At 34.9% G+C, this 288,358-nt stretch overlaps 14 protein-coding genes across 27 annotated transcripts in view; 8 read left to right on the top strand and 6 right to left on the bottom strand.

Moving 5' to 3' along the window:
- Positions 1-130,432, top strand: part of LOC126856513 (neuroligin-4, Y-linked) — a 135,035-nt gene extending 4,603 nt beyond the window's left edge. Inside the window, exons 2-11 of one of the 2 annotated variants that reach the window (XM_050605069.1) lie at positions 110,738-110,896; positions 115,720-115,917; positions 119,677-119,792; positions 122,851-123,083; positions 123,716-123,928; positions 124,381-124,519; positions 126,874-127,025; positions 127,121-127,239; positions 127,444-127,577; positions 127,680-130,432. In XM_050605069.1, coding sequence (XP_050461026.1) covers positions 110,738-110,896; positions 115,720-115,917; positions 119,677-119,792; positions 122,851-123,083; positions 123,716-123,928; positions 124,381-124,519; positions 126,874-127,025; positions 127,121-127,239; positions 127,444-127,577; positions 127,680-128,261 — 2,045 coding nt within the window. In that variant the 3' untranslated portion in view covers positions 128,262-130,432. Of the gene's footprint in view, positions 1-110,737; positions 110,897-115,719; positions 115,918-119,676; positions 119,793-122,850; positions 123,084-123,715; positions 123,929-124,380; positions 124,520-126,873; positions 127,026-127,120; positions 127,240-127,443; positions 127,578-127,667 lie in introns of both variants that reach the window. The other variant, XM_050605068.1, reaches the window with a different exon arrangement.
- Positions 130,433-133,447: 3,015 nt separating this feature from the next.
- LOC126856528 (ras-related protein Rab6) lies at positions 133,448-143,014 on the bottom strand. 2 transcript variants are annotated; one of them, XM_050605100.1, is made up of 6 exons: positions 142,694-143,014; positions 141,973-142,031; positions 140,668-140,827; positions 140,038-140,243; positions 139,852-139,918; positions 133,448-135,739 (listed from the first exon to the last, which is right to left on the bottom strand). In XM_050605100.1, the coding sequence occupies exons 1-6, from the start codon at positions 142,761-142,763 to the stop codon at positions 135,666-135,668; spliced, it is 636 nt and encodes a 211-aa protein (XP_050461057.1). In that variant the 5' UTR covers positions 142,764-143,014; the 3' UTR covers positions 133,448-135,665. The 2 variants fall into 2 exon arrangements, with proteins under 2 accessions (XP_050461057.1, XP_050461058.1); XM_050605101.1 differs by lacking the exon at positions 133,448-135,739 and adding an exon at positions 135,990-139,227 and having other exon boundaries at positions 142,694-143,007.
- A 591-nt stretch (positions 143,015-143,605) lies between these two features.
- LOC126856524 (protein FAM8A1) lies at positions 143,606-146,180 on the bottom strand. Of its 2 annotated transcripts, none has more exons than XM_050605097.1 (6): positions 146,014-146,180; positions 145,535-145,739; positions 144,980-145,129; positions 144,765-144,885; positions 144,379-144,502; positions 143,606-144,222 (listed from the first exon to the last, which is right to left on the bottom strand). In XM_050605097.1, the coding sequence occupies exons 2-6, from the start codon at positions 145,719-145,721 to the stop codon at positions 143,884-143,886; spliced, it is 921 nt and encodes a 306-aa protein (XP_050461054.1). In that variant the 5' UTR covers positions 145,722-145,739; positions 146,014-146,180; the 3' UTR covers positions 143,606-143,883. The 2 variants fall into 2 exon arrangements, with proteins under 2 accessions (XP_050461054.1, XP_050461053.1); XM_050605096.1 differs by lacking the exon at positions 146,014-146,180 and adding an exon at positions 145,819-145,984.
- A 1,203-nt stretch (positions 146,181-147,383) lies between these two features.
- On the top strand, positions 147,384-163,943 carry LOC126856521 (beta-arrestin-1). Of its 3 annotated transcripts, none has more exons than XM_050605091.1 (8): positions 147,384-147,638; positions 155,862-156,075; positions 156,241-156,616; positions 156,882-157,175; positions 159,398-159,541; positions 161,222-161,308; positions 161,419-161,565; positions 161,954-163,943. In XM_050605091.1, exons 2-8 carry the CDS (start codon positions 155,943-155,945, stop codon positions 162,027-162,029), a joined length of 1,257 nt encoding a protein of 418 aa, XP_050461048.1. In that variant the 5' UTR covers positions 147,384-147,638; positions 155,862-155,942; the 3' UTR covers positions 162,030-163,943. The 3 variants fall into 3 exon arrangements, with proteins under 3 accessions (XP_050461048.1, XP_050461046.1, XP_050461047.1); XM_050605089.1 differs by lacking the exon at positions 147,384-147,638 and adding an exon at positions 155,225-155,713; XM_050605090.1 differs by lacking the exons at positions 147,384-147,638; positions 159,398-159,541 and adding exons at positions 155,228-155,713; positions 157,697-157,834.
- A 3,593-nt stretch (positions 163,944-167,536) lies between these two features.
- On the top strand, positions 167,537-184,031 carry LOC126856517 (alpha-1D adrenergic receptor). 4 transcript variants are annotated; one of them, XM_050605077.1, is made up of 10 exons: positions 167,538-167,832; positions 169,183-169,458; positions 170,641-170,702; positions 173,730-174,155; positions 174,669-174,963; positions 180,050-180,274; positions 181,170-181,512; positions 181,942-182,148; positions 182,252-182,548; positions 183,344-184,031. In XM_050605077.1, the coding sequence occupies exons 4-10, from the start codon at positions 173,841-173,843 to the stop codon at positions 183,585-183,587; spliced, it is 1,926 nt and encodes a 641-aa protein (XP_050461034.1). In that variant the 5' UTR covers positions 167,538-167,832; positions 169,183-169,458; positions 170,641-170,702; positions 173,730-173,840; the 3' UTR covers positions 183,588-184,031. The 4 variants fall into 4 exon arrangements, with proteins under 4 accessions (XP_050461035.1, XP_050461034.1, XP_050461033.1 ...); XM_050605076.1 differs by lacking the exon at positions 170,641-170,702 and having other exon boundaries at positions 169,269-169,458; XM_050605075.1 differs by lacking the exon at positions 170,641-170,702.
- Positions 184,032-187,428: 3,397 nt separating this feature from the next.
- Positions 187,429-192,341, bottom strand: LOC126856529 (rh5-interacting protein-like). Of its 2 annotated transcripts, XM_050605102.1 has the most exons (8): positions 192,305-192,341; positions 191,954-192,043; positions 191,232-191,360; positions 191,044-191,169; positions 190,842-190,967; positions 190,618-190,737; positions 190,430-190,451; positions 187,429-187,886 (listed from the first exon to the last, which is right to left on the bottom strand). In XM_050605102.1, exons 2-8 carry the CDS (start codon positions 192,021-192,023, stop codon positions 187,853-187,855), a joined length of 627 nt encoding a protein of 208 aa, XP_050461059.1. In that variant the 5' UTR covers positions 192,024-192,043; positions 192,305-192,341; the 3' UTR covers positions 187,429-187,852. The 2 variants fall into 2 exon arrangements, with proteins under 2 accessions (XP_050461059.1, XP_050461060.1); XM_050605103.1 differs by lacking the exon at positions 190,430-190,451.
- Positions 192,342-200,107: 7,766 nt separating this feature from the next.
- Positions 200,108-242,537, top strand: LOC126856515 (uncharacterized). Of its 3 annotated transcripts, none has more exons than XM_050605072.1 (7): positions 200,108-200,303; positions 202,171-202,580; positions 222,844-223,076; positions 231,826-232,060; positions 234,403-234,754; positions 240,269-240,882; positions 241,729-242,537. In XM_050605072.1, the coding sequence occupies exons 2-7, from the start codon at positions 202,232-202,234 to the stop codon at positions 242,232-242,234; spliced, it is 2,289 nt and encodes a 762-aa protein (XP_050461029.1). In that variant the 5' UTR covers positions 200,108-200,303; positions 202,171-202,231; the 3' UTR covers positions 242,235-242,537. The 3 variants fall into 3 exon arrangements, with proteins under 3 accessions (XP_050461029.1, XP_050461028.1, XP_050461027.1); XM_050605071.1 differs by having other exon boundaries at positions 200,108-200,336; XM_050605070.1 differs by having other exon boundaries at positions 200,108-200,336; positions 202,160-202,580.
- LOC126856511 (26S proteasome non-ATPase regulatory subunit 1) lies at positions 227,457-265,104 on the bottom strand. The gene is made up of 14 exons (XM_050605064.1): positions 264,968-265,104; positions 264,521-264,638; positions 264,244-264,413; positions 263,962-264,170; positions 263,293-263,772; positions 262,854-263,080; positions 262,370-262,625; positions 261,948-262,136; positions 256,565-256,780; positions 256,039-256,103; positions 230,813-231,147; positions 229,835-230,187; positions 228,261-228,612; positions 227,457-227,740 (listed from the first exon to the last, which is right to left on the bottom strand). Exons 1-14 carry the CDS (start codon positions 264,999-265,001, stop codon positions 227,670-227,672), a joined length of 3,075 nt encoding a protein of 1,024 aa, XP_050461021.1. The 5' UTR covers positions 265,002-265,104; the 3' UTR covers positions 227,457-227,669.
- On the top strand, positions 258,194-260,467 carry LOC126856525 (lipase member H-B-like). The gene is made up of 7 exons (XM_050605098.1): positions 258,194-258,229; positions 258,499-258,667; positions 258,761-258,912; positions 259,242-259,490; positions 259,772-259,948; positions 260,022-260,133; positions 260,343-260,467. The coding sequence occupies exons 1-7, from the start codon at positions 258,205-258,207 to the stop codon at positions 260,398-260,400; spliced, it is 942 nt and encodes a 313-aa protein (XP_050461055.1). The 5' UTR covers positions 258,194-258,204; the 3' UTR covers positions 260,401-260,467.
- Positions 265,105-265,221: 117 nt separating the features above from the next.
- LOC126856791 (transcription initiation factor TFIID subunit 9) lies at positions 265,222-267,069 on the top strand. The gene is made up of 3 exons (XM_050605644.1): positions 265,222-265,538; positions 265,818-266,267; positions 266,734-267,069. The coding sequence occupies exons 1-3, from the start codon at positions 265,400-265,402 to the stop codon at positions 266,877-266,879; spliced, it is 735 nt and encodes a 244-aa protein (XP_050461601.1). The 5' UTR covers positions 265,222-265,399; the 3' UTR covers positions 266,880-267,069.
- Positions 267,061-269,095, bottom strand: LOC126856790 (cilia- and flagella-associated protein 20-like). The gene is made up of 4 exons (XM_050605643.1): positions 269,012-269,095; positions 268,619-268,810; positions 268,104-268,336; positions 267,061-267,657 (listed from the first exon to the last, which is right to left on the bottom strand). Exons 1-4 carry the CDS (start codon positions 269,093-269,095, stop codon positions 267,102-267,104), a joined length of 1,065 nt encoding a protein of 354 aa, XP_050461600.1. The 3' UTR covers positions 267,061-267,101.
- A 414-nt stretch (positions 269,096-269,509) lies between these two features.
- LOC126856817 (uncharacterized) lies at positions 269,510-270,595 on the bottom strand. Its single transcript, XM_050605702.1, has 2 exons — positions 270,026-270,595; positions 269,510-269,799 (listed from the first exon to the last, which is right to left on the bottom strand). The coding sequence occupies exons 1-2, from the start codon at positions 270,214-270,216 to the stop codon at positions 269,580-269,582; spliced, it is 411 nt and encodes a 136-aa protein (XP_050461659.1). The 5' UTR covers positions 270,217-270,595; the 3' UTR covers positions 269,510-269,579.
- Positions 270,596-272,134: 1,539 nt separating this feature from the next.
- On the top strand, positions 272,135-278,490 carry LOC126856565 (oxysterol-binding protein-related protein 2). The gene is made up of 9 exons (XM_050605180.1): positions 272,135-272,844; positions 273,144-273,345; positions 273,431-273,540; positions 273,904-274,062; positions 274,375-274,575; positions 274,715-274,904; positions 275,019-275,132; positions 275,407-275,624; positions 275,970-278,490. The coding sequence occupies exons 1-9, from the start codon at positions 272,813-272,815 to the stop codon at positions 276,070-276,072; spliced, it is 1,329 nt and encodes a 442-aa protein (XP_050461137.1). The 5' UTR covers positions 272,135-272,812; the 3' UTR covers positions 276,073-278,490.
- Positions 278,491-279,837: 1,347 nt separating this feature from the next.
- LOC126856568 (tumor protein D54) lies at positions 279,838-286,835 on the top strand. Of its 3 annotated transcripts, none has more exons than XM_050605186.1 (6): positions 279,838-280,035; positions 283,684-283,817; positions 283,876-284,024; positions 284,445-284,504; positions 284,939-285,101; positions 285,401-286,835. In XM_050605186.1, the coding sequence occupies exons 1-6, from the start codon at positions 280,017-280,019 to the stop codon at positions 285,536-285,538; spliced, it is 663 nt and encodes a 220-aa protein (XP_050461143.1). In that variant the 5' UTR covers positions 279,838-280,016; the 3' UTR covers positions 285,539-286,835. The 3 variants fall into 3 exon arrangements, with proteins under 3 accessions (XP_050461143.1, XP_050461141.1, XP_050461142.1); XM_050605184.1 differs by lacking the exon at positions 279,838-280,035 and adding an exon at positions 281,946-283,047; XM_050605185.1 differs by lacking the exons at positions 279,838-280,035; positions 284,445-284,504 and adding an exon at positions 281,949-283,047.
- The last annotated feature ends 1,523 nt before the right edge of the window (positions 286,836-288,358 follow it).

Here is a 288,358-nt window from a genome sequence, read left to right as displayed (position 1 = left end):
TCTGATAATACGGTCGGACACTTTTGCATTTTCTTCCCCTTGTAGAGGGGTTACATATAGCCCAAGTACTGGCAAACTTTTTCACTCGTGTATTGCAATGGCGGCTTGAGTATGCGTGGTGGTGCTACATGGTGGGAACTTAATAAGAAACTTTATAATCACCTCGTGCTTAGAGAGATTAAAGCTCGCGAGGAGTAACTTTCCGCGCGGACTTAAGCATCAAAACTAGATAATAGTTTCGAAGCCTAGGCAAGAGCTGATCAATCTTTGCTTTTCCAAAACCCAAACTTCGAAAATATAACATTAATTCAATTAATTTGCAAATTTTCGAAGTAAAAGTCCGTCGAGTTCCGGTATCGGATATCCGGGAAGGGAAAAATTTGCGCGCGCTTAGAAAATTGTCTGTGGAAACGGGTGAAAATTTGCGAAAATCGGCATTCCCGAAATTTTGTACTATTTCAGGATAATAATTCAGCAAGCCGCCATTGTCGCGCGGTCCAAACAAAGAATCCACGAAAGCGACCATTAATTTGCCGATTTGAATGGGAAGTGTTATTTTATAGCCTGCGTTCGTTTCCCATAAATCGCTTTGCAACCGCGGAATTCGCGCAATCCTCTCCATCCCACTCGTTGGTCCACCATCGCGATTTTCCTACATTATTTTCTGCACGTTGATTCCAAAAAAGGTTTTGTTGTGATTCCAGTTACCCCATTTACGTTGCAAACTTGATCCAGAAATTTTTAGAAACGTAGGCCGATGATTTATATAAAATCCATCTTTTCTGGTATAAATTAAATAATCAAACAATGTTAATTAATTTTTCATTGATTTTATATTCTATTATTTTCATATATATTACTATTTTATATTATTTTTTTATTATATAAATTCTAATTATATGTATAATTATGATATTGAAAACTTGCGAATAACATGGATTGAGATGGCTATCGATTATCACTGCTCTTTCGAGCCATAAATCGAAGGAAATCATAGTGTGAATACGTGATTCTGAGAACAATTGAAAAAGCTACATTAAACATGGCGGGGAGTGATTTACCGAGGGTTGAAGAGCAATCCTCCCGCGTGTTATCGCTTCTTTTCGCATCCATTTCTCTATCTTTCTCTTTTATAAAATCTATTTCGATATTGAATGGCGAAAGCCTGCGGCGTATGTTTTCTCATCCAAGTATCAAGCGATCTTTTGCATCTCGTGCAACGTTATCGTTATCGATCTTTCACGATTCGGTAAATTTCCGAGGCAGATGAAAAAATGTAGAAAATAGTTTACTGTATTTTTGCGATTTTAAAAATACACAAATTTTGTACGGAATATTATGTGCATATATTCGATTTTTAATATTTTTGCATGTAAAACGTTTTTATATATTTTTCTATTTTTATTTCAAAACTTTTGTGTACGTATGTGTGGAATTTGGGTTTTTCTCATGTAATGTATATTTTATGTAATTTTATAAAATTGTATTATTTTAATCACGGTGAATTTACATCTTTTAGTAAAATTTAATAACACAGAAATTACAAAAGACATAATTATACAGAAGCTAATTAAAATTTAATAAACAGTTGGATAAACAAATTTAATATATGTTTATTAAAAATAAATATCTTTAATATTCTAAATAAGTAAATATATATTTAATAAATTTTTATTAATTCGTGCCATAACTATTGGTCACTGATGACATCGAAAGTCTCCAAGATTAACGCGCTTAAATAATGTGATTAAAGATTGAGACAAAGTGTGTTTCCCAAATTATTTGGAGCAAAGTGTCCAGATGTGTGATCTCGACAGTTACAATGTACATAAAAATTTCAAATCGCGATAGCTCGAAAAATGAGAGTCGATATAAACATAAGTTTTAAATGGATAAAGATGACAACAATTTGATCGACGAGAGTTTATATTTTAATTGATACGCGAGAAACTCGATATAATTATTTAACTCATTAGAAAGAGATTTTGTCGGGACCACACACAAATATATATTATATATATTTAATTTTTAATTAGTTATATTGTACACTTTAATATTGATATCATGGTATAATATCTAAAAGACTCGCGATATCCGTAATTTGAAAAATCTTATTTTTTTATCAGGAGGAAAAATGCAGAGAAGTTAAGGGAGAGAATGGACGTCTAATCTCGCAATATGTTATAAATAATTGCATATTAATTAGAATTTGCTTGGCCGACGCGCGATCGTAACACATTACATCGATATCCTGGAGCTGGGCTTTTAAATCTTATCGCGTGTAAACGATAATTATAGGATCAACGCGGCGTAATCCGGTTATTAATTTAATTACAATCCCGCGCTAATTTCACGCCGCGCTGATCATTACACGGAACATAGATTTAACGAATCAATTCCCACGTGTAATTTTGCACAATGTGTGCGCTAATATGACCAAAAACTTGATCCGTCACAAATGCGATTTGATTCGACCGGACTCTTTGTGTGTATCGCAAAGTATCGTGATTATTATTTAATAATCATTACAAATTGCCGAGTCCATCCCGAATACCCGCTGCCAGGTCTCATTAAAATTACAATTTCCGGCTTTGAAAAGTTCCCCGGGCACAAACTTTTGCCACTGCAATTAACTTTAATTGCATCCCATTCGAAAGTTATTATAGACCGGCGATTATGCTATCGGAATTTCGCCTCTAAATTCCGAACAACCTGCTTAAGAATGAATCTTCAATTTCGCAATACCGCAATATTAAATCTTTATTAATTCTGAATTGAATCGATGGCAATCTATTGAATTGATTTTAATATTTATTTTATATTTCGCGAAAACATACAGTAAGAGGTCTAGCAACTTAACGTATTAGCAAGGAAAAAATTTAAAATATTTAATCAGATGTCAAACACGGATAGAAAAATCGCATAAAAATGAAATAGGTCAGGAAACATTTTAAGAAATTCTGTCTGTCAAGATTCTCTCTAGCGGTATGTTAATCGGCGAGATATATTCAGGGTTAAAAAGTTGATATAAAGCGACTTGATCATCCGGCGGAAGCGACGAAAATGAAGAGTCTCGCGGACTGCTTAATCAGACTGGGTTAGTAATGGAAATTAAGCGGGATTAGTAATGGTAATCGAGGAAGTATATCCTCGTCCGGAACTAATTCCGGTGCTTCTTCCATGCGAACTTCGCGAAACGAAGTGTATAGTTTCATGTATGTATGTATATATATATATATATATATATATATATATATATGTGTGTGTGTGTGTGTGTGTGTGTGTGTATGTATATCGGGTGGTTACAAATTGCCGCCGAGTATCGTGTGCCCTCGAGAAACTCGAAATCTATGACGTCGAGAGTCTCCGCGGTATAAAGTCCTTCGTCCCTCAAAGTAGCGCATTTTCCCTTCATAAAAGAATAAGTAGGGGAGATAAATCATCTCTAACTTTAGGACAGATAATAACTTTACAAGTGGAATAAAAATTACAAATGTGAGTTTAATAAAAGCTAGATATTGAATGACAAGTAATATCTCGGATCAAAAAGTCGCGGAAATTAATTCGTTAATAATCGTCAAAGGTTGCGAATTCCACAATTTTTTTAATTATGAATTTGAAATATTATTAGGGACTCTGTCTCGTCAAAATCGAGGGAAAGATTAGATGTGATAAAAAAGTCACGAACTAAGAGGGGATACGGGAAATGAAATTTCAAAGGGATTCACAAGGCGAGGAGGAGAGGCGAGTAAATCGAATTTGCGGCGGGCGTGACTGAGGAACGGAAACGAGCGGCAGCGAGGGGTTGCGAGGGGGTGATGAGGAGGGGTGGCGGAATTTCGCGCAACCGCCAAACTCTTTCCGCGCGCGGACGATTCCGCGTGTTTGCACGCGCGTTGGCGAAAATTCAGCCGCGAAAATGCCCGGGAAAACTGTAGTTGTTTGCGAGGGCCGGGCGCTCGCATTCCGTTTACTCTTCAGCAATGTCATTAACCCCTTCGTTCTCTCGCAAAGTGTACGCACTTCTAACGTTAACTTTATAACGGCTGTCCTGTCGGAATAACTGGCAAGAGAGAAAGGTTTGATATATGCGCATTTCTTTTTTTTCCTCTAGTTTCCTAAATTATCTCATTTACTCAAGTCAATTTGTTGAATTTTAATTTTTAATTTCTAGTTGTGTGTGATTTAATTTTATACTCTCTTACCAACCTGAACCAATAAAAATATGAAACTGATTGTGACGTAAAATTTTATGACAGATCAATGAGTATTTATTTATCTTTAATAAAAATATTTTGTTTCTCTGTTTTGAATCCCATTGATTATAGCAGTGAAATTTTACTGAAAACTCAGTAAAAATAAATCATATATATTTGAAAACTTTTAATATTTTTTCTATTATCTTTTATTTTAAATTATCATTTTTTGATATATATATAGACTATACTATTTCTACATATCTGAAATGAAATACGTAATAACTCCAAATTCAGAATTATTTACATATTACACTTTTTTACTTTTGATAATGTGATAAATTCACAAAAAATGAGCCAAATTTTTAATCAAAAACTCAAATATTTCTTTAATAAACTATAAATTTATATACATATAATATAAATAGTACAATTTAAAATATCATTAATTATAATAAATAGTATTATTAATTGATTCTTTAAATTAGATTTGAACTGAGTTAGAGTGCTATACTATATCGTCAGTGACAGTATTCGCTCTGCTTTTCAGTGATAATATATCGATCCCACTTTAAGAGAGTGCTGGTTTAAATTGTACTTTATTTATAGACGAGACAATTATCGCTTCTTGAAAAATGTTATTAATGCGCGGCGCAAAATCGCCTCGTCGACGTAATCGTCGATATCGCGAGAAATTCTCGCGCGTACGATGAAGTTGAAGGAAAGACGTCGACGAGGAATTATCGAGAGATTAAGGTATCGCCTCGCATTGTTACTCCCCAGACTCCATCACTCAAAGTGCTTTGGAGGCGACTTCCGTCTCGAATCTAGCGACTCCATTTAAACTCGACCCCCGCGAGTCTACATCGGGGCTTCTCCTACGCGAGCTATTAAATGCATTGTACGCCAGGGTCTTCTCTCTTTCATCGACAAGTAATACACCTTTAGAGGGATATATCCAAATTTCGCCTTTGAAAAAATTTCAATTGAAACGTGCAATCTAGAAAATTACGATTTGTCGACGTGAATATTAGTTAGTTTTCATTACGTTGATATTAATATTGAAATTTTATTGAAACATTTATATGCGTGGATGTTGTTATGCATACAGAGGAGCAATGTTTTGTAAATCGTAAAATGCGCCCGTTTTTCGGAATTGGAAAATTTATTAAATTTTCACAACTATGGATACTATGCACTCCGCTTCTACTCCGCGTCAATTTGAATATTTATCCGTTCGATACAGGCTCTAAGCTTTTAGTCTCGTGCTCGCATTTACAGGAAAGCTATTACGGGCCATTCGCCTACAATTCTGCAATTGACAGCTCCATCAGGAGGCTGCATCGGATGATTGGACCGTGGAGAGTCTTCTCAGCAGCTAGAGAGAGAGAAGCCCGGTCGCTCTGAGTGCGACTAGTGAACTATTCTTTACGGCTTTCAATCTTTTCTTAAAGATCCCTTTTTTTTCGACCGTCTTGTCTGACGGATTACTGACACTCGCAACCCAGCCCCATCGCGAAAAAAAAAAAACAATCATTTAATTATTATTTTTAATATCATCAGCTCTCGGCGAGCTTGTCTTAATTCCTCGCGCCGCAAGTATTACGCTTGCGATCCGCAATGGCAGAATCCAAAAGAATTGATTTAAACGGCAAATTATTTTTATTAAATGGCTAATTTATGAATTTTATCTATACAATTAAACGAGATGTAAAATTGGCCGCTAAATAGCTAGGCAAAATAATTTAGATGGCTCTCGCGCAAGTAAGTTGACAGACGGATAGTTTAGCGGGATGAAAAGGCATTCGCGATTCGATTATCCGCGACGTGGCGCAGTTCGCCAGGCTCGGCGGCTGGAGCTGAATGCAAATTTCGCAACTTATGACGTTCAGCGGGCGTAATTTCGTTGCGCGAACTGTAACGTTGCATAACTTGGACGCTTGACGAACGTGAGTCACGTTTCATTGCGCAACAATGGTCGCCGGCCTGCGTTATCGGAAGCTTTTTAATTACGTTGCGAATTGCCGGCGAAATCAATTATGTGTCTCATTTACCTAGTTTGTCTCCCGTGAACCGTCAATCGGATTGTGTATTCGATACGAATGCGTCCGATCGCGACGCGAGTGGCGTTCATTCAACCGAAATTTCCGAATTGTCCTCGTAGAACGAGACATGTTGTAAGTCACGTTCGCTGGTTTTGAGAGAAATTTAAGGTGAACCTTTTTTTGAAGATAATTCGGATGGAGAGTATCTGTTTTTTTTTTTTTTTTAATTTTGCATCAACCAATCTTTTCTTTAATGAACATTTGATTGAACGTGATTCCTATATTTGTTTTTTTACAAGATTTATCATTGGGTTTTTATAAATAGTGGATTCTGATTTAAATTTTAATGCAGGAAGCTCTTCAAAATAATGCAATATTTCGTTATAACTTTTTAATGATGTTATGGGAAGTAGCTTTTTCTCATTTCCAACGTATTTCTACTTTATTTTTTAATTTTTATTACTCAGAATCTCGTTAATAACAGTAATGCGCGACAGCGCATGCGGAACTTTTTCAGAAATCAACGTTCCGGAAAAAATGAAACACAGAAGTATCATGATAAAACAGAATAATATAATGCAATAAATTTCCAATCAAAAGATGTACTCTAGTTGTAGAAATAAGGTAGTTTCAAAAGGCAAAATCCAATTTTTAAATTCCACCTGGAATTCGATGGAAATTTGATGGGAGCGATTCTGGACCCGAAATATTTTTATCTTGACGAATGGGGCAGCAGGAGGAGAAAGGAACAGAAAAAAGCTAAGGGGAAAGTTTGGGGGAATATATGGTGTATTCGCGCACTTGATGATGAAAATCGGCGATATATTTTTTTTTTATAAAAATTTTAACGAAAACGAATCTCATTTCTACATAAAAAAAAATGAATTTGAATGACGGATAAAAAAGTTAGAATGCATGGTAGAAATTGCTTATTACGTGTATAAGTGCATATGATAATAGTGGCAGCTGCATTTATATATAGCCGGTCGGACGCTAAAAGTAATAACAACTTTCCGTAACTATGTCCTTTTGTCGCGCATTCCTGCGTATATGATATCTCGCGACATCCTCTATGAAATCCGCTCAGAGAATCTAATCTCGACAATCCCGGCTCTGAACTTTGACGATCTCTCACCTGTAGCTAACCGATTTATCGTTATTTGGTCTAGAGCGATGGAGAGCAACGATCTGCATAGAATCTAATAGAGAGCGTTTGTTGATCGTATTGAAAATTAATGAAATTGCCGTCGCGATACCATGGATGGGGGATCATAAACTCCTTTGGAACTTTGAGGTCTCGCTGCTGCTAATTAATTGCAAATATTGTATTTTGCTTCCACCAAGTCAACGTATATTATATTCCATGTGTAGAGATGTAATTTGCTCTCTCTTTCTCTATTTCTCTCTTTCTCTCTCTCTCTCTCTCTTTATGTCGTAAATTTAGAAACAGCAAACTACTTCTCAAACTATTATATTATATCAGAAAACTTTTCAAATTATTGCTTAAATTATTAGTTAAAATTCTTTCGGTCATTTCTGAAGAAAGTACGCGTTGGAAAGATTTTATTATTACTTTCTGCGAGAGGAAAAAAAAAGAGTTCTCTCCGAAATGTAAAGATTTATTCCAGTAAAATCTGTTCAGAACTAGAAAGAATCTAGGCAATTCCGAGTTTAGGAAATACTCGGACCTTTAGCTAAATGGGAATGAGAGTAGACGTGGTTGGATATCGATGGAAGGAACAACCAACCCTCGTCCGATAAACGATCACTCTCTTTCCTTCCTTAGGGAGACCTCGGCATCGGCACGAGTCCCTTTAATCCCGTAGCGGAAAATACCACGCGAACTTTGTGGCCGGACGGATTGCGTATTCACGTAATTCTTCGATCGAGGGAAAAGAAATTGCATTTAAATGGGCCATGCAAATCTATGAGGGGTCGGCGAAGGAGGGGAAAGAGAAAGAGACAGGAGGAGGAGGAGGAAGGGTGTGCAGATCGGCGCGCCCTACGTCGTCGACCTGCGTCCCCCAACCGCCGCCGCATTACGTGCACGAGAGAATCTTGTTATGCTAATACGCGGCAACATTCCGCGGCTCTAACAGCCTGGCGTGCGGAAAACGAGTCGCCGATTTTTGCGGAGGATCGCGAGAAAGATGGCGGTCGTCTCTATTGATCGCGCCGCGACGACGCTTGCCTCGTAAACGACGATGTCGAAATAAAGGAGGAATAATTTTTCGGCGTACACTTGTAACTTTCGCATCTCTTACACTTACACGTAAAAGTTAAGCTGACTGAAAATATATCCAATTAAAATTACTAACACTTAAAAAAAAAACAAGTATATGAATTTATTTATTTATTTAGAGGAAGCTAGACTAACAAGTATCAGATATATAAATAAATCCATAGCGACTCATTTTTAATAAAAAAAAAAAAATAAACGCACGTCTTTGAGATTCGTAAGATTCTAAAAAAGTGACTTAACGATTCAATTATAAAGCTCGAAAATATTTGCGGGGACTTTATCTGTGCCCCGGATATAAAGATCTTACCCTCTGCGGATCCTTTTGCGGGGATGGCGTCGTCGCTTAACGCCAGCATAATTATTTTCAGTACGGGCTACCCCGCGGTCATATAAAACGTCAGCGCCAGCATGCGCGAAGCATGCTACCTACCCTCAAAAAGGGCGGGGGTGAGAAGAGGTGAGATGGCGAAAACTGGGAGGGTGGAATAAGGAACGACGGAGGTCCTGGAAGGAGTCTCGTACCGCGGGCGGTAAAAAATTTTTTTCTCCCATTCTCTCATCCGCCTTCTCTTTCCTTTCCTCTCCCTTACGTCGTCCTCCCCCCTCTCGTTCTTCTCATCTCATTTTCATTCTTGTATTCGGTTTTCACCCCCGGAACTCTTGGGAGGAGACTTTTTTAATGAGTGTTCGCGGCTTAAAGGGGGAGAGGACGAAAAAGAAGTGGATGAGTGGAGCGCACTAAGAGAATAGGAGCCATTAGAGAGAACATAATCCTTTTTTTTTCTTCTCTCTCTTTCTCTCTCTATACTCTCTACCTAGCCACCCTAGTGCGCCAACTAAGCGTAATTCACAAACTTTTGTCGAATTAAAAATGTCCGTCGGACCGTCATGGCTGGTGATCTCTGTCCTCGTTCATCATTGTGTGATTCAGTCGCCAAAAGTCATTCTTTCTTCCTTTTCGTAAAACTCTCTTTTAATTTTAAAATACATATCTCACGCATATCGCGAAAAATTGACAAACCGATAAAATTTAACAAATATCAAAATTAAAATAAAAAATTAGAGAAAGTGATAATAACGAAATATGTTGATTAAAAATTTTGGAAAATTGGTATTCTTATCTTTTTTAAAATGTCAGGAAAGATAGCTGTCTCGTGATTGCCTTTATTAAAGGAGAAAAGGGCACGCGAAAGACTTGACAACGCAATAATTACGAACACGCGTGAGAGTAGTAGGAACAATGTCTGTACCGTTACTGCGAGGGCGAGTTGCTATTCCTCGTTAATTTCACGAGAGAAAAAGCCGTGTCCAGCTTAAAAGGGACGTAATAAAGGTCATCAGCTCTATGCTCTCATTGTCTCATCCTCTAACGAGATAACGAGAACGATCTTATCGTCCCTGCAACAAGATACGTTATTTCTTTGAAGATCAAAAGCGGGAATATCGATATGTAAAAAAAAAAGTAGTTAACGAGAAGAGAAGTAAAAAATGTCGGAACAGACATCTCACTTTGATGGCTGTCTTTACGAAAGGACGATCCGGATTCCGGAAGGGTTGACTTTTGGGTTAAAGAGCTGAAGCAATAAAGGAAGGGAGGAATGACATTTCCGCGAATTGGGTGCGGAGCGATCGACATGCTCTCTCTAATCGTCTTTGGAACTTCAGGAATGAAGTGCCGAGCCGCGGATTAAGTGAGATTCTGTGCCCGGAGCTAGGAGACGAAGTGAAAGAAAGGGAGGTCGAATACGGGGTAATGGGGGGCGTAACCCCTGTGAAGCGGCGACGACGGGAATGCCGTCGGTGTGAGGACAAGGGGATGGAGAGGGTGAGGGGGTGATGGCGAAGGCCGGGAAACTGTATTCCGGCGCGAGTTACTAGGTCCTCCTGAAAACGACAATCACGGACGTAGTCACGGAGCGCTGACGGGGCAGAGAGATTGCTTTATTCCCCAGATTTTCCTATTTCGCGCGAAACAGTCGTCGCTGGATACGAGCACGGGATCGTCAACGGTTGGAGGGTCACAATGCGAAATCACCCATTGGAAAAGATATCGAGAGGCGCGAGACGCCGCGATGAATAATAGACAGCGAGCTGCATGCATAGCTTTTCACAGCATGCCAGCGGGAGACGAGCGACAAGTAATGGAGCGAGAAAAAGGGGTGAATTTAATCGAAATTACAAATACGCGCCTTCAATACTTCCGCTCGCCCCGAAAATTGAAAGCCCGAAATATCAACGTTTTTAGAGTCTAACAAGAACGGAAGCTTGGAATAATAATAAAAAATAAAAGCTTCCAACAATAATAGATGCTGGGAAGAAATAATTGCATGATTTCTTGGATTTTTTTTTACAACAAATAAGTGTTTTCTTTTTCTCTTAAAGTTTTTAGAGATTGATAATTCTTGACAACTTTTACGACGAAGAATAGAAATATCAAGAAAATTCAATCAATTGTCTTAATAAAGGCTCCCGATATTTCGGAAATTTACGTATAAAAATGAACATCAAACTGGAAAATGTTCAGTGATTTCCGTAAATCCTAGTTGCGAGAATCTCGAAGGGAATCGAGATTGCATGAATTCGAAAACTTGGTGATCTAAGATGACGCATTTCCGAGACGACGATGAATAATAGACAAGAACCTATTTAGCTTTCGTAGTGCGATTGTAACGAAATAGAGAGAGAGAGAGAGAGAGAGAGAGAAACAAAGAGTAATGTAGAGCACGAGATGGTGGGGGCGATTAAATTAGTTGACGTAACGGAAGGTTGTTGCACCTCTCGGCGAAAGCTCCTGCAGGTACTTAACAGGAGAACTATATTCCAGGATTTCCATTATGTTGCGCTGCAAAATAGCCTTTCTCCAAGTTGCCGGGGGAACAATACGCAGACCCCCGACAATACCTTACAATACGTAAATTCGCGCTTCCTGTGGGTGAAATCGAAATCGAAAATCGCAGCTTTCGCGTGTACGGCCCGCGAATGCGAGAACGATTCTCGCAAACCAAAATTTCACGAATCGCATTGTACGACAAATAATCCAAATATCTTCTATATCTTGTACACGTTTCAATAAAGAATCGTTAATATCGTAGACATTATTATATTTGACATATTTAAATTTAACTCAACATTATCTAATAGAGCATTCAAAAAATGCAACTGGGTTAACAAGTTCCGTCAGCGGCGTTTTCCCGTGGGCCTCGTAAAACAAAGGACATAATCCGAGGATGCAGTCGGAAGATGAGAGAGAGAGAGAGAGAGAGAGAGAGAGCCGAGAGGGCGAGAGAGTCGAGTCCTCGGAGGATCGGCATTAAGCAGAAAGCCGGGCACGACCGTGACCGGGTGCTCTGCCAGGACCTGTCCTTGTTTTCTCACCTTGTGCAAGATTAACCGGTCGGTACGCCTCGCGCGAATTAAAATGAATTTTTCATCGGGATTGCGATTCCCCGCCGGATCTTGACAGAGTGCATCAAATCACCCAACTTTTCTGGGATATAAATCGCGGATCTTTCTTTTATCGCGTCGCGATAACGAGCTTGTTTTCCAGATTCGCGAAAAGTCTTTTCGTTTCTTGGAGACGAGAGAGCAGACCTTAAAGAAATTCTTTGTAACAGGATTTACTTCCTTTGAAAACTGATGTTTGATTTCGAGTTGGTAAGATTTGGATAAAAATCGTAATAATAAAAGAATAATAAAAAAAAGAATAAAATAAAATTAATAAATAAAATAATAAGGAAAATAGTAAATATTTGATTTATAAAACTCATATCTATGAAATTGTCTTGAGGCGATAAAATGAATTCAGCGACGATATAATTGAAATCTGTTGATTGAAATGAAAAAGAAAATAATGGAAATGTAATCTCTCGCGTTAATTTTTTTACCCTTTTTCAAGAATTCTCATCAATTCTCTCTTTATTCTTTCTATTATTAATATTATTTTTAATTATATATTTTTTTCTTTATTATTTTCTTCTTATCACGATTCTTAAAATAATTATCAATTTAAAATTATTCCAATCACAGTTTGCTTTCTTCTATAAAACCTGTCCCTTCCATAAGTGCTCAAATATGATTAATCTCCTCTCTAAAGATTTTTGTTCATACGAGTGGTAATTCTTAGTGCACAAGGACCCGCGCGACCTTGCAAGACTGCAAAGCAGTAGAAGGGAAGTTGCGCATTATGCACAATAAAGGAGAAACAAGAGGGTAACGTCAGACACACTTAGCGTCGGAACTTTTTGCCGGCGGGGCTCTCAGGCCATCCTTCTTCTCGGCGGCAAGGAAGGAGGGGGGGGGGAGGTGATAAAGGGACGACGAGGGGAAGAGGAGGCAAATCCAGAAGCGGGATTTAAAACGTTCTCAGGGAGCGTGTAAAACAGCGACGACAACGGCAGAGCCGCGACCGCGCAACGACACAAAGTGGACCGGGTAAAATTATTTCGGGGAACCCGCGGAAAATTATTCCGGACATTCTTCATCACGAGAGAAAAATGTTCACCCTCTCGGCGACTTCTTCCACGTCCTAGTCCCTCCCTTCCCCCGCGGCCGCGCTTCTCCATTTGTCAGACTACCAAAAGGATCCTCGAACACTGACGATTATCGGGAGGAAAAATTGAAAGTTGATAGATGAGAACGTGATGATCGAATGAAAGATACGATGCCCCCCCGATAATTCTTGAGATCATCTTCTTCGAGATATTACTACGTAAAATGCCTTTTTGAAAGATACTTTTTTCACGTCACGTGCCTGAAAAGTCAAGTTTTCAATACTTTGCGTTCTAATTTAATGGATCTTCAAAATTTCTACCAATTTTTTATCTAATAGATCGAATTCTCTCTATTCATCTTTTAGCATCTTTATTTTTTCGAGAAGTTTCTTTCTTATAATTTATCTCTTTTAAAATATAAAGATTTTCTTTGTTTTTTATAAATTTTATAATTAGCTTTCTCTCCCTCTCTCTCTCTCTCTCTAAGATCTTTAAATCTTAAACTGTCATCTTTTTTCATTCATAAATTCTTGGACATATTTTTTTTTTAATTTTGCAATTTTAAAAAATCTTTTGTGCTTATAAATATACTTAATTATATTAAATATAAATATCATCTGATAGCTTATACCTTCTTAATTAGCCGCATTTTTCTTTTCTCCTCTTGAGGATCGACTCGGAATCTCTTTGTAGGTGCCCGAGTCAATCCACGTAATGTCCATCTCGGGGATAGATAGAACAAAGAAAGATTCCAATCTCACCCAAGTGAGATCATGGAACTATTCGATAGCCGCGAATTGTTAAACGGTCGTTTACACGCCAGGTGCAGCTTCGCCAGGGATTCACCCAGGTTTTCGCACGAATTGTGAGGACTATACATTCATCGTCGCGAGTCACAACCGTCGATCTAACGATCTCCAAGTTCGCTGGCTTCCCCGGGGATTCGCGGGCGAAGTGGCTTGGCTTTTGTCCGGCTTTTGTCGGCGCCGGATCGATCATCTATAAACGGCTTCTCTCGCTCAACCCACGCGCGCTCCATCGAGGCCGCGTCGCGTTTGCGTCCGCAGATCGGACGCGACGTATCGATTACTTCGTCCCACTGCACATAATGCCGCCGCGGATTATGGCACTTGAACGATTTCTTCGAAGCGCACTTGCTTTGTGAGAATGGAGAGGATTCTTTTCGACTTCTCTCTTCCCAGCTGCTATACATCTTACATAAATGGTTCACGGTCATACATTTCCGACCCGCGCGGATGGTTAAGTACAGATGATGATATCGCATTTGCCACATCAAAAAGTCACGGATATTCGGCAAAGTATTTAAAAATTGTCGATTGACGTCGATCCGTTTTTATAAATTGACGGAAAAAGAGACTGTGCGATTCGACACGTCAATTTAGCGCATTTATTTATTTATTTTTTTTTATTTCTACTGCATTTTTTCGCTTTTACTCGTGGATAGATGCAGTATCAGCTGGTGTCACGTCTGGTATACACGACGAGATGGACGCGAGATGGACGAGGAAAAGAGAAAGAGGGCGATTCAATATTGACTATTGCCCAATGAGAGCGGGACGCACGCTCGACATCAAACGAATCCATTCGCGCACAAGATTCTCTCGTTCACGTCTACGCTTTTATCCGCGTATCTCGAACGATCCATAGGAAAACACATAAAACGAATGGACATACGAAGAGGATGACGTTATGTTTTTTTTTCTTTTTTTTTTTTTTGGAAAAAGAGTCGGCGAAAATCGACGAAAAATGCTTTAGAAGGATCAAAGCTAAAACTGCAAAAGTTGAAAATCAGTAAAATCGCGAACCTAAAACGCTGAAAATTTATGAAAATGTCGGAAGACAAATCTTTAAATCTTCGCGAAGATGAATCATTGAAGCGTTTCGAGAAATTAAATATTTGCGAAAACTGTATGGAACGAGAAAAAGCGAATAAAAAATCCTACAAGTCCAAAGAAAAAATACACGGGCTCTTTCATCTTCCAAACTTTAATACCGTAAATTCGCATTCGCCGTTCGTTCGTTCGTTCGGTTCGCATATATCAGCTTTTAGGAACACGCACGGACGGCCCGTTGTCGGTGGTGGATTATTTAAACAAATGCGCTCTCGTTAACGACGTCGGAAATGTCGCGAGCAGTTACGAGCCGCGTTTACATTAGTCGCTTGTCAGGTGGTACGGACACAGGCTAGGTGGAAGTAATTTATGGAGGGGAATAAAGCCGGAACACGCTCGACAGACTCTCGACCGATCAACAACGTTATAAACAATTACAGGCATTGATTGCAGGCGCCAAGATCGATGAACGATTCTCGGTAAGATTTATGGTAGGATTTTTCGATGTGCCTTACCCCGTGATCAAATCAGTCTCGCTCTCTTTCGATGGGATTAGAATCCTCGACGTAAAAAAAAAAGAGAGAGAGAAACGCTTTAGCGAAAAAGAGTAAATTAAAGTATTTATTGCGGCTTGAATTAATCCGTTCAGTCTTTTGTTGGGGAAAGAATTAATTACAAATATTACAAACTTGGATGATATTCGTTGACGCGGACGCGAAAGAAATTCTTGTTGGATTTATCACAAAATAAATGCGGGGAATTGGTAGCGGAATTATTGCACGCGTTTCACGTGTCACGCTTCCGCCAACATGTCCGTTATGGATTGATTGGTCGGCGGTTTAATTAATGAACGATCGCGATACGATGAGCGGGGCACGATCATTCCGGGAGAAAAAGCGAACGCGGGCGCGAGCGCGCCCGCTCGACGTTGTACGATAATTGATGACGCTGACAGAAAATTGATAATTCATTGTTCACGTCCGGTCGGAGCGAATAGATGGGCCGCGTCAGCGAAATAACAGAAATCACGGCGCGACGTTTGGGGTTCGCAGTTTGATTCGACAATTGCACCTGCGGCTGCTTAGAAAGACAGTCAAAACTGTAAGCTAAGACTCCACCAGGTGCTTCTTCGGAAGGACGCTCTCGCTTTCAATCGAACACTGAATTTAAATATTAATTTTTTACAATAAATTCCGGCGCACATTATACTTTAATATTTTTAAGTTTTTAGTTTTTAACATCGATTCGATATTGACTATAAATTTTTGGGCGCTAATTTTTTAAGCAAGCATTTTTCCACTCATGTTTATAGAATACTTTTTATTCAGAATTAAATTTTTTATAAAATCTCTGGCTAAAACGTTTGGGCCCACCTTGTATATATTTAACGACTGATAAATTCTCGGATTCTTCTTTAGAGCGAGGAATCAGGACAGTTTCAAGTTGAAGTTGATCTTTGGGATTTGGAAGTCTCGAATCTATCTTTGCTTTGGTTTCTGGAAACGTATAGGTAAATCCACAGCTCCTCGGAATAAGCGAATAGCAAACATCAGATATAAACGTAGTTGTCAAGATAACCATGTAATAGTTTAAGCAGGGATACGCGAGCACGATCAATGGTGAGCTTAAGTTTGAAATTTATGAAGTTGCTCAACGACCTGTCCAGTCTCTGGGAGTGTCTCACATATTGACTTTGAGAACCGCTGGACATTGGCGAATATATCTGTTTCCATTGCTAATAGACTGGTGTATCCGGCGAACAATACTGGTCTTTCATGCCGAGCTTATGTAGGGTTTATTACTTGCGAGTTTGCCAATATTATCGTAGGTTATTAATGAATTTACCAAGTACGAGATGAAACAGCTAGCGTGTACTCAAGTTGTTAAAAGTTTTCAAAATAGAATGCACTTGAATAAATTTGTAAGAACATGAAACATTATATCTAAGGGAAAAAAGCCAGGAAATATTAACGCGACGACATAAATTGATATGCTCAACGGATGAGAAAGAGTTATTAAAATAGAAACTCTGGTCGATTCTTAAATTTCTCTATCTAGGAAATCACGCGAAATATCATCCTTTATGATCTCACACAACCGGTTCTCCAACTTTTCTTCAATCCACATCCTTGGTGAACAACCCGAACGCGTTATACGACTTGAAAAAGTGTCGTGCAACTGTAACGCTTATCGCCCTGGTAACTTTCTCTCCCGGGAATTGCGCTATCTAACCCTCGGACAGCGAACGCTGGATCAATTTTGACCTGTAGTGAAATTCCTACATAAAAGGAGATAAATTTTTTAATGAATTTTATATATATATATTTTATATTTTTAAAATTTTTCACTTAAAAAGTGGCACTTGCCACACGACACCAATTAGAAAAATATTTTTTAAATTATTATTAATATCTTCGTATAAATATGCACACGTAAATTAATTGTTTTCTTAAAAATTAACGTTGCGTTATTTGGCAATAAATAAAAAAATATAGAAGAATGAGTTTTCAAATTCTAGAGCAATTTTTAAATGGCGACAATGCCAGAGCTTTTGTCGATGCCGGCTGAGCTGCGAGTATTCGCGAGATACGCGGATCGCATATCGACATATCAATAGAAAAATATCGACTCTCTTGCTGCGGGCAGTGTCGATCGATCGTCAGTCTGATTAGCACGGTTCGAATACGCTCGTACGAGTACGCTCGTTGATATAGATGCGGGCGCACACACCGGCGGTCATTGCGGTTTTTAACGGTGGTCGTGCTACGAAACCCGCCGCAACTCGTATATAAATCCTCGAATTACGCCACGGTAGATCATGCGTAGGTCGCGTTGTATTGTTGTTACTCGAATGCGCGAAGCGCGTCATTATGACGTCCGCCAGCGCGCACGCGCGATTGATTTCGAGCGAACTGCGCGCTTCCGACTTTATTGTCCGACGCTCGCCCGTCACTTCCGCCCGGCGGAAATCGCTTCCCTCAACGCGCAAATAATGCCGATTGCATTTTTTTCGCATCCCGAGGTTTACCCGGGAGGTTATCGTTATGCTTGTTGTGTGCTCGCCGCTTTCCTTGTCCAATTTATCGATTCACTTCTCGCTCGCCTCGTTGTAATGCGCCATTTTTGTAGCGTATTTAGAATAGTCCGTAGCAAAGTGTGCCAAACATTTGCATTGGCTATTATTGTAACGAACTCTCGAATCGCTTGCGCAGCAATTTTTAATATTTTCGTAGTAATTATGCCTCGATTATCGATTACATATTCGAAATGTGCACATTTTTTATCTTTGCTTAATTATTGTAATAGCATTTTATAATCAGTTTTATTAGATTGATACGCAAATTTATTACACTACATCTACTTTATATAAAAAAAGCTAATAAACGCTTATTTATTACAACGTTAATGAAGTAATCTGATAGTTTCGTAGTTTGCGGGAATGACCTAGATAATGGCTCGGCTAGTCGGCCGTCGGACGTCGACGAAATTATATAGATGTATATATAGTCGCCGTTCCTTTTCAGAAGACACAAAATGGAAGGATTAACATCCTCCAGCCGACTATAATAATAGAATTACCCCGACAACGAGCGCGGGATTTTCGTGGGTCCAGGTTACACGTCCGCAAAAATACTGCTCCGCGACGCGCAATGTCGGCGAGCCCGGGCGATAATCCGTACCTGGATAAAGTTGAAAATGGGGTAGAAACATGCCGACACCCTCGCCGAGTCATAAACCGCTTTGTACATCGCCCCGCTTTTTCCGGGAAACACGTGGAATTGCGATACCGAAAAATAAGTCTTGCGATAAGACCGTCTTAAAGTCACCCTAAATTGTATTTTTTTCTTTTTTTCTTTTAACGGATAGATAATAGCTTAAAAGAAGTTAGAGTGAGAAGAAAATAGAGGCTAAAAAATTTAAACCGCAATTTATTACAATACCAAATGCATTTTTTATATTACTTTTCTTAATAATTCTTCTAATTTAAAGTTTTCAAAACATTGATGTGCTTTTTAAATTTATTTTAATCGAAAAAAAAAAAAATGAAGAGACGCAATGTGTGTCTTTTTTAAATTAAATTTTGACGTTAATGTTATCTTGGAAGAGATATATTACGGAAAAGCATGTTAACACAACCTAATATGTTAAATAAATGGCGCTCACAATGTTCGCATAATCGATCTTGGTTGATATATATATATATATATATATATATATATATATATATATATATATATATATATATATGCGAGCGCTACAGCAATTTTACTACGTCAGTTACGAGGTCTTAAAAACGAACCCGGTAGTCAGAGGGATACAAAGAGGATCGTTTATTCGAAACACAAATATCCATTAATTATTTCCATATTATTCATCGCGGGTGAGTGCAGGTGTTGCGAGGATTATAGAGGTTTAGAAAGTATAGACTCAAGAAATCCCGAGAGAAGGTGGATCAGAAATAGTTTCCTCTCCCCTCCCCCTCGTTTACATAGTTTTCGAGTCGGCAACCGTTTTGCAAATGACAAAAGACTAGAGTTTCGAGGATGCTACTTATATATGCAACTCTGGCGCGGGAAAAGCGAGACATCCTCTTGTCGTACAATTCCCGAATATATTGTCTGAAGGCGACTGGCTAAATTTTCCCTTTTCAAAAGAAAACAGGCTGTTCCACAAGAAATTATTACATACCTCGCGCTTTTTTATGAAATATCACGAGATAAACGATTTCTGAACAATATTTGATGTAACAAGTTTTATCTCTTTGGGGAAGTTGTTTCCTTTTTCCTTTAATACTTTATAAAAAGTGAAACGGAATCGATTTAAGCCTGTCACTTTATCATTTTTATCAGTTTAGAAAAATAAGAAAAATATCGTAATATGTCAAAATTCAGAGAGATTGCATATTTTTTGAAGGAGCAATAAAAAGGGAAAGGAAATGAATTATTTTTATCGCGATTCGATCCAATTTCGTGCATGCAATTTAATGGCAAGGATAAGTTTCGTAATCTTTGGAAAACTTTCTTATCTCGTTAAGTGGAGAGGAGACGAGATAAAACACGATGACTACAGTATGAGAGCAAACGAAACGGAGTTTCCAGTCACGACTACGATTACGCAGCTAATTGCACCTAATCGCGCCCATAACCCATCGGTTTCTCCGACGTCTGTGTATCTTTCTTCCTCCGACGACCCACTTTCGACCATCCCTTTCCTCTTATCTTCTCGCACATTTTCCGAGGAACGTATCTCATACTTTCGACGACCTAATTTAGATACGCGATAAGAAATGTACCGCCAACTATATATATCGTTGAATCGTTGCTTTCGAGGATTTTATTCCAAGTTTAAGGACTTTTGTACTTTATTTTTAGTCGAGGCAATTTATTGTAATCAAAAAACTGTAACAATGTAACGATGTAATATAATATTTATTGCACATTCAGATATATACATAAATCCTTTGTGAAATTGATTATGAAATCTTCAAATGCTAAAGTAGTCGATGTGTAACCACACTATATATCGATGAAAAAAATACATAATTTCTCGGAATATCATTATGATTCCTTGTATCTCCCCGAGTTCTAATCCTCACGACGGGAAACGTTGCACAGTAATTATTTTTCACGGGAGATGGAAATTTTGCTGGGGAAAAGCCCCGCCGGGGGTGGCTCTCGCCACGCGCTGAAGGGTTCGGCATAATCCAGGCTGTGAAATACGAGACAGTCGCGTTGCCTCGTGAAAATATAACGGGCGACTGTTAAGTAGGAATATAGAGTCCGGTGCGGGTAAGCGGCGTCGCATAAATTTCGCGACGTGTGAGGGAAGGGAAAGAGAAAGAGAGGAAGAGAGAAAGAGAGAGAGAGAGAGAGAGACAAGTGGCGTTTTACGCATTTATGGCGAGCATAAAAGAATGTGGATTTTATAAATGAAGCATTCCGGTCCCCAGCGGCAGGATGCTGGGGGGAATAAGAACAACGGTCGCGCCTGTTACGTGAAATTTTCAGCGTTACTGGTGGGACGCTTGTTAACAGTTCATGGCTGTTCCCCCACTTCCTGTCCGCACCATCGAATTTATTCCCACCTACTTATTAACGATCGATGGTGCATTTTCGCTCTGACGTTTCGAAAAAAAAACTCAGTTCATATTTATCCCAGTTTTTATACATTTAATAAAATAAAATTATTTAAAAAAATATTACACATAAAAGTTAGACATACAGGATGCTTTAAGATTACATTAAGGTCCTAGAAACTTAAAATATGAATTAAATTATGAATAAGTAAGAAAGTTTCTTTGGAAATGTGGCCGCGCGCGCGCACGCAAATGCCTTGTTGAAGAGATCTTTAGACAAGCTTTCTTACTTTCTCGGGCTTCTAAACTCATATTTTAAGTTGGGACGTTTAAACCTGAAATATTTTGTATAATAATAATAATGTTTATGGCGTGGAGCGCGCGTTGTATACTCTAGCAATATTAAAATATGAATATTGAAACGTTGCAGAATACGTAATCGTTCTTTCATCCAGGCTATGAATTTCCTGCGTTGGAAAATAATCTGTTTCAGATCAAAATATGACGGGCTAAAATTACCTTCCACGCATTAGCATCAGCGTAATAATTTTCGTTGCATTGAGAGTGAAAGAGATGAACGTTGGGAGTTAAAAGAGGGAGGAGAGAAACTGTGCGGGACGTTTCCATCACGGCGCACCTTTCAACCCTCGTGGCTCTTTTATTGATAGCACAATGTGATTAGAGAGAGGCGCCGATAATAGAGTTACGGAAAGAATCGTTCCGGGATGACAATAAAGCGACGATTAATGCAAAGGAACGTCGCCTATTCTCTTTTGAGACCTCGCGTTTTTTCTTTACAATCGATTACATTCGACCAGGGATTAACGACTTACAACTTAGCCGGCACTGAAAAACGTTTTTCACACAGCCATTAGCATGCTAAATGTTGGAGATATAAAGATAATTTAATAAAAAAAAAAAATTCTGACTAATACGAAACGCAAATTAATAAAAAAATTAAGCAGTAAAATAGAACTACGTTATAATAAGATCTCTATGCTTTCAATACAATGCAACTATATATTATTTGTCCAACAAAAATGGAGAAGTGATGCTTATAAGCTCAAATTAGTCAAATTAAAATCTACTATTCCCTTATCCTTCATAAAGTTCATCTCTTGGAGAAAGAGACTGTTCCTGGTCTCACATTTCCTTCAATCGAACTTTTTAGTCGATTCTCCGGCAGTAAACGGCCTTGTCATCGTCGGCCATTGATTCCTCGCAAGTTTGGTCGAAGGGACTATTAATCAGACGCTGTCGCGAGCGTGGAGAAGAAAGGACAAAGATGAGACGAAGGACGCGATGGGACGGGACGGAGGGGTGGACGATAGTGGTCCGGGGTGAAGAGAGGGGAAGGTCGAGAGCAATATTTCAAGCGGAGATCAGACCGCGCCGGCCCTTCTCTTCTTCGACGGCCATTAACTCGAATTACGGTCGCTTCGCCGGCTACCTTGAAAAGATGAACTTCAAGACGAGGACGAAGACAAGGACGTCTTTTTCGAAGGCGCCGAGTCTTTACGATCTTACCGGCGACTAAAGCCGAGGCCGTAGCCGCGGCTCTCCCCTTTTGCAGGACGTTCCTGCACATCCTCGTCCAGAACTCTCGGATATCTACGTCGTCCACCTCGCTCGTAAAACCCGATCACCGAGCCGTGACGGTTACGTGACTGTGATTTTACGTTGCCAGCCGGGAAAAAGCACGTAAAGGTGCTGGGGCTATGCTCGCCGTTATTTTCGCTGCCGCAGAAAAAGAATGTGATAAGACGTGCCATTCGTTCGCTTAAAAGCGAACATTTCAGAACATTGGTTGAGTCGATATATTCGAGAGATTTAGTGTTTAGTGTCAGCGACAAATTTTTGTCACATTGATGATCAAATTAGTTAGCAAAAATATATATATTTCAAATTTTTATTAAATATTTAATAATTTATTTAAATTTTTTTACTAACGTAAGGAATTATTTGAAAAAAAAAAAAAATTTAACTTAAAAATTTCCCAATTTTTCTAATCATTTTTAAAAATAATATTAGTACAATTTAAAAGTTAATATTTATTAATCCTGCAGAATTTTTGAAAGAGAAAAAGTCCTGCGGAGATGTAATTGAGAAGCCGTCAAAATGTAATTGCGCTCCGACGAAGCCCTTTTTTTTTTTTAAGCTCTTGATCTTCGTCACGCACGCGTCAATCATGAATGTCACCTAATCAAACTTTCCTCGTCTTTCTGTGTGTCGATTAGATCGATCTATATGCGAATTGACGAGTACGACGGCAACATTACGGGTGAGTAATGACGCGGAACACCGATCGTGAAGGGGACGACTTAACGGGTTATTAGAAAGCGAATGTACGTAAGGCGAGTGTTAATTGGCGGCGACGCGGTCGTTTTAATTGCCAGGTTAGCGACTAATTGCCTCACTAAATCCCGGGCTTTCCACTTACAACCGTCGTCGTCGTCGATTCGTCTCACCCGAATCCTCGATATCACGTTCCGCCAATTCCGTCGAGGAAAAAGTTTAATGGCCGATGGAAGAATTAAACAATTAAACGCTCTCCCGGCCTCCAACACCCGCGAATTACGTTCTTTAATTAAGGAGACTTTGGAGACTCCTGGGGCTCGACGTTGTGTCGGAGAGGATTTCGAGAGCCCCGGAATCCTGGATCATCCCCGGATTCTTCAAACTTAATCCTTTGAGAATCATAACTTACACATTACCTAAAGATATCTCGAACTTGCACTTGGAAATTGTCGGATTATAGGAATTAAGACGATCGCAGGCAATTGCAAGTAACAAGCGTAAGAATTGCGCGATTAAAGAAACAGGAACGAGAACAATCTTGAAACATTCAATCTAATAGGAAAAATTTTTTTTAAAGCCAAAGTGATATAATTAAATTAAAATTTGATATGTAATTAAAAATTATTGTCGACGCATGGCAATGATACGAGTAACAATGTAACAAGACGGATCGAAGTTAGAATCGTCTTTTTTTTTTATGTCTGGGCGTGAGATTGCATGTTTGCGAGACAAATCCTGGAAGAATTTTACGAGCATTATCCGGTTAGAGCCCGAGCCCCGGCGTCGATAAATCGCCGGATTGACCGTCATTTTATATTCGCTGTTATTAAAGTCGCGGAATTACTTCCGTAAAAAATCTCGCTTCCCTTCGTCTCTTTCTCGCATTTATACGGAAATCGCGGTACTGAAATTCGATGACCTCGATATAAGGACAACGACCATTGCTCGCCGATGATCCGGGACTATTCCGACGTCATGTCTCGTATCGAAATGCATTAAAATGAGGATCGAAACCCGGAAAATTTTTTATTAAGATCCCAATCAAAGACTGAGAATGCTTACGGAAGTAAGTTGCGGACGAGGACTTTCAAATGTCCAAATTTCTGGATTAACAATGATTTTCCGCAATTTTCTGGAAGAGGGAGATCGATAAGAATTCCGGAATCGATTGTTAATTCGATTATAAAAAATTTCGTAGATATCTGTGAAAATTGAATCCCCTCGTTACGAAAATATTACCGGAAAATGCACACATTTATTACGAAAGGATAAAAAAAGAGCCAAATGCTTTCGCTCTTCGCGACTCTTGGGCAATTCTTTGGTAACCTTCTAAAGCATCTCTCCTCGTAACCTCTCTGGGCAACTTCTCCGGAACCTTTGCGGAGCCCGTCCGCAATCCCAGCCCGACTCCCTCGCAATCCTACCGAAAGCCCGAAGCAAATTCCTCGCAACTCTAGAACAACTCTTTTGCTGCCCCGGGGCAGCCCCTCCGGCAAATCTTGTCCCGCCATTTGGAAGAACCGAGTCGCGGCAATGGGAGCGGGCAAAATGGAGCCCGACGACGTTCCCGAAACTCGTTCGTACTACAAAGTTACCCGCGCATTATAATGGATTTTGCGTCGCGGATACACGAAGACGAACGAAGTTGCGGTTAAAGCGGCGTCGGCCCATCTCCAGTCGAGAAGGCGGTGGGCGGGGATGAGGGGGAAGGGGAAGGGGGGAGGGGGAGGACAGGGTCTGTGCGATGTTCGGAAAGTTGGCGGAGAGTTTGGTGGAGAGTCCATGGCGCTCTAGAAGACGGAAACGCCGGTGAGGAAGGAAGAAAGTCGGAACTCTCGCCGATAATAACTGGCATTTGTTTAAATGATTTCTGCCTCATTATTCCCGCAATCTCGGGGATCCTCACAATCGCATTGCCACTTAAATAACGTCCTGTCCTTTCAAGAATATCGCGAGCTAGGTAATGGTTAATTAACTGGATGCTGCAGGCATTTATGAATCCGTTGTAAGAGTAAAATGGGACCTTAAATAAGTTTTTTGAGATGTTTTAAAAGAATTTTCTACTGTTTTTATGTGATAAATATGTTGATTTTTTTTTTCATAGAAAAATATTAGTATCAATCACAGTAATTAAAAAATTTGTTTTTATGGAGAGATTGATATTAATTAATTTTTGTTATTGTTACTTGAGAATGTTAAATTTATTTCATATATTATTATCCATTATACACGTTACAGGTATATGTTTTTATTTCATGTATTACCTTTTTTTATAAATTTATTTAAAGTTTCTCTATAAAATGATATAAATTGAAAAATGTTTATACGAGATATCTCGAGAGCTCAAAAATTATGAAATAAAATGAGAACGTAATATAACTGCGCGTTGAGAGAGCGCGCGTCTCCATTAGATATTAAAATATTAAATCAATTCCCGCATAAGTTATATTTCCATCCCTTCAACGGTGCCAGATTATTTCCCATCGTCATTGGTTGATCGGATGCATTTGCCCACATATTGATAAATTATAATGGTTGTCCAGATAATACAGAGAAAAGGAGGGAATCATAATCTGCGCATCTCCCGTGTCAGATTATCGTTGTGAAATATCACTTTTTCACGTACCTTTAATATTTATTGACGCTGCAGTAAGCAGCTTTGGCGTTGTTTATCTTCCGCTTTTATTAAAGCGATTTCTCTAATTTATTATTATTGCATTACTTCCTTCGAATTCTTTAATTTATTATTATTGCATTACTTCCTTCGAGAGAAATTGTTATTCTGCAGTTTCTCTTCATCGCAGAAATTTTTGGCGAAAGCTTCTTTAGATACATAGAAAGAGATTTCTTCCTTGAATCATTTTATAATACTGAAAAGGATTATATATCTTTCTTGTGTGTGCCGAGTGCGTTTGCTACAAAGAAAGATTTATTATTGTCATATTTATTTTCTCGAAACCTTGTCAAACTCACGTTATTTATCGCAACGTTACTTTTTACTCCCCATAATTCGAGAAATTTTTCAGAGGCTTCGAGAGGCCCCTACCCCCTAAGTTGTACACCTATCTACGATTTTTCGAGGCTTCCGTCAGCAGCGCACCTCCGAAAGATTCCCCCTTCCCTTTCTTCCCCTCGTCCGACCTCCCTTCGTTTCTCGCAGTTTCTCGATTCCGGCGTCGTCAATACTAACGTTAAGTGATTTCGAAGGGGCGAAGTTTCTCGGAAAATTTCGCTCGCGCGGAGGATTTGCGATAGAGAATTTATTAAACTTCTCCGAGCTCGCGCGTTTAGCGCGCGCGATACACCTCGTTCTCTCGTGATCAATTCTTCTACCCCTCCCTCACATTTTTCCAATTTCATTTTGCCTTCTTCGAATCGACTTCTTACCAGCCGATTCGTCTAATGCGAGGATCGATTATTAATCGAGCGTGAGATTCGTTTGGAAAAAGCGATCGCGATTTCGACCTCCTCCAGCAAAGGAGTTTTAGCGGCAAACAGAGTGGTTTTATCTCTAATAAGACGTATTGAGAGTTGGGATACGAATTAACGAAAATGTTGATTGAGAACAGGGGAAAAATTAGACAGACGAGATGAAATTCTTCTCGGAGTTTCTCTGAAATTCAATTTTTATTTGCGGAATTCTTATGCGTATTAAATGATGATCTATCACGACGTTTCGACCATATGGTTTTAGTCCTTATCAAGTGAACTAAAATAACAATATTATAAATAATGATAGTCACGTTACAAATGAAATAAACGGAATTATGTACCTGCGTTATAGTTAAAAAATAGAAAGAGAAAAATCGAAATGTCAAACTGACCATTGTGTCAACCACTGTGTTTGGGATACTGAAAACGACTAAACGACCTTTATTAATCTATCGTATATGTTGTTTAAATTCTCTGTGTCTTTTGGAGAGTTAATAGTGTTGTCAAATTTTTTAATAAAAAACATTTCAGCTGTTTCTCTCCTTCTTACATGTTTTTCAGTATGCGGAATATCAGACGCTGACCAATCGAAGTCATGATCAAATTCTAATTTGTGTTTGCTGATTACGGAAAGATTACTTGCGTGCATTTTTATATCATTAAAATGTTCCTTGACCCGGGTGCTTAAGTGTCTTTTTGTTTGGCCAATATACGAAGCGCTCTCTTTCTACTTTTTAACTATAACGCAGGTACATAATTCCGTTTATTTCCGTTTATTTGTGAGTATCATTATTTATAATATTGTTATTTTATTTCACTTGATAAGGACCAAAACCATATGGTCGAAACGTCGTGATAGAACAATCGAACAATAAATTGCTAGTTTGGTCGTATAAACACTCGTCTATTAATTTATCTACTTGCGATATTTTAAAATTAATCATAAAATATATATATATATTTTAATAATTTTCTTTCTCCCTCTTTCTCTTTCTCTCTTTCCCTTTTCCTTTTTCTCTATGAATTGACAATGGAGCAATGATAGTCACAAATATTCAATAACAAGATGTTATTTACATCTAATGTAAGACTAGCTAAAACATAACTTACGAGTGTACTAGAGCGAAAGAAAACTCATTAAATTACAGCAGCAGATTATTATGGCTTGATAAGTTTTCGGCGTCGCGGAAGGAAGGAAGGAGAGAAGGAGGATTGGGAAAGTAACGAAACATTTTGCCCGGTTATATGCAGTTTGGAGCGTTGCCAAAAAATATCAAAAATCTCTTGGCCACTGGCCAGCCCGGACTGAATGCAAACCGCGGCCACACTCAACGGATAGTAGCTGAATAATAGCACTTTATTGTTGCATGTATGCCGCTTTCTTCATTCATATATGCGTATTTACACACGTAAAGTTCGTAAGCTAGCATATTCCGCGAGCAAGAAATACTGAGGACGGCGTTGTTTGATTATTTTGCCGTTTTGTCTAAATCGAGAAGCTAAAGTTTCTTTTGTATCTTTAAAAAAAAGTTATAGAAAATCATATGGGCAATCGACTGGAAATATTGAAATTGCGAGATGTAAAACTTTAAAAACTCTTATATACAAAAAAATTGGATTTAATTGAGTCTCGACAGTGGAGTTGTAATAAGTAAATTTAATTTTGCCGAACTTTTTATTTAACAATTTATAATTATGCTCGAGTCTTTCCACATAAAATCTACAGCTCGCGATTAAGGAAAATGTCAACTTGTTTGTATATGCAAGTAGTTGCGATTTAATTTACCGATGAAAAGTTAAGCTAATATTTTCCCCGTTGTCGTATCGTTTAAATCGTTTTCATTCGCCTTTAAATTGAAAAGAGGAGGACGATAAAAGAAAGCCGAGAGAATCTGCTTTTCGATCGAAACACTTTAGCCAGCGAGCCGGCGAATAAACAGGAATCCTCTTGCGCGAAGCGGTTTTTGTCTGCGAGTGTCATATTTGTTTTATCCTCGACTGCCGAAAGTAAAGAACCAGCGAACGGGCTTGTGTCTTCCGCGTCGCTGATCACGTCGGCAAGAAAGAACTCGCGAGGGGAGGATTTTTTGAAATATCGCTAAGAGATGAAAATACCCGGAAGAATCGCCAAGATGGATCGTATACTTCCGTTATATTTCTTATATCGCTCGTCACTGTCTCGAAAATTTCACCGACCGAAGAAATTGTTCGACACGAACGAAAATAGTCTTCCCCTTATTTGGGTTCAATCGTATGTTGCACTTTGCGCTTATAAATTCATTTAATTTTTTCCAAGTATCGAAGACTCCTTGTTGCGTGTAAAAAAAAAAATTCTAAATCTATCTATTTCGTTGAAAAATTTACATACACGAAATGAGTTTGAATTATTGCGTGGAATTGTTAAAAAAGTAAAATTAATTACTGTAAATCAATTAGGTGCAACACCGTTCAAAATTTACTGCCAATATGTTTAATGTTGATATTTGCACAAAAGCCGCCTCATAATTTATTTACTTATTTATTTTTTTTACTGAAACGATATTTTGATGTTAAGTGATGAGCGCTATGCTATGGTCAGACCGTCAGGTTTAGTAGAAGACCATGTATAAAAGAAGACGCAGCCTCGTTATTGTAATCCTGCGAAAGCTTGTAAAGGAAGCGAAAAAGATCCGCGTGACGTACCAACTGTGGCGCATCTCGGTGAGAAAAATTCAAGGAATTCCAATATAAAGGGTGCCTGAAATCGCTCCTGCCTGCACCACCTGCTGTCGCCTTCGCCTCGTTGTTCAATCATGAAGGCGATTCCCATGATGTCCGCCTCTCGTTTGCAGGATCCCTTCTCGCGCGACTGATCTCGAGGGATCTTGAACACTTTATCTCCCGGTGAAGATGCATCTGCATGTCTTTTGATTAGATGCAGAAAAATAGCACGATACCTAGAACGTAAAACTGCTTGTGCTATTGAAAAAGAGGGAGAAAGTATATAATACAATTTGCGTTTTATATAAATAAAATTGATACTTATATATCATTTATATAATTAAGATTAAGTGTTTTTATACACAGCTAATATAATCTTTATGCGCACTGTTTGAACGATCAATCATTTTTATTAATGCAACATCTGTGCTTTAAAAAACTCTAAGATCGAGAACGTGATAGTAATGGTGATTACGTTGCTAGTCCACAGTAACCAGCTATGATTCTCCAGTAGCGGCTGCGGCTTACTTGTGCTTAATTAAACGCGCGATATTTCACAGATAAATAAATGAGCGGCGGCAGCGGCGGCGGCAAAATTACGAATACAATATATCATCGTTCGCGCGAGAGTTACGATAGAGACGAACGTGATTTCGTAGCGGCGCGGCGCGTTCTTATCGATTTTAATTTCATGCAATATTCAGTAACCGTAGTTACCTTGCTACCCCACGCTACTTCATCGAAAATTCAAGCTCCCGCACTTACGTGGAATGCAAAAAGTCAAGGGTTCACATCAAAATTCAACTTTTCTCGTTGCGGATTTTTACGTTCTACAATTCAAAGATCTATTCGCGCTCTCTTGTAGCCGCGGATTCGGGAAAGAAAGAGAGAGAGAGAGAAAGAAAGAATGGATAAGATTTTTATATCCTTGAATTGTGAAACCACGAAAGAATTCGTCGTAGAATTCAAAGTATGAGAAATATGAGAAATTCGCGTATCGGCATTAAAAGCTTTATAGGTTGCTTAGAAATATTAAGATGAGTTTTTACAAATTTTTTGTAAAATATTTTCTGAAAAAATTGTGCAAGATTTATAACATTTTTTTTTTTTTTTGTAGTTTTAGTTTTGAAGAACTTTTGAAGAAAAAATTTAATGAAATTAAATTTAAATCTATTAATTCTTTTTACTGCATATGATTGAAAAATAATATCCTTTATTTTCCAACATGTATATTTTAGAGATAATTATTTATCTGTTTATTTATTAATTTATCATGCAGCGGCGATAATTTACTCGTAACTCTTTGCATCGATTGTCGAATCGTTGAGTTTTTCCTGAAAGAGCGCTGCGATAAGAGTGCGTGTAACTCTCTCGAAACAAGCTATTGCGATTATCGAGGCGCTATGTATCCCGAAAGTGGCGGATAGCAAACTGGATATAGGGAACAAACCTCCAGCTCGATCGCTTGATTTACTTTTGTACTTCGAAAGCCGATAACTCACAACTAGGTCGTTCCGATCGGCCGATCAATGCACACCGAATCACATTCCGCTAGTACAATTTCGCGTTTTGGAAAAAGATAATCCAGTTTGTCGAGGCCAATCGGCAGGCCGCTCAAGTTTCCATGAATATTTTGCGTGTCCCGGCTTCCTGAAATTGCTAAATCTTCAGGATATCCAGCGAACGTTCAGTATAACGTATACAGTGACGTATAATATTATCATTCATACAATATTATTATACGAACGAAAATTTTTTCTCAAAAAATGAAATTTAATTTTTTCTCTCCCGTTTTTTCGCGTTGATAGATGCTTGTCGGAATAACTGATCTGAAACCTTAAGGCGGACGCTGCATCGAGTGGCGAAGTGCCGTAATTACGGAACTTTGAGCGCGACAGACAGGCGCAAATGTTCTGCGCGCGATGTTTACACGCGACCGCGTTAAATCGCGGCGGATGTGTCGCAAAGTCGGTTGACAAATTGCTCCTGCGGCCATGCGGAATGGCCGTCTGTTCGTTCATCCTCCCGCGAACGTATATTCCTCGCGTTTATTCCTCGCGGCGCGCTTACATCAACGATTAACGCCTCGCGGATTCCCGGCTTAAATCGAAATTTACGAGCGATGTCTTCTTATATTTATCGAATATTTATCACGGGGTAAATTTATATTAAACGACTCGTATATATTGTATATAATGTTATATTTTATTATTTTACTTGTTTTTTGCTCGTTTTTATCGTCCAATTTTTATGATAATAATTTATAAACATCTGTTTGCTTTTAACAAACTTGTTCTTTTTTCTCTTAATATTTTAATTTAAAATATTTTATTAATTTCTATATTCGCGGCTAATTGCTTTTTTAATTTATTTTATTGAAAGAAATATCTTTTTTTATATCATATTGTATATATTATACATAAAGCTGCATTTAATTTTCTGCATCCATACAACTTGCATTGATGTGATTTATTACTATTTTTTATCATTCTGAATTAGGAGATTTTAGGTTTCTCTCTGACACATTTATTTGTACTCGTACGTTACTTCATGGAATTGGCAAATTTAATCTAGTCTCCCGTGACAGTTCATCGGGCACTGACATGAGGTAAATCAATAATAGCTGTCATAGAAAGAGAACGGGGGAGGTTTAAACAAATATCTCGCGGAAAAGCGGATGCTGCGTTCGTTTCCGGAAAAATTACGCGGGGAAACGAGCCGAGAAAGGGCCCCGATATAGCGCGCGCGCGCGCGCGATTAATCATTGCGCGAAATGGAAAAAAAAAAAAAAATCAACCGCCACTGTTTTTCCTCGTGCGAATTTATTTTTATCGTCGTCACGATAGAAAAAAAAAAACGCGGATACGCTATAAATGACGAAACGACTGTGGCTGCTGACATAATTTAAACGTTGGCGGAAATTTTCGACCTCTCCTACTTTATTATTCCCTACGCACGCACGTCATTCTCTAAACGTAGAGCCGGGTGTATTTCCTGAACGGTAGGCCGTGTTTCATTACGATGCAACGAAACTTCCGACGCGCGGTCTCCTTTGTAAATTTATTTTCGCGCTTCCTCTACCGCGGAAAAACACGGCGGCCGGATGTCGTCTTGTACTGATGCTTTAAATGCTGGTGTTAAATCTTTTAAAATCGTGCATCCCGATGTTACACCCGCAAACTTGCTTTGAAAAACATGATTCAAAGAGAAATATGATTCTTTGAGATGAAAAGCCCGTTGCCGCTGTTACGGTTTTTTGATTCAACATTACATGTTTTTAATTTAATTTTATATATCTGTATTTAATGTGATTTTACGTGATATTTAATAACGTGATTCTATATTTATAAAATTTAATACGTACGTATTTTTCAACTTTCGATCACACACACACACACACGCTCGCGCTCAAAGTTCAGGAAACTTTTTGTCAGTGTTTAGGCTAAACTTTCTGTAGGAGAAAGCAGCTCGAAGAACGTGGTTGAAGGAGCAGGAAGGAGAGGGAAGCGAGGATTGAGTATATCTCTGTCGTTACGCTCTCGATCCGTTTGGGATTAATCTGGGTTTAATTGAATTCGAAGCAAACACGGAAACCGGAGCGCCTCGATGCTTGCGCAAATCTTGGCCGTGCCCGGCTGGATAAATATGGTGGACGTTGCTGTATGGCGACCTTAAGGTATTAATCGTCAAACAACCTGTATAGCCTATGCAGAGACCGATTAGGACGCTATGATGCGATCGTTCTCGTTGATTATGAACCTTTACCGCGCGATAACCCGCCGAGAACGTCGGGTTATCGGTCGACTATACGTTCCTTCCAGGATATAATGCCGTGTAAATTGCTCTTATGCTAAATTGTGTTAAGCATAGTGCCTGCTAAACTCAGTACCTATTCGTTATAGGCCACCTGTTCTGCATCTCTGGAATTCCAGGACAAATAGGATGAGGTAATGGTAGTGATTATAGTGGACTAAAATATTAAATATAAAAGAAATCATAAGTTGATATAATTAATATTAATAATAAGACAATGCAATAAAAATTATATTTATTTTTCTAAATTTTTAAATCAATAAAGTTCTCTTTTTTTTTCTTCATTATTTTTATAATTCTTCGATTAAAAGAAAATATTCAAAATTCTTTAATTTTGATTTTTTAATTTATATTACTATATTGCATTTTTTTCAAGCATGAGAGGATGGAAATAATTGAATCTTGCGTGACTCCCGTATGGAAGCACTCAACTTCACATGAGCGGTTTTTTAAAAATTGACAAATTTCATGGGGCCAAACTGAATTCTGTTGAGTCACACGCGAGGGGATAGTGTATTCATTCCTATGTAGACCCGGTAACCCCACACACGCATCCCGGCTCGTATGCTATTAGGGTAGCAGTCCGTACATCGTCGACTAGTGTATTAGTAAAAGGGCGTCGCGACGCTGTACGCAGGGCAAAACCACAGAGGAACGTGGCGTCGCATCCGCGTGTTATGTGTATGTACATAAGGCACGTATGCCGGCAACGAATAGAATTTATCCTCCCCGTCCTCTCCCTCATCCCTCTTCTATTGCATTGCACCGTAGTTCGATTCAGATAGCCTCACCACTCGGCTTATTAAATTTATGGTATGCTCGCCGTGCGCGCGCGTTTCTCGTCCTCGACCATGCATATGTAGAACGGATTCTGCAAAAGGGCCGAAGGACCAAAGGGAAATTGATCCCTCTGCTCTCTTCGATCGTATTCTCCTTTCTCATCCCTTCACTCAAAATCTCCCTCTTCTGTGTCTCTGCCTTTTCCTCGCCTTTATTTCGTCCAGCCTCGTTAGGAGATAAATCCCTTCCCAGATTTTACGTGACTCCAGGAGATATTGTCTTCTTAAGCTAATTTACTTCGCGCGCGAAAATAAAGTCGGTGTACGCGAGCAAGACTGCTGTCATATTGATACTGCCAGAAAAATACAAATAAAAGAGTTTGGTAAAACAAAAATAATTTTCCAATTATTTATTAGCATATGTAAATTTTTATATTAAAATACAAAAAATTGAATAATTATTATATAATATTTAGAAAATTACATATATATAAATATATATATAAATATCTCGGTTTCTACTGTAAAAAACTTTGTATTTCAAAATATTAAATTTAAGATATTATTAAAATGAGCACAAAAATTATGCCAGAAAAAAGTTTATTATATAAAAAAAAAAAATCTAAAATATGATACGACATATATGTATTATTTTTTTATTATTTCTATCCTTAATCTATGGATCAAAGATTAGCCGATCACGTCGATGATAATAACTTAGCAAATGGCTTCTTCGCGTTCCACGATTACCGGAAATTTGCGGGAGAAAGGCAGAAAGACAGGATCGAATGTAGCAGATAGGATAGAAAGGAGGACTGGTCCAGCCATGGAAACAAAGAGTTCCAGGAATAAGAGAGAGAGAGAGAGAGAGAGAGGAGAGCAGCAGATTCCAATGCTTTGTGAGAGTTTTTATCTTCCAACAACTAACGAGTACGCGCTAGTCAGCGGTTTTTATAATTAGCCGGAAGTAGTTCAATTACGGAAGCATGACGTCGCCAAGCTTTTCTTTACTCTTATCGTTAAACCTTTCTCTCACTCCTTTCTAAGTGTTTCATCTCTTTTCAGCGACCCTCTTCTCTCTCTTTCTCTCTCTCTCTCCTTTCTCTCTCTCTCTCTCTCTCTCAATTCTTTTTTCGTTTTCCTCGATATTTTTTGCATCCGGCTACTCCATTACCACTGATGCTACCGACTCGTCACTGTCAACATTGCTATTGCCAGGAGATGTATCGCGAGGATGGATGAATAATCAGGAAATAGAAGTCGAGTCTACGTGCATCGTGATAAAAACATACTGCTTATACGAGATGTCTATTTATGGCAAAAATATAGTTGCATCATCTTTGTAACAATTCTCATAAAATTTGTTATTGGATTTCATCTCGCAATAACCTTTATATCGTAATAATCTTTATAATTAAAATAGGAAAAAAATTCAGAAAGAGAGAGATAAAAAGAAAGGATCTCGAATCTAGAATACTCTTTGAATATTTAAATGTCTATAATCTAGAATTTCCTTCTATTTATTCGAATGATATAATCCTTTATTCTATAAATTTACCGACTTAATAGAATTCTTTATTCTTAGATCAATGAATTTTCGCAATATTCTTAATTTTTAAATAGCAGTAATTAAATCTCTGTCTACATATTAAGCTAATTCTCTAACTTTAGCTGGAAATTCTAAATTTAACATATCGGAAAATTAGTAACTTTTGGCTAGAGTTAGCTTCTCGATTCCTGGCAAGATATCCTTTGCGGCAGCCGCATACTTGATCACACACAGACTTATTAAACCGCTCCAAGAACAAGCGATTATGAACGCTTCGAATCCTTGAACACGCTTCTCGATTGATATCCCTTGGCTCGTAACGATCCTTAGATTCTAGGAGCCCGCCTTATTCGCAATTCCATTCGTCCTGCCTCTCTCGACAAATACGCGTTCCGGGAATATATCTGTTGGTCGTCCCCCTCGATTAAGGCCAAGACAAATGGAAGCGGATGTCGGTCGGAAATTAAAATCTCGAGGACGAGCCCCTCGTTAAGCTGCCGGCGCTCGCGCTCGTCGTTTTCGACTGCGGTTCAAGTTCGATCGCTCGAAAACCAGCCATCGCGGCAACAGCTTGCCCGCCGAGAGGAAAACTGTTCCCCATTAACGTCGCGCCGTCGTTATGGAATTATAAAAAGATCAGTGCACTCTCGCTTCTTATCTTGCCTATTTAACTTAAATTATGCCGCGTCCACTCTTTTTTTTTTTTTTGTTTTATCCGTTTCTTTATCGTTATTATGCTATTAATTATATCATCTATATGTTATATTGTCTATACTTTTTATATTATTTTCTTAAAAAAGGATATTTAACCTTTTTATTTTAAAGGATATTAAACATACGGATATGTATAACACTAGGAAAGTTCTTTTTATGCTTTTGTTACGATAAGCAAATGTCAACGCAAAAGCATCGTACGAGGATGACTTTTCTCCGCATACCTTCTCTACATATTCATAAGCGAACGTTGATCGTACATTATGCACGTCTTGGCTTGTTTTTTCGCGGCTCATAAATTTTCCTCGACAATCTCGAAAGCGGGTCGACGAACGAATTATTAAAAAAGAATAAAAAAAGAAGCAACCGATGAAAGATGCTCGCTTATAGTTTTCTATTTTCTAATATTTCAGCCGGCATGTGAGTGGCAATACTTCGACGGCTATTCCGATGACGAAAACGTTGGCCAATTCATTTTTCTCTGGTCTTAACGAGCGTGTAATTGCTTTTTAAATTGATTAAGGAATGATCGATCGAGCGGCAGCGGACAACCGGTGCTCTTTCGCGCAAAGCTCACGCCGTATGAAAGTGAGGAAATAAAATTTATAATTTTTTTATGTGGGTACGTGCGTGATATATTTCTCTATATTTATATTTTATATTAATTTATTTCTTAATTATATAATTTATATAATACATAATATAATGCATACGTAAATATGTTACATAAAGCAGAAGAGCATTTACATTTAATTGAAAGCATTGAAACAATGCAACTTTGTAAATTTGCGAAATAGTTTCTAAAATTTGGCGAGAAAAATATTTGGCGAATATATTAGTGCTGCTGATCCATAGTTATTTAACATTTGTTAGATATTGTCGAAGTAATTTAATGAACAACCTATTTCACAACAAGCGTGCGTATTCGAAGGAAAACGCGGGCGTAATTACGCGGCAAAATGGGAAAATTAAATATTGCCGCTTGACATGACGCTCTCACTCGCGACATGGGCATAAATAACGTTGCATAACAAATTAAGCGTGATTTTACCTTGCGAATTCACGGGAATATTGTCGTTCAGTAGCACGATGGCAAACAAAAGATATCATTTTAAATGGGAGTTTAAATTTTTGCGACATAGCCAATACGTTAATTCAATAAAAAAGAATTCAATTCCTCTGTAGAGATTTTCAGTTTTTTGTAAATTTCAGATATTGTAACATACAAAATATATGAAAGAGAAATTTATATGTTAGAGAATATTTTGCTTTTAATTTTCAATTTTAATTTTAATCTAATCTTAGTTTTAGTTTAATACTTTAATTTTTAATTTTTTAAATTTATTTTTAAAAATTTAAATAAAAATCTATATATAAGTCTACTAATATATTTTTTTAAATTTTTTAATATGTTTTTGTAGAAACTTGAATATTTCATTGATTGGAATACAATGTAAATTTGTATATTTCAAAATCTATTAGGGCAAATTAAAAAAAAAAATCATTAAATCAAACTCAATGTGATAAAAATTAAAAAAAAATTATTTCAATGTCTTTTATTAAAGTGCACAAAAATTACGTTAGAAGTTTCGTGCACCTGGACGTGAGATGATCAAGCGGCGTAATGACTAAGGAAATGACGAAGAGTTGGAACTAGAGGGAAAAATAATGCAGATTGCAACTAAGCGATATTCTATGCAAGATGGCCGGAGAAATATTAAAGAGGGGAAAGCCGAGACACTTTCTCTCTTCCTCTTCCCCTTTTTCCCTCCTCGTTGCCTACTTAATTCCCGTCTCATCTCTTTTACCGTCGTTCTCATCCCTTACTCTTGGGCTCCACCCTTCTCGTGGCTTCGTTCTCATCAGTCTTCGTCGGACCATTCTTCGCGACAACCTGACCACTTTTCTTTCCCCGATGAGCATCAGAAGTCTTGCGAGTCCTGACGATTCATTCATCATTATGCCGACGTTCCTACATCCCTCTTTGGCACGTGATGTAAATATCTCGAGGTGCGAAACAAAACTAATAGTGAACATGAATTGTCGAGTCTCCGAATTTGTTTGCCATTATGTAAAAATTGAAACACGCGATAAATTTATTCAATCTGCATGAAACAAGCAGACATTTTATTCGATCGCGATATGACGTAGCGCATATTTTTCTAATACCCTTTACACACATTTAAATTTTATACCAATCTACTCGATCCAAGCATTTTGAGATAAAAAAAATATTTAGAACATTTGTATACATAATAAAGCAGAATACCATAAATTTTGTACATCGAGCAAATTTTTACACGCGCAACGAAAAGTATTAGATTTTGTAGAATTCGATTTTCGTTGCATCACAAAATTTTAAGACGACTCAGCTCGTCTGGGATCTTTTCTTTTGTGAATTCTTTTGACAATAATACAAAGCTAGCCAACCAGTTAGACGCCAGAAGGCGGACACGAAAAGAGGATTTGCTCGTATTCGCATTGAGAGCTCTCAGTTTTCTGAATATATGTTTTGAGGTAAAAAAAATTTGATGCTTTCACTGAGTTTTAGAAAATACTTCTGGTCCTCCATTAATATCCTAAAAATTATTTGATTGAAATAATTTGGTAGAAATAAATGTTTCCGACTTAACACACACATTACACATCTAAATGATGTTCGTTAAAAAAAAAATATCATTGATATCGTGTTTATGAACCGCAAAAGTATTCTCCATCTGACAACTCGAGAATAAAAAGGACGCCCTCTCGATAACACTGTCGTCCATCGATTCTGACATTTCAAGCAACGGAAAGGACTGCAAGTTCTCTACCCTTTTTCCGAGCGGGATGAAGAGTTGCGGGGGTTTTGACGACAGAGAGGGGAGAGAGGAAGGGAGATACGACACGCGGGGTCGGTTGTATCGGAACGTCGTTAAGCGGCAGTTGGCGTCCATCTTGCGGAAGCTGTCTGGCCGGTCGGCTTTTTCCCGGCGTGAGGTAAGAAGCGGGCAAGAGGAAAGTTCAGCAAGTAATATAACGCCGCGGGCCGCGAGGCGGAACGTCCGAACATGCGATTTATCTCGAAACTTGGCGCGTCGAACTCGTCGGTTGTGGGGTATCATTGCGAGTGAGAACGGCGCGGGGAGAGGAGCGGCGGGAGCGCGAGCGTAACTTCCATAGTGCTACAACCCTATTTTGAGGTCAGTTTGCAACTTTGCGCCGGTGGCAAGGAGGGGGTGGGGGAGAGCCCAACAAGCGGCGCGACCGAAAGACCAACTTTAGGATGAATCGTCCTCGTGGAATTCACTCTATCTATTTTACTACCTATCCTCTTCACTCCCTCTCTCTCTCTCTCTCTCTCTCTCTCTATCTTCCTATTTCGTTCTCTCTTCTGAAATTCCGGAATTCCGACTGATGGAACTTGTGTCTTCGATTTCTTCCCTCTCATTGCAGATCACTATTGCTGATCGATCATGAAGTAACTTTTCGAGAAACTCGCGGATTGCTCTGTATGGGATTTTAAATTTGATGAAAAGATGATTATTGCTTATATCGTGTCAGATTAAAATAGTATACAGTACGAATTTTAATACAAACTATTGTACCATCGTAGAAAGACACGCGTTCGATAAACCAGAATATCATGATTGCTGACTTTGGCAAGACGACGGCGAGTTGGGAATCGACGCAATCGTGACGACAGATTGAAAAGTTCGCACGATATTGAAACCTCACCCTCGTCCTTTCCATATATCCTGCCGTTCTCGTATTCTAATATTCTCCGCGGTATTCCCATAAGACGTGCGTATATGGTGCGTACGTGTATGCGTGTATATAGGCCTGCGAAAGAAGTTGAAAAAAGTGTAGGACCGAGACGGCAGGTGAAAGGATAAGAAAGCGCGACTTAAGAACGATAATGCAGAGATCGTGCGGCAGGACGAAGAATGCGTCTGCATACGCTCAGGGATAACAATAGCAAGGTTCCCCTCCCTCCGAGCTTCGAATGCCGATGGGAGAGCCCTGGGAGTTTTGGAATACCAAGGATTTCGTACTTCGTAAGGAGGTCTAACGAAGATCCAGAGCGAGATGGAAATTTAAAAGTCTGAGCAGAACGTAATCGCAGAACTTTTGAAGAGTATTTAGTTGAGACTTATCAAAGTCTGATTTTTGCAATTTTTACGGATTATGTTCAAATTTTTATGAATTTTAAAACATCCTAGGAGTATATTAATTTTTTAAACACAAACTCTTGAATTTCCTTGAAATTACAATGTCCCTCTCCCTTTCCCCTCGGATTCTCGCATTGATTGTATTTCCATAAAAATTTTGAAAGCCTTCTTGTTAATTTGTTTCTAAATTCAAATATTGCAAGTCGTGTTTGTACAACTAAAAAAAAAAATGTCTTTGTCGTCGCACTTTCATCTATAAAAATATTTTTCACCGTTTTCAAAGAGTTTCAAAAGGACCCACGTGTTTCCGCGCCGCACAATACGAGCTTAACGAGATTGGTTTCGGCGGCTGACGTGGACGAATAGCCGGAGTTACATTCAGTTACATGTACTTGCAAGCTTCTGTAACACAAAGTCCGAATTGCGTGATAGATTCCATCCTGTCGACGAGAGACTACTGCGCTTTTATTAACTCTTCGTCCAAACCTGTCATTTTCGACAAGTAAAACCTTTGTGGTCGCATTGTTACATTGCATGTCAATTCTCAATATTATCTCGGAAAATTAATCAAACGGAAGTCTTACAAGTTCTTCTTAATATATAAGTTCATACTAAAAATATAAAGTCAGACTAAAGTAAAAAAGAAATAAGCACAGATTAAATTTTACCGTGAAATTTTAAGTTGAATAATTAAGTTTGAAATAATCCTACATGATGAAAACATTTCAAAAATTTAGTTAAAGAAAAACTAACTTACTCGCTCGGGCAAAATTGAGATTTTTCTCTGAATAAATAGTGAAAGGATTAACGCAGCGAGGGGATAAATGTCTCGTGTTTGCGTGCAAGTATAACGAATGGTTGGTAAAGTACACTGGGTACACGATAAGCAAAGGGCAAAGACCGCACACACAACGGGATGAAATCTTTTGAAAATATTATCCATGTAAACTTTGGCGTTGGAGAATTTTTGATTAACATAATAATTAATTTACTCTATCATATTTCTTGTGCAACGTAAATACCATTATTATTATTTTTACAATTATTTGTTGTATAGTTATTATTATTATTTCTTATGTGATATTTATTTTATATTTTATTTTAGTGCATTTAATTTTTTTAATTTCTACTTTAAAATTTATTTATTATATTTATATTATATTTAAAAGCTTTCTTTATTATTAATTTTTTTTTTACAAGAGTTGTTTCAAAATGGAGATCAAATTACTTCAGTTGTTGCAATCGAGATCACTGTTTAAATTACGTAATTGCATATCTTGTTGTTTAAAAATTTTCATTTTATCCGCGCGGAATAAATATCGGGAAGGCATTTGAGCAAATATTAAACATGTCATATGCCATGTCAGCATTTCACCTATGTAACGCAATAAAGGACACATTGGCCACTTTAGGAAGTTTCATACATCGTACTTCGTGGATGAAAATTTAATATAAAAATTTGTACAGCACAATGGCAGCGAAACAGCCGGCATTCTTCTTCATAGAAAGGAAAAAGACAGGAAAAACTCCAGTTCATGATATCCGCATGTAGTCGCGAAAGAATTATATCAGTCAACAGCAATAGCCAGTCAATTCTTATATTTTAAATTACGAAATCTTTTTCAACATTTACATTTTTATGTAATTTTATTAAAAATAAATCTTTTATGTTTCAAAAAATTTAATATAAATCTTAATATTATTGTACTAATTCTCAAATTTTTTTTTTTTGAGTCACGTTGAATCTCAGATTCTGCGACATCGCGAATCTCTTGTTAACAGTGGCTTTTACATGGTCTGATATTTGAATGTCTGGATTCACGTAGAACAAAGTACATTTCGTCTATGTAGTTTGCAACCTTTGCGACCTTTGATCCTCAAATGTGTTTGCCAAAAGATCCTTCTTGCAACACATTCGTATGCATATCCTTTGTAAACTCGGCGCTTCCGTGCAGCGTATCGTAAAATCGTTTAGGGGCGGATGAATTCTTTTTCCTTGCAGGACACTACGAGAGATAAGAAGCGGCAAAGCGTCGGGTGGTCGAGAAAAAATTGCGAAAATATTTCATACCCGGGTAAAGAGCAAGATTGCGACACCGGAAGGTGCAGAATAGAGGAATGCAGGACTAGCAAGAAAAAAAAATATGAACGGGATGCTTAAATCAAAAAGATATCTGATTAAGAACAGCGCGAGAGAAAGGTAATATAAAATTTCTACTCGCGTAAAATACAACTCAAATATTTCCAGTTTTTCTATAACGTAGATTAAAAATGTCATTTTAATTTTAATCTAATAATTTTAAATAATATTTCAATTTATGCATCCTCCTTCGTTTGCCTTGCGTTTTTTCAATTTTCTCGTCTAACTTCAGGGATCTTTGAATTGTAAAACCTTCGTGTTTTCGAGCCCTTGACACTTTCATGAAAAACACATATTCAACTCCCCTTGCAAAAACACTACCCATAAATTCGACAAGAATAAAAAAAAGGCGCGACGGTACACACACAAAGTGCATCGAGGCGAGCATCTGGGATACTTCGCAGCTGCGAGATGTGTAAGTCTCAGCAGAATACGTTCTCATTAATATTTCGCGCCGTCGGCTACCGGAAGAGACGTTGCCACCCCCATGCGCAACACATAATTCCCCTCATATATTTGCGCCACTCGGTATATCTATCTCGCGCCGCGGGGCATTTCTCATTGGCATCCAGAAAAGAATAAATGGAAAGATAGACAGGAAGAAAAGATGTATAATGAAATAAAAGAGAAAGTTTTTGAGATAAAACAAAGCCCGCTAGATAGAATCGAATTAATTATGAACTTTATTAAAAAGTAGGAAAGTATATGAAATTTATTTTTATAATAATTTAATAAATTTGACAGATGCTTATTGTTAGCATTGTATGTATGAACTTTTTTAAAGCTTTTAAAAATATAAATTAATAAAATAATTATATATTAATATTTAAATTTATTATTTATCATTATAATATACATGTTATATTTATTTTATTTACTATTACTATTGTTTATATTTGAGAGATTAAGAAACATTTAATAATTTACATGATAATTTATTATATTTATATAATTCATATATCGTAATATTTATTTTATTTATTTATACTTAATCTATATAAGATGAGTATTGTGCATTTATTAAACGTATCTTTCCGGCACGTATACACAATCAATGAAAATAATGGGACGACAGAGAGGAAGATGAAGAGCCGGAGAGAGGATGAAAGCGCGCACCCTTTCACGTCGGACTCGGCGCATTTGTTGCGGCACCTCTCCCTATCTTCTTTTCTTTTCTTTTTTTTTTTGTCCTTTTTATTTCGTACCCTCGTGTCTGCTATTTTCGCATTCTTCGCTAGGAGAGCGGCTGCAGGATCGCCGGAAACCGCGACCACGTACAGCGAGAAGCGACAGCCTGTTTTTCATGCAGTTTCCCCGTTTTGTTTGCCCGCGGCACCGCGCGATTCTTTTCCCTTTTCCTCTTTCCCCCGACTCTCCGCTCGCGTCCGAGAAAAACGTCTCGCCGAGCATGAGAATTTAAGGGGACCGCGTTCCCTGCGACCTCCGCAGATGTGGCAGCTGAAGGGAGGAAAAGAAAGAGATTTCGCAAAAACGCGCGCACTGTAAATGGCTCTTATCAATATATGAGATACTAATCTTATAATAATGTAATCTTCAATATATTCTGATGACGTACTTAAAATAAGCGTAGAGGTTTCCGTGAATAATTCCTCGAAATTTGACTTATGCTTTAAAATAATGAGCGAAATAAATCCGACGATGAATCTCTGTTGCAAATCAATTTTTTTTAATTCTTTCAATTTTTAAACGCTTTTTTTCGTCCCGAGATCCGTGAAAATTTTTTGTCGATTATATGGCTCGTAAAATTGCTTTCTCATATTTATTTTTAAGAATCTTTCTCTCTTTTCCGAATGAATGGTAAAATTTAGAAGCTTTATCATTGAAACGGATAATAAATTATTACTAGTGTGCGCAAACATTGTTTTATTGTCAAAAACATGTGCTCGGACTGGTTCGCATTTAATGCGGACGCGCAGTTAACATGGGGTGCCATGCGTTTTATAATAAATTCTGATAACAAGCGCGCCCGGGGTGTATTTGCAGCGCCGTCGAGAATATAAATACACCGGGACGCTTCACCTTTCCGCGAGAAGCGCGGAAAAGCCGAGCTGACAAATAATTCTCATACGTCGCGTCGCGCGACGAAATTCTCGCAGTGTATTTCCCCGAGAATATAGCAGACAGAGAATTCAAGGAACACGCGCATCTTCCTTGTTCCTAACGCGCTGACGCGACACGCTAAATGTTCCTCAACAAACCCACTAAGAACTCCGTCATTATAATAATGTATGACATCCTGTGTTTCTCGTGATGCTAAGAAAAATTTATAACAAAATTTTATTAATATATATTCATTTATTTATTATATAAATTATATAAAGGAATATTTTATTAATATTTATTAATTTTTATTTTATTTAATATTTTGACACTTTGTCAAAAATTTTATTTCTACTATTTAATTTTGCGACTTGAAATACCTACTTTTATTAATTTTTTTTTTTTGCGAATTTTACGAAAATAATTTTTAAGTCAAATGAATTTCTTTTTCTCGCTGGAAAAAATTTGCATTAACAGACATGCTGAACGATTAACAAAAACGAATGCGTCTTGCATTAGATGCGCGATGCTAGAATATAGATAAACATTCACGTTATATTAATTCTTCATTGAACGAATGACGGAGAGCGCCTATCATGAATATTTCGTCCGATTGCATAATGCATTGATAGCGCATTCATCATGTTGCATCGTGTATACACGTCGGTTTGTACGCGCGGATGCGCATCGGCGGCAATCGAAATCGCGCCGTAAATTCAGCGCGCTATTTTTCATTACTCTCGAACCTCTTCATATAATTGGCATTAGTCGCGGTATAATTTATTACACATACACTATATTTAAATCATCCTCTCTCCGTCAATTCAAAAATACACAATTAATCTTACTTACATTTATACGCAAATAATACGCGTATAATTCTGATAAAAATAATTTTAAACAAATAAAAGAGATAGATCTTTAAAAAACAAATATTAATGCTATCTTCTCGCGTATTTTATAATTATTATTAACGCGTATTTTATAATTAATATTAATTTTTTGCAATAGATATCGGTGGTGCGCGATATTTGAAGATGCAAAAATATGGACGCTGTACAATAAAACATCACTGATGCCTTTAGGAAGAGCGTGCACTTTTACAGGGATGTAAATTGTAAAGCAATTTCCAAAGAGCAATTTTTTGCCGCGTTACCCGCGTTACTTTTTTGACCCATCTTGACTCTCGAACCAGAGCGGAAAACAGCCAGCGCACCATTTTGTCGCTCGACATAACTAATGATTCCTCTATTTTCACCCAGCAAATGCTTTACCCAACGCAATTTTGTCCCTCTAATCACGAAAGTACAGTTGCGATTAAATCAGAGTTTAGCGAAATGTTGTTCGCGTTTACGCGTATGTGTATCGTATACGTGAACATGTGGTTTAAATCTATCACAAAAGTTATTTACTATAATAACAAAGAGGAATTATCCGCTTAATTTAAAGACAAATAAAAGAGATAAAATGCATATTAATAATAAGAAAAGATTGGCATTATTATGAAAAGTCAAAATTATATATATTATTAAATTAAAAGTATAAGAAAGAGAGTTATTTAAAAATAAATTTTATTTTATTACAAATTATTTGTAACTTTTCTGTTTTTATCGTTTCCAGTGTATCGTTTAAAATCTTGGAAATCGTAGAATTTTTCATATCCGAAAACACATTTTGCAATCCTAGTTTTTTGACGTGTCATGATGAAAAATTTGAAGGAATCAGAGTCTCGGGGGGACGTTTCTTCGCGATCGGTTCTGTTTACTCAGCCGGGGGATGGTTTAGCCTCAGCGGAACGAGTGGCAAAAGTTGTTCGCATACGGCTTGTTTACACGTAATAAATAATTCCATTATGTTCCCGTGGGAACCGATGTTTGCATTCGAAGCGTGGTTCGATAACGTTCCTAGATTGCAACGTGAGCAAACAAATGCAAGTCAGATCCGTTTACATCCGCACTTTGCTAGACCACATCTTTTCACTCTCTTTCCCTTACTAACTTCTCTTGCTCCCTATGCTAAGAAAACAGGAAAACTTTCATCTATCAATCAAAATGTGAAGAAATATGTATTCTTTATAGCGCAGCTAAAATAGCTCTTTTGTATAGTGAAATTTTTTAAAGAAATTGCCTCACAAATTATCTTTTCTTTCTCCATTCTTATTCTCCTGTTATTTTCTATTAATATTTCTCTCGTTTTACATCCACAACAATATTGATAGATGATGTTAACTTAATATAAAATTGAGTTTTCTTACTTCGATGTAATCGCGTTTTTAACAACTCCAATCTTGGCTTTTATTTTATTTCCACGAACCTACAAAGAAAGAATAAAAGCTTCTTCATGACGCATAGTTGTCACCTTTTTACCACTTCCGAAGCCTCGTGGAAAATTTGAGCGTCGTATAATTTTACGGATGAAATCCCGTCGCACGACCGTAACCTTGTTTTACGGCAGGTCGCGTTATTTTCGGCCACCCTAGATGTGTCAAGCCGCACAACTACGCGCGCACGCATACGTACGTACACAGCGACGGGCGCGCGCTTCTCGCTTGATTCCATTATGCAAAAATATGATAATTCCAGGGGACGATGGAGCCTCCTAGATAAATGTCATGCCAGTCCTCTGATCAATCCTCGAGCCCTTGTATCACAACCCTCTCTATCGTCTCTATCCCTAGCAATGTAGCAATGTGATGTTAATATATTTCTTTCTCTTTGTCACCTAAACGAAATATCAGCGTATTACAATAGATATTCTTTTTTTTTATTGGATATATTAATATTAGATTATATTGATACGATATAAAGATATCTAAATGTTTAAAAAAGAATAGAAAAATTGAGGCGTAATATCCAGAAAGAAGAATGCATTTTTCTTTTTAGATTTATAATTGTGTTTGATGTTGATCTTCATCTACTAAAAGTTGAGATGAAAAGGCCTCCTTTTAAATCATTCTAAATATTTTATAAGGGCTGATATCAAATCGTTATCCTTGGGAAAACCCTTCAAACAAATATAAGCTATTTTATCCTATCTACGTTACATATCTAAAGATAACGTAATATTACAAGAGGATATTTTTTTGGTTTATATTCCTCTTATCCGAAAAGCACGGTATTATGAAAATTTAATTCGCTTTAGTTATATCTTTTCTGATTATGAGCGTATTAATAGAACAAGATTATATATTTTACTTTTTGACAAAAATATATATATATTTAAGAATGTTCTAATTACTTGTTTATTCTTTGCTTTATGTAATTCGTACGTTTTAATTACGCCGTTGTTATTTCATTTTATTATAAAAGCAAAGACTTGTCACATAGATCTTTACGTACTGCGCGGGAGATTTTGTAAACGTAACAATCGTATTTACGAAGTGCATAGATAAGCAACGCTTAGGAAACGGAGGTTTTGCACTGTTGTTACATCCGTTGTTGCACATATGAATGCTGGAAGCTGTCGCTTTGCTACCTTTTAACTTAATGACGGACAATAAGGCTAGGCGGAAGATGACGACAGACGAGCCTTTGCGTTGCTCTGTTTGCGAAACTCCCGGGCACAGACAATTAATTACCTTAGCAATTAAAGACCCGCCAAGCTTGACGAGTAATTCTGCAAATGTTCTTCTGCTCCACCTAATGTACAGGGTACGCCGCCATGGAAGCTGGGAAAAAGTATTTATTTTACGATGCATCTAGAGTTTTTCTTTTTAAATATCTTAATTTTCTAACTAAGAGAAATTTTACTTTTACGCCTCTTCTCATATTTCCCTAACAATAAGTCAATCTTATAATTAAATTGCATCAAGATTGTTTTAACCGCATGTTGCTGACATTTACTTTTAATTATTATTAGTTTACAGTAGCTTTTAATTGTTAAATAGCAAGTGGTAGCGACGGTTAAGAGAATTACGTCGGACCGTCGAAAATCCGCGCGCAGCGTTAATGGAATTTCTAATTAGATAATTTAATATGTTACGGGGATTTTCAAATCTTTATACACATTAAATATGAAACATATGCAGAAGGGGAGGGTTATTATAATTATAAATTAAATATAAATATATATTAAATATATATATGTATATCTTTCCATCAAAATTCATCTCTTAGATAGACAGTTAAATATTCACAAATAAAATTAGAATTAAATTAACTTACTCTAACCCACCTTTCAAGCCTCTGCTTAAATTAAGTTAAATCATAATTATTAGTAATGAAAATTATATTAATTCACGCCAACTTAAAATTTACATATAAATTAAATGTAATCTAGCGCGCTTTTTTCTGGAAGTGGGATCCACAAAAAATAATGTATTCAAAGTTTAATTATATTACTATTAACATAACAAGTGTAACAAGTGTTATAATCGCAAATTTAAAAGACTGCATAATACAGGATTAATTAATTCATGCATGTATTATTTTTTCTCTCTTTTGGTTGATTTAATTAATTTATTAAAAATATGACATAGATGTTATTGTCATATACCAGTATATTGTTAATATAAATTAACTGCAAATTATTAAATAAAATTTTTCAAATTTATATATATATATATATATATAAATTTGAAAAATTTTATTTAATAATTATTAAATAAAGCATTGTTGCAATATAATTTAAGATATAAATTTAAAATTAATTTAAAGATAATTATAAAAAGAGATTATTAGAAGCATATATATATATTTCTAATAATCTCTTTTTATAATTATTTTTAAATTAATTTTAAATTTATATCTTAAATTATATTGCAACAATGCTTTCAAATTGCATCCACTTGTTAAAGTATGCCGCCCAAGAATAACATTACGATAACTGCAGAAGACTCTGTCCTAAGGGTTAAATCGATCCTTCAGCAGCAGTTCCGATACTTTAATCCTTAAATGGGAAGAGGAATTTTCATCGAACTTTTAAAGTAACGGTGGCATTGTGTTGTGCCGGGCTCACTTCAGCAAACTTTTATAATCAGAAATAGGATTACCTTACGCCACTTTGGATAAGTTCCGCTTTTAAAAAAGGCATGTAAAGTCGATTACTCGAAAGTATCGAAGTTTATTGTTGCCTCTTTTCCGTGATGTCGTCTGGTTATCTCGATGCACGCCGTGCGTTGCTGATGAAAATCGAAAATCGTGTAATATAAAAAAGTTTAAATATTAGAAATAGCGCTTTTAAAGACTATTAATATTTAACTTTTATTAATATTCAAACGCTATTAAAATTAAATTAAATTAAATTTTAATATAATTGATTAACAAGCAATTAAAAATAAAATAGGATCTATTTAAAATATCCTCTAATATAAATTTGGCAAGGATTTTAAAAATAAAAGTAACGTTGTTAAAAATGATAATTTTTATTAAATTACATTTATTAAAGAATTAATTTTTATGTGCTTTAATTCTCTGAATTAAAATTTATAGTATTTTTAATTTATATATTAAATGATATTATTAATTTACAACATATATATTTTATTTTGTAGACATATTATTTTACAATATTTTTATTGCTTTTAAACTTGTACACACCTCGAGAGGTAGAGAGGGTAATACGCATCTGCAAATTACCATGATACCAAACAAATCTATACTTGAACATTGCACTTTGATAAATTGATATCGCGAATATATATATATATATATATATATATATATATATATATATATATCGAACGCACGATTAAAGCGATGTAAATTAGCGACGGGATAAGGAGAATGAAACGCGGCCGATTGCCGAGAACGAGAATCGTATCGTAATAAGCGCGTTGTAAGCTCGTCCTAATTTCGGCCCAAGTCTGTTTCGCCATCGGGCTAATCCGTCGTATTGTCCGCCCGTCCCAGCTGGAAGAACAATACCTCTGCGAATGGTAATTGCCCGGATGAAACCGAATTTCCGACGAGCGAGTTTCGCCGAAGTTTTCGCGATTCACCAGTGCCGGGACTAGGCGTTGCCGAGGGAAGGAATAATCGATCGCTTTGAGAAGGCAAATTTGTGTACAACATTTATTTTCTCCCTGAAGTAAATTTGCAATAAATTTTTGCCGGAGTAATTTAACAGAGATCTATTAGGAAAATTAAATTTAATGAGAGATGTTCGTGAAAAGCGTTAAGTTAAATTTAAATATGGAAAGTTATTTAGAAAATTTGATTGATTATATAAGTGTATCTACATTTAATTTGTAAAATGATAAAGAAAAAGTTTTACGTTCTTAATTTAATTTTTTCTCCTTTTTGCTGCCCCGAGAATATTTCTCACAGATATCTCTCTTCATCTTTCTCTCATACACTCGTTACTTTTCTTTTGGAAACTGAGAATTGATATAGTCCCGACTCCATCAGAAATCCCAACTCTTTGCACGTTACGTCGAGTTTTATTACGCTTTTCGGTCGATGGAACGAGGTCTCGTCTCTTTCCTCGTTAACGAATGTCGATTTTTCTCAATTATGCGCTAATAAAGCGTCCGCCCTTCTTTCATTAACGCAATCTCGATTTCAAATATATACGAGACGTCGGAGAAATTTTATATAAATCTTATAATGGGAAATCGACGATCTCGTGAAATAATACTCTGCAATAGAAATTTAAATAAATTTAAAGAATAATTTTCAGCGAAATTAAAATCGTAATTTGAATTATATATAATAACTCTAAAAAATTGGAATTAAATTTTAATTTAAATCAAAAATAAAATTCTAATTTTTGAATAAAATTTTTATTTAAATCAAAGTGTAATTATAATTATAATATTTAAAATATAAAATGTTTTCTAATAATAATAATAATAATTATTATTATTATTATTTTATAACTGATGTGTTAATTTTACATCAAGCTTTCAAGTGACGTTTGTCAATCGCAAATCGAGCAACATATCGCTCGCTCGATATTTTCTTGTGTGCTCGCCAAATATCTCTCTCTCTATTCGAACAAAAACGCATCCAACTCCGATATCGATTCTGCGGTAATTTCACACTTCGAATGATTATAGCGCGACAGCTGCGGAACGTCGCATATCGAGACACGGATGTAGGCATCGGTCGAGGTTCGATATTGATAACGAAGGTTAATATTGATGTCATTTCGAAAGAGCCGATTTACGGTACAAAGAATTTAAAGCCGATTTAGAAAAATTAATGAATTTTTGCATAAAGAATTTTGAGCCTTTATTGCATTCACAATGACAAAATGAAACAAAATATTAAATGCGAAAACAAACAATATATTTGATGTATTCTATGTAAATATAAACATTTTGCTTTATTCCAACAACTTTTTGTATGTTTTTTTCTATTTAATTAATTTTTATTTGATTTGTTTAATATTGATTCTGATTATTTTATTTACTAATTTTTGTAATTTTAGGTTTTCTTTTACATAAACACAGATTTTGATATCTTTTACTTTTGCGTTAATTTTTATCTGTTCTTTTTTATTTTCACAGATTCTTAGATCCTTGAATCCTTCTTTTCTTTATTTTTGTCGCGCTTTTGTGTCGTCAATATTTTTATTTATAGTGCGTTCTTTTTGGTATTTGCGACTGTTACTGATTTCTAGCCAAAATGATATATTGATTCGTAGCATCCAAAGATCTTTGAATCTTCAAAGCTTGAAATTCACAAATCCTTGGATGTTGAATTTTTGAATTCTTGAATCTATTACATTTAGAAGCAGCTATTAGTACAGAAAACGAAAGAGGAAAAAGGATACTAGAATAACATACTGCGTTGCGTTTTCGCAAAAAGCTCTATGCGCGACGTTTTCGAGAGAGCTTAATCCCTTTGAATAAAGAAAGGAGCGAAAGGCTTTCAAATCCTTTCATGTACTTCGTGGATTCGCGCTTTCAACATGCATCTATGTGCATATTGCATGCAATGTTTGCATTGTGCTGCAGAAAAAGCGCTAAATAATTTGATGAAACTTTGTCGTCGAATATATATAAATCATTAGTTATGTTTGACTTCTATTAACTAATGGCAAGCGCGATAAGAATCTCTGTGTTGTACGCAGTATTTACGAAAGATCGAGAGGAACGCTGACTGCGAAGGGCTCGAGTGCTCGTAAACGGCAATCGGAAAGTTTAAACGACGTTTCGAGCAACGGAAGTTTCCACGATGAAGGAGCGCATCTTCCGGCTTTACTTTCCAACTTCGATAATTTCATATCTCGCGAGAAAACGGCGCGTTACGGAAGTAGAAGCAGAAAATCTCCAGTTAATCCGATCGTACGAGCGTGTTAGGGTGCCTAAGGCGCCCTAACATCGAAGGACGTGCGCCGCAACTTGGGGAAGAAATTTTGAAGCTCGGAAAATTTTTCCCTTTAATGATTCGGATGTACCGTTGAAAGTTAATTTTCGATTTCGCAAATTTAAACAAAGCCAGAAGTATTAAAAAATAAGCGTGATTATGATATGAAATATTCAATCTTGAACAATTAGTAATATTTTCAAGTAGTAGAACCTGTGATTTTTCCGACATAAACGTAAATGATTCGAATGTGCTGTTGGTAGTTAATTTTTTATTTTATAAATTTAAGCAAGGCTGGAAGTATTAGGAAATAAGCGTGATTAGAAATATGAAATATTCAATCTTGAACGATTACTAATATTTTCAAGTAGTAAAACCTGTGATTTTTCCGACATAAACGTAAATGATTCGAATGTGCCGTTGAAAGTTAATTTTTTATTTCATAAATTTAGGGAAGGCGAAAAGTATTAGGAGATAAGCGAGATTAGAGATATGAAATGTTCAATCTGAGACAGTTATAGATATTTTTAAATAGTCTAATACCGCAATATCTCTGACATTTGGTGAACGCAATTGCTAAAAATATCCGCGTAATTTCTTCAAGAATGAAACTGTATATTAACATAAATATGTATAAATCACAAGTCCAGAATTTGCAATAATTTTCGAAGCAGATTAAAAATAAATTATACCGCAATTAAAATTTATTATAGGACTCGTTTTGTATTTTGTAATTCCGCTACAAAGGAAACACAAATCTCAATCAATTATTAAATTTCTCTCTACAAAAGAAAGTATTTTGTATTTATTTATAAAATTATATTTTATTTAATATATTAAAACTGTCCAATTGCTACAATTTAATCTTCATCATTAATAAATTAAACAATTCACGGTTATATATTTTACTGTGACATTTAATGTACTCGTAATATAATTAATTAATGTAGTTTAAAATATGTTTAAAGATTAATTTATTTATTATGAGAAATGCGCTGTGAAGAGAGAATTTATAATTTTAAACATATTAAGTAATAAACTGTATCTACTTATTATTATTTAAAATAATTACTAAAATATATATATATATAATGTATAATAAAAATGTATATTAAAAAGATAATAATATATAATATAATAAAATTATTTAAATAATAATATAATATTAAAACAAACGAAAAAAACTGTACTCTCAGACAGCTTTCTTACTTAATACAAGAAAGGTCAGGGACCAGACAAATATCTAGAAAATTCTGGAGAAAAGTTGCAAATAAATCGCAGTTGTTTCACTTGCTCTCGTTAAGCGCGGCAATAGTTGATTACGCACGAAAAGCCGAAAGGAAGAGAGGGATGTTTCCTCTGAATGTACTCGAGCGCAGCCGATGTTCACTTCAGTAAGGACTTAATTTGCAAAGTATCCTGGTGAAATCTTAGCGAGGCAGCAAGGCCTCGACTGAAAGCCAAACGAGGGCAATCTCGTCGGAAGGGTATGGCCGTCTAATTTGTATAAAATTTGCTTCTCTTTGCGTCATGTTCCCTTCCGTTCTCTCTCCCCCTCTCTCTCTCTCTCTCTCTCTCTCTCTCTCTCTCTCTCTCTCTCTCTCTCTCTCTCTCTCTCTCTCTCTCTCTCTCTTTCTCTCTGTGCAGGCGAACTTAATTTAAGTTGAAAAGTCAACCTCGTACCCGTCAACCACACTTCAAACAAAATTCGCGTTTGTCAGCCACCAGATAGTTCCTTACCGCATAGAGTGATCCTATTCAACTGCATCTTCTTTAGAGATTGTATTGACAAAAATTGCATTTTGTCTTCATTTTGATCTCACTTTTATATTATTTATCAAGAACATTGAGTAAGATAATAGAATTAAATAGATACATGTATGATATAAACAAAAATAATAAATATGTAATAAATTAAAAGAAAATGAAAAAACTTTACAACGTGTTTTCAAATTAATAATTATGTATTAAAATTTAGAGCTTACTTTAAACAATATAGATTTTTTGAAGCTTAAATAAAAAAAAGCTTAAATGTATTTTAGAACTTGTTTTTTTAAACTGGGGCTTTACTTAAACAGAACTTTTAATTTTAATTTTTTATAAGCTATCTAAAATTTTGCATATTGTAAATTAATGTAAAATTTTTTAATTTAAATTTTATTATCTCAATTGTTTTAATACGATCCTAATTAACTCCAAAGTAACTCCCAACAGTTCGATGAAAATTCACGATTTCAATCTCAATTTGTCAAGATATAAAATAACGAGAGCCTTATAATAACGACTGTACTCGCAGAGTCTTTTACCTGCGGAATTAAGGATGCTATTTGTCACCAACTATAATCAGCGGTAGCGTCTCGAAGGTAAAATAACTAGAGCTCGGTAGGCGACTCGACGGATAATGAAACCGCCTTTTACGTTTAGCGTCGTTTCGTAAAGTTTATCGCTGTCGAAGGTATTTACCGCAAGTAAGCGAGGTATAAACATTTCTCGAAGCGCGGTGAGGCGGAAGATGGTCGTCGACTAGAACGAGCAAAAGCAGCCATTGCGGAAATGAGGTCAAACGTCTTAATTAAGACATAATTATCGAGCGTCTCCCGCGCTACAATATTGAGAATAACGAGGACAAAAATCAGTCAATCACAAATCAATTGACTCCAAGGACTCGAAATGTCTTCAAGAATACAATAAATTAAGACTGTTAGAATTGAAAAACATTCAAAAAGTTTCAAGCTTAAATGTAAAAATTTTATAATCTTAAATGAAGTCTTTAAACTTTGTAAATATATTGTTCTCTTGCAAAAATCAAAACGAAAATAATTTTTATGAAATTGAAAAAAAATATTTTTTAACGTAGGAAACTTTTAATGCCACAAATGTCTGAATCCTCGAATTTTTCAAAAGTCAAAAAAAATTTATTTTCTTTTTTAATGTCACCAATGTCTAGATCCTTAAATTTACTTTTTTCTTTTTTTTTTTTTTGACTTTTGAGAAATTCAAGAATCCAGACATTTGTGGTATTAAAAGTTTCTTGTGTTAAAAAAAAAAAAAAATTTCAATTTAAAAAGCAAAAAAAATTAGAAATGATAAAGATCAGAGAAAGCGAAATATATTTGAAAACTAGAAGGCATCTTAAGCATCTGAAGATATGAAATACGAGGGATTTGATGTATGAAAAATTACAAGATTCGAGGAACCGAAGGCTTAAGATCGTAAAGCACAATCCTCGATTAATTTAACAAACGATTATCCTCCCTTCCCTTTCATGCGTCCCTTTAGCTTTACTACGGCGCCATTACTTCCTGTTGCTGTCTCAGGCTGTTTCATAAGATTAGACGTTATCCATTTCAGTTAGGCTGACGGGGCAATATGTCGCCAATGACTTCGCCTATTCATAACAAGTTTCTTTTTGTTATGGAAACCATGCCAAATATCATACATCTTTTTCATGTAATTTATCACGGTAACTTATCTAAAAAATAATGCAACATTTCGGAAATTTAGAGGAGTTTTGTAATTTTAGAAATTTATTTGCCTTTTCTTTCATTAGAATAATATATCAGTTTTTTTATTTATCCAATTATTAATATGGATTTACATACGTTGTTCTACATATTTCAATAAATATTATAATTTTTATTGACTTGATGTCATAAAAAAAGAAAGTTTACTCGCGCTTCTGTACGATTCTGTAATAAAAAAAATGATTAAAAAATTTCAATTCTTTTGATATTAAATCTTTGAAAACATGGATGCCTTATTAGATGCTATGCGGTTGAAGAGTAGTCCCTCGTCGATGATTCCGAAGCTTAGCAGCAGCGAATGCTTATTAATTATACATCGTTACGAGCGCATATACGAACGGGATACCACCTTTGCGGAGTTAATGAGAATAAAACATAATTAATGCAGCCGGCTCCGCCGGTATTGCTCAATGTTATATACAAAAACGCGCTACACGATGTTACAAATTTATGGAATACACGTAGCTTTTTAAATTCGTCCTCTTCTTTTCGCTTGCATACGCTAATGCATAAATATTTAAATAACACAGTAAATGTGTTTAAAATATCAGGAAAATATACATTGTTAAGGGTTGACGAGATTGTTAGCAACATAATTTAGATAATTAAAGAAACGTCAATGTATGCGTTGCGCGCATTTGGAATAAGAATATTTAGTTCAAAAAATAAAATCTAAATCTAAATAATTCTAAGGAAATTATATTCCCGAGTTCTCTTCATTATCTTAATTGCTCGAGTGCGAGGGAATTGTCCTCGAGAAGGAACGACCTATGGAAGGACGGTAACGAGAGGAGGATTTTCGAGAATCGCGACGAAATAAATCGTTAACGGAAGAATAAAGATGTCGATGTGGGCTGTGGGGTTGCAAGATTGATATTTCACGAGTTTTAAGACGCGACTTTACGATCCCGCAACCGCAACCCAAGATTCTACAACAATCGTCGTCCATGTCATTAAAACGCCACTCGCCGCGGACTGTTACCGGAATAACGGGTGTATCTTTTTTTACGGAGTATTAATGTCCTCGCGGAAGAGAAATACCGTTTTCCCCTTCGGGCGGTTTTGTTCTCTATAGACGCGACGCGCTTTATTTCGTGCACGATTCTGCCGAAGGATCAGCGTGAACACTTTCTCGTCGCCTCGTCATTTCGTCTTCACTCGTAGCTTAATCACGGGGCAAATTTATGAGAGAAGTTTAGGGTGAAAAACTCGAATAAACGAGGGTAAAATAATTGGGTATCCATTGTTTTATTTCCGCATGAGATGATGATTGTAATAACTGTGACATTTTAGAATTGTAGAATTAATATTCTGGCGAACAAAAGCGGCAGAGGTCTTCCTACTTATTGTTAATGAAATCCCACGTTTTATGGATTCTACATGAAGAAGCATGATCCCGAAATCTATTGGATCTATTAGGCTATTAGGAGCGATAGCACCGGGTCACGCGTCCTCGCGGAAGAAAGCCGTGCTTGACGAAGGACGCGTGATTGCCTCCGCGAGAGTGCAATTTGGAACGGCGACGCCGTTCCTCTTCGAGATTTAGAGGTTCGTTGCCAAATGTCAGAGCACAGCGAGTACCACCAAGTAATTAAGTTTACTCCAAGAAATGCATCCACCCACCCCTGGTACCGAACTGATTCCCGACTCGCCATCTTCACCTTCTCCACCCTTCCTCTGCTGGATTGCGCCCGCTCTTGTAGAACAAGTCCTCTAACCAAGGGCTGCGATTGAAAATAGAGAGAGAAAGAACGAGAGAGAGAGAGAGAGAGAGAGAGAGAGAGAGACTTTGTTGCCCTCCAAACGTCGGGAGCAATCCAAAGCTGAGGTCCTTGTGTATCTAGTTCATTCTAGAACAACCCGTTGAATTTCCGTTGACCCATAACTGTATTAAAGCGTAAGGGAAATTATACAAGCGCTTAAATGGCAATATTATTTTTACATTGCACACATTGATTACTCCGAGCTCTCTTCAGACGCGGATTAAAATACGCTCCGAGAACAGTTTAACCCCAGCCTTCACGGATCACGAAGTGGATATGTAGCGTAGCGCGCTTCGACCCGTGCTTCTTAAGGCTGTAAAGGACCTTAAGCCGAGCTTAACACGTCACCCGGAATTTGATCGAGCCTCGTTATCTCCTCGGGCTAGTCAGCTGGACCTCCCCGTAACACGGCATCCTGGTAATCCTTGCTCGGTTAACCGAAATCTCTTCTAAGCCTAAGCAGCGACGGCCGGCGTCACGACGACGCTGGGAGTTTACGCGGAACCGAAACTTCTCATTCCCACATGTAATCTCTTCTGTATTTTAGATTCCGTCCGTTAACCGAAAGTGAAGTAAGAAAATCCTCCCAAAAATTAAATTGACGAAATTCATACTTTTTATAAAAAAAAAAAACTCTATTTTAAATGAAATTTAAAAAAATAACAATTTTATGAAGAGGGATGTTGTATTTGTTAGCATAGGATATCACGCTTTTTTTCATTCTAATTTTGATTTAAAAATTTATTTGTTTTTCAGAGAAAACGTATTTGAAATATAAAATTTAAAATACAATTTGTGGATAGGAATTAATCAAAATTAATTTTCTCTTTTTTTTTTAATCAATACAAAGTCATCCGGAAAAATGGCGGTTTCCCGGATTCATTACAGGTCTGCGCGATGTAATAAATAGTGTAACATCTATCAATGGGGGAAGGAGGACGAAAAATTGGCATGATAGATCACGGAACGCTATTGCGCGTACAATAGCGCGCCAATTTATCGGACACAAAGCGATGCGGCTGTGATTACGCCGCAGATTGCCGCAACAATAACGAAAATGAGTTAATTAGCAACATTAATGCGGCATCGTCGACTCCAAATTGTTCGCCGGACAATAATTCGTCCACCATAATCGGGTTATGATGCGTACCGGGTATCATATAATGATCATATAGCGATCGTGAAGGACTTTCCGCAAGCATCATGCTATTTTAACTCGGGTAAATTATTTTCGGATTTCTCGTTTGTCACAAAATGTCCGGATAGAGTCCAAAGACTTATTTTACAGTTGAATACGAAGGATTGCTTTTCGAGTACATTTACAACTGTATATATATATATGAAACGTGTCAAGGTGACAGCAAAACATTGATTTAAAATGCATTTGATCTGCAGTAGCCGCGGATATACTTTCTTATAAGTACAACCTAGTCATTTTTTTACGAATACGACAAAATATTTGAATGTCTGTTACGTCAGTGAATAAAATACGGGAAAGCGGAAATGGGGAAAAGAAAAAGGGAGAACGCCCAAAGAAAATATATTTCTCCCTGTGAGCCTTGAATTACCAAATTACCCAACTCAGGCCCGGCTTCTCTCTTATCTCGAAGCGAGACTTTCACGAGTGAGCTCCGTTTGAAACGTCATTTAAAGTTCGCCGTTACGAGGATGAGTCATAGCATGTGACCCGACCCTCGTGAGACACGCAGGATTTAAGGATCCCAGGATCCTATAAGTAATCGGAAGCTACAAGAACTGTAAGATCCTTCGTCTTTGAATAGTTGGAGGTGGCCATTTAGAGGATAATACGGAAAATCGAAGATAAATTTTAGGAATGCGGTGAAATCGCGAATTCTAGTAAGAATGCGAATCTATTATAGGACCTGAATGACGTAAAATATATGTTTGAGCAAGCCAGAGGAGATTAAGCGAGTTGAGATTTAAAATTTTTTAAAATATGATGGAAGAAGAAAGAACTGATCTGAAATGACATGTATAAATGTATAAACAAATCTTTTGCTCGCCTTATTTTCTGAAAGTAGAATGCGTCGCATTCTTCTCAATTTTTCGCTGTCTCTTATATTTATAACTAATATTTGATTACATATTTGTTTCAGGTGAGTTTATTACCGCGTCTCGAACAAAATAAATACGCCGAGATTTGGCTTCCTAAGAGAGAGACTTTGAGCAACGTGAGTAAGAAACTAAACATTTGAGTAACGTGAGACTAGGCTTCAGATTCGATAAACGCTTCGCGGGGTTAGATCCATTAGGGTGACACCGCTAAATTGCTGTAAACCGATATACCGGTGACACCCTAAACATCACATTAATTAGCACTAATTGACGATACGATTAAGTAGGACGTACGAAAATTATTCCTGATATTGTTTCATCCCATATAATAAATTCAAAAATGCTCCGCATTATTTTTACTTTATGTTGTCAAGGATTTGATACGTATAATGAGCGCCTGATAAATATTGTCTCTTTTTGAGAAATATGAAGTATTTTAAAAAATAAAGAATTATGACAAATAAATATATTAATAAGAATTTTGATGAATAAATATTAGAAGCATCCCATGTGAAATATTCCAACTTGTTGAAGTATACGCTGCAATACGTTATCGCTCACCGAGTGTATTACTTACGATTATTATAGCCCTTTGTTCATCCGCACATCGGTACAGGTGCAGTTGCAACTGACGGGGATAAATTTGCGTAGCGTATAATTCATGGCCGAATAGGAAATGACGCTATCCATTTCCGGCCGACCGTGACGTTTAATCCAATGACACAGGGGAAATCTAGAATTCGTTTCTCCTAGCCGTACCGCAAGATGGTGTAATGAGAAATTCTGCGGGCTATAAATAATCGCTCTCCTCACCGCCAATCTCTTTCATCAAACCGCAAAAGCTCATGCTAAGAAGTTGCAAATTTTAATGCCCACAAATTTTTCTTGTATTTTCATATCGCCGCTACAACATCTAAAAAGGCAAATTAATTTATTACGCGCTGTTTTTTATAAGATTTATACTTGAGAATTTAAAAAAGATACTTGATTCTATTACGTTTTATATAAAAATCTATGATTTGTATATTTACATATTTATTATATTTATATTATAATTTAAATTTTATATTATATTATATATTATTATTATTATTTTATATTATTTTATATTATATTAAGCAGAATTATTTAATAATAAACGGGATATCTTAATAAAGATTTTTGTAACTAAACAAAGACATGTCATTCGCAGTGCATTATGTGGCATCGTTTGATATCGCGATAATTTGATGTCGCATCTCTTTCTAGTAGGTAGCATTAATTTCGCGCTCCCATGTGAATGGAAAGGCGCTACAAAAGCTTTCTTTTCGGCTTTAAAAGCACCGCTCGTCAAGGGGAATAGCCGATGCGACAAATTAGCTGCTTTGAAACTCGCCTGTTCGAATTAGCCTCACGTAGTTAGGATAGTTAGGGACTTTATATATATCCCCGCGAATTTTACACGTGTAACTAACACATAGCACTCTTTTTTACACGAGATTATACGTCAAATTAACAGCGGATGTACGCTGACGTTCTTTTGATCACCTTTGGTCGAATGCCCTGAATGCAAACAGAATTTCGAGAATTGATGTGAAAGTTAATATTTATGTAAAGATTATTATTTCTAACTTTTGTTTTGTAATTAATTATGGAAAAAATTATAATAAAATTAATGATAACAAAATTTAATACAATTTCAAGTAATGACAATAACTGAGAAAGAGAAAGATAAAGAGAAAAGGACACAGAAAAAAAAAACAAAATGCTTTTAATTGCAGTAAATAGAAACTCGAAAACAAATACGCAAAAGTCATAATTAATTATTGCAATTGTTCTAATTAATCACAAAAGAAGATAATTAATGAATGATTGAAAGATTGCGATGATCGGATAAAGAATCAAAAAGGAAGCGTCTTACATTTTTTATCACTTTAGTATTTAATTGAAAATTAAAATACGTTAAGAAAGACGGAGAGAAGCTTCTTTTGATATAAACCCCTTCTCTCTCTCTTTCTCCTTTACATGCGTTTTCTCGCGTGATTGCTCGGGACTGCAAGTAACGACGGGAAAGTAATAAACGGCGGCGTAAACGCGATGATGCGACGAAATTTATTCATAAGTAAAGTTTTGGCCGTTGTCGTTCTCTCGGCGGAAGGAACACTCGTAGGTGATCGTTCGGGGAACTTGCCCTCGCCACACAAGTGCTTTTCAGAAACTTTCCCTCGCGCCGATATATTTCGTCAAGAGCGGCGTATCGATAAACGACAGCGAGGACTCGTGTGTCTCCAAAGCCGCTCGTTCGCCATTTACCCTTCTCTCTTTGACGATATTTCGCGATATGGATATACACGATGTCTCGAGAAACTTGTACATCACGACTCGGAGAATTTGTGAAAGTCGGTGGAATTTTGCGATACATCTGTGAATTCTCGATGTTGATCGATTCCTTAATCAAGCTTGACGGCAATAACGGTAAAGCTTGAGAGAGATGAGGAGAATATAATTTATATATTTATATTTTTACATATATATATATAAGACACGTAGTTAGCTCTTATCTATTCTATTTTATTCGATCTTTTATTGTATTCATAGTCATAGAGCGACATATTGCTTGCTCCGGTTTCACAAAGCTTCAGACTTTACAGAATGGAAAGCCTTATACTTCATCAATCCTCTTATCGGGCTTTAGGAGATGGTCGAGGTCAAAGGTTTGCGCGGAGGAACAAACGTGCCGAATCTCGACAGAGAGAGAGAGAGAGGGAGAGAGAGAGAGAGGAAGGGCCGATAAACCGACAAGTACAGTGATGCAGTTGTATCGGAGATGCGCCGAGACCGCGCAATTTCGTGGATAGCACGGGGTCATGCATTATCGGTTAGCGGTGCAGCGAACGTTACACGGTGCTGACCGTATCGCATTTCGATAAAACAAAGACAAGTGGCCACCGGCCTGACTGAGTGAACGATGGCCGTCGTGTGCAGTGAGACGCGGAAGGTTGGGAGACTGCATCGGGAAGCGTGGGCAAGGGTTCGCTGCCACACGACGACTACAAATGCCCCTGGAATTTCCGGACATTGTTTCCGCGAAACCCGTACAAAATCCACGCGTTTCCCCCTCTGTCTTTCCATCGTCGCTCGCGTTTCGATTGACGCGACATAATTGATCACACGTACATAGCTTTGATGGCGTTGAATGGTAGAGTTTAATCAGGTTTATAATTTTCAATTATTACAGCTATATATAACTGCATAATTATTCGTAATAATGAATATTAATATGCATTATTGTAATATTGAAACAACGTCGCATTGTATATACGTGATAATATTTTCTAACGATAGAATTATATGTATATGACGATCGTTATAAAATAATTGTCGTATTATTCCATTATTATTTTGTAATTATTTTGGCTATTGATTCTATCGTTGGAAAATATGTCAACAAATTTGTCACAGAATACACACAACAATTTCATATCATGCAATCATATAATGATATGTAACAATTTTTATATTGTAAAATATAAAAAATCTTATAATCTGTGTTCTTTTTAAATAATTTTAATATAATAATTATTTATTTTTGTAATTATCTTTTTTTAATTATAGCAATTTTGATATGTACAATCCAAATATTTTTTATTATTAATTTATTTAAAGCATATATATTTATAACAATTTATAATTGCTCTTGTTATCATGATATTTCTAAAAAGTTTCTCTCTCTCTCTCTCTCTCTCTCTCTCTCTTTCTTCGTTTTTGAAGAAGCTTGTTTCGGGGCAGTTAATTACGGTAAAGGCGAGTTTATCAACGCATGCGGCAAATGTGGGCGAAGTAATGACGTTTGCAGCTTCGCACACGCATAACAATCGTTGCTTTCGGCATTTCAGGTATTGGGGAAACGGCCATGAGCGTTAATCGAAATCATAGCGAAACGACGCACGTATTGCGCCAACAATAGGTGAATTTACTCTGATTAAATGCGGGAGATAATTGTGGGAGATACAGGCGCGCGCGTCGCGCCGTCATGGCGGGCCGGGATCGATGCGCCAGTAATTATACCTTACAGACGATACGCCGCCTCCGCCGCCGCTTCGCTGCAGCTTTATGATTTCATTTGCATGTCAATGGCGGCTCCGCTGCAGGAGATCTTCGCCCGGGATTGAATCTTGAGCCTTTAACACCCCGTGTGTTCGAACGATATCGCGTCGCCTTGTTTATATATGTATATTATATATAATTTGCGGCTTTAATTGATTCGTCTTCTACCCTCAACTTGACCTTTTTAGCTTAAATTTTTTTCCAATCCGTCTTTCAAGTTCAACGATGAAAGGCTGAAGTATTTCAAGATACTCATCATCGCATTTGCTTTTGATAATTTTGTTATTTTTGTATTTTTACGCGAAATGTAAGTTCGATTATTCAATTTTTAATCCTTTTTTTTTCAATTTTTGAAATTAAATATGTTTAAACTTTGCTTTGAGAGGCTTTTCCCGAGACGAGCAGAATTAGATTGGAGAGAGAAGGAGACGAAATTATCGGACTTTGAAACGATTTTGCTTTTGGGATGTCAGTCCGCGTAACTGGCACTGATTAAATGACGGCGGTAGATCGACAGCTGCGTAAAATCAGCGGTGCCAATTGCGTCCGTCGTAATGGCAGTTAAGGCCCATAAATCGTTCAAAGTAAAGTCATCAAGTAAGCGATAAATCTTGCCGAATATATAGGGGGTGCGCTCTATGCTTCTTTCTCGCTCTCCCTTCACAGACAAGTGTCGCTAGTGTCGTACTCCAAACGAGGCTCGCTTTCTCGCGCAAATTAATCTACTGTATAATTAATTATTCAGTTATCACGCGACGACTATCCCCAAGGGAGGGGAGAATAGGCCGAACCTGTCCCGGCTTCATCGTTCACCTGGCTGCCGACGCGCATAACGCTATTATACTGCAACTGCAACTACATGTATCTATACGCGAACGAGGATATTGGACCGATATGTTTACTCACGTCAGAATCGAAGATGTTTGACATATTGGCCATGTCGACTATTTATGGCATTCAATTTTGCCTTAAGAGATTTCAAATCCATCGCAATAGCTAAACAACATAAATTTATACACAAATCGTTTAATTTTGTTTTTAAGAAAAATAGGGATTTAAAAAGTGGGAGAGAAAGGGAATTAATGATACGATAATTTAAAGATCTATGTATGATTATTATCAAATAATTCTTTTTTTAATATATTTAAAAAAGTTAGCAGGCATATAATGTTATCAATAAAATGATTCTTCTCGTATAATATACAAGAAAAAAAAAAAATTTAAGTTAGCACATTTTTTACAAGATATTATTCGACAATTGAGAATTGAAATGATATCTTGATAAAATACAGCTGTATTATACGTCAAGAATCGATTTTACAATTTTACAGTAGAATTTAGCGATTTTCTTTATTGAAGCAACAAACTGGTTTTAACTTGTCACGTCACAAGCGTAGGATTAAGCGGTACAAACGAATACATAAATCCCTTTTTTAATATTTAAAAAATGTTTTAGTAAAACGGAGGTTAAAGGATATATCATTTTTTTTAGGGATTTGTGGATTTACGTAGATTTATTCGTCTCCTGTTATTTTGCTCTTCTTATTTTCCGCTATGCTTATCACTTGTAGAAAATTCTCGCTTTTATAATTTTGTCAAGAAAATTCTCATATCCATTTACATCTCCCTATTTTAACAAATCTTCAAGCATTAGTTTTCTAAATCATTATTCAAATTTTACAATCCTCACGTTTACTGTTCTACCAGCTTTCTCTACATTACCCTATTTTCTTATATTTAGAAAAAAAAAATTCTAATCATTCTTCATCATTTATAGCTTAGTTTCAGATCCTCTTACTCTGCAGCTAAAATAGAAGTTATATCATGTCGTGGAAAATATCCTTCAGTTCTTCCATTTATCTCTATCTTTTTATGTTCTTTGGATCTGCCATCTCTCCTTATATTTTAAGATATTTTTCTTATCCTCCATCGTGTCGACAGCCTCGGCTCTTCCTACTCGCCTAGGTGCCTGAAAGGAGTTACATCGTGCCGGATATCCCAGCAGGTCGTAACAATTCGCGCGCCGATAGAAATGGAGGCAGTATGTAGCGCGAAACGTTATCACTCGCACCCCGCATATGCGCATACGAAGTGCCCAACGCGCGTACAGGGTTAGATACTCGCGTATATACGCGGAGAAAGGTGCATTTCCATTTTATCTCGACCCTGAGAAGAGAGGGGGGGGGGAGAGGAGGGGTGACTGCACCTGTTAAAGTCGCTTTTGTTTCTTGCCAACGACATTACGGCTAAAACAGCCGTGTCGTGCCATCCTCCCGCCACCCCCTGTCATTTTGCGACTCTTCCCAGTTTCAGGTTTCAAATTAGAACCTTATTATTTCTTTTTTTCCTTTTTTTTTTTTTTTTGAACGATTATATTCCTACGGTAGAGAATGTTTTATAACACAATGTGTTTTATTAAATTTATTACAAATTATTTATTGTTCATTAGAAAAAATTATTTTCTGGCATTTTTTTTTTTAATACTACTCTTGCGCTTGCTATTATTTTATTAAATCGGATATTGTGCTGCAATACGTAAAAATTCAAAATTATCGTCCGTTTTATCGCGTTTACCTCGCGATTATTCGGAGCTCGCCGCGGAATAACAAATAGGTTTCTCGCTCTACCGAGCTTCTTCTTTCGCTGTTTTGCGGAATAACGACAGCGGTTGCCGCGCGTACTGCAAGTACGCTACTTTCCAGCGATGTTTAAGGCAGCAAGAAAGCCGACCACCCGCTATATCCTCCTAGGAAGAGACGCATTAGTGTCTCTACCGTGCTTTTTCCCCGTTCCCGAAACGATTCTGCTCCCAACTGGATGGGACTTGTTTTGGCACTTGGCCGCAGATAAACGTTTCGGTTTTCATATCTCGAGAGAATCCGAATTATTTCCGGTTAATTTTTGCTCAAATTAATCATTATTCCTCCGCAAATCTTGCCCGCGTCTGACAAATCTGATACAAACAAAATAATTGATAAAGATAATAAAATCTGATCCGATTGACGGATAATAAAACAAGAGAGCGAATAAATTAAAGCAGTAAAGCGTAAATAACATCGATAAACGGTGAACAAATTTAAAAAAAAAAAAAGCTGCGGGGATATCGGGTTAACACAATAAGGGTAGCAGACCGGTAAGGGTGAAGTGATTATCCCGCATTATTCGAAAACCATAAACCTTGTCCGCTCCCCCACGCTCTTTTATCGGGCATTCTCCGGACGCTCGCCCTCTAAATGCACCGGTCTCGGGATAAGTAGTGGTCGGCTCGCAAATTAACAAATCGACCGACGTAGCGACCGCGGCTTTAAACCGTAACCGGCGGAGAGTGCTTTTATAGCCTCGGAGGGGCGTGATAGGAAGAGTGGGAGACAGATGAAGTGGTAGAGGGGAAGAGGGGTGAATCCGGGATGAGAAAAAGAGAGGCAAGACACAATAAAAAAGGGTACTACGGGACGATATCTGCGAAATACACCGGCGTCCAGTAATCCCGCAATCTTTCCCCAACACCGCAACCACACCGCATCCCCCTCCTCTTTTTGCCCCACAATTCCTCCCCCCCCCCTCCTCTCCCGCCCCACCGTTACCTCACCAATCTGCCGACTGTAAGCCGACGGAACGGTAAAATAAACAGAATCTCCTCTCGTGGTCATCCACATCTCCGTATATTTCCCTTTCTCTTACTATTACCCTCGCTCCGTTTCGCGTAATTATGATATAAATTGCAAGTTTGATCTTGGAGCTCGGCGAAGCGAGGAGTTTATTGCTGCTGGCGCGTCAAAGCATGTTTTTGCAAACGTATGGTTAAGGAGCGCTTTGATGCGATTCTCCCAAAGAGGAAGTAGGAGAGAGGGAAGGCAAAGGGCATGGAAGTGCATAGAAGCAACGATTGTCAGTGCAGCATCGCTAGGCTCTTTCAAATTTTCGGAAGCGGAAATTTTTGTAATTAGAAAATTTTAAGATTGCTAGAAGAGAGTATCGTACGCTCCAGCTATTTTTTAATTAAACATTTAAAAGAGTAAGATTTATATACATCTTCGTATTAAAAAAAAAAAAAATTTTCCTCCATAAAAATTTTAAAAGAGAGACATATTATCATTTATCATATAGATTATAGACAGATAAGTAAAGATAGATTATAAATTTATAAAAATTTTATAACATTATTAATCTATATTTTATATAATATAATATTTTTCTCTCTCTCTCTCAACATAAATGTTTAATTAATCTTTTACTTTCAAAGCCGCGAGAATCGACAAATTCGCAGAAAGCGCTATACATCGATATTAATTATCATCGCTCAAAGCTTATTTGCAATAATAATAAGGTTGCTCAATGGCAATAGTAATACACATTTGCATTAATAATAGAATATGGATACTAACCTTATAGAAATATCGATACAGAGAACACACATAGAATGCTTTACATTTCATGAGATATATGCAACGCGTTCCAAAATTCGCAGGTAGCAATGAAATTTTGCAATTAATTTGTAATATTGATTTTAACATAAAATAATTAAAATAATTAAAATAATTAAAATAATTAAATTTTTAATAATTAAAATAATTAAATTTTTTTGTAAATAAACAAATAATGTAAACATATTTTTGAGCACTGTTAACTTAAAATTATTAATAAAAAAATGAAAATGTACACAAGAATAAATTGCAAACTCTAAAAGATCAAAAGAATTATACATTGACTTATACTACTTTCATTGATCTATACTACTTATATTCATTTAACCATTACTTTTTATATTATGTACACACTTGCAATAAATTTAACTGCTTATCGATAATGTAAAATACATTTTATAAAAGCAGATAAATTTGTTTATATTATTTCAATCAAAGATAAAATTCAAACTCTTTTAGAACTTTAGAGGCAAATCCTGCGAAATCTTGATCGCGTTTCTGAATTGCCAATACCCTCGCGCTCCTCTTCAAGCATTTGTCAATTATTTAAATTTTTATGATACCTCAATCAAATCGTTGATCAGCGATTACGAAGAAAAAATATTATTTGGGATTGGGAAAAAATATTCCCGCAATAAATATTTGCAATAGAGCGGCACTCGTAACGAGTGCAAATCGACTCAACATACATATATATATATGTGACAGCTTGCTCGTACGCGTTTCCCTTTTTTTGTCATCGCATAAAAATGAACTGCGAGCTTATCGACGACTATTCAACGTTCGATAATGCGTCGGCGTATAGCAATAGCAATACAAAAATAAACCTCGCGACACTTTCTACGATACTGTTTGCCTTTCATCATGTTTTTCATTTCTAGATTTCTCAACCACGCTCTTATCCATCTTTATTTATTCGAATGCTTGAAATAGTAAAAATCAATATTACTCTTTTGAAAAATATTTTGAAATATTTTTTATTGTAGAAGAATATATATATGTTACGTGTATAGCATATTAAAACTTTGCGTTTATTATATTTCGATATATGAAATAAATTAATTTAATCGCACAATGACTGAAATTTTGAAATAGCATTCGTTAACAAACAATTAGTTTTGTTATCGAAATATTTGCGCATGCAATGATTATTTTGCAATTTGAGAGAAATATCCTTGATGCTATTCTATTTGATCAATACTTTATTAATTTTCGCAAATTTATTTCATTTTAACGCACCGCAATACGCATTCCGGGCGCGGCAGCAATCTTTTACGAGAGCGCATTGGTTCTATAAAAAAAAAAAAAAAAATTCCATAATAAATAAACACAAATACAATTTGTTAAGGCCAGTACAATAAATATATAGCCGGCTCTTCTGCCTTGGAGTTATTGCGATATGCAAATGGCGACATCCGGCCCGGCGGAAGACGATAATGCGGGGTGTCGGGTGAGAGCTCGCGTAAAAATTATTATTTCCTGATTACGGGGCCGGGTCTGAATTTTAATTAAAGGCCCGATGGCGCGACGATTCATTATGCAGTATGAAATATGCATTTGTATATATATATATATATATATATATATATATATATATATATATAATATATACATATATACACCGACTCTGTGTGCCGTTGCACGAACATATCCGGAATTTATCGCCAAGTCGGCGACGTGGCGCAAGACATTGCAAATTGCATTTTGCGCTCGCTCCTGTTATACTTCGTTATCAGAGCTCACGAATTTTGTCGCCGCAACTTTGCCGCGCGAGACTCGGTAGTATCTCCTCACTCTCCAAAGTATTAACTTACACGACAAAATAATTGATTAAGTAACGTATGCCAATTATAAAACACACTAGTGCGCGTTTTTCAGATTTACTTTTATTTCCTTTATTGTTGAATACAATTATTTCGGTTAAAAAAAAAAAAAGAAAAAGTTAAGAGAAAGAAAGAGAGAGGAAGAGAAAATTGGATTGTATTTTTTTTTATGTTCTAGTATTTTATTATTATATTGAAACTTATTTGCGTATAATGTGCATGTAATGTGAGTCTGTCGCTATATAAAGTTAACATGAAAGAAGTTTATATAACAGAGTTCGACTTGTAGACGAGGCGAAAGTGATTTGATGTTGGACAGAGAGAGTCTCTAGTAGAGAAGGAGTGAAAGTGTTTTGGACTCAGGTAGGTACCGTAGGGTCGGTTCAGAGTTGGCTGAATCGTGAGAGGCTTATGACCCAATTAAAGCTCCCTCTCCTCTCTCAATCTCACGCGATCTCCCTTCAAAGTAACTTTCGTGTTACAACACCGAGTATGTCGCCTCATTCTTATCCTTTCATTGCTAAATATAATTTTTCGTTTACGTACTCTATCGTTCAATTTTCTCTACATTTCTAAAGTGTATCAGAAAAATCTACTCGCAGACTCCGTGCCTTCGAAAGGCTCCTGTCACTACGTGTCAAGAGATTTTGTCTTGTCTCGGTTTGGATTTTAATAATTCCAGCGTCTTAATAATTTTCAAAACAAAGTGTTGTGATAAAGAAAATCCATTCTCTATTGAACAAGATTCATCTTCGTCGCTGGACGTCACGTATATAGATTGCAATTTCGGCAACAGTTTATGCCGTGCGCCCGGAGGTGAGTTTTTGCGAAACGTCAACGGGTCGACACCATTAATCGGTCGTGGCCGATGTCTCTGTCACTAACGATGATTAGCTATACGGAGCTGTGTAATACGAGCGAATAGCACGGGGGCACGAGCATTAGTACACGTTACCGGGCAATGAGACTCGGAACCACTACAAGCTGTTGCCGAATTACAACGACGCGGCAATCCCGTTGACCATCAGACCGTGCGAGCGGGATGCTGCAGTTAGACAAATTATGTCAGTACGTGCTCGTGTTGTTGAGCTCTGCCCCCCCTTTCTCTCTCTCTCTCTCTCTTTTGCATCTCCCTCCTACTCTCGCCGCGCGATACCGGTTTAATGTGGATTTCACGCAAAATTTAATCCCTGCCCACCCCGAACGAAGCTAATGTCGAACACGTTCGAGCGCCGCCGATCCGAGACGATTTTTTTTATAACGCGAGTTGATTCTGTTGAGAAGCAGGATATATTCAGGAGAAGCAGATTAAAATTTGATGATTAGTATAATACAAATCCTCGGTAGTAAAATAGTGCAATATTAAATCGCTACTTATGCAATGCAGATAAAAAATATTTTATGTTCTCTGCAAATTTCTCTCGCGTACACGTGTTTTTTCTAAAAATCAGCAGAAATTTTCTCATTGTCCCTTATTATGTTAAATCTCTTTCTATCTCGTTTCTGAATACTATGTGGAGAAAATTATTTTTCAAATACATTTATGACGACAAATAACGTTAATAATGTATATATTACAAAATTAAAAATAACAAAAAATTAGATATTTATACTATAAATATAAGAAACCGTAAAAACGTTGCTAATCACTTATGAAATATTAATTTAACAAAATATTCTATTATCTATAATAAATTTTTATCAGAACAATTACATTAATCGTTAAAAAAAATGCGTTACTAATATCTCATAAGGTGCGTAACTAACATCTCTCTAAATAATTTTTGCGCAAACCATATTTCTCAATATAATTCCCTTATCATTCGCGATCAAATAAATAAAATCATCGCCTATATACAGGCTATGACGTGGCCGCCAATAAAATGCATAACGTGTCAGCCATACGCAAGTGACATGGCAGTCAACAGTGAAAGTGTTTTTTATTCATAAAAAGCAAACATTGTAAAATTTATATTTTAAAGTAAAAGAATAATTTATATCCTATATATTCAAGTTTTTCTATTTATTTTTAATTACCATTTAAGATAAAGCTTACATTGTGTTAGATTTCTTAAATTTTGCTGATCCTTGAAAGATTAGAGTACTTACACTTACTGATTTGAAAAATCAGAAAAATATATTTTTTTTAAAAGTTAGCACAAACTGAATCGCTTGGATGCTCCTTGAAATTTAATCGGCCGATCGGAGCAACAAATCGCAAAGATCGAGCAGTTATCGCAGTTTCTTAAGTTTTATGGCTTATGGTAAAATTGTAATCCGGAGCTATTTCGTATCCAGTGCACATTTTTGTAAAGGAATAACTAACTGCCTGAGCTTCTGCGAATCAATACGTCGTAACCGTCCGGTGGATAAAGATGGTAAATGATGGTAGGAAATAAATAACGTTTCTCGAAAGATAAACTACAGTCGCAGGACTTTGCAGGAGGGAGGAACCTAGAATTTATCTTGCAGTTTTCATAAATCTTCAACCTTCGCACATATTGTTCCTACGCTAATGAGTTTCTAGTTTTGCCAAGCATTTTCTAATTTCAAATTCATAATTAATTTCGATTCTCCTCCACGTCCCCCGGAAAGTCTTTAGATTCTTTCCGGATCATCTTGTGTTATCCTCGGGCATTCATAATTAATTAATTTCCGCGATTATCACCGATCTCTCCTGGAACTCATCGGATTTCTGGAACGTATCAAGTAGTTCTCTAACAAATCTTCCGCGATTGCGTTACAGCTTTTTCCTTTCATTCTCCTAAATCTTTGCAGCGTTCCATGTCGTTTCCTACACGCTACAATATTTTGAGCAAGTGTTTCGGGATCGTGGGATCTCAAACACGGTCGGACCGACGGAACTCGCGGAATAATTCGACGGATTATTTCGAACTCTTCTAAGGCTGATACTACATGGTAACTGCACTCGTGATAGTAGCTTGGTGGTTTTATTGCGAAAAGCAGGCACAAATTGCCGTGGGGGCTTGGCAAGCCCTTTCCCCTCCTTTATTTGTCCCATTTCGCTGCCTCGTAGCCAACCCTCTTTATTTCCCTCCCCCTCTCAACCCTCCCGGACGGATTTTATCGCCCCATGCCACTTTTAGTGAAAGAGGATTGAGATTATCTGAACCGGCGCGGCATGGTCACGTACGATGCTCCTCTATCTGTTAATTATCTTTTAATTATCTTATTTATCTTAGCGGCGACGACGCCTCCGCCGAGTCCGAGTCAACGAGAGAGAATGTCCCCTTAAAATCATGCCGGCGATATCCGTGACACGGAAATGAATATGCATTGAATTCGCGGGATGTTTGCGTTCTGTCATGTAAACATCGCCTCTGAGCAGGATTCTAAGCGATCGATAATGTATGGAGGAATTTTTAATGGGCATTCTACGAGATCGACAGCTTTCGAGATTTATTTCAAATTGAAATCTTGATCGCTTTTTCTTTTGCAAGCTTTGAAGGCGTGAAATGTACCTCTTCCACGGGTCCGGCATATTCAATCAAAAAAAACCTGAGCAGTTTACTTCGGGAAAAGCCGCGTGGTGCAGTTACTTCTGCATCTGATAGAATGTATCGCTCACAAAGAGATCCGGCACAAAGCCCGAGCCGTCCCGAGTCTCGAAAGCGCTCGATCGAAGAGCGGCGCTTTTCTTCGCGGCGGCTCTCCCAAAGCGCCGAATGGAGATTGGAGCCTTTGAAATCGAGCACGTAGGACATCCGTGCCCGAAATTTGAGTCCCCCGCGGTATAAAGTATGCCGCCTCACAATACGAAAGGCGTCCGATTTCGCGAGAATCGAGATTGCGCGCGATCGTTTTCATTACAGGATCGCAGCAGGAAAGGATCAAAGGGGATTAATCTCATCACGATTGATTGCGCGAGTTTAATTAAACATGACGGAACATCGCGTCAGAAACTGGCGTAAAAAAAATCTTCTTTTAATTATAATGAAAGAAAATCATAAAAACCTCGTCGAGTTTTCGACGAAAAATTCGACGATCTAATATCTAATAAATAATTTTTAATAATTTGACGACTCGGCATGAGTGTGAAAATTCATAGAATCGCGTAGACGTTTAATATCGGGCTTTCGAGAAAAGTTTCCAATTTATCGTATTCTTTTTTCTTTTCCGAAAGATACGACTGTTTTCCTACAATCATTATCATCAATAGTGACGAGATTCGGAAATCTTGGACGGAATCCAGCAATCCTGATACACGAAGATGACGTGTTCGGCGAGGAACAATGCGGGATGGCAACGAGCAGTTCGAACATCGTCGACATATAACGATGTTATCGGTGCGTCAGACAGTTATGCGAAATTTACGCGGGGTAAACAGGAGGCTGCGGCCACCTAAGTGAAATATATCCCAGCAACGCTGCGGTAGGCATCGTCGATACGTTCATCATTACATAATACGCCAACATGCATTTCCGTTTATGCTACATGATGCACGCGTAAGTCGATTATTAAAGCAACTTAGATGCTTTACTTTGCCAGTTTTATCGTTGTTGATCTCAATATGCCTAACGAGAGCCGAAAAGCATACTCAAGTTTTCAAATTGGAAAATATTCATATGTTATAAGACATTATCATTTTTAGTTTGGCTGTATATATATTAAATGGATATACGTTAAATAGAAAAAAAATAATAATTATAATAGAATGAACCGTGTTTCGGAAATTCATAATTTTTCGTATATTGTATAAAAATATACATATCCCAGTATTGGGAAGAATAGATTTTTTCTGGGTAACACCTCACAAGATATAAAAGAAATTTTTAATTTTTATTCTTAATTTTTATGTTCCTACCAATATTGCATTTTAGTGTTCTTTTAATTCCTAATAAGCATTTAATTTCTTAAGAATCTTAATTAATTAAATGACTATTTTAAATTAACATAGTCCTAATAGTTCTAACAATCCTATTTTTGCAAAGGTAACAGGAATCCAAAGAAATCACTGAAATTTTGAAGGTAGTATCCTAATGCTTTATTCGCGTACCTTACTCGCGTGATAGAATGATGTATGTTGCTTCCGTTGGGCCAGTTGGACTTACCTTTCGTTGATCCTGGCCATATTCATTCTGGCTACATCTAGTCAGAAATGTAATTTCGATCCCCATTAGAGATCCTCCATGAAGGAAAAAAATTCCTCCCGTTGCCGGCTAATTATTGTCGCCGGAATACACGAGCATAATTTTATGCTCGTTTATGACATGACAGGTTGTCATGCATCGTTTTAATATAGCTTTATTTTAATCAATCCAATACCAAGTCATCAATCAAATTTAATAACTGATTGAAGTAATAATATTCAATTTTAATAAAATAAAATTAAATAAAATTATAAAAATATATAATTTTAAATAATAATTTTATTTTATGAAAATTAAATATTATTACTTCAATCAGTTAAATGTTATCGTCAAATTATTTATATGGCATAAATGTTTTATTAATTTTATTTTAATATAAATTACATATTATTATAAATATTATTATATTAAAACGATGCATGATAAACTGTCAAAGCTTTTATTGATATGATAATAAAGATGAATGGGCTATGAAAAATTATGACAAAATTGGCGCAAAATGGTAAAAATAATTATCAATATTTTATATAAGAAATAAAATTATTAGCTGTGTAATATATTTTAATATATATTTAAAAAATCTATTAAAAATTATTTGATTTAATCAAGCCCATCCATTTTGAGGCAACGGATATTTACAATCTACAATCTACATTTACATCTACAATATCTATGAATCCGTTACTTCAAAATAAAATAAAGTTTGTCACTCACCGGCACTGATGCGCAACAGCGGAGATTTGGTCTTGAGGCTACGTTGTCTGCAACACACAAATATAAAATCCTAATTATAGCAACGCTTAAAATAATTAATATTTCAAGAAATTATTATTGTACGCATCAAATTTTATATCCGATGCGTATAATAATAAGAAGGTATACAAATCTGAAATAATTTTATAAATTCTAAAACAAAAAACTATTTTTTTTTTAATAAAAACTTTTATAATATGAATCTCTCTTGTTTAAACTATTCAAATAATGATCGAATCGAATTGATGTATGTATAGGATATCTAATAATTAATATATAAATAATAATACTTACCCTTGGGTTGCTCCGCTGGTGCAGGATGCCTCTCCTAGGCCTCCTCCTCCTCTCAGGATGTCAGGGTCGCTACGTTGATCTGTAACATGCAAATAGGAAATGCAAATTATAATAATGCTCAAAATAATTAATATTTCCAAAATTTATTATACGCATTGAATTTTATATTCGATGCATGTAATAATAAACAGAATAAAAAAATTTTATAAATTTTGAAAAAAACTAATGACTGTAATAATTTCGTATAAAAGCTACAATCTAAAAGTAGAAACTTTTACAAGATTATAATTTTTATATAAATATCTTTTTCTCTATTTTTTTTATTTAAATCATATAAATAAAAAATAAATATATAAAAAATTACTTACCACAGAATTGCTCCACCGATGCCCGATGCCTGTCCTGGGCCTCCTCCTCCTCTCAGGTAGATTCACACGCGCGATACTTTAAACGGCACACCCGCACTTTTATTAAAAATACTTCCGCACTACATTCACACGCGCGATACTTTGAGCGGCACTTTCGAATTTCGGTACGATCGAACCCCGTTTCACACGAGAATCATACTGCGAGTCGACAAGTCGGGAATTCACGATTACTCCGAGCAAGGGTTAAGCGAGCAAAGGAAGAAGACGAAATCGATTGATGGAATCGACGCTCAATTCTTGCCCGCGCTTGTTCTCACCGAGGGCCGACTCGAACTTCATTAGGAACGATCACAGAGAACCACCAAGTTTCTATCATACAGACTGAAACTTACGCTTATCATAAGGCTGAGAGACGGGTCGAGAATGAAGATACCCAAGTCCTAAGTGTTCACAATTTAGATCACTTAGAAGATGAGAAATCAGCTTCTCTAGCGAGCGAAAATCGAACCTAATAAAGCACAGCCAACTGTCCTCAATGCGATACAGTACAGCTGATAGACGGTACAAGATGAGGGAACGACGATTCAAAAATCGATCGAATTCTAACCGATTCGGGCCGAACCGTTCGTCGAAGCAGAGCGTGCCCCCAACAGCCAATTCTCGAACCGAAGTTCAAGATTAACCGCGCGATCATCGCATCTATATTATGCACGATCATACGTTGCTACGCGGCCGGCATTCACCTCAGCCGCGATACTGAGGCGTTTTAACGTTGCGTCTCCATTAATATATTAAATTTATTAATACATAAATATTTATATAATATATATAACATTAATATTGTATTAACGTTACCTAATATCATATAAAATTAATTATATTAATAGGGTATTAATATATTACCGATAGCAACGCTGAGAGATATCCCAGTTAGTCGGCAACGAAGTACGATCCTCGAATCGTGAAAACGGGATAGAAGACGAAGGCGCGAAGACGCGACGACGCGAAAACGCGGTTACGCGGTTACGCGACTCTCTCGTTGCTCGTACGCTCCGATGACGAGCAACAAGGCAACGCACTAAGTCCTCCACAGATGTGCGTGCCACATATGAGTCATTGTACGACTCGTGGCAATGCAGTATGGACACGCGACGCGACGCGAAAACCGTCCGCGACACGTTGACGGAACCGACGCCGCGATAAGCCGTCCGCGGCACGTTGACAGCACTAACGATACGACGAGCCGTCCGCGGCACGATGACAGCGACGACGGCGTTGGGTGCTTGGTTTCCCCTTCTCAATACCTCAGTAGGCCTTAAGGCCCTTAAGGTACCATCCAGGTACTATGCCCTCCCACCACGCCAAGGTTACACCCTAGGAGGGTATTATACGTATATCATTTTTTAATATGATATATATATCATATTACAAAATTATATACGTATAACGTGAGATTATATTTGAGCATAAATTATCTATATCCCTCTTTTCTCTCGATTAAAAGAGATACGATATAGATATGTTTTGAAAAAACAAATGATATATGCGTTATATGATACGATAATTTAGATTAGATCTCATATATTATTGAAAAAACGAAAAAAGAACTATGCAATGCATATATTTTGAAATTAATATACACGGTAAATAGAAATAAATTATTTACCACACATACCTCTGCTCCATCCATCATCGGATACCTTCTAGGACCTCTTTTTCTTCTCTTGTTCATCTCTTGTCGTTTTCTCGTGACATTCACATTCACTCGTAAAAACACAGTTAATTACGATTAGTAGAATAAGACAATCGTACTTCACATTGGCACTCGCGATCGCACAACAATTACACGAAACATACACTTTATTATATAAAAGAACACGAAAAAAAAGATTTTTAATATTTACACGATGCCAAAATTATGCGCCACTCGTAAAAGTATGCTATCTCTATTATTGAATTATTATTTTTTATTTCTTATTTTTAAAAGTTAATTAATTGTTAATTAAAATTGCTAATTATAGCGAATTATATTTTAATATCTGTGGCGATTGCGTTTAGAAAAGAAATTCGAAGCACCACTACTTTATTGCTCGAACATCGCTGTATGAATAACAAGAGTATAACATCTTAAGAATAACACGCTTGTGTTTACATCACCAAGGCCGAACATCATGTTATTGTAACAGAAAATATATGACGTATACATACAAGCGGAATAATAAATTATACAAATATTTTAAATTATAGGTCAGTTATTTAATATATCACGAAGCTTATGTTAATTACTCTGATCTGCGATTTGACTATTTTATTATGTGTTCTCAATCTGAATCATATATTTAAAATAAATCGTAAAATGAAAAAGCACTAGACAAAATATAATTAAAATTTTTGTCTTTTTAAGAAATAATTATTGTTTATAAAGAAGAAGAAGGACCGCGATAAACTAATAATTTAGAATTTTAATTCTTGTCATTTTGATTGTATACATCACGCGCGAAACGCACCTCGAGATTTATTGTTACGATATAATGACATATTATTTAGTACAGCATTATGTAAAAGATAATTAATATTTATTGTATTAAATTATTTTCCGATACTTGTCACGATCGCATTTAGAAAAAAAGTTTGACGAATTTGTCTCGCGCTCTACTACTTTACAGCTTGAGTGTCGCCGTGCGAATGATAACACGTAGGAAAGAATTTGGACGTCTCCCCCCACTACAGTTCTATTCAAATATCTCCTCATAAACAATGTCTTGATACATAAACAATAGCGCGGCAATGTTTACGCGGCCGAGGCCGAATACCATGTTAGGTGTTGTTAATTTGCTGTCGAAATATTTTACCTGCTATAAAATATATATGCAAATTATTAAGTTATATAAGTATTTAAAATTGTATATAAATCAATTATTTATTAAAATTAATTATTAATTACTTATTTATTATTTATTAAATAATTAATTTCACGAAGCTTATCGTTATGTTAATTACTCGGACTTGCAAATATTTTATTATACATTCTCAATTCGAATCATATATAAATCGTCGAAAAATCAAACAATAAAACATCGGACAAAATATAATTGAACTTGAAATATTTTTAAGAAAATAATTATTGTTTATAAAGGAAGAGAACGATCGCGATAAACCAATAATTTACAATTTTGATTCTTGTTACTTCGATTCTTGATTAAACGTGTATTTATCATTACGCGAAATATTATTTAAGATATGTAAAAGATGATTAATTATTTATCACAATTAATGATTTATGAAATTATTTCCCGATACTTGTCGCGATCGTATTTAGAAAAGAAATTTTACGGAGTAAACTCTCGCGCTTTATTACTTTACTGCTCGAGTGTTGTTGTGCGAATGATAGTACGCAGGAAAATAATTTGAGCGTCTTGCCTCACTATAATTCTATTCAATAGTCTCTATATGAATAATAACAAAGCCATGATACGTAAATAATAGCGCGGCAATGTTTACGCCGCCAAGGCCGAATACATATGTTAACAATATCATGTTACTGTGATAATTCACTGCCGAAATATTTTACGTGTTATGACATATATATATATATATATATATATATATATATATATATATATATATTCTCTTATTTTAATTTAAAGAAATAATCCAAAAAATCATTGTTCTTGAGAAAAAAAAAAGAGTAACTTTTTTGTGATTAAATATATTTATATATATATATTTTATAATTACTCGTTTATTAAAAAGATTCGCAAGCAAGTAATATTCAGTGATCAGTTCCATTATCCAAGTCAAAGGATAATGTCAAAGGAAAATAATCAATATAATGAGATTAATTTTGATAGTACATGCGCGTTATTACACACGCTGAGGGCTACGTTCAATCATTGCCCTGCTTTGTTAATCAGACCGAAAGATTACATCGAATGCGAACATGGAGGCGAGAATCAGAGGGTGGTCGCGTTTAGCGCTAAATGTGGCGAGAGAATACGCTAAACGGATGGCTCATCGATGTGTGAGGTGAGTTGGAGGTTCGGCGTCGATAAATCAGTTAGCTTTATATGCAAATCGCGAATGAGCAATTCCCGTGAATCGTGATTCTCCGGGACGTCTTTTGCCGCTGCCGGGAGAAGATTGCCGCGACAAATCAGGCGTGAATAATAGGGCCAGAAGAAAGCCTATTTTATCGAGCAAATTGTCGAGACGATATCGAGACCGAAACGATGAAATACAGAGTGTGCCGGGATATCCCGTAAACGTCTTTCTACCGTGCTCCTCTCATTCATCAACGGCAAGTCCATCTTTCCGCAGCCAAGTTTTCGCGCGGTAAAACAACTTTTTTTTATTCTTAAAGCTTTTATCCTCAATCTCGCAAAAATCTCGATGTAAGTAAGTTTTTAAAGTTTTTTTTAAGTTTACATTTTAAGTTTCCGTTGCAGAGTTTGTGATTGAGTGTACTTTTCTCAAATATTTAAAATGAAACACGATTAAAATTTCTTTAAGAATAATCGAATATCTTAATTTAGGCAACTTACTACATTTTTCCAATACTTGATTCTCGTAGCACCTATTTTTAACTCACTGCTTTCACAATTGATCTCTTTTCCATCGATTTTCGCCTAACTTTTATCGCATCTCAAAACTAATCGCCCGTCGAAGTTAATTAATTCGATCAAATCACTACGCCATGTTGGCGAAATGGTAGCAAGGTGCAAGCACACGCCGGATATACCCTAAAATTTCTAGCTGCGACGAGATGTGGTTAGGATACTGGAGGATATCGGAGGTCGACGAGGGAGCAAGAGCGGGTGTAGGAGAGAAGGGGGAGAAGAAAGATCCGAACATACGTGTCCGGAGTTACAAGCAGGGAGGATAAACGGCTTGACATATTAGTTAGTAGCTCCGGCAGAACGAGAAGCCAGCCATATCAAATCCGTGCCTCGAAACAGCTCGACCGTCTCAACTAACTCGACGGTTAACTTCAACCTGTTTTGTTCTCCAGCGTCCGCCGCACGACACGAACGTCAAGTGGATAAAATCGCAGTGCTCCTCAATCGACTGTACTACAATATATTCGCGGGATATTCCCGAATAATTCAAGAGTTATCTCCCTATTCTCACATCATATTTTCGCAGATTTTTATTTTCGAATTTTTAGTTCGCCTTTTCTAAAGTTTCATAAAAAACGCAATTGCTCTCACTGAACGGAGAAAGACTAAAGTAAAAATCCTAATTTAAGTTTTTGGAATTGTAATGAAAAAATGAAAAACAAAAGTGAGACGAAAATCAATAAGATAAAAATAATAAATATCTATCGATGGATAACACGAGTGTAGCACAACGAGGATAAGAAATTTATTAAGTAAACTTAAGAAAACATGTATATTTTATCTTGACATATTTAATATTCTTTTAAAAAAAGTAGCTCGTAGCAAGAACTTTCTTTTAATTATGAAAAAATTATATACATGTATAATTTTTTTTATATTTTACTAACGTACACTTTAATTACAACGTCCTACATATATTATCTGACATCGTCATAACAAACTGAAACTGATAAAATAAAATAATTTTAATAATTAAACTTTCTTTCAAATTTACATGAAATATATTACAATCCTATTGCGCTGAAATGTTTTAAATACAAAGCAGTAAAAATATAAAGCGGCGAATTGTCCCTAAAATTCAACGCGTAAATTTTGCATAAGAACAAGAAAGGTTACTGCGGTTTAAAGACTTTCTCTCTCTTTTTTTCTCTTTCTCTCTCTTTTCTCTCTCTCTCTCTCTCTCTCTCTCTCTCTCCCTTTCTCTCCGCAACTCTTTAAAGAAATTACAAGTCTCATGCATCACCGTTATCAGGTTTCACGCACTCGTAACACGGCGCTTGTCGTAAAACACGCCCATAAAATATGTGTACGTCGTCCGTTCGTTGCCCGGAAAAAGTTCCGTAAATCAAAACGTCGCTTGCGAATTTTTTTCCTTTTTTTTTTGTTTTTTTTTTTTTTTTTTTGCGAATTACGCGAGGAGGCTGCGAAGCGAGAGCTCTATAAAACCTCAAACGCTCTCTCGTTTCGATGGAAACTCGAGCTTCCCGTTCGGCCACTTTTTCGAGGGCTTTATCACGGCCCTATCGGTCGTCCCAAATTGAGAACAGAATTCGTAATGGCGACCCCGCGATTATTATTCATCCGCCGCGACTGCAAACGTTTCCCGCCATTAAACTCTCGACTGAGGTATGGAACCCCAACCGACCGCACGCCCTGTCTAAGAATATTATATTAGCTCGTACATTATCTTCAGCTTCCGCTTCTTCGAGGAAATCCTAATCCTGGCCTAGTCGCCGCGACTACATCGCCGGAAGATTATGTTCTCTTTATTCGAGAGAAAAGATCCGAAAATTTATTGAACGACGATGATGCGCGAAGATGTTGAATATTTAAATTCACCGGAGTCTTTTTCTTTTTTTACGAACGGCACTTTTCAGATGAATAGTTGATAAAATGTGTGAAAAAGATTTATAGAACGGCATCTGTGTCATTTATTTAAGGAGCAAGAAAGCGATATCTTTTGCCATTTTTGGAAAAAGTGTCACTCTTTCAAGTCCTCTTTTATCCTATCGATTAAACTTTGCGACGATTCGGTCGATCGCCGTAATAACGACGGCGCAGTTTCAATCTTATGATTTTTCCATTCTTTGATTTTTCCCGAGAATTTTTCGAGAATTACGTAATCCCAACGAGGGAAAGGGAAGTGCGCAAGCTGGGATGAAGGAGAGGGGAGGGGGGGGGGAGAAGAAAAAGTAATGTGGGTCTTTCTGCGAAGAGAGAAACGATTCCTGCACGTAAGTCGAACGAGGGCGAACGAGAGTGACTCTGGGTCAATCAACCCCATCCCATCTTTATGATGGCATTACGCTTCTGTAAGGGATGAGGGTGAACAAGACGCTCGTTGATTCCGGCGAACGAGGGCGAGATGCGAGGGCAGAGAGCCGAGGAAAATCAGTCTAATTGCCTGATCGGGACTCATGCTGTTTAATAGCCTGCGTAATCAGACTCATCGAAAATTGCCAAATTAATATTGGCACGTAATGTTATTTATTTATTTTTTTATAAATAAACAAAACATTTGTGAAAAATAATTTTGCTTTGCGGTTGCGTTACTTGATAATTTGCTCAACATGATAATAGAGATAAAGAGAAAGAGACTTTTCTATTAATATATTAATATATACAAATACTAATATTTTAATTATATAATTATGCGTGAATAATATTAATATTATTGTTGCGGATGTTTTTTTGCATTTCTTGGAAAATAATTTTTCTTTCTAAAATGCACGACTGATTCTGTCGTTTTGTTGTCTCCTGAGACGAGCCGCAAAGAGATCGCACATACGAGTCACTGACAGTTTCGCGCATTCTGATATGTCCAGAGCGACAAGTGGACGTTTAAAGAGACAGTTAAAGGATGACGCGAAATGCAGCTCGACAGAGTGACAAGGGATGGAGGGTAAAGTGGTTGTTTTAGAATATTCAGACATAAATAGAAGAGGATAGCGCACACGTAAAGCACAACATGGCGGTGCTCTTGCCCTCCTCCTGTATTTCATTGCGGAGAACCGGAAGCCGCAAGACTCCCGCACGTATTTCTGGAAAGACATTTGGACCGTTGCTGCTGCCTGGTGAATTGTCGGTACTAGGGTGCACCGGGAACGTTCCATCTCGGACTGAATTCTTCACGATACTCGTTCATCACGTCGATAACGTCTCCCCCCAGAAATCCACCGCATCTTCCAAATGTCAATCTTCCGTCTCACCCCTTTAATCTTCGAGCCGAGTGTTTCTTCCGATTCCCTCGGAGAGAGATGGATTTTCAGATTACAGAGAACCCCCCCGATAGGGTCTCTTTTACAGCTCCCTTTAATCCTTTCGCTGCATCCGTCTGTATATGTAGAATTTCTAGCGGTCTCTCGAAAAAATCTCGACGTGAAAAGAAAAAGGCGAGGCGCATTTAAATGAGGCAAAAATGGCACAAGCCGATAACTTATTAAGCTCTATTTTATTCTCGTCAAAATGTAAAGATCGCATTCTTACTGTGAGACGTAGCGTCTCAAAATAGCTTCAAGATAATCCTCAATCTTCGTGAAAATAAAACTCTTTTTCCGCTTCTACGATCGCTACTTTATCTCATGTTTCTAAAAATCTAGCTATCTAACAAAAATCATGAAATTCAAAAGACCGAGAAAGCATGCTACTCAGGAATCCGTAGACTTCCTCGCGCAGAGTTTCTTTGACTCCCCGAAGTATCCTTCCTGACCTGTTCTCCCGGTCTGTTCTTTTTACTGGAGGATTCCAGTAGACACCGTAATCTTCTTAAGAGCGTGTCGATCGACCAGTACCGCGCTGCATTTTTCCGCCTCCTTGCCTCACTGAATTTCCACTTTCCACCGATCTTTCTTCCGCCCGTCATCCCCGTTGTCGTTTGTGTGTGCACGTTCCCCACCTTTCCGTTTCCTCCATAAAATACTACGAACAGATCTTTTCGCCACCTCACGTCATATTCTGTAAATGCATCCATCGATTCTCCATGAGATGTATATACATATAGAAATAAAGAAGATCAGAAATATCTTGGGGAAATGACCGTCTTGTCATGCATGAATTCTATAACTTTTGAATGCATTTTCGAGAAATGTGTATTGTAATATAAATTTTAAAATAAGAAAAATATATACAACGCGCGCACAATTTTCTCATCGAGTATACTTCTAGCACATGAATCTCGTGTTTTTAAATTTTATTTATATTGAATTAATATTTATTATATAAAGTATCTCATTGAATCTCCTCTCTCTCTTTCTCTCTTTCTCTCTCTCTCTCTCTCTCTCTCTCTCTCTCTCTCTCTCTCTCTGTCGAAGAAGGGAAGAGATCAGAAAGTTCCAGAAACTTAGGGTTGCTTTTCGGTTGTTGATATTGATTCCCGAGGGCCGGGAGCAAAATTGCCCCCGTCTTCCTCGTTTGCAAGGCAGCAACCAATTATGTCGAAGTGTTATCCGATTACAAATTTGCTGCGGCAATCTCGTGTTTATAGCTGGTGCACGTCTTTGAGCGTCTCTCCGGAGACGCATCTCTCCGGAATTTAATAGGCTTCACTTTGACTACGATAGAATAGATCTTTGCCGAAATTTTACTTAATCTTCACCGGGTACTCCGCCGTGCGGCGCTTTTCCTCTCTCTCTCTTTCTCTTTCCCTACATCTATCTTTCTCCCTCCGATTAATTTCCTCTCCGTGGAAATCCGAAATTTTACGTCAATCGTCGCGCGATGCGGGTAAAATTAGTGCGTCACTAGTGCGAAATTTGGCTTTGACAGCGCTCAAACTCGGGGATACATAATATTTTATGATCTGAGAGATCATTTAAAGTCGGGTAAATTAATTAAAACTCTCAAACAAATGGAGCCACGATACGTTAAGCGCGCGCATTGCCGCGGAATAATTAATATAAATATATGTAGTCATAATCGTATATTAATTACACCAATTTTAATATAGACCGCACCGGGCAGTGATAAGCACTGATATGTGTTTAATTTAATTAGCCCTTTAATGTAAAAATCATGTTAAATCTCTCTAAATTTAATCAACAGAATATTGCAACGTCGCGGCTACGTTTGTTTGTTACTGTTTGCTAAAAAATTGGATAAGTTTAATTTTTATTTTATTTATATATATTTTTTTCTCTCTCTTTATATATTCATAAAAATACATGAAAAAATCGTATGTAGTTAAACAAACTTTTATTTGTATAGAAAATTTTTTGACACTTCCTAAACGCGATGTGGTTTAAAATAAAAAAAAATGCCCCCGACTGGGATACAAAAGCGCAGCTTGCGGCGGATGACAATCGAGCCGGCGATGAATCTGTAAAGTTACAGCCGCAGCATCCGGCGGAAGCCCGAAACAGATGTCGGCGTTGAAATTTCGTCGGCCGATACGGAAAGTTCCTCGTTTGCAGTTAACGTCTTTTTTTTATTCTTTTATATTTTTTTTTTGTTTTAACTCCCAGACACGCGCATTTCCCCCTCCCCCTCCCCCCATACACGTACACATACCGGCTTTCTCGCCACTGACACTTCCAATTAAAAATGTTGCAACGCAGTTTTTACGCGCTAATTAAAACGAGAACATGAAATAGCGAAAACCGCCACAATGCAGGAACACGCGAAGCGATCTACTCGTTGATAAAAAAAAAAATAAGTAAAACAAAAAAAGAGAAAATGATCCAACAATAAATTCATTCCGTGAACGGCGGCGCAAAAATTGCGGCGAGACATGATTCAACAGACTCTCTCAATGTAAATATATAACTTCTTTTATGCCTATAAACGGAGTAAGCAATTGTTTATTACAGTATAAACCTGTTACAAATTACGTCTAGTTTAATTAATTGTTTAATTATTTGTTATATCCTTTTATACTTGAGTTTAATAAATCCCCTGTTTAACACATCTACGTTTAGCGAATCGTAATGTATGTGTAATTGCTCAATATATAATTATAGTAATTATAATATTATTATAATTATGTAATATTTTTACTCTAATTATCACACTTATAATTAGTACGATATAATAGAAATGTACGATTTTCATTTAATTTCTATAACAGGTATATATGTACATGGTAGACATGCGCAATCATTTTCGTTTAATTTCCTGTCGTAGAAAGGGAAAAGGGATTATGCCGTGTGTGATAACGCGACGCAAAGCTGAATCGGTCCGAGAAAAATGAGCAAAATGGCGGACGAGATCTCTCTGACGCAACAGAAGCTTCTCTGAAAAATTTCGTCGGAAGTGATCCATTTGGAAGCTGGAGAAAGGATCTCCATCGGTTTCTCCTCTCGTTTGAGAAGAGGTCATCGCATGCGGAATCGATTTTCTACGTGGCCCGCCACAATGCTCGCTATCTATTATCCGTTATCAGCCGCGACTTTTAGAACTTGACGTGAACGACGTCGAGGCACTTTACGACCTTGGGTCTTAAACACAAGTCCTTGGGCAAATGTTTTCCTTTTCCGAAAGGTGCCGGAAATATATACCTCTCCCTATTATGTCGTCGACAAATTTTTAAAATCCTCAGCAATTATCTGCAAATTGTTGAGACAAGATAGAAATGATAAGTGAATCTCGATTAAGAGGCTTTAAATAGATTATTGTTATCTCAGTATCCACTAACAATTAATCGTTTGTTTCGATCTAATTTTATAGGGTGAACTCACAGCAAAAACATATCCTTCCCGAGACTGTGAACATAATGTCCTCTTTTGTATAGTCGTCATCGTCATTCTGCTGTTATTTATCAAGCAGTGCTATTCTCGACTTGCGTGACAACGAAAACGTGTACCAACTTTAGCATCGCAAAAAGTCTTTTCTGAAGTATGATTCATCATTCTTTAGTCTCCCTCTTAATTTTTCTTTTTTTTTTTTCTCTTTGCATACGCGATGAAATATTTTCAAAATAATTTTAATATGTAATATATATAAAATAATTTTTATAGCTTCTCTGTAGAAATGTTTTAGAATAAAATATATTTATTTAAAAAAATTTATTATGTACATAATTATATAATAACAATTTTTGCTGCATTTTAACAAATTAATTTTCTATAAATTTCTTTATTCTACTTGCGAATCATAAATTAAGCTATAAATAAATCTTGTAGAACACGTGACATCTCTAACTGGTACACCAACATTCTCCCACATCGGTCCCTTCTATCACGCTTCATCAGGACATCCCCTATTTGAACATCCCTCATTCCTCATCCTCTCAGTGCTGTTACCATTTGTCTTCTGCTGAAAATCGAAGCAGGATAATTCGGCCAATTCGCAAAACGTCTCAGCGTGTTCCATTACGAAGTATCCAATTTTCTTATCGTAATTATGAGTATACAAACTTTTATTATCCATCAATTCGAAGCAATCTGACGCGATTATTCGTACAGAGGCCGCGAAATTGGAGGAATTAAGGGACTCAAGAAGCTCTCTTCTCTTCATTTCTCTCGTCTTTTCTGTCCTCCTACACGTCCGCACCCTTTCACTCGCTATACGAGTGGCATAAATTTCATGCGTACATGCCAAGGGAGGTGCCATACGTCCGACCCTAATAAGTCCGTCTCTCTTTCTCTCAAACTACCACTATGGCGCTCGCCCACGAATGCCTAAATTAAATAATTTATCGACCTCCATCTCCAAATGAGACCACGAATCTTCAGGGTCTCTTTTAAGATTAGTATCATATTTTAACAGCGTGACTTTTTCACATAAGCTTAATAATAAATTTTAGAAAGAATAATATACTTTATCTTAGTTTATTTTCTTGTGTAATAATTCCTGTATTTTTTAAATATGTATATAAGAAATAGATATCAACAAAAAAAAGTGCGAATAAATGAGACACATAAAATCCTACATTACATAAATTTAAGACGAGCGGGGCATAAAATTCTTAATTAAACTAAAATCTTCATTATTTATATACAACTCCTTTTTCTTGTAGGATTAAGTTATCACATCTCCTAGGAACAAAATAATCATTCTATCCTTTATCCTTGTAGAAATTTTCTATTTCATTACAACATAGTTTATATAGTTTTCTGACAAATTCAACGTTCATTTTATCATACATATGTTACTACAACTTCGACAAATTCGAAACGTTTTCAAAAACTTTCCCTTATCTCGTTTCCACGTGATCATTCTATCGAATTCGAAGAATTTTCGAACGCCTTCGAATTCGAGCATCGAGCATCTTCAAACTCTCAAATGTCACGATAATGCTAGGAAACATATTCCCACCGGAACAGTATTCCCTCCTCCCCTCCCCTCCCCAAGTTCGGCCTACTTGTAAAGTTAAATTGCACACATATTATTGACACACTCGCGCGCCCGTGGCGTATGTCGCAAATTCAATATTGGAAAAGGATTCGCGATCGTATGATCCAGCCGACGTCAATTAAAGTCAAAGTGCTCGACGGAATCGATAGAGCTGCTGCTTACAAGCCAACGGAATCCGCCTTACGGAGCTCTCGAGTGTATATCAGGCAACCTATCCGCAAATGGCGGATAGATGACATGATTCGGGAACGTAAAGAGAACCACGGAAAACTTTCAGCATTTATCCCGCTCACGTAGTTACATTCGCGCGCCTGCTCTGTTCATTTCGCATCGGGCATTAAAATATTTCAATCTCTTAATTCTTTTTCAAGATATTGCGTGAAATTCGTGTTTTTTTTGCCAGCCGAGAAAATTTACTATCTGCCGACATTAAAATTTTAATCACTTAATATTCCGCAAATCAAACTTTTTTGTAAGCACGCTTGATTAAGTTACTTTGGATCGATTTCACTGCGATTTTGTTTCATCTCATTTTCGTTGTTGGGATTTCAACATTAAGGGTGCGAGAAAAAGCCCTTATATTCTTGATTTAACCCTCCTCGGAGCAATTGTCCTTAACGATGGTTGCTACTGAAGCGCAAACGATCGCCGATAGCGCCTGCAAAAAGTGGCCCTTCATCGATCCTTTCGCGGTCGGATCAACGGGAGGACGATCTTAGGAAAGTCAAGAAGATTAATTACATTCTTGCAAGTTGGAAGAAACGCGTCACTGAACAAGTCCTGCAAACGAGCGAGGGATAAGCGTTGACTAGCAACGGGCAAAAAGGATCATCAATGAGTTTAATTAAAATAGTGAAAGTCCGCGAAGTCAATTTTCTGGGAGAAACGCCGCTATTTTGCGGGATTCGTCTTCTTGTTGAACAAACAAGAAGCGATCGCTCGCAGGACTTTGTCGTAGCCATATTTTAAATTACGGAAGTTTATACGAGAATAGAACAAAAGAAGAAAAAAGAAAAAGAAGAAAGAAAAAAAAGAGGTAACTCGCGCCGTCCATCTTCATCGTTATCCCGGCGAAGTAAAACTCATCGGCGAAGGTTTCTTTCTGTTTGACATTTTGCTCATTTAGATCAGCAGAAAATAATATTATCCGCGACAGGAGACGAGAAGTACGGGAAAAGAGCGTAGCTTACGAAGAGAAGATTGTCATCTCGATGTTCCATGCCAAAGTAGCTTCCGTAATATTGCCATGCTAAGATGGATTTAATATTATATATCCATGTCATAATGCATATTTCGGAAGTTATACATTTTTGTTAAACTGATACGTTCGCCTATAACACACATGAGCTTAAACATTATACTTTTATAAAATAAAGAAAATAAAACTGAAACCTATATCGATCGTAATATCTATTTAATAATTTTACTAAAGTCTATGAAATTTTTTTTTATTACAAGAAACACAATGTCTTTTCGCGGGTTTGAAAAAAAATCAGGATCGTTGACTTTGTAGTTTCATCGAATGGATCGTTTTCCTCCTCTCTATAAACCTCGCTTCTTTTCGAATCACCCGTAGACACCGGCGTGCGCTTTGTTGGTCGAGTAAATATCGCCGATTTAATCCGAGCGGGAAGGAGTCGGCCCTGGAAGGACGAGCGGTGCGTAGGAAGGAGGACGGGGGATGGGAAAGGCGGAGGATGGAATTCCCCGAGTCTGGTCTCCGGGCGCGCTCCATTTATCGTCAGGCACGATAGCAACATCCGTTCTGCATGTACATACGTACGCGGCCACCCCTACGGACGCCTATATTCGTGTGTGCTCTTGCACGAGCTCAGGTATTTGTACGCGCGCTGGCTGCCGCTACGTCCGGATGTGTAAGCTAATCCATTAAGTCCTGTATACCTACAAAAAGCCGACTCTGCGCAAAACGATTTTCTTTACCACTCCTCATCCTCTTCTATTTCCCTCGTCGAACCCTTTCCCTCTTCTCTCTCTCTCTCTCTCTCTCTCACCCTTCCTCCTTCTCCCCTCCCCCGCCGGCACCTCCAACCCCTCGACTGCACCGCGTCAATAACGACTTCTCCGATATCGATCTGCATGCATCAGATGTGGCACGCCGCCGTGTTGCTGCATACACCCGTCCGCACGTGTGTACGAGCGATTCTCATGGCGGCTGGGTCGCCCTCATAAAAAAGTCACGGGGCGCAGGATTAAAGCGCGGCTGAAAGCCCGGGTTACGCTGATTTTTCCCATTTTCGCGGCATGTTTTATTAGTGAGGCAAATTCGACAGTCCGTCGAATAAAAAAAAAAAAATAATCTAAATTATTTAATAACAATCTCTAAGATTTATTCTCGATTTAATACAAAGTAGTGTAGCTTCGCATTCAATTTTTATTTTATTTTATTCTATTGAATGTAATTCTTTAGAAGTGGAGTATACATTTTTTTTCTTGTTTTTTTTTTTGGAAAGAAAAATATATAGGTGAAGAAATTTGCCATGTTAAATCTTTAAAGCAATTTTTCCTCGAGAGAAATTATACTATTGAGAATCGCTGGTGTATCTCGATATCAGAAACGCGACCTTAATTAAAGGAAAAACAACGCTTGTACGGTCTAATGATTTCCATTAATAAACACTTTTGGCTCGCTCGTGCGAAACGGAGTTCCGGAAGGGCCGCATAGAACGCATCGGAGCCACGGCAAACGATGGGCTGGGCATTTTTAAAGCGATCATTGCCAAAGTTATCGGCGCGTGTCGCCGAAAAGAGGCCATCCTCTATTAGTTTTTAAATTAAATACACCGAACTACTCTCTCTCTCTCTCTCTCTCCTCGCAAAAAACCGGCACACAAAAGCCGACCACTATCGACACAAAAATGACCTTTGTACGGATCAAAGCGTAGGGATCGTAATTTTATAAAATGAAATGTATGGAATGGAAAGGAGGGAGAGGGGAGGAAAAAGGATTAGGAAGAGACAGAGAGAAATTAATGGATCACACTTTGTACGACTGATTCTCGTTTCTATGCCACGTGGCGCTGGGATGTTTTTCCTTCATCTAAATGTTTTCCCTACATTTCGTCGTAATCTCTGATCGATCGGCTTTCCCGGAGAACTCAATTTATTAACTTCGCCCAAGCGATGATCGATCTTCGAAAAAGTTTGGCCGATTTCGCGGTAATTTATTTTCCTCCAACTCGGACGAAATCAATTCTCGAAATACACATGCTCAAGCCAAAGTTTGAATATCTCTTTATAGGAGGTGTACGTATAATTTTATATTTTGAAAAAGCATATTTCAACTTACATATATTATAAAATATAAGACATTTTTTTTAGAAAAGTAAGACTTGAGATATTTTCCAATTCTTTCTTTTATATAAAAAGAAAAGAAAAAAAATTATTAATATATAAAATTATTAATATATGAAATATAAAATACAAGAAAAATTAAATCGGGGAGCCTTGTTACAATTTTTACGTCGGTAATGACATGCTTTGCATTTAATATGAATCTTGATCATTCAGAAATCTCAGATTTTTTTTCACAAGAGAATAAAAAGCATCGAAGTGGCGCTGATCAAGTGGCATTACTGCAATAATAATAATACGTCTCGTTGATTTGTAGAACCTCCTTGAATTAACAGGACTCTCAACCTCGCTTTCTCTGCGTGAAAGAACAAGAATAACAAATCAATGCTAACTAGCTCAACGTGATTTCTATTATACGTCAGCAATAACGATTCCCACATGTCTTACCTACGCGGATTGTCCGCAATACAAGTCGACATCTCCCCCAGTATCGCCTTTATTGCCACTGATACCGATACGTACGAGCGCCATTCGTGCACTTGGGCGACGTTACAACCATTCATTCGATCGGACAAAGTACCGACACCGTGCTAAATATACGGTCGATACCAGCGAGGGTGAGAGCTGAGAGAGAAACGCATATCCCCTTTCTCTCTTTTCCACCCCTTGGTGATACGATCGCGTCGCTCGACTGCACATCCGCTCGCGGACACGTACGTGTACAGTATCGGACGTTTGTTTGTGCTGCAACGGGGGAGTGATAATTCCTTCGGGTTGGCGAGGAAAGTACAGGAGGGCTGTTACCGAGTCTGTTGTCACCGGCTAGATCCTAAGATAGGATAGAGAAGAGGGGCATAAGGAATGCTCTTCCCGTCGTCGTCTCCGCCGCCATTAGTTCCGGCTCGACTTTCACGCGCCCGTACATCTCACGTCCGCCCTTGGATCGCCTTTGTGTAATCGTTAGGTTCATTCACTTCATTACGTCAGCTCGCCTCTCGCCATTAATTTGCATCCTTTCACACTCTCCCCCATTCGCGGCGCCGTCTATCCAATATTCGAGAATCCCTCTCTCTTTCGTTCCAATAGGATTTCACGTCTGCCCTTTGATTTGACAAGATGTGATTATGCAATATTTTGGATTGTTTCAAGATCCATTATTACGATAATACTATATATTTCTATTACAATAATTCTATTATAATAATATTCGGATAATTGGAACGAGCTGATTCATGTCAATTCACGAGCGAATTTAAGATCGCAATTAACGCGCGATTTCGTTGCTATAGATGGGCAGGGGCGGAGGGGTGGGGAGGGGTGGGGAGGGGAGGGAGGGGAGGGGAGCGAGATAGCGATTTGAGTGAATGAACGAAGGGATGTGAACATCTCTCTCATGAGCCAACCATGCGGGCGTATGGAATGTGGACGAGGGTGGATGACTGTCGCGGTACGTACGAGCACGCATTAACGTCACCGGCGGCCCGCTAATTGATGACGTCATAATTATTATGCACGATTATGTAGCTGCGAGAGCTATCCGACGGATGACATCAACTCGCGGACGATATACTGTGCGGATCTGCTATGTTAACCGCGTTATACGTATTATCCGAGAGCGCTATAATCCTTAACGCTGACGCTTTACGAGCGTGATCATTATACTTTCCATTGTCTTGGAGAGGAAGGGATAAAACTTTGATTTCCCCAGAATGAGAAGGTTTGACTTTTTCTTTGTGCGAAGAGGCTTTTTAGACGAGGTTTGAAGCTTACGAAAATATTTAAAGTCTAATCTACTCTAGTAGAATGAAAAATTGATAATTTTTAGGAACTTTTTTTTTTTTTTTAAGAATATTAGAAATTGATCTTTTTGACGTTTTAAATTTGTTTTGATTAATGTTTAAACAGTACGTCAGTATTTTCAAAGCTTGGATATTTTTATTTAATACGAAAATATGTTTGAGAATGTATAATTTGACATTGTGACGTGTTATTTCTCGTACAATTATAACAAACGAATAAACGCGGTCTAGCTTTATTTTGTAGAATATTTATGAAATAAATACCTAATTCATTAGAGAAAATTGACAAATAATAAAGTAGTATTATTTGAAAATTAGATATTTCAATTTTTCTGAAATTTATTCATTTTTGAAAATCAAAAAAATATTAATTATTAATATTTTAAATTCTATTTATATTGATACACTGATATTAGCGGCGCTAAGTTTTACTTTTGTTACGCCCCGGGATGCAATGTCGTCAAGTTTAACCGCGGATATAAAGCGTACAGAGCTCCGGACGGAGTTATGTAATTGCGGTCCGCATCCTTCGATCTCTGCCGAACGTGGAAACGTACTTTAAACGACTTCTGCCACGGACAGACCGGTGACTGGTTTCCGGCTGACGAAGCTGCTCTGTGTCTCTCTTTCTCTCTCTCTCAGTGGTCTCCTCGTTTCGTCCGCAGCTGACGGCACGTTCGCAAGATGGAACTTGGTACTGCCTGAATTCCTAAACGGATCCTTACATCCACGTGAAATTATAGCTCCAAGAAATTTTTACGCCTGCTCCATCCCTGATTGGCAATCGTTTTATATCTCTCTTCGTTCAAGATACGAAGATATCAAAATTTGATGTATTTTTTAGCTTTACCTTAGATTTCAACCAGGTAAAACTATCAACTCATGATCAGTCTTTAATCTTAATTTAAGAAGCAAAGTTTAAAGTATCATCAAATATCTCTTAACATTTAGATATTACACATAAATTTGTAAAATATCAAGTATTTGTGAAAATTTCTAAAAATATCAAGGACGGAGATTTTCATCGATCTCGGAATAAATTAAATTTACTCGAGATTCGTTTCCTTCCGAGTCGAAATCCGGTTCAAAATCTATGTACAATCCCCACGGAAGGAGGTAATTCTGGGAACACGGGACTTGTCTACTTATCTATACGACAACGGAATACACGTACGCAGGCATGCGAGGAACGTGACTGTGACACGTTGAGGTATCGTGAGCGCGGCAGATATATTGCACCGGCGGTCCCGATCTGAAATCGATCGGCTGCGACCTAGAAGGAAGGTTAATCCACTGTGTACCCGGACTCTCTACACGATTCCCAATTAAGACCGCAGCGGTACACCGCAATACGCGAACGCGACGTGACTCCGTGAGATCCCGGGCTCAACCATTAACAATCGTAGCCCGAGGAAGGGAGAAAAATGTGCGGCGAAGCCACACCCGGTGAGTTGTACACCAAGAAACGAAAACACAAAGTTTACAATACAGTTTGCACTTTACAAATGACCAGATATTTTTTTCAACTTTAACGATACAACCCTCCTTCTGTTTCTCCACTGTCAAAGAGATCGTTCGCTGTGATTGATTTCGAGACCGTACTGATCTTAATTAGCGAAAGCTTTTTTGTTTTCTTTTTTTCTTTTTTTTTGGTTGATAAGAATATTTCTTTACATTCTTTCAGTCGATAAGAATTTGACATCTCTTGTTTAATGCGGAAATTTCACATGCTTTTTAATATTTAATTTATATTAATTTAACATTTTTTTCATTTTTTTAAATCATGAAGACATTTATATTAAAGTGATAAAAGAGAGAAAAAGAGTTGAATGGTTTATAGTCTTGCGTCTAAGAAACTGCGAATTCATATAAAAGAGTCTAAAAACTTTGCACTACTTTTATATTTTCTTAAGACGCCATTTAATATATGTATATTCCTGCTTTTCTCTGCCCTTTCTCTTGGACGTTTCTCATTGTACAATTTTTAGACTAAATGGTCTCGGCATATGAGATAGCGAAAATTTGAAAAAATTGTAAATCTCTCTCCGTGTATCTTTATATTTTATAAATGCAAATAAATCAAATTGGACCTTTAAACGCGCATCTGTGTTGTACACGCGAGTTTGTTACCGCGATATGCACAGGGCATTTATGTTTCGAAACAAATAAAATATTCCACGTTATATTTGGAAACATATATAGCGTGTAAATCGAATAATTTGTTAAATGCTAGCGTTTTTATTGAAGCGCCGCATTGTTTGCCCTGTAAATATTGATCGCTCATCGATCGCGCGCGACCGCCATTTTCATCTTTTGATAATGCGACCGCGTGTTAATGGACCCGGCCTGTGGTGACTGTCGGCATTAACTCGGATAAATGGAATAAAGTTTCGCCGGACATTAGCGGTTAACGCGCGATATCATCGACAAAATAGCCGTCGTGGCGGAATTATTATTATTATGAAAAGAGTTCACGATAAAATAAATTCCCTTTCTTTTTTTCTCTTCCCAGTCTCTCTCTCTCTCTCTCTCTCTCTCTCTCTCTCTCTCTGTCTCCCTCTCTTCGGACAGCAAATCAATTGAAATAGATCGCGTAATGTAAACAAAACTGATTGGGGTAATAAATTCGCGGCGAGGAGAACAGACGCGATACAGCATCTCCGCGATAGACGGAGAGAAGGCAGGCGCGCATCGGCCAATTAATATCCACCCCGGGCGATTCATTTATCAAAAAGTCGCGAGATCACCGCGCCGCGATAACGAACGGCCCGAGCGATTTTTCACGGCCCCGCGAATTCTGCGCGGCCTCTTACACTCTATCTCTATCGTCTTTATCGCGTCTTACAGTCGTTTCAAACGTAAGCGATGAAAGGGCCCTTCTTCCCTCTCTTGCTCGTTTTATTTTATCCGTCAGACGGAAAAATCAAATCAATCCGTCCCCGTGGAAATTATCACATTTCGGTAAAAAATCCGGAGAGAATTTAGGAAGCCGAGCAACTGATCGAGTATTCCAGGGACACGCGTTCCCCTGACTTTTTAAAATCCTCTATATCCCGAGATATTGGTTACATTCAAAATTCCAGTGTAATTCCAAAACCTTGTATAATTTAGGATTCTCTTATATTTTTCATTTTTCAGCATTCTGCATTCTGAAATCTGTGCGCGAAATCTTTTTTTATATCTTTTATTATATTCATATTTTTCATTTTCTTTTTTTCATTTTTGTATCCTTGAAAAATCCTCAAAGATATACTTTCGAAATTTTTTTATTTGCAACAGAGCGCTCTGCTTTAATCCCATTATATTCATTATATGAGAATCTACGATTTTATATCGGGGATTCTACGGATTCTAGGAAGTTTATAATCTTATAAAGCCTTCCTACGTGGTATGTGTATTTTTTAGCCTCGCGTAAATTTCAGGATTATTCGCCTTCTTCTTTCCGCGTGGGAAGAGAGGAGATCTTCGAGCACATTCTCGACCGGGCATGCCTTGCACGCGAGAAACAAAAAAGAATGAGACGAAGAATATCCGAAAACAATACATTTTATTACGACCAAACGCGAGCTGTTTCCCCATACGCGATACATAAATATATCGACCCCGCCATGAAGCCGGCCCCCGATGATGCAACGCGTGTCTGTGCATCGTGCGTCTGTTTCTCCTTTGCCAAATGTTCGCCTGGCCACCGCTAGCCAGACTTCTTGTCTTCCCCCCGTTGAAAAAGTTATAGCTCCACGACGACGTCGTCGCGTCGAGCACTGGCTAAAGCAAGTTAACGCTTTCGGTTTGCCGCTCTAAAAACGTTCCATTTCTCCTCTGGATATCGAGCTTCTCCCTCGTGACTTAGTGGATTTTCGAGGATCGTGGCACGACATCTTTATTATTCGATTTAATCGCTTTGGGAAAAAAAAATTTTAATGTTTTTCTAATAAAATAAAATTCTTCTAATTAGTTTCTTGATAAATCTGACTCTCATCTCGCGGTCCCTCATTTCAACATGAAAAACGATATCGCTTTCTGTACATTAATCGCTCTAAACGATATCGAGCACAATTTTATTGAAGGCCATTAATTGACGTTAGAACGCTATCAGTACAAACCAACCTACGCTATAGTCTTTACAGATGATTGATTGATTAATCTCTTGTAAAATCTCTCCGACAAGTTTGACAAGTTACATCAAAAATTGGGGGAAATTCGGAAAGAATGTCGGCGGGTTCAGATTTAAAGTAGGGCAAAATATTAAGGGTGATAACCCGAGGTGTCCTAGTCCAACGCGATGCATCCATTTCCAATAATAACGCCGGATACACGTACTTTTATATATATATATAAAAGTTTATCACTTTTTGTGTGTGTATATTTTTTTACATCCACATTGAAAGGGTTGTTGGTTAAAATTCATCTCTCCCGTGAGGAAACAAAGAGTGAGCCGAGGTTATAATAACCCCTCACCACCGGGCCCTTGCCCCTCGAGTGCCGAGAATATTGTTTCGCGTCAAGGAGCCGCTTTTAAAGCGTTAATTTACATTCCTACCTAACCCTGGGCATTCTTTCGTTCAATACAAATCCGATTTTATCGAAATTTTTTTTAGGAGTACGAAACCTCTCAGATAACTCCATCCCCTCGTTGTTATTGCTCTATTGATAAGAGGTGAAATTAAATTTCGATGTAATTTGCGGAGAAATTGCGTTCGAGAATCTATATATGTGTGTTCGAAATTTATTCGTATAATAAACTTATCGAAATAAAACGAGAAAAGAAAGAGAGAATGAGCACGGGAATGGGACAAGTAATATTATATGGAGAAATAAAAAGAACGTGTGTATATAATAATGTGGTAATAAAATAAAAGCAACAGAGAGAGACTCTCTTCAAAGCACATTTCTGAGAAGCCTTTATACATATCTCCACAATTTTATTCACGGTTGTGATTTACGAAAAAGTGCCCCGACTTTCATATAGACGAGCCACCCCGAAGACGCTGTAACATGCACGTAGGCGACGTAAGTCGATCCATTTGGGCGGCTACGATGTTCCGGCAATATCGACTGGCCGGAGATTTATAGAGACGCTTGGAGAATTTTATCGGGGGGCAGAGGGAAAGAAGGGGAGGGGGGGGAGGGGGGCGTTGATCGATTTATCGAGGCGCCTGCCGCCGACTGCGGACCTACCCGAGCCGAAAGAAAGAAAGGCTTTATGCACGAAAGGAGGAAAGCTCGTCGCTGACTTGACCATAAATTAGAGCGATTTTTCGCGCCCCCCAAGCCTTGATTTACAGCCCTGCCAAGCGCAAATGCGTACCCATCATCATCCTTGTAGCGGACCATCTTCCGCCTCTCTCTCTCTCTCTCTTCCTCAAAATATACGAATTTTTATCCCTGATCTTTGTCGTCTTTGTTTTAGCACTTTTAAATCGTCGCCTTTCCTCGGATTCAAGTGCATTCGTCAAATTGAATAAAAAGAGCGTGAAATTTAATAGACGCTGCTAGCTTTTCGACAAAATTTTTACTGTAAATTAATGGAATAAAATGAAAGTCTCTTTTTAAGTTTTTTCTTACAAATCTCTCCGGCTGCAAAATATTTTATTTTACTTAAAATTCAATTATTCTGTAACTTTTTTCTTTTTAATTTTTGATCTTTATACGAGAAACTGCAATCTTTTGGTTTTCCAGTAAACTTTGATCTCTCTTCAATCCCCCTGTCTTCGACTTCTGACATCCGGTTTTCTCTTTAGAACCTTTCCTCTACTTCTACTTTTAACATTTGCCGTATCCTTGATCTTTCGCATCCTCGGAATAGCAAGACCGGGGAAGGCATTAAATATTGACGTTACATCCAAAATTCCACCGCCACCACCTTTGACACGAACACCATTAGCTCGGCAGTCATATCGCGAATATAAGAGACCGCGACGGTAGTGAACCATGATGGTGCTGGGATTGCAACTGCCGTTGAAATATCACACTCTCCACTAGCATACTCGGCATATTAATGTCATATGGCAGAAAATATGCTTATCGTGTGCTCGTGAAATTAATTACTCCACAGTCACATATCAGCGATCTCGCGACAGGATGTATAAAGAGTTCCTGATTATTATGACGCTTTCAAATAAATATTTATTTATTTTAATTAACATGTTATTAAAAAAGTAGTTTAGTATTTTTTAATTTTATATTTTATTAATCTTGATTTTAATTATTTCCTTCAGACAGATATAATTCGAGATAAATAAATATACGTACTTTTAAACTTTATAATTCTCACGACATATGCGAGAATTTTTATAAAACTCTTTTTGATAATGATTTTGATGCTTTTGGCAAGCTGTTGCAAGAAAATATTACATGTATTTTCTCTCTTGCACAGTTATATTTTCATATTTATTAATATCCCGAGTATTTTCCTCCTATATGTTTATTCGCGTATAAGCCAAATTAATTTCGATAAAAACCGCCCGGCGCGAGATAAACGTGCGCGGGATTTCAATAAACATTCGCGCAGTTAATTGGTAATTAAGAGTCTAAAAAACTCATCGGCTATGGAAATGTAATTTCCGGTATCGATGCAAAAGGGGTGAGAGAATGGAAGGTCCTTTATCTACGGCGGAATTTATGGTCACCATATCTTCCTGATGCCGGATCGGAAATTCAAGCAATAGCAGTAAAATATTTCTCCCTGATGGAATTTTTTTCCATCAATTTTATACGCATGGACCAGCCGGGATGCTGGACTCATTCCGAGATCAACGGAAAGCAATAGGAGGTGATGGTGAAAGATAGGGATTCTGCATGGTTTGTGCGAGGATTCGAGAGATACTAGAATCTTCATCCACATCGGCAACGCAAATAAAATCAAAATCAGCTTATGTATAATTCATTATTTACGATCCGACAAATATTAAAATATTTATTTGTAATCAACGTTACCTCCTTTTTTACTATTAAATTTTACAATTTTATCAGACAGCAAAAACGCGTATTTTTAATAAAAACGAGCAAATTAATAATAAGATATTGAATAAAAAATAAATAATTAATATATCGCCCAAAAAAATTGTATATATATATATAACCATAGTTTCTAAAAATTTCAAAAATTTTCTACGTCTTACGAAAAGCTTGAATTCTAGAGAATGAACTCGAGCATAAAGCTTATCCTTATCTGATAATTGTTATGGGCGTCTTTTGGATTATTATAGCTGCTAGAATGATCGGATGAACGCGACGCCATAGTCTCACTGCATTAATCCATTAAAGGTCACTGCCTGACGCAGTAAAGTTAATATAAGTAAATTAGAAATTTATCTAACATCTGCTCCCGCCACGTATTTTATAATGAGATCGCCGAGAGCGTCACTCATTACTTCGGTAAGCTCCTCTTTTAAATAACCGAGTGATAGCGCTGGTAATATTTCAGACACTCTCTTTAGACCATATTGAACAAAGTGCCTCTCTGTGTCAAATGACAAATACTAAAAATGATATACTAACATAACATAATGACACGCTATGCGAAAGTATAATGAGTATTACAAATAAAATATATTAACTGCAAAATATATAAATTTAAAATAAAAAAAAAGATAATACTCGTAATTATTTTCTTCTCTCATTATAAGTGTAATTGAACAAATTTGCCTCCCTTTTAAATAACAAAATATCTATTGAAATACTATCATTTTTGATTAATCAGTAATTTGAATAAACTCTGATATTTTAAGCGCGCGTATATTTTATAAATATAGATAGAATAATTAGTTTTATTTTTTTTTTCTTTTTAAAAATTTAATGTATCTTGAAATTATGAATTTTCACATGGTTGATTTGCAGAAAGCAGAGAGAAAGTTGAGTGTGCGCGATAGTGAGTTAGACAAAGTTGGTCGGCGAACATGTGCGCACATTTACTTGTTCAAAATTAACGACATGTTGAGCGAGAAGAGCGAATAACAAAGTATCTTGCATCAAGAACGACTGCGCTCTTTCATTCGGCGTATATCATTTTGGTAATTATCAGAGTTCAGGGGGACACTTTTCAAAAACACATTTGTTTGTCCAATTATTGGAATTAAAAATATTTCAATTAAAGTTGATTAAAGTTGAAAACTATCGCAATTAAGGAGGTTTCAATTAGAGAGTTAATCTTTATTTTAAATTTAAATTAGAATCACAAAAACACATCTAATTAGAATATCAATTTTAATTTTAAATTAGCTCTTTGTTATCTGGAATTGTCGGCTTTTTCAATTGGGCGATAAAACTTGTTTAAAATTTCAAGTAATTGATCGATTTTCTACATTCTCTTTGCTCTAGAATTAAAAACTTTTTAAATTTAAGAAATATTATTTATATTTGCACTTATATATACTTTATTATTGTTTAATCAGACATATCTTAAGACATATCATAAGAATATCGGGAAATTATTTCTCCTTAAAATTTAAATTAAACATATTTTACTAATTTTTACTATATATGTATAAATAATAAATTTTCAGTGTTATTTTTTATTTACTATTATTTATTACTATTACTATTATTTATTATCAATTATATTTTTCTAAAATATATATTTTACACTACACTTGTCTCTCGTTATTAATAACTAATAAAAATATTTTATTTTTAAACAGACAACTTTTGATAGAGACAGTGCATGGTCTTTTTCGGGAAAACGGGCGATGTTGGCACGCAGAAAATCCGCTTTATAAACGTGTCATCATCGAGCTCGGACAGGCGATGAGAACTCGTGCCGATAACCCCATCGCGATCCATCATCAGCCAGAGCGATACACGACAATAGCTCCGCTCTCATTAATTATTTTTTTCCCCCTCTTCTCTTCCTTCTCAACTCTCTTCCTTTTTTTCGTATTCGTCGTTCCAAAACCGCACGCACGTCACGGCTGTTTACCGTCCCCGCTGCGTCGCTCCGTGAATGGCTTTTGGTCGACGAGAGGCGAATCGGTTGTTATCATCTATCAAGTGCCATCGTCGCGGACAGACACCGTCAGCAAAATCGGGAAGCTTTTTTTTTTTTTCTACGCTCGGAATTTGTCGTTGGCGCGCGCCCGAGACACGGGGTATTAAAAAATCATCGCGCAAAAAGTTCTTCTTTTCGCGACGAAGGAGAGGCGGGATTTGAAACTTTGTTAAACTCCGGAATCAAATTCTTCCTGTCATGTTCTTTTATTGGTTCGGACACTCTTTAATAAAAGTAGCCATTATATTAACAATATTTATAATTTCTTTTGCCTTAATTAATAAATTTTTTATATTTATTAATTTTTCTCTCAATTTATTTTTCTATTCCTTTCAATCTCATTCTCTTGAAATGCAAAATTCTTTACACTTTGACGAAAATTGGTTCTCCCGGTTGGAATCTCCATCGACTTTCTATCATACAATTATGCACGTCATTTTTCCATATCTTGTTACGCAAATGTAATATTATAAAATTGCAATTTATCGATGTAATTCAACAAAGTCTCTCATATCTCGGGAATATTGGAAGCGGGCTTTTAATGGAAATTGAAATGGCATTTTGATATCAGCGATGGTAATTAGTAAAATATCATTAATAACGATTAACGAAAGCTCTTGCGAGCTCTGAATGAAGGAGTTTGTTAATACGCGAAACAGTCTCGAGTCGCTTAATCGAATCACTCATTTTTTTATATTACTTTTACTTTATATCGAATAAATTTCGAATGAAATTCTTTACTGCTTTAAATATAAAAACGGTACATATCAATCTCGCGCAGTCTATAATAAATTATATCTTAAATTAAATTAAGAGAAGAGAAAAAGAAATATTTCTCTAGCATTACTCCACATTTGCCTGGGAAATTTACGGACGGGTCTAGAGCTCGTCACGTCGTATTGCAGTTGTCTCTGACTATTGATTGTTCCCTCCGGCAACTGTTGCCGCGTGATTCGACCTGAGCCAGGAAACATCTTCTTGTAATCCCCTTGTAATTTTAAAGAGAGATTCCTTGAAATTGCTCGGGGGAAAAAAAAACAGAATCCATCTACATATTTGATTTGCGGGAATTGAAGAAATTATTAAGTTTTTCGTCGAAAATCTTTTACAATGTATAATACTGTGATTTCAAATTTAATTCTAACGATAATTCCACTTTAATATGAAACATGAAATACGGGATGACGTATAAAAAGATTTAGATTAAAATTCAAGGACGTAAAACTTTTTGGAATTTTATAAAAATTTTCTTTGCCTGCGTGTTAAATATGCGAGAGCCCTTACTCTTTCACAAAACTTCATATGATATTTAAATCTTATACAGAAAGAAAAAAATTAAATTTGTCGAGCACTTGATTTGACTTCTTTGGCTTCTCGTTGAAATCATTCTTCCATTAAAATACACGTTCCATAACTATTTAAACATAAATTTCGACGGTTACGCTCGAAAAATCTCGTTTCGCGATAATGGCGAAACTTCCCTCGGGCCGTTCGCTCGAAATTCTTCGTCGACTCGTTCGGGACGAGGGCGCACATAATGCGGCCGATTACGCGAGGGGTCCGAACGAAACGAACGAACGAACAAATGAAAAAAAAAAAAAATACCTGGTGCTTTTTATGTATATATTCACTAGCAAAATTTCACGACGCGGAAATCTCAACCGACGGCGGAGCTTATTCATGCTCGTTTCCGCGACCCTTATCGGCGTTCGCAGGGCATGGCGGGATGAAGGTTGAAAATTCAAAAAGCACGAGAATCTTAAATGACCCGCCATTCGTTCCGTTTCCCAGTTTTGTCGAGCTATCCACGAGGCAGATTCCGCAAATGGAGACTTGCTCATTCTGTCGCGGGCTAAAGGGATAATGTGAAGGGTACGTAAAGCAGTTTGAGATTGTTCGCCGGATAAGAAGACTACCCCTCGGACTTACAACTGAACACGTAGTTAACACGCTAAGCAGAATTTCACGGTATTATATCTATTTAAGTGGTATCACGATATCCTTGTCAGAGAGGCAAATCAAAAAGGGTAGCGTTGTCAGAGAAAGAAGATGAAATGTATTTGAAATTAGATCCGAAAAAATTTGAGCGCAGACAAAAGGAAATATATAATAGATAAAAAGACTATGTATATTTGACTGTTTTTATTTTAACATATTTTTTTAAAGAGAGTTTTTTATAAAGAAAAACGCGAGAGGTAGCATCGAATATATAAAAATAACGACAGCCGTCCGTCATGTTCATTTTATTGTCGATTGCTATTGGTTCTTTTTTTTTTGACAACTTTTACATCTCGAATTTTTCGACTGAAGAAAATAATAATGATGCAACATCACAATTTAATGGTATTTTTGTGATGTAACTCGATCTTAGTTTGAATAAAAATGTTGGACGCGAAAATCATGAGCAATGAGATGCAAAAACTCCAAAAGAATATTATTCTTTCTTCTTTCGCTGGCTTTAAATCTATCGTGCGCGCCGATTTGGAAAGTGATATCGACAGAATCAAGTAGATAGTTAAGCCGATATTGAGGAGAATTTATCGTGAAGGACCTTGAACGAGAGTCGGGACGAGTGTGATACAAGAATTGCGTTTATGTTCGTCGAATTCGTGAATGCTCAAATCAAATGTCCGAAATTTACGGATGATATCTGATGATCCCTTCAGAAAGAAAATCCGAAATTTCTTAAAAATCGTAATTTCTAAAACTAAATTGAATATATTTAAAATTAAAAAAAAAGAAAAAGACACATAAAGATGAAAAAATATGATTTTTACACGAAGATAATGTTTCAAATTATCTATTGCTGTTGGAAAAAATTTAAAAAATTTTGTTACTTTAATTATTTTTAGACACATTAACTCCCCCAAGTTTTCTATTGATCTTGCATCACTTGTTGCGTCTTCCTTATTTAAAACGAACAATTATCCCGCGAGGAAATCGAAAGAGAGGACAATAATGATAAGATTTACGAGGACGTTAAACGTCATTGTCCTGAGTAGCCGTATGGTGCAGTTGTCAGGACATCCCTAATAATACGAGCGTATCCGGTATATACGTCGCTCCCGGACTGTATGCAAGCTTTTACCGCGGCGATTTCGCTATGAATACAAGCAATGAATGCAGCCGTGATAACCGCACCGTCGTCATCCTTATCTGTACACCGTAATCCTGCCTGTGTCACTGTATAGCTCGCAGGACGACGCGATAAAGTGCAGCGCACTGCAGTCGCATCCCGGCAATGCCGCCGCGCATCATTGTGCTACTTTATCCTGACGTTAAACCTGCTGCCTATTTTTCTTTCAGTTTAGCCATTTTCTATTTTTCTTTTTCCTTATGCTTATTTTTATTTTCTTCCCTTTCGCGTAATAATTCGGAAAAAAACAATTTTCTAAAAGAGAGACATTAAATGTTGGAAAATTATATACAAAGTTTTAATTTTAAAATAATATCTTTTAGAATAATAAATATTATGTGCCGATAAAAGCCAAACTTAATTCTGGTAAAATAAAATTTGAAATTTCCTGGAAAACGCGATAATATTTAATATTTTTACATTTTTATATATTTAATATATCATCGTTTTATTTATAGAGAAATAATTTATCTAAAAATTTAATCATAGATTATATAATAAAAATTTTGTTTTCTTTTCTCTTCTTTTTTTCTTTCTCTCTCTTTCTAGAATCCTTTCAGTATAGGATATCAAATATTGTGGTAATAAAAGTTTCAATTTCAATTCAACTAAAACTTAACGATATTTATTTAATCTCTTGACAATTAATTGGCAAAAAACTGCGGTTATATTTGAATTAAACGAGTATTTTCTCGAGAATTTTTTCGATATAGGATATCGAATAACGTGTGGCAATGAGAAAGAAAGTTGAAATTGAATTTTGATAGCGTAAAGTCAATCTGGATCTCAGCTTGTGGAAGATAAAGTTTTGATTCATGCATGATGAATGCACAATCTGTTTTCCCCTAGCTAGCGGCATTTGCCAGCCCGGAGGGTTGAAAAGGATTAAAGGAAGGGTTCCTAAGAAGGCGGATGCAATATCGAGTTTGTAAAATAAAGCGATCTAACGGGAACGCAGGTACTTCTCGTTTACCATCCAGCGATATCAAACTATGGAGCACCGCTTTATGAATATGTAAAGTCCGTTAGAGGCGTCCCAAATTGTTTGCGGATCGCATCAAATATTGACAGGGCGCTTGTAAATTTATTCACGGCCGAAATAATGTATCGCGGCCTCGAGATGAGTTGAAGTCCCGATATTTTATCTTCTACGGGAAATGAGATTCTTACTCTCTCTCTCTCTCTCTCTCTCTCTCTCTCTCTCTCTCTCTCTCTCTCTCTCTCTCTTGCAAAAAACAAAGCTGTATAATTGCGAAATCCTTTGGTACACTCTAAATTTCGAATTTCCGGAAATTTTTGCAATCGGAAAATGGTTTTTTCTTTTTTTTTATAGATTTTCTATATCGGATTCCAATATTTACATTCTAGAATATTGTAAACTCGAGATTCTCGTATCTACTTTCCAAATTGAAATTGCGAATTATCAAGTGTTGTTTTCCAATTTTTAAAAAATTCTTGAAAATCTATGCACAAGAAATACATGTATAAACATTTATAATTTTCAATATACATATATGTTTTATCATATATAATAAAATTAAAAATTATATATATTATTTCTGATGCTTGATTTTCTTTTGAAATAATAAATAATCGCTCAAAATATTGTACAGTTTGATAAAGACTGTACTGCTATGTTACCTCGAGTGTCACTGAATGGCGAATGACAACAATACCGTAAAATGTAAACAATAGGTCGCTATAGGTCGCCAAGGCCGAAACTGTGTTATTATTAATTCTCGTTGCTTCCCCAAAAATATTTTACAAAATACATCTGCGCAAAATATTATATATTCTTTTGTTAAATCATAAATTTAAAATCATTAATTATTAAACGATCGATTTACCACAGGATCTTTCGTTACGTTAATCACTTGATCTTGTGATCCGTATCTTACTGCATATCTCAATCCAAATAGCAAATTGTTCCAAAAAAACATTTCTTTTTTTAGATATTTGCATTTTTTTAATTGCAGATTATTAAATAATATATAACGTAAAAAAATTAATGGCGCGCACTTTTTAATATTTAGTTTTATAAAAAAATTATTTCAATGTTAAGAAAAAGAATGAGGGAAAATTGGCCAGTTTTAACGCTTTCGTTATTACAGGATGTACGCACAATTACCGGTAGAATTTTCCCGTGAGTTTCTAGTCGTATGAAACGGTTTTAGCGAACAACATGTGTCCGGGGACGTGTATTTTCGGGCAATCGGCGGAGTCGCCAATTAGGAAGCACATGAGGAAGCTACAAGGACGATAATGAAAATAATAATTAGCCGGCGTGGTTGCGGTCCATTAATTGATTTTGCCGTCGAATCGTCATCGTTCTGAACGGTCACTTAATTAATATGACCGGACAATCAAGCGACCGTTTACTCCCCTAATCGCATTGGTGCCATTTATTTTCCGCGACGTGTTTATTCTCGCAGAAGCAAATGTCAAATTAATCGTATATCTCGAGTGCAAATCTTTTACACATTATTAGAAAATTTTTTTCTACTTTATTAATTTAAATTATATACTCTTAATTATAAATTATATACTCTTTTTTAAGAATTCTTAAAAAAAATAATTAATATTATAATAAATTAAAATAAAGTTTAGTATAACAATCTTTTCCACCTTAATTTAATGAATAAAAAACCTTTCTATAAGTATTTTATTTTTAATATGAAAAGTTTTATTTGATTTTTAACTGTGATAAATTCAGAAAAACAACGAATAACTGCAATTCCGCGAGAAATCTGGCAGGGATTAGCTGTAAACTGATTGATGAGACTCGTCGTACAGTCGTCGCATTTCACGAGGGCTCAGGGAAGGGTTGAAGGCTGCAGAAGGCAACAGGGTGATCGTGATGCGGGCTGTTATCGCGAGGATGGTGACGCGTGATTTGTTGAATTATAGCCGGTACTCGGTCTGGCCGCAGCGATCACCCCTCGCGTGTTCACCCTTCCGGCATTACCATGTTAAATCAGATTGACGCACCCCTTTCGCGTGTGCGAGCCACCGCCGCTTGTTTTAATTACCTCAAGAGCGATAGGCGACACGTTGCCCGACACGCATGCTTGTTCATAACTCGAATAAGCTCGAGTAAGCTTCAAAAGAATCCCTTTTCTTATGAAACTGTTACATCACTCGTAATAACAATTTTATGTATATAATTTTTATTTTTAAATAGCATTATTTCTTTTTCTGTTACTTAATTTAGATTATGTTGCTTTGATTAATTATTCGATTTATTAATTATTTGTTAATTTTATTCTATATATATTTGCTTATCCTTAAAAAAAAAAGTGGAATAAAATTCTAATTTTGTGCCATGCAAGTTTTTTAGACACATTCTCTCTTAATCGCTAACGATAAGCGTGATTCTTAATAATTTATTGTTGTCTTAAAAAATCTAACCGATGTCTAGTCTGTGTAGTTTTTTCCTTCTCAGGATACATACCGTAATACTTTATCGGAATGTCAAAACTTTCTTAGAAACTCGGAAGACTGAAAAATGACCCTTTAAGGATGCACGATGCGAACTATCAGGTGTCGAGAGTTTCGATCGATCACAGGATAATTTTATTGATTACAGCCGGCGCGAGGGACGGCGGCGGCAGAAGGTATCCCGTGATTGTGTTCGTGCATGGCGAGAGCTACGAATGGAGCAGCGGAAATCCTTACGACGGCAGCGTCCTGGCGAGCTACGGAGGCGTCGTCGTCGTCACCATCAACTACAGACTCGGCATCCTGGGTAAGTCATGACAGATTTCTTTCGTTCCCGATTCGCGGTCGACGACTCGAGATCTCCTTCCCAGAATCCGGAATCCCGGATTTCCGGGAGAAACCTTCTGTTCTTTTAGATCCGTAAGTCCAGAAGGATCCTCGTATTTCAAAAAGCTTTGGATGCACGTACGTTTTTGGAGTTGAGGGTTCTTTGGTTTTTAAATTTTTGACAACGCACTCTGTTTCTTTCTGTTCTTAAAAAAATTTGCAAATTTTTTTGAATTTTTTGATATCAATTTGAGAGATTCTTCGATTACTACATCTCTCGTTTTCTCTTTACAGAATTTCTAAAATTTCAGATTTCTCAATTATTTTACTTTCCGATACAGAATATAGAAAAAAGATGGAAAAAAAAGGGAGAAGAAGAGATTCTCTAAATTGTAATTCTCTTAAAAAAATTTGCACTTGTTCCGAATTCCCAGTTTATCCGCAGAGAGATTTTCAATCTTTTATTTTTTAATTCCTCTACCTCTCCTCTACGTTAAATACATCAATAATTAACCTCGTTTGTCAAGTCAGATATAACTTTCGCGAACTGTTCGAAACTCAGATAAATCACATATGTTAGTTGCTCGCTTAATGGTGTGAAACACTGGCCCCCAGCAGTTGAGATCTGAAACGAGCCAGTCAACCGTAGCTCATTAGCTATTTAGGGCCGGTTGCAAAGTCACTTACCCCCAAGTATGTTTATCCAATTTTCCTGCACTATCCAGAGGCAACATCCAGACTAGAAGGCCATGATCGCGAAAGGGAGGACTGGGCAGGGCCGGTATTAGTGCAACCGACCCTTGAAACCTGCTTGATTGGTTCAAAATACTCGTCTCACACCGCTCGTAAGTGCGCGAGATGCCATTAGACCCGACCTGTTACTCCGTGACGTTTGACGTACGACGCTCATCCACGAGAATAAGAAGCCGTGGAAAAAAACTCAGGAGCGAATAGCGATAAGTTTGGCCGCGAACGCCACGGGGATTGCAAGTTCCGGTGCGACCCGGCTTGTTGCCTGGCAACCCGAGCAACCAAATCTAATAGGAAACTCATTACGGCCAGGTCTTCCGTTTCACCAAACTAAATTCTTGACTCCACCCGCTTCCTCTCTCTCTCTTTCTCCCTCCCGCTGATCTCGTCTATCATCTGGGTGTCTTAACATCCTCTTCTTTAACAATATAACACTAAAAAAAAAAAAAAGAAAAAAATAAAATAAAAACTGTAAATTAAAAAATCAAAGCAGTTTAAAGAATTTTACGCCTGAGTTAAAGTAAATTATTACGAGTTTTTAAAGTCAGATTATATAATCTGGTTATTATGAGGTATAATAAAATTTGTTGTAAGATTAGATTAGATTAAATTAGATTAAATTAAACTTTATCTGCCCTACTTAATCAAACAATTAAGACGGAAGAGTGCGAATGATAGGACGCACGAAGGAAACTTTCCTCATCGAATTTGAAAGATGAAGGCAGACGTGAGATGACAGCGGGACGATAAATTCGAATTCGCGGACTCAATAACGGACGGGCTGAAAAACAAAAAGAGCTGTGAGGAAAAAAAACACAATAGCGAGTAACGGGATAAAATGGCGACGCGCAGGAAATTCCACTCCGCGGTAACCGCAATTTCCCCTTCCCCTCCCCCTCCCCCACCCCTCCTCCCTTCTCTGTCTCGCGCCCCCGCGTTTTTCTCCCCTCCCTCCCACTATATTCCTTCGTTTCGGAAAAATGATGCGGCGTTCACAAAGCGCCGCACCGACCGAACGATATCCACTACCTCCCTCCTAGCCGCCCCCCCCCCTTTCCCACCCCATTCTGACGCCCCTCGTCCGCGCGTGTATACCAGCGTGTGCCGGAAAATTTAAATCAACGAATAGCGTTCAGCAGTTCCATTGTAACGAGAAGAATAGGAGACGCGGAAGCGCGATGCGACAGATACGCCGGAGGTTGAATATCAAATGGGACATGACCGGTGCTTTATTTCTATTCCGCTTTCACGTTCGCACCTCTTTCTGTGCGTGTAAACGCGCGGACCAAAAAGCTTTTTTTCTCTTCTCTCTCTCTCTCTCTCTCTCTCTCTCTCTCTCTCTCTCTCTCTCCCTCCCTTCCCTTCTCCGTCTTTCGACGTAAGGCACGGAGGATCGTTATTGGATTGAATGAGACGTGACAGCCCGGAGGCTGGAAGGCGAGACGAGGAAACATCTCGTAAGACGGGAAAGAGATTGTAACGTCGTATGGGAAGGGATGCAAACGTCGTATTGCACCAAAGTCTCGAAAGAATTTAATCGTGCAGGAATCCAATGTTCCGAAAATCCAAGGAAACATTTGGCGAACGTACATACACGTCGCATCGTCCACCCGATATAACGAAGATCAGATCGTGTTAATAATAGAAATATCCAATTACATACGAATTTTCTTGTATGAAAAGAAATGTATTTACTTGAGCAAAAAGAAAGCGAATATAATAATCATCTCTGCAAGAAAAGTCCATTCTATAAAAATTTCAGTCAAAAAAAGAAATAATAGAGAGATAAACTTTTACAAAAATAATTAATAACAATAATTTAACTTTTGAAGAGAAAGTCCAAGAAATCTAGAGAAGAGAAGCAAGTATAAAACAATTTAATCAAGTTTTTTTTATTGACGAGAGAAAATTTTTATTAAAAAGATTCCACCAATAATGCAAACATTTTTTTCATAAAAATATTTCTGAAAAATAATAACAATGATTTTATAGAAAATTTTTAGAAAAAGCAGATTTGCAAAATCTCAAGATAAAAGAGAAGAAAGACGAATATTTTCCTGCGTGGAAATTTGATCAGGCGAGTATTTATTAAACAATCCGCGAGAGCCGTCTGATACTACCTGATCCTGTAAGGATCTATACGAACTTACCTAATCCCGTAAGGGCTTTAGGAAAACGAAGACTGGGCGTTTTTCCACTCAGCACGGCTTTTCAAATTATCGATTTGGCGAGGCCAACGGAAAACAGTCGGCGCAACATCGTTGACCTAGATCCTGACGACAGTAACGCCTCCCTTGTTAAGGCACCGAGTATCCCAAAGTTAATGTGCGCCGGCAAGTATATATATATATATATATATATATATATATATATATATATATATATATATATACATGGCGGCTCGGCTTATAATAGAAGTGATCCTCTTAGCTATCTTGAAAAACAACTCTCACGTACGTCGGCGGGTAAATATGACAGATAATTTAATGGCGCGGGGCTTCGCGAGGTAAACACCGCCGGACCGAACGGCGAGTCTTACTACTGGAAATATTACGTCCGAACTTGCCAGTAGCAACAATCGTCGCGCTCGCGATCTAATTCCGGTCGAATGAAAGAAAGGGAAAGGCGGAAACTATCCTCCCTTCAGAAGGGTCGGCCCGACTCAATTAACGCTAATCTAATTTCCTTCTCTCTGTCTATATTAAAAGAGAGAGACTGGAATTATAACTGACTACATAGCTGACACTGCTGATAATTTCCAGTTTCGCGAGATGCAATTAGGAAATTGCTTGACGGATAATTATTCGCGAAAAGTTTTCTATTTTTTTTATTATTAATTTTAACAATTCTCATATAGAAATGTTAGAAAAAATTAGTACGACAATTCGCTACTACCTGAACTCATCCTATAATTGAAAACGATCACAATCGTTGATTAAAAATACTTGGTTGGCATTAGCTTCTTATCCGAAGATCCGTGCCAACATAATTTCTTTGGCATTTGTTTGATTTTGCGACGATACTATCTCGACAGAATAAATACAGCAATAAACATGAGCAAATCTTGGACATCTGGCAGATTTACGAATCCGGATTTATTCGGCGGAAGCGGAAGGGAAACGAATAAAGTCGGTCCGTTGACGAATGTGTATTTCGACGAGGGCAAAGTCGAACGATTTGTGTATCGTGACAATGCCGTGGCCGACAAGCCGGGTAAGACTGTTGCCACTGGCGCCATCCGGCCGTCATAAATATCGCCTCGACTCCGCCAATTGATAGCGATATCTCTCGTTCGGCGAAACGATACGCAAAGTAGGACGTGATACGTGCCTGTACACTAAATCATAACGCTCGCTCGCCCCAGACGGGCCAATCTCTACATCCTCTCCCCAGCCATTTAATCCCTTCGCGCAAAAGGGTGCGCGACAACACACATACACATGTTTCCGGTGGTTTCGGACAGTACAAAATCTAGCTCAAATAATTCGGACAGTCCCGCGAATGGATGACGCGCAAAAATCACAACTTTCCCACTCCAGCAGAATAAATAATTGCGTAAATTAAGTTTTATGCTGTCGAATGAGACGGTCGTGCCCTTCAAAGATATGTAGAATTTTTTTTCACCGGATAAAAATAAAAAAGAATCTTACTTATTAGTGATAATTGAAACATTTTTTTTTTTTTTTTGCATTTTTCTAACATTTAAAAAGACATTTTTACACAATTAATAAAGAACTGATATAATTGTGTATACATATCACACATTGTGTGTAAATATTATTAAAGCGATCAATTAGACTCAAGTGTAATGACCAGCCAAGCATTATAATTATATCCTATAAATTTATCTCGTTTTCTCATTTTCCTATACGTTTAGTCCCACCTGACGATTTATCTCATCTGTCGCCCGATGGTCCGTGACAGGGAACGATTGGAATTAGCACTATCGGCGGTAATTCCGGCACGATCACGGTGATGTTATACTAGCCGTAACCGCGGCGATAATGGATCGTCGCGCGCTAACCATATAAGCGGGGCTTGTTTTGATTGCAGGCTTTCTAAACGCCAACACAGACTCGCACTTACGCTCGCCAGCGAATTACGGCCTGATGGACCAGATAGCGGCGTTACACTGGGTGCAGGAGAACATCGCCTATTTCGGCGGCGATCCCAAAAACGTCACGCTAGTGGGACACGGTACCGGAGCCGCCTGCGTTAACTTCCTCATGACCAGCCACGCGGTACCCGATGGTGAGTCACCCCTTCTTCCTTCAACCCGTAATGTGTATTGTGAAATTTAATGATATTCAACACGAAAACTTTTACTTTTTTCTCTTTAGATAATTATTTAAAAAAAAAAAATATATATATATATATATATATATATATATATATAAAGCATTACTACATTAATTAATTTTAATTATAAAAAGAAAATTTTATAAAATTAAAAAATTTTAATAAGCAGATTAAAAAATGTTTAATTTATTAAATAAATTGTTTTTCTTTAATAAAAAAAAGATTTAAACTTCGATCGACGTTAATTCATAAAAAAATACGATTGGTCCAAGACATTTTACATATCTATTATACATAAAAAGTATTACATAATTTTATTCAGAAGCCAAGATATATCTTCAAAGTCTCGGATGCTTCTAGAGAAGTAATCCTAGCAACAGTTTATTGTCTTGGATCAAGTCATGGAGAATTGTTGCTCTTGTCGCGTCACGACGTGGAAACAGATAACGTCACGCAGAAACGACAGGGTGAAACGGATAGGAGAGGAGGAGTGGAGGAGAGGAGGGAGAAGGAGCACAGGTCGAAGAGCGAGAAGCCGCACGAGACAATGATACGGAGGAGCTAGGAATAATGGGCTGGTTTACCAGACGCCATAAATTACGTGGGAATCAGCTGGCCCGACCACCATTGACAACTCGCAGCTGTAGTGAATTATCATCCAGAAGGTCCCGGCGATAAGCTCTGCGGTTCCGAAACAGATTGCAATACTTCGTTTTTTTTGTCGTCTCGCGCTGATAAAAGCAGAACCGTGTGACTCATCGAAGAATACGACGAAGAATAATGGCGAGCGATTTCCGACCAAAAAATTATATCGCACCTCGTCTCCTCTCGTTCGTTATCCTGTTTTCGCGCAAAAACTGATCGCGATACAGCGCGATAAATAATACAGATAATAATAAAACTTAAGTTCTTTCGTATATCTATAATAAATATATATAATTAAATTGGGAGAATAATTTATTCTTGGATTTTTTTTTAATTTCTATATAATCTGTAGAATTTTAATATCTTAAAATTTTCTCAAGTGTTTATTGTTACATTAATTTTTGTTTTATAAAGATAAACTTTTTTAAATTTTATTATCATTTAATTATTTGCATTCTAATTATCTTTTACATTTTCCCAATTATTTTAGATTTTAAGTTATAGATTTCTTTGTTTTACATTCTCCTTGCTCTTTGAATACCTCATACGCTTGAGTCTTTAAATCTCGACTTCTCTAAATTCCGATTTTTCGATTTCTCGATTACTTAAATCCTGCATCTTGAATCTCCAAGTTCCTTTGTTCTTTGTGGATTCGATTTTGTTCTTTTAAATTTCAATGTTCTTTTTGATACCTCGTTTCCTTTGATCCTGCACCTTTAATTCGTCGGACGCTTGGCTCCTGGGATCCTGTTCCCTCGAAGGAATTAATTAATCCTCGAGTATTATGGAGGACTGCCATTAAATCCAAGTAACGCGACGGAATTTGAGCCGGCGATAATCCTTTAATAGTCCTTTAATGTCGCGAGCTTCGACACCCCGTCTTATCGTTCGGTGTCGTCCTTTCGACGACGACGGATATCGGAAGAACGAGGCCATCTTGATTCCGTAATGTCGGAAATACGTCGAGAACGCTGTCCCTCAGGATATTCAGAATTTACTCCGATATCTCCTTAGCTAAATGAACGAGATCCAATAGGATATCGACATGTATCGGGGTTAATAAGATCACTCTAGAACATTTCACGTTCAATATTCAGATTCGGACTGACCGACCAAATTGGGATTACGCGTGGAAGAACGTTGCTTGTCGCTTCTATTCTACTAAAGCTCTTCCGCATTGTATGCTCGGACATATTCGAATACAGCGAGAATTCTCTCTGCAAATTCTCAAATACTGACAGAATTTTGAAGCTTAAGCGCCCAAAAGTTAATAATAATTACATATAATTTTATTATATTTAAATATAACATATCGTATTAATAATAAAATAATTGCCATATAAAAATAATTGAACGGTAATGTGTCTTTAATTAATTGTATGTAATTAATGATAAATAATATATGAATATAATAATATATGAATATAATATAATGATGAATAATAATTAATGATAATTATTTATATATAAATAAATAAGAAAATTTTCTTTACATTTTTTAGTTAACATTGAGAGAAATACTTTATGTATAACATGTTTCGCGGAAGGAACCTTATATCCTCGAAATATCAAGATTAACGACACATAAGATTGGGATTAAGTAACTTATTCCGGTCTTCTGTATTAAATAATAGACCAACTAACACGAGGAAGCTTGCAACACGTCGTGTTTGCTCTGTTGCCTTAATTTTCTTCGCGCTGCGAAAGCCGTGCATTCTCTTGTCTATTCATCTCTTACGTAATGTCCAATTTTCCGACACGTGATGAGAAAATTAATCGCTAATAAGCTCCAGGCCAAGGCCAACTTGGGGCTACCCCAAGATAATACATATTTTATTATTATTACCGAGACAAGAAACTTCACGATTCTTTCATTGTCCTTTACTTTCTGCAGAAAGGTAGAAAGTAGAAACTCTTAATTAAATGGAAATGAAAAGCGATGCTTTATTAGCTCCTTTTCCTGAGAAATGAACACGATTGCATTTACTTAATTATTAATTCTTCTTTTCATCTCTAATTACTTAATAGTAATACATCAATAATAACACGCGTGCGTAAATAATTTACAACGTTATTAATTAAATCTTCTCTCGCACAGACAGACATACATAATTAACGCTGACGTAAAATTATATAAAATTGTATGAATTATAATAGCTTAAATATTTTTTACAGAAATTTCTTCATTTATATTTTGCAATGTTTTAAATTAAGTCCGTAATATATCATCTATTTTTTCATACATTCTACACACTTCTTCTTTTATTTACACACATCTTTTTTTATATGGCGATGTTCGGTGCGCCTTCTTGGCCTCCTCATCTTTAGAACGGAAATCGCTGATAACATCGTAATGGAAATCGTTGATTGGAAATAAATCTATCGAGCGATCGAGATGAGAGTATTCGCGTTACTATGCATTGAAACTCGGATTGTATTTCGTTTACTCAGGTAATATCGTAGTTCCGTTCGCGAAGGGAATCGACCTCGAAATCATCTCAAAATTCAATTCTACGCGTCGCGATATATAATCTTTCCCCCCTTGCCGTGCGAACAAACACTTTTGCATTACGAGATATGATTTGCGAATGCCGAGATAAAGCCGAAGACCTTTCCAAGAGGCGGGAAGAATTCCGAAATCGCGTCTCGCGAATGCGGTGATTCTAGGATATAGAATTTTTACGAAGGGTGGAACATTTCCACCAAATATGCAAAGGATGCAAAGATTGCGTTAGAACTGCCAAGGATAACGAGGCAGGGAAAAATTGCTTCAAGATCTCAGGAAAGAAAGAGAGATATTCTTTTATCAATACTTAATTATCCCTCCATTTCAGTGTTTTGCGGAAAATAAAAATTTTACTTTATGGGATGCATTAAGTGTCATTAAATATTTTAACGACAAGCAGATATTCGTATTTGTTATTTATCATTGTTATGAAAGAGATGAATAAATTATACGCTTAAATTTGAGAGGTCAGCTCGAAGTGCCCGAGCGCTTTTGAGGCTTGTAACGAACCTTACAAAGCGCACTGTATCTGTTATTAACAACAGCGGGCTCGATTGCAGGTCTGCTGTTCCATCGAGGCGTCCTGATGTCCGGCAGTGCACTTTCACCCTGGGCGTTAGTGAGAGGCGCCGCCAATTACGCCATGCAGGTCGCCAAACACCTAAATTGTTCGTCGGTGAGTACCAGCAAACACATGTCCACCCGATCGCGCCGAAATTATCCCGCGCGTCAGTCTGTAATTTCATTAACCCTTCCAGCATCCTCTTTCTCTCTCTCTCTCTTTCTCTTTGTCTCGTCAGTCTTTTGCTTGAAAAGTATGACGGATATAAAAAAATACACGTCTCTATTAAACATAGAATTTAGTAAAATTCAAATTATTATCTCGAGAACAATTGCGTTAAAATTAAATTTTTATTATAATTAGCTTCGATAAAAAGAGAGAGTAAATCAAAAATTAAAAAAAAAAATATTTTAAATTGAATTTAATAAATATTTTAACTGAGAAGAAATTAGAGAATGAAGTTTTCGAAAAATCTTTTGAAAATTTGAAAGCGCTTCAAACAGATTCCAACTTTACGCGACAACAAGGGCATCGATGAATTCCGGCGTTGAATTTTGATACGTTTTGTTTATATCAATTTACAGGGACGATCGACAGGACACGTATCCGTTATATTTCATCGCCTCGGCGCACATACATACACACACACAATTTCTCTCTCTTTCTCTTTCTCTCTTTGCGTTAATTCTTATTCGCTCGTTTTCGAGCACCTATTCGCATAATTCACAATAATGCCGAACGACGGCGGTGAAACGACCGTTGCATAAGAGCGGATGGACATAAATTAAAATATCAAATACGCGAATAATCTCGCTCGTCCGTGTTTTTACAGCGTTAATTGCGCAACACCAATTATATTAACGGGTCGTTTCAATTAAGCTAATATACACCCGAGACATACATTGGCCCCAATAGACGAGCACGCGCGCGCATTTTCGATAGTAGAAGGGAAGCTGAATTTTCGCAAATTGCAAATTGGCATTGGATGCAAATTTTCGTATACATATAACTGTAACAAGGCAGAGAGATTGTTATTTTTATTGGGTTGGGATAATATTTTTAATCGCTCGAACGCTCGCGTTACTTTAATTCTATATGAAGCAATGTTAATAAAAAGAAAGAGAAAGAAAAGAAATGAATAAAGGGCAGGTGTTATTTCAGAATTCAATAAGAAGCGCCGTATACACACTCTATCATCGTACAGATGATTCCGCATTTTTCTCCCCGCTCTTTCTTCTCTCTTTCTCTCTTCATCTCGCTTCTCTTCTCAGGATATACAATCCTGACACTGTGCCATGAAAAATATGTTGTCCCCGGCTTGACGGCTATTTTATTGAAGGTGAATTACGTACTTGGCCCACTTTATGACCGCGGCGAGCCGCCATCACGTCTTCTTTATTGAAATTGATATGCAGCGCTGTAAATTCCGGCGACGATATTCCCGATCGTCGTTGAAAGAGCCCCAGATATAAACCTTTATAATCCCGTCCTCGCATCCTCGTCTGTCAAAAATAACGCAATAAAAGATAACCCGGTTTCATCGGTGTTTTTCCAATTCAAACTTTCCCCTCCATGAATACCCCACGTGGAAGGAAGGCGTTGCGGGGAGGGAGCGTAGATGAGAGAGGGATGGGTGGGTGAAATAAAATTGATTCCCGCTACAAGTTCGCTGATCCGAACGGCATAATATAATCCCCGGTCTCGATTTCCATTTCGCGCGCGGCCACTTTTTCCGCCGGGCACTTTCAGAAACATCGAGAAACAATCGGCGCTTAATCCTCGTTTAATCGTTACCTTCAATCGCGTACCGCAACCGTTCGGAATCCTTTAGACACGGTAAACCGTATTTTTTTCGGGTAACGGAGTTTTTTTTTTTTCCGCCTCGACATTGTATTCGCCGAAAAAGGAATATTTTATGAAATTCATTTAATTTTATCTCGATATTTTAAAACTCTTTTTCTTTTTAGAAATAATTTTGTAAATATTTTCTTGTAGCTACACATTAATTTTTTCCTAATTTGTTCGAGAATTTCACTTAAACTGGGAGTTCTCCTTTTCTTTTGAATAATATATAAAGCGTTTATTTATTCTCTTTAAAGAAAATATGATATCTGACGATTCTCTCTTCCATTATCGCTCCCTTGAATTCTACGCGAGAGATAAACTGCATTTAACACGCGAGAGATAAATCACGTGGCGGACCTAGACGAAAGACGTGCCAGAGTTAACGCATATCGCGTCGACATTTTCCAACGGTATTTTCTCCACTATGGATGTAACCCACCATTTGGAAGGCGAGTCGGCACCTTAACGAGGCTGCCTACCTCCTCTGGGCAAGGTAAACAAGATTTTCGTGCGTCGCTCAGCGGAATTCAGCCGCGTCCGGATCTGCTGGACCGATGAAGATCGCGCTTCGCCGACGATTCGCTTTAATTCGACGGTACGCAAATGAACTGCTTTAGCGCCAGTAATCGTCTTTCAGCTGCCGACGCGGCGGTGGGGAAATGGACGGAGAGGGGAGGAAAGGAGGGTCGGCCGCAATCGAATGTCGAGTCGGTCGCTGACGAAACGCGGTCGACCCCGACCGCGTGTGCAAATTGGCCGCGCACAACGAGGGCCCCCGAGTGGGCAAAATCTCCCCTGATTGCGCCTCATCCCAATAAAATTACCAAGCGCAATGTTGCTACACATTTATGTGCAACAGTGTCTCGCAAATCGCGGTCTTAATTGAATGGGAGTTTGCAGTCGACCTTCCCCCTCGGCGCAAAATATCGATAGATGCCAATCGCGGAGTGGGTTCTATAAATTTTTCACGCCGTGTATTTTTATGCAACTTTATGATTCGCAAAATTAACATTTCATTCAAGGTATGGGATTTTTTTTTAAACAACATCATTTGTAAATATTCATGCGACATGAATAATTAATTTTAATTAGAAAATTATTACTTGTATCTTGACAATACTTTATTATATTATCATAATTGATTAAGGGGATCAGATTATTCTATATTCATTTATTTACTTCGCGGAAAGTTGAGCTTTAACCGCGGTGCAAGTGACAAAAAGAAGTTTTCTTTTTAGTCGTAATATTTGTGCGATATTAAAGAAATTGAGACTCACTGATATCTCTTTTTCTCACATTTATAGAACACGGCTTTATTCTGTCGCAGGCGACGGGAGATCCTCAGAACCTGCTGAGGTGCCTAAGGGACGTGTCCTTGAGCGAACTAGAGTCGGTGCCTGTTAAAGGACTAGAGTTTGCGCCAGCCTTCGGTCCAAGTATAGACGGTGTCGTAATCGATCCCGGCGATCCCGAGGATCAGGACTACACCCTACAAGTCGACACGATCAATACGCTCAACAATATCCTTTTGAGGAAGGACGTCGTGGCGAAACTGTCGAGGTATCATTCGACTTTTCTTTTTGCCTCAATCGTTATAACTCGCGAGATCGAGCTTCGAGACAAGGGAAAATAAATAGCGCGGGAAACAATATCGTTGCCCGGCGGGGGAACCATCGACGGAGAAAAATAAAATCGCATCCTACAATGTTCAGGAGAACTTTCTTATTCTTCGTTCGAAAAATACAAAACGCTCGCGTGTAAACAGAAAAACTGACAAGATCCAAAAAAACTTTCATATCTAAAGTGCCGATGGAAGATTCTAAGTACTTAACGTTTTCTACAAATTAAAGAATGCGAATAGCCGTAAAGATTTCTGTATATATATATATATATATATATAGTTAATTTTTTTCATATTTTCGAAAACTTTCTATTATCCTGAATATTTTATAGTTTATGAGTGACACATCAGAGCCTTGCATTAGACAAGAATGTGATTCTTTAAGTAAAAAGTCCTGAGGCTAAAGGAAAAACTTCTCGTATCTCGAGAAAACTTTTCATATACTTCGAGACGGAAACTTATATGCCCTAAAATGTTTTACAGATTGCAAACTCTTGTTAATATTTCATGGGACATCTTTTTTTTTTCTACTCTTAAGAATGCGTAAGAAGGTGAATTCGTGAATTCGCAGATACGACCTGATGGTGGGTGTCGTTCGCTCCGAAGCATATTTTTCCTTAACCGCCGATGACGCTCAATATGGGATCGAGGCTGACAGGAGGACGAGAATCCTGCGCGAATTCGTGCGAAACACGTACACGTATCATCAGCCGGAGATCCTAGCAACCATCATAAACGAGTACACGGACTGGGAGCGACCTGTCCAACATCCCGTTAATATTAGGTAAATTCCAGAGAAATTTGATTGACAGCAAAATTTAAACCGATATCCTTCCATTTATTTAATTACCATCATTATTCTAATTAATTATTATTAATTATATACGCGCTGCACTAATAGTAAATAAATCATCCCTACATTTAATTATTTGCTAATTTACTAACTCTTCATTTTACGAATTATTCAATTCATTTATATATTATATTATTTAAAAATTATTTTAAATTTTTGAAGTATCTTTTTATTTTTTTTTATTAGTATAAATATATTTTGCAACAGTATAGTATAACAATATTACAAAAAAAAAACATTATTAATTATATACAAATGTAATTTTAAATTTCTCAAGCATATTTTAAGGATAATTTTTTATCACCTATTTTAAATTTATTTTTAATGAACGTTTGAGAAATGTTTAAAATATATTATGAAAGAGGATTATTAATTTTTTCCAGAGACGAGACCCTAGAGGCTTTGGGAGATGCGAATGTCGTCGCTCCAGCGACGAGAACCGCGGATCTTCATAGCCAATCCCATAGAAATTCCTATCTATACGTCTTCGACTATCAAACGAAATTTGGAGACTATCCTCAGGTTTGTGATAAACCAAGAAAATATTTTATCGAATAAGCTAGAATAAAAGGGAATTGAAAGACTCTCCAGATGCTATAGAATCCTGAGAATAAAAGACATCTGTGCAAACATATATTCCGAAATATTTCTCTGATATTGTATACATACATATTTATATTTGTAATATAATTTACACAGTATATTTTATATTATTATTATATAATACATTCAATTTAAAAATCTTCTCTTTAAATTATGGGACCTAGCGTTCTATTTATAAAATAAATATTGGTTTTATCGTAATTGAATTTAAATACATGAAAATATTGCAACTAAATTCATGCAGAATTATTTTAATAAATTATAAAGGAATATAGATAAGACTAGTTTACCTTTATTCTCTATTTTATTTATATTTATTTAGTTATCTACTTAACTATATTACACACGAAACGGAAGTTAGGATTCACCGGAAATGTGGCACGGCGGTGACTCTTGCTCATATCTGATTTTAGAAACTTATGAGAGGCGTACAACCCCTCGTTTCCCTCATCCCCTTTCCTTTTGCCTGCTTCTAGTTTCGAACTTCGAATGAATTTTGGTGCCGCGATTATTAATGCTACATATATTAACAATATCCCCTCTCTCCCTCCCGCCGTTGCCCTCTGCTGGAGGTTGTGTAACAAGAAACGGATGTGTGAAGGGAAATTCGAAAATTGCATCGCGACGATGAGACTAGTTATTACCGTTGCGCGGAATTTCGAGATATCTGAACATGTGTTCCTGATGCATATATTAGCGATGCCTCGTGTAGCACATTTTAGTTATCCAAGCATATGTACATGCGGGACGAATAAGACGTGAATGTACGAGGGATTCAAAGACGTAAAAGTTTCTTCTTCTCTCTCTCTCTCTCTCTTTTTTTCTACGAGACATAATAAAAATTTTCCTCGATCTTCTTCTCGAAAGGCGTAAAAAAAATTTTTAAATAAATTATCACCTTCATATCTACCGCCTCGTAAATTCGAAAAAACAACGGTACAATTTTAAAGAGAGCCCAAACGCGCAAGCGAGATCCGACGAGGAGAGAATTTGAAATTCCACGTTCGCCTCGCAAGCACCTGCAGCTTTCAACTACGGCGCCCTCTCTCTCTCTCTCTCTCTCCCTCTCTCTTTCTCTCTTTCTCTCCTCCCTACCGCACGTTTTGCGCCTTACACCCGATGCATTTTGCATACGAATATCGTCTAGCACCTCGACCTAGCGATCACCGTTGCCGTCAACCGGCGAAATGAAAGTGCATTAAACGTTCAACGCGCGCGTCCTTCCCTTCGTCTCCCTGCCAAGCCCCCGTCCTTTTCGACCCTTTCACGTCTCGCATCGCGGAGAGCCAACGAAGAATAAGGATCGCGCGTAAACGCTGCAACGAACTTATTGCGCCTGCTACGATTGCATGCAGAAAAACGTTTCGGTCGCACACGAAACGCGATATCGTCCCCCAGCAATGCAACGCGGACGTGTTTTCTTATTCCTGTACCGTGGGACAAACTCAACGCTCTGAGATATTCCTAATGCGTTTCAAGGGAATATTCCTGCTTCCGTTCCGTGTAATTAATAACTTAATCGTAAAACAAGAATTATTGATAATAATATGTTGATACACGTAAATTTGTGAAAATGTAATTATTTTGAAATTTAACGAATAATGATTTAATTACAACTTGATTATTGCTGTTACCCAATATAATTACCCCACAACACGAAAATATGAGTCGTCCATTCCGTATTATTTGATAATCATTATTCCATAATGTGTTTCATATTTTAGAACCGGTTTTGAATTAAAGCGGCCCTAGACACGTTAAGAGCGAGCTCGCGTGATTCGAATTTTCCAAGGACGTTCCACGCTCAGGATCGTTAAAATGACGCGCCGGCTTCGCGGAGAATCGGCCGAGACATTTTTACAATCTCAACGGAAGATTCCATGAGTGCTTTCGTATGATCAAGGTGCAAAAGAGAGCCGTCCGGAGAAATTCTTTTGAATTCCGCGGTCAGTCGGATCCGGTCAATCCCTCGATTGAACCAGTCGATTGAGTCTTTAAACGAGATCGAAGTTATCTCGAATCGATTACGGGATTCCTCTCTTTTATTTTGAACGTTTTTAAGAGAATTTTATATTAAAACATTATTATAATTATATGAAAATATGGAGACAAAAATAAAAATCGCAAAGACGAAATTAAATTCCTACTTTCATTTTTGTTCTATCTCCATTTATATCTATATTTAATTTTACTTTTTTTATGTTTTTATATTTTGCATACAATAATTCTAAATGCTATGTACTATATACTATATATAAATATGTGTTGTATAGAGGCCGGGATGCATTCACGGAGAGGAGCTGCCATATTTTTTCGGGGCACCCCTGGTAGGAGGCTTGTCCCATTGGCCGAAGAATTATACCAGGTCCGAGATAGCGCTCTCCGAGAGCATGATACTTTATCTGACAAACTTTGCACGCACCGGGTAAGTCATAAAATAAAGTGAAAACGAGACGCCTGCAAAATACGATAAAAACTTTGCCGAGAACCGCCATTATAATGATCGTTTCTGACTGCCAGCAATCCAAACGAGGGCACTCCCGATCCTGGGCCCCTTGGCTCCAGACCGGAAAGGACCAAGGTCAAGAATATCGATTGGATTGCCTACGAGGCCGTTCACAAGAAATATCTTAGCATAGGTCAGCCTCTATACAAGACGTTTTAGACTCTCTTGTAACACAATGTGAAATGCTCTTTTATCGCGCGCGTTTATATTTATTGATATATCAAGTATTCTTTTTTAAAATCTGTGTCTTTATATCGAGAAATTTCTGATTTATGTATCTTTATTAATATATTTATATTAAAATATTTTATTAAAAAATATTCTGTTAATTTTGTAGAACTCAACAAGTCAAAGTTGAAGAATCACTACAGGGCTCATCGCCTCTCTTTTTGGCTAAACCTAGTGCCCGACCTTCACAAACCCGGCTCAGACGACGTTCCTAGGTCGCATCATCTGCTCGATGCGGAACAGGTATTTAAATCAAATTATAGAGAACAATTATCAATTAATCGCGTAATTGTCAGACGCGTCAGAACAAATCAATCAATCAAATTTAAAAAGAATTTTCCCCAGGTGCCACCCAGATTTATTCAAAGACTGCCAACAACCGCGAGAACGACCACCTTGGAGGTAACTTCTATAGAGAGATCCTCGTCCAACGTGTCAACGGCCACGCCCAGCGACATAGCTTTCGAGGATACGACAGCGCAACCCGAGGATGGTTTTGCGGCTTATTCCACCGCCTTAAGCGTGACAATCGCGATCGGTTGCAGCCTGCTGATCCTGAATGTGCTCATCTTCGCCGGGGTGTATTATCAGCGCGACAAGAGCAACCACCAGCATCAGGGCTGCTCGAAAAAGCGCCAAGAGAACGGCCAGATGCCCAACAACATCTGCGGCGAGCTGGAGACCAAAACTGCCGAACGTCATCACATCCAGCACATACCGCCGCCGGAGTTCGCCGATCTCCAGAACAATACTTGTCACGTGCCTATGCCGCCCCCGCCGCCCAAGAACACGAAGCCCGGCAAACCCGGCCAGAATCTCATCATCAGTCCCAATCAACTTCAGCAGGAGAGCCTGGCCATGAGCGGTACCGGGACCCTGAAGAAGGGACACAATCATCCCCAGGTTATGGAAGAGCTGAGGGTCTGACTCTAGGAGACAGCGCGGCCGATGAATTAATATTCTACGCCGCGAGTAGATTAGAAATCGCCGATCATCAAAAAAATCATTATTTCAAAATAAAGTTCTCATTGTCATCCTGACAATGAACGTCACAAGGAACCTGAAGATGGAACACGATCGTTTTTAGGTAATGAAAAAAAGCTAAGAACCGGACTCTAACGGATACCAAAACTTTAAGATTCTGAAATCGTCGAGAGTTTGAAGTTGTCCGGCATTGTTTGTCATCAGTCTAGTTGCGAACAGAAGAGAAATATGAAGATCCCGAAACAAAACCCAAAGTTATAATGAGGAGTCATTCCGATAATAGTGTCTCCCTGACACTCGACGGCGTACGGGGAGGACTCTATAAAGTTTTCCTCCAAGCGATCGTGACTTTGTCGATAGATAAGAAGTGATAAAGAGGAAAAAGTACGTGTTAATGTGCGGCGGTGTGTAGTTGAGATTTTTTGCCGGAAGTCAAATCCGCGCTAGAGGCTTTTGTATAGAGCCAGAAAAGACTACGGGATCCGAAAAATATGGGTCCGGAAGCTTTGCTTCCGTTCGCTATGTCCCCGTTAATGTCGACACTATACTGTTATCGTTTTCTACCTTTCGAATTTGTGCGACCAACTGCCGAACATTACATAGTCTTTGACGAAATATCCGCGTTAAATAGAACTCTTCACCTTCGAAAGAAGAGAATTTTGGAATAATCTTTCTAAGAGTGATTCCAAAAATTATTCATGTATCGAATCAAGGTTAATTTTTACTAATATAACGTACGAATTGTTTAATTACCTTTTTCGAGTTTTGTCTATACATTTTTATAAATATTTTCGATTATATTTATTAATTTTATTATTTATTTAATTTTATCTTATTTTATTAATCCTATTTTATTTTGCCCTTTGTTTATATTAAGGATTCAAATGGTATGTCAATCCCTTTTTTACACGCATGTTTTTTGATTTTTAATTAATTAATTTTCTTAAATAATTATTTCAGCAAAAATTAGCGATACTTCTACACGTAACAAATTTTTATTTTATTTCTTTCATTGTTTTTCCACGTAATATAGACTGACGGTTCGAGTCGATTTGAGTCGTGCCGACACTGTCCTCGTTCTTCCGAGTGATCATGATAATGATTCGAGTCGCTGCCACGATGATTTATTTTCATGATGTCGATCGTTCAAATGCTCAATTAAAATCTGAATTAACCCTTTCCTTCTCAAAATGATCATTTGACATTTCCACAATAAATAAGTTTGCATTGCAAAAATTTTATTAAAATTTGGAATAAAAATTGTATCTCTAATTATTACATAAAACGACATATTCTGTTATCTTCCTTTTGTTGCAAAGTATATTATAAAACTAAATCATGACAAAGATCATTGCAGAATAGAACGAATAATTATATGAGAATAAAAGGGTTAAACGGGCGATCGCGCATCAATCGAACAATCTTTTTTACGATCGACGGTACACAACAGTATACTGCCAAACGATCGCGATTCGAAAAGAAATTGCAGATCGTTGAATGAAAAATCGCGATTAGTCAGAATTCTTGAGAACGAAAAGCTATTGCGATACAAAAAAAAAAGAAAAGAAAAGTTTTATAATAAAAATAGAGCAACTGCAAATTTAATCAATTCTTCTTGTTTTCGATGTAAACATTTCCGAAAAACTATGCGAGGCAGGCATTCGCATAAGCATTAGCTATATGTCACTTTATAAGAATTATTATTATTGTATCATACAAACTTTATTGGATTCATTTCTTCAAGTATTTTAGTTTCATTATAATCGTATAATTTCATTATTTTTAAATTTACCAAATTAAAAGAAAGAAGGATTAAATTTGGAGTTGTCCAATTTTTCAAGGATTAACGAAAGGTTTCTCACAAACGGCGACAGACTGCTCAAGGGTCTTTTGAGCGCGATTTCGACTGTAAATAAAGGTTAATTAAGCTTAAGTCTGTCGCTGACGCGCTGTTAACGAGTGAAGAACCAGCGAGGAGCTCGGGAATAGCTCCGATTGTAATAATATTGCACGTCGACGACAGAAAAACGATATGTCAACGTGGTGGAAAGCACACTAGACGTAATTTTAAATTTGTATATAATTGACATTACAATAAACTATATAATAAATTATCGATTGCCTCAATCCAATCTCCCCCGAAAATAAAACGCCCGGTTTTATCAGTTCACAGAAAGATCAATACAAAAATGATGCTATCATTTAATTGATTATTCTTAAAAATAAATAGAGATTATTTAAATATAAATTAAAATATACTATTAACACATAAAGGTATGTAAAAAAAAAGCAATACATTTTTCACTAAGAATAAGTGAATTTTTAGGAATCTTAGAGATTTTTGGCAGAGTAAACATGCGCATAATTTTGGTTTAGTGAACATAAAATTTTATTCTCGTTATTTTCATTCGTTGAAGCTCTACGGTTTAAATAGTCGCGATACACATGATATGACAAGTTTGCAAAACTTTATTCGCAAACCCCAATTCGAACTAACACGAGGCTTTATAAGACACAAGGTACAAAAAGATGGGGTTGGTTCCTTTGTCTTTGACAAACGAACCTTACGATCAGAGACGCGCTTTTAGTTTGCTTTTATAATGGCAGTTAAAAGCGAATGCTACCATTCTTTTTCTCTCGTTTTTTCCTCAAAACTCCTCACGGGACAGAGATGGCTTTTAAAATTATTAATTAAAAACCACATGATATGCATTGTGTGCAATTTGATACACATAATATAAAAATTAAATAGTATAAAGATTTAAATATAAATTGTAAATAAATTATAAAAATTTGGAATTATAGTGAAGGGAATAGCGTATTAATCTTATAATATATATAATATTAACACACACGCACACACAAGATTCACATTTTAAGCAGCTGTTAATTGATTTCATTATATTTCAATAAGTATTATGGTGCGATATTATATTTCCGGCCGTTTCTTCGCATCACATAATTATTAGTCAGTTTTCTTTCCTCTGATCGTGATTCGTTCACACGCGAAAACGATTATGTTTACACAAAACTTGCTATCCTGCCTTCTACTTTATAATAATACGATATCTACGCATGCTACAACTACGTAGCGCGAAAGCTGAACCGATAATGCGTTGCTACTCGACTAGGACCTTGTCTTACGCTACAGTAAACAAGAAACAATAACAAAACCGCTGAAAAACAGTAACCGCTCCGTCGCACGCCATCTCGCATAATACTTCTATCACAAAGAGAGCTTATTTTGAAATATTTATATATTTATATTTCTTTGTATATTGTACATAATAAGAATCGTAAATGCACTTGAGGCTTCGGTCTAGCCGGAACGTTCGTTTATTACTATCATCCCGATTTAATTAGCCTAATTAGAGCTAATCAAGTTTTTCTTATATTATATCAAATATCAAATAATAATATTAATAGTGAACATTGATATTAACGTTCAATTAGAATAATATAAATATTAAGTAACATTGATATTAAAATTAAATATATAATGTCTTGATATAGAATATTAATATTAATATCAAATAAAAATCTTAATCTTTTAACAATAAATATAAAGGAATTTATAAATTTTTTAGATTAATATTTAATATTAAAAAATTAATCTAATTGTACATATTAAATTAAATAAGAGAAGATATACTTAATATATAATATTTCGTAATTACATATACGAAGATTGTTTGCCGAAAGGCAAACATTTAACGGCAGTTGAACATCAATTAATCAATGAGCAATTAAGTAAAGTGACTATTTGATTTGATATACGACAATAATTTCGACCATTTCGACTAGATCGCCACATACATCGGTTTACTTATCAATTACATTACATGTGAAAGACATTGCCCGCAACTTTATCGTTTCCATTAATTCTTCAATTTTTTAGATCTCTATCGCGGACATTATATATAACTATTATTTCTACAAAAATCGCATATTGCGTTTCATTCATAAAGAATTTATATATAAATGGCAAATTTATAAATTTAATAGTTTTTTTTATTGATTTCTTCTTTTTTATTTTTTTTTTGTAATTTTAAATTATTGCGGACAAATGTCTTTTGCTGAATAAATTAAATAGGAATACGTCTAAAAAAGGAATTTAGAAGGCAATTCTATTTTTTAAATCTGGAAAATTTCACAAATATGATTTTATTTTTTTCGCGATTTAAATGAATTTTGTACCGCTTGAAAAATAATTGCAAATCAATTTAAAAATATATTTCTAAAATATAATAAAAATGAAATTATTCTTAATCAATTTAATTATTAAATCAATAATATGTATTTGATTGTGTAATCTTAATTCTCAATAAATTCCTCCAATAAAATTTAACCCAAACTTGTATGCAAAAATTAATAAATAAATTATTTAATATGTAATATTATATCATATATTACATATTAATTAATTATTATAGCAATACAATGATAGTGGAATTAATTGATGGTGAGATGATTGATTGATTCGTAACGTTGGATCATTATATTATATTTGTGCTAACAAATTATAATCACAATAACATACAAATTTAACATACACACGGGTGATGATTACGATGAAGCTTCGCGTGAAAGTAATTGAGTTTTTACATTTCTTTCTAATTTAATTATGAAACTTGCTAGATTCGTCCTCGGATGTGTAGCCTCGAAATAGTGCTCGAAAAAACCATTTCGCGATATATACTCAATATTGCTGTGCAATAATATCGGATTAACGCTACACGACACGTTATATAGGAGCTGGCTAGAGAAACATTTTTGCGCATCAATCCACTTGCACTATATACGTATCTTTTAATTTAAAAAAAAAACACAATTTTTTCAAATTTGCTCCATTATTAGTTTTTAAAAATTTTCACTTTTTACATTAAAAACAAAGAGAAGTCTTTCTCTTTGTAATAAATGAATTTTTATTCTTCAGTCTAATTATTTTATTAATTTTATTAATTTAAACTTAAATTTATTAAATTTTATTACATTTTTTAATATGCAAAAATAATATATAATATTATTAAATAATATAAAATAATATAATATAATAATATGAAAAAACAATTTTATATATATATATATATATATATATATATATATATAAATTTGATATCTTATTTAAAATAATAATAAATCATTGTCGTAATTAAAGAATCTTTAAGTGCAAAGGGATAGAGACATTGCTACAGGGTTTGTAAAGATCTCGCGTCAAGCACGGCTAATAATTTTTATTTCCCCGATAAGCCTCGATTAATCATCTTCTAGAGAAATATTCGACGAGTGTTTACGTGTTGGCGTAGCGTAGGCATTTCTCTTTGTACAAACGGCCAAACATTACGAATAATTCCAATTCAATTTAATAATTTCTGAAATTTATTAAAACTAATTTAAATGTACTTTATATTTACATATGTATGTATTGTTTATATTAATGAATCGTATTTAGAAAACCTGAATTTATAGATATTAATAATCTAAATCTGCATATATCTCTATATATAATATAGTAGTAAAAAAATTAAAAATTATTAATAATTTAAATTCCTAAATTTAATTATTCACATAATTGAAATGTGAATTATTAACTTTTCAGACATTTTGTCAGACAATTCGTAGTTTTTATTCTTATCATTTTTCTTGAAGTAAAAATTTAACACTTCGATATTCAGAATATTACAAGAAGATTTTAAAAAAGGCGACGGCCTAGAATAAGAAAAGATTATGTTGAGTGAGTTTGGTCGTTTGTGCACACTTGCGTATCTATCGTCGGCCTACAGACTTCAATCTCGTTATCAAGTAGAGAGTCGCTTATTATCAAGAGATATTGAAAAACGTCTATAAAGATTCGTAATACACGGTACATTAGAAATATATCCTCGAACAAACGACACTTCGCTTCGATAAACGTGCTGTCTTTTAAGAAACTCGCGAACTCATCGTAAGCTTATTATAGCGACTTAATTAACTCCACCGAGGATGATTACTTTCAGTCATGTTCTTTCCTTGTGTTTTTTCCTCCTTTCTTAATTTAAGTACACAAACAAAAATCTTTTTGCAAGCTTCGGTGTTTTGTGCGCATTTTTTTTAGTTACGTACAGAATCTCCGAACAAAGAGACAGTGTGCTTAAACTTGGAAGGATGTAGCAGTGATTTCCACACTAATCGCGAACAAGATAAATGAAGCCTTTCCCTATGATGATTTTTTAATCAAGTATAACGCACCTAGATTTTAATAAAACAATCATTAATATTTTCTTTTCGCAATTGAAAAAAAATGCCACGACACAATATTAAAATTTTATTTCTACGAGTAAAATATATTAAAATTATTTTCTGATTTTCTGATATTTCAATAAATATCGTATTATTTATTTTTCTGTGGATTATAAATTAATTTTACTTTATTAATAATATTAACTTAATTCAGAGATTAAATCTGGAATCCAATTTTTAATTGGAGATTGCATTTTATATATGGAGCATTTTCATCGTATTATTATTTGAATTACAATAATAAAAAATACAAGATTATTAATGAAATAATTACTCTCACAAAATTCAAGATCTAATTTACTTACATCATCTTATTTAAAGGATCAACTATTGCTGATAAAAGGCTAATCTCGTTAGTTTGGGAAGAAACTTTCCATAAGAATCGTGATATGTAGAATTCAGAAATCGAAAGATAATAGAAATTTTTAAGGATCATAAAAACGTTATTGCAAAATACTTTAACCCTCTTGTGCCAATCAGCTAATTTATATTGAAAGTATTATAAATTTTATGTCAATAATAAAATTTAATTCTTTTTATATAATAATAATCGATTTTATAATAATCATTTTTGTTTGTACATAAAATTATATATCAGTTAATATAAAGATGTAGTAAAATAATAATTTATAAAATAATTATAAAATGATTAGTTAAAATACAAAATGTATTTTATACGAGAAAATCGTTCTTTAAAAAATATATATAATTAAATGCGCGAAAGAAGAAGTGGTTAAATGAGCTTTACGTAGATTTCGCAGCTATCACCGTTTCAAGTTTAAACGTAATACGGAAATACCCTGACAAAGGATGCGATCTCCTTTCTCTCGCACGAAGCCAATGCCCGAATGCAACGCAAGTAGCTAGTATTAGATATCGCTCGAGTTCGTCTAGTAGCACTTGAAACGATACTTAGAGCCCGAGATCGGCGACAAGGGGCTCCCTGTTCCCTTAATCACGTCAGAAGAAGCCAGCAGCGTCTCGCAATGGTATGGTGATTCGTGCCGGGAGATTGACTGCAATTTTTCCGCCCTCTTCTCCCTTCTTGGGCAGTGACGATGAATCCCCCTAGCAGATGCAGCCGCTCTCGCCCTCCGACTCGGAGCCGTTCTGCATCGGCGATTGATTCTGCAAGTCGACAGCTGTTTTTGTGTGTTAAGGTGTGCTGGCATTTTCAACTTACATTCTGATCAATTGACAATTTCAACTCGCCACTTATCCTCGATGTGTTTTTTTCACGAAAATTCACAAATCAAATCAAATATATATGTCTACTTAAAAAAATTAATTATAAATCATATATTCTAATTAGATCAGTGCCATGTTTTTTTTTTTTTTTGTATCGTGCCAATAGAAGGAGAATGTGTGTTTCGAGAAATAAACTGTCAGAAATTTAATGTAATTTTTGTAATTTGGCAATATTATTGGTCAATAAATACATTATTGCACTTTGTAAACATTTGATTGGTAGCATTAAACTTAATTAATGCGCGTTGATGAGGCATTACAATGAGCTCTTACAAATCAGATAGAGAGTACATACAGTGTAATTCTTAATGATACTATAATGATGACAAATTCTTTTTTTATTAATCAAATCTCTAGATATTCGTCTACTCATAACCTACTGATTCAATAATTATCGCTGCCAAATCAATATAATCAGTTTTTCCCTTTAATTTTCTTTTGATTAATAATTCATCTCTTTCTCTCTCTCTCTCTCTCTCTCATCAGAGCATATAGATTTAATATTATTACAATATCGCACGCGCGTGCGAATTAATTCCTATCAAAGCTGTGACAATTGAGAAGTGTATAAAAGTCAAAAACGGGACGGAGAATATTTTCTAGCGCTACTTTTATTATGCAAATTTCTTAAGGTATTTTCTAATCGAACCATAAAAAAAATATTACAAAATGTAGAATAAAATAAAAAACATGTGTTACAAAAAATTCGATTAAAGAATCTAATTAAAATTTGCTCACATATAAATTTAAATTTAATATTTAAAATTAATTTTCTACCAATCAAAATATATTTATTCGATTCAAATTTAATATAAAAAATAAATATTTTTTTAGATCTTTAAAGGAGTCACAAAACTTTTTATGTTAATCATCAAAAATATTAAAATTGATATTAATAATATTTTTTTATAATAATTAACTTGTTTTGATATTTATGTTTCAAGATTTTTTTGAGTATCCTTATTAAAAAAAAAAATTATTAAATAAAAAATCAAAAAATCAAATACAAAGCGAAAATAAATTAATTAAAATAGATTTTTAAAAATAAATTCTATTCTTTAAGAAAGATAAATTAAAGAATAAAGAAAAATTCAGATGGAAAAAGAGAACAAAAGGAAAAATAAAAAAAGCCATTGGCATAGAATCAATATGAAAAATAATAAAGTTTTAAGATTTTTTTTACATAAATAAAATATTATAGTTAACAGAGAAATTGTAAACAAAAAAGACAATTAACTTTTAAAACCAAAAATCTATTTTATATATACATACATTTTTAATTTTATTTAATATTTTTATATGTAATTTCAGACAAAAGATTCTTTTTCTTCTTTCTAAACAAAATTGTGTCAATCTAAAAAGAATATATAAATAATAAGTTGTAGAAAAAAAATTTAATATCTTGAATAAATGTGAAACTGTACAGGATTGTCATTTATGCTACGTACTTTAAAAATATTTGTAGAAAAGAGATATAGAGTTAGCTGCTAATTAATTATCCACAAATTCCGTAGAAAAATTTCTCTCAAATACCTTTCCACTTTTTTCTTTCTTTTCTTTCTTGTCTTCTATTAATTCGTTAACAGATATCTATTTATTTAGATTTAGTTTGATGAGAAAAATGGTTAATACATTAGGTTTTAGTCATATCTTTTTCTAACATTATATAAAGCGAAAATTTATGTATTATTAGCTATCAGAACTTGATCTTTTGTTGAAAAATGTAATTCAATTATCTCGAAAGGGACTGCATTTACGCAACATGTAACGTTTACTCTGTAATCTATAATCTGTAATTTTTTAATTGATGCAAATGTTTCTAAATATCATAAATGTAAATTGCAGCTGTCTTTGTTTCTTTTATTGCAAATGTGTACGACAATTAATAATATCTCGTTCTTAGAAACGCCGATAAACAAGAATACGATAAATGCCATTTTCCTATCATTTGTTTAATGTGAATTTGAGCAATTATTGGTTTAATTGATATTTAATTACACGAGTTAAAAAAATACTGTACGATATTAGACAATCTATATTAACAAGCAAAATAAACTTAGGTGAACTTTGAGACCTTAATAAGGACTGTAATAACCCTCCTAGCTTTGATTTATACTAAATGGGGACAAAATTATATAATAAAAACCAAAAAAAAAAAACAATAAAATTTTATAAATTTCTCTATTTTTATAAATATGTAATAAATACAGCATTTCTCTCGCCCAAAATATATGAAGCGCTATTAATAAACTAATAAGCTTCTAAATTAGACGTAACAAGTTTCTAAATAATAATCTTTTAACTTAAATTATTCTTAATTCAAACATACTTCATATAATTTAATTTTCAAAATTCGAATAATTTTAATTATAACATTTATATCGAAATAATTTTAATTATAGTAATAATGAAACATATAAAAAAAACTTATTACCTTTTTAATTTGCTTCAATTTAAAGATTGATTAATATGGTTTTTTGTAAATTATTAAAGATACTCCATAATTCTGGTGAAGAGCATATAATCAAAGCTGTGAGGGTTAATAATCCTTTCTACGATCCATTAGCATACGAAAACATGTCATTGTGTAAAAGCAGTCTTAAGCTATAGTGTGTGAAACTTTTTTTCTCGTTTTAATAAGAATTGTTGCTGCTTTAGTGCACGTAGCCTTCCAGGAGTTTTCCGACTCTGCGAAAAAGCACAGGCCAAATACAATCGGTATCCTAAGGTTCTAAGAGTCATTAACTTATAAGTTAACTTAGCTCCGTCTTGTCTACCAATCAGGGCATCGAACGGAAATAAAATAATATGTTTCTTTGAATTATCTCAAATAAAAGTAAATTAATAAATTAATAATATTAAATTATTATTTATATATTATGATAATCTTATAGATATTTTTTCTAAGGAAATTTCTCAGACAAAATTTATCGATTTTTTCGAAGAAATCATAATATTGTTGAGTAAATAATAATATATTAATATTATTACAGTGTAATATCTGTAATATCTGTAATTATGATATATATATATATATATATATATATATATATATATATATATATATGTACATATATATACATGTGATAATATTAATATATTGTAATATTTACTTATATACAAGTGCTTATTTCAAAAAATCGAAAATTTAAACCCTTCTCAAGAATTTCCTTTGAAAATCAATTTATATTTCTCGAAAGAGGTTCCCAAACCGCTCCAAAACAGTTTGGAACGGTTCAGGCCCTAGTCGAAACTTAACAAAGGCCTCTTTCGATTCGATTCGATACCCTGCTACCGTATAGGCCGACGACGACTTAGCATGCACAACTGCTCTCCGAGGCTTTCAGTTCGATTGGAGTATCCTTGAGCACTACCTCTTGCACTACGGATTAAAAAACGTATTAAGGAAAACATAAAAGTCTAATAAATAAATGGAAGATCCGGCAAATCGCCAAATAAATCCAATCCAAAAATTAAGAGCGAGAAATTGAAATGAATGGCTAACAAGTCCTTTTTAAATACTTGAGAAATTTTAGAATTAAAAAACGTTAGCGCTTGAAGAGACAAATTATAGAACATAAAGATATATTTAATGTCTACTAAGAAATAAGAATGTATTTATGAGAGAGAAGAGACTAAAATCCAAGTTAATGAAAATTAAATATTTGATGTCTTTTCCAAAAGAATATTAGATTAAATAAATAAACATGTATAACGCGCGATAAGAACTTCATATCCAATGTCCTACAAAGAAATACTAGTAATTATGATTAATTAATTAAAAAATGAAAAATTGCAAGATTAATAAAAAGCAACTTGTGTTATTTCAACTGAAAAAAAGTCAATAAAAAGATTCAATAGTAATAAAATGTAAAATATTTTTGAGGCAATTGTAATAATGAGTGAGATGAGGTTTATGTACACATGAAATGAAAAAAGTCGCCGCAACGTTCCTGCAAATGTGCCATGCAAATTGCGTGCAGTAAGTATCTTACGCAAAGGATACTGTCTTCGGGTGGCTTGTTTTCGGTGGAGTCCATACCCGGTAAAGCTGCCGCTACTCTTCTAAATAGCTAAAATAATTAAAAGCAAAATATAATTCTTCTATTCCTTCTTTCATCCATCGCCATGGAGAAAAATCTTTCCTTACATGGAATGTAAATAAAAAAAAAAAAATAATAATAATAATCACCTGTTTCACATTGTATCCAGCCTTAGCACTAGTTTCGATAAACATCACATTTAATTCCTTCGCTTTCCGCTCGCCCTCTTCCGTCGAAACTTGCCTCTTATCACTCAAATCTGTTTTATTGCCCACTAGCATAATTATCACATCACTTCCTCTTTCAGTCCGCACATCGTCTATCCATTTGGATGTTTGGTGAAACGAATTGGCGTCTGACAAATGTGCAATCTTAATTTCATCATTCATTTATCGGGTGTACCAATAACAGCATGTGCCAGCAGTAAATTTATGTTATTTCATGTTTGTGATTAATATCAAATAAATATATGTCAAAATAGATTAAAGTTTATAAAAATTTTGCCCAAAATAAAAAATTGAAATTAATGTACCTGCTCCCGGAAATTTGTTAGAAAAATTTTCCTTTAATTCAGAAAGATTAAAAATCCAGAATCTTTAGATAGATGAGATTAAAAAAATTAAAGCTTAAACAAAATTATGTAAATTTCTTTATAAAATGACGAATGTTAAAAAAATATATATACTATTCACAAGAGAATTTTACATTCAAACATCAAAGAGATTGCTGGCACACAGCTTTCTAAGACACCGTATATTTTTTATATATCTGATGCTTACTAGTAATATCATAAACAACGACAGCGACTGTGGAGTCTCTGATGTAACTAGGTATCAAAGAACGGAACCGTTCTTGGCCCGCTGTGTCCCACAGCTGTAGTCTGACAGTTCTATCCTCGAGATACATAGTTTTGCTTAAGAAGTCTATACCTATCGTAGCCTGCAACATATCGATGTATCACGATATTAAAAATATTCACGATATTATTCAATTAATCATATAAAATCATATAAAGCTATATTTAATATCAAATATTGACATTACATTTATAATTTAAAATAATAAGAATAAAAAATAGTACCAATATTTAATTAATTATTATATTAACTATTTATATATATGATAGAAATTATGTTTAAAGCAATATTAATAATCATATTTTTCTATTTTTTCTGAGTAGTTTCTATTTAAAAATTTAGAATAATATAATTTAAAATGTAATGTAATTTATTATAAAATTGCATAAATAATTTAAGATATGAATTATCAGCGCTCTGCAAATTTTTCCATCTCTCTTTCTATCCTTGTCGATCAGAAAAAGTCGATATCTCGATTCCCTACTGCCTCTCCTACTAGCATTAGGTCTATTCGTTCTAACTGTATTTTCTTACACCTCCTGCATTTGAAATATTCATAGTTGCATGCATTTTTAAAATGATATAAAAAAGAAACGAGCAAAATATGTATAAAATGCAATTGATACAAAAAACGAGCAAACAATTCGAAATAACAAATTACATTTGACAGCCATGTTCCAATAGATATAATTAATTAAAAATTAATTATACAATAATTATTTAATGATAATATTGCATGATAGTTTATAATCAAACAAAATCCTTATTCAATATAGAATTTATCAAGATTGATAGCCGGGTTTACTATCAGGACAAATAACGCAAATGATAGCAGAATTTTATCAATCAAAGAAATTATCTCTTACCCAAAAATTTATTCATTTTTAATAAAACCTGATATTACAGATAAAATTAAACAAAAAATTAAAATATAGATACAACAAAACTTTTTTAAATTAATTATAAAAATTAATAAAAAAAATATAAATTTGAAATAAAAATTTAACGATGTTTGCATGTAAAATTTAAAATATTAGTGTATTGTCCTGTAAGTTTAAAACATAGCCTACACATAAATAAAGCCTATATTATTTCCCAGATAACCTATATACAATATACATACAATAAAAAAAAAATTGACAAAAATTTTGCAGATTTAAAACATGCAAGAAAAATTATCAATTTACACTCGATTAACAATTAAGAGACGATTAAATCGTTACATACCTGGTATGTGTTGTCAAAGCTATCGTACATAAATCGTGTAATAAGTGACGTCTTCCCGACTGCAATAAAAAATTCCATGGCTCATTTATTAAACTCATATTTGCAACTTTAAATTTCCCTCAAATTCCCTCAAATTTTTATCTCAAAATTCCACAGTTTTATAGCTCTATCTTAATTTTTAATTTCCAAGACTCTCGGGGGAAATTATCTTTCTCTCTTAAAAATTACATTTTTTTTTTTTACATTACAATCTACCGATTAAATTTATATTTTAAAATTAATATCTAAATTTTCTCGCTGTTATTATAATAATGGAAATATATATGTGTCAAAAGAGCATTCAACTCGAAAAGAAATTTCATCGAGAAACGCTTTAAAAATCCACTTGGCGCTCTGTATTTAACGGAAAACGCGCCTATCGAAATATAACCCGACGTACATATATTCGATCATCATATTTAAATGCTAAACGCGCGATCGAAATGACCGAGAATTTAAAATATAGCGACGCGTCGCCGTGTAGTCGGCGGCAATGGAGAATATTGATCTATAACCTAGAAGGGTACCAGGCGAAGGGTAGTCACCCCGATCAGGGGCCTGCTGGCCGAGAGAACCGGGTCTCGCGTCAAGCGCATCCCACTTGGGGGGAGATCGATCCGTATTCGAGGAACACCGCGACGCGAACACACACTTGTTAACACACTATTATTGGGACACTCACCGCTCTGCTCGCCTAAAAAGACGAGCTTGAACTTCCGCAATGGATTGCCGAAATCGCCCGAGGACGACATGTTTTGTCTCTCGTTCGCCTGAAACGGATACTTGACAGGCCTGAAGAGGGTTCCGGTAACGACGCAGGCAACGATAACACGCTCAATTGCCGGCCCGCCGAGTCATTTAAGCCGATCAGCTGCGCCGGCTGATTCAACAGTCTTTCCGCTAGCTCTCTCGGGTTCTACAGCTTGACAGCTCGCGACGCTAGCTTGGATGCCACTCCTTGCGGCCACGTTTAACCGGGAAGTGACGTAGCGACGATTGGAAAGCCAAGTGGAAAACGCGGCGCCACCGATTTCCGAGAAGGAAAAGTGTGTTCGGTAGAACAAAGGTGTTCTCATGTGCTTATATTGTTCTCCTGGATGGACCAATTGAAAATCGTTCCTAAGCGTTGTGGAATATGGTGAAAAAATATGGTCGCTAATATTGATACTGAAATTACAAAAACACACAGATAACATATAGTTTATGAAGCTTATCCTTTTGAATTTCGTCGATTATTCTAAAATTTGCTCAACTTCTATCTTTTTCTTCCATACTTTTACAAATTTTTATTTTAATTACAATTTTTTATCACATATAATTAAATTTGGGCGCCATTTTTGATTGGATTAATGTCGTTGTATATCGATAACATACTCTTTTAAATTATATTAAAGATATTGATTAAAACAATAATAAGATTTTACCGAAAAAAATGCTCATATTTTGCATTTTCATCTTATGATTCACTGATTATGACAGCATGATATAAAAGAGATATAATAATAAAGATAAATCATCGATATACATATAAAAAAAAATCTGCTGTAAAAATTATTCTAATATATTATTTTATCATATTAATTAACTCCACAGGTGAAATAAAAATTGTCAAAATTTAATTAAAGATCGAATTCTATAAAAAATGTTAGTAATTATATGTAAATAATTCCATCTCTCTAAATACAAAAGAAATTTCTGGAATAGCTTCTCGCCGCAATAATAATAATTTTTATTTTTTACACTTATATACACGCCATATACACACGCATAATCCCGCACGCATACATTAGTACAAGAAGCACAGACAGCCGTTATATATGTACACATCACAGAATTCCATGCAGCATCCCTTTTCCCTCTCTCTCAGACGGGCTACTGTTGGTGTATCCGATTGTTGTTCGAATTTCTATAAGGATCCTCCACAACGATGGAATTGCAAATTAGATCGTAGCCGGTTCTGTTAAATCTGAAGAAGAACAAGGAAAAGCAGATCGGGAACAGAAACGCCAACACGAAGTTTTTTACCACCGATCGACCCAATGCCAACGGCAAACCCAGATCGGTCCCGGGACTCACCAGGACCACGTCCGGCTCGTTTGGACGTTCCACAGGAGTTATACTTCGGCACTGAACCACCCGCAAGCCCATCATGTACTTGCCAGGAGTAGCGCCTCCGATAAAACCGTACACACCGTGTTGAAGCCAAAAGGCCTGAAAAAATAACAATTAGAAAAATAAATTTTATAAAATTGGATTAAATTAATATTAAATTTTCTTATTTAAAATTTCATTTTTTTACGGAATAAATTATTTTTACAAAATACGCTCGGTTATTTTTTCACAAGATTCCACAGAGAAGTCTTTTACCTCAAAGATACAAACTATCACGCGATGAATCACTTCCAAGATCAGAATTCCATAAGTCATTTCCAAAGCCATTTTGTAATCGATACGCAAATTTGTTTGCAACAAATCCAAGTCTTCTATTTCTCTAGAAAAATAAAATCGCTTTCTATGAAAGATCGAAATATATTGTAAAATGAAAAAAAGATCGTGTATTATATAAGAAAGAAAAGAAAATATTTTCTTGAATATTAAAAATTATTAGAATAAAATATAAAAAAAAAAGATTACTTATTGCAATGAAAGGAAAGACGTAATAGTTTGGAAATATTTAGTACAAATTTTATCAACATACAAAAAAGAGAAATTTATAAACTTTCTTATATTACTGTTTGTGTTATTTGACGTACATAAAATCGAATACGTCGATTGCGATAAAGGTGATAGAGAACTTCAAAAGAAATAGCATCGTTGAGTCTATAAATTCCGCGGCGAACCTTTTCCAAATCGGAGGAATGCGATATTCGTAACCTAAAATAAATAAATTTAGGGTTAATATAAAATAAACGTTTTCCAAACGATATGTGTTCTAACAATTCTTCAAACAGGATTTCAAGGTTTTAACCTTCAGCTCCAGGGGGTTGGAAAGGACCTGCTGCTTGTTCCTGAGGCCTTCTTTGTCTCACTTCCTCGTTCTGTCTGTCTGTGTTTCCAATTGTCACTCCTGATCTATTCGAAGCTGTTGGTACTTGATTTGGTTGAAAGGCTGTTGATGCTGAAAAAATATTATTACTCTCATAAAATAAAAACAAAATTTTTAAAGATAAAGTTACTTATCTTGACAAAATTTTAAATTTAACTACACAATTTTATCTTTTTCAAAATTTTTCAGTATTTATTTTATATGCATGTTGTTTTGAAAATTTTTATTATAATTTTTTGATAAAATATTTTAAATTATATAATGCAAATTTAATAAAGTTTTTTTTATTTAAGTACATATATATATATATATATATATATATATATATGTATATATTTTATTTTTATATATTATATAAAATAAAATAAAATTTGATAAAGCTTTTTTTTTAAATTTCTTCGAAATAAAGATATTCTTCTTATTCATTCTTAATTTTCGACATATTATTTATGAAAACGACACGCGCTTTATTCATACCGGGTGTCGGATTCGCCATGTGTCCTGACATCACGTAATAGGGAAACATCGCTGCAACACTTTGCCAAGCGTACGCCTCCTGGAGCCATTTCTCCAATTTTTTAAAATACCGCGATCTCTCCTCCGCCGGATCCAATTTACTTTCCGAATCCCGCTCCAGCGTGTCGTCGTTTTTGTCGTCTGCCATTTTGGGTTCTCGCTCTGCCTGCAAAAGAAAACAAATCGGTTCGTCACTCGACGTGGGAGCTGTCAGTCAATGTCACTGATTACTCCAAAATTTTTGCCTCTCTGATATCGGAGCACATAAACAGGATGTAACAATTGATGGATAACGATTGTCGCAAATCATCGACTAAATCTCCGATTAATTTTTTGTCGCAATCAATCAACACAATTATAAGAGGTGTCGAAAGAAGATAAATAATTGCACCGGCAACACTGTTTGATAAAAAAGTAGTGGCAAACACGGCTCTCCTTACCTCTGTCACAATCAAACACTACGCATCTACGCTCGTATGTAAACTACGCGCCAACTAACACTATCCATCATTGACGTGTATAATAGCTACTGGATATAATCGAGACGTTTTTTGCCGTCGAGATAGACCAACGAAATTCCGTCACGACAGCTGTCGGCTTTTCCCCCAGATCAGTCGTGGAAGGAGAACTTTAGGCTGATGCCCAAGACGCATTTCTGATCCGAACGCATTATTAGAGTGAGAACGGTAAAGGTAAAATATTTTTCATCGGAGATTTTTGAAAAATAATTCATTAAAATTTATAATAATTTTTTTTATTATACGAAGTCAGCTGATACTTCCCCTAGAACTTTTTTAATAATATTGAAAATCTTTAATCACCACGTGTATTACATATATCATCTGCTGGTAAAATATACGAGCTACGATTTGATGAAAACCTGTACATGTTTTTAAAAATATTTTAACATAGAGTACTTTTGGAAATTTTTGAAAAAATTCCTCACTTGTTTTTTTTTATATTTTTGTGCCTGATTTTAAGAAAAATTGTCTAAAAAGAAGTGTTAAAAAAGTTGTTTGAAACTGACCTCTGGTATTAAAGACAGGTACCAGAGAAATTGATGACTGCATGAAATTTGTCCGGAATCATTTTTGTCCAAATCATTATTTCACTAAAGAATCACTAGCGTTTTAAATTAAAATGTTATTTTATATATTCTTCATATAAGATAAGATACGTGAATTAAAGTTACATTTTAATAAAAAAGTTATTAATTTTTAATTTAAAAAGAAAAGTGAATATAATGTAATAAAAACTAAATATAAGATGTAAGATATATATTATAATCTAATAATATTAAAAGATACTCACATAGAGATAAAATTTAAATTATTTGCCTAAACTTCAGATAAATGTCTGATAAGTGAGATTCTTGATCTACGCATTCTCTCTGTGACATTCTCTACAAAATTTTTTTCTATTTAAACTTTGATTCAAAATAATGGCTTGTTTTGTTGTAAATATAATTAAAAAATTTAAAAGAATTATGCAGATGGAAAAAACAAACGGTAAAGGTAGTAATTTTCTATCCATCCAGCACTCTGGACAAATTCAAATTAACTTGTTCAAAAGAAGAACCGAAACAAGAAGATGACAAAGTAAAAAACAACCCTCTTCTTTATTAATTTTCCCTTTATCCAAACACCTGTTTGCTTCATTTGAAAAATAAATAAATTTGAGCCATCTATGTGTCTAAGATTTAGATCGGAAATTCAGGGGAAAATAGGAACTTTTCCCCAGAGCCGACCGGGCGCAGAACAGGCCGCAGAAGGCGCTGGTTCTTGGTTCCGCGCAACGTGCCTGCAGCTTCGATTCAGTAACCACGGTGCGCGTTTCCGACTGATGAGCGGGCACAGCAGGACCAGAGCGGGCATCCTCTTTGTGCGCGAGAACCCTTCGCGATAAATAAGACGGTGGTGTTGGCACGCGGGCGAGTCGCAGGGGTGAGCGTCGCGTGGGAGCGTCGCGCCGTCGCGACGCGTCGCACCACGGCTACGGTGACAGCCTCAGGAGGAGCGTCTGAGAGGCCGAGGGTGTGGGCCCGCGGAGGACAGCGGGACCTTAGGTAAGGTCGAGCACCGCATCCGCATCACGCCGGATGCATAGAAATTCCATTTTTCCCGGCCGAAAATCGACCGGGAATCTATCGTCATCGTGACCTTCTCGTTTTCTCTCGCGTTTGGCGTTTCGGCGGGCCGCCTTTTCGTTTCGGACGCCTGGACACGACGGGACACGGAGCCTCCGAAAGGAGATTGCACTCTTGTACGAAAAAGGATTCCTCGCCGCGGTTATCTACACGCGCGAGAAAGGAAGAGCGGCGGGTCGTTCCCGCTCCTTCTTTGAGTCATTCCAACGGAACGCCAGCCAGCCGGAATTCCGGGAATTCTGGCGACTCCGAAAAACCAAAAGTGACCTGCCAAGTGTATGCGCGCTCGTAAACAGTTCTATCGAATTAATGAAACGCTAGTTTCTTTCCCTTTTTCCATAAATTATTTAATCACATACATCTGCGATAATCCCTCAGAAAACTAAAAAAAATGCGTTGAATTTATTTATTATATCTAATTTAATTCTAATTTTGTTACAATCATAAAACGTTTAGGAGATCTGATTTTTGGAAGACAGGTATTTGTAAATTTCAAATCTTTTCTCTCTGTTTGCATAAACTTTTTTACACATTTTAGAAAAGCGTTCTAGGATTTAGAGCCTGTCAGACAAATTGATACGTAATCACATAAAGCCATATATGTAGAGAGGGGAAAATGAACCAGCCGCGAATCTTCAAAATAAAGGATGCCATATTGTTCGGTCCTCTGTCTATATTCGCTATACGCTTTATGCAGAAATAATCCATCCGGATGTGTCTTTATTGCGGGAATGTCCGGACCGTTGCTTTACCGTAGCATTAAACCGCGTATCGCACATCCGGTGCAGGACGAACCGGGATGAGAGAAACCTCGTGGACTTTCCCGAGTGAATCTTGCCAATCTGAGGGCTGTTCCCTCGGGATTTCATCTCGGTGAATATCAAATAGATACGTGTCGCGTATGTAAATTTAACGAAATGAAATTATACGTATAAGAATCGTTTCCCGAAACTGTGACATTTTATTTTACTTGTCACTTCTCGAATACGCGTGACGGATTATTCGATTAAGAGAAGAATTTCATCTCTGCCATTGCATAATAGCACATTCCGATAATTCTCATTAATTATTGTTATTATCGAAGACTTCTTCACGCTTGCCAGATCCTCTTCTGCTTTTCACTTTTATCTCCGCTTGTAAATTACGTAATGATAATTATCTTCGTTAACAATAACAATTTACGTATCTTTTATGTAATAGTTTACGTTAGATAACGAATTTCAAAAGAAAAATCCCAACTAATGCAATTACAAGGCACATCTCGCGCAAATTTATTCATTTTATTTGGAAAATCTCTCTCTTTTTTTTCTTATTTATTTACACCATTAACATTAATTCGTTTATTTTATTTCAACACTTTTACAATATTTTGTCAAACGGAATGATATATAATAATATTTGTTAATATATAACAAATATTTAATATTTATAATAATATTTGTTGGATACGTAAAGAAATTTGCTCATTATTAATATTATCAAAAATTTTATTATATTAATACAATATAATATCGTCGTAATTTTCTCGAGTAGTATTCCAGCAGACTTTGTTTATACGATGCATGAATTTACGGCGTGCATTCACCCGAAAATGCTCATTTATAAAAGCCGTCGACACGAGCGCGATTATCGTTATCGATGCGAGTGGTTGCTCTCTTGCACGAGTTGCGTGATAACGGGACAGGGGGTGATGCAGGGGATGAGGTGGCACGGGGGACGTCGAGAGATGTGTATGTTTAACCAGCTATCTCGTTCGAGACATCATCAATGTTGCATCCACAATCGCATGGTTTCTGACCCGCGTATCGAAAATCGAACCGAACAGGTCGCCTCGTCTATCGATCGATATATACCGCCCGCTTTTCCACGTGACGTTAATTGCACCCCCGATGGAAAATGCACCGGAGATGCATCGACGCGTATTCTCTCCTCCACTGTTGATCGACACGGTTTGCCGTTGATTCGAAATCGGTGGACGCTTGTAAAAAAAAGTGGACGCTGACGTTGATAGATATCGATGTGATAAGCCTCCCTCTTTCTCTCGGAGGGAAAATTGCCAAGAAAATTGCTACAACGGATGCACTTTAGAGAATTTAATCCTTTGCTTTGTATCCTCGGATCATATAAACATTTGTGTTCCTTTCTCTCTCTCTTCTCTCGATAAGAAAATAAATGACGATATCGGATAATTGATTAAGATTAATGCATCATTAAAATCAGTGCCATGTTCAATTAAATATAAAAAGGAAAAAACAAAAGTACATTCTAAAGAAGCATATTTAATATTATAAAAATTACATAATTTTCAATATCACGACATGCGATACTGCATTATTATTATATATATTAGGTCATTATTTATTTATTAAATTATTATTTATTAGATAATAAACTATTTTACAAGACTTTAGATCTCTCTCATTGATGCCATCGATATAAATAAAGCATATAATATCTTTTTCTTCTTCTATACATCTTTTACAGAGAAACAGATATCGTTTTATATTCCTAGAATTTATCATCATTTTGCATGATTTCAATTTATCAATTTTATGTGTGCTTCTACAATTTGTGCATCCATTTCTCACGTTTTTTTCTCTCTTTATTATAATCTCTATCATTATTTTATATTTTTTTAATTAAATCCGTGACCTCTCTCGCGGCGTTTGCGGTGACGATAAGTACATTCTGTTACATAGTAATCAAATATAAACATAAATCGCGCTTCTCTTTTTGCCGTTCATTATCGCAAAGCATCGCGGCGTCCTTGACGTTATCGATGATCGATAGCTAGATTGCCAAAGACACGACGATTAAATAAGGCAATTAGCGCGACTTGTACAACGCATAAACGTGTCCAGCCAATTGCCTATAGACTTTATCTCTTATTCAATAAAGACATTTATTATGTTCCGCCATGAATGGAATGCAACAGTTCGTCGCGCTTTCAATTAAAGCTCGCTTGCATTCATTTCTTTATCGACTGCATAAATTAAACAATAAAAATTGTCTATTTAAAATTAAAATTACATAATTCTTAAGGTTATTATGTAAATAAAGACGAAACACAATACGTGGTCATATATTTTTTTAATTCGAGTGCAATTTTTATTATTCTTTTTTTTTTCTCGAATAAATATATAACCACGTACAATTTTTTCATTCCATCTAATAATTAAAACGCATTTTTTTTCTCGGAAACAATTTACTCTCGTCGTATAATTTTTTCCGCCGTTAAATGTCCCCCGAGACTACAGGGTGGTCGAAGTGCACGAGGCGACGCTCGGATCGATATTCGTATTCTGCGAAGTCGTGAGAGAGACCTTAACTTAATCCGGAATAGTTTAATCACGCGAAATTACGGACCCTAACTTCGTTAACTCGTTCCGGTCGGTGTGATTGCTCTTCGAGGCAAACTATGAAAAATTCAGACCATCAAAACAGATCGGATCTCCTTAAAACCCGTGACTCTGATGATTTTATTCAATAACGGAGATGTCTGAAATCTTCTTTAATTATCGGATCGTTGCGTATCATATGAAGTATCGTTTTATATCAACGATATCCTTCACAACGGCTATCGCGCGCGGTTATCATTGAATTGAATTATCAAATCACATATCAAACGTGCGATATGCGAGAATACAGTGACTATACGTAGAAATTTAATTCTGCCACTTATATATCATTTCTGACGAAGTTCTGTCAAGGATGGAATTGTTGCAAAACCAGAAACTAAGGAAGAGCTTAATGCCTTACCTGTTGGCCTTGACGCGACATTCAATATAGCTGCCAATTACACGCTTATGTATACATTTAAATATTAAAAAAAAAACAACAACATATATATACACGAATATTTGCTTATGAAATCGCACTATTAATACAAACATTTTTCTAAATTAATTATTGAGATTCTTACAACCAAATATTATAGAATCCTAACAAATTTTGATTCACATCATCTTGACGAAAAAATTTACATGTTTTGTCATCTTTAATGTCATAATTCAGTTGCAATAAAGGAGCTGGATCTCCTAAAAACAAGATATTTTATATTTAAATTGACGAAAGTAGGAGCTAATCTTTTTTAGATGTCTTTTCGTGCTGCAAAATAACATGTTGAAGAAAAGGCTTGATAATTTATCGCTCTGCGATCTTTTTGAGATGACACAAACCACAAGGTAACGCGATACACGTTACCTCGGTGTGATTTATCATTTATCATTTATCATATATGGACCATTCCATCAGGGAGACTCGTGCGACGCAAAACATCGCAACATGGCCCGTCGCGCAATACGCTAGATAATGACTAATATAAATCCTGCAACACACACGACGGCGGCTCGCTTATCGCGCGTGCGTGTGAAAATTTCCTGCTCAATTTCCCACCGATCGTGATATTATCCCCTGGTTATATCCGCGAAGAAAGATTGAACGACGCTAATAAGAGCGTAGTAAAAAAAAAAAGAGAACATTACTTCATCAATTCTTTGAGATTAAAATCATGAATGAAAAGCGTCGTGAATATCGATTAAAATTCTAATAAGGAGAAGTTTACTTAATCCGATAATGTATGAGATTATCGTCCCGTAGAAATTTTTACTACGTTATGCGATAATTTTATTAGAAGAAAGGAAGTTTCGTAATATAGCGTATTACAATGTGCTCTTTCAGTTTATTAAAATTAAATTGGAAATGTGTTAAAATATATGATTCAAAATCATAATGTGTATTAAAAAAAAAAAAATTGCTCGTTATTGACAGACAAGGTCTTGGGGAACACTCTATATATTCTTTCTCTCTTTCTCTCTGTCTCTTGTTGAGTAACTCGTGTGTGTATATGTGCTTCGCGTAAATAAGTTATTTCCGGCAAGATCGACCTGCCGATGGTTTTGAAATACGAAAACCAAACTTTCCTTTGACGTGTTTGTAACCAAATACAACGTTCGAAAAATTGCTACTCGAAATCTTTCTCGACTGCAAACATTTTTGCAAAGCGTCAAAATGAATTTTTTCTCTACTATAACATTTAAGCCTTAAGCACCTACTTTATCAGCTTCCAACTATTTCTCTTGTTTTTTTAATTAAAAGAAAAATATATATATTTATTATTATTTGCTAAAAAAAAATCCGAAATTGGCGACCAATCAAATCCGCTTAAAGAACAATCGACTCTTCTAGTTCAAGAATCTCATTATATGGAGCGAGAATCCTCGACGCAATCCTGAATAATGAAATGAAATGGAATGCAAGAGCAGCTTTTGAATAATCTAGTTTTCTCAATCAGAGAAGCTAAACATCAATCAGGGGCACCCTGTATACAGAATAATGACGTCAACGGCGATTGAGTAGTACGATTCCCGGTAGTTTTGCGCCGGTTATAGAATCACGGCAATAAGTTATAAGAGCGCTATAAACTGCGGGCGACTTAGAATGCAATGCCATTACTCTGTTCGTTTCTACGTCGTTTATTCGCCATCAAAAGCACAATCATGTCTCGAATTCGTATAATAAAAGCTCGTTAAACAATAGCGGATTATCTAGCGAGATAGCGGAATAATTGGACTATACTTTGAAATTGACAGTTCTCATTATAGAAACTCCCGAAGGAGAAAATGAAAGCAATAATTGAAGCGTAAAATATGTAATGTAATGTACACCGAATCATAATTAATATCCACTCTTTTCTCAATCATCGTTAATCGTCTTAATATTCAAGTAAACGTAGAAAAGCATAATTAAAATGGATAATTGCGAATTGATTAATTTACTCTTCATCAGGATTTAGATTTATCTCCAATAATTTTACAAATTGAGAAAGAGATAATCTATTAAATAAATATTAATAAAATACCTTGCACATGCAAATATATTTATTAATATTTATGTCAATATTAATTTGACACGTCGCTTTCTCTTTTTATTAATTAACTAACTCTTAATTTTATTATATCTTAATTTTATTATTTAATTTTATTATAATAAATAAAATTTATCGATTTTTTAATTTACGTTTTTGGGCGTAATTGTTTCTTTTTTCTTTACGTTTGTTTGATTTATGGGGGATTGCGATAACGAGCGCCTGTTCGAGTCAGCGATGCCGAACATTTATTCCAGGGCATGCAGATAACACATGTGAGTGACGTCAAATGAATCGTAAGACCAACTTCCGTCCATTGAGTATGCAAAAAAAAAAAGTTTGCCGTGAATTATTCAAATTATAGGACTATCGTCGGTCAAGAATTGTAAATAGCTAATGAACGAAGATTCTCCAAAATGAGATTAACATCGTAATTTCTTTTATTTTCAGCATTGAAATTATATCGAGACACATATCATGTACAAAATATATTACGGAAAGTTTATTTTTATTACTATAAATATCTCTAGCATGAATTTTTGATCATAATTAATATGATTCAAAGGCAATACATACGTGGAGCAAATAAATTTTTATTAAAGAAAATGAAATTTGTGTGCTGAGTCTAGTTTCGCTTTATCTTTGCGATGCGGAAGATACTCGAGAGTCCCTGCTGATTATGGTGCACAAATTGATAATGAAGTGTGTATTTCGATGCTCTGCGATAACATTTGGCACAGTGACGTCAAATGCGTACGCAAGTTCCCTGTTCCTTTGCGCTGACCCGTTACATCGACAGTAGACATACAGTACAATTTTATATTCATTCTTGCATGCTTTTGATTATATATGGTGTACATAAAAAAAAACAGTGTTAAAATACTTGAGCATTCAAAATATATAAAAAACATAACAAAATATATATATTAGACAACCTTTAAAAAAGTAGAAATAAAAAAACTTAAACAGCAGAATAATTTTCTGAGAAAAATAATATATTAAATAAAACGATATTTTCTTCTAAGAATAAATAATAAGTTAAATAGCAAGATATTTTTTTTCTATAAGAGAAAAATAAATTAAATGGCGCAATGGTAATAGCTAGATTGATTGAAATAGCAGGGATATTTTTCTTTTGAAATTGATCATTTTTTCCTTAACAAAGTTAGTATCGATTTTTGTTCAAGTGTAATTTAATCAGCGATTTAATGGAGAGACTGTTAAGTACGGGTGAATACAGAAATTGGTTACACAATTTTATGTTTTGATTAATTCAAAGTAAATTTTGCTATAATGAGAAAAGGAACTGTGTTAGCTTAACTTTGTTATCTGAAAAATTAAAATCCGCAATAATATAACGAGAAGAAGAAAATTCCTGTTCAAATTTTAATTAGATTCTATAAAAATTTGAACGTACCAATCGAGATTTGCACGACACACGATATAGAATCCATCTCGTCTCGTATTATATCTCGCGTTACATTCGTCATTCGGGCATCTGTAACCGATGGCGGCACGCGGCGTGTAAAACCCCGCGAGTACGAATTATTATGCCGGCATTATCGTATTAAGTATTATTTGAGCGCCGATTGAAATTGACATCCATTTGCCGGAGTAGTTTAGTGCAAGCTCGGCGTTGCCCCGAAGCGTTCCGACATCTTTCACCGCGATCGCATTTTGAATATAATTCTGAAAAAAAGATCTAGTGCAAACGATTTATTACTGTGACAGTGAAAAAAAAAATAATAAAAATAATCTAAAGAAATTGTAAATACCTACATAAAGAAGCAACATTTCCTGAAATGCAACGACGCAAATACGAGGGAAAATTTTTTAAAAAGAGATAACAGATCATGTCATTGTTTTTTTACAAAATCAATTATTTGCAGAATTTTTGGGGACAAATATCTGACAGAAAGAGCGAAGAGAAAGTTTTGCGTGTTATAAAAATAATATGAGAGATATTAAACCAAATAATTCGGCGATAGATTTAGATTTTAGTAGTATTCATAAATATTAATGACACATAAATATTAATGACACATGGTCTTTTTTATTAAATTAATTGATTAAAATAAATGCAAATATTTGCATCAAAATGAAAGGATTAGGAGAGAATATAATAGAGGTAAATATAGAAAAGAATATTTTAATAGTAAAGACTATCAAAAAAGGAAAAAAGATATATTCTATGATTCTATAGTACGATATAATTTGTAAATATGATTCTATATATAATTATTAACAAATGGCCTTATCGCCATTTAATCTCGCAGTGGGAGAGCTCGGAGTCGGACTTCTCGGATACTGAGGACTCAAATGAGTTAGGAGCCAGCGTTAGCCCGAAAAGCAACGCGATGGACACTATAGATAGTGTCAACAAACGACAGGCCACTCGTGTCTTCAAAAAATCCAGCCTCAATGGCAAGATCACGGTCTATCTCGGCAAGAGGGACTTCGTCGATCACATTACGCATGTTGATCCAATCGGCAAGTATCCATCATAAACAATTTACGCGCGCATCCTCTCACGCAGAAATGACGTATACACTCGGGATGTATATATTTTCTTAAAATAACTATTGCATATGTGTAATTGCGTGGCATCTTTTTCTTCGAATCTCGCGATAAGAGAGACGATTTTCACGATTATAGATGGAGTCGTCCTGATCGATCCCGACTACATAAAAGAGCGAAAGGTGTTCGGTCACGTCCTCGCGGCCTTCAAGTACGGCAGGGAGGATCTCGATGTCCTCGGATTGACCTTTCGCAAGGATCTCTATCTCGCGGCCGAACAGATCTATCCGGTGGTACAAGGATCTCAGCCCCCCAGAGAGCTGACGCGATTGCAGGAGAGGTTGATAAAGAAATTGGGCAGCAATGCGTATCCCTTTTACTTCGAATTACCGCCTCACTGCCCAGCCTCGGTCACCCTACAACCGGCCCCGGGCGACACCGGCAAACCCTGCGGTGTCGACTATGAGTTGAAAGCATTCGTAGGTGAGACGCAAGATGACAAACCGCATAAAAGGTACGAATTAATTTTAAAAAAAATCTTCTTGTTTAAAGTTAAAGAAATTGTTATTTAAAATTTTTTAATAAATTTTTTTTTTTTTTTTTTTTTGAAAATGAAATAAAAGCAATCTTTATTTAAAATAAAATATATTTTATACACATTCTTGATTCGGGATATTTTTTTATATTACATAAGAAATACTTTCGTTTATGACGATTAATAATTAAAGCGACAATTAATTTAATTACTGCTTTCATCAATTAATTGATTTAACTTGCAGGAGCTGCGTGAGGCTGGCGATCAGGAAGATCATGTATGCGCCATCGAAACAGGGCGAGCAGCCTTCGGTGGAGGTGAGCAAAGAGTTTATGATGTCCCCGAACAAATTGCACCTGGAGGCCTCCCTCGACAAGGAGCTTTATCATCACGGCGAGAACATAGCTGTGAACGTGCACATAGCGAACAATAGCAACCGGACTGTGAAAAAGATAAAAGTGTCGGTTAGGCAATTTGCGGACATCTGCCTGTTCTCCACGGCGCAATATAAGTGCACCGTCGCCGAGGCCGAGAGCGAGTGAGTATTCTCCAGTTGATTATTTTTCCCATCCCTTACTGAGAGACTACGATATAGTACTTTGGCGAGAGAAATTAAAGAAATTAAATTTATTTTAAATTCTTTATTATTTCTAGGAATTAAATGAAATTTTTCTAAAGACACAGATAAATTTCTTTCGTATTTTTAAATAAAAATTAATTTATAAAACAGACAGATACTTTTGCGGAAGTTGTTTTATTTTAGGAAATCGCTTTTTCAATTACGATAAAAATAGTTGTAGTAGGTCGAAATTTTTTTATTTATTAAGCGATTAATTTCTCAGACCATTAATGATTCAGGCAATTAATTTAACGTTGATTATTTACGATTACGTCAAAACGTCGCCGATTTAGAGACGCTAAAAGACCTCATTTCTCGAGCAATCAACTCGAGCTGCGATAAAATTTTAGCGATTTATACATTGCGTGACGTGCGCGATAACATGCGAAAAAAGAAGCAGGATTTTAACGAGCAGGAAAATAAGATTATTGCACTGGCAGTATAGGGGTTTCGCCAGGATTCACTCTGAGCAAGGTGTTTTCTCTAAGGCCAACGCTTGCCGAGAACAAAGACAAGCGAGGCCTAGCTCTAGACGGTCAACTTAAACACGAGGACACCAATCTCGCGTCTAGTACAATGTGAGTGCGAGATTAAGAGCTCGCTGTTTCCCTCATTACTCTTTCACCTTTTTTCTGCCGGATACTAAGGGGGAGAAAAATAAAGATAACGGGGAGGCTGGAAAGCGGCCAAATGCAAGCTCGCGTCGTTTCTCTGTAATGCGACTATAATCACGACGATATCTCATGACGAACGTACGGACTTTATAGGAATTCGTCGTGCTCGAGTTCCATAAAAATGAGACGTAGCGACCACGTGCTCTAGCAAATCTTTTTAAAATAGCTTTGTAAAGTTTATTAGAAAAGACAGAAATTTATAAAATACTAATTCTTTAATGACGTTCGAGAATGACAGTAAAAAGTTGAATTGAAAGTTAAATTAAAGTTAAGAATTAAATTAATTCTTGATAAATATTTTAAATTTTATAAAAAAAGTTATTATATTTTATAAACTAATAAAAGTATAATAAAATATAGCTTTAGACACGTAAATTATTTGTTTATATCTCAAATAAATTCTATAAATTTCATTAGAATATTTGGAAGAATAAATAAAATCAAAAACAAAAAGAGAAATAGCAGTTATTTATTTAATCGCATTCTCTTTATTCGAAAAGTCAGTCACTTTGTTTAATCCTGTTTTTAGCGTGAGATATTAAGAATGATAAGAAGTAAAATTAAAAAGACAAGACCATTTTCAGCCTCTCTTTCTTGCTATCTTTTATTTTTTCTTTTTCTTATTAATGCAAAATAAATGAAAAATGGAATGGCAGTATTCTTAGTGACTTTGTGCTGGGGATTTTTAACGTGGTGGCCTGTAATCACGTATAGATCTCGATCGGTGGTGGTTTCATTTCCTTAGCAAAACTCCCTCTCCTCACACATGCACTTTTATTCTCTATCTCCGTCCTCGTCCCTCTTTCTTTTATTTTAAGATATATATATTTTTATTTTAACTTCTTTTCTATATTAGAAAAAATATTTTCTTGACATTTTTTATAATTTCTTAAAATAAATTTCTCTTCTATTAGTACACATAAGTGTTTCACACTCTATATATATTCCTTAGACACTGAAGATTGTCAAGTCCTTGCTCTATTCTCGTCTCTCGTAATTGTAATTTGTATCGCAGTGTAATGCACAAACTGACACATCGTTCTATCGCGCGTATGTATTACAAGATTAAAATAATTTTAATTTCGTTTATTTATTTATTTACTGTTTCATTTTGATTAGGCGTAAATTCCGCACAAAATCTTGTGACTTTTTTTGGCCCAAAGGCAGGAAATCATAAAATTATGATTACCATTCTAGATATCAATTAGAATTAATATTAGACAATTTCTATAAATTTTTTAATATAGATGATATTTAAATTTACTTTTAGAAAACATACCTATAAATGTATTTATATATATTATGAAAAATAAATATAACTTATTATTAAGCTAGATATTAATAAGAAATTAGATAGAATTAAATATTTTGTCGACGATCTTTACGCTAACGCGATATTAATTTCGCAATTTCGATCCGCACGTGACGCGCACTGACACTCATGCTGGTTGTGTGTTCAAATGTCAGAGAGGGATGCCCAGTGGGCCCGGGTTTCACGCTCAGCAAGGTGTTCACTTTAACACCCCTCCTGGCCAACAACAAAGATAAATGGGGGCTCGCCCTCGACGGCCAGCTCAAACACGAGGATACCAATTTGGCGTCGAGCACCCTGTAAGGATGCGATGCCTAAAACTGCAGATACACGCAGACATGTTTAGATTACATCGATACACCGCATTGTGTTATTAATCACACATTTAGCGCTCGAGAGAGAGGGAAAAAAATTTCCATAAAATTTATTAAAAATTTTGCTATTTTAAGGCATTAATTATATTATAATATTTTCAAAGAATTTCAATGATTCACAGCAATGGCATAAAAAAAAGCACAAAAAAAAAGTTGTAAAGATTTTCTTTGTAATATGCGTATTTGAATTTATACAAAAAATATAAATATTTGTTTTATAAAATATATAAATACAAAAAAGTAATAATTATGGGATATAATATTACTTTCTCTTTAATTGATAATTAAATTTTCTGAAAGTTAGACACGTAAATAATAAGATATTTAAATAAAAAAAAAATGTAAGAAAAGAAAAAGTAATCAACACCGTTCTTGGAAAAGTGGACGAGGACAAATACAGCTTTTAGCGCTAAATGTGGGACAAGAATGCGGGCGGTGTCTGTTACATATAACACACATATAAACACACGTTTCTCGCACGCAACGCGCAGCTGAACACGCCTTTGGGAATTTTTCTCGTCCGCAACGCTTTTCATACGCAATGGACGGAAGATACATGTTGGCTGTCTATGCAACGAAAGCTTTTCTTAACGATTATTTCTTCGATTTTTCTTTGATTTTTCGATCAATTCATCGACTGACGAACAACCGGCATTGTCGACGTGTCATTTTGTTTTGCGAAATTCGTATCACTCAGCTTTATTGGAAATAGTCTTCACGTGAGCACGTCTTAAATTCCTTAGATCTCGATATTTTGAACTAGAATTTAGAAATTGAAGAATTTTCACAATTTTAGAAGCCTCAGAATTAATCAATGAAATCCATAGATCTTAAGATCCAAGTGACTTTTACTCTTTCGATGCCAATTTATCAAAATTTAGCATTGGTCTTTCGTTGATAAGGATTCAAGCTTAAAATCAAATTATAGTTTTAATATCAGAAACTTTTAAAAATTAAATCTTATTATATTTTCTTATATATATATACCTCTCAACAAAAATTAAATATATATTTTTTTTTTTTTGATATTATTGAACTCAACTAAACTCAATGACTAACATCGGACATAAAAATTTTGATAACTAGCAAAAAATTAAACCTTTATTCATTATTTTTTTTCTACCTAATAAATCTCTTTAAATATTTCTTAAAATATATTTATGTTTCAGCGGTATTAAAAAGATTAAAAAACTAGGATCTAAGAGATTTAGAATACCTAGGACAAATATTTAAACCAAAATCCCATCTTCCTCTTGCTTGTGCTTATTATTGTTGAAAAATATGGCATCGCCACCGCATTGTGTTTACATAAAATTGCATGAAAAAATTTCAACTTGTTCTTTGCCGCTGTGAAACTATAGTTTTATTATTGGCTTGATTACAAAATATGTACGTGATTACCGCTTTACATAAATGTTTTATGTATTTAAAATTAAAAGCTCTGCTCGCTTATTTAACAAACAAATCTGATCTGCAATTTTCTTTCCGTTTATTTCTTTTCGTCTTTGCATGATGCTGTAACACAACTAATCACGCGTGAGCTTTTATGTGATATTAATGTCGATTAATGATAATAATGTTATTAATGACAAATCTAATTTGCAGCGTTGTTGATCCGTCGCAACGTGAAAACCTTGGCATAATTGTCCAGTACAAAGTCAAAGTCAAACTTTGCCTTGGTGCTCTTGGAGGGTAAGTCTCATTTAAATGTGTCAGGATATAAAATTTAAGAGTTTTTTAATTACGGATTTAATATATTGCATTTCAAATTTTAATTTGATTTCTTTTATTACTCTATTTAGGGAGTTAGTCGCGGAACTGCCCTTTATTTTGATGCATCCGAAACCGGAAGAGGAGGAACCAATGCCGTCCACAGCTCGACCAAGCCCTACGCACAAAACTGATAGCGGAGAGGTTCCGCTCGACACAAATTTGATACAACTGGATACGTAAGTAATCTAAAGAATTTACATTTAAATATAATTTTTAAATCATATTTTTCACTATCGATAAATTCTAATAAAACGTGATTAATAAATTATATTTGTTAATAATATCATCATTTATACATATATTTGTGTAATAGACATAATATTGTGTTATATTTAATAAAAATATATAAATAAAATATTACATCTAGTAAATATTTTATTAAAAAGAAAGAAAGATATGATATTTTATATATTCAAGTAACTCGCTGTATGCATTAAAATAGATCTGAATCTTTCTTTTCTAAATTCTTTTTTTCTTTTTTTTTAATAATATTCTTGCATTTCTATGAGAAAGTCAAATATTTATAAATCATAATTCTTGAATTTTCTTTGAATTTTTCTGCAGGGAGGCGGACGGCGATGACGATATAATTTTCGAGGACTTTGCTCGTCTGAGGCTGAAAGGCGAAATGGAAGCTTGACCTTGTTCCGCCGATTCCTCATCGATACGTATCGATGCGTTTGATCGTGTGACTCTTACACCGCCGTGTCGCACACAAGACGGAAGCTGCACAATGTCGCCAATGATGCCAATAACAGCGATGCCGCAACAACAAACTTAAACGACGTTGAAATTTGTTATCGCGGTATCGCTGCTATCCTCAAGTACAAAATGTCCCCCACACGACGGTGTCCGCGGGACATTTTAAGATTTATCGCGTAGAAAAGTCGGGCGAAAGGAAAAAACAAGAAGAAAAACTTTCGAAAGGGACTCACGTGGTAAAAAAGAAGATGCTGCAAAAGAGAGGAATTCCGAGCTGCTCGCTTTTTTTCGGACATTTCCAGACAAGCTAAACGAATACCCAAATCGGAAGTAGCGTCGAGAAAATTCTTCTTTAATAATCGTTCGTCATTTTCACTGATTATCGAAGATGCACAGAAAATTGGAGTTTCCTTAACGTTTTTTTTTTTTTTTAAGGTATCGTTGTTTGTATATTTATTAAAATAATTGAGCCACAATTCATTCAGTCGTTGTTCTTTGTGGCGCGTGTTCATCATTAGATTGTGGTAGTCTTGATTTGTGGGAAAGATATGCGGCGGTTTTGTGTGATTGACATTTATCACGAATTTAACACCGTCGTCATTTTACGCTTTGTCTCCGAAGACTGATTTTAGAGAGGAAGAACATCCAAAAATCTAGATAATGAAATGTATTTATTGTGAAACTTTCAACAATGAAAGAAAGCTGCTGCAAAATAATACGTAATATATATATAAAATGAGATTCGATATTTTTCTGCAAAAAATGCAAATCGAAATTAATTCAATTAGTTAATTTATTAATTACATATTAATTCATTTCATAACCATTTCATAAACATGATAGCTATCACTTAATTCACGACTAATTAGCAATAAATTGTCAGTTAATTAAATATGAGATTGATATAAATTCAAGAACGTGCGAGAGCCTCAAGTTTATAGCCAGCCATTTTTAGTGATTGTGATTTTTTAAACACGGCCAGTATACTGTCTTTAAGTTAAAATGCGAGAAGAAAAACTTTGTCGAAATCTCGAATCGATTATCGGTGCAAACAATAAATGCATGCAGTTAGTGCGCGTTGCAAATATTGTTTGCAAACAACAGAACAAACAATCCTCGAATTAGTTCCAGTGAAGAATTAGTTTACAGTAAATTACAGTTGATAAAAATAATTGGTCGCAAAAGGAGATTAAAAAAAAGAAGTTATTTTATATTTTTGTAGAAAACTACGATATACAAATTTGATTCTCACAACAACGAGACTGGGAAATTATTATCCCGCGAATCTGTAGGAAATCGATGCTCTAAGGAGCCTATTTAGAAGTGTTTAATGTGACAATTTGATCGCGACAAAATGCGCGGAAGAGAGAAGGAAAGATGACGTTTCGAAACGCAAATGTCAATTCATAGATGTATTTATGGATAATTTGTAGTACTTGGTAACGCTGTAAGATTTGTAACACTAAAATCCGTTGCACGTTCTCCTTTCCCTTCCTCCTCCCCCACCCCCACCCCGCTCCCACTTCTAAAAAACACCCGATTGATAAAATTAAGGCGGCGCGAACATCATTTTAACACAATCGTAAATACCTACGATGGTACGCGTACTTCAAGACTGCTCGAGAATTTAATTTTCGCGCAATGAAAATGTCGCGTAATCTCGGTTCGCCCGGTATTATAAAATAAAGTTGTTTAGCAGAGAGTTTAATATCGATTGCCTAATTCAATCTCGAACGCGAAGATTTTTGCTACAAAAATCGACGAAAATCGTCGAATAATCTCCGCCATTTAAGTAGCAACGTCACGGCAAATCATTTATGTAAGAATTTTTGGAACAAATTATTTTTCCTAAGTTTTAAGATGTACGATATATATATATATATATGATTCTATCATCTCAAACAGCTTTCATTAGTTTTTCTATTGACCAAAATTTATAAACAATTAAAAAGTAAAAGAGTTGCATTTTCTCTAAAGTGTAAACTCGAATCATTATTAAATTTCTCAGAATTCAATGACAATTTTCATTAGAAACGACAAGAAACCTGCCGTCAACTATTAATTTCAATTTTTAAAGAAAGTCAAGTCAATGATAAACGCGATTCACGTTGGTAACGAAGATTAATTAACGGTGACATTAATTAGAATGACGCAAATTGTAAAACTATGGAGAAACAGCATATTGTACATGTAAATGTATGTATATATACGGAAAGCAAAAAAAGCAAGATAGTATTTTTTATCACTTTAGCATTTATAAACCGTGTATTTAGATGAGATAGCTGAACGTGTGGTCCGCGTCTCTTCGTTGCGCGTTTAAGAAACGCACGACGAAAATCCAGCCGTATTTTCTCATACCAAAGCCAATATTTCCGTTTTTTTTTTTTTTTTTCTTAAACAGAAGTATTTCTCATAGAAAGCATCAATAGCCGATCGAGAAAGTATAAATTACATAATTAATTTTTCAATTAAGTACGGCTTCTTTGTATCAAATTTATTTATTATTAATGCAGGAGGAATTATAGATTTTTAAAATATATATAGTTCAACATACATGTAGGAGAGTTATCAAGAAATAATTTCATCTTTAAAAAAATTCATTTTATATTATTGAAACAATGAATATATATATATATATATATATATATATATATATATATATATATATATATATATATATATATATTTTTAGATCGATATTTTTCATTGATTTAAATTAAATATTATTAATATTATCCTATCCGTTCATTTAATTATTCTATTATTAAATATCCTATTAGTGGATTTCTCGGGAAGAATCCATTCATTCTTTTACCTCGTTATCGAATAAAAACAAGAACGTGCATGTTCAACGAAAGCTAGATATTTAATTAAGGGACGAACAATTTGCAATTGTGCGGCAAATGCCGAACGCCGGCACTTCGATTATCGCTTTAAGCGACGTGTATGAGTGTGTATATGTGCAAGGCTTGTATAATGAGAGTATATTTTATATTCGCCCGCGGACGCGCGCATATTTTTTATATGACCGCAAACGGTAGGTCGTTAACATTTTTATTGTCATCCGGTTAGAAGGGAGGATCACAGAAGAAGAGAATTATACCGCACAAAAAAAAAATCAAGGGAGAGAGAGATAATTAAAGTCAATATAAAGGATGCCGTCTCTGTAATTTCTAATATTCGAGATTGTTTCCTTGCGATACGGAAAAGACCGCTTATATACAGGGAGTCGCATAAAAATGACGCAAATCTTATCGATTTATTTCAAGATTATCGAATTAAAAATCTTTTCTTTCTATTATATTTCAAAAATTGAATTATAATCGCTTATTATACGCTCTATTAGACGTATAAATTACTACTGATATTAAATATTAATATTTTGAAGAATCCTGATGATTCAAATTTTTTCAAGATAGAATACTGATGCGATATTTTTTTGGGATGCTCTGTATTTAATGAATAACAGTATCACTGCGATAAGAGAGGTAAACGATTACGCTTCTTCGATACAACATATTCTTTGCATTGGAAAGTTCACATTTCTCTCGTTTGTATCTCGTTTAATTGAAAATCATTGTAGCTGAAATCTGTGGAAATAGATAGTCAGGTGATTAAACATAAACAGCGAAACGTGTACGTGCTCTTATCAGAATGGCTGCATCATTCGACATAGAATGGAAAAAATAGTTAGCTTATTGCATCGCGCATAATAATAAATAGTATAAAGACAAAAGAGAGAAAAAAATGGACTAAAGAAAATAAAGAAGGGAAAGGAAATTATGCGCGCTTCTCTCGAGAGTGTTACTGTAATTAATGTAATCGAGTCGATGTACAAGTGTATTGTGGGGTTCACATTACAGCCGTAATTTACAAATGTAAATCGTAAGAAAGATGACAGAGCCATTATATTGCTATATAACTTGTACATTGCACTATAGGAACGATTTATTTATTGGAGCCGCGCGTTGTTAGTTAGCAAGAAAATCGTATGTCGTTCATGATCGTTCGCTGTTCACTCGTGAATAATTCGTTTTATATGTAAAAGAGATTACAAGAAAGTTTTACTCAGAAAAAAAAAAAGGAGAGAGAGAATGCGAAAGAGTACGTGTGTGTGAAGTAAATGGCATGAAGTAAATAATGCATAATATATTGTATATGTAAAAAATCGTGTGTATTCTCGTATTATAACTAGCTGTAATAATTTAATAAATCCTGTATATCGAAAAAAAAAGCACAAACACGAACTGCGTATATATCTCTCGCGTGTTTCTTTTTTTTAAATTTTTGCCACACAAAATTTTGCAGATTCTTTTTAGAGCTGATTCTTTTCTACATCCTTTCTCCATCCAAAGAAGTTTTCTAAATAATAATAAGAATAATATATAATAAAAAATATTTATGTAACGCGTAATATTTTAACACACAGAATGTATAATAAAATATATATCATCAAAACTATTTCTTTTTGTCTCTCAATAATATTATTACATATATGTATATTAAATTCTACACAATATATATAATATGACAGCATACAATATTAAAACATTTTCCAGATATTTTCAGAAGGAATTTTAATATAATCGTGATAGATTTCGCGAACTGCTGCTCGAGCTTTCGGAAGTTACAAAAGTTCCTTAATTAAAGAAATAACGTGCAATTAACGAAACCAATTGATTTTAATGAGAAAGCTTTACCTTGACAAGATGAAATGCACATCTTCGATAAAGGCGCATCTTTTTTTACTGAAGCGTTTTAAAATATCGCGAAAATTGACAATTCCTAAAAATATATAAATTAATATTGCAATATCTTATTTTAATATTTTTTTACTAATGCCTCGGCATTTTTGCTGAGAAAAAAATTAATCTATATATTCCGATAGTAATATTATGAGTAAATAATGCTAAAGCAACTGCCTCTCTCTCTCAATTTTAACTTCAAAACTAACTTAAACATGAAGAACAAAAGTATTCAAATATCTTCTGCTGTTTTCGAAGTAATTCGCAAACTACGCTGAAAGAGCAAGAAGTGAACTAAGAGTGAATTCACCATTTCATTCACGTAGAAACTTTATCCAGATTGAGTCTTTTATGATTTCTCATCATAAATCGCGCTCTAAAAAACAGAAAATCAAAAAAAGAAACTAAAAAGGAGCAAAAGACATGTACAACACGACGAGACACGAAACGGAAAGAAAGCAATCGTTTGCTGAGAAGAGATGAAAGAAAGTTAAAGATAATGGAAGGGACGGCGGGGAGGGAAAAAACCGGAAGCGAGAGAAAAATGAAAAAGAGAGAGAGAGAGAGAGAGAGTCGGGGTAGAAGGATGGGGGAGACAGGAAGGGAAATATCGAATGGCGCGCGAATTTTAACACGCATCGCTCTCCTTCGTCTCGCGCTCATCTCCCTTCATCTCACCACGCAGCCTCCGTAAGTTCCCTCCTCAGTATGATCCGCGCGGTCCGAGCGCGAGTACGCGTGCATTCCAGCCTATTATTTAGTTAGTTTCATCGCGAGACTATTTCGTGAAAAAAAAAAATGCTGATATTTGTGAAAAGAATTAAAGTTGAAGAGATTTTAGAGATTTTTTACGATTACCGAAACAAGCGATTGTGTCCTTAAAATACGTTACTCTTTCTCTTTACTTCCTTCTTTCTTTTGACTTTAAAAAAAAAAATTTAATTGATATATTCCCATAAAATAATCTTTGTGGAGACATTTACTTGCATCACACAAGTAGGTGAAATAAGTCCTCTCCTGTCAGACATAATTTTAATTTCTAATTGGTGTTTAATATTTTGTTGTCGATTTATTCAAACTTACATAAGTTACAAATTTGTGGAGAGCGTTTATGTTAAACTATTTGCATTAGTTGCCTATTTTGTTGCTTCACCAATATAACGTATATATAGGCGAATCTATCAAAAGTTTTGTAAAGCAAAGTTGGATTAAATTTTTAACGAGATAATCGACCGCCGTGTATAAGAGTGCTGCTCTGTTGGTTTTTAAGAAATTTATCTATCCGCATGATAATTTTTATCAATATTTATATGCTAAAAATCGATAGAATCGCTGCATTAGAAATAAATGTGAGAATTATTGTTACTAACTTTGTGTGAGTAAATTGAAGTATAAATTAACATTGAATTTAATTATACAAATGTTTAATAAATAGAAAGATAATTAAGATGGAGCACAACTTGAGGTCGCAACAATTCCTATCGTAATTGTCAACTTATTAATTGATTAAATAACACTAATTAATTTTTCACTTTATTATTATTTATCTTAATTATAATTTTTGCAGACATTTGTACCGCAAATAGATAAAATGAAAAATCCTCGATTTGACTTACGTTTTGATTTCGTATCAAATATCTTGTTGTCGATCTATCTCGGGATTCTTATTCGAATCCCGAGTTTTTCAAGCTTTTGTACATGAAAAAAGGAATCATGCTACTTTGCTATTCAAATATCGGACGAACAACTCGAGTTTTAATAAACCCAATGCCCGCAATCCATCTTGAATATCAAAGATTCAAATAATGCCATGAGATTCTATGGCATAAATTCATGGTATGCTACGCGGTCGCCGTACCGAAGGCGTCACACGACTCTTTGAAATTCAAATCAGCAGTATTTCTTAACAAGTTACTCTTAACGTTATTTAAACTAAATTACACATAGATAATTAAATTCTTTTAATTATAAATCTTCAAATTTTATTAAACAAACACTCGATTATATATTTTTAAATATAAAATTAAATTTTTTTTTCTCTCTCTTTTTCACAAAAAAAGTAAAAAATATCAATTCTGAATCTTTATCAGAGAATTTGAGGCTGAAAAAGTTGCAGAGAAACATACGATTCCTGGCAGAGTATCCTTGAAGTAAATCATCAAACTATAAAATTTACCTTCATACACTCGTGTAATCCTCGATGACTTTTTCCACTCATATTGTCAGTACTTTTGACGGACGTTGTTCCATTCGAACTTCGTTAAAGAATCTTTGATTGACTTCGTATAACTATGGGGGATGTCGTTTATAAATTTGTAACGTCTAATAAATTCTAACTCGCCAAAGGTCGCAAGGTCTCAGAAAGGGAATGGGGGTGGCAAATCGTGGACAAGCAAATAAACATTTACTTTTACTGTTTTGCCATCTGACAGAACTGTGTCGAAAGAATCGAGGAGAGAAAGGAACTATCTCGACTCGATATGAAATCGTGAGTGAAAATTTCGCGGAGCAAGCGAGATATGTGTCTCAGTGTTGCCGTGGGTTCGAAAAATGAACAAACTCCAGCGACGGCGAAACGAGAGTGTCGATGGCGTCGAGACGCGAGCGACAGAGATTGGAAAAGTAAGTATACGATCGTATAAAATCGACCGAAAGCTATTTCCTTTCGAGATCGGTTTACAGATTTTATTCGTCCCGATTCTAATTTATCCACATCCCATCGCGCAATCTTATTTGATTTAAAGAAGAGAATATCGAAATAATATTCCACGCCCCAATGTTCTTTCATTATATTTTTTACAATCAATTTTTAGATTTTTATAAACATTTTATAGATATATAAAATTTTTTATAGATGTAAATAATATATTCTTTTATATTATTATTTTTTATATTTTTACTTTGTTTTTTTAATTATTATTTTTTTTTATTCAGATCCTCACTAAAATCGCTATTAGAGTTGAAAGTAAAGCTAAGGCTCTAAGAATCAAAATGCTATAAAAATCCATTAAAAAATATAAAAGCAACTGAGATTAAGGAGGTATTAAGGGAGTATCACTTAGCTGTGCAAAGAAAAAAGTTCTTCCCGTTGAAGCACATTTTTAAGTGCAGTCACTTATGTAGGTGCAATTTGATTAGTTGCGACTATACGCTCTCATTAATCGCGATCCTTCTATCGATATCATTATGATGACGATTTCTTCATATAAGCCGTTTACATTCGATAAAAAAGGATAAAATATTTTATTAAACAAATTGCGCGCGATGTACGGAACCTGTTGCTCTTTAATATCGTGCCATTTTTTTAAATAATAGACATTTTATTCGTGTTATTTGATTTTATTTTGTCTTACTATTGCTGTCATAACACTCCTATCACGCATATATTTTTTATTTAGCAAAAACATTTGTATAAATAAAAAAGAAATGCATTGAACCTAAAATTTTGCATTTCACAGGAATGTAAATAATACTACAATTTCCGATTTTTTTCGTCCGTCGAAAGCGGACATAATCAGATTACATCGATCATCAGAGACATCGACTTTTCCTCGGGATTCGTTCCCTTTCTCTCCATCAAGAAAAAATTAGCGTGAAACATTCAATAATTGTGATTAAGTCACGTCATTCTACCGAAGAGATCGATAAGTTTCGCGTAGAGGACGAACTTAATTATTTATCTGGAAATTCTGATATATCGGGACAACGCCAAGATACTCGTAATATTTCAAGAATTTGACGAGATAATCAATACGAATCTAACAAAAATAAGCAGCCTAATATATTATTTAATATACATTATAGGACGGGGATGAAAGAAGGAAAACAAAAATGCGACTTTAATCAATCATCTTATAATAAATTTCGTAAGTAAAAAAATAATCGCCTAATCTTAGCACGTTGCTTCTATTTTAACACTCAAGAGTTGGATTTATACTTTAATATTCAAAGTGCTGCTGGAGTTTTAGCGCCATAATGGACGACAAACTTACCAAGGTGCAAAATGTGTTCAAAATAACAGAGATAGTTTACGTAAATGTTAACTTAGCTAACGCTAGAGTGTCAGACCGTGATATTTCTCGCCACTCAAGAATATTAATGAATAGACAGCACGATCAAGAGCACAATATGTATATATATATCGATTTGATAGGCAAACGACAATCTAATTAATTAACGACGTCTTTGCAGAGTAAACACAACTTTGCGACTACCGTCTTTCAGGGGGATCGTTTGCATTCTCTAATTAACAATTATTCCCCAGCTGACATGTCGTGCTGTCATTGGCCTTTAGAGGCATCGGCAGTCATCGCGAAGCCGTGTCACTTTCCACGCGGGACCGCTAATAAATTACATCCGTACATCTCCCATCATCGGTCCCGATGTCTCTTTCACTCCCTCTCTCTCTCTCTCTCTCTCTCTCTCTCTGGTAACGTCCGTCGGTACTATGCACTTCAACCGATGCACTTTCGCGGATCAAGCCACTTAGAGTGCCGCGCTCTTCGGCTTCTCTTCGAAACCAAAAAGCGCAACCTGGATGGATGCAATTTTGAAATTAAATTCGAAGAGTAGCTTCAAGATGCCACAGCTCTGGGATGAAATATCTCCTGCTAGGAGGCATCTTCTACCGTTATCTTCGAAAAATGTAATTTTTTATAAAACTTCGTCGTGTGCACGATTATTTATCTCTTATCTCTTTTCCAAGCATATGTATTCATTATAATTAATTATCCGCGCGTCTCTTTCTCTTCTCTCTCTATCATTATTAATATGTTAACAAATATGTCATTATGTTGATAATATTAATAGAATTATTATAATATACTATATAAAAAAATAACAATAGTAATTAATTTACTAATTTATAAGAGATGAACATTAAGTATTTAAGCAGAATAGTATATGAAGGATGTATATATTTTCTTTTTTTACGACAGTAACACATGTTATTAAATACACGCAAGTCATGTTTATTTTTATACACGAAATATTGAGATGCGCGAACTTTCTTAGATATAAATAAGTCAAGGTGCACTCTCGCAATATTCCATCATGACTATAATGCATCAACTTTATTATTCATGCCGTGCATTAACGTATCGTTATCAATTTTCCGCGTAAACCCAAACGGATAGTAGTCGAGTAGTGTGTCTAATGTTCCTCCTCTCCTCTCTCGTCCATGACCATGACTAACTCTCGGTTTCCGGTTTATTCGCAAAAAATCTACGCGTTTGCGATGATCTAAAGTTTTAATTACGCTAATTAAAAAATGCAAGTCTCGAATGGATTTTGCATGTCAATTATATAGATTTCTCATAAAGGGAAAACTCTTTTCAGTACAAATGTTAAAGAGTTATTAATCGCATATTTATTATAAAATAAAAATTATATGTATACGGGTAGGCTTGAGATTTTAAAGGAAATATAATTCAAACAAAAAGTCTCCCATAAAATTTCAAAGTCAAAAGCTCGAACGACCCACCCTGTATAAATATTTATACATAAATTACACATAATATAAATTATATTATAACTGTATTATAAATTTATGATTTTTTTTATTAATAACTCTTCTAAAGTACAAGTTATTTTTTGATGATTTTTGAGAAACACACATTCAAAACCGTAAAAAAATTTTTAAACATTAGAAAAAAAAATGAGAGAGAGAGAAAAGAAAAGAAAGAGAGAGAATTCATCTTTCATTCAAATTTTAATTTTGGTTCCCACGTTACAATTTACAACGAATGACAGGATCAGATAACGCGCGTCATTGGCAGGCAAACTTGCCGATGCGGCAATTTGTTCAGGGATCAGCATTGTCGCAAGGTGTGTGGAGAATACACGGAAGAAGGCTGTCGATATCCGGTACGTCAGTTAATCCAACCGGTTAGGTCGCGCGACTGCCGGCAGATAAATAGCGGGCCCCAAAGGGGATGACACTTTTGTAACTCCCCGTTTAAAATATCCGAAGAGAAAGACCGGCGCACATTCGATCTAACACCGATTTATCGATGTCCCCGATAAGTCTACGTGCCGACGTCTCGTCCTTTGTTTGCCTGGGAATAGCGGCGCTTTGTCCGCAAGATTTCACCCGCAATCAACGCGCAAACAGTCGTCTCCCCTTCCACCATTCTGACATCGTTATCGCTGTAAATTTCCGACGATAAAGATACCGATGACAAAGCTCGCTTTTGATAATTAAAAAGGAACAGATTAAGTGCACGCCTACGTTCCAGAAAAATTAATCTAATCCGCGGATTTAGAATTTACGTTGAAATTTTGAAGATTCAGATCTTTCAAAAGTTCAAATCTTCAGATTTTAATGAATACTGAATTAAATTAAATATGTACGGTATACATATAATTGCCGTTCTCTTTTTTAAATAAAAAAGTATAAAACTTCTATTGTAAAATATTCTGAACAATGATGAATTTTTATATTAAATATTTAATAATAAATTCTTTTTTCAAGAGGCAACCTTTAGTTTTATAATTAAGATTAAATTTGTAACTGTTCAATGCAAGTATGCTTTATGTCTAATCGTAAAAATATCGACAACACAATTATATTGATCCATGATTAAAAAAGACGCGCAGTGGAATTAATTGATTTACCCGCGTGATCAGCTGACAGCATCAGCTGATCTGATACACGCGACGTATCAAAATTTCGGAACATTGCAAAAAATAATCGTATCAATGAAATATGAAGAAAGCCAAATTTTATAATTTTTATAAGTGTATTATAACATTGATTATTTATTATTTAGGTTTTATAAATATTTGATTAATATATTTGTCTAATTTTTTAATCGTATAAATTTTAAAAAATTTTTAAGAGAAATGTATAAGAAACTTAATGGATTAAAATGAAGTCTATTATTTCTTTTTAGATTGTCGTTAGGAATACCTTGAACCGGCATAAGGACATCGTTCCAGCCTGTTTCACATTGCATCGATCGTGACTGACAGTAATAATTCCAAGGACTCCTTCGAGGCTCGTCATGCTGGTCCCGGAAGGCAATTTTACATCTTGGGTTAGCAACTGGACGACGATCTTGCACCAGGTGTCTTGCAACGACACCTTCGGTAGCTGCGCCGACGAGTGCGATACCGCTTCCGGCGAATTCGATCATCTCTGCACCACAATCGGAAGAGAAACCTTTGCTAACTCCTCTTCGATGACCCTTTTCTGCACGCCCTGCGATTATGCCAGTTGCAACGTGTCCTTGCTGCTCAACAGCCTCGAGAGCATCGAGGGCGTCTTCCTATCTAGGATACCAATGAGAAATTGCAACGCCACGTCCTTCGACGAGGAAGTAGGTTCTTAGAGAAGAAAGATGAAGCATCGAAATTCAAGAGCGGCTTTAAATTCAAGGATTTAAAATTTACATAATTAAAACACAAATTTCAAAATAAAAGCAATTTTCACACATAAAATTGAAATCTTAAAGAATTCTTAAAGAGCACTAATTTAGAGCAAAAATTTAAAAAACTTAAAAGCAAAATATACATTTTTCGTAATTTTTAATTTATCCTTGAGCCTTCAAAATTCTTTAAAATACAATAATTAAAAAATTTAAATATCCCAAAAAATTAAAAATTTTCTTCTTTTCTAAAAAAAAAAAATTTAATCTAAAAATATATATATGTTGAAAAACGTCTCAAGGTGAGCGACACGCAAAGATCTTCATCCAAAGCTAGAAGCGATAATTCAAGTCCGGGACAACGAGATAAGAGATTGTCGCCTTCCGCTACGACATTTCCGCAGAATTCAGCTATTCGTCTGAAACGAACAGAGGACGATACATAAAGCCAAGTGTTTTTCGCAGATTCTTGAATGTTCGCCGGTCGGCGGTATCGCCGAGGATTTGGCCGTGACCTGCGCCCATCGATCCAAGATCGGCAGCACTGCCGAGACGAAGATGCGTCGCTTCGACTGGAGCTTCCTGTTCGTAGCAGTCTTTATAGCCGCCGGCGGTCTCGGCAACATATTGGTTTGTCTAGCCGTGGGATTGGACAGGAGACTCCACAATGTCACCAACTATTTCCTGTTGTCGCTGGCGGTAGCCGATCTTCTCGTCAGCCTCTTCGTCATGCCTCTGGGTGCCATACCGGGCTTTCTGGGTGAGACTTTTTTATTATTATTATTATTATTTTCTGCCCGTTTCTCAAATCTGAATTTTAAAATCGTTCCTTTAATTTTCTGAAGGAGAAAGAATTTACAGTTTCTCGTCTTATTGAGTGACGCAAAAATATATCTCGGAAATATCTTCAAGTATCTCAATCGGAAAGAAGAGAAACGAGAATCTCGAGTGGGACAGAGTAGAATAAGGGGGGTAGGAAGGGGAGGAGAGTTAAGAGGTAAAACGACGGGAATTTTTCGACGGAATTTCACGGATTTTCCGCCGAGAGGATAATAGACGCGCGGTAAAACGAAGCGGAATCTACAAGAAATTGCGTACGCGCGATCGGATTACTCATGTAATACAATCCTGGCTTAAGACGTGGCGATATACGGCGAAACGACGCGGAAATGAGAGACGACACGCACGGAGGGCGTCCCTCTTCAGGTCTCGTGCACGCCGTTGCGAAATTTCATGTATAATACAAGCAGGTAATGTGGCCCCGCAGTTATAATGCTGTTAATTAAGTACAAAATTGCGTCATCGTCCTTGTAAAAGTTAATTACAAAATGTGACGTGACAACTAAAAAAAATTGACGATTAGATTCAGAATTGTCTCTCTCTCTCTCTCTCTCTCTCTCTCTTGGTCCCCCGATGCAATTTATTAAAGATTTTCAAGATCATTTCATCAAGATCCGAGAGATCTAATCACTATGATTGATTTCTACCGCATTAATTTATTATTCCGAAGCTTTAATATTAATTAAGTTCAAGATTGCATCTACTTTCGATATAATTTGAAATTTAATAATTAAATCAAGAATTGTTCCTACATTTTTAATTATGACATGAGAAAAATCCATTAATTTATTTCAGCAGCAAAGAGAAGATTACATCATTAACCGTTGATTATTTTATGATTTTTGACGCATCCATCCATGGTAAAATTTGAATAATCTCTTCCCTTCTCAGATTTATGAACGATCGATCGGCTTGCCATCTCCGTGTTCCTTTCTCTCTCCTTTCCGCTGTCAAGGGACGACTTTATCCACGAGTTTTCGCGTCACGTGCCCGCGCTCCAGCTCCATCCTTCACGTGGAACACGTCGACGACACGCGCGGCATTAGCGGACTCATCGTCGCCACTCGTTTATCTCGTGTACGCGACAGCTTTTGCTCCGCGACCTGGAAGGAGTAATTTCCAGGAGCGCGCATCGAGTCCTGGATACTTAAAATCCAGTACGCGTGACGCGTTCGATTTTATCGAGTCTCTCATTAATGTGAAAGACCGGTGTGAAACATTAAGGGAATTTTCCATCTCCGCGAGCCTCTCTAACAGCTGATTCTAATGTCGCTGAGGAAATGACGGCGAGATTCGCAAAATTTCCCTCCCCGGGAAAAATATTTGTAAGAGCGATCATCCTCTCCGAGTTTTTTCCACGCCAGGGGGTGTGAATCCAGTGTGGTCATTAAATTTAAAATGTCTGAACCTTTGACACTTTTAGATTTTGTAATCGCGGATTTAAATCCCAAATTTTCCTCCTTTGGAAAACTGTGAACTCTTTTACAAACTTCAAATGCCGAATGTCTGTCTCTTTTGTATAAAGAAATTTGATCAGAATTTCGTTATTAGATTTTCTTCACCACATTTATATGTAGAATAATTCGCAATTGATGAAATTTTAGATTTCTTTCTTTATATAATAAATATACTAGAATATAGAGAGAAATATAAATTATTAATAAATATTAAAATACTTGCACTGAAATATGATTTATACTAGTCTTCTCTCTCTTCTCTTAAAGACTAATAAACAAGAATTAGCGTTTTGGCAATATTACGCCGAATAATTCTCGACGTCCTTGATCCGATTACAGGGTGTCATGATTATAGCGCTAATTAATTCGCGTTTCGACTGAAATTGCGAGCAACGAAGCACGCCGTATGGCCATTAAGTACTTTCGAGTGTCCAATCTACGTCGGCACGAGATGACAGCCTACAATTATCCTCGCGATGACGCGTCCTATCTGTCATAAATCGTAATGAAATTGACGTTAAGCACATCCTCAAACTTTCGGCACATTTAATTACAAAGTTTGATCAGTAATTTATGATACTGTATAAACGATCTAGAAAAAAAATATAAAGTTGAAGAAATTTTAAGAATTCAATCATTTTATAGCATTTGTAGAATCATATCGTATAAAATACAAAAGAATAATTGAATAATAATAATCTAATGTAATTAGATTTTCTCATTTTTATTTATCTTTTTTTTTTTTTTATTTACTTTACTGATCGCGATATGTTTCATTGATGGTTGTAAAACAAAAGGGGTAGCAGAGGCAAGTGTCAGTCGGCATCCGCTGGCGAACACGCTGTGAAATCGGCGTACAACCGAATAAAGCTCGCGCTCCTTTTTCCCTCGCTCTCGTTACACTCGTTAAGCCGCACGGCGGCTCATTTCCGACGTTTGTTCTCATACGTTATCCCCGTCGGGGATACAGATGACTAGAAAGTGTGCGCATTGCGAGCACCTTGTTAGAGAGATGTGCGCGTCGGCGCGTGGCAAAGTGGCCTTTGTGGGGCTGAAATTGGCAAACTCGCCGCCCCGGTACAATGCGAGTGTTTCGTATTCAGCGACGTATTCGCATCTTCACGCGCGAACTATCGAGGGAACGGCAGGAGGGAGAGGGGGGGAGGGGGCTGCCCTTTTTTACATCCCAATTCTTTTTCGTCAATGCACTCTCGAGAAAAACCTCACGCAATTTCGAAGCCGCTAACTCGCTAAACTTTCCCTTTCAGAACGAAAAAAAGTATAGCATTGCACAGAATTGACAATAATAAGAATAATAAATTCGAGTATCTCTCTTTCTCTCTCTCTCTCTCTTTCCTCGTAAATTATTTAAATTGAATAATACAATATGTGCAAATCCAATGAGAAAGAAATTTTTAATGAGATTTAGAACAAATTTTGTATATAATTTTTATTGAAGCTTATTTCTCTATTTGTTATTCATGTTTCTTTTTTTTTTTTCTCGTTTATACATATTTCACGTTTCCGAATTTCCCTGCTCGAATTTTATTCTTGCCCCTTGCGTTTTTCTCGCGTGTACTTAAGTCTTTATTGCAGCGTGTCTGCTCATCAAGGCGTGCTTTAATCTGTTACTAATGAAATTCCTCGCAACATAGTATTTGCGAGATCTTAATATAATGCGACTATATGCAAATTTTTGGGGTTACTATGCGTCCTCAGAAATTCTACGCTTCTCGTCTTAATTTTCACAACGAATACAATGCACGACGCGCGGACTAATTAAGTTGATTATTACAACCGAATTATAATATTCATGATAAGGGACTGATTAAAAGAGGATACTATATCTCAAATTATTCATCTTCATTCACGGTTCGTTAAATGTCAATTATATTCGGCAATAATAATTAGAATTAGCATTAGAATTTGTATACATGAGATTAAGAGAGACCTTGTAAAATGAAATGATAAAATTATTCGTGACCTCAAGGTTTGCAATCGACAGCTTTTCACATCTGCGATCGAAAATTTAATTAATTAAAGACATATTTATAAATCGTCGTTATACTTTATCGGATTGCTTTATCTATGCTTCGCAAATCATCTGTTTGAAGAATCTATCATCACACGATATAGTCACTCGCTGTTTGCTTAATCCTTGGAATAATATTGGGTTCGTTGCATACGAAATATTGGATTCTGAAAGTTCCAATTTTATGGCTTTTACTAAATAAACATTCTGCGAAATAATCAAATATCACGTGGTATGACAAAGTGATATAGCTATTTTGCAAAAATACTTTTTGATTTTTTTTAAAATATTTTTTTTTTTTTTTTATTTAAATCATGGCATATTTTTAATATATAAGAAATTATATATTATTATTTAATATTTAAAAAAAAAATTACAGGTTATTTGAGAATTATAAATTTTCGCGGGAGAAATAAATACGGCTATTATTCATCGAACCACAAACGATCGAATAGCAGCCCCTGTTCGGAACGTATCAGCGGATACGTTTTCCACCGCGAATCTTTGAAGCGACAAAAATACATCACCGACTTGTAGAATCTGCCCGCGCAAAGTGACGGTTTGTGTAAACGCATTTCCGACATTTGACGTCGTTTGATGTGATCCCATTCATCACGTGGATGCATCGTGCGTTCCACAGCTACGTCTCTCTCTCTCCCTCTATCCGCACGCTACAATAAAGACTATTCTCTTAAGTTATTTTTCCATTAGTCTCTTGCGCACGAAGGGAACGTACGTCAGGAAACGTTAAAACGTTGGTTTGATAAAAGCCAAAAATTCAATAGTGATATCGCGATATATCCGAATCCTTTCTCGTCACATATACTCCGTTAATGAATACCCACGCAAAAAGATCGCGCAGATTCGCCATTAATTAATTTCTTTTGAAATTTTTTACATACGTGAGATCTTCTAGAATTGGGAAAATTATACAAATATTTAATTTGTTTAATTAGAAAATTTTAAAAGAAAATAGATTATAATATAAATTTAAATGAAAAATAAATTATGCGATCAATTATTATCTCTCTCGATTAATTACTCTAAATATTATTTCAACTATTAGTTGCTCACCGATTCGATAACTCGAGATACGATTGAAACTTGATAAAGCTCAGGTTTCTTTTTAATAATTTTTTTAGCCATTTTTTTTTTTTTTTATTGAAACTTGAATTTTATTTTTGCTGCTGATGTCATATATGAAACTTCTCAATCCTCTTTTTTCAAATTAATAACGAATGTCGTCTACATGACATTTCCAAGCGAGTTGATTTTTATATTTAATTATACATACACATAAATGCATAAATTTTATTTATATGAAACAATAAAATAAGCTTCCATAAACGCGCGCGAACTCCATTCTCTAAAGATATGGAGGATATAAGAGGATTTGGAAGTAAGAGAGAACCTCTCAATTTCATCGCGAATAATAGATCGTCCAAAATCGGCCAAATCATTTCACGCAACTCAGTCTTCAAAAAGCTTGAGCTTCTCGGCTTTCACAAACTTTCCAGGTTACTGGCCATTCGGAGTGATGTGGTGTAACGTGTATGTGACATGCGACGTGCTCGCATGTTCGGCCAGCATAATGCACATGTGCTTCATCTCCCTGGGCCGTTACCTGGGCATCCGTAATCCGCTCAGGACACGTCACACGTCTACCAAACGGATGGTGGGTTTCAAGATCGCCGCTGTCTGGTTGCTGGCCATGTTGGTCTCCAGCTCCATCACGGTGTTAGGTAAATTATTATTACATTCTTCTCCCCATATCTCCATTTACTCTCTCTCTCTCTCTCTCTCTCTCTCTCTCTCTCTCTCTCTCTCTCTCTCTCTCTCTCTCTCTCTCTCTCGGAGAGGGTGTAAACATGCCCCGATATGGACGGACACGTATTTTGTAAAGCGGGCGAACATGAAGGCGCAAACAAACCTTAAAGAATCGCTTTTGAGTAACGGGAATTGCGTTTCTGCGCTTCGTTGTTTGCCCATTTATAAAGTATACAATTCCCTTTATTCCGGATAATTCTATTATAAAGAAATTTAGGACAAATCGCTGCCGCACAGTCGTGTTTTTCCATTAATCTTCACACTTCGCGATGATAGAAAGACTCCTTTAAGGATCTTCATTTTTCTACATTTTTGAGAGAAATGTGAAGAGAATCTAGAGAGCATATACGAGAGATATCTCGAGAAGAGGTATTTCTCGGTTTTTACAAACCTTTCGCAAAATAAAGAGTGAAAAAGTGATGATGCCACATAATAGACATAATGCACATTTATCAGGGCGCGATATTTAGACTTTCGATGGCTATTTTATATGGATAATTACTTTCTTTCGATCTCCCATTATGCAAATAATCCAATGAAAATTCTGATTAACCAAGTTATACAAATTTCTCAGAAATTTCACGTAAAACTCCGCTATTATCTCTCGACAAAGTCGATTGCGCAAAGTTGATCGAGCTTAAATTCAAGGCTTGATAATAATTTTCCCTTTGACGCAAATGTTATCGTGTTAAAATTTCAAAACAAACTTCGAGCAAATTCGGAGAATGCATCCATGCACCTTGAAGGATAATCGACAGTTAATCAAGAGGTGTGACAAAAACTGAAACAGCCAGAATTTCGTTCTTTCAGGCATCATCAATCCCTCGAACATCATGCCGCATCCGAGGGTATGCGTTATCAATAACCGAGCGTTCTTCGTGTTTGGCTCCCTGGTCGCCTTCTACATCCCCATGATCGTTATGGTAGCGACTTACGTGTTGACGGTGCAGCTATTGCGCAAGAAGGCGCGATTCGCGGCCGAACATCCGGAAGGTGATCACTTTCGTCGATTAGGCGGCAGATACGCATCCGCAAAAACGTCATCATCCACGGCGTCATCATCGTCCACTATCACCACGTCCACCGCCATGAGATCGTCCTCTTCGTCGGCGAGATTGATCCGTACTTCCGGTTACAGCGCTGAAAAGGAAAGGTAAGAATTAGAGAAATTCTTTCTAAAAATAAATAATATAATAATCATTATATATGATAATGTAACTTAAAATTATATTATATTATAAATAAATTATAAATTAATAATAATAATAATAATTATTATTATATATACATACAAATTATAATATAATTTGTATTATATAAATTCTCTTAATATTATATATTTATTATAAAAATATATAAATGTATAAAATAAGTTTATGTGTGCGTGTAGGTGAGAGAACAGAGAAAATAAATACATATGAATAAAAATATTTTATTATTAAAAAGTATATTAATTGTAAAGTAATTACAGAAAAGGGGGATAGAGCTTTTTTTATTTCTGCCATTTACATGCTGTTATTTTGATTAACACTTTCTCGAGAACACTAAAAATTTAGAAAATTTAATTCAATTGTCGGAACAGCGACAAATGCGGAGGTATGAGAAAGGTCCTGCCACATCTAAAGTTAACAGTGAATGGCGCCGGAAGCCCTGCTCCAGGATCACGGCTCAAGTTGAAAGTGGATCAGGCAACCCAAACGCCGGAGAACATCGCGCGCGAAACACGAAACTTCACCCTCAGGGCCTTGAAACTGCAATTGAACGTCACGCCCAACAACCTAAACCTCAGGTACAGATTTTTCCGCGAAACACGAAAAAAAAAGACTATAAATTCTACGCGTTAAAAAATTCCATGTCTTTTTTTTTCTTCAAGATCAAGAGTGTCCTTTCAGATTCCTGGCAGGACGAGCGAAGAAAAGATCCTTGGCCGCAAACGCGGTAGCGACGGAACAGAAAGCGAGCAAGGTTCTGGGCCTAGTGTTTTTCACCTTCGTGTTATGCTGGGGGCCGTTCTTCCTGCTTAATATCTTCTTCGCTGCGTGTCCCGCGTGTTCTGTGCCGAAACACGTGGTGGACACGTTCCTCTGGCTGGGCTACGTGTCTTCGACAATCAATCCGATCATTTATACCATTTTCAATAGGACTTTCCGCGCCGCGTTTATCCGCTTGTTGAAGTGCAAATGCTCGAGGTATAATTAACAGTTTTTGTAATTGTTATTATTTTGATTTTTAAATTATTATTATTTTTTTTTCTTTTTTCAGTATCTTAACAATTTTATAATACACATTGTAAATTATTATTTCATTGTTTGGCTTTTTCTATTTTATTACTTTTAATAAGTTTCTTAAGTTTTTCGAAAAATAAATAAAAAGAAATAAATTAACTTTCAAATCAGCATTGAATTTACAACGAATAATAATTAATATACATAATTGAAAGAATTTATATTATTACTTGTAATAATTTAAATTCAATTTTTTCCAAATATGTATTTTGATTATTCTATTTTTATTGCTCTTTCTAATATATTTCTAATAAAATAATAAGTTTAAAATTCTTGAATTTTAATATTATTTTAATTTTTAATTGTGGTCTTTTTATTTTATTTTATTTTATTTCACGATGCTTAATTTCATTTCTAAGGAAAACATAATCAGAAATTCTATATTTAATTCTGCGTTTCTCTAATTAAACTTTCAGTATTATATAAATGAGAACTTTAATTGAAAATTATGCGCTTCTTGGAACTGTAATTAAGCATCGTGATATGGTATAAAAAACAAATTGCATTAAGAATTCAAATAATATGTATTACAATTTTTTATTAGAATTTTTAGAAATTATTATTTTATTAAAAATATATTAAATATAATAAATATAATAAAAAAACAACAAGAGAAAATAAAATATGATTGTTTTGTAAAAATTTTATAGAAAAAATTTCTTTTATTTTATGTAAATTTAATAAAAATTATTCATTTAGGTCTGTGAGGCCTTCGAGATATCGTTTCGGTACGGAGAGCGGAAGGGGGGCAATGGGCCTGTGCACGTCGGGTGCTCTTCCACTGGCCATTAGCCTTCAGGGTACACCTTTATTAAGCCCAACACCAAATCCCACGCCGACACCGGCGTCAGAAAGCTCGTTCATGACGATGATGCATCGTACACCGAGTTCACTCTACCGAGACACCTTTTTAGTTCACGAACCCGATCAGGGCAATCATTAACCTCGTCCATTAATTAATTAATTTCGTAATGAGAGAATATACTGCGCAACACGATTTTTGCAGCGAGAATAATTGATTTTAGTTAAAAAAAAAACAGTGTACAAATAAATTTTACCATATAAATGAATATGGAATTGTTTCTTAGAAAAAGTATGTATATATATTTTAGTTTGCATTTTAGTTTCCTAATTCTAAACATTTTTGAGTCAACTAAAATCACACACACACACACACACACACACAGACATACAGTTGAGAGTAACTGAGTGGCTTTTCAAACTAACTAAAATCATCCAATAGAAGAAGGAGAAGAAAAAAGTTTCCTAAGTTTGTTATCCATCAAAAAGAACTGCGGAATATTTTAATACTTGGCAAATTTTTTTTAAAGTTCTTTAATCAATAAGTATTGTAGAAATCTCGCAATTTTAGGAATCCATGTATACAAAAGACAAAATAAAACTATATTACTATTTTAGTACCAGCCCCATTCATTTTACCTGATACACGAATCTTCTTTTCCCGCAATTTCTATATATATTTTATCCTTTCTTAATATAACGTAAAAATTGTAATCATAAGTTTTTTTTCATAGAAAAAATTAAATATCAATTGTTTAATCATCAACTTTAAATATCTAAAATAATAAAAAAAAAAAGATTTAGATTTGCAAATTGAGATAAAGAGCTTCGATACGACATATATTTTTTGCACAATTAATTTAAAATCGTATAATATTTTTAATTACTTATAAGTAAAATAGATTAGATGGCTACCAGTCAGCTTTGAAAAAAAAACAGGCAAATTTTATTTAAAAAATATATGAAATGCAGTATTGAGACTGCCATCTAACAAAAGTTTCCAAAAATTTTAATAAAATACTTTTCAACTGACAATCCCGATCTCCCTCAATATTTTGATGTACCTTGCCAGAGTCAGATAAAATTCACCTCGATCTTATCAACGCGCGAGAACAATCTTCTCCCGCATTTATCCTCAGTAGGAGAACATTCACTGGATTGAATTGAATTTGCATGCGAAAATCCCTTCGGGGTTCTGATGATAAACTAAAGTATGATAATATGTCGTGCTGTTTACAGATTCCGCGAGATGACGTCAGCAATGCGAAATGAGAATATCCTCTCATGTTTACGATTTCTACGAGACAAAATTTATCGACGATAAAAGAATGGTTCGCCGATAAGAAAAAAGAATTATCCATCATCTCCTGTTTGTCAAGTTCGCGTCAAGACCTAATTGCTTAAAAAAGTTCTTCCGGCTGTGTGGAAAAATAATGCTTTAATCGGTATCGACATCGGCATTGAAATATCAATCAAACCTTCACTCTCAGAACTTCCGGACGTAAGTTTCAGAAGTATCTTAAAATTTGTTAAGAGCACAGGATATACGGAAAAGTAGATTTTTCCTCAATAAGAAGTAAATAAATCCATAAATTAAAAAGTCGACAACGTAATATATTACAAATATTATTTTTCAAGTTCTTATTTTAAACTTTTTTTTAAATTTCTTATTTTATTTTTAATTTTAAGTAAAATTTTAATTCAAGACAATTTAATTACAGAAAAATATCTAACAATAAATTTTGATTATAAAAGTATTTTTATTTATTATACTTTAAAATAAATTCATATAATCTAATATATATATTAAAAGATGTTAATGGTCATTTAATTTTAATTGAGGTTTAATTACATATGTATAAATATTGAAATTAATTTAAAAATATAAATTATTTTAAAATATATTTAAAATCGCGTATTAAAAAATTGTGGAATAATATTGCTATTCCCTTTTCGGTTTCAACACCTGGCAAGTTCCTAGTTTGTTGACGGCAGCTGTTCGACCTAGTTGGCATGCAAGAATAAGACGAACGATTATTATAATCCGCAGTCGGGAGCGTAATTGAGTTGGAAAGAATTTTCATTTGCCGATTCGACAACATAGTTGGATTATTCGCCGCGGATACTTGCCGTTGGATTATTTCGCGAAGCGAAGTTTGTGCTGCCTTTGGCTTTGTAGAAGCCAGTTTGCGGAATCGTTGTAATTATGTTTGATGGAAAACGTATAAGCTAAGAATAATAGAATTATTCTTTGTTCAAGAGACAAGAAAAATAGTATATAAAATAAACAAAAAAGATAAGAATACAAAAAAAAAAAAAATTTAATAAGCTTAACATAAACGACGACTAGTAAGTAAGCAAGATAAAATTAAATAGACAATATAATAAATCTCGATCTTTTTCAGTTAAAAATATGAAATGTATTTTAACAAAACTCTCGTTTTTTTTTTCGGGGCTAATAATTCGATATTTAAATAAAAAAGAAATAAAGAAAATTCCTTCACAAAAATACACAAAAATCAATTTCGGATTATATTTCCGGTATCGGAAACGCAATTTCGCATCCGACAATGCTTCAAAAATTGAAAGATAAACCCGATAATAATACAAATTTCGACATGGAAATTTCGAAAAATACGATTCGCGAGAGACCGCGACACGTAATTTGTCGGCGTTTTTGCGAAAGGTCGGAAAAATTCGGCCGTAATCCATAGAGAAATTTGTTCATTGGAACGGACACCTCTCGGACACTCTTTCGCTCTCTCGCCGCTGATTTTATTCCTTCATTAGGCTCATGTAATTAGGGTAAAAGCACCCCGGCCTTTGCGCGCAGGACAAACAGCTCTACATGAAAGCCGGAACGATCTAAATATATTTGAGAATATCATCGTACTAATGCGAATCTTATGAGTTTCGATAAAAACGCGAGAGTAGGCGAGTTTGATTGGCACGCCAAGCTCTCTGCGAAGATTGCAGAGCCAAAAAAAATGCCATAAGATTACGTTCTGCATAATATCGAAGTAATACAATTTGATGCGGTGTATAATTTCTAATATAAAATATAAAATATATGTAATTACATTTAGCTTGTGTGTGTGTGTGTGTGAAAAATTAGAAGAGAAGAGATTCTTTCGAAATAATGTTCAATAATTATCACAATTACAGATATTTTTAAGAAAGAAATTAAAAAGTCATTGTAATTATAATTTACGATGTTTATATGTGACATAAAATATTTATAAAATATAAGAATATAATATTATTTAATTTTTTTTATAAATAAAAGTAAATAAAAATCTAATTACGCGTGTTGTCGCGAGAAAATACGCCCAAAGATCCATCATTTGCTTATGCAAACGCATCTCTCGAGTTCTACAATACATTTCGCACGTTCGCCACGAAATTCATTGAATTGTTCGGTGATGACGGTTCCGTGCACCATAATGTACGTAAGTAAGTTTAACGCTTTCTGGAGCAGATGATGTAACAGCGGAACACGTTACCTGCATTATAGCGTTGGTGTCGCAATTTGCAACCTGCGATTCCTGGACCGCCGTAAAGATTTTGCGAGACGACGCGCTCGTCGAAAGATGACCAGACATCTTTCACTTTCAAAAATTGTATTAAAAAACGTGTTAGTAAAATAAACGAGAAAATTATCTGAACGCGTTTATCTCTCCTGCAATGAAATCAAAAAGTGATAGAGAACTGACATGTCGATACAAAATATTTCGTCTTATATATATGGAATCTTAAAAAATTGAGAAGATACTATTTCTCTAGAACTTTGTGAAAGACGAACTTTAGATTTAATTATTACTTCAATCAAATTTTTATATTGCATCTTCTCATACGTACATATATATTAAATAAAAATAGACTGTGAAGATCTTAAGTACTTTATAGAATCAACAGCTAACTTTGCTATTTAGATTTTTGATGAGAGCCAAGAGAAATGAGAAGACAATTCGATATATTACATGTTTCCTCGCCTAAATATTTTTTATTTTTATATTAATTTACGATATTATTTAAGTAACATTTTTTTTATAATGAAGAGTTAAATCTTTATTTCCTAAGAAAAACGTCATGTTATGTTAATAACATTGGCATAATTCGCATGTATATAGCGAGCTTTTTATAATTTAACGTCACGCACTCTGTCACATGTAGAACAGTGAGGATTGTTCTCTGAATTACGTGAACTGGTAACGTAAGCTGCTTCGTAAATGTGGCATGAATCGGCAAACCAGCACCAGAATCTCTAATACTAGTCTTCGTAACGGAGTGCGTATTCTGTTCGTGCATTTCAACTTGTGATATTTTAGATTGTTAAGGACACACGAATGAACCGTTTTCGTGCTTAGTATAACAAAAGCCGTCATCGCAAATGGTTATTACGGCTATCTACATAATGACGTGACCGATCCATTTCAATAATCTGAAACATCGAGAAACGTCAAATCGCATGTAATTTTATTTTATGTCAACATGAATGTTTAATCTCTCCCATTTTTATAACACAAATTTTATTAAAAAATTTGATAATTTAATTTATATTTCTAATATTTATTTTATATATTTTTAATCCGTTATTTAATTTTGATTTGTAATAAAATTTATTTACATATTTTTGCGAATTTATTTTTTTGTATCAAAATTATATTCTGAGTCAAATATTACGTAACAAGTAAACATCTTTATTTTTCTACATAATTATTTGATTCTTCTACAAACTCATACTTTTATTATATTAAAAAAAGAAAGAAAAAAAGGTTAGAAAAATTTCAATAATCTGAAACATCGAGAAACGTCGAATCGCATGTAATTTTATTTTATATCAACATGAATGTTTAATCTCTCCCATTTTTATAACACAAATTTTATTATAAAATTTGATAATTTAATTTATATTTCTAATATTTATTTTATATATTTTTAATCCATTATTTTAATTTTGATTTGTAATAAAATTTATTTACATATTTTTGCAAATTTATTCTTTTGTATCAAAATTATATTCTGAGTCAAATATTACGTAACAAATAAACATCTTTATTTTTCTAAATAATTATTTGATTCTTCTACAAACTCATATTTTTATTATATTAAAAAAGAAAGAAAAATAGGTTAGAAAAATTTCAATAATCTGAAACATCGAGAAACGTCGAATCGCATGTAATTTTATTTTATGTCAACATGAATGTTTAATCTCTCCCAATTTTATAACACAAATTTTATTATAAAATTTGATAATTTAATTTATATTTCTAATATTTATTTTATATATTTTTAATCCATTATTTTAATTTTGATTTGTAATAAAATTTATTTACATATTTTTGCAAATTTATTCTTTTGTATCAAAATTATATTCTGAGTCAAATATTACGTAACAAATAAACATCTTTATTTTTCTAAATAATTATTTGATTCTTCTACAAACTCATATTTTTATTATATTAAAAAAGAAAGAAAAATAGGTTAGAAAAATTTCAATAATCTGAAACATCGAGAAACGTCGAATCGCATGTAATTTTATTTTATGTCAACATGAATGTTTAATCTCTCCCAATTTTATAACACAAATTTTATTATAAAATTTGATAATTTAATTTATATTTCTAATATTTATTTTATATATTTTTAATCCATTATTTTAATTTTGATTTGTAATAAAATTTATTTACATATTTTTGCAAATTTATTCTTTTGTATCAAAATTATATTCTGAGTCAAATATTACGTAACAAATAAACATCTTTATTTTTCTAAATAATTATTTGATTCTTCTACAAACTCATATTTTTATTATATTAAAAAAAGAAAGAAAAATAGGTTAGAAAAATTTCAATAATCTGAAACATCGAGAAACGTCGAATCGCATGTAATTTTATTTTATGTCAACATGAATGTTTAATCTCTCCCAATTTTATAACACAAATTTTATTATAAAATTTGATAATTTAATTTATATTTCTAATATTTATTTTATATATTTTAATCCGTTATTTTAATTTTGATTTGTAATAAAATTTATTTACATATTTTTGCGAATTTATTCTTTTGTATCAAAATTATATTCTCAAATATTACGTAACAAGTAAACATCTTTATTTTTCTACATAATTATTTGATTCTTCTACAAACTCATATTTTTATTATATTAAAAAAAGAAAGAAAAATAGGTTAGAAAAATTTCAATAATCTGGAAACATCGAGAAACGTCGAATCGCATGTAATTTTATTTTATGTCAACATGAATGTTTAATCTCTCCCATTTTTATAACACAAATTTTATTATAAAATTCGATAATTTAATTTATATTTCTAATATTTATTTTATATATTTTTAATCCGTTATTTTAATTTTGATTTGTAATAAAATTTATTTACATATTTTTGCGAATTTATTCTTTTGTATCAAAATTATATTCTCAAATATTACGTAACAAGTAAACATCTTTATTTTTCTACATAATTATTTGATTCTTCTACAAACTCATATTTTTATTATATTAAAAAAAGAAAGAAAAAAAGATTTTACATTTTTTTGTTTCTATCCTCGTGGACTTGAGTTCCACAAAAAATATGTAAATTGAATTAAACTATACAATTTAGCTCACAATTCTAGATGCTTTCAAGAGAAAAATTTAAAAAATAAAAAAGCAAACAGAAAAGGAATGAAAGCGGTATGTGCATACATGTCTTGAATGTTTAGAAAGAATTAATTTCTAATATATGTCTGTGTGTGTGTGTGAGCTTAAGAACATAGTCTAGAATAAAACGATTTTACCTATAAGATATTAAAATACATAAAAATACAAATGTAGAGATAATATACTAAATTATATATATATTGCATATTTTTCCACAGCGTTCAAATATTTTTTAATATAATAATATAATTAATAAATAATAAAATAATTAAAATATAACAGGATAATTAAAGTTACGTGAATGATATTTGAATATCTTACTTACTGTTCCTGGAAAGAAAGTTTGCCTGGAAGAGAAATATAAGAATATCGACAAATTGAAAGATATAAATAAAAAATAAGATAAAACGTGCCAAATAAATCCAAATAAATCAAAATCGCCCCGAGCGAATACATCCGGATTAAAAATTCGATAAGTGAGTCTTAAATTATTATATCTCTTTCGCATATTACCTGGCATACATTCTGCCGTACGTGGGTTTCTCGTGTATCCAGCTTCACATGTACATGTCGGATGATTATCGGACATTTTACATTCTTCATTAGTTCCGCAAGTAATACCATTGCAACCATCTGTAAATAGATTTAATAATTATATTATATTACTATATAAATAATTATATATATTATATATATTATATTGTATTATAACACACACAGATTTATTTAATAATTACCCATTTTGTCTTTCACACACGCCATATATGGGTTTCTTTTATATCCTTCTTCGCACCAGCATGTCGGATTATTATTATATATTTTACATTCTTCGTTAGTACCGCAAATAATATCATTGCAACCGGCTTTAAACAAATTTAGTAATTAAAAAACAATTAAAAAATAATATATATATATAACATAGGTTTATTTAATATTTACATGGTTTGTCTTTCACACACGCCATATATGGATCTCTTTTGTATCCTTGTTTACACCAGCATGTAGGATTATTATTATATATTTTACACTTTTCGTTAGTTCCGCAAATAACACCATCGCAACCGTCTTCAAATAAATTTAGTAATTAACAATAATAAAAAAATAATGCGGGTTTATTTGATATTCACCTGTTTGATCTTTTACACACAATTTCGTATATGAATCTATTTTGTATCCATCTTTACACCAGCACATCGGATTATTATTATACATTTTACATTTTTGATTTATTCCACAAGTAACGTAACTGCAATCGTCTTATAAATAAATTTATTAATTAGTAAGTTTATAAATTTAAAACGTTTTGAGATTTAGCTTAATAATCAAGAAAAATATGTCAAACTATTTAGCGACTAAATGGAGAATGATATTGCAATAGAAAAAAATTAGATTTTTTTTTTAATATTCTTAAAAGTTTAACATCTTAAAAATATTGTATTGAGATGTTCAAATACAATTTTAAAATATTAACCGAACTTTATAGCAATTTTCGAGTATGCCAAACACTTTCCCCATTTCAACACTATATAAATTAAATCTCTATAATCCCCTTGATCTTCAAGATCCGTCTTTGTCAGTGCGTTGTACATACAGAAAATCGATCTATCGCGTTTAGAATACGAGACAAGCTTTGCGTTACTATTTCAGAAAGTTTCGCAATTCGTCAATGTCACGTTTAAAAAATGTGCTGCTGGCACATTTTGAAGCGGTAGTCAAAGAGAGTATTATTTATGATAAATAATTATAAAAAATTAAAGAACACAAAAATTTCAAGACAATAAATATATATATATATATATATATATATATATTTTAGATCATCATACAATTGTTGTTTATACGTACTTACCGTATGCATTTATGCCGCTAATCACCGCTAATATTACAAAGAGGAACAGTATCGAGTCTACGGATTGCATCGTGCTACTGTTATAATTTTCTGTCAAGGGTTAAAAAAAATTAAAAAGAAATAAATGAATAAAATTTAAGGAAAATGAGGAAAAACAAAAACAGGACAATATTTTTTTTATACGAAATGGACGTCACGTGAAAAATATACAATTTTTACGACGACAAGAAATGTTTTTTAAAAAAACAAAAAAAAAGAAAGTAAAAGCATCGTGCAAAAGGATTATACAATTTTTGTTAGAAGAAAATTTCTTACGATCCAAGTTAAATTTCCCTAATCAAAGTGACTTACCTTGTCATTAGTCAATTCGTCTTCAATGACAAGTCGAAAAATACTAACAAGATGTACAGTTTCGCAAAGACCATTTATACTAATAGCTGAGTCATTGATATAAGAAGTAGATACCTAAAGTGATACGTTTCTTAATGATTATACTTAATACACAAGGTACCAAGTGTTCCCATTCTCTCATCTCTTTGTACATATATGATATTATATATTATATGTCATATGATATTTTATTTAAACATATTCAAGTTTTTGTAAAACTTTTATAATCTATAATACGTCCTTTAAATTTGATTGCAAAATTCAATTTTGCTTTATATATAGAAATAAATTATGTATTTCGATACATATTTGAACAATAAATCCATTAAATGATCTTCCAAAATTCTTCATTACTGCTTTTCTTATTTTTTTATGTCCATTCCTCGAAAAAGAAAAATAAACAAGCTTTCTTTCGGTATCTTATGTAATATTAAAACACCGAAATCTATAAAAATAAAGACCAATAAGATTCTAAAAATAGGGAATAATAATAAGGAAAAATTGGGAATAAATTTATCTCTCGAAAGACTAAGATTATCTCTCAGAAAACCTACATTTATATATAATGTCTTTTTTTACTTTAGTAATTAGTTTGTTATGATCCACATATATGACTTAAATACCTATATAAAGAAGATGGAAACATTCGCGACGCCAAGTACATGGTAAAACAATTGCACAATATTGTAAAATTATACGATAAAAATATAATCATATGAAGATACCACACATGGTAGTATAAGTAGTTCAAATTATTCTTCATAAATGCTATATTTTTGTTCTTTTTATATAGAATTTTTTAGAAATAAGTTTTATCAAATAACAAATTATACTTTTTTCGATAAGTGACGTTTTTTTTTTTTTTGCAAATATAAGTAAAATAATCGTAACGCATTTACGTTGCAAGGACATTAGATAAATATGCACTATTGCACATGACATAATGCAACGTTATGTTGTAACATTATACAATTCTACGAAATAATCGATTATCAAGGCCACAGTATTAGGATATTACTTCACAAAAGATAGTAATATATACTTTGAGAACGATCGTAAAAAATCAAACCGGTATATATTCCCTGAACTTATTTTTTCGTAATTTAAAAAATTTTTAGAATTAAAATCAACGATGAACTTCGCGATTCTCTCAAAATTTAAAAGGAAAATTGACATTTAAAATTGAGGAATATTGTCATTTCTCACAAAAATCTCAATACATCTTCAATGCACTGATTTTATTCGGATTGAGTGCAATTGAAAGTTTTGTATTGATACAATATATGGGAAAAAGCATGAATATACGTTGTGTATATAATATACTCGCACGATCAGTTGACTTTTTATATTATACTTGGCGTTGCGTCGTTTAATAATGGCGAACACGATACCTCCATTATCCATCCGGCGTCGATGTCGCAGTTTGCAATTTGCAATTACTGGATCGCCGGAAGGATGCTATGAGATGACATGCTCGTCGAAAGATGATCGAATGCGACGATGTGATTTTTAGAAAAAAATTCAGTAATGATATATACATAAAAAAGCCATAAGATGCCGATAGAAATCTGTATGAATAAAAATATGTAATAAAAAAGACCTCTCTTCAGCGAATAAATTACAAAACGCTCGCGTAAAAGGTTAATACGTTTGTTACGTTTTCTGCAGGAAATGAATCGAAAAATGAGATTTGCGCGATAATATTGCGCACTGTCAGGTATTATTCCGGATTTAAAAAATGATGACACGCTAATTACGCGGTTCTCGCGTGAAATGGATAGATTTATTTCCGAGATATACATACAAGGTGTTCGATATTACCTTCGTACACAAATTCTTTGATAAATTTTTGAAGTCAAATTTGTTCCGTCATTCGCTACGAGTTCGTATTTTCTTTTTATCAACGTTAAATGCCTTTTAGCTCCCCAAATTAAGAGAATTTGTTAAAATGCATTTTAAATTAAACGAAGAAAAACAAAGCTTCCTTTATTTGTTTAAATTTTTGTAGACTTTAATTCTCGTAAAATCTATCATGTTTGATCTATATGCCTAGATAATTTTCTTAACGAAAATCAAACCAAAATTTGCAAAAGAAAAATTCACAGACGAAATCCGTGATTCCGGCACACCCTGTAAATTTCGTTGATTAATCAGAATGCGAAATCGCGTGGGATAAAAGTGATAGGTTACGCGCGAAGGCTTGTTAAGCCGAAGCTTACCATTTTCAGCAATGCATATCAAAGCAGGTAAAGAGAGGATAGAAAGAGAGAGAGAGAGAGAGAAGGGATAGAGGAAAAAACGAGAAGCGATTTTCGATCAAATACGGCCGTAATGGAAAATTAAAAATCAAGAGTGTTATTGAGTAGCGACCTGACCAACTCCATATTTCAAATTATTTAATAAATTCGAAATATTTATATACACGTAATATTTATATATACGTAAGCTGACCATTTGTGACCATATCAAATCAAAAATTCACGACGCCAAAACTGCGACCTCTGAAAAATTCAACAGGCTAAAAGTTCACGGACTTCACTGGGCTTTTTTCGAACCTATCTTTGACTTTTAAACGTTTCAAGTTACATTCGTTACTTTCGTTAATAATTAAAACAAACGTATATCTGTATAGTAGTCGCTTATTAATAATAATAATAATAATAATGTAGTCCGCCAATTTTCTCAGTTTAGCAAGGTCTAATTTTAATTTTTTTCTGAACGCTTAAATATACTTCAATATTTTAATTTCACAAATTTTAGAAGAAATAAATATTTTTTTAAGCTTCCTTAATTCTTTCAATTTTTGTTCGCTCAAATGAACTATTAAAAGGGAAAAGAGAAATTGGTGGAAAAGAATCTATTTCGGATTCTAAAAGTAATTTACCGAGATTAAGACGAATAGAGTCCTTTAATTAAAACGGACGGATTTCACAAAGATACCGAGCTCCATTCATTAGAGATTCTTCCGCGAAATGGGAACTCCCGAAAATGGCCATACAAAGTCGACCGGCCGGCCGGCGGTCGAATTTGAATACGCGGAAATTTTATTCCCGCTCGTGGAGAGAACAATGGCTTCATTTCAAGCGAGTTTCACGTCACGCGGAAAGAGGCGCGGAATGATCGATCAATTCGGGAATGACCCCATCATCCCGATTACCTTTTAATCCTTTTCGCTCGTCCTTTACCGTCGTCAGCGTTCCGTAACTTTCGCTTTGTAACTTTAACAAAACGCGATGAGAGGGTAATTTAAATATGACAGTAGCGCAGCTAGGGAATTAAAACAATTTTACATCGTGTTCCCAAGTTATCGGAATTTTACGGGTAAAAGGAATTAAAGATCTAGTATAAATATATCGTTTCGTTGCTGTCAGAAAAATTTCTATCTTTAATAAATGTTTTATTAATATTTTTCGACCAATTCTTAGATTATTATAAAAGCTATGTGTATTATTTATAGCCTACAGAAAATTAAATTTTTGACCATTAAATAAACTCAAATCCATATATAATATGTGTGTGTATAATAATTGATAAAATATAAATAATTAATATATCATGATTAACATGATTACGTTTAATTATGGTACTCTGGTATAATTTTCGTCAGTTGCTTTAGTTTCGGATTTCGATTACGCATATATTCATATATAATAGTTAATATATCGAGTAATGCGCAGCGCGAGATTCATTTCCGTTCGCTTGGCTAATTGGACTTAATGCAGGCGCTAAGTTAAATTTGACGGACGAACGGACGGACGGGCGGTGGGCAAGCATTTTTAACGGTGCGCGTACGCAATCAGAGCTTATTAAATTCAACCGGATTCGAATATCGTGTGACGGAGGATAAATAGGATTTCTCCTTGCTTTATTGCGGGCCCGGCCCACGGAAATGAAGTGCCCTGACGTGACTTGGCTCACCGATCGATCTAAAACGTCATCGTCTCATGTGTGCACGCGCGTCTGCACTACGACGTGCAGAAAGTTCGTTGCGAGGGATGTGCCGTAACGAATATCTATGCTCCGATTATTTACGGCGCTTAAACGTGCTGCCCGTCAAAGTTGTGCTGTCGTAAAAATTAAAAAAAAGAAAAAATTGAAAATCGGGTAAAATTAAAATCGAGATGCTTTAACCTATTGTTAGTCTTATTAATTAAATTTATATTTTAATTTATACAAAAATTAAATTTTTAGCAAAGTCGATATTTTTTAATTTTATATTGAGTCATTTTATTATTAAATTTCTATTTTTATTATAATTAAATATCGCAATTTTAATTTCTTCAAATTTAATCTCTTTTTCATTGAACTTTTGCTTTTATATATATATATATTTCTAATGTTATTTTTAATTAATTTTTTAATTATTCCTCTTTTTTTTACAAATCTTTGATTCTTGTAATCGACGCCCAATCTTTCTCGAGCTTCGGATTCGTGCAATTCTTCAGGGCGGATCCCTGGAAAAGATAAGAAATCGGCGTAAAAAGAAGAGAAAAAATCCCGGTGACATAAATCTCCCGTCTAAATGGCGTTAATCCATCACCGGGAAATTTATTTGGGCGCGAAATGAAATTTTCGGCACAAAAAGCACCACGAACGTTTAAGGCCAATAAATAGGCGGCTGCAAGGTGAAGGCAAATGGCCGTGCTCGGCACATCGATCTATCGCATAATGCAGAATAAAAGATTCCTCTTCTAGTGAGGAATCCATAAAGGTAGGAATAAAATCTATAGCACAGCACACCTACAGAGAAATATAAAATACAAAAAAGGAAATTTTCTCTCTCTCTTTCTCTCTCTTTTGTGTTTTCTATTTTAACAAATAAAAAATAAAAACTGAAACAATGGGATACAATAAAATTCATTAAAAATGTAATCAAATTTGTTATGTTTTATCGCGTTGAAAATATTGACAAAAATAAAAAAAAAATAATAAAATTAAACAAAATTCAACACAATCAAAATAGCTCATTCATTCACTTTTGTATTGTGTAATCTCTAATAGTTAATGTTCTTAAAGATATTGCGCGACAAAAAATGATTAATAAATAATAATTAAAAAAAATAATAATTAATTTAATTGAATCATTGACTCTTCCAGAGAGAAAACCGTGTAGAAAATTGCGCCTATCGAAAGCTCGAAAAAAATCTAACATTAATATCAAGAATCAAAGACTATAATACAGTAATCAAAAATAAAGAATGATTAATAAATTTATTAATGGAAATAACATTAAAAATGTATAAACAGAGAAATTAAATTAAGCGCAAATGTGAAAATTCTCTCTCATCGATCTCGAATCGCCAAATTCGACAGTTGGCCCATGAAGATAATTGTTTCTGCAAGATCGCGAATTTAGTTCAGAGATCCCGGGGATATTCCTAAGTGGATTAAGGCGAGCTTAAGTCTGGCTCAAGAAGTTGTCCGGCTAAAGTGATGGTGCGTTTAATAACGAGGTTGCGGTTTGTGGTCTGCTTAATTGTTGCGAACAGAATTTCGACAAAGTCCGCCGGTGAGAAATGCATCGCAAATAAGTTGCAAGTCGGAAGCAATGCAAAGTCGAAGAAATTTTTGACATGGAGGATAAACATTTTATTGGATTCTAAAAAATTGTTTTTATCAAATTGTATTTTTCTTATAAAGAGGCATTTCATGTAATTAAGATAATTAAAATCTCTGTTTAATCGTGAATTATTTTATTGAGCTACTAATAAATATCTAAAATTAAATTTAATTAAATTAGTAGATAGAAGAAAATAATACAAGTGTTTTGTCGTATTTTCCGTGTCGACACGTTAAGGAGAAAGAGAAACGTGTCTACGGAGCTAGCTTGTAAGAAATCGAAAAGAAGCTGCGTCGATCGAAATCGCGAGCGCGATATCAAAACACATCTCGTATTTGCTTTTTTTTTTTTGTAGATATCCGCGTGCGTGGATATCGTTCATTTTCTAGGGCTTTCGGGAATGTCCTCTCACTTTAATCGCACGAGCAAAAAATTGGCCCGAGGGCGCGATAAATCGTCCTTTATCATTCTCGGGACACTGTATTGCTTTTTACTAATGCTCTTGTACGGTTCGTTTTTAGCGGGACATTTATTCGTACTTAATTTATCATCAAGTTCCTAATTAGTAGTCTCATCTCATGACACCAACATGCACAACATTACAAATTTTGATACTTAATTTGAAGAAAAAAATTAGATTCTCTCGACTTTTGTGTATGTGTGTGTGTTCATTTTTGTTCTAAAAATATCAAAAGAGAGGAATGAAAATAATATTGCAGAGATAATCACACAATTTAAATTTAATTTTCAATAGGCCGTATTAATTTCACAGATATAATCTATCAGGAATAATCGATTTATTTATGAAAATAATAAGCAAGTTGAAAGGATTTAAACCGACAAAATTTATGAATTGAAAATCGGAGAATAATATCGCAGAAATAACGCCAAGGTAAATTCGATACTCGAACAGAGCTGTATTAATTTCAGGAACAGGGATATCAGTATGCAAAACGCGTCGTTCGAGATATAAGAGTGCGAATAGGATTTTTCTTTTTTTACAATCTCCTCTTTAATATTCAACCTTTTTTTCATCTTTAAATTCCCCGACTACGAAATGAGGCAATAGAAATAGTATTCATTCGTAAGAACGCATGTGAGAGAAATGTACATAGAATTATTATAATTATAAATGTAATTTGATATCAGTGACAAAATATATATTTTAATAAACGCTATTTAATTTTTGCAATTAAAAGAGATGTATTTCATTAAATGCAATTTAATCCAATATTATACATTTATAATGTAAATCTTTATAATTGCAATTTAATTTTTAATTAGCTGAGCTTCTTAAAAACGCATATACTTCAATAAACTCTAAATTAAATATATAAAGATTGTTTTAATTCAAAAATTTTGTTATTACAATTTTTTTTGACCTCTAAATAAAATTAAAGTTAAATTAAATCAAAAAATTAACAAAACAATTTAAAATTGACAGATTTAAATATTACAATTTTAGAGAAATAAGAATAATCTATATCTTTTATGTGCTTCTTTTTCATTTTTTCTTGTTTAAATGTTTAACATAAATGTTTAATGTCTAAATAAATTATCTTAATAACTGTTTAATAACCTGTTTTACTCTCCTAGACATTTCTCTTCTCCAACAAAACTTAATAAGCGTATTCCACGCAATTCCATTTCCCGGCCAGCTTCCTTTCCATAGTGAAAACGTTTTAATAAAATCTGCCACACCTGTGTCCGTCGCTAGAATTTATCGTTCCCAAGTTTTCCGAAGAAATGTCCATTTGGATGTCCAGGAAATATATTTTTAACGACGCGTATCACATCTCGCGACGCGAGAACGTCTCAGCGTTTCAGTAACACAATATCTCTAATGGTTTTCAGAAATTGATTTCTAGAAAAAAAAAAAAAAAAGCAAGGTGGAACTAGAGCGAGAAGAATACGTGTTCGCGCACGCTAAAAATCACCGACTTTCGTCAAAAGGGCGAGTGTCTTTAATTATTGATAAGACGTTGCATTTCGCGCATGAGTGCAAACGCGCATCCCTAATAATACAAGACGGGGTGACAACGAAGGACGAACAGGTGTCCCGATGTGGGCAGGCCGATGCGGCGACGCATGCTCGTCGCGACGTCTACCTCGTCGGGGGATGAGAAGGCAACCGGTTAGGGGTAGTTGGTGAGCGAGATAAAAGCCAGTGGGCCAGTAGTCCGCGGCAAAGCAACCCCCGTGGATCGTGTTGCTCGCTCTTACGTGTGGCCGATTCCGCAAAAATTATCATATTTCCCACCCCGTCGTCTGATCCCACTCGTCCTCCCTCTTCCGGTTATCGCGTACGCTCGCGCGAATCGGTGTTTAAAAAAAATTACCGCGTACAAATAGCCCTTTCCGAAGTGTACCTACGCGATGGGGAAGAGTTCGCCGAGCAATGTGCGTGCCAAGCCAGCGCGGCGGTTTAACCAAGTATTCGATAAATTACGGCACCTCGAGTTTCCGTCAACTTCCGCTTTGCTCAATTTGAATTCCTGAAACCGCGGAGACTTCACATGTCTCCCGAGTCCCGAATTCTTGAGCTTCCTTTCTTGAATTCATCTCTGTTGTCAATTTAAGCTATTTTATTAAATTATGTCCTTGGACTTTTCACGTTTTTCGGATGAAAGATTCTCCGAGAAGATTTGATTTTCTCATTAAACTCGTTTCTTCGAATTGGATTCCTAAAATTACGAGAATTTTAAGATTTTAAAACTGTGGACTTTTTAATATTTTTTTATTATCGTTTCTTATTATTCTTTTATTTTAATTAAATCAATCTCTTCCTTTTACATTCCTAAAATTAGAAAGAATCTAATTGTAAGACATTCAAGCTGTAGATTCTTGACTTCTTTAAATTTATATTTTTATTGATTAATTTATTTTATTGATAAATTTATGTTCTTAAATCATTGAAAAAAATTATTTAAACAGTTTACTCTTCGAGTTTTTTTTTAAATTAATTAATTAAAATTTTTTAAATTCTTATAAAAATCTTTTATTTCATTTTATTTAATCTATTTATTTTATTTTTCCAAATTCCTGCATTTTTAAAAAAATTAAAATTTTTTTTTGTTTCTTAAAAGTGGATATTAGAATTGTCAAATTTTTTTAATTTCCTAAAGAATACTCGTTAAAACTAACAACTTCAATTTTTAAAACTTGAAACTTTTTGCACAATTTTTACATCTTTAGACCATTCTAAAACTTTTCTCCTTTCAGCATTTTACCTTAGCGCTCCACTCTAAAGGTTTCACCGTAAATCGATTCGAGACACGTAAAATATCTTCAAATCCGAGATTTTTGAGGTTTTATCGAGCCAATTCGCGACAGATTAATTGCGAGAAAAATCGAAAGTAACGCTCTCGCGATAATATTCGCGATCGCTTGTACGAACGAACCTCTCTCATCGATGTAACCTGTTGAGCGTGTAATCCTCGCTTTCCATCGATATATCACCCGATATATCGGATCAGTCGCATCGATGCAATTGAATCGCTATCAATATCCACATGAAGCGCAAATGGCTTCTTCCATCTTCGAGAAGAAACCGTCTTTTTCCAAAAAATATATCTTTGCAATTTTATGAAGGAACAATCGAGACAAATATAAAAACACACGATATCATAATCTGAAAGCCTGGCAAATTTTCTTTGACCGTCAAATTATTATTCTCGAATTCCTTCAAAGGTCTCTTTGCATCTTTCAGCCTCTCAAACATTTATGCCTGCCATTTTTAGGACCCTTGAAGCTCTATCTCTTTATCTTTATTAAATCCTTGAACTGTGCTTCCAAATTCTTAAGATCTTCAAAATTTTAATTTATTAGATTCTTGACTTAAACTCTTGACGTTGAATTCTTATTTCCTAAATTCCTGTCGTTTCAGAATTTTCCGGCTCTCCATATTCCGCGCTCCTTCTCTTGCGTTCCTCAAATTTCTCGTTCCCCGAAATATTTCATTTCGAAATGTATATCGTGTTAGTCAGCTTTGATTCTCTTTTACCTCTCTCCGTTGCATGACGTCTTTTAATTAGATTACTTAATTACATCGCTCTTGTATCTCCTGTAAATCCTCGATCCTTCCATCTCATAAATCTTCAAAACCCTACGATATACTTCTTACGATTAATCTCTTGAAATATATATATATATATATATATATATATATACGTATACAAAACATTGTTATATATCATTCCCCATGACTAATTCTCAACTTCTATGGGTCCTGACATCCCTTCGACGATGCTGAATAGTGCGCTTTCAGATGCGACGTCCCCGTGTGCCGTGAAAGTGCGCGTTTTTGTGGGAGAAGTTTTGACTGAGCGATGACGGGGTCAACGACCCCTGTGCAAGTCGTCCTGGCGGATATTTACGATCCGCTGGTTCTATGGGATGTCGTTTCCGCGAACGGTAGCGAGATCGACCTAGAGACGACGAGTGCGAATTCCGCCGGCGGCCAAAGAGACAACGAGGATGGACTTAACAATTGGTGGGCGATGCTGGCACTGGTCCTGGTTCTCGGCACGGCGGCGGGAAATATCCTAGTGTGCCTGGCCATCACCTGGGAGCGACGTCTCCAGAACGTCACTAATTACTTCCTGATGAGCCTGGCAATCACGGATCTCATGGTCGCCGTCCTAGTAATGCCACTGGGCATCCTTACCCTTGTCCGAGGTGAGTTTTTTCGGATTAAAGCGCACGGAAAAAACGATTTGAAACAAGATTGTTCTTTTTTTCACGCTTTTGGCAACGAAAATATTTGATTGTATTTCACATATATTTAATTTTATTTAATAATCTCAAAATATTTTATAATATATTATATCCATGCGTCACAAAATTGTGAATAAGAGAGTCGTTAAAAATGTTCTAACGTTTCGAATAAAGTATCGCGTGCTTGTTGCCAGCAATTTAATGGACAACAAGGAGCGCGTAAGGGCGCTATTTATCACTAGTATTGCACGACATTGGCGAATCTGGTATGGGAGGTAACCTGCATTTTCCGACATCTCGAATAAAATGCTCGGTTTAAAGAGAGGGCAGAAACAATTCATGGGAAATGAAAAACCCTGCCGAGAGTGTCGAGGATGAAAGGGATGTGCTATTTACAGCCCCGTTGCTGTAATTTCGAACAGAGAGAGGAGAGGTGTGGAATTCGCGTAAGAGCGTTATTTATCGAGTGCGTATTTAGAGTAAAATCGAAAGAGTTGAATGTTTTCCGGTGTTCCAAAATAAAGCGCCCGTCTCCTATTTCAAGGAGAAAAAAAAGAGGTGCGAGAAATCCGTGCAAGGGTGTTGTATTTATATATGACTACCGAAGACCATGTGTTTTCAGGACGAGAAGGAGCTCAATCATCCGTTGCACGCCCCAAACGCGAATTACCTATCCCTTTCGAGAAAGTGTCGATGGAAAAAAAAATATAAAACAGCTGGAAGAGTCGCGTAGGAACAATAAAATATATCGCGCGCGCGCTCGCATAAGGGCGCTATTTAACGCCGACGTGAAACGCCGTGCCCATATTTACCGAACTGCTACAATAAAAAAAAAAAAAGGAGATAAAAAACATGCGCGTTCTACAAGGAAAAACCCGGTTATCTCGAGCGATTCGTGGAAAAAACGGAGAAAGGAGCGCGAGAAATGTCATAAGGGCACTGTTTTCCTCGCCGCGATATCGTTAGCCGCGAGATATTTGCCTGTCTGCATCAAATAAATCAACACGGAAATGAGAATTCTGTTGTAAAGGATCTATTCAGAGCTACGATATCCGCGCAATTTAACGTAATTCCGAATAAGGGCCGCCGAGTTATCGGCGACCTGTCCGAAACAAAGGGGTTAAAAATTTGCTCGCCGCCGAGTGAAACATTAGCTGTCCGTAGGGAAGAATCGAGCGGTGGACGGGGGAAAGACCGCTACCGACGCTAGTTCGTAGACCAATTGGCTGCTATTTCGAGGCTTATTCGGGGGATGAGGATGAGATTCGAGGAGAAAGAGACGCGGAATTGAGCGTATAAGGGCGCATAAATCGCGCTATTTATCGCCAGGGCACATTACCCGGACCTGCACATCGGTCTTCTCGCGTGATAGGTGGCTCGTGCTTTTACGAGTCGCTTCGGAGTAGCTCAAGGTTCCTCCTTGTCGGCCGAAACGAGCGCGCTTATGCATAATGGATCACTTCCAGTGATGCTTACTCGATACTCGCGTCGTGAGCGCGACTAGCGCGTTGTAGCGCGACCCTGCAACTGACATCGGTGCTATCATCCGGTATATAAACACACAAAGAACAAAAAGGAGAATGCTAAACGGCGAAGATGGAATTGAAATCGAGAAAAAAGCCTCGAGAAATTAATAACAATTCCAGATAATCTCTCGAAATGATCTTACCATATAGTTAATGTCTTTCTCCTTTTTCAAAGAGAAAGATATTAACTCGCTTTTATCGAGGGCGATATTAAATATCTTCGTATAAAAGAAAGCATTTTTGAAATTTTTAATTATTCATAGAGTTTATTTAATAATTTTTTAGATCATAATTTTGTGAATAATTTATATATATATATTTCTTGTGAAAGAAAGGAATGTTAACATATTTTAAGAGCCAAATTAATGACCTTTCTGATAATTAATAATAATCTTTCAAATATAAATCTGTCATTTATTATTTCGTAGATAATAATTATTTCCGTTGTATATTATTTATTGCTCTCATCAATTTGTTATTAAAAGCACTATTTATTCTCGTCACTGTCACCGGCAAGAGTAACGTTGTTAATTAATGAAAAAGTTCACAAGAAAACGAATCAAGTATATTAAAGAATACGTAATAAAAGATGAAAATTTTTTATATGAATCTGATTTAACAATGAGTTTGCTCTTTATCAAATTGAATGACCTTTAATCGCGATTTCTTGGCAGGACTTCGCGTGGTTGCGTTAAACGATGACTTAATTTAGCCGAGGCGGGGTCAAATATAGACTCGGCAGACCGCAAAAGAAAGACCGAGCACGGGGGTCGGAAATAAACAGGGATCGATTGCGCAGAAATAACCTGCACGCGCCCACGGGATTTGCCGTTTTAATTTCTCCCCGAGGAGAAAAGGATTCGTGTCCTGCGCCGGTCAATCATGACCGCTATTTCTACCGTTGCCGCCCCAAGGATAGTTGATAGTGTCCTCGCTAGTGTATGCTTGTACCGCGTCGTTGCGTAAGAAATGTCGCGGTTTTTTTTTATGTCCCTAATTTCTTTTTTATTTTTCAGCTTTTGTCCGAGAAAAAATAATTCCATAATCTCTCAGAAATTACGAAGAATTCAAGAATCTTCGACATATATATATATATACGAGGGGGATAAACTCTCGAAGTAATCTCTCCTATGAGAGCCAAAGAAAATCTTACAACTCGCTACTATTCATCGCTATATATCGCTACTATATATACTATATATCGCTACAACTATTAACTGAATGAAGCTACGATAAACTGAGATAACTTGCAGCATAAAAATTTGAAGGGAGTGAAAAATATTGCGACAAGCCGAGGATCCATTAGCAAGGAAATAGATTTCGGGATGGCGGTTCTAAATGAGCAGAGCTAAGGACGAAGGATCGAATGGAATATTCATCAGGCATAATTATTCGTTTGCCGGGAAACTTTTGGGAAAGAATTGGCCAATTAAGCGTGGATAACGCGACAATTTTAGGAGACGGTGTATTATTCGGTCCCGAGAAACGCAAGACGAGGGGAAAAAGATCCTATGAAAATCCAACAAAAGAAAATCTCGCAAAAGTTAAACATTCCCAAGAGTTATAAATATAAATATAATAGTATTTTTTATAGGAGAATTTTTGAGAATTAAATATTAAAAAAATAAGTATAAACTCTGAGCTTTTAATTAATTACCTTATTACTTACTGAGATTACATATAATTGAATGTTACGTGATATAAATATAAATAAACAAGATAAATAAATCGAGGAATATAAACTCCAAAAATTTTAATTAATTATTTGATATAATTATTTGGATATAAATAAAAAACTTAATTAAGAGAATTTCCCTCTAATTTATGTCCTTCAACGAATGTAATAAATCAAATTTAATCGTCAAAAATTAATAAGTGAGAGCATAATTAATTCTTTAAAAGCTACGAGAGGAGAAACTCGGAGATGAAAGGCAAGACTCGATTTCCGATGACAGGACTTGATCCGGACATGTGTGTACGTGTGTATGTGTGCTCTAGTTAAACTGGTCCTGGAGATGGGACACGTTGAGGGAATGCGCTTAATTGTAAGTGTCCTGTTGGCAGGACACGTCCGTCACTCTCGTCGAGGTTCAATCGACGTGCTGAACTAACGGACAGGACAGGAGCCGAACGTGTCCTTAACTTTATTATGCGCGCGCGGGGAGAGGCCCTTTAATAAAGCTACACACACGGAGCACGGATAGATGCGCAACTACCAATATTGATAATAGCGACAATATTGATAATAGCGCAAAGAGACTTTCTCCCTCGGAGAAAGAGATAGGTGCGCTTTAATTAACTACTTATGTCGGCAAGTTAATCGAGAATAAACAGACTATCGATTTTCGAATCTCTTGACTTTTTGCCAATAAACTTGCGTTAAAGGCCGATATTACGCGATAATTCGCATAATTAATTACGCATAATATCTATAATTAATGTAATAACACGTATCGATCGTTCGCGATTAATAGAAAGCTTCTCCCCCTCTCCCCCTCTCCCCTCTCCCCCCCCTCCTCTTGTTCTCTCTCTCTCTCTCTCTCTCTCTCTCTATTGAAATCGTGTTTGCATTCTTTCAGCAAAAATATATTACACGCGTATAATTATTACAGCAGAAATAAATAAAGACATGACAAGACGACATTTTCATTGATTTTTGTTAATTTTTATAATGATTGCAAGAATTTATATTTATAGTAGAACAAATTTTTATAATACTTTGTTTCTTGACACACATTTAATCCGAATAAAATAATATAAAGTAAAAAATATTCAATGTCTGACTATATTACTTCACTTACGTGTCTGATCGAATGGAGTCTTTACTACTTGAAGATTTATACACGGTCCTTCGTCTGACTATAGCGCAACTCTTCTACTCGAATAACGTCTGACTATGATAATTCTTTACTACTCTCTCTCTCTCTCTCTCTCTCTCTCCTCTACTTTTCTACTATTGCTTAAAAATTATATATACAAGGTGTTCACAATTCTCGTATAAACAGTGGCAGAAGTTGAGTAACGCGTCGTATCAACAAGATATTGTTTGTCGATCCACATCGATAATGGGCCGTTTAATTAAGGAGCGGTTCTTGCGGATAGCCTATAGCGACAATCCTGCATTCCATCGTCATGTTGGATATATACGATTGTCACCATGCGGCCCCGATTGTCTATTATAGGTTCGCAGATAGTGAATTAAGAAGATTGTCATTAATCAATGTTGCTGCGCATGCAATTACTCTTAATATCAGTACTTGCCCAATCGAAGAATGTCTCTTTATAAAATGATAATTGTGTTTTTTATTAATTAACAATTTCAGACAAAAGAATAAAATCCAGAAAAAATTTATTAAAAATATACAACATTAATATTAAAAATTCTGCAAGCTTTTTTTTGACATTTTTTAAATAATAATATATAAATGCTCATATTATATTTATAAGAAATAAATGCCTCAAGAAGAATTTATAAAAATTAAACAAATTATTAAAATTAAGTGTACAATAGAGATAGAAGAATAAAGATTCATTACGAAAATTGCAAACTTCCTCTATTTGGCAAATATGTCAAAACCAAACAAGTGATATGAAAAAAATGGAGAATATTTCCCTGCAATACAATAAACAGAGAGGATCTTTTTTAATAAACCACGTGGAGGATACCACATCGAAATCGCTGACCGGAAATTTCGATGCATAAAAAAATCTGATCATACTAAAAGAAACACAACTCACCGTAAATGCTTAAATATAAAGCAATAAAACATATAGACGTTGCTCTAAGCTTGGATAAATTATTCAAACTTCAAGCAAGCACAAAAAGTCTCGAAAAAGATTATCATCGCAAACTAAAAATTTTATTTTAAAATCAAAGAAGAATTTCGAAAGAATGTCCAAATTAGAATTTAATTTAATTTCTTAATCATAAGAGTTTTGTCTAATCTTTTTTTTTAAATCTCTCTTTTATAATTTAACAATGTCATATCATGTATCCCAAAATCTTTATCTTTCTTATCTTTGAAATCTTTAAAGTTTGAGTTGGTTAATAAGTATAAAAGAAAAAAAATATACCATATAATCGCACGGGTGCGAGTTTCGTCTCGGTAACATAATTTCCCTGAGGTTTCGCACTTTTTCCGTGTCCCGATAGTATTGAAAACGGAACAATGCAGCCATCGATCTCTCGAATGAATACGATACGAAATGTTTGCGCGAGCTCTTGAGAAGAGATCGCTGATAGAGGGAAAGAGAGAGAGAGAGAGAGAAAGAGAGAGAGAAAGAGAGAGAGATAGTGCAGAGAGGGTTTGAAACGCGCAGGACCTATCGACTCGTGTTTTGTCGCGACAGCTTTTGTCGACGGGAGGCGTGAACGTGATAGGTCGGATCATTGGGAATCACCCGGTGTGTGTGCACAGACTGCCACTCGAGATATCTTGGCTTATCCACTTGTACTTGGCGCGCTATGACAGATCGATAGTGCCAATTTACTCTCCCTCTCTCCTCCGCCCCACTGTTTTGCATATCCGGTGCGAATTTTCGGTCCGCATTTAACTCTTTGAGGCACGATAATACCTCAAGATAAATTGAAGTGCTTCCGAGTTGAATCGAGTATTCGCGTATCTGAATCGAATTCAATTTGGTTTCTCGGTTTCTTCTTTCCGCGTAATTATTAGTTGCTTTTATATCCGCGACTTTCTTAAGGAAAAGTGAAACGTATAGTCAAAGAAAATTCTGTATAAAAAAAGATTACAGTCACAAAAAATACAGTCGAAGATATCTTTCTCCTTTACAAAAGGTATTATTAATGTAATTTTTTCAATTATGTTATCAGTCATTGGTTGTTTTCCGCAAATACGAGAAGCTATGTGCTTTAAGAGTTCATCATCAAGCACTAATGTGAAAAAAGTAAAATAATGGAAGTTTAGAAACAAAATAAATAAATGACTCGGAGAACTCGATTTCGCGACGTTTTGTTGCGAAAATTTTTTGCGCTTTGGGATAAACTTTGCGAAAAACGCAGAAAAAAAAAGTACAAGTTAGAGAAAATGTCAATTGTTATTTATACTATAATCATTTATCTCAGCTCTCGCAGCCCGCAGCTTCGAATCACGACGCGTAAGCATCACGGATTTAATTAACCATTTTAGATCCCCTCGCATTTCTCGGCAAACTTTGACTTCCGGCATCCAGGTAAATAACGAAAAGAAAAAAAAAAAAGATTCAAGGATGCTCTCTCGCTGCTCTGCAACGCATAGTTTGTTCGGGAAGCTTATCGCCTCGAATACCAAACCCCTGCAATCTCCTCCTCTTCCTCCTCATCCTCGAATCTCGGATTCCGCAGCCGATGACGGAAACTCGCTTCTCTACGAATCCTCGATAAGCTATCGCGAGCTCATTATCTCAGCTGTTAAAATGCCTCTCTCTCTCTCTCTCTCTCTCTCTCTCTCTCTCTCTCTCTCTCTCTCTCTCTCTGTCTCTCTCCTTCTCGCGTTTTGATTTTGTGTAAACATGATTGATTTCTAATCGGTCTAAATAAATTGCGACTTTCGATCCTGTTACATCAATACTCGAAATTAATTCGGCGCATTTATCGAAAAATTCAATGTATAATTCCAATAAACTAAATTCCTGATACCATAAATACGAAAAACTGAATTGTTGCAGATATATAAAAAACTTTTTTACAAAATTCCTAAAAATGCATTGTTTTCGAGATATTTTATTTTTTTTTAAATGCCAATACACACGTGGTGCATTTGCTGTTCTTTGATTCTTTGTGCACAAATTTCGTGATAATGTCTGTTACAAAAAAAAAAAAATTGATATCTACATTTTTACTAAAATTTTTTTACTATTTTTAACGAAATATACTCTTGAAAAAATTTTGATATTAAAATGTTGTTTTTCTAGTAAAAAAATTAACAAAAATTTCCCACAAAAAGATTCTTTCTCTTTTTATTAAATTATTCAACATTACTTATTGCAAATGTTAAAAAAAGAAAGTAAATGTTTTTTTTATAATATCGCCAATTATTGTTCTTTGAAACAAAAAAGATATGAAAAATAAATATACATGTATTTTTATATATGGAAATTTAGCTCCAGAATAAAATTATTTATTTTTTGTCAAAGAATACAATACTATCAGTTTGTATTCTATCTATATGATATATATATATATATATATATATATATATATATATATATATATATTCCACATTGCAAATAATAGCGTGCAACGTAAATTTAAAATTTTCGTCTACAAAATTAATCCAAAGTTAATCTGAAACGATAAGATCAAGACCCTCGCGAGTCAAAATAGCCTTTCGCGTGCCGAGAGACCGAAGAGATGTTCAATTAAATATTTACTTTTCTCTTCCTTTGGTCTGTTTTCGTTGAGTTTCTTGCGGTTCTTTGATGTTGATCTATCACTTGCACTTATCTTGATTATCTTAATTAATTGCCTAAAGTGTGACAATGTGAGTGATTTTTATTTTTATTCGCATAATTTGCCGAGAAAGAGTCGTCAGAGAACCAGCATTAAATGTCTGCATACGTATTTATTAATTCAATGTTGTTTTTATAATTAAAAATTTTTTGCCTTGTCTCTTTCTTACTTTTTTTTCATCTGCGATTTGGATCGTCTTTGGTTACATACATCGGGAGCAAATCTTTCATAATTTTACTTATATATAAAGACTTTTTACTTACTTAGAGATTACTTTTTGCAAACTAAAAAAAAAGTTTTAATCGAATAATTTTTCAAATTAAAATATACATTTTACGGCTGCGTTTTTCTACGATTATTTATCAAACATACTGCACTTTCATTCTCCGACGAGCGACGGAAATGGTCGGGATGAACTTTCACATTAACTACCCCCGGATTTTATGGAGGAAACCTCACGTAGCAATCTAGGGCATATAGTTTTTACGATATGTCGCACTTAGCCATGCAAAAACGGACGTTTCAATATCTAAATTGCTTTACTCCGGAAAGATTCGGTAAGATCCCGATAAAAATTGCGCGGTCTCGTCAGGAGAGGGTAAATATCGCTCGGCGTATAATCGCACGGAGCTGAATTCTGCATTGAAACCGAGATTATACAAGCCCCGTTTCAATTCCCGGTAAGTATTTATTGACGAGAAAGAGAGAGAGAGAGAGAGAGAAATCTCACGTGAATAATGCCACGGCGACGGCACCACCCCCGTCGACAAATGACATGCAACCCCCATTTACTGCTCCGCTACTTCTGGCCGACTTATAGCATGCCGCCAATTGCAAGCTATACGTCATCCAGACAATTATGTATATATGTGTGTGTGTCTGTGTGTGTATCCGCGCAACCGATCGTTAATCCCTGCCCGTTTCTCCTTCACTGTCGCAATAATGCACCCGCCGCGCGTTTCCGCGTACGCGGAATTACGTCGCGTTACGGACCCGCGCGCTTGTTTTATCCGCGGTTGTACACAATACGGGACATAATTACCGGTGAAGAGGGAGAGGAGCGTGGCCGTTTCCGCGATAAACGCGGCCAGTTCCTGCGACGATACACAATCGAGCCCGTTTCGAACGATCTGCGTCGCGTGGCCCCGGATGTTATTCAGCTGTATACGAAACGTTTTCCAAAATAAGCATTCCGATAATCAAATGTCACATATCTCGTTAAAAAGACGTAACTCTTTACTGAGAGGATTAGCTTCGATTTCCGCGAATAATACGAAATGATTTCTCGCAAGCAAAAAATTAAAAAATTTCATGTCATTTTAAAATTTTATCATATAGATATAATTATCGAACTAAACACGCGATCTCGGCGATGACAGCTGATTGACGATGACCAAAAGTAAGTACAGCGAAAAAAATCAATCGATATGACGAAAGAGGGAAATGACATTTCATTCGAGTATCGACTTAATATATCTTTCTTAAAAGTAGAAAGAAACGGGCAATTAATCTCGAGAGTGATGAATAATAAATTAAATTAGTTATAAATTACTCACCTCGAGGTTGCTCCGTAGTTTTTTTTTTGAGCCTTCTTCTTCACTTCATATTTCATCCTTAGTGTTTCTTCTTTGTACATGATTGCGACACTTATCACTCTCATAATTACGATCGTTTTGACAAATTTATGAATTAATAGCTAATTATAATAAACGTGAAATTTTTCGATGTACGGAGCACTCAACCTTCCCGTTCGAGTTTCGCTACACTAATGGCAGGTTGAGCGTCAATATCAACAATGTTATGTACGCAGGAAATACCTTCGTATGACAACAGTTCGATGTAAACATTAGTACGCTGTACATCGCAAAACACAACTTACCAATCGATTTCTTATTACCCGAAAAATATATTTAACATAAATATTATAATATAAATTTGCGCTAAATATTCGTATGTATATATTATTGTATTTTGTTCACAATTTACGTTGAATAAATGAATTATCGTCGCATATAAAATCTAACGTTTATGTGAAGAATAAAATTTACTCCTTTTTTTCATTAAGAAAGTATTTTAAATTAGTTTAATATTATTACTTTACATCAAATTTTTATTTTTTTAAGAGAAATAAAATTCATACGTTAATGGATAAAGCATAGCGCGCACTTGTAGTGTTTTAGTAAAGATAAAATATGTATGCTGATCGCATAAATGAGTTTGTAAATATTAAATCATTTTTCTGACTTCTCATTTTGGTTCTGCTACTAATATTTTTTTATACAAAATTTAAAATATAATTCCCATTCAATATTTTGGAATTTTATATGTATATCTAGGAAATTTGGAAAATTCAAAGATTTAAAAATTTTAAAAGACCAAATCTAATCCTTACATTGTGAAATTTATTTCCTCTCTAAAAATAAATAAAAAATTTCAAGAAATTAAAGTTAAAATTTAAGATTTGATGACTACTGTGGTGTGCATTTGTATGCGCAGTAATTTAATGAAAGCGCATTATATTACGTGTATAATGATAAAAATTTTTTAATTCCCTTAAATTCTCCAGCTAGATATATCATCCGTTCTTTCTATCAAGTTAAAGTACGCGATTAAAGTCTCAAAATATTTACGAATATTAAATCCGTCGGTTTTATAAAGATGATGAAATTTTGGCATTAACAACGAGAAGGTTGGATTCTGAAATTGAATTAAATCGAGATAAATATCTCTCGGAGAGATACATGCGAAAAAATTTCGCCAATTTTGTTGCCGCGAATTGCAAGAAATTGAGAGAGCGAGATCTATAAATTATGTCGCGCCGTGAAAAAGTTCATTATGGACCAGGCTCGTTCTTTTGTGCGAGCGAGATTGCCGAAGGATGCCATTAAAGGAAAGGGATTATTAATGACTCGATATCTCGACGCCGTCGTGTCACTGACCGTCGACATTGCGAGCGTCGCTTTTCTTCACATCAGTGATTAATCTGACCAAATGACTTGCAGTCTCCTCGAATCCTTCGAGAATAATAATTTACTATAGGAAGAATATCCTTCCGATGATTCTGTGTCTTCTCTTCCAACTCAAAATATGTAAATTTTTATACTTAATTTTTTTTATACAAAATTGAAAATATAATTCCCATTCAATATTTTGGAATTTTATATGTATATCTAGGAAATTTGGAAAATTCAAAGATTTAAAAATTTTAAAAGACCAAATCTAATCCTTACATTGTGAAATTTATTTCCTCTCTAAAAGTAAAAATAAATAAAAAATTTCAAGAAATTAAAGTTAAAATTTAAGATTTTCGAAGAAAGATAAAAAGTAAGAAATCAAATATTAGTCTGAAAATTTAGATCATTTTTCGGCTTTATTTTTTGAATTTATACTTTTGAAAAATATATAGATCTTTGAAGTGCTGTCTTCTTCTTTCCGTATTCTTAAATTTTTATTATTAAACATCCTCGAATTAAAAGTTTCAAGAGATGTCCTTTAATTTTTTTACATTTATAAAAATTTATGCTTCGACACTTTCCGATAAATTAACTTTTGGCTGTCAATATAGTCGAAGATAAATAAAATTGAAGCGCAATGTTAGAAATCCAGGAATTTACTTTCCGCGAGTCTGCGATGGATTAATTATTGCGGATGCGAATCCCTATTGTCAATTTCGCTAAGCCGCCCTGCGTGAATAGTAAATCGTTTGTTATTATGCATCAGTGGAGCGATCCGTTAATCAAAATTTGCAACGACGCAAAGGCCGCATCGGCATGCTTAATGGTGCGATGGTGGCCATATTAAGCACTCAAAAGTGATGGAACGTGAGGCAAAAGCAGCGCGATATCGCTTTAGTAGCTTTAGCGCTTGCTACTAGTCTATAAAATCCAATTTTTGCCTACAAATTTTCGAGCGTTCGTTGTACTTGCGCCTGAAAAAAAAATATTCTCCTCTCAAATATTGCCCGATTTTTATTCCCCCATCGAACCTTTTTCCAAACTAATTTTTTTGATATCCATACCCATAATCAGAAAAAAAAGTTTGATTAAAAGCAAATTTTTAATGTTGTCGGAATGTTAGCTTCAAAAAGTTTTTCCTTCTATTCTGAGATCTTTCATATATACGATGCTGAAAAATGTTCATTCTTCGAATATTCAACCGATGGGTCTTTTATCTTTTCAAATATTTAGCTCGTAAAGATCTCAATTCTGCATATTCTTTTGACAGATCAGCGCAGAGCGTACAAATATGACTTGGCGATTGCGAATTCTTAGTTTGTTGAATTTTTTATGTTGAAAGTTTATCGTTCTTCTCTACGTCTTTTTAAGTCCGCGTCTCTCAGCAGGTGGGAGAATGGAAGCGGCGAATATAAGAGAGATGGGAAATAAAAGGAAAATAAAAGAGATACTGAATATAGGTATTTTCGTGCTTGCGGCGAGCTATTTCCATTCGTGTTTCGCGACCTTCGCCCGGAATCCATCAGGCGGAAGAGAAAAAGGAAAAGGAGCGACGGTCTCCAGAATGTGTCAATACATCGTGCCCGAATTCGAGCTTGCACACAATCCTCGACACTTCCATATGACGAATGAAATTTCCATCCGCGAGAATCTCCGTCGACCTCTCTCTCTCTCTACGCATCTCGACAAATTTGAAAGATCAATACACTTTTGAAGAAGCTGGCAATTTATCGGTGTATTCTTTGACTGATTTAAAGTCAAATTTCTTTGTTAAGAAAAATTGATAAGATTCATAACAGTTTTATGTTACGAGATCGAAAATCAAACAAAATTTTGACTCTTGACTCTGATAAAGAATTAATTGGAAGATTTTAATAATGAAGATTATATATACAATTTTTCTTGTCATAGCTAAGGAAAAATTTGAATCGATAAAAGACGCCGACAAAGTTTGCCGACTTATTTTAGAATCACCGTGTATACAAGTATCTCATATTTCATAAGATTTACCTACAAAATCCAGGCATTCTCGACGTTGAAATTTATCTGCTTATTTTAGTATTGATCTTTGTTTCGTTTCATACATAAAAAAAGCTTAAAATTTTACTATCAATCGGAACTTTATCCTTTTCTTAGCGATTCAAAGAGAGAAAAATTAATCTCGAAATAAAATTCTAATCTGAAGCATTCTTGAAAATTCAAAATTGTACTAAATCATAAATTTTACAATTAATTAATATAAAATCCTCTATCTGTATCTCCTTTATTAATTTAACATAACGAAACTGTTGGATCATTGCGTGTCGTATTTTAATTTTAATTTTACGCAACACTTTTCTAAAGTAAACTGGTCTTTTCATAATCAGACTTTACACATATTACGTTAAAGCGACAAGATTTTTTTACAAAAACATATCTCAGTTGCTGCGAAAAATGTTGGTGAGAGATTTTTCAAGTTAATATTTCTGGAACGTTACAAGAGGCACGAGAGAAAACGTGATCGTTGTTGCGTTTCACCCAACACAACACAAGACCCCTCTTATTTCCCATATGGTAATCTGTCAAAATTTAACTGGCGCGAAAGATCGTCGAAGGTTGTCTTTAAACATTTAAATAAAAATAGGCAGTACGTGTAGAATGTATAATCTAATATTTCATATCAAACCATATAACTTTCTGTTAAACCATTTTTTTCAAATGATGCGAGACCGGTGTATTATAAGCGGTTAAAGTGAAAGACAATAGCCACATGTGAAAAACAAAATAACGGTGTTATTGTTACGAATTGCAGAGAACGTGTACGTTTGTAAGCACTACACTTGTCCGGAAAAGTTCCGTTTCGAGCGTAAAAATGCTTTTACAAAAATTTTTCGTTTATTTCATAAATAATAGCAATACGCGGAAGCATCAAATATTTTATAAATTTGTAAATAATAAAAATTTTATATATATATATATATATATATACAGATATATATAATCCAGAATCTCAAATTCCCCTAAAATCTTCCCCCTTAAAGGGTTTAAAAACGAGAGCAAGATTCGTAGGTTCAAGAATTCCGAGAATTCATGGATTCAACCGACCTGAAAAGCTAAGCTCGAGGATTCTATAGTAAAAGCCTGGAAGTTCGAGACCGCAAAAGTATTTGAAAAAGAAAAGTCCGACCCTTCTTTCCTATCCTTTTCAAGCGATGAGGGAAAAGAGGATCCTTTTCCTGAGTTCCTCTGCTTATTTCTCGGCCTATCCTTCCTTCCTTTTTTGACCCAAGGGATCATTTCAACGTTTCACGAAAGTGATGATTGATTTAAGGAAATTGAGAATTTTTGCGCGTTTGTTTCGCAAAAGGGAAGACTTCGTTTCACGTGAGAGCCGAAACACGTTTCAAATAATCGTCACTCTAAAGTTTCATCGCTCTAGGCACTCTCGAATGCTCTGAGAGCCTCGTCGCGTCACAATCAATGCGACAATCAATGCGAGCGCAATTTTACGAAACCGTTATTTTCTTTCGCCAAATACCTCTATTTTTTTTTCGTTCAATTATCCAATTTATATGAATCGTAGGAAAAATGACAACAAATTCTCGCCGTCTCTCTCGCATGTGGATTCTCAAAATTTCTTTTTCTTTTCTATTTGACGATTTTAACGAAAATTAATATATTTTTATATATTTAATTTATTTAATTTATTATTTATTATTTAATATTTATTTATAATTTATTTAATTTATTATTTATATATTTAAATTTAATTTTTATTATATATTTTTAATTTTCAACGATAAAATAATTACGTTGCTGTCCCTAATAATCAATGTAATTAATATTCCTCTCTATGTGCATGCAAACTCGTAATAAGATGCGCGGAAAGGCATCTCGCGAGCGGGCTTAATAATAAGGGCACGAAGAAAGGGTTAATTGCGAGCGGCCGCGAAAAGGGAAGGAAAAAAGAAAGGAATATCTTTCACGTGGCCGTGCCACCTGGCACGATATTCTCGCTTTCGACGGAACAAAGTGGTCGGTGATTTATGACGCCGGCAGCCCGCACGGTCGGCCGGATCCTCGAAGCGGGAATAACGCGTCCCGGACCAGACCCGGACAAATATCCCGCGGGTCAGCAGCCGCGAGCGCGGCTGCTCAATGTAGATATTCGACAGAATATGAAACTGGTACAAAACTCGTGCATACACGCGGAAAGACATCGAAATGAGAAAGAGGGAATGAGAGAAAGCACACGGACACGTGTAACCGCACAAAGTTTGTCCGTGAAAATAAAGAGCGCTCGTCGGCAATCGATAGGCGAGTGAGCGACGGAATTTTTTTTTCCATCCACATAGAGTGCTGCGAGCGAGAACAGTTGCCGAATTCGTTTTCGAATCATCGAATTACCACGATCCAAGCGACCGACGCCCGCGCAATTCCAGCGAATTCTCGAAATCCAACACCTCTCTCAGCAAGAGGGTACTTTCAAATTAATCCCCGATTTTACTTCGAGCTTTTAAATCGATTTCTCCGTATACCGGATTAGAAGGCGAACGAGTACTGGATGTGTTTCTCGCATTTTCAAGTCTTTTTTTAGCAAGAGTATAGTTACAGTTTTTCTCCTCCTAAAATTTATCTACTCCGAAAATTTCATTTTTGAGGAAAAAGTTAAAGAAAAAATATGTATAAAGATATTAAAGAAAGAGATTTTAATTAAAAGAGAGAAAAGTACTTATATAATATTAATAATTAAATATAAAATTTTGAAGGGACACATTTTTCAGATTGCAACTGCAATAAGCAAAATGAAAATTCTAAATCAAGTTTGGCATACCTTGTATATATATATATACGCAGGTATAGATTGGATTCTTCCTTTCAGTCCGAGATCCTATTATTCTTCTGGCTGTTCTTTTATCTCTCTTATCGTAATCCTCGCATTGTTGAGAATCTACGGATCCTCCAAAATTTGATATAGGGGATACAATATAAGGCGAAAAAATATCTCGAAACGACGCATTTTAATCTGATCGATGGAAGGAGGTGAAATAAATTGGAAGCTTGAAAAGTGTCAAATTGACACGACAGCCAAAGCGACATTAAGCGGAGATACGACGGCAGAAGAGTGATATCGATTTTCGATCGCCGCTTGTACAATTATTGGATTTCATCGAAATTTAATTTTCAAATTGCCCTTCCATTAGAAAAACATCAATATTGCGATTGAGATTATATCCACGAAATATTTAACATCCACAAAATTGCGTAATTAATTCATAAGAATTCACCAGAATGTCGGTATTATAACTACATCGTCTTACAAAATTCACAATACGTATCAATATTTGAAAGAAATCTTTCCGAAATTGAGATCATCTCAAAAAATGATTTTAATTAGCTAGGACATTGAGTATGGAAAAGACATTTCTTCATTTTATCATGATTATTTTTTAATGACTTAATTGAAAGAAAATTAAATAGAAAGCAATTAATCTTTCAAATAATGATCTCATTATTTTTTTTTAATTTTGCTTTGATCAAAAAATCAATCGAAATTAGATTAAAAATTAATCATAGAATTTCAATATTTCCAATTTTTTACATCAACTTTTGCATGTAGCTAAAGTCATTATTAAGAAATCTGGAGTCTAAAAAAAAAATATATATATATATATTAACTATTCTCGATATAACTATAATAATAACAATATAAATATATTTTTTAACTTTTTCTTTTTTTCAAAACTAACATATAATTTTTTTTAGGAGATATGACATATAAAAAGGCAAAGTGATTTAATAAAATGGCACGTAGAAAGTTTATCAGATTCCAAAGAGATCGACGGTTAAAGAAAGTTCCGAAGTGAAGCAGGAAAGGACAAACAACGCACGGAAGCGACAAGTAAATTGAACACGAAAAGCGCGTCGGACTTCTTGTAATTAGCTTATCGCCTCTGATAACACAATGAAAGTTTCTATGGGTTGCTGCCGTCTTAATAATATAGCGGGCTAAGCAAGATTGGTGAAAGGGGGGAGAGACATTTCCTCGTCTCTCCTGTGCAGTGTCAAACGACGAAACTCGGCAGGCGTGCTTCGCATAACTTTATGAAAGCTCGTTCAAGATACACGGCAGATTCGAGGCGAACGGATTCTCGCGGAAAGTCCGCGGTTTGTCTCTCTCTCTCTCTCTCTCTCTCTCTCTCTGTCTCTTTCTCTCTCGCAAGGTTGCTTTCTAACGATATCTGTCAAAGATAAACAATTCATAAAAAAGGAAGCAAATATAAATGAGCTTAAATTAAGTAAACCGCCTACAATAGTTGATCCAATTAAATTAACAAATCAAATTATAAGAAATTATTGGAATTACATATAATTAAACACAAAAGACACGAATTTGTGATGATAAAACATACTAATTATTAAAACATACTAATAATTTTAAAACAGCCAATTATATATGCAAAAATAAATTTTCATTAATTAAAGTTTGATTCAATTATGTAAGGCAAAACGAAAATTTCTGATGAAACCGAGATCTAATTCTTCCAAATTAATCGGTATAATTTTTCGCACGTTCAATTTTTATTTTGCGTAATTAAAAATAAAGAGCTTTCCTCGCGATTTAAACATTTCACAAGTGGAAAATTCGGTGATAAATGTCGTCCCGACGATTTGTCATTAGTGAAAGTAGAGGTTTATTTTCATTTAAACTTCGCGAAAAAAAAAGAGACAACCCTAATTAGAGATACATCTTTTCCAGCCACCTTGCGGCGGAGATGAGCTGCGCAGGTTAATTTGTTCTACAATTTTATGGCGCGGAAATAGTGCTTTAACACTACTTGCGCTGAAAATTTTAAGTTTCTTCCCAGATCCTTAGATACTTCTAATTCTTTGTAATCTTTTATAACTTCTTTTTTGTACGCGCAATTTTGTAAACAGATCCTTCTCAATTAGTAAACGATCGCAATTAATATTATGCAAATATGTTAATATATAATAAATAGAATATATTGCATTATTTCTAATTTTTATCACATTATAAATGTTTAATTATATTTTCGATAAATTATTCAATTATTCCAGCACTATCCAATCATTTAATTAAACTGTTGGATTGCAGTTATTATTGAATTGTTATTTGATTATTATTAATATAATATATATATATATATATATATAATTGTACTTTCAAGTTTTTCACCGTGAACGCTTGCCCCCGAGCACATTCCGACTGTTGCATTATATACATAATATATGAAGGCGCATATATGATATATTGTATGTCGTATTATAATATCATAGTAAATATGAATGTTGTACATAATAATGTAATGTTTGTGTATGCGTATGAATTACAAGCGGATCCTTCCTTCAGTAATAAACGATGCACATACGTGCGCGCGATTCTCCGGGGAACGGGTGACGGTTTTGCATTAATAAAGCAGCGAAAATTTTGAGATCACCTGGTATGTATGTACATACATACATACAGTGGATAATCCGGTGGCGTGCATGAATATGCAAGTTTCGGGGGTTTGTCCCGGCGTAGACGATAATTTTGTTCGAGACACGCGGATTTGCGTTAATTCTTCCTACCCTTTCGTGCATCAACCGCCCGTCCTTTCATCACGGCTCCTGTGCTCTTGATGCACTTTCCTTGGTTCTTTCTCACCCCAACCCTTTCCACCCGCTCATCTGTCAGAGGCGCGATTCTACGAATGAGACATCCCATGCGAAATTTGCATGACACACTCGTGAGATTTAAATGATTCCTAACAAAGAGAAAGCTTTAAGTTTGATTGAAAGGTTAACATTATTTCGTGTACTTGAAAAAATACACATTTGGCAATTAATCTTTACCTAATCCTCTACTCCGTCCTTGGCGTATTTGAAAATAAATCTTTCAAAATATACTTTAAGGATAAATTTTAAAAAGTCCCAATCTTATTTAAATCTTAGCTTAATATAAAAATAAGCAGAATTTTTTATATTAAAAATAAAATTTAAGGTAACTAATTTACTTTGAAATAAATCCTATTTTTTTTGTTAAATTATCTTAATTATTTTATCTAATAAAAAATTGTTTGCTTTACACACGTTCCAGGATAAAATAAAAATCTTATTGAAATTAAACTCTTCTAAAAAAAAAAAAAAAAAGAAAAATTGCACTGCAAGAAGAACCGCTGCAAAGTAGATGGCAAAGCGGGTGTATTTATTACTCATTAATTACTTGAGCGCAAAATGAGATTAACGAGTAACCTTTGGTGGAACGAGTTTTACAACCGGAAGTTGCTCGGCAGACTAAAGTTTTCGCGCGGCTACGTCCGTCAGATGTAAAACGTTTATTAACGAAGAGTGGGTGTATCAATTATGGCCTTTGGCAGCTTGCAAAAATAGATAATTGAAAAAAATGCGAGTGCGTTCGCGTTTTGAGACTCGAGGATACGCCGAGATTAATTATTAAACGAAGTTTAAAGGTCGCGTAAGAGAGAGAAGAGGAGGAGAAAGGGAAAAGAGGAGATAAAATCCAGCTGGATAACATCAATCTCGAAATAACAGCTTTCTATTTGCTATAATATTTCGCTACTTCTCTCTCTCTCTCTCTCTCTCTCTCTCTCTCTCTCTCTCTTCGTGTATATCGTCGCTCAGAATGCAAGAGCAACGGAAAATTTAATATCGAATAGCCCCGAATTGCCTCGAATGCAATCTAGCGAAGATTAAAGGAAAATTGCCACGCCCTTTTACAAAGTTTACTTAACAAACTACGCATGCAAATTGCTTGTCTATCGATATCGTGCATGCCAGCGAACCGACGTATCGATGTCACCTTGATATTACGTCATACTAAGAAGCCAGCAGATGTGATGACAGTTTCGATAGATCTGATCAATAATATTTTAATTTTCGCATACGTATAAAATTATAACGTATAATTCAATATATATATATATATACGCAATAAAGTCTAATACTTGCGTATATATATAATAAATGAGAAGCAATTTTCAAAATGTATATCCGTGAAATAATTGAGTTTAAAAAGATATATATAATTATTCTTAGATTTTAATTATTCTTGTTATCGTTAGCTGTACAACGGTAGTGTCTCGGTATGAAAATCTGTTTAATGCGGACAACATTCCGCGGATGAGGCTCCTCAACGCGCGAATAAAACATCGCGCAAGAACGAATGTCAAGATAATTGAAATTTATGTCCCGGCGAGCCAAGACGCCGCTAATTGAGTCCGGGTTTAATTAGTCGCGCTTCGCGCCGCCAGCACAAAGCTCACCTCTGCCATTTTGCTGCTTTGCAGGATACTTTCCATTACCATCGGTCTATTGCCTCGTCTGGATCTGCCTCGACGTTCTGTTCTGTACCGCGAGCATAATGCACTTGTGTACTATAAGCGTGGACCGTTACCTAAGTCTACGTTACCCGATGAAGTTTGGACGCAACAAGACCAAGAAGCGGGTCACCCTGAAGATCACTTTCGTGTGGATCCTCAGCATCGCGATCAGTCTGCCCTTGAGCCTTATGTACTCCAAGGTAAGCGCCGTCTTTATATACATATGAGGTAGAAGATAGTCTATGACTAATAATTGGCTTTATCTACTCGCTTAATATATTTATATTTCTAAAAATATAATTTAAAAAAGATTACATGTATATATATTTTTATTTTATTTTTTTTTAATATTCTTTTTTTTAATATTTTTTAAATATTTTTTAATATTTTTAATATTTATATTCTCAGATATTTTAATATATTAAACAAGTATTAGTTAATTAATTATTAAGCGAGTAAAAGAAGACAGTTATTGGTCGGACTATATTACTACTTCTTTCATTTTTCGTTGTAAAATGTTTTTAAAAATTTCTAGATGTCCTTTTAATAATAAATTTTCTGATCAATTTAAAGTCAATTTTTTCTTAACAAAAAAAATCAAGAAGAGTCATCGGTTTTCGCAAGTTTCTAATTTTTTTCCATCACATATCTTTGTGATTGAACAGAAAAATTTCAATTAAATTTCAATAAAAATAATCTACACCTGAAATTAATTGAAGAATGTAATTTTGTTAACCTGTTAATTCTACAAAGTATAGTTTGCAAAAAGTCTTTTTTCTTCAATTACTTTTAACTATCGATGCCTCAATATTTTCGCTAAGAAAATTGACCAGACAATCTATTATTAAAAGAACAAAATGTGATTTTCAGACATTCTCTGTGTATGTACATATTAATAATAAAAAATGAATCATCTGTTTTCTTTCTTTGTGGCGTACATAAATCTTCCGCTCGCCCTTAAAAAAATAAACATCTCTAATTTCCAATGACCTCAAAATGTAACCGCTTGATAATTTTTTGCTATGTCTCGGCCGGAGCAAGAATCTTTCTCAATTTTCCGTAACGATCGAAAGATCGCGCGGAATTTTACGACCGCAAAATCTCTCTCTCTGTCAGGTGGCGGCGGACACAAGATCTCGACGACTGAAAGTTTATCGCCGTTTGCACGGGAAATGTCGCCCATCGATCATTCGATGCGGGATAAGAACGGGATGGATTTAGGGAACTGCATCTCGCGCGACGTTTTTCATTTTTCCTTTCGTAGGAATAATAACATACTTTTCCAATCGCGCGAGATTATGACGATTCATGAAATGAAATTCATTCAAGAATGAACGAACGTTAGGCATTTATAAAACAGCTGTCCGTTATTTTCCCGTATTTCCGTTCTTTTCATAAATTTTTCGACCGACCAACCGCGCTTATTTCGTCCGAAAAAAAACTTCGTGTAACTGTTGAAATTTCGCTACCAAATGCGCGACATGTATTTCGAGAAACTTCATGCTTCCTCTATTTTTATACACTTCATGTTTTATCCAAAGCAATTATTTTGCGCTCAATTTACTCTTATTCTGGTATAAAGGAAACTTTTTCAGTCTTCGCTCTTTATTTTACATATATACATATATATTCTCTTTTATGTACATTTTAAAAGGTGTGACAGCCACGTAAAGGTACGACGCGCTGGAACTAACTAATTACACGACAATGAAGTAATTATATTCGTCGCCCTTAATTTCCGCGAAACGAAAACGTGACGTGGCGGATTCGGTGGAAAATACCAGCGTTATGGCGTTCCCCCGGGAACGTGACGTGGTGCACGTCTAACAGGTTATTTTCTTACCCCGAGCATGTTCATCGTCGTAGAAGCTGCCTCGGCTTGCAAACTGCTCTTGCAAATGTGCAAACTACTTTCGTTTCTCACGAGCGTGCTATGAGAAAGAGCGAGAGAGAGAGAGAGAGAGAGAGAGGGGGAGAGAAACGAGTCGAGCACCGCCGCAGAACGCCGCATCGACGAGTTTGTCGGACGAGTTTCAGCAACTTTACAGCACCATTTACCAGCGCGTTGCCTTACTTGGGTATTGATCCAAATTTCACGACCGCCATATACTCATTCAAAATTCCATCCAACATCCGAAGTGAAATTTGTCGCCCGACGCGACAAAAATTGTATTCCGTCTTGTTATACACCTTTCGTGTATTCCGCATCTCACACTTGCGTCGTGACATCATTTACTTTAAGCACTTTAATCTGAGTTTCACACCTACGTGTGAAGAAGCAATAGATAAAAAGGAATACCTGTGTGAATTTCTCAAACCTGTAGAGCCTGAGTACTCTTTCATTTCTGTGCTGGATATTTTCAACAACACGCGAATTTTTTTTAATTGAATATCAAAATTTTGCATAAATTTTTCAGAAAGTTACATAATCTTTTTTTTTTTTTTTCATTGAAAGTTTTAACGTGGGCGTTATATCGCAAGTTCTTATAAGTCTGCTAATTTTCAATTTGGATGATTCACTCTTTGAATGAAAAAATGCTCTTAAAAAAATATTTTTATGTTTTAAATCAAAATTTAAATACCCGTGAAATTGACAGAACCTTTTAGTTGCAGAATGTAAAATTTTTTAATTTTTCAATAGTTCGAATTTTTAGATTAAAAAAGATAAATTTTATCCTTTTATAATCTGGAATATTTGACTTAAATTTAAATTAAAAATTATCAAAATTAATGCGATTAATAAAAATCTTCATTCTTCAAATTAATCTTGACATTCCAAATGTTTAAATTTTCAAAATTCTAAAATATCTAAAGGTCTTCCTGAAATTTTTTCGTCTTTGATTATAGTGTCTAAAAATGAGTTAAATTCTCGATTCTTTTGTCTACATCTTGAGTTTCAACATAAAAAAATTAAACAAAAAAATTATTTTTTATTTATAAAAATTTATTTCTCTCGATCTCGATTTTTTAAAATCTTAAGTTTTCAGATGCTTTTATTTTCAAGATTTAAAAATTTTCAAGGATATAAGAATTCTCAAACTTCTATTTTAACCGCTCGGAATAGATAACGATTCTTCATCCTTCAAATCCTCAGCGTCTAAAATCTTTAAGTTCTCAGAGAAAACTGACATACAAAAGTGTTTAAATCCCAGAACTTTTTCCTCGCCGATTTCGTGTGGCGCGTGGCATATCCCTAAGAATCCTCGGTTCCTCCCCCCATTTCTTATGACTTAAATCCCAACGTGGAAAATTAAAGAGCACGGTTGACGTCTTCGCTAAGCTTCCCTCGAGACGTCACGTCATGAGTGTTATCGACGTAACGTCGAGCGGAATTTGCACGTGCGGCGGATGTACACGTGCGTGGACCATAATCTTGCAATGAGAGAACGTCCATCTCTCCCTTCCAACCCCCCCATTCCCCTTCCTTCATCCCTTTACCCTACTTGTAGTCACCGACGGACGTTATGACCTACGCTCGATCATCACGATCGTCAACAGCGGAAGCGGAATACGAGCTGACCATTATAGACGATGGAGACTGAAAACGGAAGCGTATTTCAAGGAAGATTCATGTCTATACGGGGTGACCCGTAAGCCCCGCGTCAAAGTTTAATGATGAGCGCGATGAATTATGGAGTGTGTTGTCTGACGGAAACTCTACACTGACTTTCGAGATAAAGCGCTCAAATGGACGTGTAAGAATGGCTGGGATTGTCTCCGCGAGTGTAAAGTATTAATAAATGATTTGTAGGAAGCATCAAGTTTTGTGCACAGAAGTGCTGACAATCAATTTATTTAAAAAAATGGATATATTGAAATTGTAAAAGAGCAAGTTTCCTGAAACAAATATTTTTAACAAAAATTAATATAAAAGTAAAAAATATTTTTAATAAAAAATTTTTAATTAAAACAAAGTTGCTCTCAAAAATAGATATATAAAATATTGTTCCATAAAAATTTCTACTAAACATTCCATTAATAATTAGATTCACGAGTTTCATTAATTTTTTTCGATTTTTTATAAACCATAATTAGAATAAAAGAAGAATAGTAATACATACTCTTTTCGATGAAATAATTTCATTAGAATATACAATGCAATATCAATTAAAAAAAAAATTACGGTAAATATTAAAAAAATACATACGTTAATACTAATCAAAATTTCAATAGAAATATATATTGTAAAATCATAAAAAGATATTACAATTATTTCTATTTTATTTATAATTATAAATTCTAATTTATTAATTTGTAAAAAATAACAAAATTCATGAAAAAGTCGAGCATCAATTTATTTACAATTGTTGCACATAGTATAAAAATTTTTACATTCTAAAATCTCTCGTTTTTTTATTTAATTTCTTCTAATGAAAATTAACCTATCGTAAAACGATAGATTAAAAAGAAAATATTTCTATTTATATATATCCTTTAGTATAAAGAACTAAATTCGCGAACAATCGATTAATTTGTTACGAATTATTAATCTGTAACGATTAATTAATTCTTCTTTATTTGTCGCTTAGAAATCTAATTAAAGGTTGCAAGGTGAACAATACTGATAACACGAGTAGATCTGACGCAACGGTTTTATTAAAGCTCGCAGAGTATTTCGCTGATCAAATAGACACGCACAAGGGAGAGAGAAAAAGAGACAGAAAACTGCGACAATATTAAAAAAAGCAGGCGCGATATTAACAAAAAGTGACGACAAGCGTGTCGCGATTTTATCGCGATGACGAATGACGGGTATTGAAATGACAGAAAGGGGCAATGCGTGTTTCCGGCCCTTAATCCTCGGTATACTCGAAAGGCTCGGGTGGATCGGCTTCCTTTTCCTCCTCCGGCTTCGGTCCGAAAGCTAAAACAAACCGAAAGTGTTCAGGTACACGCTCTTTCGGCAAAACTCTCGATGCTGGAGTAGTAAGAACAGATAAAACTGCTCTTGTCCTGTAATAATCTTATTTATAAAGTAATTAAAATATTTTTAATTTTTTTTTTTTTTTTTGGTCTTCCTATTTTCTCTTCAAACAATATTAAGAATAAAATTATAATATATCATATAAATTAGAGATAAAATATTGCGTGTAAAAAATATAAGCTCTTGAAAAGATATAAAGCCTATAACTATAATAAATCTTCCCCTCCTCTCCTTCTCTATAAATTAATAATAAAAATATAATTAAAATATTTCAGAATCTTCCTACTTTAATGTTCCTTTAAAATTTTTATTTTAATTTTTTTTTTTTTTATTTTTCTTATCTATAAATATTTTTCCTTTCTATTATAAATTAATAACATTTTCTTTTCCCCTTCAAAATCAACTTGTAAAAAAAAATAGTTTTAATCGTTGATTGATAAATTTCGAATCTATTACTTACCGGCGACAGGCTTGACAAGCTCCTCCTCGGTGTCGGTTTGTATATGTTTGACCATGACGATGCCGCCAATCTGAATATCTTTGACGGGAACGTAAGGGCTGCCCTCGAGCAACTGGATGACCTTCAGTTGCTGACGCAGAACCCGCGCGGGATTTTGCAGGATTTCCGCCATATCAAAGTTCGGCTCGGACTCCTTCTTCTCCTTCTCATCGTCCTTACTTCCTTTCTTCTCGGCCTTTTCCTTGGGCTCCTTAGCTTCCTTCTCGTCCTTCTTCTTGTCATCCTTCTCCTTCAAGGATGACGACGCGGCTTCTTTCACCTCGTGAAGCTCCTTCGTCTCCAAAGGCGGATCCTGCAATATGTTTTAAGGTTTTCCCCCGTCGCTTGTCAGCAATCTATTATCCCGTCTTTTTCGTGTATTTGCCATGCAAATCATCGCGTTTACTACCCAGTTCCAAAATAGGAAGAAATGGATTATCGATATTTCGGAAGAAAATTGGTTCTTTGGCAGGAAGGACTTCATTCTTGTTTATAGGAGTAGAATCTTCTAACTTGAGACTCGATATATATATATTTAATATATATTTAAAAGATATATATATTTAATATATATTTATATATTTAAAAGATGAAAATGTGTGCTCAATATATGATCACAGATTGGATTATATAATGCAAACAGATGAGCAAAAAATATATATATATATATATATATATATATATATATATATATATAATAAAAACATAGCTACGTAAAGATTTAAAATTCGCTTGTAAATCTCTACATAAAAATTTCACAAACACAAAATAGGAAACGTTAAAAATTGTATAATCAAACATTGCAAAATTCGAGAATATATATTTTAACATTCATGGTTCTAAAAGTTTGCGAATCATAAAATTAATGGATAAAAACTTGCAAGAAAAAATGCAAGAATACAAATTATCAGAAGAAATGTAAACATTAAAACGCAAAAAACTTGATACTTGAATTAAACTAAAAGTTTAAAATATTTAAAAATTCCCTGGAATTCAAGGAGTCGAGGATTCAAAAATTTATTATATACTGAAAACAAATTCTAAAATTCGTAGAATCTAAAAACAAATCTAAAACTTGCAAAATTTAAAAGTCCCGAATAGAAAAAATCCATAGAAAAAATCCTAAGAAATTCGTGGAACTTAACATTTCAAAAATTCGATCGATTCACTACTATTTGTATAATCAAAATCAGGTTATTGGAACACTCACCTCAAAATTTTCCGATGAGTATATTCAAAAAGAAAAAAAGCACGATAAAGGAAAAATAGCAAGAATAAAAATAATATTTGTTCCCTCTTATAATTTTTATAAGAATTATTTTTAATATTAATTTATAATATCGATCAAATATATTAATGATTATCGAGATATAAATAAAAAATTCTTTCCAAAAGAAACTAGTGACTTGAACGCGACGAAAAAAAAAAAAAAACTTCATACCAAAAACACCTCAAAAACTTTCACGATTATTCTCGCTTTTTTTCCTCGAATTAAAAATCCAACTGAAACTTCAACAACATTTTCATTAACTCACCACCTCCATCTTCTCGTGCGAATCCCTGGCCTTCCTCTCGGACTCGCGTCTCCTGGCGCGAGCCGCAATGCTGAGGACGGCGGTGGTAACCTTCTCTCGTTCTTCCCTCTTCTTCTCCTCAAGGGGTGCGGGATAAGCGTACATGCTCGGCCTGGCATCCGACCTGATCTTCAGCTTGGGCATCTTCAACTGAGCATTGAGGGCGATCAAGCATGTGGGTGTAAATGCCAGGGCCAAGCAATGTGCCAATGGAAACCAATACCAATACTGGGTGAACACTAAAGCACCAACTACCGCCAGCATATTCGTGTGTCCTGTCCGCGATTGTAGGGACACGGTCACGTTACGGCCGCCTAAAGAAAAGGCAAAAATTTGCTCGTATCCGCAGCTGCACTCTTGCAGCTGATTTTCTTTTTATGAACCACAGATCGGAATATTAACTTATGACAAACATAATAATTGTATGTTTTAAATATTTCGTAAATTTGTAGTGTTTCAAGATATCAAATTAAATAATTGTGTTTAGAAAAATTAAAAATTGTATATAAAAAAAATTTTTTAAACGTAAAAATTCAAAAATTCGGGGATTCAAAAATATATGAAAATTTAAGTTTTAGGAATTAGAATTGCTTCGCAAAAATTGAAAGGTACAAAAAAATCAAATTTAAAAAAAAAACAAGCTATTTTTTTATATAAATAAATTTATTTATTCTAGATTTAATTAAAGAATTAAACTAATTTATTGATTCTAAAAAATCCTTACAATTATAAGGATTTTTTAAATACTCTACATGTATAAAATTTTAAAACTACGAAAGAATCAAAGAATCGAAAGTTCCATGAAGCTAAAATGTTTTTTGTTTTTTTTTTCGCGGACTCAGAATTTTTAATTTCACGATTTATCAAAAATCCATAACTAAGTTTTTGAAAAATCACGGATCATCACGTGCGAGGAATTCTAGAAGGACGAGGACTCACCGGCATCGATGATTCCTTGCGCCAAGATAGCCCCGAATTTAGCCATCACGTCCTCGTGTTTGTCCACGATGACCTTAGCATATAAAGCTCTGAAATCCTTAACGCGAGGGCAGGTCGACTCTGTTTGCTGGATCAGGATCATGGCGGAGGCGATCAACGCGCCCTGCCTGACAAAGTTCACGGGATCGTTGGTCATCGGGTCTAGCAAAGCGATAGCTTCCTTTAGACCGGTACCTGCGCAAGCGATCCCCAATGCCATCGCTGCACCGTACCTCACATGCGGATTGTAGCTTTCTGCTAAGAGCGACACTACACTAGGACACTGTTCCGGAGTCCTGAAACATGCGAGAAAATCGAGTTCCTAATTTTTGCATTCTCATCTTCTTCGATTGTGACATACCTTTACGTCACATTTAGTGCATCATTATTGGAGTAATTTATGTTTTATTCATATTATTGATGTACATTAGAATTTAAATCAATACTAAATACTCTGAATAATTTTTCTTTGCATATTTTTTTATATAAGAACAATCAATCTCTTGTATTCTTATTAATTATCCTTTCTTTTCTGTTTTAATCCAAATAGATTTAAAACTTGTAAAAATATCGTTAATAAATTTAAAAATAGAACAAATACACTAAAAAGAGGAAAACAAAGATTCAAAAGTCTATTATTTTCTTGCCACTAAATTTTAAACTTAATTACAAATTTTATAACTAATATTAAATTCTTAGAAATAACTTTATTTTTTAATTATTCATAGAAAAATCATTCTGTCTTTTCAAGAAAAACTTTATTAATCATAAATCTCTCTCTCTCTCTCTCTCTCTCTATTAATATTTTATAAATATAATATGCTATATGTTTATAACGGTTTCGAAGTTAATTAATATAATAATTTATTATTATAATTAATTTAATAATATCGAAGAGGGAAAGTACACGTTTAACAAATTCATATGCGAGTTAATATATAAACGTTATCAGATATATTCTCGTCCTGTTTCAGGAAGACGATTCGGTGTTGGTTGACGGTGCCTGTCAAATTCCCGATCCCCTCTATAAATTAATCGGCAGCATAATCTGCTTCTACATCCCACTGGGCGTGATGCTGCTAACATATGCACTGACAGTGAGATTGTTAGCGAAGCAACAGCAGAACATCGGTGGAAAAGGAGCAGGTTGGTCATCGGGATGGTTAGGTGCACCTCAGGGTGCATCTCAGGGAGCACCTCCCACGGCAGGTTCGTGTATTGTCATGTACACTAGCCTGTTCCTCTATCCCCAAATTTTCAAAATCGATCCATTCTACATCGCTTTCATATGTTTAATCTTTTCTATATATTCGAGCCCGCATTTGGTTCTATTTTTCATTTAAAAAATAGATTTATAGTTTAGTCATTTTTTACTTTTCAATTTAATTCGTTTTTCTTAAATTATTAAAAAATCGAAATTTAATTGAAAATTCGTACGATTCGTGATATTAACATTAAATATCCTAGCATTCATAAAGCATCATTCATTGTTCTAAATTTTAGAGATTAAAATTTAAAAAGTTCGCGCTAATTTAAAGGGCTTTCAATCCCCAAATTCTTTTACATGCTGGAAAATTTTTGGATGCTTCATAATTTTTCAACAAAAAAAAAAAAGACGCAACTTTTTGGGATTTTAATTAAATATAATAAATGATTAAAAAATATTGTTCTCATCTACACTCTTATCATTTCATGAACCACTTTTATCCGCTTTTCTCTCACCCATTTGGTCGCGATAAAAAATTAAAAAATTGTTACGCCTCTAGAAATGTTGTTTGTACCATTTATCCAATTTTTCGCCCACATTTTTCTCTCACACGCATGCACACATAAAATTATATATAATATAACAAAGCAAAAATTTAAATACAAAGCTAGGAAATAAAACAAATAATTGATAAAAAAATGTACACCAATATATCCTTCTCGCTGTCAATTTTCTATTTTATTTCTCGTTCATTGTGAGCAATTCTTCCGCGCAATAATATTTCCCGATTTTCCCCGGGGACACGCGAGAGTTTATGCGAAAATGGGCGGCGCAGAGAGAATTATATACGATTTAGCCTCTTTTTTTGCATCCAATAAAAATTATTTACTCCGATTTATCGGAAGCCCGCAGCTTCAAAGGGAAGTGTGCGCGTGCCGGGCTTCGCTCTCTCATAAACGTTTCCCGGGAATGTCGGCGCAAATTCGTCTTCCTTAACAAAGCGCTCTCGAGGGAGAAAGCGTTCCTTCGTTCTCTCCATCCCACTTCCAAGCGAGTTTCGCCGGAAGCCATCGCATCTACTGTCGCTTTGATTTTACTCCGGCAAATCTGCGATTACCGCGCAACAAACGGAATTTGCATACCAACTTCACGCCAGAATGCGCCGCGCCATTTTATCGCACGGCGCATCGCACAATTATTGCACTTTAAAGAGCGTTCTCGATTAGGTGTTTCTCTAGTGCGAATTTCAGAATGGGAAAGTCGCGAGGGGGTATCTTACAATTATCGTAGAAAATAAAAAACGCCGTGAATAAAAATAGATTGCTCGTTTGAAATCTTTTCCTTAAAAGCTCTCTTCACAAACTCTTGGAGCGATTCGAGAATTTCTGCCGGAATAAAGCGAATACTTGCTAGTTATAAATTATTTCTCTCATCTATTTGCACGAATCTCCGTCGTGTGCAACTAGCCATTATCGTATAAATAATTCGGCGCGCAACATCGAGGATGCGGGGTCGGTCGCATGATTAATGGCTTCGAAGCCAGTTGATTTTTTTTTTTTTTCCCCTCTTCCTTTTTCCGCCATAGATCGATCGAAGTAGGCGGGCCTCTGTCTAGAGGCACTCGCCGACAAGAAATTTCGCCGGCACGTCAGCGGAAGCTCACCGACGTCCACGACGAAGATATGCAAATTCCGGGCATTATGCAAAGAGCTCGGATGCGACACACAGTATGCTGAGAAAGTCGCGTCCGATATGAAAATTAATCGATAGCTCGACGGTGGGAGCGGTGATTTTTACGGGGCACTTAATATTCCGCAGGATTGGAAGATTTCGGAACATGAGAGGAGATCCCTTGAGCGTCTCGTTACAAACCGGGGCTTAACATCGACAGATACTTAAGAATTCCAAATAATTTGAAATAAGGAAAAAAAAAATTTCAAAAAATTATATTATTCCTGAATTATATAAAATGATAAAATGAGAAATAAATCGTTTGCGCAATGATTCATAAATATTTTTAAAGGGGCTCTCAGGGGCTCGAACTCAATATTTGCCTCTAAGATTATTAATTGCTTGATTTGGAAAACGCGCGATACGAGAAACTCGTTTGAGCTTTTTAAAAAGATTTAAAATTACAAAGAAAAACTGCCTCCCATCTTCGATAAAAAATAATTAAAACATTTTTCCTCGATATTATCTCCAATCATTGAAATCAATAAAATTCCACGCATTCTCCAATAAAAAAAAAATCACCCCAGAATCCCTTCTTCCCTCTTTGAAAGAAAGAAGAAAAATTCTAATAATCATACATAAGATCGCTGAGATGCCCTCCGACAATTTACAGGACTCGATCGACGAGGCACCTGGAAGAGGTACCTCCTGAATAAGAGCTCGGGCGGCAGTGGAGGAACGCCGCAACACACTTCCGGTACGTCGACCGACACCGAGCTGACCACCCTCGACACCCACGAGCTCTGGCTGCCGGAAAGCGAACCGCCACCCTCGGCCATGTCCGCCCTTCACGCCTTCGGCGCGGAGATGCTCAAGCTATCGAGGGGTCTCGAGGGTATGGCCGGAAGCCCCGGTAGTCAAACCCCATCGAAATTGACGCCGCAGCATCAGCAGCAGCAGCAGCAACAGTTACTGCCGCTGCAGCAACACGGTCCGTCTCCGCGCAGATGCAGCTTCCGCAACGGGTATGCCGAGTCAGATATGTGTTTGCGAATCACGAATCCTTTTGTAATCCTTCCGTTTCGTATCCTGTCGTTGAATGTTTTGTCGTTTGTCATAATGTGTCATTTATAGGTTTACATGTAACACAAGAGAAGAAAAGTCTTCCATATACATATAATTCGAACAAATTAAGAATAATTAGAGTACTAATTGAAAACTGTATAAATTAAAAATATAAAAATATAAATTAAAAAAAAAGAAATATAAAAAGCGAATTATATAATAATAAAAAATAAAAATCTAACGTTCCAGTATATTCTATATTTCTCTATAATTTTCATTTTTAATTCACCCGTGAGAAAAAAAAATATTTCATAAAATATCTTTTTCTTTAAAAAGATACTTTTTTAGAGAATTTACTAAAAAAAAAAAAAAAAGATTTTTTATTTTCTCCATTTCTTTGAATCCAATCATTATTTTCTTTCTGATACACTTTCTGTAACACTACTATATATTGTTTTATGCAAGGCATATCTAGATCACGATCTATCCCGGTGCAATTTTGCAAAGAGGGAATTTCTAAGCTTGTCTGGATTTTCGCGGCGGATGCTTTCGCAATTATTAACGACATATCCATCGCGTCGTAACCCGCTGGCTTTCAAAACACGCTATTGTGCCTGACGGCAGCGCGTTTCCGTGCAGCAATACGACGGCACAAATTTACGTCATTTTGTCACTCCGGTTCGCACAACACGCTAACTATCACAAGACGCGGTTAGCCCCGCGTCAAGTCGACTCACCCCGGCGGTCGAGAAGTTTCCCCCATGAATTTATGTCACTATATACTCGAGATTCACGCTCGACGAAAATTTTAGCGAAAAATTGTGTGCCATTATATTCGATATTCTCGTTCGTAATCTGAATTTACGATATTAAGTCAATGTTGGTTTCTCAATATTTCAATCTAAGTCTCGCGATATCTTTGTTGAATGCTGAAAAAATATCCTGAAAAAATATCTTCTCAAAGTTTCTTTCTTAAAAGCGTAACTCGTTGCTTCGTGGATTTGGCCTCTCAATATCTCTATTAATAACATACCAAGAGAGATAGTATTTTCAGAAAGATTTTCAGGAGCACGCGAAACGGCTTTCAGAGAATCTTCAAACTCAATATTTGCCACTCGTATTTCGAGCTTAAATTTATTAAGTTTTATTTTATTAAAATATATTTCTCTCAATATTATATTATATCAAAAAATATCTCGAATAAAAGAAAAACTTTATTCCACATTATTAATTCATAATTTAAATATGCAAAAAGTAATTCACATCTATTTTGATCCCTTAATATTTTTCGCCTAAGAATTTTTTAAAAATAAAATCAATTTTATAAAAGTTATATATCAACTAAATGAAATCAATTTGATATTCATCCAAGGCATCTGAAATATATTCCTTCGAATATTCTTATACACAGGATCATCGTCCATACTTGTCGAAGGAATCGAAAGTAAGTGCGAAGGGGAAGAGGAAAGAGAGAAATTATATTTGACGTCGTTTAGAGCTTCCACGTCTGAGTCGATCGACGGGAGTACGCAAGCTGAAAGTGAAACGAGAGCGTCAGAGTACGGCGAGAATATTAAAGAACTCCATCGTTCTGCGGTCGTAAAATATGTTTCAATCATAAAATACACCGATCCGCGATCTTGCATCTTTGATTTTTCACGTTCCTCTCTAATTCCGCACATTCTTTAAGAGACCGGTTTAAAAAATCCGGATCTTCCAAAAGATCAGAAACGATCGGAGAACATACTCTTGAGAAAATAAAATCCGAGAGTAACAATCTCAAGATACATCTTGGAATCCTAGAAATATTTTCGGGAAAGATCCTAGAATCTCTCTAGAGAGTGATAAAATGCGAGGATTTTAAGAAATGCAGTTCTAGGCGGAGAAAATCCTCGGAAGAAACGCGATTCGGGAAACGTAAGATGCAGGAAGAGAAACGTAGCCGGCTGGAAAAATTTCGCGACAAGCGGAAACACGTATCGCATGTGATCGGATACTATCGAGGGAGGCGAAAGTCTTTCAAAGAGATTGGCACGATCATTAAATTGCAATCTTTGAGAAGGTTTCCATCGTTACTCCCGGCCGTTAATGGACGTATTAGTAACGATATCTGGAAAAAGAACGAAATCTCTTTGGCCTTAATGATAAATTCAAGCCTTATCCGGGAAAGACTAAGGTAAATCCTGGATTGCGAAAATCTTCAATAGCGAAATCTTTTCCGCAAAAGCTAAGAAATTTAATTTTAAATCTAATCAAATAATTTCTATGTACACAGAATTTAATTTCACAATGACTTTTTTTTTTTGTATAAACCCTGTGATGTTTGTAATCTATTAAAAAAACCGACGAAACTAAAATTGTTTTTTTACTGCGAGTAAAAATTATGCACAATTTTTTTCGTATCTCGCAATCTTTTTTTAACTCTCAGTGACAATCGAATCTCTCAAAAATTTTCCTTTGTCCCCGCGGAACTCACTAGCAAAAACACAAAAAGCGGATACGTCAGTAAGGTCACCGCGACGAGACGACGACGACGAGAAAACCCATTTATACACGGTGGCCTTAGAGTGGATTGCACTTAGCTGCCGACATTCAAAGTGCAAAACCAGGACCAACCCCTCTCAGTAGAGGAGAACGAAAAGGGCGAGCGAAAGGGGAGGGTGAAGGGGTGAGTTTCGCTCGCTCAGTCGTGGTTGTGTACTTAAGTAAACTACTCTTGCCATCCACTCTCTCCCACATAAACCTCTAATAAAGGAATGCACTTAGAATCGTGCGCTTCTGAACGCATCAAACGAAGATTACCTCTCTTTATTGCGCACAAAGAACTTCGCCTTTTGCGGCGTCAAGTCGCTTCCTGTCGATTTCTCGAATCAAATAAACGAGAAGTGTCCAAAGACTTCTCAGAATGTTTCTCTCTTTTCCTCCCTCTGTTTATATCTTTCTCCTACAATTATGTACAATTATAGATTAGATTATATTCAATTTATAAGTCTCTCCTTCTACAAACTTTATTCAAATAGACTGAAATTAAAATCTTGGTTACATTTTTACTCTCCTTTTTCTAGTTTCTTCTAATTCTAATTCTTTATTTTTCTAATTTTTATTGATATCTTTGTAATAACACTTGAAATTTTCTGTCAAAAAATTAACCCGACATCAATTAAAAAAAAAAAAGATAAATAACGATTCCAGAAAATAAAAAATAAATTTTAATCTGAATACATATCAATTGAAATAAATTAATATAATTATGAGGATTTATTGTGAAACAAAAAAAATATGAAGCTTTAACAAACATGTTTCTTCCCAATAAAGATTCCTTATGAGCCAGTATTTACAATATATACCGTGACAGCAAAAAAAAAAAAAAATCAAATCAAATTCTCTGTTCGCGATGCACTTGCCGAGATGCATCTGTTTCCTCTTCGCAACCAGACGAGATCTCCCCCTTCCTTCTCGACTTCCCACAGTTTATCTCAGCCAATATTTTTCTCAATTTACCGTCAAGACCGCAACCGTAATCCACTCCGAGAACAATGAAGGCCGTTTCTCTTCCTTCCGAAGAGAGCATCCTCAATTATCCCCGAAAACCCCGTCGACGTGTCTCCGAAGCGCTGATAAAATTGTCAAGCTTCAGCAACCGATAACGATGAGAAAAATCAAAAGAGCAGGGGAATAAAACTACTCAATTATTTCAATTTTCAAAGATTTTGTAAATCTCTCAGAAATCGTAACTTTCAATTTAACTTAAATTTATCTGACATTTTATATCATTGTACTAAATTTTCACTTAAAGCTGCATCTTTATTACATTATACTTCAATCTCTTTTCATTGTTATCCTAATCTCCTTTTAAAATCTTCACATTTTTATCTCATCTACTTTGATTTTTTTTTTATGTTACAATTGTAATTTTTCTTTTAAAATTCGCATTTTACATTATTCCCTTATCACTTTCAATTTGTATTATCTTTTCAACGTGAGATCTATTTTATTGCCTGACATTCGTTCGTATCGTAATTTGAGTCACGGGTTTATTTGCGAATTGAGTGTCCGACGCGGGAAAATAGCGGATATGTGGCCGGGATAAGACCGATAACAGGTCGATAACGGGTGATGCAACGAATCTCGCGGCCGTCAAAAGTGTCGCGAATGCAGGACACACATCTCGCAACTTGTCTGTAATTTTGCAGCGACGGCAGCGATTTTTTTGATTTTTTTCACGAGCCTCGCAACTAACTCATCCAATCTCGCGATCAATTATTCACCCCGCTGAAAAATGGGACGCAATCGTTTTTTTTTCATCCTTTTTTTTTTCTTTTTTTTTTCCGTTCTCCATCCCTTTTTCCTTCGTCTTTCTCTATCTCTTTCTCTTCAATAGCACGCGTCGGTCGTATCGAATGATAAAGGGACCTGCGTTCGTATCGAACAATACAAGCATGGATCCAAGTATGTTTTGTGACGGCGATATTATTTGTAGATTCCCTTTGAAGTCGGTTCACGAGAGAGAAATATCCAAATATTTTCTGTCCTCGATGGACTTTAAACGACAAGTACGAGCAATAAGAGGATTATCCCACGCCAAGTAATAAAGGGCTCGTAGAATTAATCTCTCGTTGAAACGTTCGGGTTGTTTCAATTTACCGTATGTAGAGGGATTATTCTCGACTCGATTGCGATTGATAAGGAAAGCTTTTTGTCCCGCGTGAAGCTTTTTAGATATTCTCTTTTTCTATTTCATTTGATTCATAACAGAGAAATTATTCAAAACGGGAGAAAAAGAAAGAGAGAGAGCATGACGGAATTCGAGCATTAATCTTTCAATTCGTACTTTGTTTATCGTACTGCGTATATAAATTATTTCGAAGTCGCGATTACAACTGATATCGGAAATTTTGTCATTTTGCGTAAAACTTTCCAAATATTTTTCTCTATGATTCGTCGATCTCGTAGCAAAAATAAAAAGACTATCAAGCATAAAAAAATAATAATTTGCAAATAAATAACTTTTCGAAAAAAATTCAACTTACTTAAACTTTCGAATTTTTACAATTAATTTTGATAAATTTATGTAACGAGTATAAAATATGCATTTTTTGTACATTTTACACAATATTGTGTGTGTATTTATTGTACTATTATATATTAATTATGGTGTATTAAAATAATTATGTTTTAAGATAACCGTATCTATTATTGTAAGCTTATCCTGTTTATTATTCCCTGCAATTGATGTTATTCTATTTATTATTCAACAAATAAATTATTATTTGACGTTGTAAATAATAATTAAAAATATTATGATATAATTATTATAACTAATTTAACATTTAACATTATTAATAATCTTGATACTAATATTTTAATAACACTTTTATACAATAAAATTATATTAAAACTATAATGTTAATAATGCTCTATATCATTCTATATTAATATATTAAAAAAAAAAAATTATTATTATCTGTTTGCAGGAGCGTGGAAAGCACAGAGAGTAGCATATCTTGCTCGAGGACGAGCCTGTCAGCGCAAGAGGATTTCGCGAGTCCTTGGAAACATCGGAGACGAGCATCGACCTACAACGAGGCCCACCTGCAGAGGACGATCCAAACCCTGGGCTCGCCAAAGGCGCCCAGAAAGAGGTCCTTCAGCTTTCACGAGGAATCGTCCTGTCGCAAAAACGAGGACGACTCGATGATGCGCAGGAAGTGTCACGACAAAACATCCGACGAACCTATAACGCTACCGCCACCCTGTACGTGCCCCTATTTCGGGGAATCGTCCAAGAGACCGCCTCCCTCGGGCGAGATCGTCATCGTCTCCAGCGATACGATGAAGCCTATCGGGAACAAGGGCATGGAGATGGGTCTGATCAGCGACACTACAGTCAAGTCTGTCAACAACAAAGGTCTGGAAATGGGTTTACTGAGCGATACTGTGAGGCCTATCGGCAGTAAGAATGCGGAGATGGGTCTGCTAGGTAGAAACAACAGCGCCAGATCTACGGAGGGTGTCAAAAATTACGAGCAACTGACCCTCGCGAATTCTGTGGTCACGTTGCGAGGCGGAAGGCGAGGCTCTAGCCTGGGTACGTGCCGATAAGCGATGGCGATGACGTAAACAACAACGCGAGCTTTCGATTAGCTACTCGATAATTGCCTCCGGGAAACTCCACTCCTAGTCATCGCGTGCCGCTAACGTTCCGCTAAAAATTGCGGAAATGAGAGAGAAAGAAAGAAAGAAAGAAAGAGAGAGAGAGAGAAAGAGAGATGGTAGAACTAGAGCGAGCTCGAGAGAACAGTTAGGTTGAGAAGGAGAGGGTGCAAACGGGAAGGTTGCCCGGACTTTGCCGATCTCTCGTTTCGATCACCCTCTTTTTACGACCTGGAGAAAATGGAGAGATCCGTTCGAGGAGAACGTGATTTATGATCATTCGGAAAGCTTCCGATCGTTGCTTTTTGACGATCGTCCAGGATTTTCGCACAAGTGATCGCAGAAGATTTAAGGCTCTAAAAATTGATGAAATCGCGGATCTTAAAGATTTTTAACGGAGATAAAAGAAAATCCTAAAGATTTTTCGTTCAAAAATTATTGAATTCTTTAAACTTTCGTATCTAATATTAAAAAATTAAGATTTCAAAATTTCTTCTTCAATTGTTGAATTAACAAAATTCAATGCTCATTTAATTTCATATAATTTAATTTCTGATTAATTTAAAATTGTATAAATTTGTTTTTTTATTAAATATTTAAAGAACTTATGAAAATCTCTCATTCTCTCTCTCTTTTAAACTAAAATTTGAAATTAATTAAAAGTTTGACAAAACGGCCCAAAAACACAATAACTTTTCGCACGAGCGAAATTTTCCTAGCGATTCTTTCTTTTCCCACAGATTTTTCATTTCCTTGAATCGAGCCTTTCGAATTTTTGCAGGCAATACTAAGACTCTACTGTCCACCACCACGAGGGCAACGCCGCTGCGACGTGCGGCGACGATGAGGGCGCATAATGGCGCGACGGGGACGACGAGCATCAGCCTGAAGCAGAATAATCCGTCGTCGCCGAATCTGCTCAGGTACACGGGCGGCCAGGTGCGTAGCCATCACTCGCGCAACAGCAGCGTCGTGTCGCGCAACAGCTCTCGCCACGGCAGGATCATCCGACTGGAGCAGAAGGCGACCAAGGTGCTGGGCGTGGTGTTCTTCACATTCGTGATCCTGTGGGCGCCGTTCTTCGTGCTGAACCTGGTACCGGCCGTATGTCCCGATTGCGAGCGCCGAATCGACCGCAAGATCTTCGACCTGGTCACCTGGCTCGGTTACGCCAGCTCTATGGTCAATCCAATCTTCTACACCATCTTTAACAAGGTCTTCCGTCAGGCCTTTAAAAAGGTGCTGCTGTGCAGGTATCGCAATCAGGCTTGGCGACCGGCCAGGTAGGCTCTGGGCCCCGGGAGACCGGGGATCACCGTCAGCAGGGTATAAAGGAACCGGAAATCGATGAGATCGATCCGTGAATCGTCCGTGATTCGACAGCCGGTGAAAGTAAAACTGAACTCGAATGGTGCTATTCTACTCGCGCGATTGGCTCGTTCTGGAACAAGCGTGTCCGAATAGGTCGAACCATCGGACACATTGTCGACGATATTGTTGAGGAAAGATCTCTATCGCGAATCTTCCTATTAGCGACTCCTGTTAACGTTTTGTATTCGATGTTTTTTTCGAGACGAGCTAAGAATATTTTTTTAAATCTTCCTAGCGGCTCCTATTCCATATCTGATATCGATTACATATCAATATGCAATAATATAATAATGCCTATTTTAATAATTATATATTTAAAAATAATTCCTAAAGCATATCTTATATTACGACAAAATATTGTTAATATTTTTTATTAAGTTTATATTTCTAGTATAAATTAGAATGTTCAAAAATATTTCTATGTATATATTTTGCATGCGAATAATTTTATATTTAATAACAGCTTCTATTTTAATAATTTGAAATTTTTAATATTAAGTTGTGTCTTTTTCCCTTGTATTCAATAACGATTTTTCAATAATATCTAATTTTGATAAAACCTTCTCTTTTTGCTTGAATTCTTTTCAGTAATCCATTTCACTAGAAATTTTCTTTATAAACGTACTATAATATTTTTCGAACATTTTATGTACCTTTAGAGCGATCTAAATATCTCATAGCCTAATCGCGCGAGAACTCGAAACGCGAACAAACAATCTGACTAGTAGCCTAATAAGGAAACTGTAACCTAGTACCTCCAAGCGCGCCTCGTGTAACCGCAAAATCACTCGATAAACTATCGCCGATTAATTAAATTCTCGATTGAGTTTCCCTAATTAAATCCCGCACGGAATATCGAGGAGTTTGTATATAAAAAACGAAACAGCGTGCATGTAATTATAATTATTATTAAAGGCGTAGAATGTATACGTGTATGTATGTGTGTGTGTGTGTGTGTGTGTGCGTGTGCGTCTATATTTGGTTGTACGCGTAAATATACATATGCAAGCTGTTATGACAAATGAAAGAAATGGTGCTCATGTGCAAATAATGTGTCAAGAAATATTTCCGATGAAATTATCAAGAAATAACGAAAAAAAAGTTTGCGAATTTGACGATAAATGATGGTAAAGCACTCGTTAATCAAGTTATAATATTTATCGGTGTATACGAAGATGAAAAATATCCCGAGAAGGAGAAAGACTCCTAATCCCTTTGTTGTTCCTGGCATGTAAAAACTCGCCGCGCAATAATTAAAGAGACAAGCTTCTTCTTACTATCCTTCAATTATTTCAACAGAAACGTGACTATAGTGTCTTTTTAGCATACCTCCTATTTTATTGAACGACGAAAGATTAAAATTTCAAAAGTTTTATTTCTCGATCGAATATATATTTTAGAATACAATTTTATTATATTATATTATTTTGTTTCGTATAGAATTTTTTATCTGCAATTGCAGATTCTGATTTCAATTATGACATACATAGGAACGCGATTGCACGGTATTTCACCGCAAGCCGGATGCAATCCTAAGTAAAGCTTCGCGATTGAATGTCGTGAGATGCAATCGTACGATGCGATATCCGCGTTCTCGCGGCCGATCTTAATAACTTCTGTCATTGGGAAAAATAAAAACGCGATCTCACTGTCAAATTCGCGCAAGCGCGAGACACGCGGTTAGCCGGCCGTTCGTATCGAACCGACGTAGGTGATGAACCAGTGAATACAGATACTGATGACGGATACACCAACACCACGATGGCGACGAAGGCCCCCCTCATCGGACCCCCCCTAACCGACCGCCCAATCAGAAAATCAATTGTGTTCGTCGCCGTCGCGTTAATCGTCCGATCGACCGACCGTTCACTGTCGTCGCGCTAATTATTTAGTTTTCCATCGTTGTTCGCGACCCGTCCCGATGTTGACCCCGATGTGGAACCCGTTTAAAGCTGTGCGCCAATGAGACGACTGAATTTCATCAGGTCAATTGTCCCTGGAAAAGAGTTAACCGACAGGCGACCCAATGCCATGATTTTAATGATATTTTTTTAAAATTAAATTGACGATTTAATAATATTGTCGAATAATTCCATTCCACAAAGAATTTTTAACATAAATATGAGGGTATTTCGAGCGCGTACAAATATTTAAATATAAATATCTTTTGAAATTTATTTTCTCTTTATTTATTTTTTAATTTGAATTAATAATTTTATATTAAAATATTTTTAATACGAGTGACAATCTCGTAAAGATAAAGAATTACTTTTTGTCAGATAAATTAAATCTCTCTGCAGACTTTAAACGTCTCTTAATCATTATTTATGTTAAATTAGAATGTTGAGTTTGTTAATGCAATGTGAAATATTGTTATCTCTGGGAGAGAGCCCAGCCGAAATCGATCGAGATTAATTGACCTCGCCAAGTCGCGATATCTGGAGTTCGGAAACTCAACGAGACCGCCCCTTCCACTATCTGATGTTGTCTGCAGCCGGAACGACATTAATTATGCTCACTCATTAACGCGCAGCACAAGTTACGCCCTTCGGTAAGACTCGCGATTGCATCTGCCTGATGCATTCGTCCTAAAGATGGAACTCCAGAAACTTAATTCATCAAGATCGTTAGGATCAAAAATTCAAATTAAAGTGACACACAAACTTGAAACAAAATCCGATAAATATAAGGATATAAGAAAAAATAAAAATCTGCCTTAATTCAATATAAGACAGTGCAAAATAAAAATAAAAATTAAATAAATAATCTCCGAATTCAAGATCGAAAAAATATGATACTTAGCACCTGTCTTTAACCTCTCGATATTATTCCTTCATACGTTATACTTTGTTCCGCCGTCATTTCTCCAACGAGTACTTACTTGAAGCGAGATCTACTACGAAATTGGCAATCTGCACAATTAGTCTGCGTCTCTCGACGAAGGGAAAGACTAATCGTCGCAAGCCCCTGTGGGCTGAATTCCCCATTAACCCTTAAACGGCACTCGAAGCTCCCACTTACTTCCGGTAAGAATCGATAATGAAGAAATAGTGGATCGACAGCGAGAAATTAAGTTAATTGTTATAAGATTACATAATAAAGTGCTCTCTACGTTGAGAAATAAAGTAATATATCATCAAAAATTCAAGAAAAAATGTAATTAGTAATATAAAGAAAAATCGATCGAAATTATCTTGCAGATCGATATCAAAGACCGAAGAAGAAGAGATATCACGCCTCAATAAAAGTCTAACTCACACGGTCTATTTTGGTCGAATAACAGAGAAACGCGTCAAGTGTTTCGCAAACAGCGTAGAAGACAAGTCGAGCACGTGGAAGCCGCGATAGCACAAAGAACAAGAGGAGAACGAACGTGTTCGATTTGACGTTAATTAAATTCTCGATAGACACTAGTGCTCCCACAAGAGTCGGAGCAATCTCTCAAAAAGAATATCCTAAGCCGATCTTCATCTTGAAATTTCGAGAGAGAGAGAGAGAGAGAGAGAGAGAGAGAGAGAGAGGAAGAGGGAGATATGCAAATATGACATTTTGCGTTTTGTGGTTGCACGCATCTCGGTGTATCCCGATGCACCTGGCCTGCGAAACATTTCACAGACCGCGACGCATCAGACATATGTATACGTGACATATACAGAGTTCGATATATAGCGCAATCATAATTTCTAGACTAACGGCTAATTTGATTAAATGAATTTTAATTATATTAAATAAACGAAGGATTGTTAAAAGTGTCGCGTTCTCCTTACCGTAAAAATCGACAGCTAAGCGGATAAATTGGATTCGCCGGCCTTTTTAACACGGTCAAAGAGGTCTCGGGAAATTTAAATTAAATCTTTCCTCTCAAAGTAACTCCGAAATGGAGTCGATGTAGAATTAAATATTAAAAGCCTTGAGACATAAAGTGATCCTTTTTCTCTTCAAAATCGAACATTACGCCGTTAGTAGTTATACAGTAGAAGGTGCAAACTGATGCTTGCAGCTGCAGCTGCAGCAGAGAAACTGTAATAATTTAACATCGCGGACAGTGACATAACTGCCTCCGTACTCGTTAATCTATCGTAAGAAAATGACGCAAACTTAGGGGGCTGGAATAAAAGGAGGGGGAGAAGGAGGGAAGAACGGAAAATGTTTTTCCGACGCTCGCGCACGATAAACTCATTTTAATTAACGAGCGGATCCGCGTTAAAATACGACGTATTAAAGCGCATTATTTATGGTAGACGAGATGCAACGGCGGCGAAATAAATGTAACAAACTCCGGCGCCCGAAAGTCTCCCCAGGGAAAGTTACTAAATCCTACTTTGCAGATTTCTCAGCCGCCATTCTCAAAATGCAGTAAGGACCGAACTTTAGTGGACATTAAACTGCCGAGAACGAGGACGCGAGGCCCTCTTTTAAATATGAATTGAAATAAAAACTTTCCTCGAGTAGAATTTCGAAATCTCTCGAAATTCTTACCTCGGAGAAATATGAATATTCCTCTCTCCGCTTGTATTTACAAAATTGGAATGTATATTTGTAAATTTTAAAATAATTTATTTTAAAATGAAATTAATTGCTGTAATAATTTACTGATAATAATAACATAATAATATATTAGTAATTTATTTAAGACCGAAAATAATAGAAAGTCTTGCGTGGGAATTATTATTCAATTATCGCGCTTAATTAAAGCCTTAATTATTTCTAGGCTCATTTATTTCGCGATATAAACATAATTTTGATAAAATTTTAAAATATTATTGATAAAATGTTAATGAGAAACGCGACGACGCTCATTACTGCACTCGATGTGTCCTCCCGATAATATTTTCTCGATTACATTTGCTAGCCTAATTTTCAAAAACGTCTAATTATGGACGCGCGCAGACTTTCACGTAACATCGCCGCGCCGAAAGCCATTAATTTTTCGCAAGATACCGCGCGATTTTCTCACGCAATTTTTATCAACCGCTCCGTGGCATTACATAAAACTCGCTCGCGTGCATTCCATAAAAAGGTCATTACTGCTACATTTGCATCGACATGAATAAACTTCGCGACATAACAGGATAAGAAATACCGATTATTCGAGCAACATTAGCATCGATTCTCTTTTCTTCCAACAGACTTGTACACTCTACTTTATTATTTATTAATTATCAATTTCGATCAAACATTAATTTCTGTTGAATTTGTGCAATCTAATAATCTATGTAACTCTCGATATAAAAGATTATAATGATTGCAATAATGATAAAAATTGTCAGAACTCGTACTTTGAGAAAGGATTCGAAAAAGAACTCGAAATTTTATATAAATAAACTATGTAAATAATGTTTTTTAAGACGATAAATAAGTTAGAGCTGGCTAATATAAAATATATATAAACGCGAGAAATTAGACGATACAATGCGGTAATAACGCGAGAGTGATCATCGATTCGTAATTAGACGCGAAATTAATATCCCGTTAATTAGCCGATTATTACCTGCAAATTAATCCGCGGCAAAGAAGGGAAGAAGTTCACGCAAACTAATTCCGATCGAGAAATATTAAAATTGGACGCTGGGTCTTCGGTGACTCTAAGCGAGGATTATCTGGGATTGCAACTCTTACCCCCTCCGCGAATTCGCTAATCCCCTACGTAGGATTTAAATGTCACACGAAGATATTAATTCGCGCAACGATTACCCTTATTTCGTCTCTTTCTTTTATGTTCCTAGATAATGTTTCTTCCCTTTCTCCTTCTCTGAAAGAGTTCTACAAGTAATCAACAAACTTAATTCCTAAGAATAATCATCCCTTCTTTTTTCTCTTTTGATTAATTAATCTTTTTCTCTATAATTTCTTTTTTTTTTTGGACTATCTTGTATCTCTCTTTCTTATTCCTTCCTTCAATATATTTTTCTGTTTCATCTTTATATTGTTCAAATCGAGAGAGCACTTCAAGAGCTCGTTCGAGAATCCACTCACGTATTCCTAGACCTCCTCTTCGCATTCCCAGAAAGCCCTAGTTTTCCCAAAATTAATTTACATACAGTCGCGATTAGAACACTGATTAAAATCGAGATTAATGTATCAGAGGTTCTCATCGCATTTCCTTCAGGTTCTCGTCGCTGCTTATTACCCTAATTCCCGGGGAATCCTGCCCACTCGACCTCACGTCCTCTCGTAATCCTCACGAGAAAACGACGGTCCTTGAAAGGAAAATCTCATCATTTCATAAAGTTGACTTAAATTTTCACATTATTTATTTATTTACCTCACGACATAAAATATATTTAATATAAAATCATATAAATTTTATTTTTTATTTTAACTTATTATTATTATTATAACCCTATTTTCGATAATTATTGTCTAAATTATTATTAAAATTTTTAAACCTCTTTTTACGCACAATTTTTGTAATTTTAAAGTTTTAAATTTAAATTATATTTTTTATTAAATTTAAATTATATTTTTTTAATTTCTTTCTAATTATTAACACTTAATGGAACACTCTGTATGGTGAAATTTTTATTGACGATTGATTCCATTTGTTTGAATGCTGGAATTTAATCGTTCGACGAGTCCCGCGGAAAGTCGAAGAAAAATATTTTCCAGGCCCTTCCTCAGTTATATTAGACGGAGACGTTCGCCAGCTTAGAGTCAGTGCAACAAATAATTTTCCGTAGTAATAAAAGACACCAATCGTCGCTGAAATTAAATTTCTTTGCCTGGGATTCACTACCGAAAAATTTAGACGAGAACTATGAAGTCTAATATTTATTTCTACATAGCTTTAGTTGAAATTTCGTTCTAGTATGTCGATCTTCAACACGTATCTCTTCAATTAAACTTCAAAGCAAATCTTGTCAACTTGGATTTCAGACAAAATAAATCAAATTTCATTCATTTATCACGATTATTGTTTGCACAATCAAATCTAAGACTATTCAATCTTTTCGATCTTTAATGACTTTCTCCATTTGTCTCCGTCTTCACTTTAATACCCTCGTGAGAAAAACATCAAATTACAATGTCATACTCAATACATATGACGTAGTACAAACATGACATATGTATTTGAGTGGGAAAAGGGAATTGAAAAGGGGGATGGGAGGCAGAGGAGCGACGTGCGTAAGGTTGGAGGCAATGTGCGGGCAACGACAACACAATTTGTTCCGCGATCAATAATAGCGTACGCATTCGGATGGATAAATAGCGATCAATTGCAGGCATCGGCCATTGCCATAACCGCGTTAACGATTACATCGTGAATTCCGGGAATCGCGCGTTAATTGGCCACGATTGCACGTTCAATTACGGACTCGCTTTGTCCAAAATGCGTGTTGTATTCTCGCTCGTCGATGCGCGCACCGCTTACTAGATATACTACATACTTGAAATAATGCGCGAAATGAAGATGCGTTAATAATTAGTAATTGCGCCGTTACTTTTTGCTTAACAATCGTAATTAATGTTAGCGATAACGCGACGTGTTTTTATAAAAATAAAATATTCCGCATGGTCCAATAAAGAATTTTATTATAATTCATAATAACAATACACCGATATTGTTAATTTAATGATTGTAATTATTAAATGTATACGCGATTAACATAAATTAATTTCAACGCGTGTACTTTATTAATTTGACAATTATGATTAATATGTTTCACGTTAAAATAAATGCATAAAATAAATGCTACGAAATAGAAAAGAAAGAAAAAGAGCAAAAGAGCTCGCATCTCGAAAATTATTTAGTAGTTAGTAATTTTAATATATATATATATTTCGGAGCTCTATATTGTTATTGTAGTAATTGTAATTATTTAGACGTGCAATCGCGATATATTGTTTACAAGACGTTGCCGCGATAACAATCACAATTGATCTGATGTTATTGCGCGATCGATATTTCGTAATATTTCATAGTCTCTCCTCTCGAAGAAAAATTCCAGTCAACACAATAAAGCCGATGATTAATCGGCCATTATTCAGCTACAATGATTATGATTGTTCAGTAGGAAGGAGGGGAAAAGGAGAAGGGATTACGATAATCTAGTAATTGCGAAATGCACGGGGCAAATTCGTCGTCTCTCACGATATTAATCGCAGAACTCAAAGCGATTGTGTGAATCACTCGAGCATCTTTTGTGAAGGTAAAACACGTCATAAATTCAACGATAATTCATCATAATCCCTAAACGCTCTCTTTTAATTTCGTTTTGTTAAATAGTTGCGCCGTATAAAAATGCCCGTTTATCTATAAAAAGATTCACGCGAAATAAGGGTTTCCTGAAAAATTAATCTCCTTCTCTTCTGTCACATTTAATTATGATAATATAAACTCTGACAAATGTGCGAGAATACGAAGATTGTTTTTTTTTTTTTATGCCTTTGCGCGAATATTAATTTATTTTAACAAATAAAGAGACTAATTTGCTTTATTTTTCTCTTGTATTTTTATAAAATTAAAAAAAGCGCGAAATAAATTAAACTTACTGGCGAAAAAATAGATAATCACAGTCGGTAGTCACGTTTGCGAGATCAAAGGGGTAACTACATTTTAAAGGTCAACGAAACATGCAGGACGAATTGACGAGGGTGCAGCGGGAAGTGGAACAGTGTGTTTCAAAGGGCTGAAGATTGGACGTGGAAAAAAAGAGGCACAAAAACATGTGACCCAAAATTTGAATAATAAAACCGCCCGCCCGCACATTGTCCGGACATTAATTAGAAAGGACGGACCGCGAGAATGAAATGAGAATCTGGCGAAGAAACGAGAAACAGAATGATCGCAGGGACAGATCTCTCTAAAGAATTTCTTGTCATTCGACGAGATGCAGAATCGCATTTTTAAATTCGCAAAATATATAAATAGAGATATAGTTTTTATAAGTTTCTCTTGAAACTTAAAAAGAGACAAGAAGTGTACCAACTTGAAACTTGAAATTAACTAAGTCGCATAGTCGCCATTTATATCAGAGTTCCGACCCTGAAGGGAGCGCAGAATGGACTCATCAAAGAGTTGCAATATGAAATAAAGCCAAGCTTTCAGTTCGTTGATCTGGGAAGATGAAAATTATTGATTCTTCCTCTTGTATGTTCTTCTTTGTTACGCGACACAAGATCTTACGGACAGAAAGTTCGTTTGATTAAAATTCTAAATTAGATCTTTAGATATTTATTTAAAATTAAGTGTAAAATTGAGTGGCGTTATATTATAAATACAAAATTTTGACAATCAATATTTTTTCGATTTCACAATAATTATTATTAAACAATAAATAAATCTTGATTGGTGCTATTAAGTATAATTCCTCCCCCTCTCTCCATACATCATTTTTATATTTGCATAATCTCTGATCGTAAAAGGAATTTCGTTACAACAATCGTGCGAAATTTTGTGATTATACGACCAAATAATGATTTTTTCGACAAAAAGAATGCTTCTTCTTTATTGCAAAATCATGATTTATTCAGAGGAGAAGCCCCGAATCGACCTGGTATATTCCAATTAAGGGCCTCCCTCTCTCTTATTGATTATCACCAAGTCGATCGAATCCCGACTGAATAGATAAGAGATAAAGCCGACCCAATTCGCTGACAAACATATGTCGCAATGTCGATCATCGCACTTGAAATCTAAAGAACTCCCGTTTTCGAATTGACTTGTCACATTATAATTCGAAACAAACTCTCAAATATCCGTAAAAATGTTCCTCTACCGGCTGAAAAGAAATCTCATTTCCTTCTTGTCCGACAAAAAAATAAGATTTCGCTTCTTTCTTTCTAAGAAGATTGTTTCATTCACTTTTCTTCTGCCTAAGATAAAATAAGATTTCACGTTTAATATTTCAAAGCTAAACTTTGATCAGATGTAGCAATATACTTATTTCATAGTATATTTCTTTCAGCATTAAAAATTACAAAACACCCCAATGATTCTCTCCGAAAAGAAAATATCTACAAGATAAGAGAGAAGTGATTGAAGATTCGTGTGGTGAGACACTTCGCGATAAAGTAAAAATACAATCCTACATCCTTTCTCGATCCAGGAATACTTATCGCGGAACAGGAAAAGCAGAAGCGACATACGCGCGAAAAATATCATATGAGTGAGAAAATGTGGGAGATTCCTTTTGCTTCGACAATATCTATTGAGTGGCCCAATAAGGAAGTGACGTATTGCAGAGAATTGAAAAAGAATTGAGTAGAATTATTTTTTCAGTTTTGTATCAACTGGAAAAAGAAATGCGATACGTTGCGATGATAAAAAATACTTTAGTATAAATTTTTTCCATAAAAGTCAATTTTTCACACACAAGAAAACAATTCTTCGCGGAATAGTTCGCCTTCTTATCCGGCCACTCGATTGTGTTTCACGACCTGTCACATCCTTCGGCTTTCATTGACTACTGCCGACGGAACATCGCACCCTCGTGGGACGGGAATATTTTCTTCCCGAATCTCGTTTCATAAGACTGCAAGTCTTGTAATGCGAGATGACGTGACGCCTCGAGATATATGAGGTGAGTGAAGATTATTTCCGATTGATTTAAAAAAAAAATAGGGAGATTGAAGGATGACGTTGTCTTTTCAAGTTTCAATAAAAATCTAAAAAATTAATTTGAAGCTTAAATTAACTTCAAAATTGAGAAAAAATAATTAATATAGAGTAGAAGTCATAAAAAGTCATGTAAATCAGAATTTAAATCAAATTTTAAAAACTTGAGACTTTCTGAATTAATTCGAGAAACTAATATAAATATAGTTTCTAGATTAATTAATTAATGAGATTTGACAACTTTTCAAACAAATTTTAATCTCGGTTATAGCTTAAAATTCGTGATTCAAATTATAAATAATGATATAAAGCAGAATGTTGTAATATTTCAAAATTATTATCAATTATTAACAGTTTTATAATTTTAGAAAAAGAATTCCTATGTGTATGTGTGAAAAAGAGAGAGAGAGAGAGAGAATATAAATTTAATTCCGAAAATTATATTAAATTCAAATTAAATAAAAATTTACAAGACAAAGGAATTCAAACAGCGATTAATATACTAATCCTATTTGTAAAATTTTTCATGTATTTTATTTTATCTCTAATCCTTTTTTCCGTAAAACTATAATACTTTTATAATGCTGATAATAGAGTAAGGCGGAATATACATCATATTTCATTTAGAAACATCAGGTTTCTTTTTCATAGTAAGAAACAAAGAGATTATAAACGTTTCAAGTTCACTAGAGAATAGCTATAGTTTCGCATCCAAGTTTGTGTCCACTTACGAGAACCTGACCTTTCTGAAATTGCAATTTGAATGCGAAGAAATGGAGCGCGGTGCAGTTTGCAGTATTGCATATAACTTATTCAATAGGTCGGCCTCTCTTCATCGGTACTAGCGACAGAAGAGGGTAATGGGGAAAATCTTGAAAAAGAATGAAAATTGGAAAACGCGTAAAAGAGCGACAGAAAGAGGAAAAAAAAAAAAAGAGAAACAAGGAAGAGAAAGAAAAACGCATCGTGTCATTCGAAATTAATATGGAAAGCTACACGCGAATAAAGCAAACAGAGTCGAACGAGCACGATCTATATACACGGTGTCCCAGATTTCCGTATACCTCGCGATCCCTCATCCATGGATTCTCTCGCTCATTTCCTGACTCGACGGAAATACGAGAGGCATCTTTTATATCTATCCTTTGACCCACGAAATCTAAAAGACTACAAATTTGCACATACAGACAACCTTCGTTCTCTTCGTTCGAACCGGCACGAGAGTCGTTTATAGAAATATCTAAATCCCCAGTTTGACTTTTAAAACAAATTTTTGATTCTTCCAAAATTCTGTTCAAAGAGACTTTGACATTTCGAAGAGTAAATATTTTCTCGCGGAAGAAAAACAAAGCAGAGCTGAAGTGACGAAACAAAATTCATTTCGAGTCGCAGAATAAACGAGTTTAAACAGTTGCGAGTGGATTGTGGTTGGAAATGGCTATGCAAAAGGCAAATTGACGCTCGTTTCGCGATATCCTCGTATTTGTTGTCTCATGTTAACAATTGCAAATCAGCCGCCAACCGCCGACAACTGTTTAAACTTGTTCGTTTATCCATACCATTTTCGCTCATTGTCAAGCAACCTTGGATAAGTTCAAAGAAGTATTCTTGAAAATTAATTGACAACTGATAGCCGAGAGAAGCATGTATACGCTGTTCCAGAAGTGCATATTTTTTCGTAAGATATTTTTAGATCAATTGTTTTTCGACAAAAATATCAAAGTATCTTGTCTTTCCCAAACATAATTAAACGTTATACTAAAATTAAAATCAAAAAATCATAAAATAAATAAATATATATTTAAAAATATATGCATTACTTTTTCTAATAAAAATAAATATAATAATTAAATTAATTAAATTAAAGATAAGATGCTTCCGAATCTCTTCTATAGAAATATAAAGTATAAGTTGAAAAGATGTATTAAAAAAAAAAAAGCATATAACATAATTAAAAGCATGTCTGACGATTACGAACATGCTTTAAGTGACGAAATAATTTACTAACTGATTCATTATCATGGAATCTGCATTGTCAGAAGTTGCGTGCGAGCAACAATATCATCTATCTCTTTCTAACGATAAGCAAAATAAGACAGCGCTCTCATTCATTTACTTTTCATTCATTTACTCGCGCGTTTATCGCATTTTCTCGTTGTAGTCTTATCGCACAAAACATCCCAAAATATCTGCGATCAACCATGATAAACTGACAAGAGCAGTTCATCCATTGTACATTAGTGCAAATTGCACTCGCGCCAAAAACTTTTTCGACAACCCACTTGACACACACGTTTCTCAATAACGTACTCGAGAGCTTAATTGTTACTTGTTTTAATGTAATAAAGTACTGATAAATTACGATCGATTGGTTTTTTGTTCCGATGTTTGATCGATGTTATTAAAAAAAAAAGAATTAAGAATCAATATTTTATTAATTTCTTGCGCTAATAAATTAATTTATTTTATTGTATTGATTATTTAATTGTTCTTTTTTTTAAATACTTTTCTTTATATCTTTTCAATTTTATTTAAAAAAAGAATTAATGTTGTCTTTTTTTTTCTTACTGAAAAGTATAACAAAAAGAGTGAAGTAACTTCCTCGCTATTATTTTAAGGTAATGAATTAGAGTACGCATAGAGTATGATGAATTAAATTGATGTTATTACAGCAGAATAAATATTTTGAATTCTTCGCGCGCTGAACGCGCCGTAATAAATTAATAATCCAATAAATTAATTCTTTTCCTGTTCAATATTCAATCAATGTCGCAAAAAATTTTTCTAATTTTTTGCGCGCAAAACGCGCTTATGAATTTGATATCCAAGCGATTAATTCTTTGTCTGTAATATATTCGATATCATTCAATATCGGTATTATTTAAAGAAAGATTAACATATTTCTCTTTCCCTTAAGAAAAAAAAAAAAAAAGAAAAAAGATATATATATGTATAACAAAAGGATCGAAGCAATCTCGTAGATTACCTTTGAGTTTTGAACCAGTTAGTATCATTGGTACGCTAAATATGATTTCAGTCAAAATACCAACGGAGCTCTGAAAAGATCGAAAGCCGCGAGTCCACAGACGCGTGGAATTTCCGCATTCTTCGGTTTCATTGAGTCCACTTTGTGGAATTGGGTAACTTTACAAAGGTACTCACCGGAATAGTAGGAAGCCCAAGCCAGTAACCGCAGCTCGTCGAACGTCATCATTAACATCAGAGACCTGTTAAAAATAAAAATAAAAATTATAACAAGCAGCAAAAAAATTAATCTGCCTTTTCGCATTTTTTCAGAACCGATATAAAGTCATTTATATTTATGTAAAAAAAAAAAATCAGAAAAATTAAAACTTTTATTTATATGTATAAATAAGCTATTGCGAATTTCAATTTTTTATTAATTAATTTTTTTTAATAATAATACGCGTAACACATTTCACTTCTAAATCTTAAAAACGCGTTTAAATATTATTTATGCCCGAAATAATAAAAAAATAAAATGCACAAAATAATAAAAAATAATAAAATAATCAAACGCAATAAGATATTAAAATGCCAATAAAATAAAATTAAGAGATGATAAAAAAAATATGTAAAAAAAATGAAAGAATAAAATAAAAAATAACATCATCAGTCAAAATAATATCAATAAGAACACCTGTATCTACGTCACGGATCAACTCACCGCAACGTGCAGGAGCTTGCGAATGGCCTGGTTATTTCCGGTACCGCAATAAGCCATCGCCAAGGTGTACATGCCACTCCTGCGCAGGATCGGATCCTTATCAGCGCATAACGATGTCACTAGGGGATCGGCCTCCTCGAGGCGACCGTACATCGTGAAGGCGATGCCGACCGCCAGGCCACGTAGAATCTTCTCGTGCTGTGTCTCTTGAGCGTACTGAGAGAAAGCAGAAAGCTTCGTAAAAGGATCTAAAATCGACGTACAAAATGGGTATCCGTCCTTTTACACGGTGTAGAAGACGGTGATGTAATAATATATTTTATTTTCGCAATAGAGGTAAAACATCAGAGCGCTTACATGCATAAACATTGCAAATTATGCAGCGTGTACGTACGCTTTAAATATTAAATGCGCAATGAAATTTTCTAATTAACAAACATGCGATAAAAATTCTTCTTAAGCAAAAGGCGCTTCGTTTAAACGCGCGTCTATCCAATTATTCAAATCGAGATCTTATATGTCATTCTGCAAGAATCTGCCGATAAAAAACGACGGCACATGTAAATAAATCGAGATTTTTTCACGAGAAAAAATATAACTTTTCATCTCTAAATGAATAAGTCTCTCCTCGTAATTTTCAGAAAATTCGGTTTCGTCGAATTATGCATACCGTTCTTAAAACACCGAGCGGTCCGTATTTATCTCTCGCGCGGATTTACAATTTAATGCGCGCCGGCCGCTTTTTCCACGAGAGATCGAGATGTGCTCGTGCGTTACTTAATCGCAGCCGCCGGGACACATTATGGAGAACCCGTAATGGGTAATTGGATTAAGCCGACCGACTAGTGGCAAGTTATGATTCGTTTAGCATCGACCTGCTACTGTTGCTGTTGCTTGCTTGCAGCGATGGCCGGCAACAACGAAAGTTTATTCCGGCCTGCGCGCTAAATTGCACTCCTTGAGGAAACATCGATTAAAAAACACGACTGTTGTTTCCACGGACATTCGAGGAGAAAAAAAATCGCCAATTAATGCACGAAAACATGCGAGAAAGAATAGAAAGAACATATATATGTATATGTATACTGATCTTCTTTCTGATACAATTGAAAACTGCCGCTGAATGCTATAAAGATATAATTTCTAAAAGTAGCTTTTTTATCCTCTTTCTCTTCTTATATAAAAAATTTTAACGGTAATAAATTACAAAATTATATAAAAAGATATTTTCAGCATATGTGTACGTAATATAGATACTAATAATACTACAATAAAAAAACCTTGAAAAGCGGAATTAAAACACTTGAAAAATTATTTATAATCAGATATATCAGATAAAAGCGGAGAATTCATTTTTTAATATAATACTATTATATAATATCAAAATTATCGACGTATAAACTAATATTTGAGAAATAAAATAAATAAGTTCAATTGTCATGATAAAATGTTACGATCAATTAATTCCTTTCAAATTGACGCACGAATTAGTAATACCTATTAATTGATATCAATAATGGCTTATCGATCGTAATTGTGTATCGATCATGGTGACGTCTACCTGTTGACAGACTATAAAAGAAACATCGGGAAAACCAAAACTTGATATCTTCAAGAAATCGCGTGAAATTATCGCGACGATGGCTTCCCCGGCGATCGCGTTGTGTGTGTAAAACAAATATTGTTTCTTAATTTCACGGTTGCATATTTATAGAGAAAAAAAATATATATATATTTTTTTTTATTTGTACAAACAATTTCCATGAAAAGAAAATTATCTTTAAACATATTTCGTACTCGCGATAGAAAAGATTATCCTTAAATTCGCATTTCCAAAAAATTGTATTCATAGAAAAAAAAAAATTATTTTTAGACCTCGCATTTAATTCTACTTTGGTAGAACATTTTGAATTAAGGCGCTTTTTTTTTCGCAGTGTATCCTACTCTATTAGCGACCCTCGCGACGGATACAAATTACACGCTTTTCGCCGACGAACATGGAACGGCGTTCATGATCGATGTCACCGACCCTGTACCTACGTCGTCGGAACTCGACGAGATCGAGGAAACTGCTCTCAAGACCTCCTTCTTATTATACACTCGGTAAATATAAAACATATACGATACGTTCGAGGTGCACTCTGCTATGCAATAAAAATTATCGTCTCTATATAAATATCGAATATTTCTCTTTAGAAACAATCCGCAAATCGGACAGCAGTTAATTATCAACGACAAGAATAGCGTGGAGAATAGTTTTTGGAATCCTGAACATCCCACTTGTATCATTACTCATGGATGGCGGGGAGATGTAGAGCCTGGATCAGCTTGTGCCTTGATTCGAGATGGTAAAATCGCAATTAATCTTAATTGCTCGAATCTTTATCTCTCTGAGATAAGAAGATTCTTTAATGCAATCCTTATCTCTCTTTCTCTTTACTTTGTCTTTATATATTCCTGAATTTGTAAATTCCTTGAATTTAATTTCTTTTAACTCTCTGAATCTTTAATATATACTTTTTCTTTCCTCTTCCTCTTTTTTAATTTCCTAAATCCTTCGATACTTTCCTAATATTCTCTAATTTAAATTTCTGAACTCTCCTGAATTCTATGAATTTTTTTAGAATCTCGGCGATTAATTCCTTCTTTTATTGCCGTTCTCTGTTTAATATCCCAGCTTATCTCAGCATTGGCGATTACAACATCATCCTGGTTGACTGGAGCAAAGCGGCCGGAAATCTCTGGTACTGGAAAGTCGTAAAAAGTGTACCGCTTGTGGCGGGACATGTGACTAGATTGATAAATTTCCTGGAAAAAAGTGCAGATCTGGATACTTCCAGAACCAGGCTAATAGGACATTCTTTGGGTGGACATATTGTCGGCATCGCCGCTCGTAACGCCAATAATGATATCGCTGAAGTGATGGGTAAATCGTAAAAAAATCATTGTGGAAAAAATATAACGAAAAGAATCAAAATTCAAACATAAATATTAATAATATATATAAACTGATTAAAAAAGTCTTCTCATATTTCTTTAATAAAAAAAAAAAAATAGAAAGATACGTCAATTTTCTCGAAAATCAACGTGTTTCTCTTGAAAATCTCGATTTTCTTCAAATATTAAATATTCGAAAAAAAACGTCATTCTTTCTTCAATCTTTTAAAATCGATTCAATAAGAGATAAAACGGATTTTCGATCTGCAGCTTTAGATCCTGCAAAACCCTCATTCGATTCTAAAGGACCAGGCGAAAGAGTGGATAAAACGGATGCGAATGTGGTGCAGGTAATCCACACGAGTTCTCTCGGCATCGCGGAACCGATCGGCGACTCCGATTTTTATCCGAACGGCGGTAGCAAGCAGCCGGGATGCAGCAAGATAGGTAAATATGGTTCGGTAGCTCAAGTCAATATCGCTCGTTGGCTCATTAGTTAACGCGCTAATTTGATTTGCAGTGCCTGCGTGTGCGCACTCGAGGTCTTACGAGTACTACGCCGAGTCCATTGTAAACCCAACAGGTTTCCGCGCCGAAGATGTATATATGGGCGGACCAAAGTTCGATCCAAAGTAAGTATATATAATTTGAATTACGCATATGATAAAAAAACTAATGAAGTAAAAAAACAAAGATGCCATAGGTCTTCTTCTCTTCTTTCCCCGTTATTATATTTTTTTTTTTTTCGGTTCTTGTACTCAAAAATATCGAAAATTTTCGCATTTTCTTTCACGCAAATTGACCGAGACGTGAATTTCATTACCGTTTGTATTATTTTCAGGGCGCAAGGAACGTACATTTTACAGACTCGCAAATCATCACCGTTCGCACTCGGATGACGATTGATCGTCTTATAGCTACCACTCCTGTAAATATTTCTACGATAAAATAAATTTTCTTACAAACAATCTCAATTCTCTTTATGTTTTTGAAATGATTCATCCGATACATTTTCATATCTTTTATACACAACTACATTATCATTATTTCATCAGCACTATCACTCTGACAGTGAGAAAAAAATCATCAAAATATTTGGAATAATTTTTCTCATTAATAATTTTGTTTGTTTATTCTATTATATATACTATTAGAATTATCGCAAATCGTAATAATTCTTCTACAAAAAGAATGTTCGATGAATGATCTTAATTATTTTTTAAATCAATCTCTCTTTTTGATTCACGCGTGAATAATTTATTGTGTCTATCGATATCGTAAACATAAACTCATCGATTAAAACAACAAACAAATCATATCAACGGACTATAAAAAAAAAGAAAAATTAAAAGCAAAATTTTCAATGTGCAAGTTATTGCGAAAACTGTTGCTTTGCCAGCAATTGCATTATATGTATACGTAAAAAACAGTCATTCTCGAATTTCGCAGTTGCATATTCGTGAAAAAATTATTTTTCGGTTTGCATATTCATGAAAAAAAAAAGTATTATGTTAGATCGCGTTCGAATCCGGACAAAAAAACAGATACCGATCTGGTGCAAGTAATACACTCTTGCACGATAAGCTTTGATGCGATTCGATGAGATGGTAAATGAGGCTCGCCTACGCCGATGTCGCTTTATTATTCGATAAAAGATGCATCATTCGTTACTCAATAGACTAATTAATCTGCGTTTCGCAGGCGATATTACGGCGATTGGATGCGCGCACACGAGAGCTTTTCTATACTATATCGTATCTATTATAAATCCAGAAAGCTTCCGCCCCGGGAATATATTCATGAGCGGACCATTCTACGATCTAAAGTAAGTACGTCTTCTCTTTCTTCAATACGGATAATTATCGCTTTGCAAAAATGCGGCATCATGGTTTTTTGCTTCCATTCTATCTCTTTTTTCTCTACTTCTTTTAATCCTATTTAAGAGTATACTTAGAAATATTGGGCGTCGCCCACAGACTTCCGCATTTTCTTTGATCGAGATGATAATTAATAATGCATTGCTTCTATCATTTTCAGAGCACGTGGAATATGTATTCTAAAAATTGCCAGCGAGTCACTATTCGCTCTCGGATGATAATTAATGCTATTATGCGCTGTTATATATTCCTATACTTTTTTTTACATATTCCTACCGTATTAAATATAATTTTTTTAAATATTTTTTAAACCTATATATTTCACTTTACTTGACTGATTTATCCTGTATTTTCTTTCAGATTACTTAATTAATCTGTTAACGGCAAAAATATTTTTAGACTTTAAGACTTTTTTACATAAACTAACACGATATAAAACCGAAAAATCAGAACATCTATTTTGGATCTTTTAACGTCACTTTTATTTATCTTTGCTTTTATAAGAGCATACTCTTCATTATAAAAAAATAGATGAAATAAAAGAGATGTAAAATATGTATTAAACTTACCGCGACCATGTCTTCAATAGCCTGCGTAGATTTGGATCCTAGCATGACCATGCCCATAGCAATCCCGGCCGCTTCGCCGGTCACAGCGTCATCTTGATATAAGTTGAATTTCAGTTGTTCATAAACATCCTGTCTATGCGAGCCCATTGCAGCTAATCCAAGGCCGAGACAGCCACCATGACGGACCATCTAATAAATACATTTTGCAAGATAAGCCATTTATCAAATCACATATACTCAATTTTATGCAGATTTCATTTAGTTAATTAGTAAAACAATAAATTATAATAAAAATATTTAAATTTAATATGTAATAAAAAAAATTATTTTAAAATTAAATTATTAAGCATATAAAATTGGAAAGAAATGTTTTATATAAATAATATAATTCTAAAATATAATTTTGTATGAATATTACGTACTTCATTTTGAGCATCTTTTAATTGACCCAAAAGATAGTCCGTGATTGCGGCCCCATGATTAGCGTGTATAAGTCCCAAAGCGTATAAACCGCCGCCTTCGGAGTATCCAGCACCCGCAGCACCGGAATCCCTCGGCAAGTAAGATTGCATAAGGGCTAAAGCTTCTTGCTCATGTCCCCGATGAATCACTCCCAGAGAAGCTGTTGCAGTTAGTTTCGCCCAATTAGTAGCTCGTGCTAGCCACTCTAGGTTATCCCTGAAAAATATAAAATTTTTGAAAATTAAAACTTTTTCAAAGCTCTATTTTTCTTATATTTTACTTTCTCAAGAAATTGACAAATTTTAATAAATAAAATTTTCAGAAAATTAAGAATTCTAGCATTTAAATGTTCCCCATATTTTACTGTTTTAAAACCAAAAAAAAATTAAAATACTAAAAAAAAGAATTTCTAAATTGACTTACGTTTTTAAAATAAATACATACCTCAAAAATTGATCGCTAGTCGTCCCAGAATGCATAAAAGCATTCGCGATTACAGTGGCAGTGTGGCAAATCGAAACTCGTATCGCGTCCTTGGTATTCTTCAGAATCAGCATATCGGTATGATTGCTGCGAATCAAAAACTGCAGATGCAGATCAATAGATACCTCGCCACCCAAAATGCTGGATAGAGCGTCCACACGCTCCTGCTGCTCCCTCTCCTCTGCATTCTAGAAAAAAGTACCATAAATTATAAATTTCTCATTATTAATAATCAATATAAATATTATATTACAAATCAATAAAACAAAAATAAATTATTAAAGAAAGAGAGAAAAAACAATGTATAATTATCATTATGTGATTAAGAAAAAACTCTACAACTTAATTAATATCTACAATTTTACTTAATAATCATTTTATTAAAATAAATAATACTCACTAAACTCTCAACACTGCGCTGGACCTTCTCTTCCCCACTAGGAACTGCAGTCCCTTCATCGGTCTCCATGTTTGTTGTTTCCGTGCTGTCTTCTTCGGCGGTCTTGGCGACAGTGATGGCGGCAGCTGGTTTAACCACTGGTTTAACCAGTAGTGCGCTCGGAATAGGCGCAGTAGCTCGCAAAGCTTGCAAGACACGACCGAGAAATTGCTGGGTCGCAGATTCATACAGATCGAAAGCGATCTGATAAGCCATCAGCACGCAGTCCTGTGAACCCTTGCTCAGTCGATCGAGAAGTTCGGCTACGGCCAATGGATCGTCCAGAAAGATGAGGCATTGGCACATATTGACATAGTCAGGGGTGCCGAGATTCCGGTAGAGGCTGACCAAGCAACGGAGCACAGTATTGCGAAATCCACGGTTCTGAATTAGGCTCATGGCTACTTGGAAAGCATATGATAACATCCCGCTCACGTCGTCCTGTGAAAAAAAAAGAGAATTTTGTATTATTAAATTTATAATTTTGTATTTTTATTTCTAAAATTGTTTACATAAAATAAATTAATAAAATAATAAATAAATTTAAAAAATTTATTTACATAAAATCAATGTGGATCAATAATCTATATGACAATTATAAAGTACCAATGAGATAAAATTAATACTCACTGACTGCATAATAGCTGCTTCAAATATGTCCATTCTGCGTGTCTCCAGAGCAAGGCCCAGGGCCTGACGATATTGATTGTCATCAAGACAGCGTTGGAACATTCGGTTCACTATTCCCTCCAATCTAGGATCAATACCCTTGTTTCCTGGGGGAAGCTTTCCTTCTGCCTCCAAGACACGTTGCTGGGTGTAATAATCAATACACTTGGCTGAAAGATTAAATATTTGAAGACAACTATTTAAGATTTAAACATATTAACAATAATTATAATCCAGGCATACCAATAGTAGTGTCAACATATTCGTTTCGAGCATTGACATCAAATAGCTCTCCTGCTCCAAGAGCATAAGTCAGTGAATCCTCAAAGCTACCCAGATGATAATACACCTTGCTGGCAACCAAAGCAGCCAATTCATGTTGTTGGAACAATTTATCCTCATGTAGAATTTCACTGTAAAAATAATATTATATTTAAAAAATAAAATTAACAAGCGGTATTAATAAATGTATATTGTATTATAAATAGCATAAAAATAAGTTTATTTGTTTTCTACATACATCTTCTCGATAGCTTCAGAAATCTCAGGCCAGAATTCGTCAACTATCATGTCCAATTTCTTCAGAGCAAACACTTTCAGTTCGGGCATCGGCTCCTCCAACAAGGAAATTATGCCAGCTGCAAAAAATTTTAATGACATTTATTTAAATTATTATCGTTATATTGCTATAATGTAACAAAAATTATATACAATGACATTTAAAAAATGAATAATAAAATAATAAATAATATGCAATATATTTATTCATTATTTAATTAAATCCTGTGAAGTTCGTCTCTTTGTGCTTTTAATTAAAATTGGTGCTCAAAATTATCGAAAGTTCTTTCAAGGTTAAGTTAGCGTAATTTGCAAATCATCGTACAAAAATTGAAAAATAATAAAATCTTCGCATGATCAGTAAAGAACCGATATATTTAAAATGATAGAAGATTATTTGACAATCTACCTGCTGAGGTGATATTCATCTTGCTGAATTTCATCGAACGATTGACGATTGACAGCAAATTTCCCGGAAAACGGAAACACGAAGAGATACGTTACAACGGCGCGACGCGAATCTACTATTCGTATGTAGATACGTTCAGCTTCTTGACGGATTTCTAGTGACTTTAGTGACATCTGTGAGACAAGAACATTGAACGAGTTCCAATCTTAGATACATTTGTGTTTATGACTGTAAGTGTGTTTATCAGTGTTTATAACCTCTGGCTGTATGTGACTCTCGACTGAGAGCAGGTGCCATTTAAGAAAGAAGTGTTTATAATCAGAAAGTGCTAGAGAGAAATCTGAAGCTTTCCTCTAAAAAATGTATTCTATTTATATTTATAACAGATCTTGAAAATAAAGAGAAATTATTGTAGTTTTGTGAAAAAAAAATATGTCAGATAAAGCAAAAACTATGAGCCACATTAAACATATTCCTAAAGATGCTCAAGTCATCATGTCAATCATGAAGGATATGGGAATAACGGATTACGAGCCAAAAGTGATCAATCAATTGTTGGAGTTTACCTATCGTAAGTTTCTGCCTTTATTGACAATTTTGATGATTTTTCGTTATTATTTTACTATGTTTCAACATTTTATTTTATTCTAAATATTTTTAATTTTATTTTAGTTTTTTAATTTAATTTTACTAATTTTCAAATGATCTGGTATTTTGATGTAACACAATCTCTCTCCATTACAATATTTTACTATCTTATTATTTTCTATTATTTTATTGTTTCTTTTTTTTTTCTTTTTACTCTGGATTGTAAGAATCTTTAAACCTAACAAATGAAATTCTATTATAGGATACGTCACATGTATATTAGATGATAGTAAGGTATATGCTAATCATGCCAAGAAGAAGTTTATCGATTTGGATGATGTTCGATTAGCAGTTAAGATGCAGTTGGAGCGTTCGTTTACAAATCCACCACCCAGAGATGTATTGCTGGATGTGGCACGTGCCAAAAACAACATCCCATTACCCTTTGTCAAGCCGAGTAATGGTCTCAGATTACCTCCAGATCGATATTGCTTAAATGGAACAAATTACAGACTTAAAAATGCGACAAAAAAAGTTGTTCAAAAACCTGCGCATTCATTGGTTGGCAATAATCTAACTGGTGGACAATCAAGACCAAAAGTGGAGGGAAACAAATCTAGTGTATCAATCGTTAAAAGACCTGGAACGCTCGCTACTGTCGCTAGAACGCAAAGCATTTCTATACCAAAACCAGTTTTGAAATTTTCTACAGGTAAAATATATTACACAGTTTAAAATGGTTAATAATTATAAATATAATTATTAATCATTATAATTATTTCTTGTTTTTTCTTCTCTCTTATTTTATTTATTATTAATGTATCAATTATATAACTAATCTATTTATTTAATGTAAATATACCTATTAATATATCCATTTTTCCATTTGGAATCTAAGCTTCTCTCCGCCTACTGCAGTCCCATTCCTCCGTACCATTTCGTGTATCTTTTAGAACTCCACCAAGTAAGATTCTAATATAAAATAAAGCTTGATATGAAAAATGTATATAATTATAGAAATGTTGCCACAAAATCCACATGTTGTCCACTTGATAGGAAACCTTAAATTGAAAAATTAAGTTTAATATATTCTAAATTTAGAATTAAACTTAATTCCATCTAAAATTAATGTAATTTAGAAATTTCTAGTGTTTGTAAATTAATGTAAACATCCGCAGCTACGACCAGCACCACGGCGGTGAAGACACAAGTAACGAAACCTAAGATACAAATCACCTCTGCTCAAACTTTGCCGACCGTAAAGATGGAGACCGAAGAATCGTTGAAAAGGAAGCGAGAAGATGACGACTACGACGTACCGTAATCTCTCGATTTCAAATAATTTTCCGTCTAACAATTAATTTATTCTCGGACTTATTTTTTTTCAATTTAGAATTTTGCAATAATCCGTGAGTTATATAAGTCTTTGCAATAATGATTATCCTTCTAATAAAATGTAAAAAAATTTATAAAGTCTAAACAATTATAAAATATAAAACTATATAAGACGAATATTTACTGTATAATCGTATGTCATATATCCCATTTAATCTTCCACCTCGCCTTCTACATCAGCTTCTTCCAATCTTGCTGTATCTACAGCTTTTTCTGCCTCTTCATCTTCTGGAGTTATTTCAGTTTCCTCCTCTTCTATAAGAATTTCAGGCTCTTCTTCTATTTTTTCTTCTTCTTCACCTTCTTCCTCTTCTTCTTCTTCTTCCTCTTCACCTTCTCTTTCCTCTTCGCCTTCTCTTTCCTCTTCGCCTTCTCTTTCCTCTTCGCCTTCTCTTTCCTCTTCGCCTTCTTTTTCCTCTTCTTCTTCCTCTTCGTCTCTTATTGCTTCTTCGTCTTCTACAGTAATCTCTTCCATCTTTTCAAGCATCGCTTCTTTAATTAAATCCTTAATTTCTTCTTTCGAAATTATTGGTGGTTCAATCATTTCCTCTATTTGCACTTCCGCTTCGATAGTTGGTTCCTCCGTAATGATAGGTTCCTTTTCAACGCTGGGTTTCTTTGGTACTCTCTCCTCTTTAACGCATTTTTTACGATGTATCGGGAAAAAGAGTTTAAAGTCTTCTGATATCTCGTCCTCTGAATAAAGTCTAAAGAGAACATTTAAACTCATTTAATTCTGAATTGAATTTAAATATTCTTTCGAAAAAAATTCAAAGGAACTTTGTTTGCCAAAGAATTGTGTGTACATTATGGATAAAATTATTTTATATAATAATTTATATAATAATTTCTTAATAATTAATTATTTTTTTACAGAGATTTATCAATAAAACTTAATTTTTAATTTTTTAATAATTAACTTAATTTTTTTACATAAATATTTTATATGATAGTTTGATCAAATTTATCCACAGAGATCTTAAATTAATTAAAAAATAAATCACATTAAATTATAATTTAATAATTCAATAATTAAATAATTTAATTATTTCTTTAAAATTTAATCATTGTTTAATTAGAAAATCAACTCATTCGTGTATTCAATTTAATCATTGATTAATTAGAAAATCAACTGATTCGTATAACTACTTACCTATCAGCGAAATAAACTCGTCTGATCCTACAATTAGCATGGATCTGCATTCTGGTGGTCTCGATATAATTTGTGCCGTAGGCTCGTCGTGTGAAGTCGCATAGATTAAACTGAATCTGATTCCATCCACCTGAAAGCCCGATGGGCATGGACGTGCAAAATGGACGGACGCGAGTTGTGCTCTGGAAATTACTCACGCGGAATCTCCTGTGCATATCTTTATCGTCCAGTATCTACTTAATACATACAAATCATTATTTATATATTTGAGAAAAAAAGTTTAATCTTTTATTTAAGTAAATATAATAGAGGAAAAATCTTATTTAAAAAGGAAGTTTTATTTAAAAAGAAAATTGTATAGGAGCCTGTTATTTGTTGAAAAAAAATAGGAATTCTTATTTAAACGAGAAATGGAAAGGTTCTCATGTTTGTGGAAAAAAAATGAGAAAACTCTTATTAAAGAAAGAAAATGAGGAGCCTTGTTTAATTTAATTACGTATTCACATGGGCTTAACTGTTATCTCGAACGTGAAATATTTCTTCATATTCTTGATGATGATGATGAGGAAAGGCAGCTTAATACCCAACGCTTTCTTTGGATCCGCTGGACAATAAATGTAGGTCGTAGCCACATTAGTGCCAGCTATTTCTAATGTCAATGATTTTATCTCCTCATCTGTGATTCTTCGTATATATCCATTTTTCACCTAAAAAATATTTAATGCAACATAAATCTATAAATACATATGTTAATTATATGTATATTATTTATAAAAACGTGTTACAGAGATGTAACACGAGTATTTAAAATTATGATTTTGTAGATAGCTATAAATGTAATTTCTAAAAATATATTTCTTAGTGATATTTTTTATTTAAATTTTAAACAAATTAATAAAAAAACTAACGTGCATATCCCATAATTCCAGAGGAGCCGATCCGCAACTATATAAGATGGACAAAAGTCCGCCTTGATAAGTATTTCGGAACATTACAAAAGACTTTGTTAGATCATCAGCAATTCAGATTCTTTTCAATTTTACAGATGTCAAATTCTTTCTTTTGTTTCTCGATTTTTTTTTATTAACTGCCAACATCTCTTTTAGAATTTTTATTACAAATGAAATAATTTTAATAATGATTAAAAAATTATTTTACACATTCACATACTAGAACAATTAAAAGTATTCAGATAAAGATATAAAGATTAATAAAAAATAAAAACAATTAAAAATTTTATATAATTATGATTTTTAATGAATTAAAAATATAAAATGTTTAGTTTTTAAAATTTTCCTTATCAATAACAACCACAAAAATAATTAAAGAATTAGTGACATAATGATAATAAATGATTACAATAGATCAATATTTTTGAATTAGAAGATGCGATAGGAGATAAACGATTGAGTCGAACATATAAGATAATTTATTTTCTTTCGCTGAAATTGTACATAAAGGATTTTATTAAGGATTTCAGGTTTCGACGAGTTCATTCAGTTGGCGTCTCTCCTTTTCCGTCAATGGATCCGGTACGATCAACATCTTTGGCGACATACCGATGCTGAAGAGGCGATCGATTCTCACAGCGTCGAGAGCGAACATCTGCAGCATGGCAAAGTGCGTGATCTCACGATTCAGTTGCCGAGATATCTGTCGCCTGAGCCTTTGCACACGCTGTCTACATACCACGTGACTTTAAAAATAACAAAATGCGTGCAATTAGTTAGGTATAATTATATAAAAAAGGAATTGCTATTCTAAAATCTCGATGCAAAATTTTTCAAAATGTCTTCTTGATTTAACGAAGTAAAAGTCAACATTTTATGTCGTTGTAACTATATTTAATTTATTCTAATGCGTTTTCTTGATTCAACATTTAATAAGCTTGCGTTTAATGTACTGAATAAATTAGCTCTTACTAAGGCAAGACTTTTAAATCGGTATAGCTGGGGTGAATCGAGACGTCACTTCGATATAATTCCGGAAATAGCTTCATATGCTTCGCAAGGTGCTTGCGATAGATGGAAAGTTTTCTTTCCGTTGTATCTCGCGGAGCTCCAGGTATCTCCAAGTTCTCATCTTCCACAAATAGATCATCTTCCTTATTCATTCTTGAAATCTGATGCTATAAAATTTTTTCAGCCACTTTTCTTTTTTTAAATGCGATGAAAATCTATTTCACATCTTGATACACAAAATAGAAAATATCTTTGCGTTCCTTTCGAGATTAATGAAAAGTTTTCGAGTTGATAAGAATTGCATTAGACTCATTGATCTCATTAAAATAAACTTTACTGATTTAACAGATAATTTTCTATATTTTTTTTTCTTTCACTAAGAGAATTTTTCAAAAATCACATCATTTTTGTAAGACTGGAATTTTTCCTTCTTCGTAAAAATCGTTCTTAAGAGACCGCGGAATTTGGCAGGTTCACTAAACGGGCGACAAACTCAATGATGCGATTCGAGGAAAGTTTGTCTGATTTGTAACGAAGTGAGCGCCTGTGCCTCGTACGGATATCGATTTGGTTTCCAGGTAAATCAATAAAGAGATTCGGCTTATTCTTATTATGAGTAGTCCACGGAGCACTGAACTCTTCACGCAGACAATCAACCAGCTCGTAAAATACCGGTCGAAAGTAATCCTCTAATATTTCAGCCAACTCTAGCTCGAAGGATCGACGAATCCATATAATTCCAAAAAATTACAAACAATGACAAAAAATTAAAAAATTGAAATTTCTTAACAATTTTACAGATTATAATTTCCAAAATCCAAAGATTTCTTTTTATTATGAATCTTTTGCGAATTTCGTACATCAAAAAATTCAGAATGCAAAAAACAAAATTAAAAAATTCAAGAAATAATGCAAAAAAATTTTTTTTAAATTAAAGATCCTAGAATTCAAATTTAAATTCAAGTCTTAAGACTTCAGAGATCTAAACAGTTTAAGAATTCTTCCACTAAAAAAATAAATCCAAGAGTTTTTGTGTTTAAAAAATAATTTTATATGTATCTTTAAAATATAAAGCAAAAAAAATTTTTAAATCGCATAAGTGTAGTTTCTATAGAGTCTCAAATTTCAGAATAAAGTCCCTTGAATGTAGAGAGTGTACATCTTTTATCAATTGAGATCCTCAATTGAGTTCTTCAATATCTTGTATTCTCTTCCATAACGAATGACCTTCGTGCCGACCAATTTTATCGCATGGTTGCACGCGATAAAGGTAGCATTTTGATCTCGATAGCGTGAATATATGGAGAAGATTGCGTGTGTGTTAATTAAATTTATTTCGCATTTTCCGCAGAGCAAAGCGCGTGATTGCGTGATATAAATATCTTTTTTTATCGTGGGTATATTTCGCATATTTGTTCACATAATTGTTGAAACTTTGCTCTTTTATATCGCATGAGTTATTGATTTTCGTGTACATATGCATAAGAGATATACATTAAATCGAGATGAATGAGACAGTTCTTGTCATTATTTATTAAGTGAATTGGTTAAAATTGAAATAATAAACTCTTATCCGTAAATATGACCAACAAAGTCTAACAATGCCATTATGCTTCGGTGAACTTTCAAAAAAGGTTGAACTAATGACATATTTTAATGATTTAATTAAATACAAAATATATATTAATAATAATTGAAGAGATAACATTTAAATCAATAATTAAATAAATTCAATACGTATTAAATAATTAAATAGTAATTAAATAAATGTTATAAATATCAAAATAGCAATGTGTAGGTGTATAATAAATTATTTAATTCATTACACGCATTTTACTCCAGAGAAAGTTAAAAGAATAAAATCTATAGAAAAAGAGAAATAAATTGATTTTTGACAATTTTAGTTTATTGCCTTTAATAGATGATTGCCTTAAAATTTTAAGATTGTAAATTTGCAAATTTAAATTTAACTGTTTCTCGCGAACAAATCGGTCGGTTGTTCCAACGGAAAAGCTCGGAAACTCAACGGTCATGCTCGAATTTATTGATATTTGCTCGAAAAGCAAAGGGGGAGTTCGCCGTCACACCCGCAAGCTCAACAGTCTTCAGGCGTACAGCTGATCGTGAAAGACCAAACTGAAACGAGCGCATCCGGGACGACCTTTTTCAAGATTTCTGGTCATCATGAACAACAAGTGACAAAGGGTCAATCAAGGGATTGCGCAAATTTTCCGCGAGTGCATTATATCGAAATATTCGCCGGAATGTCATTGAGATAGCGAGACAAAGCTCCTTCTCTTTGCCTCTCTGTCTCTGTCTGAAGAATCGAACGGTCCATTCCCATCGCGCACCCCCTTTTCCCTTCTTGTCCCACTTTTACCGCAAAAGATCAAAAGATCTGAGCTTGCAATCCGAACGTACGTCCGCTCCGATAATTCGATGATTTACGATTTCAAAGATCAAAGGATCTAAAAATATCCGCTTCAGTTAAAATATTCATAGAAATTAAATATCTAAAAATACATATTTTTTCACAAGAAAGATTTTAAATGTACAAAGCTTTCTAAGCATTCGCACCTAAAAAAAATGCGACCAAATAATTCAAGAACCCTCGTAAACTCTTCAATAAATCGTGAAATCTTGTAATCGCCGATCAATGTTGGTGAAAATCGAAGTATCGACACACAAGAGCTACAGATTGGAAGCTCTTGCCATCGCCGAGACGTTCGATTACGAGAAATCCTTACAATGGCCAGCGAAAAGAAATCAGGACGATACAGGTTGGCGAAATGTATAAATTTCGATAAATGTATAAATTTATGAACGTAGACACATTTTTTGTGCTTGGAGCTACAAATTTTTAACCATATTGAAAAAAAAAAACTGCAAATATTTAAAGATTTGAAATTTTCAATTCTTCTATTAGAGAAACATCCTCTTTCAAGAAATCATTCATTTTACGGCAAAACTTAAACGTAAACTACAAAACTGCTTTTCATTTTTAATTAAAAAAAAATATTTATTAATTTTTTTTTTATTGTTTAATTCTTCTTTGTAAAAGCGTGTGTTACTTTGCAAGGACATCATTACCAGCTCCGGGTCGTTCCGAAGTAAATCTCTGCTCGGTGACGCTGCAGCTGGGCAAGGACATCAGTAAGACCAGCATGCCAGTCATCTTTAATGAACCCCTTTCATTCCTGCAACGCGTCGCTGAGTATATGGAATATGCCAAATTGCTCAAGCGAGCATCCCAGGAGCAGTCGCCAATCTCTAGGCTTCAGGTGCGCGAGAAAACTTTGTGTTCATAAATTAATTAATAACTCAATAATTCGAGAGTATTAATGAGCGAAATTAATTATTTTACAGTACGTCGCGGCTTTTGCTGTGAGTGCTCTCGCTTCGAACTGGGAACGCTTTGGAAAACCTTTTAATCCGATCTTAGGCGAAACGTACGAGCTGCAACGCGAGGATTTCCGGTAATTAACTCTATTTAATTCCTATTTATTAATTTAAGATTAATGAATAAAATTTCTATTCAATACTCTTTCACTGACGATTCACTATGTCGTCATTTTATATCTAACATTTTATATACACCATGTAAAATTATTTTCTTATACATAAATCTTTTAATTTTAATAAATATCTTTTACAAATAATCATATGATCCTCACAATTTCGAAAATTCAGACAAATTTCTTTATATTTGCTATAGAGATTAATAATGTTTTAATAAAATAATAAAAGAACTTTTTTTATTAAGAAATATAAATAAAAATTTTAATTTTTTTCTATTCAAAATTTTTATATTGAAAAAAAAACTTGTAATTTTTTTTCAGAATAATATGTGAGCAGGTTTCGCATCATCCTCCGGTGTCCGCGTTTTATGCCGATAGTGAGGATTTTATTTTTCACGGCAGCATCCACCCCAAATTGAAATTCTGGGGAAAATCATTGGAGGTGCATCCGAAAGGAATTGTTACAGTCGAACTACCCAAGTAAGTCTTCGCAATACGAGGATAAATATTTAACTAATTTAATTTATTTATGTATTTAATAATTATTTTTAATATTAATTGTTGTTAACATTTTTCTTTGTCCTTTAATTTTAATTATTATTGAAGACTAAAAGATCTCATGGAGAACTCAATAATTTTTAAAAAAACATCGAGACATAAATATAATAATTATTATTATTCTTAATTAATTATTAAAAATAAAAAAATTAATAAGAAAATTAGAGAAAGACCTAACATTTTTTTTCAAAGAATTTCGATGCGTGTGTTTATATAATAATTATGTTTAAATAGGTGGAAAGAAGCTTACACTTGGCAAAATGTCAATTGTATTCTTCACAATGTTCTGGTGGGACAATTGTGGATGGAACAATCGGGCCCTCTGGAAATCAGACAGCACGGAGGAGACAATTTGAAAGCTAAACTTTGTTTTGTCAAAAGCACCCTGAACGGTAAGGACATTCATCGCGTCGAAGGCTTCATAACGGATCAGGAGTAAGTTTAAAAAATTTTCAATTAAGTTGGCAAAAAGATAAGCGCAAAAAGAAAAAGTTTCGCTTGATTAATTTATTTATTTGCCATTGTAAATTAAAATAAAACAACCTATCGTTATTATTCCCTTATATTTTTTTAGAAAAAGGAAGTTACTCTTTCTTTACGGCAAATGGATCGAAATTTTACGATCCTGTGAGCCCTCTTTATACGAGGAAACGCTGGAAAAGATTAAAATGGAGGCCAAAAGCCCGCAGGGTAGTCCAGGACATAAAAAGGTCCTGGCAAAACTCCACAGCCTGAAGGTCGGAGCTTTCAAGCCCCTGCATCAGGTATCGAACAACTCTCGCTCAACAAATAAATCAATTTCTCCAATTAATTAGATTTAATTTCGTTATCAAATTAATTATTAAACAAATTGTTAAATTTAATTATCAAATTTGCAGGATGCGATAGACGAGTCTTTGAGCACGGTTGTCGATGACATCCCGATTGTGGACGAGATTCCAGGATCTATCACATTGTGGGAAGTCACACCGAGACCCAGCAACAGTTCGGATGTTGGTTCAATTAAATTGATAATTAAATTAAATTAAATTAAATTTATTTGGGACATTTCGAGCGATACATTTTTTGCTTCAAATTTTTACTAAAAATTCTAGAAATTCTTTACATTATTTTATGTGTTTTTCTTTATAATAAAATATTTTAATAAATTTATGATACAAATATTTACTTGGATAAAGTAATAAAAATAATTTTATTCTATAATACATATTAAGAGGAACCTTAATTCTGATATGCAAAGATATATTAATTCAATGTGATTTACAGTATTATCAGTTTACAACATTTGCCATGTCATTAAACGAACTGGAACCCAATATGAAAGAGACTCTGTGCCCGACCGACTCCAGATTAAGGCCGGATATTCGCAAGCTGGAAAACGGCGATCAGGATGGTGCCGCGTCTGAGAAAGCTAGACTCGAGGAAAAACAGAGGGAGTCACGCAAAGCGCGCAAACAGAAGAAAGGACACGAATATGTTCCCAAGTATGCATTCCATTTTAATGAAATATATTTGATATATGGAGAAAATATTAAAAATACAAAATTAAAAGATTCAAAGAATTAAAGACGTTCAAAGATGTGGGAATCTTATAACCCAAATTTTAATTTAATATTAATTTTACTTTACAATTGAAGTATTAGTAATAAATAATCCTTCTTCTACTAATATAATTCTAATATTAATCTGAGATTTATTAAAAATAAAAATTAAATTGCGAATTAATTAAAAACTCTATATAGTTATGGTCCTTATATATAGTAGTAAATTAAATAATTTAATTAATGATCTTTAATTTCTCAATGAGGATATCGAAAATGAATTTGCAGATGGTTTCAATCCGGCACGAATCCTTACACGGGTCAGGAAGATTGGATATATCGGGGCGGATATTGGGACCGTAATTACACCGATATCGAGGACATCTTTTAAGGAAGAGAGTTCTTCAGCTTAAATTAACGCCCGGGAGAGAACCGATAATCGGGCGCCTCGTTAGTGCAAAATTATAAATAAATTGCCTAAGAGAGCGGGCGCGTAGATCGATAATAGACGCCTTTAGAAATCGATGTCCCTGTGTAAAGTAATTAAAAGCGAATCTCGCGAATCTTGGAGCGCGACGAAAATTGGAACTTGACGAGTCATCGGCGAGTACCTTCCCGTGCTCTTCGGCGAATCGAAGATACAATCGAATGTTGGAAAATCGATTTATAAAATTCAACATTCATAGACTTTGAATGTTCGATTATATTTTCGGTTCACCTCTTCCCGCAAACTTATCCGACACTATTTTTATAAAAAGCCAAATCGAATTATCAGAAAGAGACAATTCTTTTTTTCGCAGCCTGCTTGAAGAAATCCGCTTGAAACGACAGAAACTGATTTGAAATCTATATAAAATGTCTCTAAAATAGAGCGAATCGTTTCAGGGACATTCTGTGTAATTTCGTCGTGAACTATCGTTTCATTATCGGTCAGTCAAATGAATAAATATTTATGCAAACGCTTTTCTATATAAATTTTCGACTTGTCAATTCAATCAACAAATTACGTTTCAATATTTTAATACGTGAAAATCTTAGTTCTCTATTTAAAAATATTCTTGTATATTTATATAAATATAAAAATTATATACGTAATAGAGATATAAATTATCCTATTCTATCGTTTGTAAGAATGCAGTCTAAAATTTAGAACGACAAACGAGTGCCATTTCTTATCAATCTACGTGCAAACAAATCAGGAAAAGAGAAAACTTAGCGAAAGTATCAGATGAGAAATCTAATATTGCAAATACAAAAAGAGAGCACGATTCGATCGTATCATTTTTTTTTTTCATGTGATTCTCTTGGACTCTTTGAGCAGGAATCTCATAGACTCTTTCGTGTAAATATACATAGCGACTATATAATATATCTGTAAAGTCAAGATAAACCGAACGATTTTTCGAGATTAACTTCTCACATCGATCGAGCAATAATTATTTAAACTTTGTGCTTTCGATTTAAGATCTCGAGAAGAAGAAAAAATCGCGCACAAATTTCGCGCATTCGACAGCGAGTCGAAAACAAATAGATTTCAGAATCCACGAATTTAACAAACCTGGATCTATTTGGATCCGAAAAAACGCGACATTTCTCAAAGATCTCAAGCAAAAAAGCTAAAATCCATGGATTTATTAATATTATTAAAAGATATAACTCGTGGCAACTATAGCAACGAGTCGATGCGACTTCATGTGCATTCGTGCGTATCGAAAAGTAACGGTTCGTCAAAAGTGATCTTACCTTTCAATTTTCGATATATATATATATATATATATATATATATATATATATATATATATATCGTGTACATCAAATAAATCTAAATTTATAATCTGTCGTATCAACTTGTAACTATCGTCATTCCACGCGTGACGTTTCTTAATAATTACAATACCGAGATAAGAATATCTTTAATGCAAAAAAAAAAAAAAATACACACTGCTCTAGAGGATACAAAAAAGATTCAATACATACCAAATATCCTGCGTTTCTTCCAGATCAAGTAGATGTATCTTTTGCGCGATATATAGATGCCTCTTAGAATAAAAATTCAGATAAATATGTTGTGCGTATCATGCGCGTATTGTGTGATAAGCTTAATTTAGGAAGGACGACAATAATTTGGGGTTCTTCAAGAGCCAAATATGTTTCAAGTCACTGAAAAATACATCTGAATTTCGAACCACTGCTACAATAACGATTTACTATAATTGATCGATTTTATAATTTTTTTTGAAAGTATAACAATCAATAAAGCTTGCATCTCGAGAAACGAAGATAAAAAACGAGTTAAATGATAAGATTCTTTTTTCGTGAAAATATTTATCTTTCGATTAGAAGACTTAGTGGATTGTAATTATAATATTTTTGAAATTTAGCTTGATTTTGAGGAATTTAAATCTTCGAATTATGTCTATGAAACTGATTACGTATATTGCTGTAAACAAGTCCTTCATTTATTGCGATCGCGATAATTCTTGGTTATTAAATAAAATTGAGTATACGCATGCATCGTTTCATCCAGGCGAATGATTTACGATAAATAATACACGTATATGCACATATAAGAGTACATATCTACATCCGATAGGATTTCTACGCTTCCATAAGAGAATGACGGATTATTTGTATCGATAATGATCGCCTATGGTGATAATATCCGTGAGTCGCCTCTGAAAATCTTATTATCGTTAACAATTGCGCACGTAATTTGTAGGAACTCGTTATATTTGCGTTGCATAGTTTACGTCATGTGTAACTGTACATAGACAATAGCCACGTTAGAAATAAATGTTGTTACAAAAGACTTTTTGCAATTTATATATATATATATATATATATATATATATATATATATATATAATATATATATATATACATATTTTTTTTTCTACAGTTTTGAAACCTCAGTACAAGCTGCGATATCGTAATTCGAAAAATAACTAATAATAAATTCACCGCATGATAATATACGGAGCCAAGAATTTCGCGCATATTTTTGTACAACGTAAATATACCATTCTTTATTTACATTATTTTATATGTTTTTATTGTCGTGCGCGCGGCGTGAGAAATATAATCACCGTGACAAGTGACTATAAAAGAAATATTAAAAACGGAGAATAATTTATTTTTAAGTAATGAAAAATATTCTTGATAATTCCTTGGCAATTTTATTAATACGTTTAATAATAATATACCTGGACGGCCATGATGAAGTGTGGAGTTCACTTTTGATAGAAAAATTATCACACGTTCATCTCCGCACTGTCGATGAGACATCTGTGCATAATGCAATGATCGTTTGTAATAAGACAAGATTGATCTGAAAATCGTAATATTATTATGACTATATCGCAGCATTAATACTTACAATGTACGACCGCGATTTGATCCAACAAGCCACAAGTAAGCGCGCGAAACACACCGTAGAGAAGTGCGGCCATGAAACGTCACTTCCGTTTCTAGTACCGTAAAATACATAAATCCAACTTGTATAGTTCGATTCCGAAATTCCTTGTGCTACGCGAATTAAATATGGCTGTCATTCACTCGCGCCAAATATGAAATATTAAATCATAATTCGAGAGCTAATTTATATTAAATGTGACATTAAGTGCATTCCGTCTGATACTATTTTCGCTTCAAAGCAATTGATAGATTCATATATACTATATATATTGTGCAATTAATTATAACGAGATGGTATTTATTATACATATATTTTTATAATTAAAAAATATTATTATTATTTAATATAGTTTTTTATATCATTATTATTTAAAATAATTCTTTTAGACACTATATTACATTTTCAAAAAACTTTGTGTAATAAATAAATTTTGCGATATATTTAACATATCTAGAAAATAAGGATAGAACCTCATGTGCAATTTTTAAATCTGCTGTCACTTTCGCACCAATTATTTAAAATAATTCTTTTAGACTTTATATTACATTTTCAAAAATCTTTGTGTAATTAATAAATTTTGTGATATATTTAAAATATCTAGGAAATAAGGATAGAACCTCATGTGCAATTTTTAAATCTGCTGTCACTTTCACACCAATTTAAAGCTTCGACTGGCGACTCGTCAGGTGGCGGCAATCGCAGCCACGTTTCCAACGAGATTTCTACTTGATTCTCGATCTAGTGTCAGTCTATAATCGAAGCCGATCGATCTCGGCTCGGTATCGGAGAACGCGTATTGCCTTTTGCCTCCTGGTGAACCGATTCGAACTCGACTATTCGTGACTTCGTACCAAGGTTTTCCGCACGACCAACGAAAATCGTCCGATATCGCCCCGATTCCACATCACGAAATCAGCAAGATGAGCAATGTACCAACAGGTGAGATCATCGGCATCGCCATTCGTTTCGATTCGAGAAATTGTTCGTGCATATTGTTTAATAATGAAACGAAGTAGATCGTCGTCGAGAATAATGAGAATTAATTGACAATAGCGGTTAAGAGGCGATCGTGGTTGAACGAGCCTCCAATTCTAACCTATGGTGATATATTATGCGCGTTCGCTAGATTATTTGACATTTCCAGCGACGATGACCTTGTGAACTTCCGTATGTCGTGCGCTTGTGTTTACGTGGTATGTATGTAGGTGTGCGACCGGTGATTCCGGCCGCAAATTTCTGCACAAATCATATGTGCATGTTCGATTTGAAATTGCGCTTTCATATTTTAATAAATTTTGCACTGTACTCGTGGCTGTTTGTCTTGGGATCAAAAGTATTTTATTACGAATACAATTATTTTCACGACAACACAATACCTGACTTTCCTTCGAACTTTGATATTTATTTTTTAAACACATTACATATATATGTATTGTCAATCATGGCATTCTACAGTGATAATCCCTATTAATAATACTTTAATTAATTGTGCGCTAAATTATTGCAATAATAATATTTTTTACGTAAAAAATATAACATGAAAAAAAATGAAGTATAAATAATGCGACTGACACGAATAGATTGCAACCGATGCGGGTGCAGCTGCACTGATTAAGGTCGATTTCCTGTACTCTGTTTTGTTAATAGACTTTTTTAGGGAAGAATTTAATTGCTAATACACTGATTTTTTTAACATATATTATTTTTAATTATTTTTCTTAATATGTTTTTAATTATTCTTAATATTCTTTTCTTTACTTTAAACGAAATATTTTTTTTTTAAATATCATCCGATAATTTTTGACAATAAAAAGATATGTTTTTATTATACAATATTTTTGTTCAAATCGAGGGTTGTTGTGCTTATAAATCAATTTATCAATCAGATTTTTATTTTCCGGTTCTTGTCCCATTTTTTCATTAAAAAGGAATTTTCTTCTCTCTCAATCTGATATTTGCGTTATTTTTCTCTAAGAAGAATATATTAACCCTTGACTTGTCCAAGAATCGTCGATAAAAATGAAACGATCGTCTTTAGTTCTTACTAAACACACGTAAGCTAAGCATGGACAAGAATCCGCCGTCGAGGCGAATCGATAAACCGGTTTGCTCTCAAGGTTCCCCGCGAAGAGTTTTAGAAACTTTTATTTTATATTATACATCTTTGTGCCACGCTCTTCCGCGCTTTCTTCGTAATCGATCGCGAAAAGAGGTAATGTACTTTGTTGAAGTCCACGAATCTAATTAGAGCGCTGGATCGCGCCTAGTTTTTCCCTCTTTGTGTTTATTTCTACTTTTCTATTTTATACTTGTCATCACAATTGAAACAAATGAAAATATACAGTGAGCGGATTGAATTAAACGTAGCAAGTGTCAGAATAATTCTGGTGGAACGGTTGTACGTTGGTAGAGAAATTAGCGAGGTTTTCTTAATTAAAGTGTGCTAATTTTTAAGAAAGATCCGCCGAGTACAATTTTGCGGGCAAGTATACTACAAAGAAGTGAATTTTAATTAGAGTCAAACGCAAAAAAAAAAATGCCGGTTGTCACGCATAAATAATAATAATAAAATAATAAATATAATAAAATAAAACATCTGTGTTTGAGGACCTGGGGACGCTTTAGAAGCCGCTACTGAGGCCTTTCCTTCTTGCGGAGAACCGAGGCCACTTGTCCGTTCCTTCTTTCCCTTCCCCCTTATTCCCCTTTTCTATCCCTTCCTAATTCATTTTCCATTAAAGCAGAGTGAGAGAACCGTGTCTCGATTTCTCCGAAACGTTGCGTCCTCGCGATCGTTGTTCTTTGACGGAACAGCTGTTAGTCGTGAGTGCATGCACACATCGATACACGTGGTTGCTTTTTGCGGACCGAATACGCGGATTATTAAATCTTAATGTAGATCCGGGATCGATTTCGTTTGAAAAAAAGATCGCGCGCATTTCTTCAAGTTGTTGTTTCTAGATTTTTATGTGTGATTTAATGATTTGCGATAAAACATGAGTGTCTAATTGTGATAAATTAATCGCGTCAAATTTTTTAATCCCCTGATTTCTCCGACGAAATTTCTCTGTAATTCTTAATCCGTGATTATCAGTGATTATCAGTGATTTTTTCAGAATATCAGTATATCTTTTGAATTATTCTTTGGAATCAAATCTCTCGAGGTGCAAATATTTGGAGTAAATTACCATGCGATTTTAAAAGAATCATGGAAAAGAACATTACTGTCTTTAATCTATAAGTTTTTAAATTTATTAATCATTATCTGTTTATTCTGAAATTTGCTGGGATTTTTCTTCAAAAATCAAAAATTTCGAAAAAAATTTTTAGCAAAAAGGACCTTTTTAAAGGAGACCACGAATATTAACACGATAATACACATTCCTCTAATTAATCGATTATCTTTATTTTAAAATTTTTGTCGAATTTTATATTTTTCGCGATCAAGATTTTAGAGCAAAATTTCGGATAAGTTTTCACGTCAAAAGGAATTTTTCGAAAAAGAATCATGAGAAGCAACAATGGCGAACCTTAAAGAATCCGTAGATCCGAAACGCAACCAAGCGCATGGAAAACCTTGTCAGGAACACGGCGAGGAGGACTGTCCAAGCGAGAACGAACGCGAATTCGAATCGTTGGAATACGAAGAGGATGTATATTATTCGAAGCTGACGACGACACCGAGCTTCGATGATATCGACGAGGTCGATGACGAGGAGGTAGACGAACTGGTGGTTCATTGCTGGCGTGATTCTAACGGCGAGATCGACGAGATTGTCGTCGACGACGGCAATCTCTCCGTAGAAACAGAGTTTCTGCCGGAAGAAGGATCAGGTGACGGCCGCAAGAAGAAGCGATCGATTCGCGTGATCTTCCAGGATCTTTCCAAACCTTACCTCGCCAGGATCAGTAACAGTCAAAACTACAAGAAATTCCTCGAGCTGGTAAAAGGTGTCGTGAGAAGAGAAGAGAGATTGCATTGCCCGTTTTTAAATTTATGAAATATTTAAATTTTCGTATAATAATCTTCTAATTTTGTATGAGAAATTTTGCGGTTTTTATGTTCAGATTCTTGACATCGATTTATTTTTTCTTTCATGTGTGAAAGTGTATGAAAAAAAATAGCTCACTTGAATCATGATCGACTATAGCGAAGTAGAAGTATGATTTGAATTTTTTTAGGACAACGTTTCGCTCTGCTGAAACTGCGAAACTATGCATTCCTTCGCAATCTGGCGAAACATAATCGCGTTCATTTAAGCAATCGCTTCCTGATCGAGAAAGTGCAATCGATCCTTACATAGACCTTATGTAAGGATCCTATTTTTATACTTCCTATTTTTATACTCGCATTTTTTTATGTATATATTTATAATAAATATGATAACAAAACACAATTAGATTTTATTCACATTATATAAAAAAATCATCTAGAATATTAAACATCAAATTAAAGCAATTTAATACAATTATTTATTAAATATAGAGAGAAAGAAAAAGCTATTTCCGGTAGTCAGTTAGCATGACTGTCATAGTGTCATATAATCTGTGGTTATTGTTCTCTATTTTTGTTTCCTTTTGTTGCAGGAGAAGACGCTTCGCTTCACTCGGCCGATTCTCTGTCACCCTCATCGGATAACGTAGCAAACGAACTTCAAGGGAGGCTCTCCTTGGAGGAGCAAGAACAACAAAGAGCCGAATGGAGCGCTCAATTAGCGAAAGTAAGTCTCAGGGAACCGGGAAATCCCGAAGACAAGGGCTAACAATGTTTGGTTCCAGGTCGAGGAAGAGATACAGACTCTGAGACATGTCCTCGCCAACAAAATTAAGGTTTCGCAGGATCTGAAGAGGAAATTGGGTATCAGCGTTTGGAAAGAGCTCACCGATGATGTCAATCAGGGACTCAAGAACGTCAAGGAGACCCAAGTGTACGTGTGTTACTAGTTACTGGCTTCTTCGCATCTCTCTTATCTGTATATACTCTATCTCTATGTATACACTCTGTACACTCATCTGCACACTTTGTCATATTTTCTAAGTAAGGAGAAGTGGATAGAAAACCAGGATTATGAAAATGCAAAATACTTGCAAAATATTTTTATATTCGTTGCACGAAATATTTTATAAATGATTTTCGAAAACTGCACGGAGCATGTTTTCCGATTTTTTTTTCTTTCCTGATTTTTATCTTTATATTCATGACTTTTGCATTTCTTGTCTCTTCGTTTTTATTTTTGCGAACTAGGTGGTGATCATCTCTTTTACATTGATATTCCACTTCTTCTGCTCTTCAGACACACATAGAAGCATTAACTTTTGTTTCACTTTCGGTTGGGTTTTTCATTTAGTTATCAGAATGTTGGCGAGACACTCGGTCGCTTAACCAGGACGGTCTCCGGGAACAATTTGTAAGTACACACAAACCCGTCTCATTTTCGCTTGGTTGTCATCCAAATCTTATTATCTTATCGGTATACTGTATATTAGATATTTGTACGTAGAATGCTTTTAAAATTCATCTTTAAAGTGAATAAAACACATTGTCAAAATTTGGCTGTTTTGGAGACTTCTTGTGTTTTTGTCGATATTTTAATTTTGATAATTTAAAGTATCGACGAGTATCGCCAACGTAATATAGAATATTGCTATGAAAGTACATTTGCATGAAACAACAACCAAAAAGCAAACACACTAACTTTATCCGATATTCAAAAGCTTTGTGTATGACGTCGATTGAAATTTAATTAATATAGTCATTGTTTTTGCAGAAGATAATCTATAATTAACGATCTATTGTTCTTACTGATTTGCTGACTAATCTTGTCTTTTTTTGTCGGATCAGATACCAAAAAACAGAATCTGTTCTCAAGACCACGGCTGAAAAGACAACGAGTATACTGGGTGGATTTGGTAGCGGCATTTCCATGAAACTGGGCCAGATGCGCAATTCCGATAGCTTCCGGTCCTTGGAGGAAAGGGTTGGATCTGCTTGCGAGAATATTAAGGTATTAAAATTAAATTTATTAAATAAATAATTAGATATCAAATTAATTTTTTTTGTATTATATAGATTATAATTAAATTATTAGATATTACACACACTATTTGCAATGTTCTGACATTTCTAATCTTTTTTATCAAAGCCTTGTTAAATTTGTAATTTATTATATATACATTAAATTTGTATTTTTTAGATTATTTTATATTATTATACATATTAGATTTACATTCTTTTATCGTTTTACAGAAACTTAATTTTATCGTGTTTTTACTCGGAGATTTGAATACTTTTTTCTTTTTGCAGACGAAAGTTGTGCCTTCGAGATCCAATTCGACGCAAAGTTTCGACGAGGCTCTTCGGGAGTCCGAAGCAATGAGGCGCGCATCCGCGGCTCCATCGGTGACCAGCCCGACCATTCCCGAGGACAAACTGCTCTCTTAGAACCCAAAATTGCGCAAAATTCGTGCGTTTCCATCGTGCGACATAAAGTGCTTATAACGCGCTATATCACTATTGCATTCATCTACTGCAATCGCTATAAAGGGCCAAACGACGATGTATCCGTGCACGTTGAATGAATCGATCGATATTTTGCTGAATCGAGACTTCAGATACAATCGTCCAAGTACTCTATTCTCTACTCTATCTAATAAAAAAATATATATTTTTCTTGCACGCCCTTTCCACGCCTTTCCCTTCGCAGGATCGCCTTTCTCTAGGTCACGTTCAGGACATCCTTAGACATAGCGGAAAACGTCCTTCGCGATTTTTATACTTACACTAAAAAACCGATATTTAAGATAATCTATTTTCTAAACAATTAAATGACTATTGAATTTCTGTTGGTAATTAATTTTGATTTATAAATACATTTATAAAACAATTAATGTTTGGATTAGAGCTGATTATTGATATATTCATCGCGAAAAATATAACTTTAAACATAAAAATAATTATTAATAATAAAACTGTGCAAATTTGCACTTATTTTTGCATATATTTGTAATTTTTGGCATTCGAAATTTATCGCAAATTATCGGTGTCCTGAATCGATCTGAACAGAGCTGCCAAAAGAAAATATTTTCAACGATTTACGGTAAATAACCCATCCGTCGACAATACTTTACACACGTATATATTAAACTTCTTACTTATGTATGCAAACTTGATTAGGAACCATTCAGAACACATATAATCTGTTACAAGATAAATCTAATCGGAATCTCGAGGAACATTATGTGAATCTTCTTTTTTATTTATTTAACTAGTAATAATTTAAATAAAAAATGATCAAAAATTATGTCGAATAAATTATTTTTAATGAAATATCTACCGATGAAAAATTATATAAATTTTAAATGAATATAACAATTGTTGAGTATAATTGAATATAAGTTTCTTATATAGACAAATCAAATAGAATCTAATAATACAATAAAATAATTTGTTACATACTATGAATAATTTACTGACTGCTTTTGTAACATAGAAAACTTATAAATTATGCAAGACGAGAAAATATCGGAACATTAAACAGATCTCATCTGAGATACAAAATTTTTTTATTTCTTTAAACGAGATAATATATTAGATACTTAAATGAAAAAAATAGGTTCCTCGCGATTCTCGATTTTAAATGAATATGTTTTAGATGTGCGGATAATTTTAGGGAATTAGCAGGAAATTTGAGAGGTATTTTGTATTTTAACTTAATAAAAGAACACGCATCGACGACGCATGGTGGGACGTGTGCATCTATTAATGTTAAAAGAGATGCAAATTGCATGCGATATATATAATTATTAATTATTATTAAGAATGATTGCCGTGATTTGTCGATATTTGCTGCATAATCTTCTTGTTTAAAAATAAATTATTTTACGAAACGCCAAAAGAGAATCACACAAATCTTTTACAAACTAAGAAAAATATCCATCACAAGTTTTCTTTTTCTTTTTTTTTTTTTGATATTCCTTGCATTACTTTTTTTTTATATTGTAACAATTAAATTTAATTAAATACACATTATGATATATCTCAAATATTTTGCTCGTTGAAAAACGAGAAAGATTACGCAGTTTTTATTCAAATATCATCTAGTATCGAGAAATTTAAAATTAAATTATTTTGGAATTTTAGTTTTGCATAATTCGATAATATTCAATATTATTACTAACATTAAGAATTATATATTAAATATGACAATTATTTTGACCATTTATACTTGATATTTTATTCACGCATTATGTAATTTCTACGTTCAATAATTATCATAAATGCTGATATTACCGACGATTGAGTCTGCGTTTGAGTTTGCGGTTGAATTTAAGCCACCAGGGGGCACCAGACAGTTCGCTTGGCGCCAAAATGTATGTACGTACTTCCGCTTCGAAACAACAGTTGTCGCGTTTCTTTCGTATATTTACAGTTGTGAAAAAGCGTGTAACAGTGAATATAAGTAGTAATCGAGAGCTTAAAAGTAGTCTTGGTTGATATCATATCGTTAGTGTGCGAGTATGAAACGAAATCCGTATCTTCGATCTCTGCTTCCAGCGAAAATCGTCCTCGAAGAAGAAAGCGGCGCAAGAGTGCAAGGAATCCCGCGGAAATCCTGTTGATTCTCCCGTTGCTATGGTGTGGTGAGCATTTATTCACTATTATATCCTAATTAGCTTGCACGAGCGTGATCAAATTCTTCTTTTATCAGTTTCCAACAAAGATGTTACCAGCGGAGATCATCCTCGAAGAAGGAAGCGGCATAAAAGGAATCAGTATATACGGAATCCAGGAAATCCTGTCGACGTAGCCGGCACAGTTGGGTGAGTATGTTTTTTTATTAAAATGTGCTATCATATATTTTATTATTGATGAGATTCATCATTCGAAGGATAGCGATAAAATTGCAACCTTCAATTTAAAAATTATATAATATTATCTATTGAATTATATCAGTGAAAAAGTGCTGGGGGTGTCCCAAAAGTATGAATGATGAAATCTAAAAAAATGGGACAGCTCTTTTTTTAATAGATAAAAATTTTTGTATTTTATATTTAGTAATTCCTTATTTATAATTTATTTAATTCATTGTTTAATTATCTGTTCACAAATATATTAAATTAAAAAATCTAAAATGTTTGGAAAGTATATATATAATCAATTAAAAAGTTTTTATATTTTAATTATATATATGCTAATTATAAAAAAAAAAAAAATCTTGAATGATTATCTCTTTTTTATAATGAAAATTCAGTAATAAAGTGT

Source organism: Cataglyphis hispanica, chromosome 19 (genome assembly GCF_021464435.1).
Source record: "Cataglyphis hispanica isolate Lineage 1 chromosome 19, ULB_Chis1_1.0, whole genome shotgun sequence".
NCBI lineage: Eukaryota > Metazoa > Arthropoda > Insecta > Hymenoptera > Formicidae > Cataglyphis > Cataglyphis hispanica.
The sequence above is the reverse complement of the archived record's forward strand: the minus strand, read 5'-3'. Positions and strand labels throughout refer to the sequence as shown.

Excerpts from the sequence above, each read along its gene's own strand:
- LOC126856528 (XM_050605100.1), bottom strand. The coding sequence starts at position 142,763 with ATGTCGTCCTCGGGCGATTTCGGCAATCCATTGCGGAAGTTCAAGCTC. Across the intron at positions 142,032-142,693 it reads CTTTTTAGGCGAGCAGAGCG|TCGGGAAGACGTCACTTATT; the intron begins GTGAGTGTCCCA and ends TTTTTATTGCAG. Across the intron at positions 140,244-140,667 it reads CGTTGTTTATGATATTACTA|ACGCCAATTCGTTTCACCAA; the intron begins GTAAGCATCAGA and ends CACATTTGTCAG.
- LOC126856524 (XM_050605096.1), bottom strand. The coding sequence starts at position 145,839 with ATGTGCTCCGATATCAGAGAG. Across the intron at positions 145,740-145,818 it reads TGTGCTCCGATATCAGAGAG|GCAGAGCGAGAACCCAAAAT; the intron begins GCAAAAATTTTG and ends TTTCTTTTGCAG. Across the intron at positions 145,130-145,534 it reads CATGGCGAATCCGACACCCG|CATCAACAGCCTTTCAACCA; the intron begins GTATGAATAAAG and ends ATATTTTTTCAG.
- LOC126856521 (XM_050605089.1), top strand. The coding sequence starts at position 155,684 with ATGAAAGGATTAGGAGAGAATATAATAGAG. Across the intron at positions 156,076-156,240 it reads TACGCATGTTGATCCAATCG|ATGGAGTCGTCCTGATCGAT; the intron begins GCAAGTATCCAT and ends TCACGATTATAG. Across the intron at positions 159,542-161,221 it reads AATTTGGCGTCGAGCACCCT|CGTTGTTGATCCGTCGCAAC; the intron begins GTAAGGATGCGA and ends TCTAATTTGCAG.
- LOC126856517 (XM_050605076.1), top strand. The coding sequence starts at position 173,841 with ATGCTGGTCCCGGAAGGCAATTTTACATCTTGGGTTAGCAACTGGACG. Across the intron at positions 174,156-174,668 it reads CCACGTCCTTCGACGAGGAA|ATTCTTGAATGTTCGCCGGT; the intron begins GTAGGTTCTTAG and ends TGTTTTTCGCAG. Across the intron at positions 181,513-181,941 it reads TACAGCGCTGAAAAGGAAAG|CGACAAATGCGGAGGTATGA; the intron begins GTAAGAATTAGA and ends TTGTCGGAACAG.
- LOC126856529 (XM_050605102.1), bottom strand. The coding sequence starts at position 192,023 with ATGCAATCCGTAGACTCGATACTGTTCCTCTTTGTAATATTAGCGGTG. Across the intron at positions 191,361-191,953 it reads TAGCGGCATAAATGCATACG|ACGATTGCAGTTACGTTACT; the intron begins GTAAGTACGTAT and ends TTTATTTATAAG. Across the intron at positions 187,887-190,429 it reads AAACTTTCTTTCCAGGAACA|ATTATTGAAATGGATCGGTC; the intron begins GTAAGTAAGATA and ends TCGATGTTTCAG.
- LOC126856515 (XM_050605072.1), top strand. The coding sequence starts at position 202,232 with ATGACGGGGTCAACGACCCCTGTGCAAGTCGTCCTGGCGGATATTTAC. Across the intron at positions 234,755-240,268 it reads AGATGCAGCTTCCGCAACGG|GAGCGTGGAAAGCACAGAGA; the intron begins GTATGCCGAGTC and ends ATCTGTTTGCAG. Across the intron at positions 240,883-241,728 it reads AAGGCGAGGCTCTAGCCTGG|GCAATACTAAGACTCTACTG; the intron begins GTACGTGCCGAT and ends GAATTTTTGCAG.
- LOC126856525 (XM_050605098.1), top strand. The coding sequence starts at position 258,205 with ATGGCTTCCCCGGCGATCGCGTTGT. Across the intron at positions 258,913-259,241 it reads TTGTGCCTTGATTCGAGATG|CTTATCTCAGCATTGGCGAT; the intron begins GTAAAATCGCAA and ends TTAATATCCCAG. Across the intron at positions 259,491-259,771 it reads TGATATCGCTGAAGTGATGG|CTTTAGATCCTGCAAAACCC; the intron begins GTAAATCGTAAA and ends TTCGATCTGCAG.
- LOC126856511 (XM_050605064.1), bottom strand. The coding sequence starts at position 265,001 with ATGAAATTCAGCAAGATGAATATCACCTCAGCAG. Across the intron at positions 256,104-256,564 it reads GCAAGCTCCTGCACGTTGCG|GTCTCTGATGTTAATGATGA; the intron begins GTGAGTTGATCC and ends TATTTTTAACAG. Across the intron at positions 228,613-229,834 it reads CGCACGAGAAGATGGAGGTG|GATCCGCCTTTGGAGACGAA; the intron begins GTGAGTTAATGA and ends AACATATTGCAG.
- LOC126856791 (XM_050605644.1), top strand. The coding sequence starts at position 265,400 with ATGTCAGATAAAGCAAAAACTATGAGCCACATTAAACATATTCCTAAA. Across the intron at positions 265,539-265,817 it reads ATTGTTGGAGTTTACCTATC|GATACGTCACATGTATATTA; the intron begins GTAAGTTTCTGC and ends ATTCTATTATAG. Across the intron at positions 266,268-266,733 it reads AGTTTTGAAATTTTCTACAG|CTACGACCAGCACCACGGCG; the intron begins GTAAAATATATT and ends AAACATCCGCAG.
- LOC126856790 (XM_050605643.1), bottom strand. The coding sequence starts at position 269,095 with ATGTTCCGAAATACTTATCAAGGCGGACTTTTGTCCATCTTATATAGT. Across the intron at positions 268,811-269,011 it reads TGGAATTATGGGATATGCAC|GTGAAAAATGGATATATACG; the intron begins GTTAGTTTTTTT and ends AATATTTTTTAG. Across the intron at positions 268,337-268,618 it reads ATTTCACGTTCGAGATAACA|ATACTGGACGATAAAGATAT; the intron begins GTTAAGCCCATG and ends TGTATTAAGTAG.
- LOC126856817 (XM_050605702.1), bottom strand. The coding sequence starts at position 270,216 with ATGAATAAGGAAGATGATCTATTTGTGGAAGATGAGAACTTGGAGATA. Across the intron at positions 269,800-270,025 it reads GATTTAAAAGTCTTGCCTTA|TCACGTGGTATGTAGACAGC; the intron begins GTAAGAGCTAAT and ends TTATTTTTAAAG.
- LOC126856565 (XM_050605180.1), top strand. The coding sequence starts at position 272,813 with ATGGCCAGCGAAAAGAAATCAGGACGATACAG. Across the intron at positions 272,845-273,143 it reads AAGAAATCAGGACGATACAG|GACATCATTACCAGCTCCGG; the intron begins GTTGGCGAAATG and ends TTACTTTGCAAG. Across the intron at positions 274,063-274,374 it reads GTTACAGTCGAACTACCCAA|GTGGAAAGAAGCTTACACTT; the intron begins GTAAGTCTTCGC and ends ATGTTTAAATAG.
- LOC126856568 (XM_050605184.1), top strand. The coding sequence starts at position 282,618 with ATGGCGAACCTTAAAGAATCCGTAGATCCGAAACGCAACCAAGCGCAT. Across the intron at positions 283,048-283,683 it reads ATTCCTCGAGCTGGTAAAAG|GAGAAGACGCTTCGCTTCAC; the intron begins GTGTCGTGAGAA and ends CTTTTGTTGCAG. Across the intron at positions 284,505-284,938 it reads ACGGTCTCCGGGAACAATTT|ATACCAAAAAACAGAATCTG; the intron begins GTAAGTACACAC and ends TTGTCGGATCAG.